Source organism: Microtus pennsylvanicus, chromosome 12 (genome assembly GCF_037038515.1).
Source record: "Microtus pennsylvanicus isolate mMicPen1 chromosome 12, mMicPen1.hap1, whole genome shotgun sequence".
Taxonomy (NCBI): Eukaryota; Metazoa; Chordata; class Mammalia; order Rodentia; family Cricetidae; genus Microtus; species Microtus pennsylvanicus.
The window spans coordinates 79,782,492-80,070,849 of record NC_134590.1 but is presented as its reverse complement, the minus strand read 5'-3'; the positions used below and the strand labels follow the sequence as shown (position 1 = coordinate 80,070,849).

Here is a 288,358-nt window from a genome sequence, read left to right as displayed (position 1 = left end):
CGACGGTGATGCTGCCTCTCAAAAGAAACCACCAGTTGCTCAAGCTAAAACTAACAATTCCACGCAACTGGAAGGGCGAGCCGTCAGCAACAAGCGTGGAGCTTGTGCCCGTGTTAGCGGGTGCGGTGCTGCTGGTTTGGAACCTGACCAGAGACAGTAAACAGGACAGTTGCCTAGGTGCGTAAACAAGAAACTCAGCGCCTCTCCGCCTCACCCTAAGACACCACAGTCATAGCGTCAGGGACACCACAAGTGACTCCTTGTCAAGTACAGTGGTGAAGCCCTACCAAGCCCAAACACAGATGTGAGAGACAAAATCACTAAAAGTTTAACAGGAGGTCAAAGGTGTAGCGTGCCTGTAGACTGCTTGCCTGCGGTGCTGGAGGTCCTCAGCTAAACAGTCCACACGTTCAGAAAAGGCACCTAAAGTGAGCGTGTGCAAGGGTCTGTGTTGAAAGGGGAAACGTTTCACCCCTTCTGAGACCCCATTCTCTTCAGCAGCAGAGGAAGGGGTAACAAGGAAAAGATCTACTGGGAATTCTCACCCGGCTGACCTGAGGGTATCTAGAGGGCATTTATTTTTTTAATCTTTTTTAAGCATTTTATATTTTTTAAGCATTTATTTATTCAATGTTTAACATGTATGGGGTTTTGCCTGCATGTATGTCTGTGTATCATGTTTGCACAGTGTCCAAAGAGATCAGAAAAGGACATTGCAGTCCCTGGGATGGGAGTTACTGATGGTTGTGAGCTGCCATGTCGGGGCTGGGAATTGGACCTGTGTCCTTCCTCTCCAGCCCCGGGCACCTCATTTCATTTTTTTTTCTTTTCTTTTCTTTTTTTTTTTCCTTTGGTTTTCTAAGGCGTGGTTTCTCTGTGTAGCTCTGGCTGTCCTGGAGGTCACTCTGTAGACCAGGCTGGCCTTGAACTCAGAAGGATCCACCTGCCCCTGCCTCCAGAGTGCTGGGATTAAAGGCGTGCACCACCACTGCCTGGCGTACCTCATTTCTTAATAGTACAAATATTAATCATGGAACTGGTGTAAAGTGCTTTTGGAACCTAAAGAGAATGAAGGAACCAAGATGCATACCCGGCTGGTGCAGTATGAAGTTTTCAAAGTGAATAATAATAAAGGTTTAAATGCAGTTTTTCTTACTCTGTGCTGTTTTTAAATCAGCTCCACGGCATGGTAAGACTTAGGATCACAATGAATAGTGTCCCAAATGACTGGAATTCAAAAAGAAAAACGTCCCTCTTCTAATTCTTCTTCCTTGGGTTATTTATTTCTTCTTCTCCTCCTCCTCCTCCTTTTTCTTCACCTGCGCAAGCTTATGGGATATGGACATAGGCTAGAATCTTCCCGGTAAGCGCACCTAGGGGCGCTACACAGATGATTAGAAATGGGCTAAATTAATATGTGAGAATTAGCCTAGAAGAGGCTAGATAGAAATGGGCCAAGCAGTGATTAAATGAATACAGTTTGTGTGTTGTTATTTCAGGCATAAGCTAGCCAGGCAGCCGGGGTACTGGGGACGCAGCCCCGCCGCCCTTATTACTACAAAGGGCGCCTATGTCCATCCTGGGTCGGAGCTTCATCGCGTGCGTCTGCCTGGGAGCTGGGAGCATGGCGTCTCTCTGAGGTGTCTGCTCCCGAAAGGAGAGCTGTGAAGTCTGAGCTCACTTCCTCTTCCTCCCAGTGTTCTGTGCTGTTTACTCCTCCCACCTATCTTCTAACCAATGAGGGCCAAGCAGTTTCTTTTTATTTAACCAATGACCTTCCTCCATCAGCACGGGAGAGGTCGATAAAGCACGAGGAAGAGCAGTGTGAGTGACTCTCAGATTCCAAACACTTGTCCGGGTGTCAGGATGGGTGACAGATGTGACACCAGTGTTGTTCCCATGGTCTGTTGTGGGCTGGTCTCTAGCTACATCATACAAAGTCATTTGTCCTCTGTTCATGGCGTAGCCTCACATCCTGACCGTGCCCCATGGTCAGTTTGGAGCGAGTGTAAGAATGAGGCAGTACCAGCCCAGAGACTCTCTTAGAAACCCAGCAGGAGCCAGGCGGTGGTGGCGCACGCCTTTAATCCCAGCACTCGGGAGGCAGAGGCAGGCGGATCTCTGTGAGTTCGAGGCCAGCCTGGTCTACAAGAGCTAGTTCCAGGACAGGCTCCAAAGCTACAGAGAAACCCTGTCTCGAAAAATCCAAAAGAAAAAAGAAAAAAAAAGAAACCCAGCAGGAAATGAAAGACTGTGCCCCACGTGGCACTGTTAGAGGTTCCAAATATTTATGGGATAAATGCAAATCTGTCGGTAGCAGTAAACTAACTATGTAAGGGTGGATGATCTACTGCTAGGGTAAGCGAGTTCCCAGGTTGCCGCTAAGAGGACTGAGCAGGAAAAGGGTCCTGCTTTACATCAGTTTGATCTGATTCCCCTTACAAAACTACTTAGTCTCCCTCGAGCCTCCCTGGGCATCTTCCACATCTGGCAAGTCTCTTAGCATGGGAGCCTACAGAACAGAGGGGTTATCATCTGCTGGAGCCATGTACCCTGCACTTGGGGGTCTGTCTGATTGCTTCATGAATGGAAGGCTTTGGCTCAGCTTGAGAAAAAAATTGTATTTTGTTTGGGAGGATGGTGTTTGTTTTTGGAAGTGGAGTCTCACTATGTAGCCCCGACTAGCCTGGTACTCCCTGTATAGACCAGCTTAGCCTCAAATTTAACAGTGAACCACCTGCCCTCTGCCTCTGCCTCTGCCTCTGCCTCTGCCTCTGCCTCTGCCTCTGCCTCCTGAGTACTTTTGTTGCAAGTGTGCACACCAGGGCCAGCGTCAGCTTAGCTTGGGAATTTTTGTCTGTAATGTTCATTTATTCACACCTTCCTCTGAAAAGGTTTGTGGCATCTTGCAGTATAAAAAAGATGTTTCGAGAATTCCTTCCCCAGAGAGACATAAATAATGTCCACCCCTAACTATAAGCTCCCAACAACAAACCAAAGCACGGTTCCACCAGATCTCGCACCGGAGAACCAATCAATGTGTTTGCTGGGCTTACTCACAGAGTTTGGGTGACAGATGGGGGACACTCTTCTGGAACTCTTTCTTCATCGTGGATGATGGCTTCGCCATAGCCACATAGATGGAGCTCTCTGCCACCCGCCCCTACCTAAGTTCACCATGTTAGGGCAGAGTTGCCTACAAATGGCTGGAAGCAGCAAGAGGCAGCAACCAAAATCTCAAGTGATGACCCCGCCCCCTTCCTTCTCCAGGGGACCATCAACAGTCAGTAGGCCTGCTCCCAATGGCCTCTTACAAGCAAAAGTAGCTGATCTGATGAAAACTGAGGCTGTTCTGCTAGGAAGACAAGTATTCATTACACAGATTGATTTATTTTAATAATAAGGGGAGGATTGGGGTGCCTTCCTAAAACACCTGTGGTGCAAGGTTCTAGGCACCCCCTGCTGGTTTGACTTTGCCTCTGCAGCCTCTTCTTGTCCAAAGGCTTGCGTTCCAGTGACAGCAAGGGAATTTCACAAGGGACGAAGTTGGGCTCACCAGATCCAGGAAATTCTCTTCCTCTCAGAATCAATGACTGTCCCTGTTAGGGTGGTCATGTCCAAAGCTCATTCCATCACTTTTTGCCTTTCTCTTCCAGTAGATCTTGTGAAAATATTCTAATTTGTTCATTTGTGGAACATTGATTAGACCCTTCTACCCTAGTTCTGAGCCAAGGACCAACACTGGGCATGCCACAGTGAAAGAGCCCCGCTCACTGTGGCATTGGGAGGCCAGCATACATGCAGCTGCCCTCTTTTAGGAGCTATCTCTGTACTTACACTGGCGGTAGTCTAAGGCAGAACTAGGCTGACCCCTGCAGGTGGGAGGAAATGCATCTGGAAGGCTACCCTGGTTGGCTCTGCTCTGGCCAGGAAGGCCACTGAGACCATCTCTTCCTGCTAGGCAGAGGACAGCCTGACCTGTCCTGCAGGTAACCTTGGAACCTAACAGAAGTGAATTCTCAGAGCTGAAAGGAAACCCGGGGTGGGCCCTGAGGGCTGCAGCTTAGGACGCCTCACAGGAAGAGTCTGAGGCTGCCTGTGTGGCCTCCCAGGCAGCCCTAATTGAATTTCACAGCTGGGCTTCACGAGATGGCCTCTGCTGCCTCCAATGGATGGAAGGCACATTTCTGGATGTGCCGAATCTGTTCTCCTTACTCTTAAAGGAGAACATTAACACTGGCTCAAGGACATTTTCTCCCCGGTATTTCTAATCTGCTTCAGAGGGAAGTGGAAGCCAGGAAAAGAGACCTCCCTGTGGTCCTCAGAGTTGCTGGCAGTGGCTTTCAGCTCTGGTCAGTGGCTCATGCTTGGAATCTGCTGCTCTCAGACCTACAGCTAGATCGCAAGAGAACTGAAGGCCTGTCACTTTGGATCTGTGGCCCTCTTGCCTGGTGTTCTTTTTTTTTTTTTTAAGATTTATTTATTTATTGTATACACAGTGTTCAGCCTCCTTGTATACCTGCAGGCCAGAAGAGGGCACCAGATATCATTACAGATGGTTGTGAGCCACCATGTAGTTGCTGGGAATTGAACTTAGGACCTCCAGAAGATCAGCCAGTGCTCTTAACCTCTGAGCCATCTCTCCATGTTATCTTCAACTGTCTTTTGTTGTTGTTGTTGTAGTAGTTGTTCAGTTACCTGGCTGCCACTCACTCTGAGATGGAATATGGAGGGCCAGCTATGAAAAGATCTGTTTGTTTGTTTGTTTCTTTGTTTTTTCAAGATAGGGTTTCTCTGTAGCTTTTTTTTTTTTTCAAGACAGGGTTTCTCTGTGGTTTTGGAGCCTGTCCTGGAACTAGCTCTTGTAGACCAGGCTGGTCTCAAACTCACAGAGATCCGCCTGCCTCTGCCTCCCGAGTGCTGGGATTAAAGGTGTGCGCCACCACCGCCCGGCCTTCTCTGTAGCTTTGTATCCTGTCTTGGTACCCTGGAGCTCACCAGGCCGGCCTCCAACCCACAGAGATATACTTGCCTCTGTCTCCCGAGGGCTGAGATTAAAGGTGTGTGACACCACCACCTGGGCCTGTAAACAGAACTTATCAGGGTTTGTTTTTTAACACTAATCTCCAGCGTCTGAAAATGTCAGTTATAGAGAGATAGGAAATCATTAAAGGCAGAAAGCCCTTGAGGGTGGAAGTCTGTCCTCTTGAGGATGGAAGTCTGTCCTCTTCGCCTCATCATAGGGCAGAGGTGTTTTCAAATGAACACGGGGTCTACTGAGCGGCTGCAGTGAAGGACTATGCTGATCACACACACACACCACACACACACACCACACACACACACCACACACACACATACCACACACACACACCACACACACACACACCACACACACACACACCACACACACACACGCACACACACATCACACACACACACATCACACACACACACACCATTCTTGAATGTTGACTTTCCAGCCGGAGAAAAGAGCAGAACCTTCATTAATATTAGTGCCCTTGTGAACATCAGTGGAGAACTAGACACCTAAAGGGAGACTGTGCAGAAGACACAGCTTTTCCTGAAGGAACAAAGAAAGTGAGGACGCGCAGTAGGAGCGCTGTGCACAGAGCTGCCTCAGCCACACACAGGCTTTCTGAGCCTCTCCACTTCCCGTCCTTAGCTACGGGGGAGGAGGGGGAGCCCAAAGGGGAAACTGTGCCGTCTCACCAAGCACAGAGGCGAATCTCATCCCATGCCTGCATAGAGGAAGATCTGGGAATAACCTGTAGCAGAGTGGCCCTGGCCATGTTCACTCTCTGAGAGGTGGGCTCATTTAGGCCCGCTTCAGTCGTGGGAGCTTCAGCATGTAGGTCACAGGGCTGGATTTCAGGGTTTCCTGTAATTAAAAGGAGAGAATCATGGTACAGGAGGAGATCAGGTACAACAGGAGTGACCGTCACACACGCACGGTATATGTACAGAGAGCGAGTTCTGTTTTCTTCTGGCTAGCCTTCCAAGTGTCCCGCTCTTCCATCAGGAAGAGGGAAAGGCTGCTGTTTTGAGATGATAAACCCCTTCCAGTCCTTAAGCGAATGGAAATTAACCATCTGGAAGTGGGCTATGTATAGGAGAAGGATGGGGCACGAACTGGGGAACAGAGAAACTCTCCCCCTTATGTAGGCTCATTAGGAATTGGGATCCACACCTCGGCTCTCTCAGAACCCTCGAGGTACATCGAGTCCTCCAAGGGGAGTAGCAGGGGAATATGCCTGAGGAAATGGGATCTGAGCATGGGGACACAAGGACGGTGCAGGACCGAGAGGAGCCAGAGATCAGACACTTCTAGCTACGTGACAAGGAGGTTACCTCTTGTGATTGTTTCTCTCTCTGTATATTAGGATCATTCATTCAGGACGTGAATACTCATCGTCCTGTCTACGGCAGGCAGTGCCCTAGGCCTTGAGAGAAAGCCATAAACAAACCAAATGGATGCTCTCTTTAAAGCTGGTGTCTAGTCAGGACAGGAAGACAAAACCACAGCATCCTATTGCTAGGGAAAATGCTGACCTGTGAATGCCTATTAGCATGTAAACCGAATGGCTTAGTGTGTTGGGGGTCAAGGGCGCTGAGGGATAAAAGAAAAGTGGAGCCGTGGGGAATGAGGTACAGGGGGAGTCCAAATGGGTCCTGGTGAGAGGTTATTGCATGAGCAGATCCGAAGGTGGAGAACATTAGTTTCCTCAGAAAGAATGCTCTAGACAAAGATAAAATTGGTCGCATGCAGAACTCTCTATGCAGAGCATTGCTAAGTCCCTAGCACTTGAACAACACTCCACAAACATCTTCTATTTCTATTTTTATGCCCAGGTCTGGCCCAGCAGCTACACGGGCCAGGCAAATGACAGTGTTTAACCAGCATGCCCTGAGCTGGAGGTCTGCTCTGGATAAGATGCCCAGGGCTTCTGTTTGAGTCTGAGATCAAGGGCGGAACCCTAGGAGTGACTGAGCCCTCAGCCCTGCCATCTGGGTACTTTGATCAGATTCTATTTAAAAAAAATTTAAAGAATAAATGAAGTGGCTGTGGCTTACCAGGTAAAGTTCCATCCTGTGTCTCTCTCCGGCAGGGGGGCTATATGGATTCTCCTCACTCTACCTTCCTTCTCCCAGCATTCAGTTTAGTTCCCTCCCCCCAACTAATTTCTGCTTTGCTATAAGCCAAATCAGTTTCTTTATTCATTAACCAATAAAAGGAACACAGACAGAAGGACCTCCCACACCAGACATGGAAAGGCAGGACAGAGACCGCAATGTGGAAAGATGTTGGAAAGTCTACAGACTGCAGATTAATAGGACTGTAGTAAGGCATACAGCAGGGGTTAGAAAGAGACTAACGAGAGACAAAAGACACCAGGGTCAAAGAGGAATCTGTATCACAGGGACGACTCTGTAGAATGTATTAGAGTTAATGCATGTGAAATACAAACGGCTCCGCTAACAAGGGTCCCTCCTAAGCATGTGGAAAAACAACCAGCCCCAGAGAAGGTGAGGCAGCTGGCAACAGCAGCGAGGGTTGGCACACGAGGCAAGAGTACTGGATGCCTAGAAAGAACTATGCTCCTATGCTCAGTTCATTTTATTTTTTTAAGTGTGTGCTCCACAGATTAGGAGGCCTAAATCTGTTAGAATTCCAAAATGTTGGGGCTGGAGAAACGGCTCAGTGGTTAAGAGCACTGGCCTCTCTTGAACGTGGAGCCACATTGTACTGATGAGTACTTCATTCACAGGGACAGAAACACAACCAGCTTGCTAAGCCACAGCAGTGCCTGACTCTCAGGACTGGGAAGGCCAGGACTGGCCGTGAGCAAGTACCGAGGCAGCAATGCAGGCAGAAGCAAACCCAGGATCTGTGTCAGGGACGGAAGGACAGTTTGTCTGCTGTCAACGTGTTCTATGAAGGCTTAGGCAGACAGCAGCCCCCTGGAACCCGCTGTGGTTCGTTTCGCAGAACAAAATAAATCAAACACTGACATTGTTGGAGGCAGGATATGGCTTGCAACTCTAAGTGGCACTTTCTCCCAATAACTGTTCAAGGTGGATCTGAAACAGAACTTGTAAATCAATGGTGCATGAGTTGAATCCAGTAAGAAGTGCTTTGTCTGACCCTCATAGCAAGACTCCCTTTAAGACCATTTACTTAAGGAAAGCTTGTTGAACATCACTATGCCTGGCAGTGGTCCAGGAGTCACTTAGCATGCAACTCTGGACAAAACAGAGGCTTAGCCTCACCTCATAGACTTTTGTTGTGGTGGCCAGGCCAATCAGTAAGTCTTTAAAGTTTGTGATTTAATCTAATTTCATTATTTTTTTAAAAAAAAAAACAGGGCTTCTGTATGTAATCCGGTATGACTTTAAACTCAAGCTCATCCTACCCCAGACCTCAAAGTGGTAGTATCACATCTAAAGTCTATTATTTTCAAGATGATAAATTATGGAAAAAGAAACCATCCAGAATCAGGAGAGAGTGCACCACAGGGAGGAAGCGGCACAGTTTAAAGAGTGGGCCAGGAGGCCGGGCGGTGGTGGCACACGCCTTTAATCCCAGCACTCGGGAGGCAGAGGCAGGAGGATCTCTGTGAGTTCGAGACCAGGCTGGTCTACAAGAGCTAGTTCCAGGACAGGCTCCAAAACCACAGAGAAACCCTGTCTCAAAAAACCAAAAAAAAAAAAAGAGTGGTCCAGGAAAGGGTTGGCCACGGAGAAGGTGGGATATGAAGGGAAGGCGCTGGGCTGCGGGAGCCTAGGGCAGAAGGCACAGAGACAGCACCACACCCGGGAAGCCTAAGCGCTGGCAAAGCCGGCTGCTTTCCAGCTGTGTCCTGTGGCTCTGTATGCCAATAACCCAGAGTACCATATTAAATCTGTGACTCTGTATGCCAATAACCCAGAGTCCCCATATTAAATCTGTGACTCTGTATGCTAATAACTCAGAGTCCCCATATTAAATCTAAGCTTTCAGATTTTCTTGAAAACAACATTAGTTAGGATCCGGCAATGTTATCCCCAAATTATTCTAGAAAACAATGAACTTGGCCTGACTATCACAGTTTTTCTCCCAAAGCAGGACCTACGTCTCTAACTTAACCATCCTCTCTACATCCTCTTGCCTTAGATTCACTCCTTGCTACTTCCTTATTTAGTTGTTGATCAACCACCTGCCAAACTTCAAGCCCTTCTGCCTATGTAGAAGAGGCTAGGATGATGTGCCCCCAAGTAAACACCCATACTTCGGTGGTTTGATTTAGCAGATTTACCTCTATTCATACAAACTCCAGGTGGGGTTGCAGTCTGCTCTCCTCCATGCAGAGACTCCAAGGTGTGGCTTATTTCCAGCCTGTAGCTCTACCACCTCAACTTGTGTGCCAGAAGAGGAAGCCAGAGCTTGGGGGAAAGCACTTTGACCCCTACATGCTTGACCTTGGACATGATGACTCCCGTCACTTCTGCTGGCCTTTCATTGGCCAGAACTAGTCACAAGGCCTTGCCTGCCTGCAAGAGATCTAGTAGAGATCTAGTATAGTCTTCCTCTGCATCCAGAAGCACAAAGAACAGGATAGAAATGTTACTTTAGTCTCTTACCTGCCTTTCTGTGGTAAGTCTCAGAAGAGCCCCCTGGGTACGTCTATATGCTGTGATATTGTCGAGAAACCTCTCAGGGAACTGAGCTATCCAGGCATCCTCAGTAATTACATCCAGAGGACCAGAAAGCTTCCATTTCACATGTCTCTACCACTGCTAATAAGTACTCTTTGTCCAAGTTTCTCAGCCAGTCTAAACCTGTTTCTTCATTTTTAATTTGAAGATAAGCCTACCCATCACACAGGGTTAATGTGAGGATTAGAAGGTATTATGCATACAAAGGCTTTGAAAGTTACTTAGTAGGTTTTATACACATCATTGTCTTCAACAAATAGCCATGTCGTTACAAGATGCTTTTAAACTTTCCTTATTCAGACTGTGCAAAAACTCCAGAAAGGTCTTCTTTTCTTTCTTAATTTTTGCTTTGTTTTTGGTTTTTGAGATGGGGTTTCTCTATGTAATCCTGATGCTAATCCCACCAAACAAGAGTAAAGAACTTTACCCAAATTCTCATTTTTGAATTAAGCAAGCTTTATTTCCTGTCAGCCAGGGCTGTGTCCGTAAAGCAGGGTTTTAGACAACTGCAGTGAATACAGGAGACACTGAGTTTATATAACTTAAAAAACTGCAAGACTGGGGGCTTTCTAAGGGTTGGGGAATTTTTTTTTGGTTATGTAGGAATTTGGCCAAACATTTCAAAATTATTTGGCAGAATATCTTATATTATCAGGGTGTAGAGTATGGAACATGTCAAATTCCAGAAAATTGGTAAAGACATGGTCAAATTTAAGTTTTGCAAAAAAAAAGAGAAAGGAATAAACTGACTTTGACCTTGTAATAACATGGCTTCTAATCTTAAAATGGAATCAGGTTGGCCCACCACTGACTGTCTTAAGAACTTACTTTGTAGCACAGGCCAGCCTCATACTCAGAGCTCCTTCCTGCCTCTGCCTCTTGATGTTGGGATTAAACCCAACTTTCATATACCTTCTTAGATTCTCCAAATGTTAATATTTTACTACAATTACTTTAAAACAATCTGTCTCTTTCTATGTATAGTTTTTTTGAAATGTTTAAACATAAATGGTAGGCATACTTGTAATGGTTTAAGGCAAAATGTTGTGGATCCCAAAGTGGCTGCAGCAGGCAGCGGGACATGAGACCATGCTGCAGGTCCCCAAAGTGGTGGCAGGCAGCGGGCAGGGAGCCACATGGTGGGTAAGAGACAGAGACATGGAAAGGCATGCCATGCAGAGTGAGGTTGGATATTTATTTAGTGGGTTATGGAGGGGAAAGGGGAGAGGGGGAGAAGAGCAGAGAGAGGAGCAGACAGTGAGAGAAACAGAAGGGAAAGGGGAGAAGTGGGGAGCACGGAGAGACAGAAGCTGCCTCTTCAAGACAGAGATAGAAAGAAGGGACTCAGGCTGGAAGCTGAAGATCAGCTTGCCTCGGCAGATGGGGGAGGGAGTGGGCATGGCTTGTCTCTTAAAGGGACAGGATAGATAATTACATTCCCACCACTTTTTTTTTAATAAAAAGGTGGGAGTTTAGGCACAACAGGTTAAAGGAACAGATGCAGTGGATTCTTGAGACTGCTTCCTGCTTATTTGTGGGCGTCATCTTGGGAGGGGAGCCTGAGAAGGCTAGGTGCTGGTCATGTCCTGGGATAGCTGGTCTCTTTGTTCCTGTCCAGTGTTTGTCGTATGGAAATGTCTAGTGTCTCTTACACCTGTTTAAGGTATTGGCAGAACAGAGGACAAAGTTAAGTTTAGGGAAAAAAATTTTAGGACCAGGGAATTGGGGGGGAGGTATATCTGACCTGTTTAAGGTGGATCCTTCAATTTGGCTCTCAATAACTCACAAGAATTCTTTGGGTTTGTGAAAGCAGAATTTTTAGACATATACATTGTATAAACAATAGCAGATTTATGTCTAAGTGACTGTGATGGATATTTTTTGCACAATGAAAAGTATTTTGAAGACTATGAAAGGCAGCAGGAGGGTGAAATTTGATAATTTGCATTTGTCCTCACACGTTTATAACTTGCAGGTCTTGTATTTGTATTTTACTGAAATTTGTTTGGTGAGGTTGTCCTTTTATACTGACAAAACCTCTCAGCTGTCAAACTGCATCAGAGATCTTTGAGAAGGATAAAATTTTACTTGAGTTGTTGATTAAAAAAACAACAGAGAACTTACTTGGTTGGCACCTAGAGCTACTCCTCAGGGTCCTCCATGGTTGCTGAGGGTCATATTTGCCTTTTGCTGTTTAGCACAGGGCCTGCCAGGCTCCAGAAGATCCTAACTGGACTGGTACGGAGACACAAAAAATAACCAGACACAGCTTTACACGGTCATCACGGAAGGGCATCTCAGGCTTCTCTTCTTTTCCTGAAGATCTACCCACATTTATTATCAAACATCTCTTAATCCCCCGCTCAACCAAGGTGGACACCTCATTAATATTCTCTTTCCGGGGAACATGCGACTAGGGACAGCACCTGCCATTAGGTCATCAGCTTTAGCAAATACCTCTCCCCAGGTGATCTACATTTATAACAAAAGAGAAGGAGTAGCACATCCTGGCTATTGTTGAGGGTAGTGACAGACTGACTGCAGGTCTACATGACCACCTCAGGTGGGCCTATGGCTTCAGAGCCTGGCTGTCATACCATAAAGAAATATGGGCCTACAGATAGACACACCATGCAGAATGAGGTTGAATATTTATTTAGTGGGTTATGAATGGGAAAGGGGAGAAGGGAGAAGAACAGAGAAAGAGAGAGAGAGAGAAACAGAAGGGGGAAGGGAAGAAGTGGGGAGAAGGGAGAGATGGAAGCTGCCTTTTCAAGAGGAAGATGGAAAGAAGGGACTCAGGCTGGAAGCTGAAGATCAGCTTGCCTTGGCAGACAGGGGAGGGAGTGGGAGTGGCTTGTCTCTTGATGGGACAGACAAATCATTACAATACTGACCTTTACCTCTATAGACTACAGTGTCTGTTTTCCAAAAATAAAGACATTATTTTATACAACCATAGTATAACTCAAGACACTGACACTAAAACCATGATATTATCTAATCTGCAGAGTTTACTCAAACTGGGCAGAATTGCTCACTTATCCCTTCTTGTTGCCTAGAATCTGATATAATCTATAACATGCTACATTTAGTTCTAATGTTTCTTTAAATCCCTTTAATTTGATGGAATTTCTCCTTTTTGCCTTTTGTGACTTTGTCATTTTAAAATTACATTTATTTATTTATTATTTGTGTGTGCGTGTGTGTGTGTGTGTGTGTAAAGGGGCATGTATATGCCATGGCTCAAGTATGGGGGCGTGAGAAGCCAACTTGTAGGAACTGGTTCTCTCCTTCCCCCATGTGAGGCCCATAAATGGAACTCAGGTCATCAGACAAACCCACTGAACCATCTCACTAAAGCCCTTGATGTTTTTGTCTAAGAGTAGGCACTTGTTGCTTTGTATAATGTTCCCGTTTGATGTGTCTGTTCTTTGTTCATGGTTAGCTCTGGCATGTATTTTTGTCAGACATATCCCAGGCGCGATGCTGTTCTCTTCTACATGCTCACCATCAGGAAGTCATATGTTATCTGTCTCAATGATGTCAAGGTCTCCTTTGACCACTAGTTTAAGTTGCCAGATGGTTCCAGTACACAATTACTATTTTGTTTTTTGTTTATTTTCCCTTTTTGGCTTCAGGATAGGGTTTCTCTGTGTACCCTTGGCTGTCCTAGAATTAGTTCTGTAGACCAGGCTAGCCTAGAACTCAGAGATCCTCCTGCCTCTGCCTCCTGAGGGTTGGCATTAAAGGTGTGCGCCACCACTGCCCAACTATTTTGATCGTTCTAAACAGCATTCTATTAGGAGATACTTTGATATCTTATAAATATCCATCTTCTCATATTACCTTTGTTTACTATTTTTAATTAATTAATTTTTGCAACAAGAATCTCATCTTATGGTCTTGCCCCTGCAGATGAGAGCTCTTCCACTGAGTTTCCCATTCAGCCCTTTTCAGGTGAGGGTTACCTATTTATATTTGTGGTGGCTTTTTTCTGACCTAGGGTGTAAACAGAAGTTTCCTGTCCTGACCACCCATTCCCAAATAACTAACTCAGAGGTTGAATATGAATTATAAATGTTTGGCCAATATCTCAGGCTTGTTACTAGCTAATTCTTACAGTTAAATTAACCCATAATTCTTATCTACATTTAGTCATAGTTATGGCTTGTTATCTTTTCTCAGTACTCTCTGACTCTGTCCTTCCTCTTCCCAGAATTCTCCTAATCTGGCTCTCGAGCTCAATCTCTTCCTGCCCAACTATCAGCCAATCAACTTTTTATTAGCAAGAGAGTAATACATATTAATAGTGTACAAGAAGATTGTTCTACAGCATTCAGGTCTCATTAACTAGCCCAGGCTGGCTTCCAACTCACTCTGTAGCTTGAGAACAACTTGAACATTTCATCTTCCTGCACCCTGATGCCAAGAGCTAGGATTTCAGATAGCTACCATCATGCCTGGCTTATATAAATCCACAGCCATGTGCTCCCATCATGCCTGGCTTATATAAACCCACAGCCATGTGCTTTCTAGGTAAGTCTTTACCAATGAGCCATATCCCCAGGCTCTATTTGATTTTTTTATGATTTGTTTATTTTTATTTCATGTGCCTTGGTGCATTGTTTGCATGTATATCTGTGTGAAGGTGTGCGATCCTCTGGAGGCAGAGTTACAGGCAACTGTAGGCTGCCATATGTTGCTGGGAATTGCAGGTCCTCAGGAAGAACAGTCAGTGTTCTTAACTACTGAACCATCACTCCAGCCCTGATTTTTTTTTTCTTTTTTGAGATAGAGTCTTGCTACATAGGCCTGGAACTCACCAGGTAGATCAGATTGGCCTTGAACTCTCCTGGCAAAATGTCAGCTAATTTTAGCTTTCAGTGATGAGTCTTGCCTGAAGCAATTAAGACCATGACCATAGCCAAGTGATAATTTCCCAAAGCCATCATTCTTTCCACAAGTATTTATTATTACTCATTAATATTAATGTATCTTGAGCCTCTCACTGGAATAGGCCTTCTGGTGTGGGACCAGAAAACTTGTCCTTAGCATAAAGATCAAGGAGGAAAGTTGAACAATAAAAGGATATATCAATATCAGAAGACTCGTGGAATGGACACTTTTATTCCTAGAGAAGCTGACAGTATAATCGCCGGCATGAAAGAATGTGTTCACCATCACCACTCACACCTTCCAAATTGGTAAATTAGGGTAAGGCAGTAAGATGCAGGTTTGCACAGTTTTCAAAATTATCCAGGTAAAGCGTGCCTTCTAAGACCCAGGACCCTGTAGTCACACTGAGAAAGAGGCAGTTTCATCCTGTTTTCAGAAAGCATGGCCATGCTTGGGGAATCATGGAGAGACAATGCTGAGAGAAGAGGAATCTGCCTGGAGAAGAACCTTTCCATATCTGACCTTAATGGGCCCTGCAAACCAGGTAAGAATCCTGTTGTGATGCTGTGCAGATCAGGGTACAAGTCTGAAGGGAGAATCATCCAACATTGCCTTTCCACTCCCAGGTATAGTTTTGAATGTAAAATCGCTTGCGTCCTTAATGTTCTGGTGTTGGATAGTTTTATGTCAACTTGACACAAGATAAAGTCATTTGAGAGAAGGGAAACTCAATTGAGAAAATGCCTTCTATACGATTAGGCTGTAGGCAAGCCTGAAAAACATTTTATTAATTAGTGGTTGATGGGGGAGAGCCCAGCCCATGGGGAGGGGGGTGCTGTCATCCCTAGGCTGGTGGTCCTGGGTTCTATAAGAAAGCAGACTGAGCAAGCCATGGGGAACAAACAAGTCAGGAAGCAGCACCCCTCCATGGCCTCTGCATTAGCTCCCTCCTCCAAGTTTGAGCTCCTGTCCTGACTTTTTGCAATGATGAACAGAAACATGGAAATGTAAACCCAATAAACCCTTTCCTCCCCAAGTTTCTTTTTTGGTTTGTTTGTTTGTTGTTGTTTTTGTTGTTGTTGTTGTTTTTAGGAGCCTGTCCTGGCACTAGTTCTTATAGACCAGGCTGGCCTTGAACTCACAGAGATCCACCTGCCCCTGCCTCCCAAGTGCCGACATTAAAGGCGTTCGCCACCACTGCCTGGCTCCCAAGTAGCTTTTTGATCATGGTGTTTTGTCACAGCAAAAGTAACCCTAACACAATTAGTAACAGATAATAGGCTTAGAATACATGACGTGTTTTAATGAGATACCTAACTGGAGCTACATTTTTAAGCACTAGCAATATGTCTAGGCCTATAAAGTAAGGGAAATCCTCTCTATGGGCTCTGAGATATTTGTCCTGGGGCAAAACCCACATGACCATCTATCCTCCCAGGCAGTACTACAGGCAAATACATCAGAGTAGGCAGGGCTCACTGATCCGACTCTGACAACAGAGGCTGAAAGTCAATTCTTTCCTCTTCATCTGTGGCCGGACGGAAATGGCCAGGTCCTGAGGTGTGGCACGCAGATTGACCTCTTGGATGGCCACTTGTCAAAGTCTCTCTTCTCGTCCAGAATCTGTTTGTCTCCTCCTTCCTCCTTGATCTTGGATGGCTACTTGTCAAAGTCTCGCTTCTCGTCCAGAATCTGTTTGTCTCCTCCTTCCTCCTTGATCTTGCAGTTCCTGATTTATAAGCATGTGGCACCACAGTCAGGGGTGCCACACGTAAGATGAGTCAGCAAAGGTCGGGCAAGATAGTTAAGCAGATAAAGATGCCTGATGCCAAGACTGACAGCCTGAGTTCTTCCCGGGACTCAGGTGAAGATGGAAAGAGAAAACTGATTCCCACAAGTTCTCTGACCTCTACCTGTACACTTGGCATGGGCACACACATACACACACACACACAAATACTGACACACACATATACACATACACACACACACAGATACACACGCAAAAACACACACAGATATGGACACACACACTGACCCATACATAGACACACACACACTGGCGTACACACATAGACACACATGGATACACATATATGCACACACACACACGAGGGGACACACACAGACACACAGAGAGACACAGATACACACACACACACAATCTAAATATATCTAGGAGTGTGAACCTAATGTTTAAGCAGTTCACTGATAACTCTTTGGATGCTGGTTTCACTTGGCTTTAAAACTGCTTTGCCTCTGATGCCCTGCATCCATACCACAGTCCCCCTGGGTGGCACAGAGTCAGTTAACAGTTAATCAGGCTTACAGAGTTTTATCGGAAAAAAAACATTCCCATGAAGGATTAGTTGTTCCAAGAGTCCACTGAAATTTTAGTTGTCTAAAATGCCCTGATAAGCACTTGTTTGGTATTCTTTTAAAATTCTTGTTCCCTTGATACCATAATGTAAATGAATGTTCAGGGGATATCAAATGGTGATCTCTGAGGACTTCTGCTACTTTGTTACTTATTTAAATTAAGACCATATAGCTCCAACTTTACGATCATTTGGAAAACTACCAATCCTGAATCAGGGGTTCTTACCCAGCTGGACATTAGAACAATAACTACATTATCTGTATAAACTAGTTCTGTATGTTCCAGACTCAAGTAGAGAAACTTCATTTTAATTCCCATCAAAGCCTTCCTTAAGTATTGCAGTGCTTGCTCACTCCCCCCACCCCCTCCCCATGCATGTAGTGGGAGAATTGTATTCAACGTGTAGTGGGAGAATTGTATTCAACGTGATAGCTATTACCACGGTACCTATGGATCCTATCAAAGTGGTTTATTTGACTTTACCTTATAGCTGCTGTCTTAGTTAGGATTTCTGTTGTTGTGATCAAGCACCATACTCCAAAAGCACATCGGGGAGGAAAGGGTTTATTTGGCTTACACTTCCATATCACTTCCTGGCCTACTTCCCCTGGCTTGCTCAGCCTGATTTTTTTTTTCCAAATTCAATTGTTTTTAATAATTTCTTTGTTTCCTCTTTTTCTCATCACATATTAAAAGACGTGTGTTTTACAATCGTGTGTATTTGGTGTCTGTGTGTGGGTTGTGTGCATGTGAAGAGGGTGTCAGGCCCCATGGAACTGGAGTTATAGGCGGCCTAATTCGGGTCATGGGAACCCAAGTCGGATCCTGTGCAACAGCAGTACATTCTCCCTACTGCTGACTCATTTTGTGAATGCAGTTTTTAAGAATCCTTCGTGTCTTAGGAAAAGGCTGCATTTTTGTTTGTTCTGAAATATGAAAACATAACGCACCTTTTTGCAGGAGGACTATCGGAGGCTTAGCTGATAGCTTCAATGTGGAATGTGGTGTTGATTCTTTACTTTTAAAAATGTTCAGCCTGCTTTCTTACAGAACCCAAGACCACGAGCACAGGGATGGCCCCACCCACAATGTCTGGGGCCCTGCCCCATCAATCACTAATTAGGAAAATGCCTTACAACCTGATCTTACGGAGGCATTTTCTCAACTGAGGTTTTCTCCTTTCAGATAGCTCTAGTTTACGTGTCAAGCTGACGTAAGACTAGCCAGCACAGCTGCTCTCTTTTCTGTTGTTCTCATATTTTAATAAACACTTCAGTTTTAAAATATCTGGGGATTGAGAACAGATAATGTATGTAATATGTTTTCTCTAGTAACTATTACTAGAGAAAGTCATTAAACAAAATATTTTTGTTTGTCTTGTGTACATTAAAACTATGAAGAGAGAGAAAGAGAGAGAGAGAGAGAGAGAGAGAGAGAGAGAGACACTCCCAATAAGTAAAATAAGTAAGATAGAATCCTCTGTAGGTAGAGCTAATCCTACAAAAATAACTACTCAGAATGTGGAGGTACTCTGTATTTTGTAATGTTCACTTTGGGTAAATGTTTTTTCACTGTTAATAAATGTACATCTTACATCGAAAAAAAAAAGCCAGTTTTCAGCAAACAATGCGATGTTCCAGTTTTCAAGGGGTTGAAAAGCACGGCACCAAGAAGAAAAGTGGAGCAACCAACCACACCTGGGCCTTCCAGAAATATCTGTAAAGGAAACAAGAAAGACAGGTTAGCAATCAGATAAAGAAACAGTCATGCGTGGCACAGGCTTCTGCCGTTGGGTCATGAAGGCGTGTTTCAAGGGGTTAGGGAAGGAGAACTTAAAGATGCCAGGAGATGGGCTCTCTAGCACTAGGGAGAAAGAAAGGAAAGAAAAGGCAAAGAACCAATGATGCTCCAGACAAAGCTAACCATAAGGAGGGGCGCTAAGGCTGGGCTCTTGTCAGGAAATTGAGTGTGGAGGTCATTTGTGAAGAAGAGAGTAAGAAGAATGAGCGAATTTGGAATGGTCATAAATTCAAAGACTGTTCAGAGTAATAATAAGGTCACTGCAACAGAACAACTTAAGGATCTGAAAAGCAAACAGGTGATGTGTTAGTCCAAACTGGCGGCCTCAGAAATCTCCCAGGAGTCTGCTTGTTGTGTCTGCATGTTAGAACATCTAGCTAAGTGTCTAAGTCTGGGGAAATCTCCAGCAGAATAACTAATAGCTGAGATAACCATCAGCATGCACTGTTCAGTACTCAGAGAAAGGAAATCTTCCCTTCCCGTCACACTGCTAAAACACCCATTATTCCTCTTAGCTTCAGAAACTTGACAAAGGCAAGCTTGCAAGCGCCCGCATGTGCGTGCAGCCATTCAGACCACCAAGTCTGAGCTGCCTTGATCTCGGTTTCCCCATCCAACACCAAACCCTGTCTCTCTTTGACTTTCTGGTGATCCCATTTTTTTTTTAACAAAGTTGCCTTTCTACCAGTTCCAGTGATGGCAGTCATGGGTCTTTGTGAGATGTATTTGTGTCCACTCTAAAGTGTTTACTCAATTCATGTTCCACAGCCTTCTCTACCACGGTGTGGTCAATTAGCAATGAAACACCAGTTCCCTCTTTCTGTGCTTCTGTGGGGAGACTACACAAGTCACTTCCTGAAGAACTGATGCCTCTGAGCCCTGGTATGAGCGAGCATGGCTCACCATGGGGGTGGGGAATGATCCGTAGGGAGAAACCTAGGGTGTTGATGCCAGAAAGAAGATACAGTTGTTGCAATCGATCACCTCTTTCCAGCTTCTAAACAGTTTCTGTGGGTTAAATCTTCGGCAAATGGCAGCAGCTAAGCTGGTAAGCAGTGAGGAGCCCCCGCCTGGCCAGGGGAAGAAAAACTGGGTGATGCAGCCCCAGAAATCCGAGGCACAGGAAAATCCTGCGGCAAGCTGCTCGAAGGGGAACCCCGAACAGGAAAGTTGATTGATGCTTTGGTCCCTCGTGAGCAGCAGTGGAAAGGACAGAATGAAAGTCTTACTCATCTGCAGAGCCCTGCTGGACCTTAGAGTGTGCGTTCAGTCCATGAACCGCAAACGGGGTGGGGACAGGACTGGCGGGATGCTCTGGCCATGTACCTGTCCACAGGTAGAGTACCAAGAATACGGAGTACATGAACAGAGTGGGATACTCCTGGGAGATTAAGGCAATTAGGTGGAAACACAGCCAGACAGGTTATATATTGCGTCCTTTCCCAAGTTTGACTTTCCCTTAATTGTGCTGTTTGTCTCCTAAGAACGTGGTTAACTGCAGGGCCAACTTTTGAGCGAAGGCCTGAAGTCTTAACCAAGCACATCTCCGAGCAGCCTCCCAAATGCTGCAACTCCTTACGGGAGAACTAAAGACCCTCCCTAGTCGGTCTCGGTATAGCTTCCCAGAGGAAGGCTTGGGAGAGCCGGCAGTTACAGCAGCGTTCTATTGTCTCCCCAGTTGCCCTCTTCACCATCTCCTCCTGCAACTCCCAGCCCATCCCAGAGCCCAGCCACACTCTGGGGATGCTCACGGACCACCAGCTTATCACATCCAACACCAGGCTTGCCCCATATTGTCACACCTCTCTGTTACTTAGTGCGGGAACTGTTACAGTGTAGACAGAGGAGAAACGGAAGGAAAAAGAATAGGGAGGAAAGCACTGTGTGAGTGGATAGGAAGAAATGCCCATAATACATTCTAGTTTTCAAAAAGGCAATTTGTCCAGAGCTCTATCTGGAATAAGATGATACCATTTTTCAGAAACAAAACAAAAACTCTGTGGCCATCTTAAGTCTTCTTCCCATGAGTTTTCTTGAAGCTCAAGAGGTGGGGTGGTTTGCCTAAGGTCCAGGACCCTGATCCTGCTTAGTGGGGTGAGTGTTCACACTGAGCAGGTCTAGCTGTAGAAGAGGAATGTTGGGGGAATATAATGTTAGGTGTGTGACTTTTGCTTACGCTGCATTTGTTTAACTCTGTGAAGCTGTGTTACTGTGCCTGTCTGAAACACCTGGTGGTCTAATAATGAGTTGAATGGCCAATAGCAAGGCAGGAGCAAGGACAGGCAGGTCTGGCAGGCAAAGAGTATAAATAGAAGGAGAAACGAGGATGAGGGGAGCAATAGAAGAACGGGGGTGGGGGGAAGTCACGGGATAACCACCTGTGAAAGTAAGTAAGCTATACAGAAGTAAGAAAAGGGAAAAACCCAGAGACAAAAAGCAGTCGGGCTAATTTAACACAAGCAGGCAAGAAACAAGCCATGTTAAGGCCAGGCATTCATAACTAAGAATAAACCTTCGTGTGATTTGGGAGCCCGGTGGTGGACCCCCTCAAAAAAGTCAAAAGGGTAAAACATCACATAACAGACAAGGAGGGAAGGGGGGAGGGAGAAGGAGGAGGGAAACGGGGGAAGGGAGGAGGATGGGGAGGGGGAGGACTAAAGTCAATCCTAGGCCAGAGAAGCTGAGAAGGGGAAAGTTGACCCAAAGAAACTGGAAGCCACAGGAAGAGGAACTGCTCCTTTGGGGTCATGTTATCAGTGAAAGTCACGGTGGGCTATGGCGTGATCACCTCTTTCGACAGTCAGTTTCTCAGCTCAGACTCTTTTGGTGTCTTTGATTTGTTTTTAATATATTGTGGAAACAAAGGTCCTTGTTGAATGTTTGGTCCATAAACTGTCAGAAGAACTTTTAAATTTATTTTGTTTTTAAACCACGGCAGAAGAAAGACCACAGAGCTAGCTAGGGTTTACTACCGTGAGCTCCAGAGGCCACACTGGATGGTCTGAGAGAGAAGAGAAAGAACTTTTAATGTGATGTGTAGGTGTTTTCATGCAACAACTGAGAAGTAGTTTGTCAACCGCTGCCATCAGCTCCAACCGTCTCATTGCCTCCTATGACTAAGACTGTCTCCATACAGATGTTCTGCATTTACGTTTCACACGGCAAGGCTCTCTAGAAAAGGCGTTTAACAACAATGACACACTTATTAATTTATAAATAATGAAGCAGAGGACTCAGCGCCCTAATGGATATCAGGACACACATTTATAACAACGTGAGACTTCCCCCCCATTCCAATAGTGAGCTAACAAAGGCCTCTCCTTTAGTTCATTAGGTCCTTTGTGGGACAAATTCTAATTGGTCTTAATAAATAAAACCTGGACTCAGATATTGGGGTGAAAGCTGAAGAATCAGAGAAGTAGTACAGGCAGCCACTAGAGAGACCTTTTATCTCTACCAATGCTCACCTAACGGGCCATCCTGTCCTCACACTGCATCCTCAGACTGCATCTGTCTCCACCAAACATCTGACTGCACTCAGCTCCCGTCTCCTCCCGCCTTATATTCCTCTCTCCACTCAGCCATATCATTCCTGTCTCCACCTCCCTAATGCGGGGATTAAAGGCATACAATCCCAAGTCCTGGGATTGTCTTTGTGTGAGTTGTTTCTTTTTTAGGCCGATCCAGTCTTGTGTAGACCAGAGTGGCCTTTTGAACTAACAGGGATCCCTCTGCCTCTGTCTCCAGAGTCCTGGGATTAAAGGTGTGCGCCACCACTGCCTGGCCTCTAGTGGTTCAGTGCTACAGTCTGACCTTCAGGCAAGCTTTAGCTGTTAAAACATAAACAAAACATCACTACAGCCCTTATTTCAGCTTCCTTCTTAACAAAGACCAAGACACCTTCGGCAAACACTGATCAAAGAAAATGCCTGAGATCCAAGTAATTTACTTCATAGACTCCATTTATATAAACCAATTCCCCTTTTTAAGGGAAAATACATTTGCTTTTTTATGTGTTTGAATGCTTTACCTACATGTATGTCTGCGCACCACATGAGTTCCTGGTGCCCACAGAGGTCAGGAGGCACTTTGGACCCCTAGAACTGGAGTTAGAGATGGTTGTGAACCGCCATGTGCTGAAAATTGAACCCCGGGTCCTCTAGAAGAGCCCAGGTTCCTCTTAACCACTGAGCCATCTCTCCAGTCCAACTTACTTTTTTTTTCCCCTACTATTATTTCAAATTTAAGCATAGTCTTTTCTGTATTTTCTAAATTGTGACTGTGCTGGCTTTTCCTGTCAGCTTGACATAAGCTAGGGTCAACAGCAGAGAGGAAACCACAATTAAGAAAGTCTCTCTATCAGACTAGCCGTAGGCACGCCTGGGGAGGCATTTTTCTTCATTAATGCTTGACATGGGAGGACCCAGCCTACTGTGGCTGGTGTCACCTCTGGGCAGGTGTCCTTTTTGAAGGCCCTCTTCAACAAGCACTGTGCCTTCCTCATGCCCACCGTCTATAAGAGTTTCCTCTGAGCGCCATATTGTCTCTTAAGCCTGGTAATAATTTGCCCTTCAGCTGAAGTGAGGTGATGTCTTCCATTTGTTGATAATCTCTATGTTATATCTTTGACTCCCACTTGGCCTCTCAGTGCTCCTGACCTTTCATATAAGAAGGCAAACTGAGCAGGCCATGAGGAGCAAGCCAGCTAGCAGCTGTCTCCACGGCCTCTTCAGTTCCTGTCTCCAGGTTCCTGCCATGAGGCCCTGATCAGACTTTCCCCAGTGATGGACAGTAAGGCAAATCCTTTCCTCCCCAAGTCACTTTCAGTCAGAATGTTCAATCAAAGAAATAGAAAGGGAGCTGGGACAAACATAGATGCGTTTTAATTTATAACCGCACGCTTGTTTTTAAGACACGGTTTAAACCAATAACGAAAGACCCCGTGTTTTAAAAGCTTCCATCTATGTTCTGATTCCCTGTTGCTCTGACTTCCCAAAGAAGAACCAGCGTCTGCATGGCTGGGTTGGTGGCAGTCGGTAATGTCCTTGGAAGAATCCGATATGCTTTAGTTTCCACTGTTTGTGAAAAACAGATTCTTTAGTCAGAGCTTCTGCAGCATCAAGCTGCCCTGCTTCTCTGAGGCTGCAGCTCTGTTCATAGAATTGCTGTGCTTCAGCTTCCCACGAAGATAGAAAAGCAAACGTGTACCAAGCAGGGTTCAAGCAGAGATGCGCAGGGGAACTTCAACACAAAGTGCAGGTTACCGCAGGGTCAGGAGCACTGAGAGGCCAAATAGGAGACAAAGATCTAACTTAGAGATTAGCAACAAATGGAAGACATCACCTCACTTCCGCTGAAGGGGCAAATTATTACCAGGCTTAAGAGACAATATGGCACACAGAGGAGCTCTTATAAGCTGTGGGCATGAGGAAGGCACAGCATCTTTTGAAGAGGACCTTCAAAGGGGAGACAAAGGGATGCAAGAAAGACACTCTTCGACATGCTAAGGTTGCTAATGAAAACTCACTCCACTTTATATTTCTTCATGGTAAACTGAAACATTTCCCATATCAAATTTTCCTTTCTGTGGACATAGTGAAGCTGTTTATGTTTGTTTAGATGTATTGCAGTAAGGATTTGTGATTTTTCCCTCTCCATTACGTGTTCATTTATTCTAATTTCTGGTCACGGTCACACTTCAGCTTGTAATGCTGAAGGATTGTCACAAATTCAAAACCAACCTGGGCTATGGAGTAAGATCCTGTCTCAAAAAATAAAATAAAATAAAATCTTGGGCTATAGAGAGATGGTTCAGCAGTTAAAACACTGACTGAAGTTTGCAGAGGACCCAGGTTCAGCCTCCAGCACCCGCAAGGCAGCTCTCAACCACCTGCAACTCCAGTTCCGGGGAATCCAATATCCTTCTCTGGCCTCCACTGGTACTAGATATGCTTGTGGTGCAAAGACATATGCAGGCAAAACACTCATACCAAATAATAATAATAATAATGAATCTTGTGTGTGCATGTGTATGTGTGTCCTCACACTAGTACATATGAAGGCCAAAGGTTAACAGCAAGTGTCTCCTCTATTGTACTCCACCTTGTTATTTTAGATTTATTTATTTATATGTGTGCACATGTTTGTGTACGTGCAATCATGGTGACACACATACGGAAACTATAGGACAACTTCTGGAAGCTGGTTCTCTATCTCTCTATCATCTCTATCTCTATCTCTCTCTTTATCTATCTCTATCTCTATCATCTCTATCTCTATCTCTATCTCTGTCTCTGTCTCTATCTCTATCTCTATCTCTCTCTTTATCTATCTCTATCTCTATCTCTATCATCTCTATCTCTCTCTTTATCTATCTCTATCTCTATCTCTATCATCTCTATCTCTATCTCTATCTCTGTCTCTATCTCTATCTCTCTCTTTATCTCTATCTCTATCATCTCTATCTCTATCTCTGTCTCTATCTCTATCTCTCTCTTTATCTATCTCTATCTCTGTCTCTATCTCTATCTCTCTCTTTATCTATCTCTATCTCTATCTATCTCTATCTCTATCTCTATCTCTATCTCTATCTCTATCTCCACCACGTAGGTTCCAGGGCTTGAACTCAGCTTATAAGGATTGCCTGCAAACACCTTTGTCTTTTCCCTGAGCCCTACACTTTATTTGTTTGTTTATTGAATCAGGATCTCTCACTGAACTTGGAGCTTGTAGGAACTGGCTGGCCAGCAAGTCCCAGGACCCTTCAGTCTGCTTTTCCAGCCCTGGGGCTGCAGGCACACACTTCTATTCCCAACTTTTTACTTGAGTACTAAAGAGCTGAATTCAGGTCTAAGAGCTTCTGTGGTTGGTACAGTGAATGACCTCTTGAGAACCAAATTTTTTTTTAAAAAAAAATGCTACTATTAGCAATATGCATACTATACTTTCTTAATGTTGCTTATGTATAATAATGAAAAAACTACATATTAATCTTTCATTGAGAAAATTTGATGAGCTCTCGTAACTTGTCTAAGTAAATTTGATGGTTTTCTATTTGGCTATTCTTATTATCAAGGATTTTTGTGACAATGGTTATGGTTGTGGTTGCTGTGCTAGGGCTTGAACATGCTAGACAAGCCCTGCCACTGAGCTACACCTCCAGTCCCTGTCCTTTCCCTCTCCATCATCATATGAGCATTTTTCTTACCTATCCATGCTAGCTGAGACCTCCAGTACAGTGCCTGATAAGACAGGGATAGTAAACACCTTTGCCTTCTCAAATGAAGCACTTCTAAAACATCACCATTGAAAGCAGAGTGGTGGTACAATCCTTTGCCCCAAGCCCTCAGAAGGCAGAGCAGGTAGATCTCTGTGATGTTGAGGCCAGCCTGGTCTACATAGCAAATTCCAGGCCAGCAAGGCTACATAGTCAGACCCTGTCTTTTAAAAATGAACTAGCCAAATAAATACAATTTAAAAATAAAAGACAAAGTTCACTTTAATAAAAACAAAATAAAATATCATTGAATTAGTATCTGTGGGATGATTTTTTTTTTTTTGGTTTTGGTTTTTCAAGACCAAGTTTCTCTGTGTAGCTTGGGTGCCTCTCCTGGAACTAGCTCTTGTAGACCAGGCTGGCTTTGAACTCACAGAGATCCTACATGTCTCTGCCTCCCGAGTGTTGGAACTAAAGGCGTGTGCCACCACTGCCCGGCCTGTGGGATGATTTTGTGCTAACTTCGTTCAGACTCCTCGTCCCGGGAAACAGACTCACTGTTTTCAAACCTGTTCTCACGGACACCTGGCCAGGCTTCAGCCACCTGACTTGCGCTGACCACACTTACCAAATACTTAACTAGAATGCCAACATCACTTTATAGCAAGAATAAACATTCGGCGGTCCATAGGCTCATGTTTCCTCTTCATCACTTTCTGTCCAAAGGCAAGCTTTTCTCAAAAACCAGACTGTGTTGGGAAGGCAGCCTGGGTGTGGAGGGCCGTCCAAGGGAGCACAGTTGGCTCACGTGGTTCTGAGGGAGCACGGTTGACCCACGTGATTCTGAGGGAGCACGGTTGGCCCACGTGGTTCTAAGGGAGCAAAGTTGGCTCACGTGGTTCTGAGGGAGCATGGTTGGCTCACGTGGTCCTGAGGGAGCATGATTGGCTCACATGGTTCTGAGGGAGCATGGTTAGCTCACGTGGTTCTGAGGGAGCACAGTTGACCCACTTGGTTCTGAGGGAGCACGGTTGGCTCACATGGTTCTGAGGGAGCACAGTTGACCCACGTGGTTCTGAGGGAGCACGGTTGGCTCACGTGGTTCTGAGGGAGCACAGTTGACCCACATGGTTCTGAGGGAGCACGGTTGACCCACGTGGTTCTGAGGGAGCACAGTTGGCCCACATGGTTCTAAGGGAGCAAAGTTGGCTCATGTGGTTCTGAGGGAGCACAGTTGACCCACGTGGTTCTGAGGGAGCACAGTTGGCTCACGTGGTTTTGAGGGAGCACAGTTGACCCACGTGGTTCTGAGGGAGCACGGTTGGCTCATGTGGTTCTGAGGGAGCACAGTTGCTTCATGTGGTTCAGACTTCAAGTTCCCTTGCTGCAGACAAGGTAATAACGCTGTTTTCGCTGCTCCCTTGTTTAACAGGCAGGTATTGCAGCCTCCCCTTTCCTGAGTCCTACGGCGTGGTCAGTCACATGAAGACCTGCTGTGATTCTGCGGAGGATAACGGCCCACTTTTCAGTTTTGAGCCATAGCCTGACATAGGTTTGCATCATCCAATTTTAAGAAGTTAAGATAAGCATCATCCCAACTGTGTATACCCTTCGATCCTGTAGTTGTAGGTGCAGAAAATAGCGGCACAAGCCCTTAAAGTTGCACCAAGGGACGTTGACCCACAAATACACCCAGATGCAGAATGGTTGATTAGATAGGTGCTTTCATTCAACAAAATGCAATACACACACTGTAAAGGCTAGACTATCTTTTCATACACTTAAATGGAAAAAACGTGCTGAACATACAGCCAATAGGAAATAAGCAGGCCACCAAATAATGTGTACAGTATTGTTAAAATATGTTCGTGTGGCCAAAATGTCTGTGGCCACACACACACACACACACACACATATATAAAATGTTCAATATACTGACATAGGTGGTTGCCTGTGTGTGTGTGTGTGTGTGTTTATGTGGAATTGTGGAACTGCACACTTGCTTTTTACAACGTATTAATTGAAAAAAAGTTATTTCCTAACTTTTTCCATTTTTATTTTTGTATCAAGTAATTTTAAGGTATAATACACTACAAATAGATGCTGGAATAGATTTGGAATTTAAAAACGGGCCTTTGCTGTTCTTTAAAAAAAATTTTTTTGGTTTGGTTTAGGTTTTTTGTTTGTTTTGGGGGGGTTTTCATTTTGCTTCAAGACAGGGTTTCTCTGTGGAGCCCTGACTGCCCTGAAACTTGCTCTGTAGACCAGGCTGGTCTCAAAGTTAGAGATCCACCTGCCTCTACCTCCCAAGTGCTGGGATTAAAGACATGGGCCACCACCACCTAGCTTATTTATTTATTTATTTGTGTGTGTGTGTGTGTTTGCTTGTATATGTCTGTGCACCATGTGTGTGCCTGATGCCTGCAGAACCCAGAAGAGAGTGTTGGGATCCCCTGGGACTGGAGTTATTGTGAGCACCCTGACTTGGGTGCTGGGAATCAAATTCGAGTCCTCTGGAAGAGCAGCCAATGCCCTTACCCACTGAGCAACCTCTCTAGATTACTCCTCCATCTTTGCTAGTCTTAAGACCCTCAAACTATAAAAAGGAAGGACAGCGTTCCCTATCCAGCCTGCCCTCAACTGCTTTGCAAACTACAGGCAAGAAAGGACAATATACAACCTGACTCAAACAACGCATCCTCAGAGGAAGCAGGCTCTCCATCTCTGGCAAATGCCCATCAGGCTGAGATGATCAAGATTCCTTCTTCGTGATGGGCAGGGGTGGCACACGCTTTTAATCCCAGCACTCAGGAGGCAGAGGCAGGCTGATCTCTGTGTGTTCAAGGCCAGCCTGGTCTATAAGAGCTAGTTCCAGGACAGCTATGACTGTTACACTGAGAAACCCTCTCTCTCTCTCAAAAAAAAAAAAAAGATTCCTTCTTGACCCACATTCAACATTAATGGAGAAGGGGGGATCTATTAAGTCATAGGCTAACCAACTATACCCCCTTTCCTTACCTCCCGTTCCAACCTTCCATCCTCTTCTTGTTCCTTTCCAGAGATCTCTGAAGCTTGCTACTTAAGAGTTTCCATGCATATTTCTATATTGAAAAATAGCCTTGGCTGGGGTTAGTTAGTTCAGTTAGTAAAGGGCCTGCCCAGTACATACAAGACGCTAGGTTCGATGTCTATCACCACACAAATAGGACATGGGTACACATGCCTGTAATCCTAGGATTTAAGAGCTAGAGAGAGAAGCATAAGGAAGTTCAGGGATCCTCTACTGCAATTTAATGTGAGGCCAGCCTGGGATACATAAAACCCAATATTTATTTTATTTTTGGTTTTCTGAGGCAAGGTTTCTCAGTGTAACCCTGGCTGTCCTGGAACTAACTCTGTAGACCAGACTGGCCTCAGACTCAAAGATCTGCCTGCCTTGGCTTCCCTAGTGCTTGGATTAAAGGCGTGTGCCACCATCACTCAACCTAAAACACAATCTTTAATTTTTTTAAATAAATAAAAATAATAAAATTAACTTACACTTTATTCCATGTTTAAATATACCTAGGAAAATAATTTATGCACGCATATTCTCTAGCATCCTAATTTATTTTTGTTTCTTTGTTTTTAGCGATGGGTCCTTGCCAACATACTTGTGTAGTTTTGTCAGTATCTTCTAGTCCCGAGTTCTACCCTTATCTGCTCTTGAGGACCTTAACTACATGATAAGGGCTAGCAGCATGTTCTGGACATAGAAAAAGAACATTTCTTCACTGCTAAATCAGGACAGGTTTTCAAAGGAGGTGATATGTGTGCAAGTTTTATAGGGCTTGAAGTCATTAACCAGGTATAAAAGAGCAGGGGTTCGAGGCAGAGGGATTCCAGTAGGAAAATGTGAGCTCTGCATTGTGATGGCCGTTCCCGGCTGTCACCTTCACTGTGCCTGGAATAAACTATAATCCAGAAGTGGAGGGCACATCCGCGATCTGGGTCACCTTTAATCATGGCCACACCTCTGTTAGAAGCCTATATAAGGACAATGGAAGAAGGAAGGAAGGGGAATTATTTGCCTGCTTACCCTAACTTCCAGCAAACATCTGTCCTTCTTTGAGATCCCAGCAGACAGCTGAGACACCCAGCCTCATGAGACTGAGCAGTTACTAGATTTTTGGGCTTTCCATTCATAGCTATTGTTGGACTGCAGCATGTAAGTCATTCCAGTAAATTCCTACACACGCGCGCGCACACACACACACACACACACAGAGAGAGAGAGAGAGAGAGAGAGAGAGAGAGAGAGAGAGAGAGAGAGAAAGAGAGAGAGAGAGAGAGAGAGAGAGAGAGAGAGAGAGAGAGATTCATTCCATAAGTTCTGTGACTCTAGAGAACCCTAATACATTGTAATTGAGTACATATAATGAACTAACACAATAGGAAGCTGACAGAAAATTTTGGAAAACCTTGTTTCTAAGCAAAAGAGTCCTGTTTTTATTGTGCAGGCAAGCTGGAGTGTTTTCAGTAATGAATGACATAACCAGATTTCTGGTAGTAGCCCCGAGATTGAGTTTGGAGGTGACTGAACCAGGAAAACAAACAAACAACTCCACTCAGCTAGAAAAGGGACTTGTAGGTCCAGATGTGATCTATAGTGCAATGATTTGTGGCCTCCCACTTCTTAACAAAGGGCCCCTCGTGATACATCACTGGCTGCCTTACTTGACGGAAGGAGTTGGAATCTACATGGCTGTAGACCTGAATTGTTGGTCTACAACGGAACTGCCAGGGATGAGCATCAGTGACACCACTCTAGGCTGAATGCTTCAGTTTGTACAGCACCAGTGTAAGCTGATTGCCCATTTGTCCCTACCTACACGTGTGCTTGATTTTAGTCAGGCTAATGTCAATCTCTCATAGCCCTTAGTTCTACCTTTATTTCTCCTTGGAACCTTAACTATATCCTTCTTAACTTGAAACATGCTCATGTTGAGATCAGTACTTGGATTTTTCAGGATAGATGTAGTTCTGTAGATGACACAGACAGAACACAGGTAGTGCTTTATTGACCTATTTGATGGTTCCCTCAAACATCATTTCAACATTATCTAAGCCTGAAACTGATAGGATGGTAAAAGCATCGTGTGACATCCAGAAAAGCTTTCAGGGCCTGTGATCGGCAACCCTGTCTCCTTGGGGCATGGATTTTATGGGTTCTCTCTTACATGCTTGCCTTGGCTTCATGAACTCATAAGACTAAAAGCACCATGAAGTGTGTCTATCATCTCACTACGAAGATGAATTTTCTTACATAATTCCTCTCAAATAGTTAAGGTACTCTAAGGAATGTTATCTAAATGGATTTTCAAAGCCACGCTTTCAACATTTTCACATCAAAAGAAATGAAAGCAGTTGTTGGAATAACAATGGAAAGTTTTCTTTTGGGTAGTGCATAAAGGGAGAGCCATTACCAGGTGGGAAAGAATCCATTAGCATTATGGATAGGGGTAATTTCTAAAGAATTTATGGTCGAATCTGTATAAAGCTAGTACTCTAAAATGTGGTCCACTTTATTTATTAAAACCTCACGGGTGTGATACTACAACAAGAATGTCAATAATTTTTAAAACTTTGCAGTGATACATATTTACACAACTATTATTGAGCACAGAAGTCTCTACCATCCACTTGATGGATTCAGCTGCTTCTCCAGCAAGTGTACAATGCCAGTAAAGTAGATGAAAAATGTTCTTTTATTTTAAGGGAGACCTCCAAGCTGTCAGTGTAGTGGAGCAGACTGGAAGATTAGAAACTATAATAGGTATATGACCAGTATTGTAGATACGCACAAGTTAATGAGAGGGCTTAGAAAAGAAGCAAGAGATGGAGAAGTGGGAATGGTTCAGGAGAATTGTCTGTATTCTGTCAATCGTGCTTTAAATAAACACTGATTGGCCAGGCAGGAAGTATAGGTGGGTCAACCAGACAGGAAGTAGAGGCAGGGTGATGAGAACAGGAGAATTCTGGGAAGAAGGAAACCCATTCCTCCCAGAGTCCTGCCCGGATCACTGAAGAAGCAGGATGTGACCTGCCCAGATGAAAAAGGTACTGAGCCATGTGGCTATCATGGATAAGGATAATGGGTTAATATAATTACAAGAGTTAACAAGAAGCCTGAGCTAATGGGACAATCAGTTTATAGCTAATGCAGACTCTCTGTGTGATTCTTTGGGGGCATACCAGCTGTGGAAACTGGGCAGGACAGAAACCCCAACAAGCTGGCCCTTGTGTTACATGGGAAGTCAGAGGAGAAGGCTTCAGAAAGAGAGACTGGAGCCTTGATTGTCATTGTATTCTTCCCCCTTCTTCGTTCTCTCTTCCTCCTCCTCCTCCTCCTCCTCCTCCTCCTCCTCCTCCTCTTCTGTTTTAACAAATAAAGCTTTCTTGAACCTCAGAGTGCAGAACTAAGCCACTAGAGGCCAGGAAGTGATGGCATACATCTTTAATTCGAGGACTCAGGAGGCAGAGGCAGAGGAATCTCTTTTAGTTCTAGGCTACCCTGGGTTACACAAGATTGAATCTGTCTAAAAGAGAAACAGAGCTCACACAAAGGTGATCCCAGCACTTGGGATCCCACACCTTTAATCCCAGCACTAGGGAAGTAGACACAGGAGTGATATGGCTGGGCAGAGAGAGAAATATAAGGCAGAAGGAGACAGGAGCTCATTGCAGTCTGAGGTTTGGTGAAGACAGTTGCAGTCTGAGGATGCAGTCTAAGAACAGGATTGCCCTTTAGCTGTGAGCATTGGCAGAGGTAAAAGAACTCTCTAGTGGTTGGTCAATCTGCCTAGCTCTGTTCTGCCCTGCTATAGGCTCAAAGCAGTCTCTTTATTCATTAATCAGTAAAAGCAACACATATACAGAATGACTTCCCACATCATCTCCCCTTTTCTGTCTAAATAAAAAGGAAGGTTTTAACTTTAACACAGTAATTTAATATAACAAAACAGATATCAAGCAAGAATTACAGTTGCAATATTTATGTCTACTTTATCTTTTAGCATAACTGAGGAAAACTATAATTATAACTATTCTTCAATTCCATCAAAGACTCCAGAAGGATATAATATCGCCAAAGTAAACAGAAAGTGCATGTAAGCAACTTCCAAACCTCTAGAATTGACAGAAATATTTCACTACCTGGACAGTCACCCAAAGTTTTTCTGTAACATTGAGGCATCCATCTTCAGGCTACAGGACCATAGTATCCAGCAGACTTTTTCATGAAGCAGGAAATCTCAAAGACAGTTACGCCCATATTGGCAGTTTTAAGTCACTTTTTTCTGTGTCCAGCAGAATGTCTTGCAGACTCTTTCATGAAGCAGGAACCCTGAAGAACTGTCTCACCTTTTTTAGGCATCATTTTTCTGTGGGTCTTGCATTTCCAGTTTGTACAGCATACCATCAAGCAGTCTAGGCAAGAGCAGTTTCTTGCCCAAATGGCTAGCAAACTCCACAAGGAGTCTCTTTGATGCCCATCTTCCTCTTGAAGTCATTGGTGCTGCTTAGGAGCAGATGTGTCTCACTGTCATGAAAAGTCTTAAGTTATTAAAACATTTTAAATTCCATATTCTGAAGGTCTTTGAGAGGTTTGAAGATTACCTATCCACCTGAAATATATCTCTCTATATTTAGAAAACCTAACTAACATGACTACAAGCTTGACATTATAGATGACTATCTACTAACCTGTATTTTTTAATTATCCATTACACTTTTAAATGAGCTGCACAAACACAATACCTTAATCAAGAGCAGAAATAAGCATGTAACCAAGATCCATACCAATACAAATCTCTATATCATATCCTCCTTTAAATGTAAACAAACATTTATAAACAATAATTTAAGGAATTTGTGCATTTATCTCCAAACTGCTCCTGCTTTTTGTTGGGCAAAGTATTTTCTTTTGGGGGGGTTCACTGAGACCTTTCAGGGGTTCTTGGTCCATCAAACAACATCTGTGGAAACAAAAGAAGAACCTCTTTTCCAAAGCAACAAATCCTTAGACCCAAATTTTGGAATCAAAATACTGTTAAAATATATAGGTTGGTTTAGCTTAGCAGCCCGTACAATGAAATGTCTCTCTGTACTTAGCTCCTTCATAGTCAAAAAAATTTTATAAAAACACAATAATATACATAATCCAGACTCTCTGTATATATTCCATCTTTATGTGGATTATTTTTCTTACTCTATTACTTTTTCTACAAGTTTAATATATATTTTATTATCTTTACTTCTTTAATCTATGACTGTCTATACTCTTTTTATATTACATTTATTGCCTCTTTAATCTTTTTCTTCTCTCTCCCAAGCTTATGTACATTTTTTAAACACACTGAGACTCATTTGGAATTCTTTTATGTCTGAATCTGTCCTATTGTGTATCTGAAATTCTTTTCTGTTCAGAAGCACTTCCTAAAGTGTGAAGCAGCTGAGTGTCGTTACTAAGATTAAGGCTTCTTTACCTTTTTGGCTCCACCCAGCCCAACATGGTGGGACAGAGGTCTGTTTAGTGTGAGCCATGCTCACAGCCCCATTTTTTAGGCACACAGTGGGTCTATGTTGCCATTAACCAAGTTGTAGCACTCTGCTCATAAACCCCATTTAAATGTTCCATATGCATACCTTTTGAAGAGTCAGAGTCTTTCATGGTGGTGAACCAGGAAGCCTTCTTAAAGGAGTTGTGCAGTTTTTGCTGCTACCGCTGAGTCAGAAAGACCTCTCTTAAGGGAGCTACAGCACGCCTCCAACCGGAAAAAAAAAAGTGGCTAAATTTGGGGGGTGTGTGTGTGTGTGTGTTTGTGTGTATAGAATCCCTTTTTAAACTTTCTCAGGTTTTACATGGATATAGTCAACCATGTTTGCTATATGGAATCTCAATGTAATTTTAATTTGTATATCTCTGATGGTTAAGATTGTTGAACACTTTGAAAAGTATTTACTAGCCATTTATATTTCTTCTTTTGAGAAATCTATTCAGTTCCATAACCAATTTTCAGTTGGATTGTTTATTTTGATGTTTAGGCTTTTGGGAGGGTTTTGAATTTTTGTTTTCATTTACGTGCACATGCATATGTGTGTGTGTATATATGTATCTGTGTGTGTATGTATCTGTGTGTGTGTATGTGTGTGTATGTATCTGTGTGTGTATGTGTGTGTATGTATCTGTGTATGTGTGTGTATCTGTGTGTATGTGTGTGTATGTATCTATGTGTGTGTATGTATCTGTGTGTGTATGTATCTGTGTGTGTATGTGTGTGTATGTATCTGTGTGTATGTGTGTGTGTATCTGTGTGTATCTGTGTGTATCTGTGTGTGTATGTATCTATGTGTGTGTATGTATCTGTGTGTGTATGTATCTCTGTGTGTGTGTGTGTGTGTGTGCGTGTAACTACATGTGTGTGGGTCCCCATGGAGGCAAGAAGAGGGTGTCAGATACCCTGGAGCAGCAGTTACAAGCCACTGTGAGCAGTCCAGCATGAGAGCTGAGACCTGAACTTGGGTCATCTGGAATAACTGCTGAGCCATCTCTGCAACCTTGATTTTGAGGTGTTTCCATCATTATTCCCGATGTGTGTATGGTGAATGGGATTGTTTCCCCGGTTTCTTTTGCAGTATTTTATGTACACAGAAGTCTAGTTGGTACTGCCACGTAAGTGCTTTACTTCTCATGATAAGTCCTGCTGTCCTCCTGATAACAGTGTATTAGCACTGCTCCTCACTGAGCAGAGCTGAAATCCCACTGCATTTGTGCACATTAGACAGTCTAAACTAATTACAATTGATTCAGGAGTTACAGTCATTATTTGTTTTCTCTTTTCTATGCCTTTACAAGGCTTTTCAAGATCACCATCTAAAAGATCTGCTCCAGGGTCAGAAATGCATTACTTGACAATGGTTGTCTAGGGAATGTAATAATTTGTAAAGAAATAAATCCATACCTCATCTGTATACTCAGGTATTTTAAAAATCTTTTCTTTACCAAAGTAGTCTATGTAGCAGAGAGCTAGAAAGCAGAGCAGGATAGGAACTGGTGTATCTACCCCCGACAGCGAACTCAATTGGTGTATTCATTTTATCTCTGTGGATACATGTATAAATGTTCCCTGAAACGTTTACAACTGGATTATAGATTCAACATTTCAAACAACTAGAATGTGGTATATCGTTGTACAACTTTGGAGTTTTATTAGTATACCTACTAATTAACAATATGTTCCTAAGGCTATGTTTAATACCAGCATGTATTCAGATTTCCTCAGTTGTTATCATATAATCTGTGAAATCAGGAAAAAATCTTCCCAAAAGTATGGTTTCCTTTTAAATTGTTGTAAACATTTTTGATTGGTTAAATTATTTGAAATTCATCATTCAAACCTTTCCTTCTGTTCTTATTCGGTATTTGTTTGGTAGAGCTATTAAGTGAAAAAAAAACCATATGTTTGTCTCAGATCAATTAATTTCCAGTTTTACATACAGTTGTGTGTGTGTGTGTGTGTGTGTGTGTGAGAGAGAGAGAGAGAGAGAGAGAGAGAGAGAGAGAGAGAGACTTTCATTTTCTGTCAATAAACACAGTGACACACAATTTTTTTTCCAAACTTGCACCCGAGCTACACCAGCAGGGGGCGAAATACAAAAGGAATAAATTTGACAAGCAATATAGATTTTTCTCACTTCAGTGACTGGGCAATAACAAAAAAATCCAGCATAATCACAAGGCACTTTACAATTTAAAGTGACTCAGTCTTTGTTATCTTGCAACGACTGAACTGTAAGGAGACAAATGTGGGTCTATTTTAGTTCTTCAAGTTAATTTGTCTAGCACATTGTGGAGACAGGATGAACTATGATGAATTGCTATTGTCCTTATCTTTCCCAACGTGTATAATTCCTCCAGTCAAAGGGCTGGACAGTTTTCTGCGATGACGGGTGTTTTCCGTCCTTGTTTCTTTGGGTTACTGCTGAGCTTTGCGGTTTTGAAACTATTTTAAATAATTCAACGTGGGCAGAAAGAGAACCCGGCAGGGCTCATGATTTGTAGGGTAGAGCCCAGGGTTCACCGTCTCAGACAGAAATAATAATCGTGCAGCCTTGTAGTCTGAGTTTTACAGTGGCACGTGTTCTAACAGATTCATGGGAAAGGACGGGGGAAGGTTATAAAAAGAAAGATCAACTGCTCAGGACTGATGGAAACAAAGTCTCTTATGACCTCTATAATAGAGATTCGCTCAAACGCACAAGTTGATTTGAAAGATGTATGAAAAACGACCGTCTTCTAACACCAACACAATTCTGGGCTGATTTTTGTAGAAGACGATTTGTTAGTTTGCCTGCTGACTTCTCGTCTTAAGTAGGACAATCACTTCTCATTTGTTAAATAACAGCTTCCTCTTTTGTTGGCTTACATAAAAAAAAAAAAAAAAAAAGGAGGAGGAAGGGAATAAAAAAGTCTTTTTTTTCCGGGCGCAAAGGACGAGCTGATGAATGTTGTCCAGCCGGTTTTTCCAGTGGCGATCTGGTTCCGTTTCCACAAGTCTGCAGTTTGATTCCAAGGCGAGACTTAACCCGCTCCCGGGCGCAACGGGAAAGTAACCGGGCTGAGAGGAGCTCGGGTCCGTCGCCGGGAGCGCCGCCTGAGGGGCGGGCGAGGAGGGAGGGCGTCCGCAGCCCACACTCGAGCGCCTCCAATGAGTACAGAAAAAGGCAGTCTGCCCGCACCCAAAATGGCGAACGTCGTTCCTCGCGACGGCGCCTGCGCAGGAGTCCGAATTCGGTGACACTAATTCCCCCGGAGTGTCCTCCCCCACCCCGGCACCCACCAGCGCCCGGCCCCGACCTAGCCACCTGCGCCCGGAAGTGACGTAGCAGCGGCAGCGGTTCCCCGCTGCATGATGGGAGAGTGTGTGGAGTGGGCGGGGGTCTCCGCGGAGGAGGAGGAGGCGGAGGCGGCGGCGGCGGAAGAGGGCGGAGGGTAGTGGGATGGGGGTCCCGCGGCAGCGCTGAAACTCCGGGTGGGCGTCCATGGCGCCGCTGCGCTGACAGGGCTGGGAGCTGCTCGCCTTCCGCCCTCGCCCGCTCAGCGTCCGAGCAACCGGTCCTTCCTCGGGGAGCCAGTTCCTCCCCGGGCCGCCGAGCCATGCCCATCGCGACCGTCCGGGACGAGCCAGGTGAGTGCCGCCGCCGCGCTCCCGGGGGCTGCGGAGGAGCCGGCCTGCCCGGTGGTCCTGGCCTGGAGCACCTGCCGGCGTCGGCCCGGCTGCGGGCCTGCGAGCTCGGGCGCGGGCTCTGCTCCCCTCGGCGGCTGCGGAACGCCGCCGGCAGCGCCCGGAGCGGTGGCCCGGCGCTCGGCATCCCGAGCTCGGCCGAGGAGAGCCAGCCGTGCCCTCCCGGCCGCCGTGGCCCGCCCTACCCCTTCGCGTCTACCTGGCCGAGCTGCGCGCCTCCGGGGCTCCCTCCCGGCCGCGGTGGAGAAGTTTGGGGCTCCGCTCCGGCTTCCTCCTTCTCCCTCCTCCCCTCGTGACAGGTGTAAACACTGGCTGCCTCGCGGAGGCCCGAGGCCGGCGGCTGCGGGAGTGTGTCGCCTCAGAGGGTCTCGGAATGTCCCCAGCGGGCAGGGACAGCTCCAAGCTGTGTCCCTTGCGGAGAGGACCTTTTCGGCACTCCTCAGGAAATCGTTTGCGTCCTCTCCCTCATTGCGCTCGAAAGTTGAGCTCTTATTCTTTAAGCGCCCGGCTTGGCAGGTGCTGCGGGGTGCAGGGGACAGAGGGCGAGCAGTGGTGGGGTCTTTTTCCCCTTGGGAAAGCGAGACTTGTTGGACCTCCCACTGCCCCCCACCTTCTTGGTTTATTCAAGTTATAGCGTGATTTCCCTCTGAATCGGTTGCGGCTGAGGAAAGAACTGACTCATACATATAAATATTAACGGGAGGGGGGACACGTCAAAGGAGCCATGGTTCTGTTTCGGAGTTCTCACTTTAACTAAAACTTCTACCCATAAACTTCACGGCATAAATGTCTTCTACGAGGCACGTCCTCATACTCAGAGGTTGGTTTTTGTTTGGGGGAGGTTACTGAGGGAGACGAGGGCTCGGGAGCAGTTTAAATCTGATTTGATATTTAACTGTTGGTTTCGGTTAAACTATTAGAGAAATATATGCTAAACTCTAGGGGGAACTGTGCTTCAACTCTAATTCGTTGATAGAATCAGCCTAGTTTAACCACTTTTCATAAGTTTCTAAATATTGGCATTTATAGTAATCATTTTTAACAATTTCCAGGGGTGTGTTTATTAAAATAAAGTATTTATGGTTGCTTTATGCATGGAGAGGTCTCGCTCGAATCAAAAGTTAGATCCAGCATCAAAATTTCTAGTCCAGCAAGTAGAACCTACTAGATTATTAGATCTAGTCACTTTTCTGTGTGTATCAGGGTTATTTATTGATGTCTAGAGACATATTTTAAACCATTAAAAAAGCTCCGGAAAGACGTTAACTAGTACTCAGATAATATGTAGGGCCCTCAGATAATATGTAGGGCCCTTGAGTTTGAACGTTACCTGATATTTTGACCTAGAGGCTGTAATGAAAATAATCTCATGTCAAGCAAAGATAAATCCACAATGGCATTGATAAATTTTGCAGAATCCAATTGCCTATGAAAATCTCATAATCTAGGTGATTCCATTATAGAACATAATTTTAAATTCTATTCTGCTATAATTAATAAAAAAAAAACTAGATGCAAAAAGCAGTGAAATTTGAGTACTGATTTTTTTTTCCTGAATTCTAACAGGCAAAGAATTTATTAAATAACATCTCATTGAGAAATTGACTGTCCAACCTTCCCCTCAGGTCTCATAATAGCAATCTCTTAACGTATTTAGATACTTAAAAGCCCTCAAGAATCACCTAAAGTAAATGTTGATATTCCAATTTAATGTTACCAACAATTTGTTTTTGTTTTTTGAGGCAGGGTTTCATGTATCTCAGGCTAGCCTCAAACCCCTAATCCTCCTGTCTCTGCCTCTCAAGTGCTTGGTGTGTACCATCACGCCCAGGTTCCAAAAATTTGTAAATTAAAAATAAAGGACTTCTCTCTCTAAGCACTTTCAGTTCCTCATTATGTAGCCCAAAAGACTTTACAGCCAAAAGTTCAATTTTTTGCTGTTGTTTTAATTCAACTTTGAAAATATTAAGCAACTATGGATTTTACATATGTCATTTTGGTGATTGTTTCTAATTAGTATATGCATATGTGTGCGCAGACAAAATCACAACTCTTTGTGCAGCTTTGCATAGTAATTTTTAACAGTGATATGTTCTGCTTTCTGTGAGCTAGATACTTGCTCTTTTCTCTTTGTTTTGTGTTACTGAGGCGTGAACCCTGGGCCCCATGCATTTTAGGTGGGCACTGTACCAGTGAGCCCCATCCCTAGCCCAGCAAGATACTTTAAGAAATGTTTTTCTGAGTCAGTGAGATGGTTCAGTGGGTTAAAGGCACTTGCTGCCAAGCCTGGTGCAACCTGAGTTTCATCTCCAAGACCCATATTGTAGAAGGAAGGAACTGAGTCATGCAGATCGTCCTCTTCCACATATGTGCCATGAAAGACTCATGCATGCACAGATGTGCACATAAATAAATATATGTAATTTAAAAATACTATATTCTTTATGAGAATTTAAGTTATTTTTATCCTCCCAACAACCCTGTAAGGTAGCATATAGAGTGCTATCCCTATTTTTCAGAGGAAACTGGGGCACAAAAATAGTAATTTTCTTAAGGCAAATCAGCTGGTAAATGACAAGGCAAGATACAATAGAACATTATGTAGTTTTTAAAAATGTAAAACTATACCACTCTTTTCTGGGATTCATGAGGCATGTATCACAAGAATAAAAATGTGTGGGCTGGGGGTGTTCTGCTCAGTGGTAGAAAACTTGCTTATGTTGTACAAGATCCTGCGTTCAGTCCCAGCATTGCAATGTGTAATAGTAACCACCAAGTAAGTATAAAAGTTAACCTCTGGAGAACTAGAGAGTGCTAAAGGATTGGGAAGGCACCCGTGACTTTTCAAGTGGATCCTTACTGTTTGTCACATACTTGATTAGAGAAAGTTAAGTAAATTCTAACATAGTTGTGTTAACAGTTGTGTAGTGGGTGTGGGATCATTTCTTTTCCTCAGGCTTTGTTTTATTGCTTGGGATGCTTTACAGTAAAATGAAAAGTTTAAACATTTCTCTTCAAAACAAAGTATCACTTTTTTCTTTAGCAGGATTTCAGAAGGGAGTAGGGAAACAATGTTATTTTGTATTGACTTAGTTTTAAAGTAGGGGAGCTATTAGCTTGAATTAAAGCTTTTCCAGGTTTCTCTGCCTTAACTTCTTTTGCCTGGGCCCTCATCTAAAATTGCTGCCAAACATCTCAACAGCCCTATTTGACATACGTGGTTTATATTTCTATGTGGACCCTAGAATTCAGGGCTCATTGATCAGTAGGTTAGACCAATTCTCTGGTAAAGAGAGGTCAGAAACTTGGATGGGAAGAGTTCCTGAGAAGTGTAAAGAGGAAAACAGATGCAATAGTCCATCTTACTCTTGTTGACCACTGCTACTTCTCCCAAATAGCTAAGGTAAAGGCAAACCAAAGATAAATTGCTAAGAAACTAAGTATCTGTATGTTCAGACCTTAATTTACAAGCACTCTAATAGTGATTACTACCCAGAGGAAAACAACATAGTAAATTAGGGCAAATTTCCCCCTTTTGATTCTGTTTGTGTAGGTATAGCATATGGCAGTTATTTAACTGATTATCTGCTGAGGGTCTTCGGGTTATTCTTAAAGTAGTCATCAAGTACCCACTATGTGTCAAGCCCTTTTGTAGGGAGACTGAAATGACAAAACAACAGTAAAACCCTGTCCTCACAGAGCTTTGATTTCTAGTGTGTGTACGTACTTTACACATGTTTGTGATTGGGACAGGCGCCAAGGTAGCGGATGTAAAAGAGTTGGTTTGGGGAGTAAAGGAGCATTACTTTTTACTTTAAGTCATGGACTAGATGGCGTTTATAGGGTATTGATGGGTCTTGCTGCTTAATGTATGATGGGGTTAAAGACTTAAGACCTGCAGGAAGTAAAGATAACCATGGGGGAAGAATAGTAGATATAAATACATGCCCAGAATATTGAAAGGATAGCAGCAGGTAACACAGTGTTTCTAGACTAGCAGGCAGGAGAGCTAAACAGGAGGTCAGATCGGAGATAGAGGCCAGTTGAGCAGCTTTGGAAGCCCTTTGTAAACATCCCAGAGACTATCTTTTTAGTGGGAAACAATTGCAAGGTTGCCAAGGGAAGATGTCAGTTAACATGTTTTGCTTTACTTTATTTACGTTTCGTATGTGTAAGTTGTGTGCCTGGTGCCCGAGGAAGCCAGAAGAGGGTGTTGGATTCCTGCAAGTGCAGTTAGGGATAGTAGTAAGCCATCATATGGGTGCTGGAAATTGAACCTAGGTCTTCTTGTTGCAAGAGCAATAAGTGGTCTAAATCCCTGAGATTATTCACCACCCATTTATGTTTTAAAAGAATATGTTAGGGCTGAGAGTGCAATTCAGTGATAGGCACATGCACACATACATGCACACACATACACATCTACCTTCAGAAAAAGGATGCATGTACTTATTGTACAGGAAATAAACCATAGGAATGTGAAAATAGAAGCAGAAGCACTCATTGAGGAACTGGGTACAGTGATGCAGCTCAGACAGTGTCCAGAACTGGTAGTGTAGAGATAATGAGAGTGGCCAGTGTTTGAGTTGAAACCTAGAGTCCTCCCATTGCTAAATTCAGAGAAGTTATATTCAGTCACCTTCCAGAAACTCAAGTCCATACAACCAGTGTCCTAGCCTATCTGACACTTCCTCTATCCTACTTTCTAATCAAATTCTATTACATGTCTAACTGTGCCCAGACAGTGGCTCCATGTATCATCCTTGGTGTCAGCCGTTTTCTCTGTAAAATCCTTCAGATACTTTCTTGCCTGGGCATAGGCTGTACACCTCAGCACTCAGGAGGCCAGCCTGGTCTACACACAGAGTCCCAGGCCAGCCAAGGCTACATGGGAAGACCCTGTCTCAGAGAAAAAAAAGAGAAGAAAATCTTTTTACCCCCGAGAGCATTTAATCATTTTCACTATTCCTCCTCTTCCCAATCAAGTTAGATTGCTGTTAGCCACACTTTACCTCCTTTACTATACACCCACACAGAGTTGTAAACTCTTCTCATATTAATCCCCCTTATTAGCCTTAAGTTTCATTATGGTTGTTACTCCCTTTACTCTGTTCTAGCAGTTTTGTGAAGTAGATACTTCGTAGTTGGTTATGTTTTTTATGCTTAAAGCATACAAAGGTAAAAAGGGGCCACATAAAATAAAACAAAAAACTGACCTGTTACAGTTTTGATTTGGTTTGTAGTTTTAAAGGGGGGTCTTATTATGAACCTTGACTGGCTTGGTCCCTAATATGTAATCCATTGTGGCTCAGACTTGCAGCAGTCCTCCTTCCTCTCCTTACCGGATAAAAGATTTACAGGCGTGTGTCACCACATGCCTAGTCTCCTGTTAGGAACTTGTTTCTGTCAATTCTAGAGTTTTGGAAGTTGCTTACAGTGCACTTCCTGTTTACTTAGGTAATATTATATCCTCCTGGAGTCTTTGATGGAGTTGAAGAATAGAGTTTTCCTTAGCTATTTTAAAAGATAAAGTAGATATAAATTTTTAATTCTGTCTTGATAACTGTCATATGTAATTTTACCATGTTAAAGTTAAAACCTTCCTTTTTATTTAAACAGAAAAGGGGAGGTGATGTGGGATTCCTCTTTGTATGCTGTGAATACCATTGGTTAATATTGGTTAATAAAGGAACTGCTTTGGGCTTATAGCAGAGCTATAGGGGAATAGAGCTAGGTGGGGAAAACTAAACTGAATGCTGGGAGAAAGAAGGGAGAGTCAGAGAGAAGCTATGGAGCCACTGGAAACAGATACGTTGAAACTTTGCTGAAGGCCACGACCTTGTGGTGATTCACAGACTAATGGAGATGGGTTAAATTAAGATGTAAGAGTTAGCAAATAAGAAACTAGAGTTTGGGCCAAGCAGTGATTTAAATAATATAGTTTCTGTGTGATTATTTCGGAGCTGAGCAGCCAGGGAATCAAAAAGCGGCCTCCTCCAACAGTAACTAACATATATTCTCCCAAGCATTTATATATATTTATATGTATATGTATGCTTTTCACAAAAAGAAAAAAACTTTTATATTTATTTATTGTTGTAGGGGAGGGTAGGTATTCATGCCATCATGTTTGTTCAGAGATCAGAGAATAACTTTGTGGATAATTGAGTTCTCTTTTTCCACCTGTATGTGGGTTCAAGGGATCAAAAGCAGGTCACAGGCTTGCTCAGCAGCTCCTTTACCCACTCAGCTATCTTCCTGGCCCAACGGAGTGGGATTTGGTGCATACAGTTGAGAATGTTTTGCTTTGCCAAGTTGCCTAAACCAATATTCAAGACCATAGTCAGCCTCTTCCCCAGTTCATCCAAAAATAATTTGGATGATTTGTTGAAATCATTATTAACTTCATGTTATATTTTTCTGGTTCTTAAAATTACGAAATTACAGAAAACTATGGAAAAATAGGGGGGAAACTGGTATACTTCCTATGGCAGGAGTTCATCTGTTTTATATGTATGTATGTAAATTATTTTTTTAAAAAAATATAAAATCTAATCTATATTTTTGACTTTTTGTCTGTTTGTTTTAGGGCAAACTCTCCCACCTGGAGCTCCTTGAGTTGGCTAGACTGGCAGACCAGCAAGCCTCTCCTTGTCTCTTTTCTGGGCTGGGATTAGAGTCATTTTGACCTGGCTCCAAATGCAGCTCCTCATGCTTGTGCAGCAAGCACCTTACTCCTGTCTCCTCTTCACTGGCCAGTTTGCTTCCAAAAGAAAGTTGTTAACATTTGGTTTTTCTTCCATTTCTTTTTTTCTTTTTAATTTATTTATTTATTAAAGATTTCTGCCTCCTCCCCGCCACCGCCTCCCATTTCCCTCCCTCTCCCCCGATCAAGTCCCCCTCCCTCGTCAGTACGAAGAGCAATCAGGGTTCCAAGGAAAACCCACCTCCATCCAGGTCTAGTAAGCAGACGCGGCGGATGCGGGATAGTCCAAGCAAAACAGTGAAGCCCACACTGAGAGCAGATCGCCACACTACAACTAAATCAAGTAGGTTTTTGGGGGCCTGGCCTGCAGAGTGGGAGACCTTTTATTGGCGAGGTCCACAGGCGGGCTAACGGGGAGCCTGGTCCTGTCCCTGAAGACCACCCTGAGTGGGGAGAGTGTTCTTGGTCCGCGGAGGGACACAGGAAACGCAACGGGGCATTCCCCGACCCCCTTGACACCCCCCCCATTAGCCTGCGAGGGCTGGTCCCCTCTGCTGGGGCTGCTCCTCCTCTGCTGCCACCTCTCTCTTCTGTTTCTTGAGATTGAATCAAATTGATTTTTTTTTTTTTGAGGCAGAGTCTCATGTAACCCAGGCTAACCACTAACTTGCTTTGTAGCAAGGATGACTGAACTTTTAATCCTTCTGCCTCCGTCTTGAGAGCTAGGATTACAAGTGTGTGCTACCGTGCTTGGCATATATAGTGCTGGAGATCAAACCCAGGGCCTCACATATGCTAAGCAAGCACTCTACCAAACAAACCATGCCTGAGCCTCATTATTGCTGCAGGTTATGAACATCTCTCCATGTTACTAACAATCTTTAAACATGATTTTTAGTGACTGTGTAAAATGCCATCAAGTGAGTTTCAAAGTATTTTGCTATTTCTCTACAATTGGATGTCCTGGCTTTGTTGTTGTTGTTTGGGTTTCTTCCTTTCTTCTTGTTGAAGTTGTTAATTTGACACATGCTAGAGTTATTTAGGAAAATGCCTCCATCCTCGCCTGTGGTAGGCAAGTCTGATGGACATCTTGATTAGTGATTAATGCGGGAGGGCCCAGTTAACTGTGATGTCACCCCTGGGCAGGTGGTCCTGGGTTGTATAAAACAGGCTGAGTAAACCTTGATCAATAAGTAGCATTCTTTCATGGCCTCTGTGTCAGTTACTGCCCTGAGCCCCTGCCTTGATTCCCTCAATGCTGGACTGTAATCCTGAAGGAGAACTTAGAAACCTTTCTTCCCCCCAAGTTGTTTTGGTCATGGTATTTATCACAACAATTGAAACCTCACTAGGGCATTGGATTTTTCGGTTTTTTATGTTATGAAAGACCATCTGGGTGAACAAGTCTGTAAACTACTGTCTTGATGTTTTCCCATTAGATCAAGTCTTAGAAACAGTTCATTGTCACCCCTCCTCCCCAAGCCTATTGCTTCCAAAAGGTTAAACCAGTTCTACTTTTCAAAGTGTTTACCTGAGCTGGGTGAAGTGGCTCAAGCCTAGGAAATAGAGGAAGAAGGATCAGGTTTAAGATCATCCTTGGCATCAGGTTGAGTCTTTGGCATCATAGCCTAATCTACATGAGACCTAAAAATAAATAATTGGCCTGAATTTTTAAAGGCACTTTTGCAATATGGAGGAATTTTTGCATAATTAAAAAACTTTGAAGGAGATCTAGCAACTCACAAATAGGAATTTGGTCAGTGCTACTGAGATAACTCAGTGGGTAAGGGCACTTGGCTGTCAGTGGCAAGCCTTATGGTCTAAGTTTGACCTAGGACCCACATAGTAAAAGAGAAAACAGCTCCTGAAAACTGTCCTCTGCTTCAACATGTGCACTATAGCATGCATGAGCACACATACATTAGATAGATAGATAAATAAATACATTTAAAATAAAAATATTCTCTCCATATGTAGTGCTAAAAGCAGTAATTGGAATTGGAGAAATTGGAAACAAAGGAAAGAAAACACATACTTTTTTATACCTTGGATTAGGAGCAATTTCTGGTTTGTAAAATCAGTTTAGGGGGTCATGAACAACTTTTAAGAGAATGTCAAGTAAGTATGGCAGTGCCTATAATAATAGCACCTGGGAGGTGGAGGGAGGAGGAATAGGAGTTTCAGGCTAGCTGTGCTGGGCTACATGAGACCCTGACTCAAAAAAAACAAAACTAGAAAGAAGGAACAATTGAACTAGAACTAAACAAGTCAGTATATGCAGAGAGTATATTCTGTTTTGGTGAAATTTTTCTTTGAGGGGTGAGCCCCTTAATTGGTTATCCAATACAGGGTGGTCAGCCCTGAAATCATATACACACAAACAACAAAAATGGATTCATAATATTGTATTTATATATTTTTGCATTTCTTTCTGTAAATGAAATTGATATTCAAAGAAGAACCATTTATTGAAGGAGATATTGGAGGGGTTGGAGGGAGAAAGGGGAAAGGGAATAGAATGTAATTATATTTAATTATAAGTCTATTTTTAAAAAATTTTCTTAGATATCAAAATAAGGCATTCTCTAGAAAATGGTATGAAAAATCTTGCTTATATGGCAGACTAATTTTCCATTCATTTCTAACCATAGGTATTTGGTAAGTTACAAATAACTTTTCCCCTTTAGCCCTTAATCTTTCTCTCTTTTCTTTCTCTATTTCAGGCTAAAGCAAAACTTTAAACAAAAACATTGAAAGATTAACCAGTCAGAAATGTTTGCTATAGATTCTTTCCCTGGTTTCCATGGAGTTCTTGGTACAGGGAGTTCTTGGTACAAGGCATACTCCCTGTATGCCTTGGTGTTCTACATGCAGATACCCTGATAAGCACTATTGACAAGGCTTTTGTTTTGATAATCTTCCCCCAGGAATGTCATTGTGGTAGTGTTTTGATCTGTGGATTGTGCATATATAGTTTACTTATGGTTTATTGTGTAGTATGTATGTGTGTATGTATAGTTTATTGTTTATAGTTAATAGTTTGTGCCTAGTTTATTTCCTGTTTCCTTCTGTTACTATAAATGCTGTTGCATCAATGAAGGGCAAGAGAACAATTTAAAGTCAAGCTAATATTACCTGGAAAAGAATTGGTAAGGTAAATCTGCTCTTACTTAGGTCATATTTTAAGACCATATTCGTGAGTTTTAGATTATCTAGGATCTTATCTACTTTCTTTACTGTTAGCCCAGCTAAGTGAATTCCAACTTCACCCAGCTATAGTTTTATAACTCTTATAGCTGCTGCTTTTTCTATGTGGTAGCTCTTACAAGGCATTTACTGTGGTGTGGCGAGCAGATTGTAAGAAGAGCAACCGCCAAAGACCAGACTTTTAGTTACATACTATAGTGGTGTCTTTATTCTTGAAAGTCACAAAGTAGTTTGTGGTGGGGGGGCGGATGTTAGGGTTTTGTTTGTTTGTTTTTCTCACAGTATTCTAGTCTTGTGAAGTTCAGTGTGTCTGTCTTGACTAGAATGTGAATTTAAAACATGCAACAAGAAATTTTTTTCAAAGTATGTCAACCATTCCTGTTAGCTGTTTGCCAAGTTGGATTTTTTCATGAAGTACTAAATAAAATTGCTAGAAACAGAAAAAGCGTGAATGTTAGTTGGCTTATCCAGTGCAGCATCATGTTTTGGTGACACTGGGTGACACCTTTGTACATGCTGAGTAATTGCTTCAATTCAAAGCAGGTCCTCATGTTAGGGGTTGTGTTGAATGAAATCACAAGCCATTTTTGTCCTTTAGCAGTTTTTCCGTATCGCTAGCACATAAAGTACCACCTCTGACAAGATGCTTGTCTGTTCAGACAGGTTGTAGCACAACGGCTTCCTTTCACATTCATCTCATCTCAGACAGCATTCATCAGAATACACTTGCCCCAATTAACCACGTATGTTTTCTAACTTACTCGGTGGAGCATTGACAGGCCAGAGGCGAGGTACTGGAATCTTTTTCCTGTGGGAGGTGTGCTGTATTCAGTAGCAGTCGGTAGAGTAAATACCAGTAAGAACAACATGTATTCATTTCCTATTTTGAGCCAGGCCCTGAGGATGCAGAAAGAACAACAGCATTGTCATCTTGAGCTTGAGCAAAATAGCTAGGAGCAGACTCCGTGGTTTGGTAGGGCTGAAGCCAGAGATTGGTGTGTTGAGGACTTAACTGGAAAGTATAGAAGTAGAGACAGCCCCTGTCGAGAGGCTCTGTAGCAAGGGATTCAGAAAGGCTCAGGGGCAGGGCTTTGTTTTGTTCCGATTTGTTTTCAGAATGGAAGAAGCTTGAATGTTTGTAAGATGAATAGAAGACATCAGAAATGATAAAAGAAATAAATTCATAGTTCCTGATCATAACTGGGAAGGAAAGGCAGAAGGGTCCAGGATTGTTTGTATACCGGATTGTGGAGGAGGCGTGGAATTGTGCTCTCTTTAAAATGTGTTGTCCTTGTAAAGATTCTGGGATATGAAGGCAAAGAATTAAGAGTTTCAAGGTGAACTGGTTTGCATAAAATAGTAAATTCCAAATATGGTCAGTTAATATGACAATTTAAATGTAAAACAATTCATACTATTTCTATTTACCTTAATTATTATTTGAAACCCATCCAAATACAAAGAAAACACATTATTATGGGTGTACATGTATTTAGATGTTCAGTTAAAAGAATTCTTTTCCCCAGTGCTAGAGATTGAACTTAGGGCCTTGTACTCTGCCACACATTATCTCTAGCCCATGAAAAATGTTTTTGTGGCTCTTTGAAAACCAGATCATATAAAATGATAATGCTTAACTGCTATTTAATAAGGTAATTAGCTCCTCAGCAAATACATGTAGCTGCTCTCGTGTTATAATTGACATTGTATAATAATATTTATACTTTTATGTGTTGCTTTAATTGATATTAAAAGCGGGATTATCAAAACTTTGTCACTTTGAACAGTCTGGCCTTTTAAGGCTGATAGAATCAAGATATTTTGTGCTTGCTTTCCCTCGTCTCATACATTGAATAATATGTACATTAATTTTGAAACTGACTTGCTTCTTGGCATTTTTGTTGGCTATCCTTTGAGTTTATGAAATTATCTTTCTCTTTCCAAATTAATGTAAATGTTTCAGGGAACTTTTTCTGAGCAATTCAGATACCTTTTAAGGGGAATTCTTTTATATTCTGTCAGTCATTTCTGAAATATTTTAAATCTCATCAAATATTTGATTGGTTAATTCAGTTACTGTTGAGATTAATATTTAAGCTTTAAGCTTTTATTTCTTCATATGTAAAATTAAGATGCTTCCAATAACACAAGGAATAAATAAATGATGTTGTATGCCCTTGACTTTAGCTGCTCTAGAGGCTCTGGTGGGAGACTGTCAGATTGAAGTCAGCTTGGAACATATATGAGACCTGTATCTCCAAAAGAAAAAAAAATTAAAGGAGATAGTTTATGAATTCTTTCCACATAATGCTGGAACATAGTAGACCCTTAAAAAAAATACTGACTTGACACCTAAGATGGGCATGGTGATTATGTGTCTGTAATTTCAGGGTTAGGTAAGCTGATGCAGAAATAGTGCTCCCAAGTTTGAAGCCAGCCTGAGCAAGACCCAAACTAGAAACATACACATCCATGAAGACACATGCACATGTACACACACGCAAGCAAGGTGAAAACACATGGAAGTAGTAATAGTTAATACATCTTTTAAATAGTACTGCATAGTATTTTGTAGTTGATGACATATTGGCATTCCTGATGTCTTGAATTCTTGGTTTTAAGTTAGTAGGTTAATTATGAGATCTTTAAAAACACTCAGCTTGGGAGCGTAGAGAGATAACTTAGTGGGTAAAATGCTTCATACAAGCATGAGGGCCTGCATTTGAATTTCTAGAACCCACATAAATGTCAGACTCGGTAGCATGAATCTGTAACCCCAGTACTCCTAGAAGGCCGAATCAGAAGAATCCCTAGAAGTTTACAGGCACACACAGTGGAAAAACAACAAAGACACACATGCTCACATGCACACTCTGACATCCATACATAAATGGCACAGAGGTCTTTGGTGGTTGTTGTTGTTGTTCTGTTTTTCAAGGCAGGGTCTAACTATGTATCTCTAGGCTACCATGGAACTTGCTGTGTAGACCAGGCAGAACTCCATCTCTGCTTCCCAAGTGCTAAGAAGAAAGGCACTCACTACCTCCACATAATAACTTAGTTTGGGGACTGTGAAAGTTTGCTTGAATAGCATTAAAATTTGTAGCCTGTGTTGAAGAGAGTATATATAATTGTGCTTTCAAAAAACAAAACTCTCTTAATTCTTCTCTGAAAGTTTGTACTTTTAGGTGTCCTCTCTTGTTTTGCTAGGCTATGTAAAGTTAACTGCCAATAACAAACCATCCAAAAGTTTTGTGTGTGTGTGTGTGTGTGTGTGTGTGTGTGTGTGTGTGTGTGTATGATGGAGGAAAGGCATGTGTACTACATGTGCATGTGTGGACTCAGTCCTCTCTTCCACCTTGGTGTGGGTTCTAGCCAGGCTGTGGCAGAGCCTTTACCTGCTGTGCTGTCTCACAGCCCTCTTGCTGTAATGTTAAATGCTCATTTTCCTGATGACTGTTTTGTTTCTTTGTTCTTTTGAGGCATAGTCTTACTATATAGCCCCAACTGGTCTGTAACTCACTATGTAGACCAGGCTGGGCTTGAATTCACAGAGATTTGTAAACGAAGGCTTTTCTGTCCCACCTGGTCCTATAGCCGCTTCTAAAATAATCACCAAGAGGCTTAATATTAATTACAAACTGTTTGGCCTATTGCTTAGGCTTATTACTAACTAGCTCTTACACTTAAATTAACCCGTTTCTATTCATCTGTGTATTGCCATGGGGCCATGGCGTTACCAATCTGCTGACATCTCCCCTGACTCCACCCTCCTCCCTGTATCTTTGCTTGGATTTCCTGCCTGCCTCTATCCTGCCTGGCTATTGACCAAAGGTGCTTCTTTATTAACCAATGATAATAAAATATATTCATAGCATATAGCAGGGTTATCCCACAGCAGAGATCCACTTGCCCCTGCCTCTTAAAGGCCCAGGCCACCAAACCCAGCCTTCCTGATGACTTTCTATGTGCTTACTCGCTATTTAGTTATCTTTTGTAAAATACCTATTCAAATATGTTGGGCATTTTTCTCCCAGATTGTGTCACATTCATGTGTAGGAAATCTTTGTGCTTCTGAATATGAGTTATTTGACAATTTTGTGTTTTGCAGATATCTTTTTCCAGATAGGTAATGGCTGCCTTTTCACTCTAGTAATGGTTTTCTTTTGATAAAAAGAAATGACAAATTTTAATGTAATACAAATTGTCAGGTTACCAGGCTTGCTCAGCAGCTCCTTTACCCACTGAGCTATCTTCCTGGCCCAACAGAATGGAATTTAGTGCATACAGTTTAGAGTGTTTGCTTTGCCAAGTCACCTAAACCAGTATTTAAGGACATAATCAACTTCTTCATCCAAAAATAATGATTTGTTGAAATCATTATTAACCTCATGTTATATTTTTCTGGTTCTTAAAATTTTGAAATTATAGAAAACTATGGAAAAATAGGAGGTAAGCTGGTATACTTCCTATGGCAGGAGTTCATCTGTTTAATAATGCCTGACACCAAAGTAAGACTCAATATGATTAGAATGAGTACTGTAAGGGAAGTGTGTGTGTGTGAGGCCAGAGGGCAGCATTAGTATCTTCCTCAGTGTTTTATATGTATGTAAATTATTTTTTTAAAAAAAATATAAAATCTAATCTATATTTTTTGACTTTTTGTCTGTTTGTTTTAGGGCAAACTCTCCCACCTGGAGCTCCTTGAGTTGGCTAGACTGGCAGACCAGCAAGCCTCTCCTTGTCTCTTTTCTGGGCTGGGATTAGAGTCATTTTGACCTGGCTCCAAATGCAGCTCCTCATGCTTGTGCAGCAAGCACCTTACTCCTGTCTCCTCTTCACTGGCCAGTTTGCTTCCAAAAGAAAGTTGTTAACATTTGGTTTTTCCGTTTCTTGAGTTTGAATCAAATTGAATGTTTTTTTTCCTTTTGTTTATTTTTTGTATTTTTTTTTATTTTTTAAGAGGCAAGATCTCATGTAACCCAGAATGACCTCAAACCTGAGACCTTTAGAGCTATATATGCAGCTGCTCTAGTATTTTTTGAAAAGTCAGTCTGTCCTCTGCTTGCCACATTGTAATGGCAGTTTTATGTTCTCGTATGGCCATGTGGCTTTAAATCAAGCCTTTCTAGCTAGTAGTTTAATCATTCTCCTTGAAAAACTAATTTTAAAAGACAAGTGGTTGAAGGTCATTGTTGTCCCCTTTCTTTTTTCTCTCCTTTGCTTTCCTAAGCTCATTTTGCCTATTAATTTTAAAAATCTCAACCTACAGGCTCAGTATCTCCTTTTTTCCATGCCCATTTCAGACTTGAAGCCAGAAGTCCTTAAGCAAGTGCAGATTTTCCTGGTGAAAGATTAATACCAGGATATCTTCCACAGCATGCTCTGCCGCCCCCAGCTGCCAGTCTGCAGGTTCCCCAGGTGTGGTCCCCAGGTGTGGCTCACTACAGCTGGGACTTAAGGATCATTCCTCTGACCCCTTTACATCACACCTTCCTTACCAAGTCCCCAAGCCCCAGACCCTTTGATCTTTCTGGTTTATAGTTCATAAGGTATACTTTGCCTTGTTTTCTTTCTAACATAACAAAGGAACTATTTAATTTTGTCTGGTAGGTGGGAATGTCTTCACAGAGATATTGGCATACAATACTAGATAAAAGGTTTTACTTAGCCAGGCAGTGGTAGCGCACCCTTTAATCCCAGCACTTGGGAGGTAGAGGCAGGAGGATCTCTGTGAGTTTGAGCCCAACCTGATCTACAGAGCTAGTTCCAGGACAGGCTCCAAAGCTTTTCCTATCTCAAAAAGCAAAAGCAAAAAACAACAACAAAAAAAGATTTTCCTTAAGTCTTTTTTATTTTTTATTGATTATTTGGGGACTCTACATCATGCTCCCCTTGTGCTCACCTCCCAGTCTTCCCATGTCCCCTCCCCTCCTCTCTCCTGTGACTCTTCTTCCAAGAGGAAATTCCCTTTTGTGTTTGTCCATATATTCACTGGAGCATGATCAAATTCCTAGTTTTGCCTTGCATTTTCAATTACTGTCCTTACCTCCATTGACCTAGCTTCATGAGGATGTGATTTGCCATAAAAAAACTTTTCTAAGTAGAGAAGTCCTGCTGAGAGCCTCCCACCCCCGACTACTGTTGGCATACTTCGTTTGTTACTGTAATGAGACTCTTGTGTCAACTATTTGTGTTTACTGTGGTTTCACTGTTCTGCCAAGACAATACCCCGTGTGTTCACTTTCTTCTAAAACGTCTTGGAAGGGCTGGAGAGATAGCTCAGCGGTTAAGAGCATTGCCTGCTCTTCCAAAGGCATACATGCAGACAGAATATTGTATACATAATAAGTAAATAAATAAATATTTTTGAAAAAAAAAACGTCTTGGAACAAGCAGGAATGAAAATAGCAAGTGGAATGCCTCCCCTCTCCCCACTTACTTGCTCAGGTAATATACAGAAATTAGCTGGCTGGTTAGAAAATTTTATGGTGCTGAGTAAGCCATCTGTTAGGAAGGGTAAAGAAACAGTGCTGTATGCCAGGCACAGCATTGAAGTAGTTCATTTATCTTTCCATCATTGCTAAGCAGAAGCAGATATTTAAAAACCCATATTTTCAGTATTTAAAAGCAATGGATTATTTAAATCAAATATAATTTTTAAATTCATTGTACCATTGCTATTTTAACATAAAACTTCTTTTAAGTAGAATTGACCTGGACACACATAAAAGACTGGAACTGTCCAGAAAACCTAAATAACAATGAGGACCCTAAGAGAGACATACATGGATCTAATCTACATGGGAAGTAGAAAAAGACAAGATCTATTGAGTAAATTGGGAGCATGGGGACCATGGGTGAGGGTTGAAGGGGAGTGGAGAGATAGGAAGGGGAGCAGAGAAAAATGTAGAGCTCAATAAAATCAATTAAAAAAAAACTTTGAATGTATGAACTTCTGTACCCTGGCTAGTTGGCTGAAACTTAGAAGTAGTCATGATCTTTCTCAAAGTTTCTGAAGGGCAAATGAGCCAGAGCCCAGTCCTGCTGGGGAGGAAATAGAGCAATGCTGTTCTTTCAACAGCCGACTCCGGGTTGAGAGGTGTAGACATGCCTGTAGTCTGGAAGGCCAGTCAGGTTTAGGAATAGAATACCTTGCCAAGATGTGACAGGAAGAAAACTACTATTTCCTGTGTTGTTGCCTTGGTTACAAATGCCCTGGTCTCATTTTTGTGTTTGTGTTGACAACTGATTTTGAAATAGGCCTGAACCAATTAATGATTCAATTTTCCAACAGTGAAAGATTATGTAAAAAACAGTAGTTTAGCTACAGTCAGTTTCGGCTAGAAACACCGTACATTGCTCTTTAAATATTAGATATTGCTGGGCATGGTGCCTGATGTCTGTATTCCCAGCATGTAGAAGACTTACGTAGAATATATGAACCTTCTAGGTAGAAGAATTGAGGCCAGTCTGAGCTACATAGCAAGGCAGTCTTACTGAAAAAAAAAGGGAAAAAAAAAAGGTCCAGCATAGGAAAGTAAATGGTATATTCACTTGAAATATCTTTTATAGCTTCTTTTAAAAACCTAAATATATACTTACCATAGGTTCCAGCATCACACTCTTGGCGTCTTACATTTCTTCTTCTTCTCCTTCTTTTCCTCCTCTTCCTGCTCCTCCTCCATTGTATAGTTTCTATGAGTAATGCATTTATTTAAATATACCCTTTTTTATTTTTTAACATATGAATGTTTGCCTTTGTATGTATATGATGTGTGTGCCTGTTGCCTGAGAAGGTCAGAAGATAAGGTGTCAGATCTGCTGCGACTGGAGCTATAGGTGGTTGTAAACTACTATGAGGATACTGGGAATTGAACCTAGGTCTTCTGCAAGGGCATCCAGGGCTCTTAACTGTTGAGCCACATCTCCAGCCCCTTAATTTATTTTTAAAAAAGATTTATTTGTAGCCAGGCAGTGGTGGCGCACACCTTTAATCCCAGCACTCGGGAGGCAGAGGCATGCGGATTTCTGTGAGTTCAAGACCAGCCTGGTCTACAGAGAGAGTTCCAGGACAGGCTCCAAAGCTACACAGAAAAACCCTGTCTCAAAAAAAAAAAAGTTTATTTGTATTTTATGTGCCTGTGTGCTTATTAGTATATGTTTATAGGTGCCTGAGGAGGCTAAAGAGGGTATCAGATCCCCTGAAGCTAACAAGTGGTTGTGATCTACACAACATAGGTACTGGAAATTGAACTAGCCAGAGTTCTTAAATGCTGAGAGACATCTCTTTCAATGTTTATTATTTATTAATTTTATTTATTTTCATTTTGAGAGCTGGGGAAATGGCTCAATGTATTAGACCTGATCTATATTGAATTCCTAGCACCTACAAAGCCAAGTGTGACTATATGTGCTTATAACCCCAGTATTGGGGTACAGAGACAGGCAGATCCCAGGAGTTTGCTTGCTGGCTAGCCAGCCTTGCTAAGGTCAGCGTCCAGTTCAGTGAAAAACACTGTCTTAAGGCATTAAGGTAGCAAGCAAAGGAGGAAGAAGCCACATGTGTAGGTATAAGAACATGGGACACTAGGCAAGAAAACGGGATTTGTGTGTATCTTTTATAATTTCTTTCTTTGAAAACTAACAGAAGGCCAGGCAGTGGTAGCACACACCTTTAAATCTAGCACTCAGAGGTAAAGACAACTGGATATCTTAAGTTTGGGGCCAGCCTGGTCTATAGAGCAAGTTCCAGAATAGCCAAAGCTACACAAACAAACAAACCAACAAAACATGAATGTCTCAGCTACCATATTTATTTCCTCCTTTGTGATGATTTTATAATTAAAATAATTCATAAATAAAGATTCACGGTGGATCTTTTTTTTTTGGACTTGTACACGTCTATCATGTAAGGCTTAATGGCTGACCAGTCCTTGACCTCTAAGACATTTTCAGTCTTTTAATTGGAGAATTAAGGCCATTTATAGTCACAGTTATTGCTGAAAGGTATATGTTACTAGCTCCTGTCATTTTGATTTGGGGGGGGGGGGTTACTTTGACTAATCTGCACCCATTTCTTTTTCTCTAAATTCATATTAAAGGTTTGATGTTTTATTGGATCAGTCATGTTGGGTTTTTTCCTAATTCTCGTTGGCTTACTATTTCTTTCATGTTTGTATTTATCCTCCTCCTCTTTGTACATAGTTTAGAGATTATGAATTTGGTTTAGGATTATCTTGGGAGGTCTTTATCTCACCTTTGATTCTGAAGGATAACCTTGCTGTATACAGTAATCTTAATTGACAATCATTTTCTTCATGACTTGAAATACAGCATTCTACACCTTCTAACCTTTAGATTTCTGCTGATAATTTTTCTGGTATTCTGATGGACCTCCTTTATAAGTAACAACACTTCTCTTTTGTAGCTTTATATATTCTTCATTTGTAATGTACTTTTGGCAGTTTTAACTATGACATGGTGTGGAGAGGTTTTCCTCTAAGCATGTCTGTAAGGTTTAGGAAATCTAGTGTTTTCTTGAATAAGTTTTCTGTGCTTTTTGCTTTCATTTCTGTTCGTTTGTCTACACCAATTCATAATTTTGGTCCCTTACCTTTCCTAGGTCTTGTATTTTCTATAGATCGTTCCTTCCTATGTCTGAATGTGATAATTTGTCAACATTGTCTTTAAGCCCTGATGTGTTTGCTCCAGTTCCTTGTGAGGCTTTCAGCTGAGTTACTTTTTTGATATGTTGAGATTTTCATTTCTAAGACTCTGTTGGCTTCTTTTTCAGAGTCTTTTATTGACATGTTCTTTCAGATCCTCTATGACAATAATTCATCATCATAATAATAATAAATGATAATGTTTTATATACTTCATTTTAAACAGAACCTGTCAGGGTTATTCTGGTCCTTTGTGTGAAAACCAGGCTGGCCTCAAACTCACAGAGATCCACCTGCCTCTGCCTCCTGAGTGCTGTGATTAAAGGCATGTGCCACCATAGCCTGGCTTATTTTTTTTACTTTTAATTATTCCTTAATTTATTGAACTCTTTTATTCTCTTTGAGTTTACTGATCATTTTTAAAATAAATCTTTTTAGTTATTTGCCCATAATTATATTTATTTTGAACTCGAGGGGTGGCTTAAAGGTTAAGAGCACTGGCTGTTCTTCCAAAGGTCCTGAGTTCAAGTCCCAGCAACCTCATGGTGGCTCACAACCATCTATAATGAGATTTAGTGCCCTCTTCTGGCCTGCAGGCATACATGCCAGAACACTGTATACACAATACATAAATAAATCTTTTAAAGAAAGAAAAAAATTACATTTATTTTATACAGTATTTCATAGATTTAAATTTAGTTACTGGTGAGTTATGAATTTGTCAGAAACAGTACTCTGTTTATTCATAATTCTTAATATTTTTCTGTGTTGGTATGTGAGCATCTGTTTTGGGGAATGATCTTTCACTTTTATGTGAGGTGGTCTTAGTGAGCAGCTTTTCCCTGGGGCTCATTATAGCACAAATTCTAATTGTTCTTAATAAAAACCCAGAGTCAGATATTAGGGGTTGAAAGCTGAGAAATCAGAGAAGCAGTGCAGCTGGCCACTAGAGAGACCTTTTACCTCTCTCAAATCCTCAGACTGCATCTTCAGACTGCATCTGAGCTCCCGCCTCCTGTCACCTTATATTCCTCTCTCTAACCAGCCATATCTTGTCTCTACCTCCCTAGTACTGGGCTTAAAAACGTGTGATCCCAAGTGCTGGGATTAAAGCTGTGATCCTGCCTCCCAACTCTGTTTTCTTTTAGACTACGTTAATTTCATGTAACCCAGAGTGGCCTTGAACTAACATAGATCCTCTGTTTTCCAAGTGCCACCACTGCCTGTCCACCAGTGGCTTAGGTCTGCACTCTGATCTTCAGGCAAGCTGTATTTGTTATATTACAAACAACGTATCACTACAGCTCACTCCTCAGTACTGTGTAGAGGAGAGAAGCTGTGGTAACAAGCTCTACCTGCTATGCTGGATTCCCTTCCTGCCCCTTCCCTGAAGCCAGGGCTGCTGGCCTGTATTTCTGCTGCTCCAGTATGCTTTTTAGTTTTCCTATGTATTTTCATTGATTCTCATATTCGCTTTTTCTCCTTCCCTACCCTTCATCATCTTTTTTAGGTAGGAACTGGATATGTGGCCCCAGTGAGTCTAGAATTTCCTATGTAGTCTATTCTGGCCCCAAACTTAGAATCCCCTACAACCTTATACATGCTTGGATTGCAGGTTTGAGCCACTGGGCCTGACACTGTAAGCTCTTTCTTGATTCCTAGAGTTCTTTCTTTCTCCAGAATACAGTTGCCCTTTCTCATTCACAGAGCTATGCATAAAATAGTTTTGTCATCTTCCCCCCTGCCCAATCCTTGCTTTTTAAAAATTGCTCATTTTATATTACGTATGAAGTTTTTGCTGAAATGTTTTGCTTACATGCATGTGTTTGTGCTTGGTGCCCAAGGACATCAGAAGAATGCATCAGATACCCTGGAACTGGAGTAATGGCTAGTTGTAAACTACTGTGTGGGTACTGGGGATTGAACCTGGGTCCTCTGCAAGAGCAGTAAGTGCCACCTCTGCAGCCCCAGCCTTTGCTTTTAATATGAGGTCTCATTTATTGGTCTTTACACAAAGGATTGAAATAGCGCTGGCAGGTTTACTTTAGGAATTAAGTACTTAAAATACTATAAGTTAATGAGTATGGGAAGTCATATCCATAAATTTATTCCGATCTTTATACAGCAAAATAAGTTTTAAATTTGTTTCTTCTAAGTACAGAAGTAGAGGACAGTAAAAGTAAATGTTTATTAATTCAAGCTTGTATGATAGCAAAATAAGAAAATTGCAGATGAGGAAATTGCAAATTGATTTGTTATTATAAAAGTGAATTTGAAAAAGTAGTTTCTCAAATTTTTTTTTTTAATGAAGTTGAACATACTATGTGACCGGATGTTCAAATTACTGCATAGTTGTGTCTTAAAGAAATGAAAACTTAGGTTCTTGGAGCAATCTACATGTGTTCCATGACAATATAGTCCATGATAAGTCAAGACATTTACACTGTGGTTGTTGGCTGTGTCATCATCAAGGGAACCTGGGTAGAGTATGTGTATGAGAATCCTACAGTTTTTCACATCTTCTGAGCTTTGAACTAATTCAGAATTAAAAGTTATCAGAAAGTTGGCTGGAGAAATGGCTCGGAGGTTAAGAGCGCTGTCTGCACTTCCAGAGGTCCTGAGTTCAATTCCCAGCAACCACATGGTAACTCACAACCATCTGTAATGAGATCTGGCGCCCTCTTCTGATATGCAGGCAGAACACCTATACATAATAAATAAATAAATCTTTTAAAAATGCTACATTCTTGGGAAGGAGATTCTATTTACTTACTTAAAAAAAGTTATCCAAAAGTCAACTTGAACCAGAAATAAACATTGGAAAGCAAAATGAAGAACATAATTAATAGCAGTTATTAGAGATAAAATAATTATATATACATAATGTTTTACACACACATATGTATGTAAACACACACACACACACACACACACACAGAGAGAGAGAGAGAGAGAGAGAGAGAGAGAGAGAGAGAGAGAGAGAGAGAACTTATACAGATCTATTAGGCAAACACTGAGTCCCCAGTAAATTTGAACAAGAATTTTTAAAAGATAGGAGAGTACCTGAGAGAAAATTTTATAGGTGTACTTTTATATGTTCAAGATTCTCTGAAATCACAGCTTGGTGTTAGTAATACGCGCCCTTAATTAATCCCAGTACTTGGAAGGAGGAGCTCTCAGTTTGAGGCCAGCCTGGTCTTCAGGAGCTTTCCAGGATATTCAAAGCTATACAGAGAAACCTGTCGGGGTGGGGGGAGGGGGCGGGAAGAAAGAAAAGAAAAAGATTCTCTGAAATCCCAAATTTTCATTGTTTTGCCAAATGCCCCTAGTAATAAATGATAAAAAATTAAGATTAAAAACATTTTACCTAACATAAAAATAGTGCTGGCCAAAACACAAGAACCTGAATTTTATCACCAGAACCCAAGGGCATAAAAAAAGCCAGTTGGAGCTGGAGACAGGTGTTTCTGATGCTGGCCAGGTAGCTAACTGCTTGGCAAATTCTAGACCAGTTAGAGGCCAGGTCTCAAAAACAAAAAGGTGGGTGGAGTCTAAGTAACAATGCATAAATTGCACCCAGAAGCACACATGCACCTGTATTTGCACACACACGCATACACAGAGCAGAACAGTATTCTTCATGGTTTTGGTGGTAGTGGGTTTGGTTTGTTTGGTATTTTGAAATCAATGCCCAGATTGACTAGCCGTGTATCTGAGGGTGACGTTAGGCGTCCTGTGTGCACTTCCTAAGTTACCATGCCCAGATAACTGTCCTGTTCTTAAAGTAGCTTGAAATGTCTGTTATATCTCATCTCTTCTCAACAACAAAAAATGATTTTCTTTTTTTAGGCATAAATTAATTATTGGAAAGCTACTAGACAATGGAGCCAGACATCATTCGAATGTATTCTTCATCTCCCCCACCGCTAGACAATGGAGCAGAGGATGATGATGAGGATGAATTTGGGGAATTTGGTGGATTTTCAGAAGTCAGCCCTTCTGGTGTAGGGTTTGTTGATTTTGATGCACCAGATTATACTCGTCCTAAGGAGGACTTTGTACCTTCAAACCATTTTATGCCAATTCACGATTACTCAGAAAATGTAGATAGCCTTACAAGCTTTAAGTCCGTTAAAAATGGTAATGATAAGGATATCACTGCTGAACTTTCTGCTGCTCTGAAAAGTCAATCTGATGTTGTACTTTCTACCACCAGCAAAGAAATGATTCCATCTAAAATTTTAGAGACTTCCATCGATGGCATGGAAAGCCTGGGAGATTTAAATAAAGTAGTGATACCGGGACCAAACACTGGACAACCCAGAAGTTTCTCTCCAGGAGATTTTAGAACTGATAGAAACATTGTTCATCAAACCAAGCAGTTAGAGAGCTGCAATGGTGAAAAGCCGCCTTGCCTGGAAATTCTAACAAACGGGTTTGCAGGTTTAGAAACTGTAAATCCTCAGGGAACAGAAGACCTGGACAACGTGGCTGATTCATGGAGATTGAAACCTCACAGCCCTTGTGGCACGGAGTGTGGTTTAGAGTCTGTATCTAGTCCTGCTAAGGAATTTGCGGATTTTGCTGCCTTTTCCCAAACAGAAAGGATACAGCTAGAAGAAGTAGAATGTGCAGTTTTAAATGATGGTGATGCGCTGACCATCCAGGAAAACAGCAGAGTCAACAGAGTCAACGAACTGAACTCTAGGAAGGGCGTGTCTGTGGGTAGAAGCTTTGAGGATGAAGGAGTTACTGATGGAGAACATCAAGTCTGTGTTTCAGAGGTCCATGTAATAACTGACAGAGATCTCCATGTTGAAAAACAAGACCTTCAAACACTGCGACAAGATGAATTTTTAAATTCAAGAATTCAGTCTGAGGCTTGGAACTTGGTAGATTCAACTGAAAATTCAGAAGGCATTAGGCGGGACCAGTGTAAAACTGAGGAAAATGATTTATTTGCTTCTAAATGTGCTGACCTGTGCATGGATTCTATTAAAACTTCTGATGTTAGTGAAGTTGATTCTTCCAAAGAAGAAAATAGAAAGTTTACTAATTCCAAAAGCCCAAACCTTGATCTCACAGAGGAAAATATTTCGGATGATTCGGCTGCAAGCATAAAAAATGGTGAGAGTGGTAACCACTTCGCAGCTTGCCACGATACCAATGAAGATGAGTTTGGCGACTTTGGTACGGCCAGTGGCGCCACTCCTCCTTTTGTTACTTGTACTCAAGACTCAATGAGTGATGTCACTTTCGAAGAGACCTCGGAACATTTCCTACATTTTAGTGAGCCAGGTGATGATTTTGGAGAATTTGAGGATACAAATGCTGCTTCTTGCCAAGAGGAAATGATATTTACTGAACCCAACCTAAAACAGACCTCTGGTAGTTTGTCAGAGGAAGATCAGTTGGCAGGAAAGTCTGCTGGAAAAGACAGTGAACCTGACTCAAAACTGAAAAATGGTCAAGACAGTGAATTTGGAGATTTTGATTCTGTGCCAAATACTCAAGACAGCAGTAGTGCTTTTCAGGACTCCGATGACTTTGCTGACTTCAGTTCAGCTGGTCCTAGCCAAGCTACAGACTGGAATGCTTTTGAGGATGAACAAAAAGGTGGTTGTTCTTGGGCTGCCTTTGGAGACCAGCAGGCTCCTGAATCCCAGCATCGAAAGGAAGTCTGGCAGTCACATAGGACAGATGAAAACATTGATGCTCTGGGAACCCCTAAGATGCACAGCATCCCTTTAGCCACTTCCAAAGGAACAGTTGCTAGTGGCCATTTGCAGGATTCAGCCACTTCAGTTCAGGTATTTACTAATTTCCTCTATTTTTAATAGCGTGTTAATTGCCAGGGAAACTTCTAATACAACTTTAAAAAATTAACTAAATACCTGCTAAAGGGGTTTCTATATGAAATATGATATTTGCTGGCCTGATTTAGAGATTAGAGTTTTCACAACCTTTGAAAGTTGTAAAATTGCTATCATAGGGAATTTCTTAGTTAACAGAAATGCATCAATTTAAATTATTTATTAATAATGTTTGTTTTAAATATTAGCCATTTTCCTTCAGTTTTTATCTTTGCAGTGATTTTTAAAGAAGGTTGTCTTTTTTTTAACTTTAGAGTTTAAAAAAGGTCATTTAACTATGTCCCTTAAAAATTAAAGTACAGTTTTGATTACAGGAGAGAGCTAACGGGATTTGAAACCTCATAATTTAACAGCCACAAAAAGATCTCGCATAAGATAAATTAAGGTTTAGCCCTAGAAGAAGAAGTAACTGTGGCTTATCTTATTGTGGTTATAGTAATTTATTTATAGTTTCTTGCTTGTGTATATATGTGGTTTTTGTTTTGTTTATAGCAATTCTTAGGGACTAGATGTATCAGGGAGAATATCTTTACCACTCAACACCTGTGTGCAATTCTTTCTTGTTCATATGCTTTCAGAAAAGATTCATTAATATTTATTTTGACCTAAAACATCTCCTGTAGTTGTAGTTTGGTATCACTGTTTCCCAGTCCTGAGTTGTTCTCTGTACTAGTTCTTACCATTAGTCAGACCAAGTTGTGAGGAAAAAAAGTCTCCTCTTTACAGTGGTGATTGATGTGGGCATCTTGTCCACAGGCTTCTTTCTCACAGTAGCTCTGTCTGTTGGTTTTGCAGTTGTCTCTTGCTAAGAAATCCATTTGCAACTAGAGCTATCTCCGAAGTCTGTTAACTGAAAAGATTCTGCTTCACTGCTTTGACAGCTTTGATACCTGTGGTGTGACCAGTTGACACTCAGAGCTTCTCACTTTTTCTGGACTCTGAGTATCTGAGTAGTTTGTTTGCCAGTTCAGTTATTGCACGATTCGGCTAGTGTATGGTATTACTGCTTAATAATTTATCATTGAGGAAAGCCTTATAATTCTAACAGCGAATTAACTAATTTTAGTACAAAATGAAGACTATTGCTTTGACCTAACCCTTTCCCTATTTAGTTTCCCTGCAGTGAAGTATAGGGTGACAGTGGTACTGGATGATCTTTATCTTTAATTTGTAGTCTGAGAACTTTTAACATCAGATCATGAGTTTTTAAAAGTATAACCACTTCAAATGGAAATTTCTTGCATCATACATGTTGAATTTGTTTATATATAATTTAATAGTTGAATATGTTTATACACACATACATGTATCATATATGGGCTTCAGTGGAATAAGACATATGATGTTGCATCTTGACAGTCTCGTGAAAGCTTTATGGTTTGGGATAATGAGTGGAAAATGTACAGAAAGAGAATTTTGTTTTGTTAAAATGTAAATTACATAGAAATAGCAAAAATATAAAGTTTGCTGAAATCTTTTGGGCCAGGCTTCATACTTTGATAAATGGGGAATGGGACCTGCAGAATTTTAGAGGTAGACGTCGAGTGGGAGAGCAAACACTGAAGCCGTTTGTGAAGGCGGCCGAGTGGGAAATGGGTTAGCCTAGTAGACGGGTCAGTACGTACAGATCAGACAGTGACTTTCCTGGCCTGCTGTTCTGAAGGGAGCTGGTCTGGACTTTGCTCCCTGGGCTTCAGGTTCTGCTGAAAACGTACATTAGTCCTAATCTTGCCCTTTGAGGGAGGATTATATTCGTTAATGTTTTTCTTAAAATGTCTCCCAGCTGCAGCAGCTTTCCTTATCAGTCTTCTAAGTGCTGGGTTGCAAGCGCCAGCCACCACACCTGGCCAGGAGTCTTGATTAAATGGCCAAGGAGCCTTTTCAGCAAAAGAGTTTATAACATAAAGCATTGATTTAACACTGAGCTTTTGTAAAACTAAATATTACTCAGAACTTTACTTGAGAATTTAGGTCATTGGTAAACACTAAGGTTTTCTTCTAGAAGGTAGGCCATGAAGTTATTTTTTGTTAGTAGCCATCCAGCTGCTATTACTGAAAAAGGTTATTAGATGAAATTCGAGACCTTTAAGAATGAAGGGTATAGGGGCTGGAAAGATGGCTCAGCAGTTGAGAGAGCTGCTCTTCTGGAGTACACGAATCCAGTCCCCCAGCATCCGTGCCAAGTGACCCACAACTGCCTGTCACTCCAGTTCCAAAGGGATCCCACGCCTCTGGACTCCCTCAGCACCTGTACTTATTAAGTATACATAAGTCACACATACACAAAATAAAAACATTAAAAAAAATAGTGTTGGAGAGATGGCTCGGCCATGAAGAGCACTGTCTCCTCTTCCAGAGGACCTGGCTTCAGTTTCCAGCAACCACATGACAGCTCACAACTATTTAATGCCCTCTTCTGGTGTGCAGATGTGCATGCAGACAAAGTACCCGTATACATAAAATGATAGTAAGTAAGTAAATCTTTAAACAAACACCAGGTAGTAAGATTTAAGATTTTGGCCTTATGAATCTTTGTTTACTAAGTATTTGGTGAATTGGTTTTGTTGTTGTTGTTTTTACTGTTTCACCCTCAGAAAATTTGTCATTCAGGCCTTTAATACCAAGTAGAAGTATTGTGTTAGATTTGTCCAGAAACTGTACAGAGGGAACTAATTATCTTTTTCAGAGCACGGTAAATATTACGATGGTCACTCTTTTTATAGTTTGAAATTAGGGATTGATAAGTATATAAGTGTAGCTTGTATTTGATATCTGACTTAATATTTAATGGTGGTAAGGCATAAGGTGTCCTCTGAAGTGGAAGATTAGATTACTTGGATTTTAAATTTCTTTAACATAAGACTTGGTGTTCTGTTGCAATAGAAAAACCAGGATTTCATCATAAGCAAGAAAGAAAAACTAATTGGAAATAAGCTGAGGAGGTTTTAACAGGTGCCTTAAATACAAGGTACAGTAAAGAAATGTGCATTTCAAGTGGCAGACGAGCCAAGTCTAAAATCCCAGGAGCCATGCCACTCGTGCCTCTGAGAAGCCGAGCTACACTTTCAGTACACGAAACTCCCTGAGTTTTGTTTGTTTTACAATACTCGGGATTCAAAATAGGACCTTGTCTGTGCTAGGGATCATTCTACCACTGAGCCACATCCTTAACCCAATAGACCCTTTTTATAATCTGTGTCATTTATGAAATAGAGATGTATCATTTAAGGAAATGGATGTATAGATAGAACAAGTAGAAACAATGGGGTGTGTGGAGGGGAAAGGAAGAAGGAATAAGTACATAGTAGATAATACACAGTAAGCTGGAGACCATAAAAGCTGTAGTTCTAGTGTGAATGTGAAGGCCTGAAAACCAGGAGAGTGTTGTGTGTTCAAAATACAGTTCAGGTAAGAAGACAGGAAAACTGGTATCTTTAGACAGAAATTCTATGGTTCTCAGGTTTTGTTTTTTCTTCTCTTTGGATCTTTAATTGGATGCAGCCCTCTCATCTCAGGGAAGGCAGCCTGTTTTAGTCAGTTTATCAACTCCTATATTAAATTTCACCTAGAAATATCCTCATGTTTGACCAAATATCTGAGCGTCTGATTGCCTCATCAAGTTGATGTTCAAAATTAACAGTGAGTAAACATACTGTTCAGGATGCTTGGAAGACTTGTTCGTGGTTAAGACATACCATAAGGACTTTCTGTATTAGATAGTATGTGTAGCTTATGTGCATCAGTAGACAAGATGAAATGGCTGCCTACACACCCCAGGGTCCCCTACCTGCAGACAAAGATGGGACAGTAGTGGGAATGAGTCATACATGATGCTTTATCCTCTTGGATGAATTAAACTTTCAAGTGATTAATCATTGTCACTTTTCCAGGAGTCAGTTTGGCTTTAAAGTATAATTATATAGACATTCAAGACAATGAAAGACTCAGATAGCAAATTATATATGAGAAATGAGAAAACTGGGGAAGATAGAGAAGAAAAGCCAGTGGTATAGCTAGTACCACATTATGACTTTTTTACAAGTCCCTTTATCATAAAAAAATGCTTAAGATTCTGTTCTATAACTTGAAATAGCATTGAACTTATTCTTATGTAAACATAATACTGCATAATATTAACTATTAAAACATTTTCATGGACTCCAATAAATATTGTGGGCTCTCATAACAAGTAATAAGTGTTGTACCTTCTGTCCACCTTAGCTCTAAGCATAGTATAAAGATTAAAAGCAAGTCTCTATAGTGCCTCTAAGAGTTTATACTCACTCCCCTTGAGCAGCTTCTCTGTCTCATGACACACACAGTAAAGAGACCTCAGAGATGTGTGAGTAAAGTGCTTGTGATCTCAGCACTGGCTGGGAGGGAGGCACAGAGACAGGTTCCTGGACTCCATAGCCAGCCAACTGAGCCAACTCCTTTAGCCCTAGATGCAGTGAGACCCAGTCTCAGCAAGCCAAGTGGCCTGCATATGCACATGCATCCTCATGTGCATGTGCACACACAAAGATTTAGAGAATACTAGTGCTTGAAAATGCTTGTGAGGATAAAGTTGTACCTACAGCAGCACTCAGCTGTAGATTTTGTATATAGTAAGTGCTCAGTAAATGTTAGCTGTTCCTGAATAACCTCAAACTTTTTAGAAAATAACTGTAAGTAGCTAGAAAGATGGCTCAGCTATTAAGAGCACTTGCAGAACGTCTGGAAAGGTGACAAGTGGTTTCCAGCACCATCTGGTGGTTCATATCTATCTGTAATGCCAATTCCAGGAATCCAGTGCCCTCTTCTGACTTCTGAGGGCACCGGGCATAGGCATGGTAGACACACATGCATACGAGCAAAACAATAACACCCAAAATAAAAATAAATAAATCTTTTAAAAACAGTCATGGTGACATGCACCTTTAATCCTAACATTTGGGAGGCAGAGGCAGCTGGGTCTGAATTCAAGGCCAGCCTAGTCCACTTAGAGAGTTCTAAGCCATCCAAGGCCATCAAGAAATGCTGTCTCAGAAAAAGGAAAGAATCAGTGCAGAAGTGGAGCACACCTTTAATCCTAGCACTCAAAAGGCAGAGGCAGGCAGATCTCTCAGAGTTCAAGTACAGTCTGTTCTACAGTTCTAGGACAGCCAGGACTAGGCAGAGAAACCCTGTCTCAGGAAATAAATAAGTAAGTAAGTAAGTAAATAAATAAATTAAATAAATAAATAAATAAATAAATAAATAAATAAATAAATAAATAAATAAATAAGAACAAAAGGAGGGGAAGCAGAAAGTACTTGCTGTTTTTGACAGAGTATCCAAGTTTGCTTCTTAGCACCCACATCGGGTGGCTCAACCATTTGCATCTCCTGCTCCAGGGATCCAGTGCCCTCTTCTGGCCTCTGTAGGCATCTCCATACATACACATAACACACACAGAAACATAAGTAAATCTTTTTTGGAATAAAAAGACCATCCTTCATAGTACAGGAAATGGTGTTAATAATTAGATTAGATTAACAATGGAAAGGAAAAGGGAGATAAATCAGGATTGCATGGGTTTCACTCTAGTTCTGGTTGTTAGCAATATATTCACCTTCCAGGTTATTCAAAGCAAATCTCCTGTTTTTTTAGCTCATAGCTTTCTCCAGTAAGAATATTTCTGAATAAAAGTTGACTTGTGTACAAGTTAGCAGACCTCCTTTACTGGCATTATAGCATTGGACACCAGTAGAGAAAATTCTGACACTTGCATTGCAGAACATTCCGAGTTTTCAACTATACCCTTTATTAAAGCCCCAGTTCTTAATGTGTTTAATGGCCAGATATGCTACTGTATACCAGGCTTGGAATTAGTACATGTGGAAAATGGGATAATACAACTGAATTACATAAGCAGGTTAGTATTTAGCTAGCCAGCCACCAGTTTTCTTGTTCCATACAGTATGTCATCATCACCCTAATCTAATGCTAGAAATATTTGAACGGCACATACAAATCAGGTAAACAAATACTTTGTTGCAAAGAATGTAGTCAGATCTGGATTAAATCCATGGTTCTTAGCATATTGTTAATAAGATTAAAGAACATCATTAATGATCACAGGCTCTCTGAGCTTCGGTTTGTTTATACTATGAAACAATAACCTTTATCTGGTGGTGTTGCTTTTTTAAAATACTTTTATTTTTGATACTATAATGTAATTACATCATTTATCTCTTTCCTTTCCATCCCCCAAACCCTTTCATATACTTCTCTGTGCTCTATTTCAAATTCGTGGCGTCTTTTTTTTATTGATTATTGTTGCATACATATATGTATATGCATACATATTCCTAAATACATAAATACAACCATCTCAGTTTGTAATATATTCCTTGCATGTATGTGTTCAGAGTTGACTGCTTGGTATTGGATAACCAATTGGTATACTCATCCCTGAGGACAGTTATTTCTCTCCCACTCTCAGCATTCCTTCATTGCCAGTAGTTTTTTGGGTTGTTTTTTTTTAAGGGTTGAGGCCTCGTGTTATTGACCCTCCCCACCCCACCCCACTCTAGTCCTCTTTAGCACGCCTATTGTTGTCTTTATCAGCTCTGGTTTAGGCAATCCTGTTTTAAGACTTAATGGGTGTAGCTTCTGACATTACTGGGAGACACAGTTTCACAGCAAACACCCTGATCCTCTGGCTTTTAATATCTCTCCACCCCCTCTTCTGTAATGTTCCCTGAACCTTAGGTGCTGCAGTTCTATATCCATTGGAACTGGTCTCTAGGCTGCATTTTCATAGATTGTGGTTTTTTTGTGGTGGTCTCCATCTGTTGCAAAGAGGAGTCTTCTTGATGAGGCGTAAGATAGTACAATTACCTGTGGGTATAAGGACAAATATTAAGAATGTAGTTAGAGATTATTCTGGTTTAGTAAAGTGGTGATTGTAGGTTCTCATCCAGAATCCATGATTTCACCATCTGTGTGAAATGGCTAGGTTTCCAGTACCAAGAATGATTTCTGTCTTGTTTGGTGGATCTTAAGTCCAATTAGAAAGCTGTCAATCACTGCCAAGGTATGTCTGCCACTACTGCACCCTTTGGGATATCATGCCATGCTGGTCAGTGACATAAGTCAATGGTAGCATAGTTGGGTAGGACTGTGGATTGCTTCCCATCTTTGGAAGTTTGTATGGTGCCTTCTGGTACCATAAAAGCCATTACGTGGGGAGGAGGCATTGTAGGTCAGTTCCAGCTTATGGGCCTGTGGGTCCTGCATCTGAAGTGTATGGTAGACTTAATCTTCTACCTCTGGGAGACAAACAAGGACAATTGCAATAAATTGCCTGCAATAAATAGTCTGTAAGGGAGTCTCTTGGACGACTCTGACCAACAACTCAAAGCAGGGCTTCTCATGCCTGATGTTGGCATTTTTGTTTGATGGTCTTTGTGTAGTATTGCTTGACCAGATGAGAAAATTTCATTTAAACTATATAAGCATAATTATACACAAACTCATGCATTATAGACCTATTTTTAGGTAGATAGTAATATGACTACTTCTTACGTTTTTTTTCAGACATCACTACTGTTATTTTGCCCTCCTCCTTCTATATTCCCCCTCCCCCTTCCCTAATTAGAGCCCCTCCTTTTGCCCACCCTGATATTCCCCTCTCTGTTGTTCTCTAATCCTCCTATCCTGGCAGTAGTATCATTTTATTTTCCTGGTTTCTGCAGTGACTCCAGGGTATGTTCTCACATCTAAAGATTTGGAGCTAGGAGCCACCAGTGACAGAGAACATGTGACATTTGTCTTTCTGGGTCTGGGTTACCTCACTCAATATGATATTTTATAGGGCCACCCATTGATCTGCGGGGTTCATGGCTTTTTCTTTATAGCTGAGTATTATTTCACTGTGTATATGTACCACGTTTTCATTATTCATTCATTGGCTGAAGGGTGTTTAGGTTGTTTCCATTTCTTAGCTATGGTAAGTAGAGCCGCAGTGAACGGCTGAGCAAGTAAATATCTGTAGAGTAGGGTACTGAGTCCTTCGAGTGACTGCAAGGAGTGGTTTAGTTGGGTTATATGAGCTGTATGGTAGATTTATTTTTAGCTTTTTGAGAATTCTCCACACTGATTTATAGAATAACTAGACCAGTTTGCAAGCTGGTGGGATTTCTATTAAAAGATTTAGCACATAATACATTTTCAACATCAAACATAGCATAATACACAGAATGCATTCAGCTGTTGTTACCAGTATATATTGTAATTGGATCAACATGCCAGCCTTTGCATGTAATTTAGATAGCATACAATAAGAAACTTTTGTAAGTACAGCAGTCTTAAATCAAAATGAGTGCTCTTTAAAATCTCACATATGCACTGATTTAGTTATCCTCTTCCTAGCAGTGTTCAGGATTTAAGAATTAAAGACACAGTCTGTCCCTTCAAAGCCCCTGTAATTTTCAGGAGCTCAGCTTGAAACTACTTTTATGGTTAGACAGTAGTAGCACACACCTTTAATCCCAGCACTCAGGAGACAGAGGCAGGTGGATCTCTGAGTTCGAGGCCATCCTGATCTACAGAGTGAATTCCAGGATAGCTAGGGATACACAGAGAAACCCTGTCTCCAAAAACAAAACAAAACAAACCCCTTCTTTCATGACAACAAATACAGTGATTTGAAGTTGAAATTCAACCTCCCCACTTACTTAATATTTATGTGGCCGTAGGCAAATTAATGTAACTTCTTAGTGCTCCATTTTTCTCATCTAGAACATGGATATAATATTGTTACTTCTGGAGCTGGAGAAGTGGCTCAGTAGTTTAGGAGCACTTGCTGCTTCTACAGAGGACCTAGGTTTAGCTCTCAGCACCCACATCACATGGCTTATAAACACCTGTCACCCCAGGCAGCTGCCTGCACATGGTGCATAATGTATAATCACTTCAAAAATGCTTCTGTGTCTTAAATGAGCCAGTATTTGTAAAGCAAGTAGAATAATGCCACATGGCAGGTATGATTTAACTATGATTTATTAAATAAAAACTGTAATACATTGCATCAGGTCTTTTCAGTGTCTGTTCAGAGAATGAATACCTTTGGTCTTCTGCTAAATTTAGTTCCTTACTTTTCTGAACTGGGTTATTGTAGACAGAATTTTCTTGTCTCCCCCATCCACTCTCAAGTAAATATACTGAGGCTTATATTACAAATGCTCAGTCAATAGCTCAGGCTTATTACTAACTAGCTCTTACATTTAAAGTTAACCCATATTCCTTATTAACACTCTGCCACATGGCAGCACCTTTATTAGCATGACATGTTCATCTCCTGTTCCTTCTGCACCTGGCTGGCAACTCTTCTGACTCCGCACTTCCTCATCCCATCATTCTTAGTTTGACTTTCCTGACTAACTTTATCCTGTTCAGCTATTGGCCAGTCAGCTTGTTTATTAAACCAATCATGGTGATATATTTTTACTGTGTACAGAAGTATTATTCCATAGCATTTCCCCCTTTTTATCTAATTAGGAAGGTTTTAACTTTATTAACATAGTACAACAAAAACAGTTATCAAGTGAGAATTATATTTATAATATCCAGTCTATTTGTATTTGGCAAAATTAGAAAATATTACCTATCTTATTTTGGTGAGTCTAAAGTCTTATACTTAATTTGATTTCTGTCATAACTAAGGAAAACTATAAGTTTAACTATTTAGTCTTTAATGCCATCAAAGACCCCAGAAGGATGAAATGTTTGTTAATGACAGAGACATCAGGCTGCCTGGACAGTCATCCAGAGTTCCTCTGCAGTGTTGGGTTATCCAGCTTTGGCCCACAGGCCTAGCATATCTGACAAACTTTCTTGTGAAGGAGGGAATTTTGAAGGACTGTCCTACTTTGTCTTGGCAAAGTTTGACCGTCACCCTTTTTTTTTTTTGCATCCTGCTGGTCCCTTTTAAACAGTATACTGTCAACATTTGAGGCAAGGGCAGGTTCTTTGCCCACATGACTAGCTTTTTCCATTAAAAAAAAAAACAAAAAACCTCTATACAGAGTTTCCTCCATGCCCATCATCTTCTCTGAAGTAGATTGGTACTGTCAGGAGCAGATGTGTCTCACAATCATGAAAATCCTTAGGTTAGTAATCATATTAAATGCCCATATTCTCTAGGTCTTTGAAGTGTTTGAAGATATCTACCTGTGTATGACCTTGAAAGCATACCTAACATGCCTATAAGTTTGACTATTATAGATGACTACTAGTATTTCTTAATTATACATTACATTTTTAGATTAACTGCATAAGCACAATACTGTAAACAAGAGTAGAAATATACATACAGTATAACAAAATTAACTTTAAATTTGTATCAATAAACCAAAATCCATACCAATGTAAAATATTTAAGATTAATAGTTCATTTTTGGATTAAAGTAGATTCAATAATATACCATTTTATCCTATCATTTCTATATCCCACCTTTTCTTTTTAGAACAAAATCCCTGAATCTAATCTCCTTTGTTCAGCTTTTTTACTGAACATTAATAATGACAACTTGTAACCAGCCCCCCCCCCTTAAATAATAGTAAATATCTGTAACCCATCTTTTGGAAATATGGGTGTAGTTCTCTAGACTGCTTCTCTTGTTTGTGGGTGCTGTTATCTTTGGGAAACCCTGAGAAAATTTAGGATTATGGTTAAGTCCTAATTGGAATATTCTGTGAGGCTGCATTATTTCAACCAATAACCTTGAAGCTGTTCTGAATGCAGAATTTTGAAGAGACTGTATCAGAGACATTTTGAAATGTTGTATCACATGGACCATGGATTTTTTTTTTTTTTTTTTGGTGGTTGGCCTCCTTGCTCTGAAAATACATAAACTTTTGTTGTTTTTGTTGTTGTTGTTGTTTTTCAAGACACGGTTTCTCTGTGTATTTTTGGCTGTTCCTGGAGCTTGCATTATAGACCAGACTGGCCTCGAACTCACAGAGAGTCACCTGCTTCTGCCTTTTGGGTGCTGGGATTAAATGTGTGTGTCACCACACCCGGTGTACATAAACTTTTTAAAGATATATATATATGCATATATATATATATCTTTATATATATGCATTAATAATACAAATATAGACTTCATTGTACACAAGTCAGCCAAAGATGATTTTTGTTTTATGTTTGAGCAGGTAAAATATATATCATGTGTCATGTAGTTCTTCTAGGTTTATTTGTTTATGTTTGTAGTCATATTTTTCAAGGAGTCTTCCTCGATCAAACCTGATTTTCCTTAACTCTGGAATGAATCTATAGCCTCTCATTTCCTGTGGAAATAAAAGCATAACCTCTTCCCCAAAGTAACATTTTTTTTTACTTAAATTTTGAAGTCAAGATATTTTTAAAATATAGAGATTGGTTTAATCTAGCAGTTTTTATAATCCAGTATCTCTTAGCAGCCAAAAACTTCAAAGACAACACAATAATATACAGATCATTTTACTTTAGCCATATTTTAGCACAGCACATATTTGAAAAAAGTATTCAGATAACAATTCACTCAGTCCCAAGTGCACAACAATTGAAGACATGTTTACATGAGATTCCTTACAAAGTACATCTGGTTTCTTTCATAAGAATGGGTACTGTTGACTCAGAGATAGTGCCCAAGATTTAGGGTCTAGGGGGCTTGGCTGAGGTAAAAAACACCCGTGGGTGTCAGGGTTGGCCTGCCCCTAAGATAACATAGAATCACTTAGGCTACTATAAAGCACAATTGAACTCACACATAAGAGTGGGTTTATGGTTTCAAAACAATGCTGAAGATTTAGAGGAAAGATTTAGAATTTATGTTTAAGTAAAAATGTAAATTCTGGAAGATAAGGGTAGAGCGAGTCTCATCAAAAAGGATCACCAGGTTGTAAGACAGCATCATTCCTAGCATTCCAGGAAGACCAGCTTCACACCTCATTCCTTTAAAGAGGTAAGCTGTGTGTTTAACTTTCCTGGCTTCTTCGGTGCTTATCTGTGTGCACAAGGCTCTTTGCTGTCTACAGTGGCAGCTTACCATTGTCTGTAACTTCAATTTCAGGGGATAGGCTGTTGGATACAGTCTCCATAGGCACCAAGTATGCAGGTGGCACACACATACATACAGGCAAAACACCCGTATCATCACTGCCATGAGGACCAGCCTCTAGCAGCTCAGGAACTGAAGGAGAGCCACGGACTAATCACTCAACTTGACATTTCTATCTGAGGGAGTAAAAGTTAACTCTCTGGGGCCAGCGAAAGGGGACAAAACTTAGCTTTCTCAGACTGGCAAAAAAGGGAACACACACACACACACACACACACCTCTTTATGGTCTCTCCGTTATCTTCCTCCAGTCTTAGTTTCTTTTCTTACCTCTGATGTATCCCTTCTGTCTCTCTTGAGTTCTTCCTTCTAACTAACTTTATATTTTCCCTTTTTATATCCAGCAGAATCTCTCAAGCGCTTTTATATTCAGCAAAATCTTTCAAGCAGTATAAAAATTACAGTGTGGTTACAATCTATTTTTAAGTGAATGATTACAATAAATACAAGAAAAAACAGCATGTTTTCCCTATCCCTCACATGATTAAACATTTTACATATTACAGGTGAAAAACAAGTTGTCCCAAGAACCCACATGTATTCATGTCCAAGCAACTTGTTATAGATTAACAGAGTGTAAGCAAAACAAGGTATTTTTCTCAGCCAGTTCTTTTGCTGGCAGACTGCATTTTGCCATTAGAAAGAAAGGACCTATCATTTTATTATTTATCTCAAAAGGTAATCTTTTAAGAAAGCTTAGAATAATCACAAATCTAAACGTTTGTATATGAAAAACAGTCAGCTCTACTTTAAATCCTCAGGGTGCATACTCACTTATCAGTAGTTTTTGTTTGGTTGTTTGTTTAATTTCAGGAAGCTGAGGGCAGAAATGAGTACAAGGAATAAATCATCATCAACCCATCCTAGCAAGTCAGTCAGCAATAGCCAGACTGTCATTGTTCTTGTTTGTCTTTAAATTGTTTTCCAAGATTTTTCACCACAAATCCATTAACAAAAACATCTTAGCCTAACTTAAGATCTCTATTTAAAGATTTGTTTCAGCTATGTTACACACTGAAACTCATGAGCATATCAACATTAAGATTAAAAGAACTTGAGCTAACTTAGCTTCTGGGACACAGCTGTTTTTCTTAATCATTAACTAAGCCACAGTTTATATGTCTTCTCAAGAGAAACAAACTGTGTGACATTTCCTTGTTCTTATTTTCCATCCTCTTCAGCCCCCGCTTTATCAGGGGTTGAGGCAGCACCATATCTTGCTTTTACTAAAGACCCTCGGTCATCAAAATCCTATTTAAACTAATACTATTATTGTATAAAATCATTGCTTCAGCTAAACAGCTTAGGAAAACATCTTCCTAATAATCCACAGGTAAAAATGCCCAGTAGTTAATCATATAACATGAGGGCCAGTGGGGCTCTCCCCATGCCCATTCACACCATGCCAGATACCAGAGAAAAATGGCAGCGGCAAACATGGAAAGGCACAGCAGTAGCAGAGACATTCTGGGGCCCAGACTCTCGGAGCCTTGCCTATGAGGACCCATCAGGACCTTACATGCTGGTGGGCCCATCCCCTGAAGTCAGTTGCCACCTGCTGCTCCTCTGACATGGCCACTGGCAAAATAGAACTTAAATATTTTTTAAGTCACAATTTAGATAATAAGTTACAACTTGCAAAAATTAGGTGATGCCTCCCTTATATCAAAACTAGAAGTGAATGTCATGTGATATACTCTGCTTAGAAATAGTTCATATAAATTTTAAAGTAAATCCAAATTTAATATTTTACCTGAGCAACTCTAGCCTTTGACGTGATGACTTTTTTGCTCAAACAATAATGGTAAAGAAATGGTTGTCGGGACAGGTGGTGATGGCTCTTTAATCCCAGCACTCTGGAGAAGGCAGAGAGGCAGGCTGATCTCTGTGAGTTTGAGGGTAGGTTCTCTTTTGAGCATGATATTGGTTGTATTTTTGTACCTATTCTACTTGCCAAGTTTTTTAACTTATATTTCATCACAGTTTTAACTTCATTGTGCTCTTAAAAGGGGCAGTGGTGGCACACACATCCCAGCCCTTCAGAGGACAGACTGTGCTACACAGAGAGAGCCTGTCTTGAGGAAAAAAAAAAAGGCAAATGTCACCACAAATTTAACTTAACCAGGATCTTTGTTGATTCTGTTAGCTGCGTTGTGTTGAGCTCTTTCCCGGTGGCTGGTGCTGTTAGCAGATACTGGTTATTTAATATTTATTTATTGCTCCAATTCAGGGGTTGGCACAGAATGGCCTAGGGGACAAATCTGTCCCTTAATTCTTGCTTTAGTACATAAAGTTTTACTGGAACCCACTCAGACTTGCTTGTTTAGAGATGGGTTACAAAGCTTAAAGTATTTACTATATTACTGTCTGCTGAAAACCTTGCTAACCCCCATTTTGCCTCATCTAACAAAAGATTGGAAGCAAATGTATTTTATATCTAATTCTAAAGACACATAAAACTAAGTTTTAAATATTTGATGTAGTTTATATCCTTTGTGGAGAAACGCTGAAGAAAAAGAGGTCAAAGTCATTAGGTTAATGGAATTTCCTCCCTCAAATACACTGCAGTCATTTGAGCGCTTGTTCATTGCTAACCTCAAATGCCTAAGGTACATGTAGGATTGCCCAGCCAGTTGAATTTAGGATTCCTGTTTACTTCTGGTGACAGGTTGAGTCTTTTCCCCCATCCCTTTAAAAAAGTAACAAAGATGATACAGTAAAGATTGAATTTTCTGGTAAATAAAATGTAATCCTGGGTGAGTTTTTATTTTCCTTCCCTGCACAGGAGGAAAGTGCTCATCAGGTTTCCAATTAGATAGTTATCTGATCTCTTTCAGAGGCCCGTCTGTCCGTTCCCCCTGTTGAAGCCAGTTAGTACTGGGTCCCCTAGACAGGCTCAAGTTTCAGGAGCCTGGGGATCTTAAGTCTACCCTTTGCTTCAGGGTTCATAATTGAAAGTGAGACTTGTTCATCTCCCATGAATCTAATGAGGGCGGCAGAGAACTTGGCAGAGTTAGCAAAGGAGTGCCCTGAGACTAATTATAAGTGATAAGGCTTTTGCTCTAGTACAGCTTCCAAAAGGGAGATTTGAGCGCTTGGAAAATGTGATTATGGAAATTATGCCATTTGTTTGTCTTTTTCCTAGTTACTGACTACAAAAAGGAGAACTCAAGTGTTAACTTGTTTGTGTCGGTAGCCAGGAGGAATTTTGGTGTGGTATTTTTCTGTTATCAATTTCAGTAGTACATTTAATCTTCTGACAAGCTTTAAGTTATAACAGTTGTATTTCTACTAATGTTTAAATAATAAACTTTACCCAGTTTTAAAATGTCTTGTATGTATATGAAGCACAATTAATGGAAAGAAGGTTGCATATATACAACAAATTACAGTGGTATCTCCCCTAAAAAAATCACTATTCTGAATCCAACAAATTTGAATTAATTAAAAAAACTGAAAATGCCAAGTGAATTTATCTGTTTACTTTATAGTGAAAGATACTCTAATAAATGTCCAGGCTTTATCTCAAGGTAAGTAAAGAAATGGAATTTCTAGAGGATAATGCATAATATTAAAAATGATAAAGAGATGTTGAATTTTTTTATCAGTAAAAATTGAAACACTCAGGCCAGCAGGATGGCTCAGTGGGTAAGAGTGCTTGCTGCCAAGTCTGAAGGCCCGAGTTTAATTCCTGCGATCCATGTGGTAGAAGGAAAGAACCAACCTCCAAAGGGGACCTCTCTCCTCCAGATGTACACCGTGGCCCGCAGTCCTGCCTCCACTGCGGCTCAGAAAATAAATACATGTAAAAACAGTGACTTTATTATCTTCAAGTCTGTGGAGGTGTGTGTGTTTGCATATGGGCATGGGCATGTGAGTGCAGGTGCCCAAGGAGACTGGAGTTGTGAGCGACCTGATGTGGGAACTTGGGTCCTCTAAAGAGGGGAAGTGCTCTGAATGACTGAGCCCTCTCTCCAGCCCCACCTCCAATTTTTTTTTGAGACACTTTTTTTTTTTTGTATTCTGCACTTGTTGCAGCAGAGGTATTTCAAAAAAAGCTTTCGTGGTTAAGTGTTTATGTCAAGAAAATGGTTCTGATTAGCTTCCGCAGCTACTTTTCCAAATACCCCCACCTTCCTTGGCCTGTGTGTCTCCATGTTTACTCTGTTCACTGAGTAATGGAAAGAAGATGAGCGCTGAGTGGTTTTATTTTCCTTTGGTTTGACTTTTGGAAGATGATTCAAACTTGGAAGTAACTTTCTTACTATACAACAGAGTACTAACTTTTTCTTTGAGGAGACTCTAGCAGACTAATACTATATGGAAAATACAGTGGATGCTTCTTAATACTAACCTGGTTTGTCACCTGCTGAGCACAGCAACAACCGATTGCGTGGTCATTTAGAGTAGTTGTTGAAGTTGTCTCTGTCACTGTTTTCTGTACTGGAGTGGTGGTTTCCTTTATTCTTACAATAGTAGATTGTTCTGTGTGTGTATGTGTGAGTGCTGAGAGAGAGAGAGAGAGAGAGAGAGAGAGAGAGAGAGAGAGAGAGAGCGCGCGCTTGCACGAAAATTATGACATCATTAAAACTGAAGAAATGAAAGTGAACTTTTTGGGGGTTGATTCAGACAGCTTTACTCAACCGGTTGGAGAGAATTTTCGAAGCCTGTTTTCCTTCTGTATTTGTCCATGATGCTGACGAGGAAGTTACTTCCCTGAAGCACTTGCTGGAAACAAACACCTCGCAGATAAAAACAAGAGAAGCCTTAGCTGAAAATGGGTAAGTAGTAGATAGTTCTTAGAGAACATATGACTGCTAGTTTCAGTTCTAATTTGAAAAGATCTTACAGCATTGTTTAAAAATATTATATTTGTAGCCTAATCATGCACTATAAGACTAGAAAAATATCCCTGTTTCTCTACTTTTGATATGTTTCTTTTGAAGTTTTTAAATTAACATTCTAATCAGCCAATGTTATGTTACCTCCTGACTACCTAGTGTGATAAATGAGCTGGTTTTTGTTTTAGGCAATGTCTGACTATATAGCCATAAAAAGCCCCCCCCCCACACACACACACATGTACCAAGCTACACTCAAACTCAAGGACCTCCTACTTCAGTCTCCCAAGGGCTGAGATTACCCACCTGACATCTGTGCAAATGTGTCACCACACTTGGCTTAATTAAAAATGTAGATCTTCTGTTTTTTGTTTTCATCTTCTCAGGATACTTACATCACAGCTTTTGGTTTATTTTTTTAACTCTCATTTTCTTTTTAACTGTGTAAATACTATGTAGTGCTAAGTAAGCCCTTGTTTTCTTTTATACACTATCTTCCTAAACTTTATGCAAGATGAGCATTCCCAAACTGGAAATCCAAACTTTGAGGGGCTGTGAAACCCAGCCCTAGGGAACTGCGGGTGTGGATCAGCTGAAGATCGTTGGCCTAGCCTGCTTGTATAAGGTCCCAGGTTTGGTCTCCAGCACTGAAAAAGGCAGAGAGGTTGATTTTTGTTTTAATCCACAAATTTTTGAGCATTGACATGGTGTTCAAAAAGTTTGTGATTTTGAATGTTTCAGATTTTAGATGCCCAACTGGAAAAATCTACCCAGATATTCCAAAACCTACCAGTCTGAAGCCTAAAACACGCCTGCTCTCAAGCACCTCACATAGTCTGTCCTTTATCTTCTACCCTGAGCCCTAACAGCCTATTCTTACAATTTTACTTGATCAGGTTTTACTTGTGATTAAATTTGTCAGGCTGTCATCTCCTGCTTCACCCTCCACCAACTGCCTTGCTCCTATTTAGAATGGTTCAGCCTAGGCCTCCTTATACCTGTCGTCTTAAGACTTCCCCTTTATCCAATTTGGTATAACCTGTTAGGGAAAATGCACACAGACAAAGTTTGCTGTATTCTGTTAGTACAAATTTATACGTTGTTGCTGATCTGAAATTTCACAATGAAATCTCTTTTTTTCGATGAAGTCTCTTGATGGTGTCCTTTCATTCATCATGGTGATGGCTTGTTCTTCAGTAATGAGCACTCTTTTTATGGCTTGACCTTTATGGTTACCATCTCCCCTTTGCCTCTATTTTCCTTTCCTAGAATTCCTATTAATTATTTGATGTTAGGGTGTCTAAATTTATTTTCTGGTTTTAATTTCAAAGTTACTTTTATTTTGGGGCTTTCTTTTTATAATTTATTATTCATTCCCTGCCTCTGGAAGCAACCTTTTCCTTCTCAAATATTCCCTCTTCCATTTAATTAAGTCACTTGTAACTTGTTTGTGTCTCATTGTAGCCTCAGTATTTCTGTTACAGACTTTCAAAAAGAGCACAAATATACCATACAATAATTTACCTCATAAAATACCAAAAAGTGGTCATTGCTGGCCTAATAATAGGATCCAAGTAGTAAAAGACATCTGCTGAGAGCTGAAGGCTGTAACTAAACTAATGATAGTGCATTGACCTAACTAAGTGTTATGTAGCCACTGGCAAAGTCAGAGCAATCCCTCCCTGTCCATAGGGAATATGTTCCAAGATCCCTGAAGGTGCCTAAAATATCGAGTAGTGGTAATCTCCATACTTGCTGTGTTTTTTTTCTATATGTTCACAAAGCCTCATTTATAGATTAAAAATAGTAAGACATTTTAAATAGTAACTAAGGGTATAAGATCATACAGTGATCAGAGTTATATGACTTGATCTCAGCATACCTTACTGTACTGTGATATGAGATGAGATATGAGGCAGATACTTATAATAGCACCTAATAAATTAATGTATTATTCTTACTAGAATTTCCTTTTTAATATTTTCATAACATAGTTGATCACGGGTAACTGAAAACCGTGAGAAAGAAATGGCAATGGCAGATGGGGTAGAAGATGCTACTGTGCATATGCAGGCCAGAAAATACAATCAGAAAAAGAAATAGAAAATTGCATATTATATAACTATATATAGAGAGAAAGACCTGAAGAACAGTTAGGTGGTAGCATACAAATCCAGCACTCTAGAGGCTGAGGCAAGAGGAGCCATAGGCCAGGTCTACCAGAGCCTGTCTTAAGCCACAAAAAGGAGAAAATGCAATAATTGGGAAACTCTATTAAAATGGTGGGTGCCAGGTGATTTTTTTTTCTTTTAAATACTAATTTTTCTAAACAATATCTCATGTATCACAGGCTAGCTAGCCTGGAACTTCCTCTGTAGCCAAGGATGACTTTGACTTTCTGATCTTTCTCCTGCGTGCTGCTGGGGATGTAGACCTGCACCCACGATGCCAGGTTTTCTCAGTGCTGCGGATGGAAGCCAGGGATCTGGGCATGCACTGCAGCACCCCAATTATACTGTACCCCAGCCCTTAAATGTCTTTCTTCTACAATAAAAAGAACAAGCTAGAACTGGAGAGATGGCTCAGCAGTTTAGAGCACTTCACTCTTGCAGAGGACCTAGTTTTAGTCCCTGGCACCAACATGGTAGCTCACAGCTTTCCATAACTCCAGTTCCGGAGATCTGATACCCTCTTCTAGCCTCTGAACATATGAGGCACAAATGTGTATACATATACACATGCAGACAAAATACTCATAATATTAAATAAATAAATAAATTTTTTAAAGGAACAAGCTAATTCCTGGACTGTATTCCTTCATAAAAGTTTAACTTAACCTTTCTAATTACTGTTAGTGCTGACTTTTGGTTGCTCTGAGATAACAGTTGATACAAGATTAATTGCAATGCATAGTATACCGTCAATGTATTGAAGGTGAAGTTTATGGTGAAAGCGCTCGAGTAACTTGTTGTTGGCTTCATTGTGGCCTTTACAGTGAACTGCTGGATGTATGGACGGAACTGCAGGATATTCATGATGCACATGGCTTGAGATACCAGTGGGGTGGCTCCCATAGCAACAAGAAGCTTTTGTGTTCCTTGGGAATAGACACTCGAAACATTGTGAGTTTGTCAGAATCTTGGAAAACCCTTTAATCAACCTGTGTATTTTTTAAATTTACTATTCAGTTTAAGCTGTGATTATCCAGCTCTACAGAGAAATGGTGGCTTGAATGTTCTCTTATTTTGAACGTGGCAATTTTAAGACACTAATGTTCCTCTAAAGTCAGTGGTCTTTTTTTTTTCTTTTAGATTGATTGATTGATTGTGTATACAGTATTCTGTCTGCTTGCATGACTGCACTTCAGAAGAAGATCTCATTATAGATGGTTGTGAGCTACCATGTGGTTGCTGGGAATTGAACTTAGGACCTCTGAAAGAGCTGCTAGTGCTCTTAACCACTAAGCCACCTCTCCAGCCCAAGTCAGTGGTTCTCAACCTTCTAACTCTGTGGCCCTTTAATACAGTTCCTCATGTTGCAGTGAGCTCCAATCATAAAATTAGTTTCGTTGCTGCTTCATAACTCTAATTTTGCTACTGTTATGCATCATAATGTAGATATCTGATATGCAGATTGTCTGATAGGCGACCCCTCTGAAAGGGTTGTTTGACCGCAAAGGGGTTGCAGCTCATAGGTTAAGAACCACTGCTCTAACTATTTTTTTTTTTAGAAAAGTTTTGTTTTTCCTTAACTGTAAAATGAAAAATTCTATTGGGTTACATATATACACACATTTATATATGTGCACACATGTAGTGTGTGTGTCTGTATGAGCCCGTAGGAAAACTTAACTTTATTCTGTTCATCATTCACAGTATAATAAAAACATTGTAAGCATATTAGAAGCATTTTCAAGACAGACAAATCATTCTCTAAATACATGTTCTTTCTCCCTAATACAAACATAGCTGTTCACTGGCAATAAGAAGCAGCCTGTTATAGTACCCATGTATGCAGCAGGATTGGTAAGTACAGAATATCTGTACATATATTCATCTTTATCATGTTTAATTTTTAAATCATTTTATAGCATGACAAAAAGGTTTGTTTTGAAATACGGTCTTTGTATGTAGACCTGGCTGATATAGAATTCTTTATGTAGAACAGTCTGGCCTTGACTTAGAGATTGACCTGTCTGACTTTGCCTCCTGAGTGCTTAAAATTAAAGATATGCCTCACCACACTTGCCAGAAGGTAGTGGTGGTGGTGGTGGTGATGGTGGTGGTGGTTTGGGTTGGTTTGGTTTTGGTTTTTTTCTTCTTGTTGTTTCGTTTTGTTGTTGTTGTTTGTTTGTTTGTTGTTGTTTTTTTAGGGGGTGGTTTGTTTTTCCAGGCAGGATTTCTCAGTGTTCTCAGCCTTGGCTGTCGTGGAACTCCCTGTGTAGACCAGGCTAGCCTTGAACTCACAGAGGTCCTCCTCAATGCTGGGATTAAAGGCACACGCCACCACTACCTACACTGGCATGGTGCTGACTCTGGTCTCACCCTCGTGAGGCAGTACTGAATCTGAGCCATCTCCCCAGCCTGTATTTTCTAAACTTTTAAAAAGAAAAAAGAAAGTGCCTATAACCTTTGAGATATGTTTTAAATTCATTATTAATTTTAAATATAACAACATTGAGGCTATGGATGTCCAAAAGAGCTTGAAAATACCAAATTATAGTACATGAAAACGAGCCACGACTTTAGTTAGAGTTTCCATTAATGTTTTAATATTTTTAATGTGTTAATTGTATTTTTCAGATATGCTAGGTAGTTCTGGCAAATGGGCCTTTTTCATTTTATTCTTTAGCAAGATTCAGTCACATTTTGAAGCTTTTCGTGGAGTGAGTACACATGTGTGATCAATGCGCATGTGGGTGCAGGAGAACATAGTCCTGCTCTTAACTCTCTGCCTTCTTCCTTTGGGGCAGAGTCCAGCAGTGCTCCTGTGTCCAGCACTCACAATGCACGAACAGCCTCACCCACCTTTTTAGGTGGGTCCTCAGGCCTGCACAGCAAGCATTTAGAGCCAGCTTCTCAGTTACATTTTACAGTTTGATGTTTGTGGTTTGTGGGTGAATTATTGCTAAATGAAAATGTCCTATTTGTTAAACTAAAAATGTCGTGTTGGGCTGGAGAAATGGCTCAGTGGTTAAGAGCATTGCCTGCTCTACCAAAGGTCCTGAGTTCAATTTCTGGCAACCACATGGCGGCTCACAACCATCTGTAATGAGGTCTGGTGCCCTCTTCTGGCCTGCAGACACAGACAGAATATTGTATACATAATAAATAAATAAATAAATATTAAAAAGAAAAATGTCATGTTATTATAAGGAATAAACTGAATTTAAGGGAGAATAATGTAAACACTAAAGAAACCTGGGTGTGGTAGAGCAGACCTAGAATCTCAGCACTGAGGTGGTGGATGCAGGAGGAGTTCCCAATCATCCTTTCTCACGGCTTAGTTCAAGACTAGCCTGGGCTACATAAGACCTTGTCTCAATGAAAGAAAAAGTAAAAAATCATAAAACAGTCTAAATTCTACCATGTTTATGTGCATATAAGTGCAACTTGACTTTTTTTAATCCACATTTTATTTTTTTGTGAATAGGCTCTAATTTTATTGGTACTGAAGTAGAACATTGTGATTTATTTTTGCAGTTTGTTGTGGAATTTTCTGTGCCCAAGCTTTCTTATCAGTTTGTATGCTTTTCTCTTCTAGGCAAATAAAGTCCAGAACATTTCTTTAATTTATTGGTTATCTGGATTTCTTTTTTCAAACAGTAGTACTCCAGAGGTGTTGGTGTAGTCCCTTGATCTGAGTAGGAACTAGGAATTCTTCTTGTGGACAGTTTGGTCATCTTGCCGGCAGTGGCCTGCTTTATTCACATGTCATATTAGCGTATTGGCTTCGCGTCCTGGGAGGAGTTGGCAGCTAAGGCTTACACTTCATTTTTTACTTTATTGCCTATAATAGTAAAAATATACTATTTTAAGCCCCATGCTAAAATTTATTTAGTGAATATAAATAGATCTTCCCTCTTCCGTGTCTGTGGTTTGTGGGTGTGGGTTGTCAGGTACATGTTGTATGTCTCTGTCCATCTGTTTCCCTGTATGGGTAAGCAAGGGTCACTGTGCCAACCTTTTATCACCTGAGTAAACATTGAACTAGTAAGGGTCCTCATGCTTGCAAGGCCAGTACTTTACCCAGGGGTATTTTTAATACCAAAATTGAATTATACCTGATTTTTCCCCCTGTGATGCATTTTATATGAAGGAGTATACCTGAAACAATTATTTAAGTTTCTGGTTCTCCAACTTCCTCAAAAATTTTTTGTAAGATTTAAGACACAGATATCTCTGGTCTGGGTGTGATGGTGCACACCTTTAATTCTAGGGAGGCAGGGAGGCAGAGGCAGGTGATCCTCTGAGTTCAAGGCCAGCCTGCCTAATCTACAGATTTAAGATTTTACACAGAGTAAATTTTGTCTTGCAAAACCAAAAGACTCCAGGCAGTAGTGGCTCATGCGTTTAATCCCAGGAGGCAGAGGTGCATTTCTCTGAGTCAGAGGCCAGCCTGGTCTACATAGTGAGTTCCAGGACAGGCAGGGCTGCACGGAGAAACCCTGTCTTTAACTCCTCCACACACAAAAGTGTGTTTGAATTGTTTCAGATCAGTGGAGTAAACAGAGTGTTTTCCCTCTGAAATGGCAGTCTCTCTGTGCTTTCTTTTCCAGTACCAAGACACCAGCTCAGGTTTAAATATGTTAAAGTCATACTAACAGACATTGTGCTTTCAACATACCACATGTAAAAAGATTGCCTTTTTGTGTCATATTGGTATCTTAAACATCATTAAATAAAATCTTATTTAAATGGAAGATTTGACTTCAAAAATTTTATTCTAAAATATATATATATAGTACTTTGGAAATGATCTTTTTTCTTTTAAATTGCCATTATTATAAACTTTGTATTGATCCCTCTCCAATTAATGATGAGTTTACCTTTTTCAGGGTATGTTAGAGCCTACCAAGGAACCATTGAAACCACTGTCTGCTGCAGAAAAAATTGCTTCTATTGGTCAGACAACCATTATGACACCAGAAATGAACACATGTACATCTGATCCATTCCAGGTAAAAATATTTGTATGTGTTGTAAGCGTGTATAAGGACACATAATTACACATACTGGTTTATTTTCTTTAATATATCTTTTATCGTTATATTTGTAAAACTTTATAGTAGATGTGTTTTGATTGTTAATTAACACTCTTAGAATATAATGGACAAATTATCTGTAATTTTCAAAAATAAAAAGATAGCCAGGCAGTGGTGGCACACGCCTTTAATCCCAGCACTTAGGAGGCAGAGGCAGGCGGATCTCTGTGAGTTCAAAGGCAGCCTAGTCTACAAAGCACGTTCTAGGACAGCCAGGACTACAAAGAGAAATCCTGTCAAAAAAAAAGAAAAGAAAATGATGCGTAAAATATAGGTCTGATCCTTTCAAGTATGTTTCAGGAAACATCTGTTGTTAACTGCTGTATGCCACTGTGGCTTATTCTTGGGCATAGTTTAAAGTTCATTTCCAAGCCAGAATATCACTGGCTCAGTAAGATAGCCAGGTTTGGAGTGCACACCGCCTGGCTCTGTGATGGTGGGGCAGAATGCCTCAGTTACTCTTTTCCTTGCCCTCACACTGCACTCGCAGGCCCACACTGCTCTGGGATACTTACTGAAAATGGAGCTTTTGTATCGCAACGTTCATGTCAGTTTTTCTTCTTTCCTCTTGTCCCCCTCTATACAGCCGTCCCCGTCACTATTGCTTATTCCTTTGGAGTTAGCTGTTGCTTGTCATTTTGCCCCTACAGCTTAGAAACTTCTGGTCATAACTTTACACCATGTTATATTCTTACATAATTTAATTCAGACTTAACTGAAGGCATATTTCTAGGTAACCAAATGAAATACATGTATTTTAATTTAGAATTCCATGCCTGTGATTCACCTTAAAATAGGACCTGAAGTGCATCATAAAGATCTTCATATAAAGTCCACTAGTCATTGGGACACCATGTATAATTTTTATGTCACTTTTTTGGTCCATACAGTAATGCTGTTGTGTCTGGTGGTGGTTGTGCTTTTCAGGTGGCATGACAGTAATCTGTAATACTGGAAGCTTGCGAATTATATCAGAAATACCTGTTCCCTATCTTGTTTTTCTTTCTTTTCCTCCCCAGAAACCATAAACCGCGCTTCCTTTTGTTTTCATTTTTAGCATCACTGAACCACACTGCCACACCACAGCTGCCTATTTTCTTCTCAGTCTGCCTACTCCATCCCAACTTAAATATTTGCCTCATGGTGTGGGTCCCCCCCCCCCAACCTGAGTATGACTTGTCAGTCCTATAACCGTTGTTGAGGGATTTGAAAGCCTTGGAGCCAAGTGTACTGACACACCTGTAACTCCAGCGCTTGGGAGACTGAGGCAAGGAGATCTTGGATTCAGACTGAGGGGGAACTAGTAATGACACCATGAAAGTGTGAAAAGGTAAAAGCCTCGGAAGGAGGGGACACCAGGGTAGCTTTTGTGTGTGTGCGTGGGGGGTCGGGTCTTGAACTCACATTTCATTATGCGGAGGCGAGTATGGCTGACATCATCCCCCTGTCATCAGTAGCAGCTTCAGCCATTGATAGAGCTATTTTAGTTGTGAATGAGAAGGTTAAGACCGGGGCTGGGGAATGGATACCATGTACCCCCTTTTCAGTAAGGAAACATACCTGGATACGCCGAATGACTTGCCCAAGGTTGTACATCAGTGGGTCTCCTTTCGCCAGCCTCCATATTTCTGTTCTTGTTAGCACTAGATTTTCCCCACAATTAGTTTTTAGCTTATTTGAAATAATTACAGATATCCAAGTTATTTCAAAGGTAGAACAAAGAAAAGCCCTTTGCCTATGTACCCTCTTGGCTACCTTTTACATAATTATAGTAAATATAAAGTATAATCAGGAATAAGATATGATCTTGTTTATATAGCTATGAACCCCTTGGTCACATATGTGGATGCAGGTAACTACCCCACAATCAACTTAGAGAATGTTCACTCGCCACAGAGAGCGTCTTAGGAGCTGAGAATGTAGCCAGGCCCTTGGGAGCTGTGTACAGCACAGACGTGGAACAAAGACACCCTCAGTGGTCACTCTCCCTGCTGTCCCACGTCTGTCAGCCCTGGCATCTCTTAATGTCAACATTTTACTTGGTTTTATACCTTCCTCCTCAGCTTCTAAGCTGGACAGACTGAGCTTGATTTATGGAGATTAAATGCTTATATTAATTTGCCTATCCCTATTTTACCAAAACAATTATATTATCTTCCCCAAAGAACTAATTCATGTCCCTATCCTACATATAATAGTATCTTTCCCCAGGAAAAAAAAGTAAGCATAATGTTGTAATAGCACCTTCCTTAAAGTGAAGCACGGCTAGAATGCCGACAACATGGATGTAAATGAGCAACAACATGTTGTATTTAAAATCTAATACAGTCAACAAAAGAGAAAACAAAAACAGTTTTCTGTATAAAAAAATCTTAAAATGAAGTTACTGCTTATTTAAAGAACGTCTGCCAACTATCTTCTATTTGATGTTACATTGTTCACTTTATGTTATGAACTTTAAAAACCTAGAGTAGTCAAAGCAGTTGTAAGAATTCACTGTCGTGCATAAATCCCCTAGGTAGTGCATGCAGTGATCTCACTGGGAGGACCGAAGAGGAGTGCGAGCTCAAAAACCAGCCTAGCTTCACATAGTCAGTTTAAGGCCACCCTGAGCAACAAAACAATACCCTGTCTCAAAAAAAGGAAAAAAAATCTGATTGCAAGTAATTTCTAAGCCAGAAAACTTGACTAAAATAAATCCCTGGCCTGTTCTGGAGGTACGCACGACATATCTGCAGTCTAGCTGTTGAATAGCTGGAAGCACAAGGACCACAGGTTTGAGACTCGGCTGAGAAATTTATCTCAATAATATATTAATTTATTAATTGGACTGGAGAGATGGGTCGGTGGTTAAGAACACTTGCCTGTGCAAGCATGAGGTCCTAAGTTTGAATAACCGTGGACATATCCACTCGAAGCCTGTAACCCAGTGCTGTGCAGGACAGAGACAGGAAGGTCCTAGGGCCTGCTGACTGGCAGCCTAGCCCCAGGTTTGCTGAGGGACCCTGTCTCAAAGGAGTAAGATAGAGTGTGAAGCAGGATGTCCAGTGTCTTCCTCTCCCCCCCCCCCCTACTCACACACAAATTCTTTCTCTCTCTCAGACACACACACTTAAATATCTGGAAATCAACACTTTAAAAATGTACATCCTAGCAAGGCATGGTGGTGCACACCTTTAATCCCAGCACTCAGAGGCAGAAACAAATTGATCTCCTGAGTTTGAGGCCAGCCTGGTCTACACAATGAGTGAGTCCCAGGACAGCCAGGACCTTGTCTCAAAAACAAGCAAAAAAGTATACATCCCACTTACTAGGAGTCAGGAAACTTGTAAAGAACTAGAGATTCTGGAATCTGTTCCTTCTCATCTTATGTATCCTGAGACCAGCGAAGTTAGTATAGATCATATGTACCTAGTTACCGTCTTCAACAGTCCAAATTCACTTTCGGTTTAGTTCCTTCTCGTTATGTTGCACCTTATCTGCTAGTGTTACATGGCTAGTTTTTAAAATTAATGTAGTCACTAAAAAAATTAAAAATGTGTGTTTTAAATCCTTTTCTTGAAATCTAACAGTTTAAAACACAACTTGAGAAAGATTAAAATAGAATTGCAGAATCAGTCCATAAGTTTGTTTGAAAATTTAAAGATACTCCATTTGTTGGATGTAAATTTTATAATGTCAGTAAGTATACTGTTTATCAATTCTGCAATTTCAGATTATGTTAATATTTGCAAATAACCTGAAATTGTATACTATCCAAATTTTGTCTATAGGTACATTGTTGCCTAATGATCTTGCTATATTTTGGGGATTTTGCTTTAAGGATTCTTTACGTTGCTACTACCTGCACTGATTAATTTTAATTTTTTGTTTGTTTGTTTGTTTTTATTGTTTTCAACTCTAGGAGTCTCTACCACCCGTCCAGTTTGACTGGAGTAGCAGTGGCCTTACTAACCCTTTAGATGGTACGTCTCTCCGTAGAGCCTCTAGCACCAGAGCTAGAGTTAAGAAAGCTACACAGTTCAGACAGACTTCTCTCTGCTGATTTCCTTTTTTGTTTGAACATAACTTCTTACTCTTATCTTTGGAAATTCAGGCTTTCTTTCTAAATAGTAATTGCTCAAGATACCAGCCATTACTATTATCAACAATATCAATGCCCAAGTATTGGTAGTAATAGCAAGGTAAAGTTTTAATTCCTTTATCTTAAGTCAAAATTAAATAGTTTAAATGATATTTTAGCTAGAACCAATTTATTTGAATGTTTTATAGCATTACTTTGTGAAATTTTCTTGGGTACAAAGTCTTGTGATTAGAGGTTGCTTCAAAGCATAAAGCACAATTATTCACTTAACCAAAAACTACGCAGATAGATCCATATTTATTGATATAATGTAGTTTTCGGATTCAGTAGCATTTTATAGAGTACTTAAATGCAAATGGACGATGAATGATTTTCATGATTCTTTTAAAATAACTTATCTCCAAATACTAACAGAAGTCAGTGGTTCTTCTTACAACTTTAAAACTCTGAGCAGGGAGTACCTTACACAAGTGCTGTAGGGTCTTTAACACACAGTGCTAGTTTCAGAGCCCGTGCTAGGGGTTTTCAGTGGACCCTGAGTTCTAATTGCTTCCTCAGCCGTTTGAGCCATTGTCTAGAATATCTGTTACCATCATCTCAGTGGCATTTACCATCCCATTGCCTGAGACACTGCTGCCCGCTTTTCCTTGTAGCTAGGCTCCTAGGGCACCTGGAAACCATCAATTGAATGTCCTGCTGAAGGAAAGCCTGGATGCACCTTTTGCTACTATTGTCTGGTGTCTTCAGTCAAATCATCATGCTTTTTATTAACAACTTCTTTAAAAATGTATACTATTTGTGATTACTGTTGCAGAGTTAAAGGGGAACAGTACAGCTTGCACATCAGGGTAGGGCAGTTACACGTCCATATTACTTAAAATACGTTAAAGTATTGATGCATGTCCTGAAGCTCACAACTTTGTCATTGTTTTTTAAAAAGCATTAGAAACCAGAAATTGTTCATAGAAACTAACATGAAAGATTGGGCATGTAGTGATTTAATGTTGGGTTAAGATTAAGTATTGTTTCCCTTTAACTAGTCTGCTTTCCCTGGTCTTTCTGATACCTTTCAGTTTTGGTTAAAAGAACTGACTTCTAGCTAAAACCTAACAAAGTGTTAACATTCTTTACATTGTACATGAGAAAATGTACATTGAGTTAAATTGTTACTTTAGTTATGAAAACCTAATACTGTACACGTTGTTTTAATGTTGATTTTTAAAATGTGTAATGACTACTAATTATAACCTGCATGTTCAAGTGTGTGTCTTACCCCTTTTTACACATAACCCCTCCTCCCTTGGCTTACCTTCTGTGTGGCTGCCTACCAACACGGTCACTGAATTCCAAGCTAGTGGAGGTTCCACTCTTCTGAACCTTGATTTCTTTGGGCCCGTGGATGACAGTAGCTCTAGCAGCAGCACAATCCCAGGTCAGCAGAGTGTTTAAGCACAGTTCTGGTTACTTACTAAAGCATGACCACACTTGACTTTCCTATAAACAAGGAAACAGCTAGATGATGGCTCTCTTGCACTTTTCCTTCCCCGTCCCACTTTCCAATGCCTGACTGTAAGAAACAACTTACACGGGATACATTTTAAAGAAAACTTTCTCATTTTCAGAGTTGGCAGTGGTTTCTACAGTAATACAGCCCTACTGGCTTTAGACAACTAAGGATATTTTGTTTTTCACCTCTCTAAGTGGAAAATGTATTTATATGCTTATTTTGAAAGCATATTCTATAAAGCCATTTGAAAGTAACACTAGTTTAGAAAGAGAAGAATGTTTCAGTACACAAAGATGGCTTCATGTTATAGTGTCTATAATAATGTAAATTTTACAAATTCTAGCATTTTAATTAGTTCTTATTAGTGCTGCTAAATATGTAATTGAATCCAAAATGTTGGAATCTAGCATGTCCCACATCAAAAAAATGACTGTTTTTATGTAGCTCTTAAATAGAAAGCATACTGTTAGTTTCCATAGAGCAATAAAAATGTTAACAAAAGTTAATAGAAGAAAGTAATTGCTATGAACCTAACCCTAAAAGTTAACTCACTATACCTGTTAATGTTCAGCCCTGCAGTTCATTAACTAAAAGACTAATGTACTTTGTCGTTTTCTAACCAAATAAAAGATGGAAATTATAATGGCATTTTAATGTTTACATTTTATTGAATATGATTTTAATGAGTCCCTGCCATCCCAAGTTGTGATCTGGTAATCATTGATCATCAGACAGCTACTGGGGTTCTGTTCAGATGCTAACTTCTGGAATGCATATTGAGGATTCCCTTCTGTACCTACTAGTGGCCAGTTTTGTAGCTAGTTCCTGAGAATTGGGGGTATTTTGTTTGGGGTGAGTCTGTTAGGTAACCTAGCCACCACTTCAGTGGTTTCCCAGCCGTGGTGGTATAGGAAGGAGAACAACAGAGTCAGCTAAGGGCAAGCCTGGACCCAGGATGCCATCTCTCATAGCCAGCTGCGGAAACCTGCCCCTGCCGCAGGAAAGCCATAGATCCTAGAGTAGAATGACAAGATCTCTCAAGTCTAGCTACTAGTTTTCAAAATCCTTGTAAGTATATCCGGTTTTGCTACTTACTTAAATTTGATATTTTACAACTTAAAGTTCTACTAAGTATATCTGATTTATAGAACAGCCTGGGGGAGCTAGAATTGTCTGACAACTCATAATACTTACTGAAGGTAAAGGAGGAGCTGAGAATTATCCAGATCCTCTCAGCTGAGTTTGGTTGCAATCCGCATTATAATTAAAATGAGGCCACTTTCTCTTTGAGGTGCCTAAAACTTGGTTTAGATATTAAATCTGCTTATATTTTAAACTCATTTTGAACGCATTAATAGGAACACCAGTAACCTGATTGCTTAAATAAGTGCAGAGATTTCCTGATACCTGGGCTCAGGACACAGCTCCAAGTGTGAACTGTTTAATGCTGCGGTGGACGTGAGCACAGCATGGTCCAATGCAGTTTAACCCCTGTTAAAACTTTACAATTCTCAATTTTCATCAGTTTGCTCTAGCTGTGGACAAATTGGATTACAATAAATTTGCTTTGGCTTTTTATTGTTATTGGGTTTTATTAAAACTCCCCTCAAGCTCCAAGTATCATGCCTTCCTTAGTGCTCCATCTTAACACTTGTTTGTCCTTTTCAACTTGTTTATGGGAAAGTCATTTTATCTTAGCTTGCTGTTAATTATCTTGTGTGTGATTCTTAGGAGGCTGGCATAGACCTTGGATGGCTACTTAATTGTGTGATTAAGCTGTGCCTCATTAAAGTTCTGTTTAAAAAAACTTCCATTAAAAATTCTCTCTAGTTTTTAGTAGATAATTGCCTTGTCTCTAAAAACGTTAACTGTGGTTGTTACAGCTCTCAGTCATTGTTTGGTTTGGGGGCAGTTTATGGAGGGGAAGAATGCTTTGGGGGCCTAGAAAGGTGATTTTTTTTCTAGTCATGGTCAACACTATTGCTTTCAGTCTACACTTTACTCTGACAGCTGAGTGTCCAGTTTTATAAACCCACCTGAGATTTTGGCACTTCCCTGTTGCCAGTCAGAATGCAGGTGTTCTGTACCATATAGAGATCTAGAAGCTAACTTTTAGCTGTGGAAGAGGGAACAGTCTGGGCTCACTTGGTCTTTATACAGACAGCTACAGTTTTAAACATCTTAACTTTGGCCTGTATGCATATTGTAGAAAAAGTTAGGAAGTCTGTCTCAAAAGTGTATGTATGTGAATGGGCTGTTAAGCACTTGGGAGTCAGCATGCACCTTCTCTGGCCTTTCTCCCTTGGTGGGCTTGGTAGCCGTGGAAGCAGCTGTTCCTTTATTCCTGTAGACATCTGAAATCCACACTGCTACCTGCTCATCTGCAGGGTGGGTTCAGAAAGGAAAAAGCTTGTTCATACACTTAGATTTTTGTCTAATCTTGTAGGCTTTTCTTAAAAAATAAAATGAAGCCAAGTACAGTCACGTACGTACATCTGTAGTCCTAGCTGAGGCAGGAGGATCACCTGAACTGAGTTCAAGGCCAGTCTGAGCAATATTAAAGTGTCCTATCTCAATGAAAAAAGAGAAAGAAAACATTGGAGAAGCTATCAAACATTTTTTGTAAACTGATGCTTAACTATAGCCCCAACTTGGCTTCTCTTGTGCTGCTCCAGCTCGATATCTAAGGGAGACTGCACGCATACAAGTGAGTTGGAAATAAGCAGAGCTCCACTCACCTCTCTGGAGTGCGCTGCCCTCCCCACCTCTTACCTGAAGCACATCAGCATATTTCTAGTAATAACTTGATGTTCTGAGTAATCGCTCACACCTTTAGTCATAGTTAAGATAACAAGTCATTTCTACAGTGGAGACTTTATATTATTCTTCCAAGTCTCTGACATGGAAGAAAATCCTGGAGTTAAAAAAAAATAGATAAGATGGGATTAGATCAAAGTTCAAAATGAGGTTCATTGACTGATTTAAAAATTGAGAATGTTGAGCTCAAGAGGTGGCTCAGTGGTCAAGAGCACTGGCTGCTCTTCCAGAGGCCCTGGGTTCAATTCCCAGCCCCTACATAGAATCTCACAACTGTCTGTAACTCCAGTTCCAAAGGATCCAAACACCTTTTCACAGACATACAGCCAGGCAAAACATCAACGCACATAAAATAAAAAATGTTTTAAAAAGTTGAGAATGTTGGAGGTCAGATGTGGTAACTCATGCCTATAACCCAACACTCAGGAAGCTCAGGCAGGATAATTGTCATTCATGAGTCAAAGCCAGTGTGGGTTGTAGAGTAAGAACCCATCTCAAAAAATCAAAGACAGAAGTTGAGATTATCATGGCATGCTTATTCTATTTATAAACACTGAGGATGTGTCAGAAATGAATGTAAGATGGAGTGATAGATTCCTGAAGCATTTGAGAGGCATCAGCTACATACAGCATTAATTCCAAAAAGGAATTGTTATGTTCCTTCTACAGATACTTCAGAGCCTACTGTTTAATTAAAAATAAATAAATAAACATGGGGTTAATAGTTTCAGTAGTTAGGAGCACTGGCTGTTGTTGGAAAGGACCTGGGTTCTGTTCCCAACACCTACATGGTGGCTCACAACTATCTCACTCAAGTTCCAGGAGCTCCTGTGTCCCCTTCTGGTCTCCTCAGGCATGCATGTGATGTGTGTACATAATTAAGACAAACACACATAAAATGAAAAAGGAAACCCAGGTAGCTCAAGCAGGTAAAGGTGCTTGCTGCCCAGGCCTGGTGACCTGAGTTCAATCCCCAGAAACCATGTGAGGTTGGAAACTGAGAGCCAGCTGCACAAAGTTAGCTGGCACCCACCCACTGTGGCACCCACCCACTGTGGCACATTCACTAGAGTAGTATGTGATCTGACAGTGAGTGCTTATGCAGACTCAGTTGTGGCTAGGTATTGCTGTTGCGTTTGGATTGTGGCTCACTGTAACCGTGCAGCTTGCCCTCACTCACTATCGTTCTGTGCTGTAAGGTGTGGATCCAGAGTTGTATGAATTAACAACTGCTAAGCTGGAGACCTCCACCTCAAGCCTCAAAGTGACTGATGCATTTGCGAAGCTCATGTCTACGGTGGAGAAGACGAGCACGTCGACCAGGTAAGGCACTCTAACTCTGCCCTGACTTTGGGTCCTGGTGTAAGCAGCCACAAGCAAAGCATGCCAGCGGCAGTGTTTGTGTTACATGTGTTAAAGCCGGTAGGTAGATGGCGAAGCCTAGGAAACATCATCAAATTAACGTTCCATGACAAACTTTATTGGAGATTAACAGACCATGTTTCTCTTTCCCACACTCCTCCATAGAAAACAATTCTGGTAAAGTATTAAGGTGCTGGTGCCACTGAGGAATGCCCCCCGTCCCTTCATATTTGTGGAGAAAAGCATTTTTCCAGACTGGCGTCACACAGACTACCAGGTTTACTTTGAAGCTAAAACAGTAAAGATAAGACCTTTTTATTTTCAGAACATTTTCTATTGTACACCCTAACTTGAGGCTTCGTACACTCCTTTTTTTTTTTAAGATTTATTTATTTATTTTGTATACAACATTCCTTCCATGTGTGCTTGCAAGCCAGAAGAGGGCACCAGATCTCATTATAGATGGCTGTGAGCCACCATGTGGGTGCTGGGAATTGAACTCAGGACCTCTGGGAGAGCAGCCAGTGCTCTTAACCGCTGAGCCATCTCTCCAGCCCTTCGTACAGTCCTTTCCCAAACTTATGGAGAGCCTCTTTAGGGACAGTTTCCTCCTGGTATTAGAACTGTCACTTGGACCTTGTATTTAGAGTTTAACACAGTTAAGTAATCCTTGCCTTGACACACTAGGCATCAGATAAGCCAGTTCCTAGTAGAAGGGAGTTGTTCCTGGCAGGACATCAGTAGTGCCAGCGCAGGCACTGATTGGTTAGATTCTCCGTTTCCCAGACGACCGTCAGGCTGCATTTCCTAGAGGGATGTTTGTGTGTCAGTTGCCCACTTTGGGAGAAGTTTAGAAATTCCAATTGGATAACACATGCCACTTAGATTTGTCTTTTAAAGTTAATTCTTTCATAAGAAACATCTATTTCTTCATTTTTTTTATAATTTGTTTAAAAAAAATCTTAGCTTAAGTGATTGCGGTCTCTTTTTGTTTGTTTTTGAAGCAGGGTCTCTGTGTAGCTTTGGCTGTCCTGAAACTTGTTATAGGAACCAGGCTGGCCTTGAACGTAGAACCCTCTGCATCTGTCTCCCCAGTGCTGGGGTCAAAGCTGTGCACCACCACCGCCGCTGCCACCACCACCCCCTGACTTAGATGACCGTAGTGTCTGCTGAGCTTTATTCTCTGTGGGTGTCTACTCAACAGATAGTAGTGGGTTTGAAAAGCTGCCATTACTGCTTTTATGACTGTAGATGCCTTTAACCTTCCCAGGAAATAGATTTGGAGCACGTAGGTCCTTTTATCCACAGGTTCACTGCATTGCTGTAATGGCCCTGCAGTTCTTTGCCTTTAAATGAACCTTCTGTTAATGTCGTCTGTTGTGGGATCCCTCCCTGTTTCTGAGCCAGCCCTGCTGCTTCCTTACCTTTCCCCTGCACCACCTAGAGAACTTCCCGGCTGCGACAGTTCATCCTCTGTGCCAGTAGGAGGAGCTCTACCCACGTCGTTAGCTGTGCTCCTCACTGTATTTATTGCCCAACCTCTTTTACTACTAAAGGTCTCCCTCATCTTCTGAACGAAAAGAAGAAACTAAAATTGTAGCACACATCTAGGAGGCAAGTTGTAGCAGCCAAAGAGATTCTCTTAATAATTACCTGACCTTTCTGTTAGTGAGGTCCTGGAGAACAAGCCCAGGACCTGGCATACTCTAGGTTCTTACCACTGGGCTGTTTTCTCAGATTCACTTTGACATGTAAATGAAATATATTGAAAACAAGCTGCCAACTTTGGATTTCATTTTGAAGGATGTTTTGTTCTTGGAAAACAGTGAGAAAAAATATCCACCTCTTAGTACTTAAAATTATAAAGTATCACCAGAGGAGTTCGGGGGTTTCGTTTTTATTTTTGTTTTTGCAGGGGTGAGAGCTGTTTTCTTGTGTTTGTTTGTGTCAATGCTGAGATCAAACTGAAAGCCTCTGCATGCTAGTCAAATGTTTAAAAGCAGCGTCAGCCCCGGACTTCCAATAACAGTTTTTAGTTGTACTTAGAAAAGACAGGCAAGTGTGAGATTTCAAAAGGCTCTTTCAATACCTTCATCTTTAGGATTTATTTCTTTTTCTTTGTAAGTAAAGGTTAGCAAAAGCAACTTGGCTCTTATCATTACATAAAAAGGTTAAATGAAAGAGCTTTATGAGAGCTATGAGATAAGAAAGGGTTAAAATAGGTGTAGTGTCAAAGCCTATAATTTGAGCACTCAGAAAAGCTGAGGCAGGAGCATCATAAACTTGAGACCAGCCTCGGCTACAAAGAGAATTCTGTCTCTAAGAGCAAAGAAACTGTAGTTGAGATAGAGAAGGACATTTAACATGGAACGTGTCTTTTTTCCATGTCTCAACTGATGGGCAGACACTGTGGGCATCAGTTCTCTCCTTGTGGTTCCAGGATTGAACTCAGGTCGTCAGGGTCCTTGACTGACTGAGCCCTTTTGTAGGCTGACATTATTTCCTAAGAGCCTTTGAATATTAAGGGAACATGATGGGTCTTTCTTCCCATGGACTGTAATTTCTCACTTCACTTCTTGTTTATTGTGGCGGGTGTTTTGATGTGCTTTGTTTGACCAGGCCAGTTTGTCTTTCCTTAAGCAACCTGGTAGCTGCACTGGAGGGGCCACCACCTGATGTCAGACTTTGTGCAAACCAAATTGGCATAGCACAGGACAGGCCTGTGCCGCTGCGTCTGGCTGTGGCGGGTGCGTTGTTCCCAGGCGAGCACTGCACCCTGGTCTGCATTGCCAGCGCTCGTGTGTTGTCTTTAGAGAAACCCAAGCTCTTAGTTTGAAGATGGTTCCATCTTCTTGCTCAACTGTCCTGTTATGGAGAAAGGTTATTTTCTAATTTAAATTTCTAGTTTAAGTTAGTGCATAGCCAGCTATGCACTATGGTAGCTACAGAGAGGCCACTAACTGACATGTGTACAAGCCAAAGCACTAGTGGCTGACAGGAATGCTTTGGGGTTCTCAGTTTTGGATTTTGTTGATAAAATCTTTCTCTTTCTTTCCTGTGTGTAAATTTACTAGTTTTTAGTGGGCTCACAAAGCTTTGCAACTGACATCATTAAATTAACCCAGAAAATGTTTATTACTTTAAGCCTAAAATCTCCTGTATACATTTGCTTCTAATTCGGTACTCCTCACCCCTCCTAGGTGCCAGATTACAGATGTGCACACCACACAGGACTTTGCGGCTGTGGTGACTGGTTAACACAGGGGCTCCTGTTGCCCTCTGGCCTTGAACACCTGATCTCTTAGCATTCGCCTCCAGAGTGCTAGGATGTAATGTTTTGTGTTCCCACCAGTAGCAGGAGCTTTCCAGTTTCTCCACATTCTCTCCGAGCTTGTCTGACTTTTCAGTCGCAGCTATACCAGTGGGTATGAAGTTGTCGTCATTGTAATTTGCATTCCCCTGGTAGCAGAGCTACTGAGCATCTTCTGATGTGCTTATTAGCATTCATGCCACTGCCTCCAAGGATGCTGCTTCAGATTCTTTCCGTTTCCAGTCAGACCATTTGTAAGCTGTCCTTGTAGGCTACAAATACCAGACCTTGGGGTTGGAGAGATGGGTCAGTGGCTAACAGCACTGGCTGCTCTTTCAGCAGACCCAGGTTCAGTTCCCAGCACCCACATGGCAGATCACATCTGTCTGTAATTCCAGTTCCAGGACTTCCAACACCCTCAAACAGACACACATGCAGGCAGAACACTGATACATATAAAATAAAAATCAATATATTATATTTAAAAATACCACCTTTCTCAGGTACATATTTTTCAAATATTTGCTATTCTGTTATCTTTTCAGTTTTTATACCATGTATTGACACTCAAAAAAATTGGGTTTTATCAAAATCAAACTTTTATTTTGTTATTTGTACTTTAGGTTGAATGATTGACTGATTCAAAATCAGGAGAATTTTACACCTAAGAGTTTATAGTTCCACCCTTGTATGTGGGTCTTTAATGCATCTCAGTTTGGGGTTTGGTTAGTGCTTTTTGTTTGCTTTGAGACAGGGTTTCTCTGTGTAGCCTAGGCTGTCCTGGGACTTGCTTTGTAGACAAGGCTGGCCTCGAACTCAGATCTGCCTGCTTCTGACTACTGAATGTTAGGATTCAAGGCATGTGCCGCCACACCCGACTCTCTAATGCATTATTAATTCATTTTCATGTAGTGGAAGGTGGGAGAGGTCTATATTCTGTTCCTGCCGCCCTGCCCTGCATAGGGATATCTGGTTACCCTATTGAAAGGTCTCATCATGTCCATTTTTGGGGGGAGTGAATTGATCATAGGCCATGTTGGCCTGCCATTTGTGTGGGATCATTAACAAAGGTATATCTCAGCTAAAAGAGATGGAAAGCCATATAATTGTTCCCAAATTCTCAAGCATGTGCTGTGTATATTTTAATAAGAATAGTTCACACAAATAACTGCAAATCTTAAACATTGTAGGAACTTTTAAATTCAGTTCCCTATTGCCTCTGAAATCCTTTGGTCAAACCTGGGCCAGTTGTCAAAGTTGTGTCCTGGTTAAAAACTCCCCTTGTGCTCCCGACCCGCCTGTGCTCCACAAATGGGGAAATTGGCAGGACCACTTCTACTTCCTGGTGTTTTCTGAAGTAGTGTCCACTAGTTCTTTATTTCCCCAATCTTCTATAAACTGGAAATTATATCCAGAGGCTCGCAAATACAGGGTAATAAACATTTGTCTAGACTACGCCCGAGATCTCCCAGCACGTTGAAAACATCCGACACCCTGCTGACTGGATGGCAATGGGCTGCCATATTAGTGATGCTAAGACCCAGCCTAGGAAACAAGACACTTGCTTGACTTTGAAGTGATGCAGTTGTCTTCTACTTCCTCAAGCATCTGATGATGTGTTACCGTTAAGTGCGATCTAAATGTAAATTTTAATTTTTTTAAATGTAGGATAGCCATTATATATAGAAAAAAGTAGGACTGGGTTGAATATTGGTTCATCTGCTGATATGATTACCATAAAAGAAAGAACTAGGCTTTCTCTAGACAATTTCAAATGATCTTTGGTCTGAAATTGATCTGTGTACAAATATAATCTGTGTGACTATAATAATCCTTTCAGCATATTTCACAGCCTGGATGGTTTGGATGGCACTGTGCACTGGTTGGGCAAGTGTGATGCCCACTGGGCACTTTCTTCCGCTTGCCCAGTTCACCAGGAATTCTTGGGCACCTGTGATATGCTTCAGGCTACTTACTTGTTACAGTGAGGGAGAGGTGGTTAAATAGACATTATCCACAAGGCCAGAGTCCTGGAAGGTTTACAGATTGCCTCGCCTGGTTCCTGCCTGCACCGAGTTCTCATGCTGCCGCTTGCATCCCAGCTTGGCTGAAGGCTCTCTTGGAATTCCCCATTAGGTTAAGAAAGCCTGAGGTTAAGTGACTTACCAGGCCTTGCACCACACCTTTCATGTTGAGGTAATTTTGGTAGTTTTGCAGCAAGCAGGGGAAATCCAGATGGGCGGACTGTTAGCAAGGCTTTAGTACTCTACTTGCGCTTAGTAATGTTTGAAGACTGCTGGGTAGGTGCTTCCGGCCTTAACTAAAGCTTTGAGCCCATACACATGTGCATAGCAATGTCTGTATCCGATTATGCATGATTTCATGGACAACAAAAAGCCACATATATTGTTCTTCATTCAGCAACTAGCAGAGGAAAAGCCAATCAGATGCCCAAGACCATTGACTGCAAACCTTGAGATGGAATTCCCATTAACACATTTGTCTTTTCTCATTGGCTGATAGGAAACCAAAAAGAGAGGAACACCTAAGTGAAGAAGCTGTGAAGGTGATCGCCAGCCTTCCGGACTTAACCTTCATGCATGCCAAGGTGTTGATGTTCCCAGCCACACTGACACCTTCCACAAGCTCCCAGGAACAAGCAGAAGGATAGCTGGTTGAACTGGACAGTTTCAAATACTTTTTCCTTTCCTCTATCCCTTCCCTACCATCAAAAACATATCTGCTGTAATTTAAAAATGAATAAATACATTCAAGTTCAGCTGATTTGTTGGTAAGCCACACTAGAAAGGTATACATAGTAATGTATATTTATTTACATACTGAAGTCCTAAATTTATATTAGAAAAAAAGTGTAAATAATTGGGGATGAACATTTTTGAAGATTTATTCTTTTGTGTTGCTGGGGTGTATACATTTATGTCTTTGTGAAATACACTGGTGGTGTCCTTCTTAAAAAAAAAAAAAACTTTTGAAATAAAAAAAAAAATTAAAACCTCAAATCTCCACTGTCTGAAATCCCCTTCGGTCTCTTCTCACTGCACTGGCCGCTCTTCCTTTCCTCCTGGATGCGCTGTCACTTTCCCGTCACAAAGCTCAGTTTGGTCTGTGATGGGTTGTGTCAGGCCTGGCTTTTGTTAACTTTTCTGGGCTCTGTTTTAGTCTTTTCAGTCTTGCAGAGGTCATCAGAGGTCATCACTGCTCTCTGATTGTAGGGTGTGGATCACTATCAGAATTGGATTGGAGGCTTGACCGAGATTGTGCCTGTTTTAATTAGTTTGATTTGGAGAAGGACCAAATGATATGAATGTCTTAAAATGAAATTTGTTAGGAATCTTTCTGTTCTATCATACCATTATTTTTTGAGGATTTTGCACAGTGTAAAATGACATAATCATAGATTGCTATGGTTTAGGCTGTATATACAGTTAAAAAAAAAAACTATGGGTTTTAAATGTTTGGGGAAATTCCTATGGAAAAAAGAGAGCCATGTAGAGGAGCCTCTAACAAGGTCAATGTGCATGCCCAAGGCTTTTGAGATTTCAGTGTGTAAATTTCCTTTTAGCTTACACAATAATAAAATAATTTAAAAGAAATTTAGCCTTTTGTCTTTGTATTTAACATCTCAGTAATTCATTTGAATGTGAGGTTTTATTCAGAATTAATGACTTTTGTTCCAAATGAAGTGATTTGGTAGGACTTCTACCTGGTTAAAATCAGGAAGAATCAGAATCTAGTCTCTCAGAATTGAATTGTGAGGCTGGAGAGATGGCTCAGGGTCAAGAGCACTTGTTCTTATAGAAGACCCGTGGTGGTTCACAACCACCTATAACTTCAGTTCCAGGGGATCCGACCCTTCTGACATTGGAGGACACCAGGCACAATTATGTTAACAGACATACATGCAGGCAAAACATTCATACACAGAAAATGAAATAAATTAGGCTAACAAGCTCTAGGGGCAACTAGCCCAGTTCACACAGTGACAAGAGTTTGTCTCAGACGAGGTTTCAGAAGGGCAACCTCAAGGTTTTCTGCATGACACACGTGTCCCCCCAGCACACACATACCAATAGGATCGGTTCTTTTTAACAGCTGAACTGTCATATGTACAACATGAGCTGTAAAATCCCCATGATTCATGGTAGCATGACTTCAGAATATTGAGATAAATAAGAACTTACAGGGCTGTGCAGTGGTGGCGCACGCCTTTAATCCCAGCACTTGGGAGGCAGAGGCAGGCAGAGATCTTTGAGTTTGAGGCCAGCCTGGTCTACAGAGAGAAACCCTGTCTCGGGGGGGAAATTTAGAGGGAGCCTCTCCCCAAAAATGTTTGTGTCAAATTAGGTTGAGCAGAAAATGACTAAGAAGTGTGGGGGTCAGGTTGAGCAGAAAATGACTAAGAAGTGGGGGTCCTAGAGAGACGGCCCAATGGTAAGAACAACTGTTGCTCTTGCAGAGGCCAGGGTTTGCTTCACGGCAGCCACAAACATCTGAGACTCCAGATCCACGGGATCCAGTACCCTGTTCGGACCTCTGGCACCAAGCACACGAGTTGCACATATATACGTGCAGGCAAAATAACCACACATATAAAAATACCTAAGTCTAAGACAAAAGTAGTTTTAGAATATTGTCGTTAGATGGCATTTGCCAGAGAACAAGCTGTCAGCCGCTGGCAGCCTACAGTGTCCACTAGAATGTTCTAGCGGAAGGCGTGACACCACTGACAGCTTCCTGTCGGGAAAGTATTGCCTAGAGTCTCAGATACTTCAAGTCTCTGATATTTCAGGCATAAAATAAGGAATTGAGGCGACTGTACAGCACTCTCCTCCCACGAGTTCTGCTGCGTCTACTTACTGTCTTCACAGCTGTGCTTGCTAACTGTTGACCCCTCTACAGAACGGAGGATGTGGAGTCATGGGACCCATGCCTGAGGACCCAGACAGCTGCACGTGGTCTCTGGGTCTTGAGAAGGGGTTATAGTGTGTAGTTTGAGGAAGACTGGGGGAGTGGGCCCCAGCTACACAGCCCTGAGGAAGCCACCCCCACATGGGGTGAAGGTATTCTGGTCCTCCTGTCAGTAGCCCCTCATCCCTGCCCTGCAAGTGTGCCTGATAAACTTACTAGGTGTGGGGGGGGAGGGAAGAGATCTGATGACTCCAGCCATGCTCCGCCATTGGCACTTCACAGGGAGCAGGTGTATATTGCATGGTCTCCCCACCGGGATGAAAATGCTCATGGCAGGAGTGTGATGGCTGTTCTAGCTGTAGACTTGACTACATATAGAATTAACTAAAACCCAAAGATGGCTGGACACACCTATGAGGAATGTTTGCTAAATTAAATCATTTTGAAGTAGGAAGATCACTTCTAATCCAGATCTTTGAAGTAGGAAGATACGCCTTTTTTTTTCTGGTCAAAAAAGGTTGCTGAAATTTTATTTTACAATTTACAAATGCCCAAATCTCTGGATTTTTGTCCTTTGACATTCATTTAGTACTTCCAAGTTTAAACAAGTGATAATGGCTCTGTGGACCTGGTAATTGCTTCTTTCTGATACTCCGCCAGGAGTTAATTTACATACTTAATTATTAAATCTATTTTAAGGGGGCTTTGGTGTAATGCAAGTTAACTGAATGCTAGCAATAAGGAAGATATGCCTTTAATCCAGATCTTTTGAGGTGGGAAGCTTCTAATCTGGGTCACGCCTTCTGCTACAAGCCTACGTAAAGATGAAGAAGAAGGCAGCTTTGTTCTAGCCTCTCGCCCTCACCGCCAGAGCAAGTTTACTCCTTCACTGGCGGCAGAGCCTACTGCTTCGGGATCCCGGCATGTGCTAAAGCAGCTGAGACATCAGCCTGTGCACTGAACAGCTACTGGAGTTTTGGACCCTCCAATCATAGACAGCCATTGTTGGGTTAGCTGGATCACAGCCTGTCAGTCATTCTAATCCCCTTTCTATAGAGAGCGCTTCATTCTATAAACTCTGCTACTGTAGAGCCCTAACTAATAGAAAGAACTAAAGCATCAGGACTATGGGGTATAGCTCAGCAATCGAGCGTGTTTCACATGCTTAATGTCCTGAATTTGACCCAAGCACATATGCTTGTCGACCCCAAACCCCCACACACAGAAAACTGAAGTAGAAGCAACCTTAGGGAGTCTGGGCTTTTAGGGCTGAAAGATAAGCTACTCTGCTCCCCCAAACTCTCCCAGGAGCTCCGAACGGCATCAGAGCCAGGACACACATGCAGCTGGGTTGTCTTGCTATAACACACCCTAGGCTAATACCAGGGCCAAGTGGCTACTGAATACCCTGTTCAATAAAAGCACTCTATTGCTGTCAAATACTAAGGGCCAGGGATGAGTCAGTTCTCATAGCTTCAACTGAAGAAACTGAAGCATAAATAAGGAAGCTGACTTGTGTACAACATCACAGCTATATCCAGAGGCAGGACCCAAACCCAGCTTGGCTTATACCTTTCTGTGTGTTCCTCAGAAGGAACAGCCTGTGTGGTTTGAACATGTGCAGGGACACCACTGGGGTCACCACTGGGCTCACGACCCCTCGAGGGAACCCACACATACTCGCTTTGTCACCAGAACCACCCTGCTGTTCTGAGCTGTCCCCTTGTGTTGTTGATAAACCTAATCCAGTTTCCCCACATACCTGAAGGTCACTATCGTGTTCCTCTTTCACTGGGTCTTCCCCTGAACACAGACTTCACTAAATGTCAGTGTGTCCTCCAGGCTAGACCAGGTATCACCTCACCACTGACATGGGCTTCCTGTTTGTTCTGTTTCAGACACTTAGACTATCCTAAAATTCTATCCTTAGTCACGATAAATCTGCCTCTTTAACCCATGTAGGTGAGTAGCTTCCCCTCCCCCCTCAGCAACTACCATCAAATCAGACTATCATGTCACTGAGTTTTTAAAAACCTAAAAGCAGTTTTTACATGTATCATTTTCCAACCCTACTATGTCTATTTTAGGCACTGTTTCTGACACCCACTGCCCCAAATGGTCATTGGACCCCATTGTGACAGACTCTTCCCTCCTTCCCCAGCCTTGTCCTCCGCTGACTGATAAACGTCCTTCATGATCCAGATGGCCAGAATGAACACTGACCAGTAGGAACCACTACAAATGCCTGCACGGGGTACCAGGCAGGCTCAAGCACTATGGCTCCTCAACCAAGTACACAGTGTTCTTCTTGGCTACAGAATACCACAGGCAAAGCCATCATAAGCATTTACTCTATGTGCCTCAGGAGGTGGTAAGTCTAGGATGAAATTGCCAGGTATGGCAGCACACGGCTGTAATGCCAGCACTCAGGAGGCTGAGGCAGGAGAGTCAGGAGTTGAAAGGCAAGTTTGGGCTACAGAGAGAGATTTGAAAGGATAAAATGGTATCCATTCAGGCCCAAGGAGAACGGATAATCCATGTCATCTGTGGCACACAGTAATTTTTTATCATTTATTCGGGTCAGTATTCTGTCACTACCGATGAAGATAAAGATAAAAGTAGAAGAACACAGATAACTGTCTCCCGAACAGCAGTAAGCCAAAATGTCATCCTCCCTTCCAGAGAGCTAAAGCCGCCCTTGCCATGTGTGTCATGTTTCCGTTAGCCACCATCTCAGTTACCTTAAACTCTGAGTGACTGCATGACCTGTGTGACCTTAACTCCTGTCTCCCTCCCTCCTTGCTCCTCACATCCCGCCCCGGAGCCCCAGCCCTCTCCCATCTCCATCTCTGAGGGTCAGTGACACAGACCACCACAGACCAAAGGGCCAAGGCGAGAGAATAAGGGGAGCGCCTCAGAACCGGCACTCCAGTCTTTAACTCGAGTCTCTTTCCACCCTAGGTTCCCCAAGCACAAAGCTCCCAACAGATCGGACCTGGTGTGCGGGCTGCAGTTCCAGCTTTCAACAGGCAGAGGAGAGAAGATTCCAACTTTGATGCCAACCTGACTGACACAGCGAGATCCTGATTCAAAACATCAAATGAGAGAAGGAGAGGAGGAGAAGGAAGGGGGGACCAGTCCCAGTATGCTGGGTGGAGCCTTCTGGCCTCTCCTTGGGCTGCAGGTCTCTTCTACCCCTGGCCAGCCCCACTGGAGGTCCAGGGCTCCAGCTTTAGCCCATGCACCTTGAATGAATCCTTACAGGCCCCGTGTTCACTGCCCTTGCTGGGCCCTCTCTCCGAGAGTCTACAGCCCAACGTTCACTCTTGTCCTGGTCCCCCTCCTCACCCTTCAGCCTGTGGCTCTAGCGTCCTATCAAACCTCTTACACAGCCACCTCCTCCTCCAGGCCCACTCATCTCTCCTGACTACTGTTTCACCTCCAGGTGACAGTCTTTGTCTTCCTCCCGATCTAATCTTACACTGTGCTGACAGAATGTTCTTGACCAACAGCAAGTCCTTCCTGAATGGAGCCTTACCGCATTGCTAAGGTCTGGGTTCTGCCTCTTCTCTACACTGTGGGCTCTTCCCTGGCTACCAAATGCCCCAGCAGCTGGCTAAAAAAAACCACCCTCTTACCCAGGAGAACATGTCCTCCTTCATTAGCCAGCGTCATCTCCTCTGGAAACCTTTCTGCCACCCACACTGAACAGAACTGGCCCGTCTAACATCCCCAGGTTGTTTGTAAACCCTCTAGCCGCATAACAATTAAAACAAACCTAGTTATATTAATTAAAGGTTGGTTGTATCGTGAAATACACTCCACCGCCACCACGACCACCACACCCTGCCAGCTCATATTTGAGCATGTGGTTCCCAGCTGGCAGTGCTAACTTGGAAGGTTCTGGAAACTCTGGAAGGCATGAGTAGTGGAGTCACTAAGGACAGACCTTCCTTTGAACGTTATATCCTGGTCCCTCCCTCTCTGCTTCCTGGTCCACAGTGATTTGAATAGCTGTTAGCACATGCTCCCTCAGCAACAAACACCGCCCCATCTTCTCCACCACAATGAACCTCAAACCAAAAGAAATCTTTCCTCACTTAGGTTGCTTCTGTTTGGTTCTGTCACATGGACCCAAAAGCCAACTAATAGAACACTACCCAGCAAAGGATAGCCCCTTTCTATAACACCAAGAGCACTGCCCAGCGAAGGATAGCCCTGTTCTATGATAACACCAAGAGGCACTTAGTGTTCTTGCTGGTAAGGACACCAAGACAGGAGATGTCTACACCTTCCCCTCAAGGCCACTGAGCCAGGCAGCAAAGTCCTCCTCCCGAGCCTGGCACTCACACTGTCTCCTGCCACCTCACCTCCTGGTCAGCCATGTGCCATTCTCGCTGGTCTTTGCTCCCTGAGAACAAGGTCTGCCAGGTCTGTCCCTGGGCTCTGCATGACGCCAAGCACGTCTGCTCTTTCTAGAAACTGCTCTGTCTGCCTGCAAATAATGTAAGCCCGACCTCCAGCTTTGTCTGCAATCACCCCCACACCCCCAGTGCAGTCACCAGGCTCTCAGACAGCAACCCCAAGTCCGGGGGCTTCAGTGTTGCTGCTGTGGGGTGGTTTGGTTGAACTGGAGAGCACTGGATCGGGTGGGAGATTGCAGCCACTCCTGGCATAGTCTCAGAGCCCCCACCGTCACTCTCTGCTTATAAACGCACACAACTCGCGTTGGTGTGGTGGCACAGACCCACAGGGCAGCACTGGGTGGGGTGGGAGATGGCTGAGACGGGAGGATCTCAAATTCTCGGCTAACCTGGGCTACACAGATCTTGTCCCCAAAATGGCAAAAACAAACACAAAGAACCAGGATGTGTTGGCTGGTTTTACACCCATGAGACAGGACATAAACTCGAGTCGTTGGGAAGACAGAACCTCAGCTGAGGAAATGCCCTTGGGACTAGATTTACTTGCGGGCAAGCTTGTGGGGCATTTTCTTGATTGATGATCAATGTGAGAGGGGCCCAGCTCACTGTGGGTGGTGCCACCCCGTAGGCTGGTGGTCCTGGTACCATAAGAAAGCAGGCTGAACAAGCCATTAGGAACAAGCCAGTAAGCAGCTCTCGCCTATGGCCTCTGCATCAGTTCCTGCCTTGATTTCCCCTACCCCGACCTAAGTGATGGATTGTGATGGAGAACTGAGATAAACCCTTTCCTCCCAAGGTTGCTTTTGCTTTAGGGTTAGGGTCATGGTGCTTTATCTCAGCAATAGAGACCCTAACTAAGACACCAGCTCTGCAGAAGAGACCTAGGTACCGTGCTTACAAGAAATCAGTAAGGACACTTTAATCCCTGACCAGGCCATGCATGGCTCACAGTGCTCAGGTGACCAGTTCTTGGATCCCCCAACGTTTGAGATTGCTGAAGGAAGGCATCCATAGATGTGATAACAGCTGTTAAGCTCTAGCTGGCACAAGATGTGTGCTCGAAGGCTGACGGCACAGACTGCTGAAATCTGCCTGGCCAGCCGCTGGCTCGCAGCAGTTACTCAGAGAGGATTCCCTCCTGTGTTGATGATAGCAATAGCCACACAAGCAGGGTTGGGATTGCCCCTGATTGTGAGCTTCTGAGAATGACCCTAGGATCCCAAATCCAGCAAGATCCTACCAGAGTCGCCCCCAGGAGACTGCCCCATCTACTGGCCCTTTTCCTGCCACCCCTATTTTTAATCTGGCTCACAGCGAAGGCCCTAGCCTTTCCCCGTCCTCCAACTCCTCTCCCATCTATGCCTCTCTTCCTCGTCCCCTGGTTCCATGCAGCATTGGTTGGAGCAGGGGAGACAGGGGTGTTGCTGGGCTCTTCATTCACAGTGCTGGCTGTGGGAGAGTCTGGAACGAAAATGCCTTAGTCAGCAGCCTGGTGTTCTCCACTCTGAAATCTGGACGCTTCTTTCCCGCCCCAAGTTTTTTTGGTTTTGTGGCTACAGACTAACATCTGTGAGGCAGACAGGACGGCATGGGTCCTATGTCACAGACACCTGTTGAAAGGATACATTATGGGAAGAAAATCTGGGCACGGCCCTCAAGGGACAGCTGGTATTTATCCAATATCAGCCTCAGCCAATGGGAAAACAGGAAAAGGACGGGCAGCCGAGCACTGGGGGAGCCGAGACAGCAAAGGTGGCCTGCAAGATGCGCACGCTGGAAGGGGCCCCCGGCTTCGGGCTCCTTTGTTTGACTGACTGTTGAGAGAGCAAAGCCCTCTACCTACCCTCTCCTGAAGGAGAGCATCTGCCACCGTGGTACACTCTCCACAGATGTGGGTAAACATCTCCACAGAGAAAGGATCCTCCCAGGCCCTTCCATAAAAGGCAATGTTAGCCAATCTGCCAGTTTGGGGATTGTGAAAGAAAGGGCATGAGCTATTGTTTTAAATAATTCAACATGTGGCCAGGGAGGGAACAAAGACCAGGCCTGGCTGGAGCCCATGCCTGCATCAGAGACAACTCACAGACCCGGCCGCCTCAAGTCTTCCCTACGTCCTTGCTCACAAGCAGACACCTGCCCCAGGAAGAAAAAGATCTTGAGTCCAGGCTGCGGTGGTGCACGCCTTTAATCCCAGCACTCAGGAGGCAGGGGCAGTTGGCTCCCTGTGAGTTCGAGGCCAGCCTGGTTTACTGGGTGAGTTCCAGGGTAACCAGGGCTACACAGAGAAACTCTATCTTGAAAAACAAAACAAAACTAAGTGAAGGAGTTTGAGCCTTCAATGGCGTGGGTGTGGCCTGCACTGCTGCTTCCAGAAGAAAGGCTGACAAGGAGGAGCCACAGTGCCCCACCAGGAACCTGGCACTGACACCTACTGAGACCACAGCCCTTAGGAGGCTTAGGGAGGCCTCCTTGTCTTAGATCAGGCACTTGCCTAACAGAAATTGGTTGTTCACAATTCCAGAAATGAGAAGTCCAAGAGAAGGTTCTAGCAGACTCCATGTTGGCCAGAGGCCATCCTACCTTATAGGTAATATCTTCATGCTGCCTGCTCACAAGCAGGAAGGCTTCTGGAAAGGGCCCTCGGGCCTCTTTCATTAGGGCCACTAATCCCATCTGTGAGGACTCAGCTCTTAAAGGACCCTATCTCCTCCCTGATGCCTCAGCTGGCAATGGAAGGGGGCGGGGCAGGGTAGCTTCTCTATGAATTTGGAAGGGACAGCAGCCCTGGGACCACACTGCTCATCTACAGCATGGCATTCGGGAATGCTAAGAGCTCAAGGAACCTTCGGTGTGGCTATGCAGGGCACTGTTCCCATTGAATGCCTACAGTATGTCAGGCTTGGCTAGACAGAATCAAATCTCAAGGAGGTAGCAAGCCAGCTGTCTATGGTCAGGACAGCCTGAAGGGGCACAGCCTGGGCAGGGGCAGCATTTCTTCCCAGGCACTTCCCGTTTTAATCGTCTCACGGTGTACCTGCTCCTGGTGAGCTTGAAGGTGGGTGGGGTGTAGATGCGGAAGAAGCACGCTCAGCTGAGACCGTCCTTGGAGTGAATTCCAGCAATGCTCTAGCCATGATTTCGTTCACACGTTATCAGACACCTTCCAGGTGCCACAGGCTAGGGCACAGTGCCCAGCCAAAAAGGGCACACTTCAGGGTTTGCCAAACCTCTGGTGCCTGGCCAGCCCATGAAGGCTGCCCGTCTCTGGAAGCCTCTCATTCTACCCGCCATGAGTTCTATCCCAAGTCTTAATTAGCAGACATACTTTATATACTTAGCTGAACTTTTTCAGAATTAATGGTGAACACCATCACCCGTACGAACCCAGATTAGAGCCATCTTTTCCTGACCGTGTTCTTCACTATTGCACCCTCACACCCGAGAGAGGCAGCAGGTTCCTGGGCGCCATCTGAAACCCAGGCCCTTTTAGCACATGCGTTATGTCTGCTAGAAGACCACATGTCCCTGTTTGGATATGACCTATTCTCCATTCCCGCCCCGCCCCCGCCCCATTACACAGTGGTTCTGTGGACTTTCTCATATCCAGGGTTTATCTGACTGTCTCCTTCTGGTGTCTTTTAGCTTATCCCTTGGTTCCCTATCATTTCCCCTGATGGTGTTCAGCCACCTTGTCACCAGAGACCCCTGCGTGGGAACTGGCCCTGTGGCCAGCACTCCTGCTGGGCTGACCAAGTAAGCAGAGTAGGCAGCCTCCTGGGAGACCTTCCATCCTTGCCTGGGCCTCCCCAGCCCTCAGTACAGCTCCGGCCCTCGCTCCTTTGGGCAGCTTGTCCTCCTGCCGGCCACCTAAGGCAAAACCCCTGCTCTCTCCACACCGCTGCTCACTGTGGTCTTCCTCTAGTTCACGCTACGATCCATGTGTCCTTATTACTTCATCCTCTGCCCCCTGCCCACACTGGAGACCTCATCAGGACAGGAACCGCTACTGCCCTGGCCTCTCTCCCAGCTCTTAGAGCGGGTCCCACACGGGAAGGACCTGGAGAACTGGGAGGAAGGGATGACGACGCCCACAGCACCTAATCCAATGCCAAGCACACAGCTGTCCCCAAGACAACGCTGTTTGAAGCAAGCACTGGCCATCTTTGCAAGGACACAGAACAAAATTCTGAAACTCTACTCAATAGACTTGGGGTTGGCTTAAGGATGCTTTTGAGACAGAGTCTCACTCTGTAGCCCAGGTTGGCCTTTAACTTGCCACGGACCTCCTGCTTCAGCCTCCCATGATTACATATATGATGAAAAGTATACCTCACGTTAAGCTGGGGACACCCACATGGTAACAGTAAATCTCCCAGTATGCTGGCTGACTCCCCCAAGCACTGGGCCCTCTTCTCCCTCATCCTCCACTCGGGTGAGCCTGGGCCTATCAGCCATAGACACCGTTTAGTCCAACTCAGCAAATAAGGTGCCTGTGAGCCGCAGCCCTAAGATTGAAAGACTCATTTTGTCTGGGTTTTTAAAGATGAATTTGTGCCCCTTCCTGGTTCATTTTTAGCCTCGCATTCTGAACAGGGGCTGTGTTCAACACCTCACCAAGGACTGCAACTTGGGACAGACACAGCCAGAGGCCCTGTGAAGAGAGACTGTCCACCAACAAAGAAAGGAAAAGGGCTAGCTTCTGTTTTGACGCAATAGCAAAAGTGGGGTTTCCTGTCATGGCTGGGCTGGAGAGCCAACCTCCTGAAACTACCTGCAATGCATTGTAAGTGTTTCCCAACCCCTTTGGGGAGACAGGGTCTGTGGCTGTCAACCGGAGTTTGTGACACATCCCCCTTCTCCCAAAAAGAAGATTAAAAAAAACTGCACCAATGATGAGGACTGTGGACCCCCAGACTCCGAATTTCCTGTGACCCCTGCCTTCCGGAGTAAACAACTTGTTTCTCTATGCTTGCAGCTGCTCTGAGCACAAGACCCTCGAGAGTTCCTGATGGCAGGGGAGTGGTTTCTCGTGGGCTTGCAGCTGAGAGTTAGGGCGTGGCCCTTAGCCAAGGAGAGCCTATATAAGCTGCCCTGGAACACACTAAAGGGGCATTCTTGGCACCCGTGTCTCTCTGTGTATGTTTCAATCTCCAGGCCCTTGCCTGACTCACAAACCGTACCATAGTGCGTAGCGCGTAGAGCAGGCATTTGCGCTACACACGAACAAAATTTGTGTCAAACTCCTGCCCTGGGCCACCTACCTCACAAGGATCTCACACTGCTGTAAGAGACAAGGCCTGGGAGGGGGCGGGGCAGGATCTGCATTGCTTTTAAGCATGAGAACCTGAGTTTGAGTCTCCAGCACCTATGTAAAAAGCTGAGCTTGCCGGCACACATCTATAACCTGTACCCAGGTGTGGAGAAGGGGTGGTGCCTGGAGCTTAGTGGCCAATCAGCCTAGCTGTACTGGCTAGTACTGTGTCGGGTTGACACAAGTTAGAGTCATTGGGAAGGAGAAACCTAAATTGGGAAACTGATCTTACCAGGCTGGCTGGTGGGCAAGCCTATGGTACATGTTCTTGATTGATGATTGATGTGGGAGGGCCCAGCCCATTATGTGTGTGTGGGGGGGGTGCTACCCCTACACAGGAGTTCCTGAGTGATAAAGTAGATTGAGCAAGTCAGTAAGCAGCACCCCTCCATGGCCTCTGCATCAGCTTCTGCTTCCAGGTTCTGCTGTGAACTCTTGTCTGACTTCCCTGGACGATGGGCTTCAATAGGAAGAGGAAATAAACCTAGCTGCTTTGGTCACAGCCGATTGTTTAATCACTGCAACAGAAACCCTAACTAAGATACCAGCCAAGAGAGTAAGCTGCAGGTTCAGCACGAGACCTTGTCTCAAAGAATAAGGTGGAGCTGGGCGGTGGTGGAACACGCCTTTAATCCCAGCACTTGGGAGGCAGAGGCAGGCGGATCTCTGGGAGTTCGAGGCCAGCCTGGTCTACAAGAGCTAGTTCCAGGACAGGCACCAAAAGCTACAGAGAAACCCTGCCTCGAAAAACCAAAAAAAAAAAAAAAAAGAATAAGGTGGAGAAAAAACTGGGGAAGAAACTTGACATCCACTTTGGTCCTTCACGTGCGCATGCCCAGTCGAACACATGTGCATGGGGCATAATGACAGAGAGACAGACACACACACACACACAGATAAATAAAAATCCAAACAAACCAGCAAATAAATAAATGTAATAGGAGAGAGATGATATGTTGCAGGAGGTCCTCCCACTCCTCCAGCCAATAGCTGCTGAGATACCAGCCCATTGGGGCGTGGTCTCTCTCCCTTTAAAAAAGCGGCCACTTCCCTCTCCTCTCTCTCTTCACTTCCTGCTCCGCCTGCGACTAGACTCCCTTCCTGGTTGCGTAGAGGGCTGTTGCCTGGGACAGTGATCTGTAAGGTTTTCCCCCTTTAAATAAATACCACCCTATTAATCATAATCCCAAACTGATGTGGCATTGTTTGTGACTTACGCCTTCAATGATATGAATGAGAAAATGATGTAGGCAGCTTGCTCACAAGTCCAAAGCGTACCTGTTCAAGCCACATGACAGAAACCATTCACAAGCTATGGTCCCTGAGCTTCAGTTTTGCACTAATTATCCCGTGCTATGGGTGAGCACACCAATGCAGGTGGACACACAAACACAGGTGGGCACACCAAGGCAGGCAGACACACCAGTGCAGGAGGACACACCAATGCGGGCGGACACACCAGTACACACCAGTGCGGGCGGACTCACCAGTGCAGGCGGGCACACCCGTGCAGCTGGACACACCAGTGCAGGCAGACACACCCGTGCAGGCGGACACACCCGTGCAGGCGGACACACCCGTGCAGGCGGACACACCCGTGCAGGCGGACACACCCGTGCAGGCGGGCACACCCGTGCAGGCGGACACCCGTGCAGGTGGGCACACTCATGCAGCTGGACACACCAGTGCAGGTGAGCACACCCGTGCAGGCGGACACACCCGTGCAGGCGGGCACACCCGTGCAGCTGGACACACCAGTGCAGGCAGACACACCAGTGCAGGAGGACACACCAATGCGGGCGGACACACCAGTACACACCAGTGCGGGCGGACTCACCAGTGCAGGCGGGCACACCCGTGCAGGCGGACACACCCGTGCAGGCGGACACACCCGTGCAGGCGGGCACACCCGTGCAGGCGGGCACACCCGTGCAGGCGGGCACACCCGTGCAGGCGGACACCCGTGCAGGCGGGCACACCCGTGCAGGCGGGCACACCCGTGCAGGCGGGCACACCCGTGCAGGCGGGCACACCCGTGCAGGCGGGCACACCCGTGCAAGCGGGCACACTCATGCAGCTGGACACACCCGTGCAGGCGGGCACACCGAGGCTGGGAAGCTTGCTGTGCTTTACTTGTTTTTGAGGGCTAAGTGCCAGAGAGGAGCCAGAGGAATTCAGAGATCCCTCAGGGAAGGGTGACCGGAGAGGGTCAAACAGGGAATGGTGGAATTCTGCAAGGCCCTGAAGCGGGAACCAAAGGGACCCCTTCTATGTGGACAGGGGTTCCCTTCTACAAGAGATAAGTTCTTCTCCCAGAGACATAGAATGAGACCCAGTCCTCAAGGCTGGTGCCCATTCTTCTAGGCACCACAGTCTCCTGGAGGAAGCTTTCTGTGAGTACAGTAACAGGGTTGCCACCCAAGCCCCTCATTGGGCCTTGCCCTACCTTCTGAGCAGGTACCTATTTCCAGTCCTGAAACAATAGCCTCTCCTATGGGCAAGAGAGATGCCCACAGTGCCAGGATGCAAGCCATGAGAAGGCTGGGCCACTGGTAGCCACTGCTATGGGCAATGCTGAGACAGCTCGTCTGAGAAGGCCTCAGAAAGCCATCGTTAAAGGTTTCTAAGGGGGGGACAAACACATGGCTCAGCAGTTGAGACACTGGCTGCTCTTCCAGAGGACCTGGGTTCAATTCCCAGCACCCACATGGCAGCTCACAGCTGTCTATAACTCCCGTCCCAAGCGACCCAACATTCTCACACAGGCATACATGCAGACAAAACACCACTGTGCATAAAATAAAAATAAATAAATAAACATGGGGGGGAAAGGTTTCTAAAGGTGTCCCCTAGGGCCACTAATACTTCTCTGTACAATTCCAAGGGGAACCTTCTCAGAGTCAGCAACAAAGACGGTGCCCTGCCTTCCCCCCACAAAAGCTGCTGCACGCCACATCACCATGCCACACGATGACCTTGGACACTTCTGAACAGGTCAAATGCTAACTGACAGGTAACTAGAGTGGCAGGCCAGGCTCCCCCAGTTCCGGCTGTGGCCAGTGTGTCTTGGTATAGGAACTGCACAGAATCCGTCCAGCCTGAGGAGGAATGAGATTTGTATCACGAAACCATTACCCAAAAGCAGAGCCAGAGAAGACTTTTCTGAGATGTTCTGTGTGCATTGTTCATCTACCTACCGCTTGAGGTAACCTTTCCCCTCTGCATCCAGCTGATGGTCGGCCTACCTCTGCTTCTCTAAATCCTGCTGGCAGAGACACTTTAGGGCAAGTGAAAGATGCACGTGTCAACCCCTAGGCACTGCTGATTGGTCCAGAAGTGGGGTGTGGCTCAGGTACCTTCAATCACAGAAGCCTGATTTCAAGGTTGATTGATGGAGGGGTGAGCCTTGACTAAAGATCCTCTTATCTAGATTTAAAACAATTTTTAAACAGCAACAACCAAAACCCTTTCATGTCAGACTTGAAACTGGCAAGAGGCCCACGTGTGAGGGCCCAATTGCACCCTTGCCCGTTGGCCATCTAACCTTTATCTAGATTGAGTAAGCGAGCAAGTGCTTCCTGGTGTGGACCTTACTGTCAGATTTTCTAGAACACTTCTTTGAACCATCGGGATGCTTTATGGGAGATTCCTTTAATGCAGAGGTCTGGGGACATGTTGGTTTATGGGTTAAATGAGGGAGAAGCTGTCATCAAACTCACAAACAAAAAGCAGCCATCTTGAACACACCAGAAAAAAAATCTATAGGGCAGTGAATTCAAGTTGAAAATAATGTCATCGGCCCAACCTGAGAAACACATTGATAAGCTGCCAGGAGTCTGAAGCCTGACAGAGTCACTAGCCTGAACTGAGCTTCCAGCAGTGAGAGGTGACACAGTGGTGTGGTAGTTTGAATGGAATTAGCCCCCATAAGCTCACAGGAAGAAGCACTATTAGGAGGTATGGCCTTGTTGGAGGAAGTGTGTCACACTGTGGGGGTGGGCTTTGAGGTCTCATATGCTCTAGCCATTCCCAGTGTCTCAGACCACTTCCTGTTGCCTGTGGGTCCAGATGTAGGACTTAGATCCTTCTCCAGCACCATGTCTGCCTGCATGCTACCATGTTGCGCCTTGATGGTAATGGACTGAACCTCTGAAACTGTACACCACCTCAATTAAATGTTATCTTTATAAGAGTTGATGTGGCCCTGGTGTCTCTTCACAGTAATTGAGACCCTAACTAAAACAGCGGCAAACCCAAGTAAAGTTTCAGCTTCCAGGGAGAGCCTCCTGCCCAGCTGGATTTTCCAGTCGAGCCTGTATATTGCTCCTTGTTCCTTCCTTCATCCTCTGGCAAACATTTCTGCCAAACCACTGGAGAGTAGGCGGATTCCTGAGGCTTCTGTGCTATCAGCCCTCTGGGCTCTGCCAGCTGCACTTGGCTATCCTCCCCGGCCTAGACTATTGCCACCCTCTGCCACTTCCATGGGGTATTTAAGATGGACAGTCTCGAATCAGATTGTTGGATGGAAGCAAGGGAGGGTCATTGGAGCTGGGAGGAATCTCAGAAACCTATCCTGTTGACCCTGCTGTCCACTAGGGACACTGCCAGAGACACGAAGGGGTCGCTGAAGGCCATCACCTGTGAGGCCTTCACTGAACAGAACCCACATGGGTGGCTGGGCTGAGAGCCTGACAGGAGATGATACCACATGGGACCTTTATCTCCTGTGGGCAAGGACCACCCTGTTCTCTGGTAGCCGAGCTCTGAGGAGGAAGGCTCTGAAAACGAGGTGCGGGTGGGCCCTTTCTGCCTTCTACTTGGCATAGCCAGCTTTCTTGGCGGTTAGAGAACACTGCTGTGTTAGGTGGCACAGGGTTGGTCCCCACTCTTCCCGGTCCTCTGTCCCAATACATTGGAGGGAATGGGTGATGTCACACCTGATCAGGCATCCCTGATGGCCACAGCTTTGGGTCCCTGGTTAGGCGGTAATGCCTGGCCCTGGGCCTTTGAACCTCCACCTGGCACCTTCTCCTCCCTGAATCATGCCCTGGCTGTCACTGATCAACCCGTGTTTCTCTAAGTGTTGTTTTAGGACCAGCGGCAGCAGCATCCCCGGGACTTCAGCCCAGACCTCGATGATCAGTCTCTTGGCCCTCCACTGGTTTCTGGTCCCCCTCTGCTCTTTGGCCACAGCTCTCTGGGAGGGTAAACCAGACCCCTTGAGGTTAGGGATCCTATCTTGAGTGCCACTGATTGGAGAACCTGAGAGAGCTGTTCCTACAGGCAGCCCTGGACTGAATAGGAATGGTCTTCCTTGGACCATCACTAATAATGATGTGGAAACCGACAGAAATGTCCTCAAAGGATTGATCTACCTGGGACCTGCTTAGATTAGATTTGTACAGCGGAGCTGTATATCACGGCCTCTGGTCCCGGGACCTCTGAGATGCTGCAGGGCAGAGCTGGCCATGGCCTTTAGATGGCCTTCCCGGCTGAGTGAACACCTAGCTATCTGAGGAGGCTTAAAGATTTCCAGGCCATAGGGAGAAACTACTAAAAACACGGAGATTTTAAAATAGACTATGACCTTTCCCTGCAGAATAGTCTCTGGTTTGTCTGCTTGTTTGGCTTCAGTTTTCATTGGTATATATTTATTCTTCATAGTAGTGGGTTCCATAAGGATATTTTCATACAAATATGTAATATATTTTTACCATCCCCTCCTTATCTTTCCCTTTTCCATACTCTGTTCTGGGATATTTGTACACTGTGTAATGATATAGTGCTGTGATTGGTTTAATAAACAGTGGAATGGCCAATAGCTAGGCAGGGGGTATAGATGGGACTTCCAGCAGAGAGAGGAAGTAGGAGGAACTAATCTAGGCACACAAAAGATGCCAGGAGACATGGAGGGGGAACAGGAGGTGCAACATGGAAGAGAGGTAACACCATGTGAAGAAATGTATATCATTATAAATGGGTTAATTTAAGATGCAAGAGCTAGTTAGGAATGAGCCTATGCTATAGGCCGAGTTTTCAAAATTCATAAGACATCTCTGTGTTGTTATTTGGGAGCTGGCTGGCAGGACAGAAAAAGACTCAGAAATTACATATATATAATTTAGGGAGCTGGGGTTCAGCAGTAAAGAGAACTGGTTGCTTTGCAGGGCGTGAAAGGGAGAGGGTATTGGCTCTGAGCATTGCATAGCGACTCACAACTCCAATTCCTGAGGACCTCACACCCACTTCTGGCCTCTGCAGACAGAAGCATGCAGGCGACACACAGACATTCATGCATACCAGCTTACACACATAAAATAGAAATAAATAAGTATTTTACAAAATAATATTTTCTTGACTTGCTTCCTTTCTTCCTTCTCTCCTTCCCTCTTTTCCCTCATCCTGCTCTCAATATGGAGACAGCCCAGGTATTAACTACAGGTTATACCCTCTTCTTGGCCTCCAAGAGCTGTGATTCTAGGCTCCTACAATCACACCCAATTCAAATAGTCTTTAAATAGTAATACTTACAGTAAGACATAATACATGTCTATCTCTATAATGTGCTTTGTACACCGATAACCTAGTGACAAAGACCTAGTGACCACATTCAGCTTGGGGCCAGATATCTCTTGCTGGAAGTCTATTTGCAGACAATAGCCTTGGAGCCATGCTGTTCCTACCCCAAGAACATAATTCTGATGATGGAGTCCAGATCAGAGAGAGAAGAGATCTGGAGCAAGTCACTGAGGCTTCTCAGTGTCAACTCCCAGGTAGCTCTCTCATCTGTTTGTGACACTGGAGATGAGAAGGGCCTAGAGGACAGGGCTTTCTAGAGTGGGTGGGCCAGTGCGGGGAGGAAGGACCAGTGTAGGGAGGAAGGACCAGTGTGGGGAGGGAGGATCAGTGTGGAGAGGGAGGACCAGTGTGGGGCAGATAGACCAGTGTGGGGAGGGTAGACCAGTGTGGAGAGGATAGACCAGTGTGGGGAGGGAGGACCAGTGTGGGGAGGGAGGACCAGTGTGGGGAGGATAGACCAGTGTGGGGAGGAAGGACCAGTGTGGGGAGGAAGGACCAGTGTGGGGAGGGTGGACCAGTGTGGGGAGGGTGGACCAGTGTGGAAAGGGAGGACCAGTGTGGGGAGGAAGGACCAGTGTGGGGAGGGAGGACCAGTGTGGGGAGGGAGGACCAGTGTGGGGCAGATAGACCAGTGTGGGGAGGGTAGACCAGTGTGGGGAGGAAGGACCAGTGTGGGGAGGGTGGACCAGTGTGAGGAGGATCAGTGTGGAGAGGGAGGACCAGTGTAGGACAGATAGACCAGTGTGGGGCAGATAGACCAGTGTGGGGCAGATAGACCAGTGTGGGGCAGATAGACCAGTGTGGGGAAGATAGACCAGCGTGGGGAAGATAGACCAGTGTGGGGAAGATAGACCAGTGTGGGGCAGATAGACCAGTGTGGGGCAGATAGACCAGTGTGGGGCAGATAGACCATTGTGGGGCAGATAGACCAGTGTGGGGCAGATAGACCAGTGTGGGGAAGATAAGACCAGTGTGGGGCAGATAGACCAGTGTGGGGCAGATAGACCAGTGTGGGGCAGATAGACCAGTGTGGGGAAGATAGACCAGTGTGGGGAAGATAGACCAGTGTGGGGAAGATAGACCAGTGTGGGGCAGATAGACCAGTGTGGGGCAGATAGACCAGTGTGGGGAAGATAGACCAGTGTGGGGAAGATAGACCAGTGTGGGGAAGATAGACCAGTGTGGGGCAGATAGACCAGTGTGGGGCAGATAGACCAGTGTGGGGAAGATAGACCAGTGTGGGGAGGGAGGGACCAGTGTGGGGAGGGAGGACCAGTGTGGGGAGGGAGAGACCAGTGTGGGGAGGGAGGGACCAGTGTGGGGAGGGAGGACCAGTGTGGGGAGGGAGAGACCAGTGTGGGGAGTGTGGGCCAGTGTGGGGAGTGTGGGCCAGTGTGGGGAGGGTGGGCCAGTGTGGAAAGGGTAGACCAGTCATGTGAAGGGAGGACCAGTTGTGTGGAGGGAGGACCAATCATGTGGCGGGCAGATGAGTGTGGGAAGGGTAGACAAGTGTGGGTAGGGTGGACCATTATGGGAAGGGAGGACCAGTGTCAGGAGGGAGGACCAGTGTGGGGAAGGAAGACCAGTGTGGGGAGGGAAAATCACTGTGGGGAGGGTGGGCCAGTGTGGAGAAGGTGGACCATTGTGGGAAGGGAGGACCAGTGTGGGGAGGGAGGATCATTGTAGGGAGGGTAGGCGAGGGTTTAGCATAACAAGTGTCTGTTCAGGGCTAGTTGTGTAAAAACCTCATCTCTACCTAAACAACCCCACTTAAGAGTTACCTGGGGTGGTAATCAGAAAGGCCTTCGTGAGCATTCGTGTGAGGATGGTTAGGAGAAAAGTGGCAGCCACCAAAACTCCCCATCTGGGCCTTGATGTAACTCAGTGACACACACAGGTTTGACCCCTATAATCATAAAAAGAAGAGACAGCTCAGCAGGATAGGTGAGCTCTTGCTCTTGCGTAGGACCCAGGTTCGGTTCCTAGGTCCTCACATGGCAGCTCACAACCATGGGTAACTCCAGTTCCAGGGGATCCAATGCTTTCTTCTGACCTCTGCAGTCACCTGACACTGCCCATACATAAATCAGGTGAAACAATAAATAAATAATGAATGAATCAGTGAGCAAATAAATATGTAACTACTTTTTCAGGATTAAGAGAGATGAAGTCACAATCTCAGGATCCCTGCGAGGAGAGTCTGGGTGTGCTAAGGGTGAGATGCGGCACAGGAGATGATAAAGTACAGTACCCATGGTGCCCACACTGTGAAAACAAGTATTACTTGTCTAAGGAAAGCTAAGATTTTAGTGGAGTGGGGCACTGTGCTGTGACAAGCTGAGGTGGGAAGACCCCTTAAGAGAAAGGGTTTGGGGCCAGCTAGAGCAACATCTGGAGACCAAGCTGACTCAAAAACAAAAGCAACAAACAAAAACCTGAAAGACACCTTTTCTGGCCCCTCTCCACTCCCCACACACAGAAAGGACGTGAGAAAATGGAAGCGCGACACTCTGGGGGCAGGTGGAGGACAAGGCAGAGAAGGAGCAAGAAGCAGGATCCCAGGAGACTAGCATTTAACCCCCAGGGCAGGCACAGGTCAGTGTCCACAATGCAAGAGCTGAGCGGGCTCGACTTTGTTCCCCTGTGACACGGGCAGGCACGGTAGGCTGGGAACACAGCTCAGCTCAGATCTTGCCCTAGCATGCACAGAGCCCTGGGTTCAGTCCCTAGCACTGCAGATCTCCACACCCAGGAAGGATGGGTTCAAGGTCAGGGGCTGGGAGGATTGCTCAGTCAAGGTCAGATCCTCAGCACCCACACTGAGAAAAAAATAAGGCAGACACACCCCCAGTGCACCTGCAATCCCAGCTCTGGGGAGGTGGAAACTGGGGAACTGGGGAGCTCCAGGCTTGGGGAGAGAATCTGTTTCAAAATCTAAGGTAGAAAGCAACAGGAAGAAAACACGGAAGTCAGTCTCTAGCCCACACATTCATGTGTGTGCACATACTCACACACACATACACACACGGGGTGGGGAGGGGGGTGTAAAGGTCATCTTCAGCTAAATAGCAAGTTCCAAAAGTCTGGTATGTATGAGACCTTGTCTCAAAAATAAATTAAAAATAAACTAAAAATAAATAGAATATTATTAAAATACTTATTATGAATATAAATATTATTTATATAATTAATATAATTATAAACATTATAAATATTTTAAGTGTATTTTATAAAATATTGTAAATATATATTAATTAAAATGAGCAATTAATAAGTCAATGGAGACAAATGATCCCTAGCACAAAGTACTTAGTAACTCAAGTCAAGCCTGAGCAGGAAAGCACAGGGCTGTCAGAGGCAGAGCAGGTGGGAGATGGGGCAGGGAAGATGGAAACCTCAGGTAGAAAAGACTGGCAGAGACAGAAGACACTGTGTCTGGGGACTGGAGGTTGCAAGGAGGGTTAGCTGGGCGTACCAGCAGCTCTAGAGCCACGGAATATGAAGAATGAATGGTAAATCAGAAAAGATATAATTCCAGATTCGATGCTGCACACCTACCATCCCGGGGTGGACTAGCCACCACAGAGCATGCTGGCACACTTCTGGGGTCTACGGCATGCCATCTGCTACTTTTTGGTCCCTTCATCAACCTCAAAAACCACTGCCATCTCCATTTTCCAGATGGAAAAGCTGAGGCTCAAGCTTATATTGAGCATCATAGAGGCTGCTCAGGCTACACACAATGCTACCCTGAAGACCTGCAGGTGCCATCCTCTGGCCATAAGGTGATGTGGGATTCCCCTCTGTGTGCTGTGAATATGTTTTATTACCATTGGTTAATAAAGAAGCTGCTTTGGCCTACGACAGGGCAGACTAGAGCAAGGCAGGAATTCCAGGCAGATAGAGGAGAAAAGAAGGCAGAGTCAGAGAGACGCCATGTAGCTGCTGAAGGAGACAGATGCCCCGGAACTTTACTGCTAAACCATGAGCCTCATGTTAAAATATAAAATAATAGGAATGGGTTAATTTAAGATATTAGAGTTAGTTAATAAGAAGCCTAAGCTATTAGCCCTTCCATGCTGTAATTAATATAGTTTCTGTGTAATTATTCAGGTCTGGGCAGCTGGGGAAACAAGCGGCCTCCACCTACAAATTGGTGGCCAATGTGGGGCAGTTACATCCACATAAAACCTGAGAGAGCTTGGGGGAAAATTCTAGACACAAAAAAAAAAACAAATTCAGCACAGCCTCTTGGTAACTGTATTTTTTCCTGGATGAGCTCTGTTTGTTGGTGGCAAGCAAAGGCACCGCGGCTCCTTTAAGAAAAGGCTTACTCTCTCAGCATAAGAAGTGCAGCTTCCTGGTTTGTGCTGGAAGTATGAACTCTGGCTTTTTCAGGAGGTCAAGCACTTGAATGGGGTTTATGGGTAGCATGCTACAAGTTACTTGGTGGCAGCACAGGCCAAGTGCTTTCCAGAGTTGAGGTGGTAAGAGTGGCTCCCTCCTGGGTCCCAGAGCTGGCAGATCTACCTCTGGTTAAAAGGCCGAGAGAGGCGGAGCCAGTATCCAAGGCCTGGACCGCACTGCTTACCATTTTAAAATGCATTTTGTCAGAAAAGAATTGTGGTGCACAATAGGACAGATTCAGACATAAAAGACCTCTAAACAAGACACAGTGTGTTTTAAAAATGTATGTAGACATATATATATATATATATATATATGTATATATAATTTTTTTATAAAGTAAATTGTTTTAAAAAATAAAACTAAGTCTTTAAAGAGACAAAGTACAGACAGCCATAGATTAAAAAAATAAAAACCTCAAGCAAAGTTCAAGTTGGAATAGCACAGGGACAGCCTGGTTTCCAGGGACTCTGGTTCCATACCTAGGAGGACCCTGAACATGAACAGAACGGGAGAGGAGAGGAGACACTGCAGGAAGAGGAGTAGATCCTTTCTTTGGGTTTGAGGGAAATGAGACTGTCACAGACCCTTTAAGAAAACCAGAAGCAGTAGCCCTACAATTCAGGGAATTCTTTTCAAAACAACTAGTTTGTGGTGTGTATGTGTGTGTGCCTATTAGTATTGTGATTGTGTTTGTGTGTGCGTGCGTGTGAGTGTGTGGGTAGTGTGCCCTGTCCTGAACAACTCCACCACTTCCAACTTCAGTCCGTTTCTCTCTCCTTCCGAACTGCATCCAGGACACAGCCTGGATGAAGCGCTAATCTAGACGCCGCCGGTGTCTGCCAGTGGGTACCACAGAGTGGCAAGCACTCCTAAAACCCGCTTTTCCCTTCCAGATAGAGTACTGCTGTTTGCAGCGACACCCGTGCATTGAGCAAGTACTCTCCACCCACGTTTCCTGCAAGCCTGCCTGCCCTGCGGGACTAGAGAATTTGCAAGGGGCGGAGGTGCTATGCACCCTTGCAAGTCTGCTGCACGTTTTTTTTTGTTGTTGTTGTTGTTTTGCCAGAGCAAACTGGTGTCCAAGGATGAGATTCTGCAATGAAAGCGCTAGGAACCAGACAGTAGGAGAAATTGAATTTTTAAGAGGCGTTCTTACACCATGGCTCCAATTAAAAGCTTAAGAATGTTTCCCAGGCCTGGCGGTGGTGGCTCACGCCTTTAATCCCAGCACTTGGGAGGCAGAGGCAGGCGGATCTCTGTGAGTTCGAGACCAGCCTGGTCTACAAGAGCTAGTTCCAGGACAGGCTCCAAAACCACAGAGAAACCCTGTCTCGAAAAAACCAAAAAAAAAAAAAAAAGAATGCTTCCCAGGCCACTAGTGCCTAGGCCCCTCCAGCGGAGACCCTGGGATGAAACCCTCCTTTCCTTCCTTCCTTCCTTGGTTTTACAAGTCAGCCATGTGATTGTCCTATGCCAGGCCTGAGAACTACCCATCTAAGGTGAGACACTTGTATTAAAAAGAACACCCAACAGAAAGCCAGAATAAAGCAGGCTAATAGGCACATGGGAACCCATTGACCCCAGTGAATAATTAAAGAACGCTAAATAAACAATAATGAGATAACATTTCATGTATCAATTGTCAAGCTTTTTTTTTTCCTAGTGATAGATTATTCCCAGGAATCCAGGAATCACAAAGGCGTTTCCAGGCATTTGTTTTTCTAAAGGGGAGGGGATTAGGTCCAAATCCCATTTGTAAGAATGAATGTCAATCATATCTTCAGAGGCCAGTTTGACACACGATTTTGACCCATCGGTTTCTCATAAAGACTCTAGACAAGGTTGCCAGGGTTGGAACCAGAATCGTCATTCTAACGCCGGATACTAGGAGATCGGTTCAGTGGGCTGTGGGGTCTCCGGAGACTAGATCACCACAGTCGCTGGGTGCCAGCCACAACAGCAGAGTGCAGACTGTATCCGCCAGTACTCAGAGCCTGAAAATACGCCTGCCAAGCTTTTGTTGTTTTTAAAGATCTATTTATTTATTATGTATACAATGTTCTGCCTGCACATATATTTGCAGGCCAGAAGAGGGCACTAGATCTCATTACAGATGGTTGTGAACCACCATATGGTTGCTGGGAATTGAACTCAGGACCTTTGGAAGAGCAGGCAATGCTCTTAACCTCTGAGCCATCTCTCCAGCCTGCCTGCCAAGCTTTAACCATCTACACCTCCAGTTAGAAGGAAGACAGGAACCTTTGTGTTTTTATTTCTCTGTTTTGTTTCTCTGTACATTCCTACCAATAGCATACTTGGATTTTAAAGAGAAAACTACGTTTTATTTAAAATGTTACTTTGTGGGGACAAGTTGAACAGTGTCTTTTTTTTTTCCTGGAAGATGATTGATGATCTACACGTTGAATGAAACCTCCAAATATGCCCGGATCCTCTTGTTTTTGCATCTCACCTATGACTAGTAGACGGATTTATTTCCTCCTCAGGCCTTTTCCCATATTGCTGGGCTGTGAAGGGAGAGAGGACTCAGGGATCTGAGGAATCCTGGCTCCCGTTCTGTTTAGCCATGTGATTTGGGGTCACGCCTTTACCCCAGGCCTGTGTGCACTCCTATAAAAATGAGAAGAACCACAGGCCTGACTTCCGGACTGGATGTGAGTTTAGTGAGCTGACACAATGTAGAAGGCTCGGCGTGCAACTTTTACGTTGTGTCCTCAGGTACAGGACGTCCACTGGATGCCATCTGACTGCTTTCACTCTGGGAAGCCAGACATTTCCCTGCCGAGAGGTGGGACGATCACGCGCACAGTGTCTGGGCAGCAATGTCCCACAAATCCACCTGTTGTCGGATTTTCCTTTACTCTGCCCTATACTAAAATGCCAAACTATTGTTGCTTGTTTTACTCTTTGGGCTTTTTTGGGAGGCCCAACACCCAGCTCCCAAATAAATCACACACACAGTATTATTCTTTCTTATAAATAACCGGCCTTAGCTTGGCTTATTTCTAGCCAGTTTTTCTTAATTTAAATTGTCCCACCTACCTTTTGCCTCCAGGCTTTTCTCTCTCTCTCCTTCTGCATACCTTTCTTTCCTTCTTTCTCCGTGGCTTGCTGTGTAGCTGGGTGGCTGGCCCCTGGAGTCCTCTCTCCTCTCTCTATCTTGCTCCTTCCTCTGAGTTCTCCTCCTCTTTATACTCTCTGCCTGCCAGCCCCACCTGTCCTTTCTCCTGCCTAGCTATTGGCCGTTCAGCTCTTTATTAGACCAATCAGGTGTTTTAGACAGGCAAAATAACACAGCTTCACAGAGTTAAACAAATGCAACATAGAAGAATGCAACACATCTTTGCATCATTATACAAATGTTCCCCAGCATAAATGAATGTAACACATCTTAAAATGATAATCTGCAGCACTCACCTGGTCCAGTCTGGGAGGAAGGCTGGGGACAGAGTCAGGCCCCAAAGTCACCCCATCAATAGGACCTTCCTGGTTTCCAGGCCTACTGGAAGCCAGTCAAATAGGGCTTCTGACCCGAGTGTCTTCTCTCTCAGCCTTCTACTGACAGAACCTCCTGAGACACATCTCACTACAGGTCATCACCGCTATAATAAGGTGGTTCCTGGGACTCATAGGCCAGTTCTTCCTGCTGATCCCCTGGACCCCATGAGGGAGGTCTGGGGAGCAGGGAGTGCCCCAAAGCCAGAGCCTTCCTCCAAGTACCTGGACAACTCAGTGGCCACGCAGAACTCCGTGGACAAAACTGGAATGTGAAATGGCTGTATTCTACAAGTCAAATCTGGAGATCAGAATTGCCGGCCCAACCTTCTCTCCCCAGTCCTCCAGCCTCAGCCTGACTAGGGCTAGGGTCTCCCAGAGTCCTGCTCGCCAATGATTTCCCAGACTATAGAGTAGGCTGGGCCCTCCCTGAGGTTCGTAAACTCCCTTCCCTGAGACTAAGGGGTTGGCAGAACACATGGTCAGCTCTGACTTCCACACCTCCTGACTTAGGAGTGAACGACTGGCTCCTGTCCACCTTTTGGCATAGTTAGTTAAGGTAGAGAAAGACTAAGACATCTGCCGTGCTAATGCCAACTAAAAATAGAGAAGTCCCGAAACTTCACCGAGCATGGCATAAGTGTCATCCGGCGGTGAACTCTGCACCATCTACCCGCAGCTGACCCAGAAAGCAGGCCTGTGGTTCAGCTGTATGAATGAATAAAGGCCCTCACCGCACATCTCAGAGAAGGGGTGGGGAGGCGGCAGGAAGCTCGAGTGTTGTGTCTCCACACCCACAGGGAGTTAAAATCGCTTGTACTTGGTGTGATTTGACAACTCTCTGAGCCATGAAGGCAAGCACCTGCAGACGGGAAGCACATTTTTAAAATGAAATTAACCGAGTAGGAGGGGCAAGGGCAGAGCGCAGTGTTTAGCTTGTACCCCAGGCTGCTCTGCTAGCATTTTGACAATGAGATCAGGGCTTCTGCTCTGTCAGCTAGTGAAGGAACACCTGCCAGGCCTCAGGTCTTCCTCTCCAGCTGCCTGCCCTTCACACACACACACACACACATACACACACACGCAATGCATGCACACATGTGCACACACACACAGGTGCAATGCACACACACGAACATACACAAGCACACACATGGATTGCGTGTACATGCATTACACAAGCGCACACACACAAACAACACTCATGCACACACAAGCACACGCACGCAAGCACATACATGTGTGTGCTCACATATGCAAGATGCACACGCCCAGTATGTTCCTGTCTGGAGCCATGCTGAGTGCTCAATGCTTGAGCCAATTAGAATTTATAGACAGTTGAGTTAAAGAGGGACAGCAGGGACGAAGAGACTTAAGACTACAGGTCATTACCCCCTATAATAAAGGTGGGGTTGGGGAATCATAGGCCAGCTCTTCTTGTTAATCACCTGGACCCCACATCTAACCCATGACTTCAGGGACCTTGCAGTCAGCCTAAGGAAAGCTGCCTGCCAAAATGGTCCAGCTCTAGAATAAAGAGGGAGGTCTGGGGAACAGGGAGTCCCCCAAAGCCAGAGCCTTTCTCCAAGTACCTGGACACCTTAAGGTTCAGAGGTTAAGAGCACCACCACTGAGCTGCTCATGACTGCCTGTAATTCCATCTCCAGAGAGATGAGACGATTCAGAACTCCGTGGGTTCCTATAACCATGAGCACACATGTATGTTCATGCACTCACACACATACACACACACACAAATAATTAAGATAATAGAAAAAAGAATTTATAGGCAAAAGAGACAGGGAGAAAAGAATTTATAGATAGTATTTTCTGGACTTTGAACTTCTGCCTGAAACTAGGGACCTAAGAATTCCCGAGCCCCTCCCAGATCTTGTGTTGTCTTAGCAGGAGCTTCAATACTCTGTTCGAACTGGACACAGCTCCGGGGCTTCAACCTGGTCCCGTCTCCCACCTGGACTTCCTGAGTAATGAGTTCCCCAGTGTGATCAGAGAGTGCCCAGGTTGACAGACTTCACCCCAAACAGCATTCAAGCAAGGAGGTGTGCCTCCAACAAGCCGACTGAATTGGTATTTTGCTTGAGAAGGGGCCCCCTTTTTGTGACTCAGATCCTGGGAATCTGAAAGCTTGCTGGCTCCAGCTAGAGTTATGATCTCTGGAGCCCTCACCAGGGTTTAAGTGAATGTACTTGGGTTTCTTAGCTCCCCCCATCCTCCCAATTCCCCTCGGTGGACTCCCTTTGTCCTTGCTAAATCCCCTCCAATCTCCCTTCCAAAAGCTGGCAGATCCAAGTGGAATCCAACACCCAAACACTCACACAAAGGCTAGGATTAATAGCTGGCTTTGTCTGGGCACAGATGTGCGGCAGCTTGGGAGGGGGCACATTTCTCCTGTCACTCGAGTCAAGCGGCCAGCTGGCTCCACACTTAGGGGCGGGGAAAAGAGGGAAGGAACTAGGACATGGATTCCCCTTCAGGGCACCACGCCCCACTTCTCAAGCTGGTAACTTTGGGGGTCATGCAGCTGGTGATGACTGTTAAGGCCTGTTTCTGGCCGAGGAGCCCTTTGGTCTGCCCTCCTAGCCCTTCCAAAACGTTTCTGGACTCAATTCGGGCCTTCCAAAGCCTGGACGCTGAAAACAGGCTGCAGCAATCCTCCAAGCTGCCTGAGAGCGAGGCAAGCCCCTGAGTTCGCAGGACACTTGCATTTTAGGCGGAGTAGAATGTTCCTAGAAGAGGTGGGGCTTGAGCTGCGTGCCGGGGACGGGAGTGGGGAACGGGACGACGACTACTCGGGACAGGACGACACGTGGCTGGGTGAGGGAAGAGGAGCATCCTTCGGGGGACTTCGGGAGTCAGTGGGTCAGGAGAGTTGAGGCATGGGAAAACGTTTACCTCTGCAGGGCACCCGGGAGCCACTCTGGCCAAACCCCAGAGGAGGAGCTCTGCTTAGCAAGGGGGCGGGTTTTGTTGTTGCCAAGGAAACAACAAGGTGTTGCAGAGCCGGTTCCTACCCAGGCTTCTCACCTCCAACAAAATCCTTTTCCTGAACAAGCCACACTACTGTTCAGCCATGTGCTCTTGGAGATTCTGAATGTAGTTTTCAACGTATAGGACAGAAATACCATAGGCACAGGTATGTCAGATAAGCCAGGCTCCACTCCTAACCAGAGAGCTGGTCAGAAATACGACATTAGCCAATTTTGGGATGGGCGCAGGACCTGCTCTTCCCTAGGTGGTGCAGAAATCTAGGGTCTGTAGGCTCATGCTTTCTGAGAGGCTCGCTGGCCAGGACACACTGCCCACTGTCAGGGTCTGAGGTGGCCACAGTGAGCTTGTCCTTGCCGGTGTTCTGCAGACTGGAAAAGGGAGTGCTTATGTGGAGAAGGAAGGGTTGCTTGGCAGCTCCTTCCTTTGAAGAAGGTGAAATAGAGAGCTGATAAGGCCAGAGAGGGGCGCAGAGCACACACCTTAGAATTTAGTTAGTGCGGTCTCACGAGGGCCCAGGGTCTCTCTCTTCTCCACAGGAGCAGTGTAGACACCGGGTGGACCCTTGCTTCCAGCGTAGCCGCCGCTAGGAGTGTGTAACAAAAGAGGTCCAAACTCCCCTGGAGCCCCTGAAACGGCACCCCGAGGGTCTGGGGCCTGGGATTTGGACAGTGTGCCTGCAATGGGGATGAGGTGGTCGGAAGTTCTGCCGAGGAATCGGTGTTTGCGCTGAGGCTTGCCGGTGAGGAGGGAGGAACACTACAGGGTACATTCGTGGCCTTGCCTGACGTTGAGAAGCAGCCATTTCCAGGGACTCACGCTGAGCGTGTTCACATTTCGAGGACAAAATGCCCAGAGAAACGCCCCAAAGGAGGAGGTCTTTGGGTCCATGGTCTCAGGAGGTTTCAGACCGTGGCTGTGGGAAAGGCATGGTGAAGTTGTGGAAGGAGGAGCAGGGAACAGTGACTCACATCACAATGGACAAGAAGGCCAGGAAGCTGAGACCGTGAGGCAGGAAGGGGCGCCAGACCCGGCCACCCCTAGTGGCCGCACAGTGAGCGGCTCTCTAAGCAAGCAAACAACAGTACCAGAACTTGGCCTTGTTTTCCTCTTTCCTCAGCCCTTCTCTGACCTTCGGAAAATCAACCTCTTCTATTTTGTGGAATGAAGTATTGCTCAATTCTAAGATTATATTCAATTCTTAAATCTAATTAAGGTCTTTAAAACTAAATCTGCCAATCTGAGAAGGTGGCTCCGGCGGCAAAGTGCTTGTCATGCAAACATAAGGACCTGGGAGTGATCTCCTACAGCCCCCAAATCAGTGTTTCCGTCCATTATCCAGCCTAAGTGATCTCTTTGGGTCCCCTCCCTCTGGGTGGGCTGTCCTTACCCCATTCCTTTCTCACCCCCCCACACCACCCCAGTCCTCACAGTATATCCCCCACCTTTGTCCCCACCTCCTCCAGGGATGGATTTTCCAAGCCCCCAAGGATGCCTCTCTTCTGTCAAGTATCGATCCCAGGGCAAGACACAGTTCCATAGGAAGCTAAGCCGTTGATGGAGAGAAAGGGAACCCTCTAAAAAGCTGTGTGGTGCCAAGCAGGAGGCGCTCGGATGGGTGCTGGGTGGGAAATATTGTGCTGATCTCGCTGCAGTGACGATTAAATAAGGTTAAACAAAACCCACTACAGCGCAGAGCAGACAGAAGAGGTCAGGAGTCAGTTACGTGACTGCCTGTCCCTCTGCCCTCTCCTGCTGGACAGAGGACAGGTTCCAGATCTGCCCTAGGCTCTCGCCCCCAGCATGTAGTGTCCAGCCCTCCCAGGCACGTAGACTCCTCAAGAGAGAGATGTTCATCAACTAAACTCCACTCCGGGGCTATGCCGTGAGGAAGTGACAGGGTTGTGACCATGAACTGGAGCCACTGAGCCAGCGGCTAGCTGAGACAGGCCCTGGGGAGGGAATGTGAGGTCACCTGGGTGAAGGGGAGGAACCACAGGAGGGCTGGGGAAGGAGAGAGGTGAGTGGAGGAGAGGGGAGGTGAAGGGTTGGACACGTCGTGGGGGCCACAAAGGCTATGACAAGAGCTCTGGACTGGGTTCCAGGGAAGCCAGGTCCTCAGAGCACAGGAAAAACATAGCCTAACATTTGGTTTCCAGATGTATGGCTGGACCATCATGGCCTAGCAAGTTTCTAGACACTAGGAGCTCCGGATGCATCCCCAACCACCCAAGTAAGAAAGAAGCTGCGTTGCTGTTGCAACCTTATGTCTTGTCCCTCCCTTCTGCTCCTCCCCTCCTTCTCTTCCTTCCTTTTGGGACTGGAGAGATTCTAAAATGATTCCAGAGATTCAGGTGTGCTGCTAGACAGGTCTCTACCACTGAGCTGCATCTCCCGAACTTCACCCGTGTTTGCAAAGGCTCACACTGGGCACTGTCTTGACCGGACAGGAAGCCACCCAGGAGGTGGAAGTCCTGCTGAGGCTGACTGTACAGGGGCTGGAACGTGTCTGGTTTTGCCTTTCCTGGTGGAATGATTGACTCTTAGGAGAGGTTCCTGGGGTGGGGGTCAAGATGAGATTTGGTTTTAGGTGAATGGCAGTGGCACCTCATGCCACTTCCAACCCTCTGGAGCACAGGGGCTGAGCCTATGGTTAGCTGAATGAAAACCAATGAAGCAGATGGGCCTGCGTGACACACACCTGTAATCCTGACTCTTGACAGGCAGAGAGAGGAGGACCTTCTGTAACTTCAGGCTAGCCTGGGCTTCAGAGTGAGCTACAGGTTAGCCTGGGCTACCATGTGAGATCATGTCTCAACAAACAGACAAATCAACAAGAAAAAAACAAAACAACAAAACGAACAAACCAAACCAGAATGACGGGACCAGAGAGATGGCTGCTTGGTGGTTAAGAGGAGCCAGGTGCAGTTCCCGGCACCCATTCAACAGCTCCCAACTGTCGGCAACTCTAGTTCTAGTTAATCTAGCGCTGTCTCCTGGGCTCCTCGGGTACTGCATGTGCATGGTGCACTTACATACACACAAGCAAAACACTCAAGCAAAACACTCATAAAATATATAAAAATACAAAAATCTTAAAACAACTGCAGAAACAGAGGCAGCAGAGGCTCGCATCTTTAGTGCTTGGGAGGCAGAAGCAGGCACACTGGAGTTCGAAGCCAGCCTTGTCTATATAGGAATTCTCGGCCAAGCACAAGTGGCAGAGAGAAAGAGAGTATGCAAAGGAAGAAAAAAGAAGGGAGCAGGGGAAAGTCAATGAGTCACGAGGCTGCAGTCGCCCAGACGGCAGCGTCACAGTGCCCAGGCTGTCTGAAGATCCCTTGGGAAGCTCCGGCCTCTGCCCGGCTGAGCTCAGGGGAAGGTGCAAACATGCTCTCCCGACAGCCTGTTCCTCCCTGCGGCCAAGCTGAGGGGCTGGCAGGACAGGGGCACAGACTGTTATTGATAAACAGGTGGTGGAGGACCGGTCCCATGAGCGGCAGTGGTCCCACGAAGGGCAGTGTCGGGTCCCCTTGGTGGGTGGGAGACCTGGGCGAATGACAGTCAGACAGACAAGCCATGCAGAAAGAGTTTGGGTATAGAGTTTATTTAGTGGGTTATGGAGGGGGGAAGGAGGAGGAAAGGAAAGGGACAGAAAGAGAGAGGTGGAAGTTCCGATTGCCTCTGCAGAAGGGGGGGTTGGGAGTGGGGCAGGGCTTGTCTCTTAAAGGGACAGGGTACTCAGGTGTCAGACTATGAGGATATGGAGACTAGGAACTGTTCTACTTTGCTTCTCTGTTGCTAGGGGAAAATAAACAAAAACAAAAGTGGATCAAAAACAATTTGGTAGAAAAGGGTTTCTTTTGCTTATACTTCCAGATCCCAGTCCATCTCAAGGGAAGGTGAAGCAGCACTCAAGGCAGGAACTGAGCAGTGGTCTTACCTAGCAGATGCCCACGGCCTGAGGATAGGACCACCCACAGTGGGCTGGGCCCTCCAACACCAATCAGCAAGAATGTCTGCTAGAGGCAATTGTTCCAATGAGATTCCCTTTTCTTAGATATGCCAAGTTTGTGTCAAATCAACAAAAAACTAACCAGAGCTTTTGACCCTTGGCAGCTTGACACAAAAACATGTCACTATTAAACCAAAACCTCTACTTTCTTCCTTTCTTGTTCAACCCCCAGATCTTGTGTTACTATCACAACATAAAACAAACTAAAATCCCACAGTCCTTAAACATTTTCAAACGTTTTAAAAATTCAAAGTTTCTTTAAAAATATCCAAAGTTCCTTACCTGTGGGTTCCTGTAGAGAGAAAACCAAGCTAAATACTTTCTTATTCCAAGAGGGAAGGACCAGGGCACAGTTACAATCAAACCAAAGTAAAACCAAATCTAATGGTATATGTAGTTCTATGTAACATATACAACCCACTCACTCATGGTCATTTAGGCTCCAAGGGCTTGGACAATCCCACTTCTCTGACTGTTCACATTCACAGCCTGTATGTAGGCTCCACACCGGGAGCTGTACCTGGGGGTCATCTCATGGTCCTGGGGTCTCCAGTTTAGGTGAGCCTGCACATTCACTGATGGCTTCCAGGACTCTCTTCAAGGACTCCAAGTCTGTCACACGGTGTAGAGCCTCAGGGGCTTCTCTCCACGGCCCCTTCAATCCCCAGGTGTTCACTACACCTGAGGCGACGCTTTCACCAATGGCCGCCCACGCCTAGCTTCCACAGCTGTTCTTTATAATGGCTCCAGTCTGTAGCTCTCATGAAGCCAAACCCAGTTCACACTTGGGGGATTCTTACATGTTACTGAGTTTAGCTGCCAGGCTGAGATACAGCCCTGGCATCTTCCGGACCACGGCTCCTGTGTGCTGCCTCTGGGGAAATAACTCCCAGGAGACTTAGCTTCAAATCATGCTGGTCTCTTCTTAGTCACAGCTGATTCTTCAGTTCCAGCTGACCAGAGACTAGAGATCCTTAATTCAAATATCCCACACGCTTTTGACAGTTTAAGGGCCTCGCAAGCATCCCTGTGAAATGTCACAAGCCAGGTCTATGTTATTTCTCCCAGCAGTCTCAGCTTCCTAGCTCCTAGAAAACATCCCATTATTCTGAGCACTCGATGGCTTTTCTAGCCCAAAGTTCCAAATGCCACAACAATCTCCCCAAATCAGCATGAAAAAAAAACCGTCAAAGCAACATTGCACTATTAAATTACCAACGTCTGTCCTAGCCTCCTTTGTTGCTGTGATAAAATACAAGGAAAAGCAACCCGGGGAGGAAGGACCAGCTTGGCTTACACTTCAGATCACATCCAGTCATCGAGGGAAGCCAGAGTGAGAACTCAAGTCAGGAATGCGGTGGCAGGAACTGAAGCAGGGGCCACTGGGGAAAGGGAAGGTGGCTTACTGGCTTGCTCCCCTCCAGGCCCACCTTCCCAGGGATGGGACTGCTCATAGTGGGGGGGGGGCTCTCCCACATCCATCAAGCACTCAAGAAAATACTCTTGGGCTGGAGAGATGGCTCTTAGTGGATAAGAGCATTGGCTGTTCTTCCAGGTGTCCCGAGTTCAATTCCCAGCAACCACATGTTGGCTCACAAGCATCTCTAATGGAATCTGATGCCCTCTCCTGTAATACATGCGTACAGACAGACAGAGCACTCGCACACATACACACACAAATAAATATTTTTTTAAGATTTATTTATTATGTATGCAACATTCTGCCTCCATGTATGCCCACACACCAGAGGAAGGCGCCAGATCTCAGTACAGATGGTTGTGAGTCACCATGTGGTTGCTGGGAATTGAACTCAGGACCTCTGGAAGAGCAGCCAGTGCTCTTAACCTCTGAGCCATCTCTCCAGCCCCACAAATAAATATTTTTTTAAAAAAGGAAAGAAAATGCTCCACAGACATGCCCATGGGCCAATCTGAGGGAAGCAATTCCTCAGATGATCTAGGTTTGCGTCGACTTGACAAAAACTAGCCAGCCCAGAGGCTATTCCCCAAGTCTCCTCTGAGCCAAGCTCAAACCAGTCAGGGTTTCTGTTTCGTGACATGTTCATAATATTGCCTTATATGGCCTGTGTCCCCTGGACAGCACAGCAGTGTGTCCCCAAAGTACATAAAGGGGACTCATAGCATGCTTGGGTGTCTGCTCCCGTGCCAGCTGGACCACCTTACCTAAGCTTTCTGGATTGGAGTTTCCTGATTTTTGCCTCCGTAAGGAGGTGACCTGAGACTGAAAATGCCCTCCAGAGGTACCTTTGCCCACCCTGCCTCCCCCAGGGCCCTTATCCCAGCTGCTGACCTCCCACCCCCCATTTTCTTTTTGCAAATCATGCACCTCAAGCCTGCTGCCCGCTCTGTGCTAGCGCCATGGGCTTCTACCCTCTTACCAGCAGGTGCTTCTTCGCAGAACCGCGTACCTGTTCCTGCTGGCAGGCCAGCATGGGCAGCCTCTCTGCCTAGACTGTTCCTCCATTCCTTTATTCCTGTACGTCAGAGCTGTAGACCAACCCGGCAATAGGGAAACCTTCTACCACACTGACGGAACAGCTGAAGGACTGAGTAGCTGAGGCCAGGCACTTCAGAAGCACCCGACCAGTCATGGGTCCTCCTGGACCTTTTGTGATGACTCAGAAGTTCCAAGACCTCCATGAGCCAAGCTCTGGATCCGATCACTGGGTCTATCTCAGAGCCCAGAGCTGAAGACAAGTCCACCCGACCCCCAGACACAGGCCTCATGAGGCAGAGGGCAACCCAGCATCCTGTGGCAGCTTCAAGTAGGCAGGCAGGATGAAGAAGGGGTTGATTGACAGGCAGAGAGGAAAGCGAGGGAGAGAAAGTTGGTGAATGGGCTTCCCACCATCAGGACAGGTTGGGGAAGACCTAGGGTTCGGCTCACAGTAGTGCTGGCTTTCTGGCTAGATTGTTCATGCTGGCCATCTCACAGCCGGGACACTTCCATCCCCTCAACTACGGGTAGGCATATGTTTGGAGAAAGGGGAGGTTCTCCAGGGCAGACAAGGCTAGACTGGTCCCTCCCAATGGCTTCAGTGGACAATCTCTGCTGCAAAACTCCAAGAGAAAGTGTGGATTCCCAATGTCTTCAAACCACAACTTCCCTCAGTGGCCGCTGCGGCAGAGTCCTGCAGTGACCTTGGAGGTCTCCTCTGCCTCTGTGCACTGCCCCACCCCCTCCCATGCACACACACACACACACACACGCACACACACACACAGACACACACGCGCGCGCGCGCACACACACACACACCCTCTCTGAACTGGCGTAATCACAGCCGTCTGAGAAACACTGTGGCTGTACACACATCAGGGTCGTAATCTCTGGACCCTCTCCAGACCCAACAGGCGCACTGCACAGGAGAGCACAGCCTGGGCAAGGGCAGGCCACACAGCACTGACTTGGGCCACTCAGCTCAACCCTGAGGCAGCTGACGGACTCTTCTGCTAGGGTACAGAAATGGGGCCACACGCTCCCCACATCACACGGCCAGAGGAAACATCGGAAAGGAAGCCTGTTGGCCCGCGAAGGCGGGAGGGGATTGTCTGAGGGGAGGGCTGGATTCGCCTCAGACTTCTCCCGGGAACACAGGCCAACACGAAGGGTGTTGAGAGCTTCCTCCCCCATCCCCCACTGTTGCCTCCAGCCTTTCTCCAGCCTGAGCTCTGCAGCCATTTCTTGTCACTGCTGAACAATAGGCCTTGCTGGCAGCTGGCAGCCTGGCCCTGCCTGGGAGGTGGGGGAGAGGTCTGGAGAGCTATGGGGCTGAGACAGCCCGCCTGCTGCAGAGAGGGTTCCCAGCTCCGGGGACAATGTCACCATGTGTTGCCCCGTCCTGTCAGGCACATGACATGCCATCTCAGATGCCTTGAAGGCTGGCACCTCAGGGCATTCAGCTTTGGCAAATCCTTGAGGCCTACATACAGCCCAAGACCAGCCCTCCCTCTGTGGTGACAATCTGGGGGAAGCCAGAGATATTGAGTCATTCAGTCTCCTCTTGCCCCCATGGGACAGTGACTAACCTGAAGTCCCACAGCCAGGGCAGGAGAGCCTGTGAGCACCTGGAGTGTTCAGCCCTGAAAAGCTCTGCCCTCCTCCGCTCCCTCCTGCTCCTTAAGGCAGTGATGGAGGTAGTAAGTCAGGACACACACACACACACACACACACACACACACACACACACACGGAGGACAGGAGTTCCCAGGCCTTCAGGCTGAAGCCAGGGTGTGCTGTGCTAAAGAGATCTCAAGAGTGACAGAAACTACAGTGTGAGCAACTCAGGAGGCCAAGAGAGAAGAGCTGGCGTGCAGTCATCTGAGACCAGCCTGGCTGACAACTGCTTCAGTGCACACAAATAAAAGCAAACAGAAACTTGTTCAGGACCAGAGGGCGAGAGATGAACAGGCTGAGGAAGGTGACAAAGGGGCACAGATTGGTACAAACTCAGGTAGTCTGCTATGAACCAGGCTGACGCATCCCTCGGAGACCAGCCAGTGCCACTTCCCTTTTCTGTTCTCACAACTGACGTCAGGCTTCTTTGAACAGAAGACCCACTCCCAGACCCCTTACAGGCCTACAGCTTTCTGATAACGTCCCCTCCTGTGTGGCTTTCTTGACTGCTGTCCGCTCTGGTCCCTCCTCCCCAGCTCTTGGAGGCACACGTCCCTCCCGAAAGCCCCGAGCCTGGCTTGCCTATGGCGGACACTATCTTAAGGACTGTGTAGTTGTAAATGTCAGGAGTTAGACAATGTCTTTCTGTAAAGGTCCGAATGGTAACTCTTTTCAACTAGGAGAGCCAACTTAACTGCACCTGCTCAGCTGTGCCATGGAGGCCGACGCCGGAGGTGACACACAGCTAAGCAAGCATGACCAAGATCTAGGACTTTACTGCTTATTAAAGCAAGCAGGGGGTGTGGCATGCCGAACCTGGGAGAAGAGGAACACCCCTGGGGTTCTGCTCGTCAGAACTGCAGTCTTACAGAGAAAACCACTTGCAGCAAGTCTAAAGCCAGGGCAGGATTTGCCAGGGGACTTCACCATGTCCAGGGCCCTGCAGGAACTCAGGAGACTGGCTCTTACAAGGGAGATGCCTAGACGGATTCGTGGACACGCGCTTGAGGTCGGTCTTGAAATGAGGATGTTTCCCAGGGCAGCAAGGGCACAAAGGCAGGGTGCTGGTGTGTGCCAGAGATGGGGCCGTGCAGGCGATGAGCAGGGATCTGGAACAAGCGGGGGTGATGCTGAGTGCCGGCCTTCTCTTTCTGTGGAGGAGTGGACAGCCATTCCTCACCCAAGCCTTGTGTGCGCGCTCTCTCTCTCTCTGGATAAGGTCTCCTGGATCCAAGGTGGAAGGCAAACCTTAAGCTTATCATCCTGCTGCCACTTCCTGGGTGCTGGGGACAGAACTCAGGACTTCTCTGAGGGACACGGTGCTCCGTGGAGCACAGCTCCGTTTCCAGCCCACCCACCTCCTCCCTTCCATATCCCAAAGCTGATTTAACAGAGCACAGATTTTCCAGGTCTCTCACACCCACCTGTGCCGTCTCACTAGGTAGCAGTGGCCCAGCCGTCAACCAGTGCCTGGACATGCCCACCCCAACTAGCCTCCAAGGATGGCGCGGTGGCCCAGACTGGCATTAAAACATGTTACCAAAATCACCAGGACAGGAAGCCCAGTGACACACGGACACCGGCAGTAGGGGAAGATGACAGAGGGTATGGGTCAGAGAGGCAGCAACGGGAAGGTGTCGGAGGGGACAAAGAGACTGGAACTGAGGAGACCCCGAGGGGGCCAAGTGGCCTACTGGAGGAGACAAGGTCCCATGGAGAGTGGCCAACAGGGAGAGACACTCTGAAGCCCAACAGCTGGAAGGGGCAGGGGCTGGTCACAGATTTTCAAGACCTGAGCAAAGGTGGGAGACAGCTCAGGTTACAGGCAGGGGAAAGAAAGGCTCTGGGCAAAACCCATGTCTGGAGAGGGTGCAGTCAGGAAGGAGAAGGAAGTTAGGGGGGGGGCTCGGGAAGCCAGGACAGGTCTCAGCAGGACAGGATGAGCACGGGGAGAGCACCCGGGGGCTGCACCTCAGTGGGACCAAACAGTCACGACACGGTCAGAAGAAAACACAACACAAGTCTCATCCTTTAACTGTTTATTGTATAATAATATAAAACTACAAAAGACCTCATGTCCATGTCCACTTAATCTGTCCAATTGTTCAGAATACAGCCTGAATGAACCTACATTGAACACAGCCCTCTGGGTTCTGATGTGACATCTGTAATATTGCATAGAAAAGGCACAGCTCTCAGGTCTGTGGGGGAAAGGTCACACCAACTTCCGACAAAAAGCCCTCCTCAGAATCCACGTCCCCAACAGGTCCCTATGTACACGTTCAACACGTCAGTTGTACATACGGACTGCTTTTCCCTCCCAAATTCCCCAAGAGAAGTCCAAAAATTGTATTGGCTTTGTCTGCAAGAGCATTTGACCCTGGCTAATCTTCAAGACCCATGGAGACTCATTCTTGGAAGCACTGGAAACAATCGCACACAGGCAGACGCACACCCCGCCGGCATCCCGGGGCGGGGCCGCACCAGGATTAACCGCTTAGAGCTAGGACAAATCAAATATGCTCTTCTCTCTTTGCTGTTGTCAGAAATGTATAAAGGTCCAATTTGTAAGAGCAAGGTTTCAAAATTAAGACAATTCACACGAAGTAGAGGAACAATTGCCGCATAAACAGTCTCTCTTTTATGTCTGTCATTTAAGAAGGCTGCCCTTGCGATATTCATAATTCATTGTTTACCGCAAAGGTGGTTAATAAATTTAAGCTTTAAAAATGATCCGTAAGTTGATACTTTGGCTCTTTGGAGCTTACTTCGTTAAGAAATTTTCCTTGATTGACCTCAGGACGGTTGGGGCACTTCAAGGGGCTATGGCGATAAAAAGCCCAGTTGCTGAGGACACTCGAGCGGTGTGGGAGGTTGTGGCCACTCCTCACCCTTTGGTATGAAGGTGGGTGCCTGTGTGTTGCCCCTTCTGCCGATAAGTCAAAGTGCTACTAAGAAAACTTTAAAAAATTACCAACCCTTTTATGCTCGATTTTCTTAAAAATTTAGAGGTATTAAAACATCCCCCGCCCACAGCTTTTGCATATTTTAAATCGACCCATACTGGAGATGGGTGAAAATGAGTGTCGACCGTGTATCTGATGCAAAGACAGGGTGGGGGCCGCCTTGGCTCCCCCTCTTAATACAGATTTACATTCCTACGAGAAATACATTCCTACCATACATTCTGCACCAAACCAGCCAGCTGTTGTTAGAGCGCCACAGTCAAATAAATATATTTACAAAGGAAAACAAAGGAATAAATAAGTTATGGGGAAGCCACCACTCTACGTCTCTCAGGAGTCTGCTCCCACCTTGCCATGCCATTGCACATCACAGTCCTCAATAACAGCCTCTCGGGCCCTGGCACCCCCAGGCCGTCTGCCCGCCTCTGGGTGCCACAAGACTGTCTTTGTGAAGGTGAGCCGCTGCTGCCAGGAAGCATCTGGAAGCATATCCCACACTCAAATTGGGACTTGATCTCACTCTGACTCCACCTCTTCCCTGTTGGGACATCACTTAATATAAATAGGACACAAAGTCAGTCTTAACTCTTGATGGGCTTGCTCGGGTTTCCCAGGCACAACTGGAGAATACGCGCGTGCCCGCTGCTGCTGGGGAAGGTGTTGTGATGGTGAAGAACTGGAGTCGGAGAACTGAGTCTGGGCGGACACGTCTCTGTGCTTATCTGAACTGTTGCCCAACATAAGGGATCGTTTAAACACGCAATTTGCTAATCCAACAAAAGTACAGTTGTTCTAAGTTACTGTAAATCAGTTTTTGACAATGGCAATCAACTGCTTTGTGCCATTCTTGTTGGGAAGAATGAACACATGTCTAAGCACATGTATGGAGATGTGTGTGGCATGTGGCCAGTTCACAGGATCCTCCAGTTCTAAAACACAGAGGATGGGATGGGTAGACCTGCTTTCTTCCCGGAAGAAAAGTTCTTCAAATGGACAGGCACAACGACACTTGGAAGCATCAACGACACTCACCTTCCCATATGGTCCCTAGTCCTGCATCAGAGGAAACACGTGTGATGGTGAGAGGCCCGTGTGGAGGGTGCCCGCAGGAGCACAGGTGCAGCGCTCTACAGAGCTGGGGAGCAGCCCTGCAACCACGTGCACACGGGAAAGGGTAGATTAGAATGTAAAAAAGTATTAATCACACCATACACAAATCTTCTGCTTGGATGAGCAGTTCCTTCATCACAAACACATTTGCTTGCCATGTGCATTATAAAAGTAAAACTATCTATGGCTTGTTTAAAGTGCCATTTACAAATCTATCTTTTTAAGTGGCCGGAAAGACCCCATTTTATCCATGGCAAGAAGCGAGCAGAGCTGGTGACCAACAGCAGTGACAACAAAGACAAAAACAAAATCCCATAATTTAAAATTCTAAATAAATAGAGACGTTATTCCTAAAGAAGCCGTCTGCATAACAATACAGGTTGTAAGCTGCACTCCATAGCTGAAGTACCACTGCGAAAGGAAGGCAAACAGAAAGGAGGGAGGGCGGCAGACAAATGGGCATGATACACGGAGACAAATACTACAACTGGGGAATCGCTGGAAATAAAGAGCCGCTTTGGGGGTCAGGAGACGGGAGGGCCAGAAACACGCACAGAAAGTCCCGTTGTGTATTGGGATATAACAGCTTTGTAAAGTGTGGTTAAATCAGCAGTTGATTAAAGAAAGCAACCAGACTGGACACCAGGACGTAAGGTGGCGGACTGTGGCTCTGGTCACAGATGTCGAGAGAGTGCATCCCGGATGGCTGAGGTGAGCAAGCTTACGGTGGTGATCATGAAGATGCCATTTGCAGCTCTTAGCAACAGAGGGAACAAAGCTCCAGCAGGGAAGGGACGCTGGGAAAGGCAGTTCAGCAACACGATGGGTGCCTTCCGGGGAGAATTTCTTCTTTAGGAGCCCTAGCACTGGAGTAGGGGCTCAGCTCCATGAAGAGGTCAGTTGCTTGTTGTAAAACTGTTATGTAAAATTGTGGTCTCATCATAAAAGCTATGCCCAAGGGGTAAGACTGGGGTTTGCATTTTATAAAATTAAAATAAAAACAATTAAAAGAGCAAACTTGGCATAAATACAGTCTTTCTCCTACTCCCCCATCCTTGAGACAGGGTTCTCACTGTAGAGCTCTGGCTGGGCTGGAACTCACAGAAATCCACCTGCCCCTGCCTCCCAAGTGCTGGAATTAAAGGGGTGCGCCACCACAGCCGGCCGTGAGTACACTCTTACACAAGATGCTATAGCCTCTGCTCAGAAGAGGGAGCTAAGGAGACCATCACATCAACCCCAGGATCCGCAGCCATCTCCCCCTTTGATGAGCAGACAGGGCTCTGGCTTTGGACGTCACAGTACTGGCGGGTGATCGTGCCAAGGGCTGGTGCTTGTGAAATTTGGGTGTCAGATCACCTGGCCCTTTATTAAAGCGCTGTGTGTGTTTGCATTTGGGGACATCAACTGCAGATTGATTTGATCCAATTTTCTCTTGCACCATACACATATAAAACATTACGACTCTATAAAAGTACAAGTGCAACTTGTACAGCTTACGTTTGCAGGAACTACGTGAGCAAATCCTATCAAAATAGCTATCTCATAGGTATAAACAGCATTTGTTCTTAGAAAAACAATATCATAAACTGCAGAATCTGTACAAAAATAGAAAATAAATTTGGGCAGCAGTTTTCTAAACAGCCATGTCAATGCAACACTTAGAGTAGTTAATGCCTCTAAAAAGGCGGAATTGCCAAGTCAACTTATACAGGGCAAAACGCCAGGAAAGGTACTGAGATTATCCAAATAATATAGATATATATTCTTTTTTTTACCTCTTGCAATAAAACTTATAGAAAAAATAGACAAATATGCACACGCAATTTACAGCTTTTCCAACGCAATCCTTGTGCTTCATTTGAACTGCTCATGTTCACCTTTCAGCATTAGCGACACAGTCTTCAAACGTCTCCTCTCCTAGGCCAGGGCAGCGGGTCTCTGAGGAGCCCACGCAGAGAGTGTATTAAAAGTGGTCATACTCGAATGAAGGCACTCCAACTCTGCTCAAAGAAAATACTAGTGTGATCCGTTTGTGAAGTTTTCTTTTTCTCTGAAAAAGGCAAGCAAGGGTACATGCACAGTGCGGAGAAACTGTCAGGGCGGCGGGGACGCTTGCAGGGCCTGGCTAGGCACAGTCTTAGGACCCGACAAGAACCTCCATGATGTGGTCTAGCTCCGTGAGATCCATTTTGAAAGGCTGACTTGGGGCGACAGGCTGGCTGCTGTAGGGGGCCAGGGTCTTGAGGAGGTCGTCAGCTGACACGGGGGCCATTTTGGAGGATGTCCCTGATGTGGATGTGCAGGGGTCGAAATCATACATGGATGTGTCAATGTCAGCAAACAAGATGTCGTCCAGGGTCAAGTCTGTCAGGAAACCTGTGGACGTGGTGATTTCAAAATTCCCAGGCAGCGAGTCCATGAATCGTGAGTCATCCGGGCGGCCTTCCTGCGGCCCCTCAGGCTTCTGGACGCCGGACTCACTGGAGGTTCCTTTCGGGCTGTCGGGCGCCGCCGACGTCACGACAGCCTCTGTGGAGGTAGATGTGGGGCAGAGCTCCTCGATCTCATCCAGGGCGGAAGAGAAGCTGTCCTTTTCTGGCGGGAGGGCTGGAGGAGAGAGTCTGGGAGGAGCCGCGGGCGGCGCAGCCGGCAAAGTGCAAAAAGTGTCGTCGTCCTCTAGCAGGGAGGCAGGGGTGAGGCAGGCCTCCAGCGGTGCAGTGCTTCCTGGGTCACAGGGGTGAGCGGGAGGCACGGCAGGGTGCGTGAAGGCAGGTGGGGCCTCCCTGCAGCTGTCACCCAGCGAGTCGCTGGGCTGGGAAGTGGGGGTGAACGCAGGCCTCAGGCTGCCTTCCTGCTTGAGTTCCTCCTGGATCCGCCTCAACATGTTGTTAATTAAGACAGTCTTCTGCAAGCTGGGCTCTGTCAGGGGCCTGTGGTTGTACAGTTTCATAAGGGAAATGTTGAAGACAGTCTGACGCTGTAAGGTGTAGGACGCCCTGGATGGACCGTCGGAGGGGGACACGATTTTGCCTTCCAGCCCATCTTCATGGTCATCAAACTTCCGCTTCCCTCCTTTACCCAACATAAATCTACAAAGGAGAAAGACAGGAAACAGCATGAATCGCATGAAGGCTAATCTCCACCGTGAAAAAAGACGACAGCTTAGAGGTTAGGACCCGGCTGCGCAGTCCCCTGCCCGGGGTTCCTCAGAGCAGGTGGACTCACGGGGAAGACCCCGTAGACGGAGAAGTAGGGCATCCACCCTTGTCCGCCTGCAGAGCAATTTTTACCACTAGGTAATCCTGGCCAACATTCTGTGTGAGTAATGTGTACAACACGACACAGAGAAGTTAGGGGTTACCATGGAAACCATGGTTTTGACTTTCTCAGCTCATGTGCTTGCATTCACATGCCCAACATTATCACACAGGTTCACCCTCCCTTCCCCAAATGCATTTATTTTTAAAGCTCAAGAACATACAATGCACAACCTCAACAGACAGAGGTGTTAGAAATCACAGCTTGAACACAACTCCAACAACTGAAAGCATCAAGGGAGAGAAGGAAGAGCACATACAGTTTTGGTAGAACCGTATGTGCTTTCAAAATGCTTCTCCTTCCTCATCATACACAGAGCCTTCCTGCCTGTCGGGGGACACGTGGTGAAGCTAAGTGACCACAGACTGAGCGGCCGCTGCCTTTCATTCTAGACTAAGTGGAATGCATGCTTCCCAGCCCGGGTCTCTGCCTGGCTCCGTCTGACAGCACACAGTTGGGCATGAACTCGACTGCTCTGCTTTGAAGCCATCTGCTTTGACTGTGAGCCCTGCTCCTTGGGTACCGGAGACCTGTCATAACCAAGCACTTACCGTGACGACACAGAGACCTGGGTGTCTGAGAGAGGTAAGGTTTTTATATCCTAGACCTTGAGAATCCGCTGAAGGTTACAGTGAGGTCCCGTTCTGAATACTGCAGCCTAGCAGGCGGTCACTATTGCAATAGCCCGTCCTCGTCCCCGCCACCCTGCCACCCCTTTCAGAACTGCTGTGGACACAACCCTTACTGTCTTTGTGTCTCACTATTTGAAGCAGACTTTCAATACAAATCTTCGGACTGAGTTCTTAGATGGAACTCAAAATCCTCGTGCCTCAGCCTACCAGGCGCTGGGTTTCTGTCCACTCACCACCGTGCCCAGCCCAACCTGGCTTCCTAACCACTTCTCAGAGTAGGAAGCGTGGTCTCACTAAGCTGGGCACACTGCTCACTGCTTTGAGGCACTCAGCCTTGGAGCCAGCGAACCCTCTCCTCAGGCACTTGGCAGCTAATTCGTTTTCCGCCAGCTTTTACATCTCTTCTTCACCCCTTCTCTAAGACACACTCCACCGCTGTGGTCTTCCAGGTGGGAGGAGTCACCGCACCAACTTCCCCTCTGTCTCACAAGTCTTTTGAATTTCAAGTCGGGTCCCCAAAGGAAAGGCTAGCAGAAGGAATACACCCCCAGACATCCTGGAGGCCAGGGAGCCTGGCACAGGACCCCACGGAGGATGTCTGACTCCTGGAGGGAGAGCTGACACAGCTGCAGCCTGTCCATGCCAACACCGCTCTGAGATCTGTCGCTGCTTCTAAAGAATGTGGAATTACTTGATGAAACCGCTTCCCTCATTTCGTAAGCATTAACAAAGATGGGTATCAATCATTAGGACCAAAAAAACAGACCAAAGACAGCAATCAATACAACTGTTCGGTGAGACAAGGAGGGTCTGATAAAAAAACGGCTGGCTTATCCTACCTCTTGTGAGTCTACTGCCTGTCTTCTTTGCATGGGACACTTCCTTGGGAATATCTGTACTCATTTAAACTTGATAAACCAGAGAAGAGATAGTCTTACGTCACTCTGCAAAACAATGCATCAGAGGCGTCACCAGACAACTGGATTTATTGTATTCACATTTATATGTGTATCTGCTTACAATTAAAGCATTTAATACTCTCAGAAAAAAAAATGTTCCTTTGACTAAACAGCTTAGGAAATGCATTTAATTTGGATACGGCGCTATCTGATCTGTTAGTTATCCTGTGATCAGGCCACTTAAATGTGTAAGTGCACAAATATGTACACGCACACCCCAGACCAGCATTTCTCAAACTACTGTTCATAGGTGGGACTAGCCTGTGAACTGGTACCCATTCAGATGACGTAAGCAGAGGCAGTGTATTACTTGGGGAGAGGCTAGCCTGTGAACTGGTACCCATTCAGATGACGTAAGCAGAGGCACTGTATTAGGGAGGCTTATAGCGAATTACAAAGTGGCTGTTAGGTCTGCAAATCTACCCCACAACACAAGCTTTTACAAGCTTTTTTTTTTATTTTCCTTTTACTTCACTTTTCAAATAATTGTTTTTATGCTTTACTGAAATTCACAAATTCACAAATGATTGGGTAGGGGTGGGGCTATCAAGATGGCCCGTCAGCACGGAAGTTTGAGAAACACTAAATTACAGTCAAGACCAAACCAGAAACTCACTGCCATTAGGCACTTTTACTGATCTTCTCCGGTAAAGATGACCTTCGGTAACAGCATGTAGACATCCAATCGTTAATATAAAACTGAGCTCAGGCTATGTGACCAGAATACAACAGTACTGCCTGTAGTTTTTGCTCCTTCTCTTCCTCCCTCCTTTATCTCCCTCTCTGTATTTTTTAGATGAGATCTCTGCCAATCAAACTGATGGAAACTTTTAGACTTAAGCAATCTGCGTCTTAGTCTCCTGTCTCTCGGTCACAGACACACAGAATACAGTACTTTTTCAACAACACACTTCTTTATAAAGGTCCACGCCTTTGATCTCTGACTCAGGGAGTCAGAGCAGGTAGATCGGTGAGGTCCAGGCCAGCCAGCCAGGGCTCCTCAGTGAGACCTTGGTTTTGTCTGTTCATCTGTTCAGAGTGTATGAAGTGTGCACATCTGTGGGCGTCGGGCATGGTTGCTGGAGTTAGTTCTGTCCTTCCACCACGGCTCACGCAGAGATTAAGGCTCTCAGCACACACTCCTCAATGAGCCATCTTGCTGGCCTACTAATACATTTCTTTAGAAATAATTGCCACTTCTACAGAAGTCACACCTGCAGGTTGGAGAGATGACTGAGGGTTAAGAGCACTTGTTATTGTTGAGACCCAGGGTTCAGGTCCTAGCACTTCCATGGTGATACACAGCCATCTCTAACTAGTTCCAGGGGGCCTGATGCCTACCTCTGACCTCATGCCCTCTTTTGACCTCCAAGGGCACCACCAGGCACACAAATTGTGCATATATACACATGCAGGCAAGACACTCACACATAAAAAATAAGATAAATCTAAAACAAACAAAAGAAACCCACACCCAGGCGTGTGATGCTGCAGGCATTTAGCAGAATTCCCACAGCTGAACGGCATCTGTGGAGATGTTTTCAGTGTGAGAAGCAGCTAACTTCCAATTAGAGTGAGCATCTGGCTGGAGCTGCATGCTAACCCTGGTGTTGAGGAAAGCCTGTAGAGGTATCTGTTCTGCTGCCTTCAACAGGAGGGTGAAGGGACCCATATGCAAAATCTGTGACCAGGACCAGGTAGACAAGTTGAATCTTGGGTGTTCTTCACATGTGTCAATAAGGACCTCTGGTGGACTATGTCTCAAACAGGCTTGTTTCCATGTTTCTGTTTTGTATTGGAATCAAATAAAAATGGCTCCCCGCACCCAATGAAACCGCAAAATGTACACAATCTAGCTAAGCCATATAGTAAAGCAAAAGTGTAACAAAGCTGACTGGAGCATCCCCCCAAATCTGACTGATACAAGGTAACAGCCTTGCCACTTGCTGGCTCAGAGAACCTCCAGCTCCACAGAGACCTGGCTTTGTGTGCTCCAACTCCTTAAGCAAGCTATAACTCAAAGAAGACCGGGCATGCTCTCAACAGCCAGACAGCAAAAGCCAGGCACACGCACGGCCCTGCTGGTTGCTTTGGGCCTGGCGCAGGCTACTGGGCAGGGTGGCTGGCTCCCCAGAAGCCTTTCTCTTCAGACACTCAGAAAAAATAACAATAGCTCTTTAAGGGAAGTTGGAGAGGCACGTGACCTCTCAAAGGCCTCACAAGGGGCAGCCTGCTGGAGCAGTAGCTCGGGCTCATTAAGGGATTCCTGGGAAGGTTAGGAAGGGCTCCAGAGTCATGGCCCTCTAAAGGGACGCAGGCTACTAGCTTCCCTGCTGAAATACCTGGGCTTTGGTGCTCCGCTCTGTCCCCTCTCTCAGCTTGCAAAGAACCAAATCTACCCAAAGAGCAGAGGAGCTCCTAAGGTTTGGGCTAAGTTAGGACACCCCACGGGGCTAAGGGGTGGATGGCCCCTCCTTTCCTCTCCTGCTACCCAAACCTAAAAACTATCAACAATTGCTTTTCTTCCGAATATCTAGTGGCTCTTACTGTAAGGTTGGAGATAAAATGTGACCCCTTCCCAGTGGTTAGGAACAAACTCTGGACATTCGAGACTCAAAGCAGCCTCACTCACACTGGGTAAGCGCTCAGACACGGAGCTGTACTGCCCCCGCCCCCCCCCCCAGTCAGTATTTTGTAAAGCTGATCTAGCAAATACTAACTGCAGAAAACTAAAATGTAATCATAAAGGGCAAACACATTGGTAGGAAACAAAACTCAACTGTGTGAGGCGTGGTCTCTAGTGCACAGCTTCTCACAGGACACCCAAATGCTCCAAAGCTTTGTTCCAGTTAATCCTAGCACTGGGAAGGCAGAGGCAGATAATCTACTCTGAAAACACGGCAACAGAAAAAAGACAAGTGTCAGTACAACTTTCCTCAGAAGACAAAGGTCTAGACTCTAGACAATCAGAAGACTGTGATCTGCTACCCACGGTCCCACCACTCCCGGCCCTGAGAAAGTCACAGGAGCAGCAGAAACCCTCTGGAGCCCCCTCGGTGGCTCCATTTGCATGTTTGTCAACCACCTCCAAAATGTAAGGCCCCTAGGGGCATAAGAGGTCCGTTCTGTCACCTCAGTACTCAGCTCAGGGCCCCTCCCTGACACCGAAATCTTCCTCATTAAATGAACAGTTAAGGGGGAAAAATGAAAAGACAAGAGCAGAGAAGCGCAGGGCAGAGGAGCATGGGGCGGAGCAGGGATGTCTGTGGGTGGAGGAGCGCCTGAGAGGCCACCAGAGGAGAAGGCTGTGGGCCTTCGGGCAGTGGGGAAAGAGATCTCCAGCCGGGAGACCCCACCCGTGAGCCCCTCACATGTACCCTAGTCTCAGCTCTTGGCTTGTTCAATCCCAGATGCTGGGCTCTAGGAATCTGTGCTCCCCAAGTTTCCAGTGATGCTGGATGTGATCGCTGAGATCCACGATTTCCCCTGGTCTCTCTCTGCCAGGCCACCTCTCTCTGGGCCCAAGCACAACACTACTGTCCTGATGGTGAAGGCCCCTTTCTGTTCTAATCAGGCAGGGTGAAAAGCAATGAGCAGCACTTCATGATGACAACGGACAAGCAACCGTCCAGACTAGAGGGAACGCCTCATGCTCAAGGTTCAAAGATTAAAGTCGTACCTGGGTTTAAGGGGTGACATCCCAAAGCCTTTATTTTTAAGGCATTCAGATGCCCCCTCCCGTGCAATGTGAATTTAATTCTTTCCAACTATTCAAAAATGGTATTTTTCTTTTATTTTTAAAATCACTGTCTTTTAATGTTATTTGGACTGTCAAAATTAAACATCTATGATTGCCGGGCGATGGTGGTGCACGCCTTTATTCCCAGCACTCAGGAGGCAGAGGCAGGCAGATCTCTGAGTTCGAGGCCATCCTGGTCTACAGAGTGAGTTCTCGTACAGGCTCCAAAGCCACAGAGAAACCCTGTCTAGGGGGAAAAAAAAACAAAACCAAAATAATCTATGATTTCGTGGGATAAATAGAAAATCTTTTACAAACAACCATTTGCAATCCCACCACCAAACACCTGCTGTCTGTCACCTGCAGGCTTCCCCAGCCCATGGCTGCAGGGCTTCCTCGCTGACACCTGCCGACTGCAGGATGGGCTGGACTATGGAGCCCTGTCCTGACCACCAGGACTGGCAGACTCAGTGCCAGTCAAAAGGAGATGTAAAAGTTTGTTTTAACTCAATTCATTCCAAACAATGGCCATTTTACCTGACAGGAGAAACACACTAAGATTTCTTTCACTTCTTACTCAGACAGGGTCAAAACTGATACATGAGTCCCAATTTCAAAGCAAGGAGATGACTGGACAAGACAGAACTAATCTCACATCCAATTAAAGCATCAAAGAATGCCTAAGAGTAAGCAGCAGCACCTGGTCATCAGAGCAGGGAGGGCTAGGGGCAGTGCTCTGATGAGCAGAACGAATGTGAGCATGCTTAGCATCCCGGATGTGGGCAGGTTAGGATGAAAGGGGACTCGGGCAGTCATCAGTCACCATGGAATACCCCGGGGCCTGATTGATTGCTACCTTGTACACATTCTAAATGGCGTGCACCAATTTCTTCTTGAACTTAGAACTCAGGGTTTGCATTTTCCAGGGATATAGTATAATTAAGTGACACGGTTTTTCTTTTTTCAAAAAGATTTAATTTGTGTTTATATGTATGGGTGTTTTTGCCTGTAAATATGTCTGTGAACCACTTCCATGCCTGGTGCCCACAGAGTCTAAAAAGCGTGTCAGACCTCCTGGAACTGGAGTAACAGACCGCTGTGAGCTGCCATGTGGGTGCTGGGAATCAAACCCAGGTCTTTTGAAGGAGAAACTATTGCTTTTTAACCACGGAGCCATCTATTTCTCCAGCTTCTATGACGTGGTTTTCAGAAGGCAGTTACACCGCCACCCTAACCGTGGGGTCGTCAAGAAGCCACTTCAAAGAGGTTGCCGGTGAGGCACGTGGGTCTTGTGAGGCTGGCCACATTCCCTGTCATTTCCTTCTTCCTTACACAGGTTCAGTGTAGCCACTGGTGTGACCAGGGACTGCTGAAGAGACCGACAGCATCAACGCTGACCCCCACCACCCCAGGCCTCTGACGACAAAAAGGAGCCAAGAAAGAGAAGGTTCCCAAGAGAGCGTGAGTGACTTCTCGCCTGCATCTGTGCTGCCCGGCTCTCAGCTCTTGTCTTGGAAAGCTGCTCTTGGGTCAGTGGCAGGGAAGGGTGCTCCTAACTAAATCAACTCTACAGCAGAATTCGGGGTCTCGGTACAGAGAGGGAATGGCAGTACAGGGGAAACTCCTGGCAAGAGGGTGGACCGCCTCTGGCTGAGTAGCCAGTCACCTGGCCCGAACCACCTCTAGGAAGTCAGCTCACATCTTTCTTGGTAGCACTCGGGAGGCAGGGCTATGTGAGCTCAAGGCCAGCCTCGTCTGGGGAGCCCCTGGCTCACATAAACAGCCAAAGAGGCTGGTAGAGGATGTTTTCCCTTTAAGAGAAACTGTACTCTTCTTTTCTACCCTTTTCCCTCTCAGCCTAGCCCCTCCCAGTCACCAGGTCCGTGGCCATTTCTGAGGCCCAGCAAGGAAAGTAGAACTCTTCCTCTTTCTCTCTGCCTCTCTCTCAGAGGCTGGTCAGAACCTAAGTGTGCTTTTTTCTGATTCTCTGGGCTTCCTTATTCTTTCTAGAGCTGTCCTCCATGTCTGCCCACATGTCAGCGTAGGCCATGTCAGCGTCTCTCTCTTCCACTCTCTTCCTAGGGTAGCCGCTGACGTTTATAAACTTCTCTGCCCTGGGGGTGTTCTTTTAAACTCTAATAAGCGTCCCTGAGCTTCTGGTGAACTCATTCTTACCTTTTTTTTATTAATGAGACTAAGACCCCCATGGGGGGCACCCTGTTTCCACTCTAACAACAGTGGCTAAGGTTGGGGGTAGAAACTGCAGAAACAACTTCTGAAACGGAATCTTCTCGGTTCCTGATCTTCACGCCTTTGATGTCCTGTTTTGAGGTGGTCCCTGACAGACACCCCTACCAGCCTGGCCTTCCCTGGCTTGAGTCACTGTGCTGTGGTGGCAGCAGCTGGCCGTGAGGAAAAGCCCTGTCCTGCTTCAATGGGGAACCACACTGGCTTAGACAGCCCTCCACACTCAACATGTTACACCATAAGAACACCTATACTCTGACACCTGATCATATCTAAGCTTTTAACGCCTGCTTTCCTCCTCAAGGCACAAAGCAGTGCCAGAACAAAAAGATCACACTGCAAGGGAAGTGGTGGTCAGGGATGTTGCAGACCCAGGGAAGCTCAGAGAAACAGACCAGCCTCCAGGTCCTGGGCGGTCGCAGGACACAAGGGTACATGAGAGGGTGGGAATGGCAGCAGGCAGTCTTCAGACACCAGTGAAGGCCCAAGGTCAGGGGAGCATCAGCAACAGAGGTAACAGCCCACCAGGGGAAGAGGCTCTGTCACTGGCAGACAGGGGAAGACGCTGGCGGCAAACTGTGAGGCTGTCGGAATCGGGAAGACCTTATTTTTAAACCGAAGCCTACCCAGGGTTTCAGAGGTCTCTGCAGTAACATCCATGCTAATTGGTAAGTAAGACAAAGCCTCCCCTAACGAATCAGCGAGGTAATTATAAAGTCACTCTCTACATCAGCCAGTCCCCCGTGCTCACCCAGCCTGCTGTAACCCGACACCCGCCCGCGGCTCCACTCAGCCTGGCCCACAGTCCCGCAGGCCAGCCCTGCCCACCCGGCCCCCTGCAAACTCACAGCCCTCCTGAGGCCCCCACAGGCCAGGAGATGAGCTGAGCTGCCCCGAAGGCCAGCCTCCATGCATATCTAGGCAAAAAACTTTATAATGCGGGGTTGTTTTCTAATGTCCACATTGTAATAAAGTTTAGCTTTCCCCTTGGGATTTTCACACGCCTCTATTAAACTGGATACGATTTCTAACGCTGATTTGTCAACTATTATCATTTCATTTGAAAACAAAAGGAATTAAAACAACCAATTACACTGAATAAACAAGAGTATAAAGAAGCGCGATGTGGAAGGATAAAGTCTGCCCTGTTGGCGAACATGCGAAAGTACAGCCAGCTTTCGGACCACGTCCACAGTGGGACATGCTCCTACACCCTGGCCTTCGGTCCCTTGGATGCCAACCCCAATGGATGGAGGACACTATTGGTCTTCCAAGGGTAATGAAAGTGCTAACAATTCCTCTATTTCACCCAACAGTTCCGGCCAGTGGCAATTTCTGAACTTACATTTTCACAGAAACATACCCAACTTGATTGAGGCCCCAGGTTGGTAGAAAATACGCCAGAAAGAAACGAAAGATGGTCATGTAGACAAAACAAGATCAACAGAATGGTGACCCCTTTGAAGCTGGGTGAGGAGCACTTTACCTTCTGAGTCCGTCTGGAATTTTCCATAAAGTTAAACAATACATCAATATTTTTTAAAAACCCTACAAGTAGAAAAAATCAAGTAAGCACAGCAAATTTCTTTCATGAGAATTACACTAATTCCATAGGCATTTACACAGATGAGAGCTCCTGATGGTCTATGTAAACAAGCATGTCCAGCGCAAATCCTATCAACACTGGAAGACAGCATAGCATCCACCCACACGGGGGCGCCACAGAGCAGCAAGGCACCTCCAACTCCAAGTCCAAGCATTTACACTTCCAAATCCCACCTCTGATTCAGGAGTCCACGGGACAATGCTAAAAGCTAGAAGCCCTGCCAAGCCCAAAGCAAATTATGTTATGCTATGGTTCAAACTTTTATTGCCTGTGTATAAGCAACACCAGTGCTTCAGAAACCACGGTTGGGAACCCTGGAGGATTACTGCATTAAGAACACACACAAAAACAAGCACCAAGTCATGAAGTCGGACTCGGAGGAGGGGACAGTTCAGACTTCAGCGGGGGCTCTGAGGCTGGCTTCCAAGCACACAGCAATCTCCTGAGTTCGCAACTCTGAATTTTACTAGTGTAGCCACTTTCGATAATCCTATTGCCCCTTAATAACAGCAGAGTGTTTCCACACCAAACAGACAGTGCTTCAGGCAGTTATCTGAGAAAACCATTCGTTAGGAACACGGAGGAGAAGCCATTTAATTGTCAAATGTAAAGCAGTTAACCTCGGGGACACACTGAAGCAGGCTACTGTGCACTAGCTGGATTCTCTCTAGTCATATTACAAGCTTAGGTTATACGGTGTTTGCTCAATAGTAATGCTCCTAACAGATGAACTAGCATCTCTTTTCCATTTGAAAACCAGTAATTATGAACAGATATCATAATGATTTACATTATGAAGCTGCTTCCTAATCATTTGGTGTCCAGGGTACATCTTCAGCATCCTGAGTCTACAGTCTCATTAGCATTAAGGAATCCTCAGATTTGACTTTTTCCCATAGGACTGCGTGCCAGGGAGGTTGCTCCAACTCTGCCCCTCCCCCATTCCCGGGCACAATGAAAATATTTTTCTCCTGTATTTATAATTGCGAAGATGGGATTCTGGTTTCAGCCCTTTGTAGCATCTTTTCCCTAAAGATACCTTGTTTTTCCCTCACAGAAGGGATCCTTAATAAACAATGTCAAGGGAAAATAAAAGAAGACTTGAGTAGGAACCAAGTGATTTGTCAAAAAGCACGTGAAAGTTTCCCTTTTGGCTTAAAAATCACCAGCAGCCATATGGACGCAGTAACTTTAAAGCCAATTCAATGTAAAATAAAACTGCACTTGAGTTAACTAGCTAACTTATCGCTAAAACTGAAGAATAAAACTTAAGAATGCAACCACAGAAAATATTTTAATGAAATGTTTTTTTGGTATTTTTTAATTAATTAATTAATTAGATGAATTGGTGAAAATGTTTCTTAAGAGTTAAAAGATTAGCCTGGCAGTGGTGGCCCACGCCTTTAATCCTAGCACTTGGGAAGCAGAGGTAGGTGGATCTCTGTGAGTTCCAGGCCAGCCTGGTCTACAAAGTAAGTTCTAGGACAGCCAAGGCTACACGAAGAAACCTTGTTTCAAAAAACAAAAACAAACAAACAAAGGAGTTAAAAGATTAAATTCAAAGAATGAATGGTGAATTTGAGGCTCATGTAAGTGGCCTACATATTCAGAATCTTTATTGTAATTGCCTTCATGAATTAGGTAGACAAGGGCCGCAGAGATGGCTCAGTGGTTAAGAGCACTGGCTGCTCTTCCAGAGGACCTGGGTTTGATTCTCCCCTCCCACAAGGAGGCTCACTGGCCTCTTTGGGTACTAGGTACACACGTGGTGCACAGACACACATGCAGGCAAAACACCTATGCACATAACATAGCAAAATAATTTAGAATGGAAGAACGAGGCTGCTAAGGTTTCACAGACAATTTAAATTTTGTATTACATGCTTGGAATAGTTCACCCAGTAGAAAAGGTAATGAAAATACAAACTAAAAGGTGGTAAATACTGTAAAAACAGCAATTTTTTTCCAGGCTGTTTTGAGATTAAAAGCTTCCCTCAAGAACCTCAGATATTTATAACCTATTGAATTTTAAGCAAAGTCATTTAGCTAAATAAATCAAAATAATCAGAGTACCATATTAGTATAATAAATATTTATTCCTAAAGAAAATAGTTAATAGCTCCACTTCCAGCACTTTGAAGGTCCGATCCTCGTGGAAGGCTTTCCTCGCGCCCACCCAGGAGCAATTATCCCGAACACTGTTTGTCCCACCTGCCTTTGGGAGCAGCAGGGCCATCTGAGAAACTGCGCTCTGGACTTGTAAATCAACTACTGTCACACAGCTAAGAATCACTCCAGCTGAAATTAACTCGATTTTGTATCTCTGCTCATAGTGAAATAATTTTTTAAAATCAGTATTTAAAAAATTGCTTTGTGCTTATTATTTCTTATTGTTTATGTAACACCTGGGGTTACAAAAAATCACTTACCAGTTTGCCCAGGGCTCAGCATAGAGCACTTTCCCCGGCATGCCTGCGTTCCATCCCCAGCACTGAGAAGAGGGGTAAACACACACAGCGTCAGAGAAGCTCACCACATGTCTCACCAGGAAAGAGTAAAAATCCCTGCTGAAGCCACAGAACCCAGGTTCTGCCAAACAGTCTTCTGGGAACGTAAAGAAAGACCCAAAGACAAAGACATACTTAGGCACAAAATGTTGAAAATGGCCCCTTTAAAAAAGGAAGAAGAATCTGGGGAGCTACCACCTGAACATCTCATTTGTGTGGCTGGAAGCCTGCGAAAACCTGTTCTGGTAGAGATGACCTTGGGACTTTCGGAGTCCCCGAGTCTAACTTGGGCAAGGCTTCTCAACACAGGGGTGGGGTGCTCCAGCAGTCTCCTCCAAGTTCAGAACCAGCACGGGCTGGAGTGATAGATAAGCAGTTCTCCAGAGAGGAGAGCAAAGGGCTAGGCGGCAGAGCTGCAGCCAGGGCCTTTCATGACAGCTCTGTGACCACTGTACAGTTGGGGACACGCTACTATGGCCACCAGGCTGACAGAGCCACTGTAGTCACAAGACTGGGGTAGAGTCAGAATCCCTTTCCCTTCACTGCTCTAAGCAAAACTTAGAAGATGAAAAAGTGTGGTTCAGTGGCTTCTCAGTTGCTTACGAAGGGTTTTAAAGGTGGAAAGAGAAGCTTAGGTTAGTTAGGGAGCCTGCGAAGCTGCAGGTTTTGCAAAGACACAGCCATAATATCGTAGATGTGCTTGAGTTTGAAGAACTGAAGTTTGCTGCTATTTAGAGTTACCAGAGAAACAAAGCTGCCTTTGGGCACCTTAAACTAGTCAGACTGGCTATAGCAGTCGCACAGCCTGCCGCGGCTACGTCCTCCGCCCTCTCCCTCCAGCCCCCACCCCCACGTGCCCACACAGTTCAGTCCACCTCACCCATCCCTGTTCCTGCCAACCCTGCTGGGAGCATCGGGTGTGAGGCCAGGAAGCTCCATTCTGATCTGAAAACTGCAGTGGGGCAGAACATAGCGTAGGTGATGCTAGGCTTCTCCAAGAGATCTACACAGCCGTGGTGCTTGACTCTGCGAATCATAACAAGTATTTTCAACTGAGCCCAGATGACGGACAGAGGATCCTGAGAGGAGACAAATGAGTCTTCCTGGCTTGTAGGGCCCTCAGACGACAAACAGCCACCTTTCCAGAAGCAAGCTGCACGGTCCAAGAATGTATTTGCTTTGTTCTATTAAATATCATGTATTTTAAAAGGTATATGCTTTTTAATCTTGAAATGTAATAATTTATACATTTTTCAAAGAAAATTTTTAGACAGTCAAGCATGTTTTTGTCTCATGATCTTGGGGCGGGGGGCAACAACAACAAAGAGTCTATTTATTACCCAGAATAGGAATGCCGCCTTACTAGGCTGACATATGCCATTCACAGATTCATACAAAGAATGAACTGCTCGTCAGTGCTGATGGAGAAAGACACAGCTCCACACAATGAGTGACGGACGCTCCAGGGGACAGTTCTGTTCAGAAGGCTTTCCCAGTGTTTGTACAGGACAGAAGTTTGCCTTTAAGACTAACTACACTGGCTATTTAGGACAACAGATTTTTTTCTTTAAAAAGCAACCCAACCTTGGTAGTTGTTTCATTCTGAAAATATTAAAATCAAATTAAATACCCAGACCCTTCTTAAGCAGAAGTCACAGCCTGTAAGTGTCTAACGAATGTTTAATGAGTATCTATGAGTGGCAGATAGAAAACGCAGTGCTGGTGCACACACAAGGGCCACAGCGTTTCCAGTCGGAACTAACTAACGGAGCCTGAGACATAGCTCAGCCGGCGAAGGTACTTGCCACTCAAGCATGGAGACCAGAGGTCAGTCCCTAGAACCCGAGTGAGAGAAGGAAAACTGACTCCACAAAGTTGCCCTCTGACCTCACATGAATCCTTTCTTCACCGCGCGCGCGCACACGCGCGCGCACACACACACACAACTTTGAAAAACATCTAAACAGAGAGATATGTGAAGGCTGGTATTACTCTTAGCACCAGGCCCTTTTCACTTAAACTGAAGCTTTGCCCTCTGGTATCTTTAGCATAGGTCTGATCTTTGGACTCAACAATCAGACATGCTTCCTGCAACTAGAGAGCGCTCTCTCTCTCTCTCTCTCTCTCTCTCTCTCTCTCTCTCTCTCTCTCTCTCTCCCCCCCCCCCCCCCAGCTGCTAAGTTTAGGAAGTTCTCTAAGTACACTAGAGTTCACCCTTCTGAATACCATACTTACTATTCTGCAAATAATACTGGCCAAGTGTCTTCGTTTTGAAAATATAAATAAAATGAAAACAAAACTCATGCTTTGGCTGGGTGATGGTGGCGCACGCCTTTAATCCCAGCACTCCAGAGGCAGAGGCAGGCGGATCTCTGAGTTTCAGGCCAGCCTGGTCTACAGAGGATAGCCAGGACTACACGGAAGAAACCCTGTCTCAAAACAACAACAACCCCCCAAACAAACAACACCCCCAAAACAACAGAACTCATATTTTTACTAGTGTTCTTTAATAAAAACCACAGCAGAAGAAACTTTAAAAATCTTGTTAGGGCTCTCACCTTTCTCGGGTTCTAGAGTCTACCATATTCTAAGCAAGGACATTCTGGAAGCAGGAACTTCTTTACCTTACCATCAGAGTGCTGTTTAATGCAGTGGCAGCCGTAAGATCTCAGCCACCACACATACATTTAAGTGACTTAAAAACAGAAAATGATATGTTGCTTCCTATGCCATTGTTAATAATTAGTCTTAGTAACTGGGTAAAACTTGTATTTCTGTTCCTTAATTTAAAAAGCTCTTATGTAGGAAAATTCAGCAATGGGAGTGTTTTCTAGGTGAGATTTTCTGAATCTCTCCGCTCTCTGCCAGAAGCTGGTCTAAGCAGCTGTTACCTGTGAGTCCCTGCCACTTACTTGACAAGAAAACTACCCCTAGGACATCTCCTGCCACACAGGGGATGCTACAGACCTGAGACCCTCCTAGCTGCTGAAATAGAGCAAGGGACAGAGCCAGGTGGAGGGGGGAGAGGAAGCGGCCAAGTCCATTCCCCAAGATTTCTCAGTAGAAAGCACGCGTGGCTGGATGTGTTTCCATTAGCAGAGGAAAGATATTATTTGAAAGCATGCCTGACCTGAAAACAAACACTCGCTGGCCTGGAGCTCACCGTGTAGCCCAGGCTAGCCCTTAGATCCGCCAGTGCTGTGATCACAGGTGTATGCCTCACACCCAGGCCAGCTCTATAGATGTTTAAATGAAGAAACTTATGAGACAGTATCAGGAAAGCAAGGATCCACAATTATTCTTGCTCATGCCAGAGTTGGGATCTTATTCTTCCCCCTCAAATCAAAATAAAGTGAAACTAGAGGGGTGGGGTGGAGTAGCAGCTAGGGTGAGGTAAGCAACACACACACACACACACACACACACACACACCATGCCCCACAGCAGACTAGCCCAGGACTCTCTCTCAGGTGTGCAGCCCTCCAGGGTTAAGTGGTCCACCTCACTCTTGTTAGTAACAAAAATTAATTATAAAAATCAACTATGAACAGTTAGGGCCTTGGTAATCCTACTGGTGACTACAATTTCCAGGCTCTTTACACAGGTTCTGAACACTTAACATATATTGGGAAATCAAAAGCATGTTTCAAGAACAAAGCCTGAAAACACCGACACTCCCTTACGGCCAGCTAAGGTTTGACCGATTCTACTCAAATAAAAACTGCTATTTCTGAGGGTGAGCGTCTTACTCTGCTCACTGCCCTTCCCTGTGCTGCCTGGAAAAACCTACTTTCCACTCCTGGAACTACCTAGTTGCAAGCAAAAAGTTATTCTAAAACAGAATCCTTTTGTGAAACTTAACGTTCAACTCTCAACTCTATTGATTGCTACTATTTCTGCTAAAGCTAAGACAATTTATGGTGAAGAAAAAATATGAACAATTCAGTACTTTCTCCCGACGCAATGGTTCTCTGAAGGGTGCCCAGTGTCAATGGTACAAAGTCTACCCGTCGGGACAGCTGGTTCCCCTCAGCGCCGCCCCCCCTCTGCCCCGTCATAGGCGGTTACCACCAAGATGACTTGTAGATTTCTAATTTAAAAACCAGGGAGGCGTTAAGTTTAATATACATTCGGGTCCAAAATCAATTCACTTGGGTACGGAAGAAAAGAGGGCGAAGAGAGCTGTTTTAACATATAACCACCGGGAAACTCTCAAAACACAATATAGCAAGTTGGATGCAAACCCAGACACGGAACTCAAAAGTGAAGCAGCCTCCATGCCAGCAACCAGAATCTTAAAAAAAAAAAAAAGTCTCGCACGTCCTCAGCACCACAGCCACCAAGGCAAGCACAGACAACCCAGCTGTAAAGGCAACAGCTCCCGGGCCCGGTCGCCCGGCTCCTGCCCGGGGTCGTAACAGTCGGGGTCTCCAGGCTGCCGGCGGGTGCACCCCAACCTGTCCAGCCCGGCCTCCTTCGCCTTGGGCTCCCGCCTGGCCCAACCCAGCACCGCCCCCCGCCCGCCAGAGCCCAACCCAGGGGAGCCTCAAGCTCGGCCGGGAACTCACCACAGGCAGGTCCGCCCGGAGCTAACGCATCGGAGGGGTTTCCAATCACCCCTCAAGCTATGCCAGCTCCATGCGGGGCGCCCCGCCACGGGGCCGACGGTGGCTGGGAGCGCGCGGAGAGGCCGGAGCTATCACTCCGGCGTCCTCTGCCTGCGCGTCGGGAACATTATACAATGGTGGAGGAGGCGGCGGGCAGCCGGGAGGAAGCAGGAGGCGGGCGGAGGGGACGCCCGGGCCGAGCGACCCACGGCTCGTGCTCCAGCACTCGCAGTGCAGGAGTGACGTCCGCCTGCGAGCCTCCGGCGAGCTCCGGTCAGGCCCCGCCCCCCGCCTGGCCGGCCCCGCCCTGACAGCCCCGCCCCTGCAGCAAGGCCCCACCCTACCTCCCTCCCACCTCAGCCCGCAGGCTCCGCCCCGCCCCCCGCTCCACAGGTCCTGGCCCCCGCGGGTCCCGCCCCCAGATGGTCCGGACCCGCCCCAGCTCCGCAGGCCCCGCCCCTGCCCCGCCCTCCATGGGTGGTGCCATAAATGCAGATTCCGGCCGGTTGAAAGCTCAGGAAGGGGCAGGCGGGCACCAAGCTTCTGCAGGCAGCTCTGTGGGCCATAGGCTGAAATAGGAGAGGAAGAAACCGGGGTGCTCAAGCTGAAGGGCCACTACTAACCCCCACGCAGTGGAAAACAGGCAGATGACGGAGCGGGAGGTGACAAAGGCGGCGGCGCGGGCACAGTCCGTAGAGGAGCGAGACCACAAATATGACAGGCATCCGAGCTATTCGGCCACTTGGGCCGGTCGGCGGGAGGATAGGGTCCACCAATGGCCCTCGGAGAAGTCGGAATGGGGGGAGGGGTCAAGAGCTCCATCAGGAGTTGGCGACAGAAAAAGTTCGACAGTCGAAATGGGTCACCAAGTAGTACCTTTGGAGCCGGACAGACAAGAATTGTATCCTGTGTGGAGACCCAGCAGGCCAATCAGAGGGAAACCAAGCTTGGTGAACACGGGAAGCTAGAGGCGTCGTCCTCTGCCCACAAGTTTCACGCTGATAGCCTTAACTTTCCCCTTTAAAAAAAAAAAGGCCTAATGTTTTTAACTACTCAAACTTAGCAGGGGACCTTACATTATCCTTAGTATTAGTATGAAATGCATGTGTCTAAGTGGTTCGAATTTAAGAGGACTAAAGAGGTAAGGGAAGGGACAGCTCATCTGGAACATTTATGACTGCTTTAAAAATGACATGTACACTCTGCATAAATATATTACAAAAGTAATTCAGGCACCTTCAATTTTTGGCTGCCACCCCAATCAATAATTTCTTCTCAGACTACTTTGCTGTTTAATGGTCTACTACACTAGTTGTATTTAAGGATAATAAAGCTTTAAGACCTAACATAAAGGTTTTAAGCATCAAGACAAATTTAGACCAGCTCAAAGTATTGTGTAATGATTTATTTATTTATTTGATGTTCTTATCAAAATTAAACATGAGTTAATGCCAAGTGTAGGATTCCTACACTAGGTAGACAGAGGCAGGCAGATCTCTTAGTTCCCGGCCAGCCTCGTATATATAGACAGTTCTAGGCCAGCCAGGACAACATAGGGAAAACCTGTCTCAAATAATAACAGCAATAATGTGGGCCAAAATGTTAAAGGAACCATGTGCATCAGGTTTTATCAGTTGTTCTTAGTGAATCCTTGGTATCATAAAAATCTCATACAGATAGATGTTTCATTAGGCATAACCAATATCAAAAGCCAATTGTGTCTCTCTTTGGCAAGTCATTATAATAGCATTCAAAACTGGCACCACAGAAAGTATGCTCACGAGGCCCTGTGAGGTCTTGTTTGGTTTATGCCTAGGTGGCATAAAATTTTCAAACGTTTTGCTAGAGAGCCAAGCTATTTTTCATTTCTAGAGTTCTGCCTTTGAAGACAACATAACTACACACAGCTCGCTCCCCACCCACTCACTTATACTTTCAGCGCTCACTTTAAGAACCAGCCATTGAAATAGAAGCTGCAATACTCTCTTCCTGTGATGATGTCTTTGTGGGAGGCCAGAGGTATTTAGCTCTGTTGAATTTAAAATGAATTGAAACTGTTATTCATGAATTGAAGTTAAAAAAAGAAAACAGACATAGAATTTTGTGACACTTGGATATTTCCTAGCAAATGGCTTCACAAATACAGTGGTCCTGTACAAAAGAAAAGAGCCAGAGATGAAAACAACATCTTTGCGTGGCCACACTGTGTGCAAAAGCTTGGGTTCTGAGGACAACAGCCCATGGTGGATTCTGGGGCGAGGAACTGCCCGGGCTGTGGTTTTGAATGCTCAGTAGCCTATCAGGGCAGGCGTTGCCTTTTCACCTTCCCGATTTAGAATCTGGCATATTTGCTCAACTGGCCCAGGTGTGAAATGGCAGCCACACAGCCGCTGGTCTGGTGCAGCATCAGGTACCTCTTCCCTGCTCCACACAGCCGCTGGTCTGGTGCAGCATCAGGTACCTCTTCCCTGCTCCACACAGCCGCTGGTCTGGTGCAGCATCAGGTACCTCTTCCCTGCTCCACACAGCCGCTGGTCTGGTGCAGCATCAGGTACCTCTTCCCTGCTCCACACAGCCGCTGGTCTGGTGCAGCATCAGGTACCTCTTCCCTGCTCCGTCTCCACAGGCTGAGTTCCATGGAGGCCCACACAGCCATCTCTGTCGCAGCCAGACATTCAAAGGTAAAGGAAGATCCTCCCTGCGCTTAATAACAAAAAACTTACAAGTAAGGCTGTTAGGACTGCATGTATGTCCGTGAACCATGTGCAAGCCTGGTCCTGTGGAGGCCAGAAAAGGGTGTTGGGTTCTCTGGAGCTGTAGTTACGTACAGACAGCTGTGAGCTGCCAGGTAGTTCTGGGAGCCAAACTGGAGTCCTCTGTGAGAGGAACAAGTGCTCTTATCTGCTGCACCATCTCTTCAGGTCCCTTCCCTGAACTTCTGAAGTATACGCAATGACTATTTAAAAAAAAAAATTCACATAGCCCGGCCGGCCCTGGAACTATATAGACCAGGCTGGCCTCAAACTGAAAGAGATCTGCCTGACTCAGCCTCCAAAGTGCTGGGATTAAAGGTGTGCACTGCCACCATGGCTGGCCTGGTTTTATGTTTTAAAGAAAAATACTAGCTATTCCTACAAAATGGTCAAGAAATTCTAAGTGAACATATAACTTTGGTTTACACATTTTAAAAGTCCATTTAAGGGACTGGAGTATGGCTCAGCGGTTAAGAGCACTGGCTGCTCTTCCAAAGGACTCGGTTCAATTTCCAGCACCACACGGCAGCTCACAACTGTCTGTACTTTCAGTTTCAGAGGCTCTGGCATCGTCACACAGACATATATGCAGGCAGAACCTCAATGTATATAAAAAAAATCAATTTTTTTAAAGCTTCATTTCAAATAACCTTCATCGAGAACAAGTTAGTCAGCCACATTTAACTATCACACGTCTGTTTAGGGAGAAGAGAAGCACTCACTCCCTTTCCTCAGCACAGACTTCAATGGCAAATTTTGAAACCTGCGAAATCATGAGCTCATGCAGAGGGGTCCTGGTGAAGTCCTGGATACTAGTTTACAGACCTGCTTCTCTTGAAGTTCTATAGCCGTACGTCCTACAGACTCTGTCCGGTGCTGCACTGACTGAAGGGTGCTTTTATCACTCCACTAGCATGGACCAAGGAAACTAAGGACAAGTCAGATATAGGAACTGGAACAAGGACTACTTAGTTATTTGTATCTATGTCTGATGCTTTGTGTGAGGAGGGAACGGGACCCAGGGCCTGGGGCTCACCCTGGGCAAGCACTCGATCACTGAGCTACCCAGCCTGAAAAACAGCCTTCCAAAACTTTTTTTTTTCTTTCAACTTAATTCTAGATTTGAGGCTAAAATACTAGCAATCATCCATCAACATTCTTAGTCTTGGTTTTAATGTCAAAAAAAGAACAAATGCTTTGATTATTAAAGCACTGTATAGAACAGGCTGGCTAGGTGTCTTTTCATGGAAAATATGAGATACCAACTACAGAATTACCATAATGGCTGAAAATGGGATAGATTTTCAAAATAAAATTCTGGAAGCCACATCCCTTACCTGACCGCGGGGACTTACATAGGATGTAAGGTCAGGAAACGCTAATCTCACGCAGATGGTGCAGGGTCACAGACTCCCCCGGTACCTGATGACAAACTAACCTACTCCGCAGGTTTCTTTCCACCTTTTCTACCTAGTCAGGCCTTCTCCTGCTCCTCCATCCGGTCTTCATTCACACAGCATAGCTATAGCCCCAAGCTAAGGATCTTTCCCTAGGAGTCACTGATTGATGTAATGGCTACCAGCTCAGGCCACAGGCACTTCGTTCTTGTATCAGCGATTGGGCCTTTTTCTTTCCTAAAAACCCGACAGTGTCTAAATCTTAACACGATACAATCTTAAAGACAACGTTTGGTGGGAGGGGACCCAAATGTTTCCGTTTCTCAATCTAGTACTATCTGCTGGTCTCCGCACACCGGCTCTCTCTCGCGGAATGTCAGAGGATGTTGAATGGCCGGCCCCCAGCTTCTCTTGTCCTAGGAACTAACTTGGTAGGTGAAGACTCTTGACAGGGAATCTGGAGACCCACAACTCCACTACTGAGCTAGGATTTAAACATTTTTAGTGTGTGTGTGTGTGTGAGATCGATGGCCCACATGCGGAGGTCAGAGGACAACTCTGGCAGTCTGTTTTCTCCATTCACCGTGGGATCCAGGGATCACACTCAGATGACACAGGCTTGCCCAGCATGTACACCTCTCCACTGAGCCATCAAGCCAGCCCAATCTGTGACTTAATCTACTGTGTCACAGATCTCAGATCAACACGGGTCCTGAAACAAGCACAGGGTTATATCAGATAATTCTGGGTCTAGCTGCTTGGCCCCAGCACTGGGAGGCCGAATCCAGCCCTGGGCAGCACTGAGCGGACTTCTGCACCTTGGACTCTGGTTTCTGGAACCCTTTCTTGGAGCTTGGATTCTCTGAAAGGGAAGTTTCAGTCTTGCTTGTGGAGGAATTCTAGGGCTAAAATGAGATACAATGCTTTGTACTTTGTTCAACTTGTCTAGAAGAATATAAAATCAAGTCCACATTTCTAAATGGAAATAATATAAAGGTAATAATAATATAAAGGTAATAATAATAACTCTTCAGTGAGTTATGTTCCTCAAAACTTTTCATGTCCGGATGACTCAAACCACCTTCTGGTTTCAAAGTCCTGGAGAAGAGCAGCACATTTGAACCCACTTGCCCGTCTCCACAGCACACTGCTGGGCTGCACACAGGGCAGCGGCAGCTCTCCAGGTCTCCTCGAGAAGCAAAGACACTCAGAGATGGGCTGATACTGGTGGATATCAGAAACTGCATATCACTTAGACCCAACCAGAGACTAGGATATAGATAAAAAATAATTCTTGCTTCTTTTACCAAAAACTCCAACCCTGCCTATCCTTGGCCTTATTTTAACCCACAGAATGAACAGCCGAAGCACGGGATAAAAACGAAATCGCACCGTCATACTCACCAGCCCTTCACTCTTCTCTACTATGCCTTCTACTGGCCACTTCTATCACCCCACTGCCAGCCTCCATCCAAGACAGAGGGTGGCGGAGGAAGCGGTCACTAAGTATGTACTTGGAAGGTACTAGCAGAATGAGTGGAGAAATGAAGGGGTTAATCCTTCATAAATACAAATGTATAAGTATGCTCTAATCTTTTACACAACCCAGTTTCAAACTTGTAGGCTCACGTGTTCTTACTACCTCAGTCTCCCAAATAAGGAACTACAGACCCATGCCACCATGACTGATTCGCACTGTGTGTGTAGAATCAAAGTACTTACACGGTTCTTTTTAACTTTCATAACCACAGAGCGCTAGTAATACTGTATCTATAACTACTTTTCAGTGTCTCTGTGCTATACCATTAAAGACAAGCCTAGTTAAAAGAGCTAACTGGCCTTACAAAGTTCACTCTTGAAAGCTAACCGGTACAGACTTTCTATCTGGGTAAAGACTTTACCAATAAACACCGTTTACCGCTATCATTCGACTGCTCTGTACTTCTGTATGAAGACTTTTCTGACCTGTTTACTCTAAGAAAGGGTCAATTAAGCCATACAAACAAATATAGGACGTGGGGGCTGGAGAGGTGGCACAGTGGGTAACAGCACTGGCTGCTCTTCAAGAAGACCTGGGTTTAATTCCCAGCACTCACATGGTGGCCCACCATCATCGGTCACTCTAGTCCCAGGGGATCTAGTTCTGTCTTTCAACTCGGTGGGCACCAGGAATGCACATGATGCATAGACACACGTGCAGACAAGGCACCCATCCACATAAATGCCAGTAACCTAACACGTACTATAAATTAGTAGCCAATTTTAGACCAGTCTAATCTACACAGTGAGTTATGGGACAGCCAGAGCTAGACCCTGTTTCACAAAAACAAAAAAAAAAAAAAGAAATTACCAGTCATTTTAACTGCAAAGAAAACTCGCCTAAATGATGGTAGAAAATACATTTTTGTAAAAGCACGACTCTAACACCAGATGCCTCTCATATTTCAAAATCAAGCACATTTATATGATCAGCTAGACTAAACTATATTTTCCATAGTGTATTTTTCATATCCATTGCAGTAACTATGTAGGATCACCTTCAAACCATCCATAAAAGCCAGGGCACACCCATAGTCTCGGTCACCAGGAAACCTGGTGGAGGAGGAGACCTTGGGCCCAGAAGTTTAGGGCCAGTCTGAGCAATACAAACAACTCAACAACAAACAAAAATTAATTGTGAATAAGGAGGCCCTTCGAGGAAGAATATGATGATGTTTATAAAATAAAATGTTTTATTAAAATAATTTTTAAACCACAGCTATAAAATTTCTACTTTGAGACAGGGTTTCTCGGTAGCCTGGAGCCTGTCCTGGAACTAGCTCTTGTAGACCAGGCTGGCCTCGAACTCACAGAGATCCACCTGCCTCTGCCTCCCGAGTGCTGGGATTAATGGCGTGCGCCACCATCGCCCGGCTAAAAATGTTAAGACTTTAATGGAACTGTCTGTGGAAAAACACAAAATCAGAAATTTACAGCTCCTCCCATTTTTATGTCTTGCTGGGGACTGGACAGGGCATCCTGTATGCTAATGAGGTGAGCCCTCTGCCAGAACTCCATCCCAGAGTAGTATCAGTCACAGGCACTCCCACGGTAATCCCAGCACTCTTCAGTACAGCACTGGGCCGACAGGGGCCGTAGGTGCAGCTCTGTAAATCTGAGGCGGGCCAGCCTCATCTACACAGTACACTCAGGCCGGGCTGAGCTACACAGAGAGACCCTCTCCTAAGATAGTCACCACCAGAAAAATAAAACAAACAATAACAACAAAATATTCTACTGCCAGAATGAAGGAGACAGTTTCAAAATTATCTAACATCTGGACCAGGGAGGACACATCTGAAACTGTGTCTCAAAAAAGCAAAAAAGAAAGAAACTAGGTTAAGTAAAAAAGCTCACTGAACAAATGACAGGGTGAGGATCAGAGCGATGGCTCAGCAGGTAAAGCCACTTGCCATAAAGCCTGGCGCCCTGAATTTGCTGCCTGGAACCTACATGCATACACACTAAGAGCGTGTGCGCACATGCACACATGCATACACTCTAATATTTTCTTTTCTTTTTCTTTTTTCCAGGATTCAGCGACACTAAGGGCAATGGCGGTGCATGCTTTCAACCCGAGCATGAAGGAGAGAGTGAGGGGGGAGGAAGTTCAACACTGTTTCCATTTCTGTGTAACTTCTTTAAGAAATTAAAGCCTAGTCCAGGCATGGTGGTAACATGCTTTGCATCCCAGCACTCAGGAGGCAGTCAGGAGACTCTGAATTTGAGGTCAGCCTGGTTTACACACTGAGTTCCAGGCCAGCCAGAGCTACACAGTGAGAGTCTACCTTTTTTTAAGTAAAGGAAATTAAAACTTAAATTACAAAGAAGATAAGAAAAAAATTTAACTAATTACATATCCACTTCAATTTGTTATAACCTTAAAGTTGCTGAACATTTTATTTCTAGTTTTAATGATGAAAATTAATAGCTGTGGGGATAAAGATTCTAGAATTACTACTTGCATATGGTAGCCAGAAACAAAAAGTAAAGATAATAAATGCCATTCCTAAGTTCACAGACGAAGGGATACATAATGCAGACCCATGCCATTTCATGGACAAGAATACTTTACCCTATAGAAATGCTAATGTTCCCCTAAACCCATTAAATGCAACTCCAATTTAAGCCCCAGTTTTCAGCCTGAGGGTGTACTATAGTGGCAAGGGGCTAGCCTAATACGTGGGGCCTTGAGTCTAGTACCTAGCATCAAACACTTCAACAATTTCTTCTCAATTTTGTGTTGGGATGTGGTTCAGTGGGCAGAGTACTTGCTTACCATGAAGCCTTGCCAACTGCCTGGCAATGAAATTTAGCAAAGACGGCAGCAGGAGGTGATTGGGTCAAAGGGAGAAAGGCTGGGTATTCCTCATTGCAGCCTTTGTTGGGCCCCAACTGGCAGTACCCATCCCTCCGCCAACACAGTTGCTTCTGCGTGGCCCTCTATCGGTCCGCTGATTCCCACTGTGTTTTCTGGAGGCTTTACCCCAACAGCACCATCCTCCCCCCACAACTTTGGCTGTAACCACTCTCTACTATTATTGATGTGCCGTGTCTCAAATATCGCAACTCTGTCCTTTCACTAACATCTCCTTAGTTGAGTCATTTATACAGAACTCCAAAAAAGAAGATACAAACCACAGAGAAAATGATCAGTAACGTTGGTTGCATTGTAAGTTAAGTAGATGGCCGGCAGTGGAGGCACACGCCGTTAACACCAGCTCTTAGGAAGAAGAGGCAGGCAGATCTCTGTGGGTTCCAGGCAGCCTATAAAGCAAGTTCCAGGACAGCCAGGACTACACATTGAAACCCTGTCTCAAAAAACAAAGAAACAACCAAGTTAAGGATCTATTGAACAAAATGTACTACTAACAAGTTAAAGCAAGCTAAAGATTGTAACATGTGAGGTTCACAGACTCAACAAAAGTACTTAGAATTCATAAAGAATACTTGAGTTAGCTTTTTAAAAGCTAAAAAAATACAATAGAAAAACAGATAAAACAGGAAACGGAATGTCTAATAAACACTTGAAAAGTTAAAAACTACAGTAAAATAATATGCAAATTATAAAATAAACAAAAACTCATAGCTTTTAAATTGGTAAAAACTTCATCTAATGAACGATGAAGACAAAGTGGAAGCTCAGAATGGAGGAGTGGACCAGAGGGTAAGCACAGGTCTACGTTCAGATCCTCCTCTGTCTCTCTGCAGCCCCAGCACTGAGCAATCTCTACACATGTGGGTCCCCGGATCTAGATAAAACAGTTCCAAGTTCAGTGTGAGGGCTTTTCTCAAAAAACAAGGTGGAGGGGCCAGAGGTGGTAGCACACTTCCTTAATCCCAGCAAAGGCAGGTGGATCTCTGAGTCTGAGGCCAGCTTGGTCTACACAGTGAATTCCAGGACAGCTAGAGCTACATAGTGAGACCCTGTCTAAATAACAACAACAACAACAATAAAGCAGGCGGACTGGGGAGGTGACCTGGTGGATAAAGCACTTGCTGCCCAAGTGTCAGGGGCAGAGTTTGGGTCATCTGAACCCATGTAAAATCTGAGCAGGTCTGACAGTCACCTACAATCTCAGCCCTCAAAGGTAGAGAGAGAGCTCTGCATTGGGTGAGAGGTCCTGTCTCAGTGTGCAGACTAGAATGATCAAGAAGACAGTGATCCTCAACTTCAGGTCTCTACACGCACCCACACGAGTTATCATACATACACAGATGCATAACACACACAAATAAAGAGAGGTGACTGAAGACATCCCAGTGCCAACCTGCACACACAAGCGCACGTGCGCACACAAGCACACACACACAAATTTTAAACTCTCACAAAGCTTTAGTGAGTACAGAAGTGGGTATGGTTATTTTAGAAAAATTTAAAATGATCCAGCAATACGCTGAAGGGCCCATTCCCGCCTATATACATACAAGACTTTCTTAACTAGGGTTCAACAGGAAAATAAGTCCTACAGAAGATGACTTAGGGATCATACCTTCAGGTCTTCAGAGGAAGGTATAAAATCAGTGCTAGTCTGGCAAATATTTAACTATAGCACAAGACCATGATGGATTCCTTATGGTATTGGAGCTTAATTCTCTTGAGAAGGCCATAGAAGGACTATATTCGGAGTCTAGAGAAATTTGTTTTTAATCACCATAGAGATACACACAAAAAGACAGGGAGACAGGCAGACAGAAAAGAATTGTACGCTGCTTATAATGGCAAATGCTGGAAACAACATTAAAGTTCCAGATGAGGACAAACCCATGTACCTGAAAACTGCACTGGCTTCAAAGAACTAATATTACATATCAACAAATGTGCAAATCTCAAAAATAGCTGAAGATAATAAAGCTGCTGTAAGGCATAACAATACATTACCACTTGTATAAGATACTGTAAAACAAGCAGGAGAGGTGGTCCATGCCTTTAATCCAAGCACTGGGAAGGTAGAAGCAGGTGGGTCTCTGGGAGTTCAAGGCCAGCCTGGTGCACAGGGGGAGTTCAGTTCAGCCAGGGATACAGAAAGACCCTGTTTTAGAACAGAAAGTGTTCAAAGCATGTTATTTATTGTTTACAAGTACATATGTAGGAACCATACGAACTATACGGCAGATAATAGAGTTCATAAAAACACTGTCCTCTGGTGAGGAGAGGAGGGGAATGGAAATGGGGAGCGACACAAAGAGTCTAGAGAGTTTATTTCTTTTAAAAGTATCAAAAACCAAATAACTGTGTTACAATTTAAGAATTCTAATTTACTGTTTCAGAATTTACTAAGTCAAAGAAATACATTTTCTTTGCTTTCTTCTTCATGAGTCCCACAAAGCAGAACTTAAGAGGAAATTTTTATCTACAGTATCCAATGTGGGTTAAAAAAAACTACTGGACATGGATTAGAGATGGTTCAAGGTTAAGAACACTTGCTGCTCTCATAGAACAGCCAGGTTCAGTTCCCAGCATCCATGTGATGGTTCACAATCACCTTTAGCTCCAGCTTCAAATGTGCCAGGCACATATCTGACACACAGCTATACATGCAGGCAAACACTCAGACACAGAAAATAATAAAAATAGGACATATGTACAGTAAATATTTATTATCTCCCATGAATTTAGTAGCAATTTATTCTCATTAATTTTACGGTATTACCCTTTACTAAAAACTTAATTATTGTGTATTTATATATTTTAATAGTATTATATAAATATTCTTAATAAAGGGCTGAGCAAGAAGCCTGGTGTCACGTGTCTGTAATCTGAGTATCTGAAAATTAGAGACATGAGGATGCCAAGTTCAAGGTCCGGGTTACACAGTGAGACCCTGATTCAAAACAAACAACCGCAAAGCTCAATGGCAACATTACAGTAACCTAAAGTCTTAATGAGAAGGCTGTCCAGCAGGGCTCACAGCTGTGCTCGGGCATAATTCCTGATTGCTAGCTAACTCTTACTATGCAAGAAGGGCTACAAACTTCCTCACAAAATTTAAAGGCCATCTGATCACCTCCTCAAAACTCCAAAGAACTTACTTAGCACATGAATATATATGCATATATATATACACACACATACATATATATGCATGCATATCTATCTATTTATCTATCTATCTATCTATCTATCTATCTATCTATCTATCTATCTATCTATCTATTTGGTTTCTCAAGACAGGGTTTCTCTGTGGCTTTGGAGCCTGTCCTGGAACTAGCTCTTGTAGACCAGGCTGGCCTTGAACTCATAAAAGTCTGCAGGCCTCTGCCTCCCTAGTGCTGGGATTAAAGGTGTGCTATCTATGTATTTATTTACTTTGTGATACTGCAGTTGGACTATGGGTCATACCAATGCCAGGCAAGCATCTCACTTCTGGCTGTATCTCTGTCACTCACTATCTTTTAAATTTTAGTATCGAGACAGTCTTGCTAAATTGTACAGGCTGGTCCGAATCTCGCTATCCTGCTGCCTCCCACTCTAGGGAAGCTGGGATTACAGGTGCATGTCACTAGACCCAAGCTGCTGTTTCTAAATGGAAACAAGATCATGTTGATACAGGATCTTGCTGTCTGTGCACATCATGTTGTCGAATGCATGAGCAGTGTAAGTCTTTTTCAAAGAGACTGTCTAAGTGCACACTTCCCTCTGCAAGCTAGCAGGCGCTCTGAAGCTAGGTGGGTCTAAATAAAGAACTCTAGTCAACAACAGGAAATAACTCCCACAGAAAAAAGGGGCATAACACAAGCTCTCACCAACTCCTGCACACAGCTCACAACAGCCTTTTGTCCATGGCACATTATGCCTGAACTCTCTACTTTTCAGTGTTGAGGCCTCTGCAGAGCTACGAAACACCTGATTCTCTTGCTGGTGTCCTTGCTTTCTTCCCTCTGAGGAAGTGAACATATAAAAATTTCTCACTGTGAGACAGCAGACCAGAAAACAGGGCAGCTTTTTATTCTCATGTTGCTTTGTTTTAATGGTGCTTCTAAAATTTTTTTTTCTTTTCCTTAAAAATTCACCTTTTCAGCTAGGCTGTGGTGGCACAGGCCTTGAATCCCAGCACTGGGGAGGCAGAGGAAGGTGAATCTCTTGAGTTCAACGCCAGCCTGAGTTTCAGGACTGCCAGGTCTACACAGAGAAACCATATCTCAAGGGGGGAAAAATCCACTTTTTCACCACGCTGATGGTACACACTTTGTGCTAGTTAATCTTTTGTCAACTTGACCCAAACTAGAGTCATAAGACAGGAGAAAATCTCCACTGAAAAACCGGGCTGCAGACAAGCCTCTAGGGCATTTTCTTCCTTCCTTCCTCCCTTCCTTCCTCCCTCCCTTCCTCCCTCCCTCCCTCCCTCCCTCCCTCCCTTCCTTCCTTCCTTTCTTTCCTGTTTTCTGAGACAGAGTTTCTCTGTAGCTTTGTTTGTTTGTTTTGTTTTTCGAGACAAGGTTTCTCTGTAGCTTTGGAGCCTGTCCTGGAACTAGCTCTTGTAGACCAGGTTGGCCTTTAACTCACAGAGATCCACCTGCCTCTGCCTCCCGAGTACTGGGATTAAAGGCGTGCACCACCACTACCCAGCTTCATCTCTGTAGCTTTTGGATCCTGTCCTGGAACTCTCTCTGTAGACAAGGCTGACCTCAAACTCATAGAGATCTGCCTGTCTCTCTGCCTCCTGAGTGCTGGAATTAAGAGCGTGTGCCACCACCAGCCAGCTTGGGCATTTTCTTAACTAATGATTGATGAGAAAGGGCCCAGACCATTGTGGATGATGCCATCCCTGGGCTGGTGGTCCTGGGTTTTATAAGAAAGTAGGCTGAGCAAGTTATGGGAACTAAGCCAGTAAGCAGCACCCTCCATGGCCTCTGCATCAGCTCCCACCTCCAGGATTCTGTCCTGCTTGAGTTCCTGTCGTGACTTCCTCCAAAGATGTACTACAATATGAAAGTGTAAGCCAAATAAACCCTTTCCTCCCCAATCTGCTTTCTGGTCATGAATGGTGTTTTGTTACAGAAGTAGAAACTATAACTAGGGGGCTGGAGACATGGCTCAATCAGTTAAGAGCACTGACTGCTCTTCCAGGAGATCTGGGTTCAATTCCCAGAGCCCATATGGCAGCTCACAACTATTTATAACTATAGTTTCAGGGGACCCAACACCCATGGGAAAACACCAATGTACATAAAATATAAATAAATAATTTAAAAAGGAGCCATAATTAAAACACACTTGTAATTTTAGTGCCTGGGACACTGAGGCACAAGGATCATAAGTTCAGAACCAGTTAGACCTACAGATGAAGAAAGTGATTAAAAAAGCAACCAACAAACAAACAACAAAACCCCTCCCCTCCCCCCCCATCTCAGGGAATGTGCTCACCTGAACAGTTTGTTTCCATCCCTCTTAATAAGGATGCGTAGTATCAGCCCATAAATCTAGGTTAATGAATTATCAACATTTTACCAATGGCATTTCAACAGCAATGCAACAAGACGACACATTGATATTCTTTTCCAAGGTGTCCAGCTTGAGTCTTAGGAGAAAGAGGAAACACTTAGATTTCAAGTCAACCAAACAGAAAGACACCTAGACCATGCTTTCCTTTTTCTCTTGCTACTGGAATCAACTGTGGCGCTCAACCACGACGCAGGCACTCCCGACAGGTAGCTGACTGCAGACTGCATTTCCTACACCCCCTGCTACTCAGTCCTGCTCTTCTCTACTCATCCCTTCTAGCAGTCAACAAGCCACAGAGCCAACGAGCTCTATCTTCACTTAAAACCAGGAGGAATTCTCTTCCACCTTAGTGCTGTACCGCAGCGGGCAGAGATGGCTCTTCCTGTCTTTACTCTTCACAGCTTTGACTCCTGCTCCAAGACAACTGTACTAGCCACTCCAGAAACAGGGTCATCTAAATGCCATGGCCAAGTGACATTTCTTATCACCTGCAGTATAGGTAGCCCCTGCTGTTACTGCCCACTTCCCATGGGGTTCTCCCAGCTCTTTCCCCTTCTGCCCACCGGAGGTTTGCCTTGCTCCTTCCTCTTCCTCCAGGTTCGTCATAAACCTGCAGCTCTAGACCTTTGCCCCTAAGCTGCAGATCAAAGCAAGGCCACTATGCAACTGGGCAAGTGTTCTTCCACAGAGCTACCCACAGTGCCTAGCTGAAACAAAACTCTCTGACTGAAGTCCGGAGTCAAAGGGAAGCATGCACTGCGAGGGGGAGTGTGCCATAGGGATGACTGGTCGGGATACTCTAGTATAAGGAAAATCTGGGCATAAGAATATTGAGGAAACTTTTCCCAGTTGATAACTAATAAACGTATTTGCTAGGGTTTTGTCTTTGCCTGTTTTTTTCTTATTCTCATCCTGTAAATCCTCAGCAGGCAACTGTGCTCATTCTCAGGACACCTACATAATAAATTATCCCTCAGCTATGGGTTTGACCTTTCATATATATATACCATATATACATCCCAGTTCAAATCAGGGTCACTCCTGGCGTATGTCTGTTAACCTAATTCTTAATAGTTATGTTTCTCTTCTAATCCAAGTGCTCCTGTCAACAGTAGCTGTATATAATTAGCCTATTTATAGCCCCTTGCAGATCAGATATCTCCACTGGTTATCATAAAGGGATCTCCGACTCACAGCACAACTAGAACTGGTCCAGGAGATGGTGCGGTGACTTGGTGCCTGATGACCTCAGTCTGATCCCTGGAATCCTACAAGCTATCCTCTGACCTCCACACACACACACCATGCGTACACCTGCCTTGTCCCCATTCCCAAATAAAGAAACGTTATAAATAAAGCTGACCTAGCCACACCCTTCTTAAATACCCATTTGGTGCCTGGGTTGGAGACCGGCTTCGAAGAACCGTCCTCTCACTCTCACTCAAGGGCTCGAGGTTCAAAGCTGTTCTCCTGCCATTTTCCAGACACCCTGATTCAAGTCCCTAACTTATCTTTCACAGCAGCTGCTGCAACAGTCTATTTTCCAGTTTCTAGTCGAATGTTTTCCTCAGACTGCCTGATGGCAGCATGGTAGATACTTCATACAAGATGAAGGCGAGGACTGAAGGTATACTCAGTACAAAAACCTCTGCCTAGCCGGCGGTGGTGGTGGTGATAAAGATTATGTCTTTAATCCCAGCACTCAGGAGGTTGAGGCAGGAGGATGTCTGAGTTCCAGGTCGGTCTGCTCTGGAATGAGTTCCAGGAAAGCTAGGGCTATAACACAGATACCCAGTCCCAACAAACAAAAAACAAAACCAACCAACCAACCAACCAAACCTCTTGCCTAGCATGCCTGATGCCCTGGGAATAGAGAAGCTTCTACACAGCTCTGAGAAAAGACTAAGCCACTGTGGCACAGTGGGTCACACGGTGGCTGAACCATGCACAAAGCCGGTCCACGAGGAAGTAGATACCGAGAGATGGTGATCGATTTTAGGGCAGTCAGACAAGGTCACCACAAGCAGATAGGGTGGCTGAAGCAAAGACAGGGAGGTGGGAAAAAATGCAGGACACTGGCATGTACTCGTGGTTAAATTCCAGGGGGGAGTGGCCATACAAAAATGGAAGAGATCAATTGGGGCAGGTCCTAGAAGGCCAGGAGAAGTTAGGAAGAGATTTTCCATGGAAGAATGGCAAGACTTGATTTTAATTTTAGGACAGTAAATCTGTAACTACTCCTAAACTTGACAGAATTATCTTAGGATTTATTTAGAACCAAGAGATGAGGGGGAATATATATATATATACATGAGTGCATGTGTGTGTGTGTTGGAGACAGGGTCTCAGCCACGTAGCTCTGGCTGGCCTGGGAATTTACTGTGTAGACCAGGCTGGCATCAAACTCACAGAGATACATCTGCTTCTACCTCTGGAGTGCTAGGATTAAAGTTGTGTGCCACCATACCTGTCTTCCCCCCTGCCCTTCTCTAGACACGGTTTCTCTGTGTAGCTCTGGCTGTGCTAGAACTCTCTCTTTAAACCAGGCTGGCCTCAAACTCAGAGATCGGCCTGCCTCTGTCTCCTGAGTGCTGGGATTAAAGGCGTGCGCCACCACCACCCAGCTAAAAGTCTCTTAAAAATAATTTTTAAAAAATTGTTTTAGATTTATTTATTTATTTTTATTTTATGTGTATGAGCATCTGGCCTGTGTATGTGTCTGTGTGCCCATGTTTCTGCCTGGTGGTGCCCACAGAGGTCAGAGGAAGGCATTGGATCCCCTAGAACTGGAGAAACCAATGGTTATGAACCATCAGACAGGTTCTGGGACTGGAACCCAAGACCTCTGCAAGAGCAACAAGTGCTCTAAATGCTGAGCCCTCATCTCTCCAGCCTCTTCAAAATACCTTTTAGAAAAGGAGTCCAAACCCTATTTAAAAGCTACAATAATTAAGGGTTACATTCTGGTGTTTAAACAAGAGAATGTATCTGAACCGAGCACTTGCAATGGCCCCACCAACTACGAAGGCTTAGTGTTTCAAGGTGTTACTAAGGCACATACACTGTGGTCACGGGAGGAGACAACATGGCATTCCTCTTCCACACACCAAGCACCACACCAGAGATTAACTAATAACATTAAAAATCATAAACATAGCTGGGCGGTAGTGCACACGGCATTCGGGAGGCAGAGGCAGGTGAATCTCAGAGAGTTTGAATTCAAGATCAGCCTGGTCTACTAAGCAAGTTCCAGAACAGACAGAGCTGTTACACAGAGAAACCCTGTTTAAAAAAAAAAAATTCTCAAACATAAAAAAAGTTGAAAGAAATCACAGGTGAACAGTTGATTTCAGAACTAGACAAGAGCTTTCCAAATAAATAAGGGGAAAACATAAAGTGACTACATTTTAAAAAATTGAATACATATGAAAAATTGAAAAAAAATAGGAAACTAGGAAAAATATTTGCAACAGACTAACCATTAGAGTCTACAAATCAGTTAGGAAAACATCAGCATTAAACTAGAGAAACAGTGAAATCAGATTGCCATTAGAAGAATGGGCAAAAGACAGAAGCTAATAAATACCATAAAAATACAAATTCACCTAATAAAAGCCCAATAAATGTAAAAGAAATAGAATTTCCATGTACCAAGCCGGCTGGAGTTGTTTATAACGGATGAGTATGAAGTGGACAGGGTTGTCTCGTAGTTGCTGATGGGATATGAATTGATTTGACCTCGGGCAGAACAGGGTTTTAGTCACGTGTTCCAAGAACCTTTTTAAATGTTCCTATCTGTAATGCGGGGAATTCACTTCTAGCCACTTGTCCTACTAAATTAATCAGAGCTCTGCATATACTCAACAAATACGGATTTAATACCCACTGAATGTCCTAGGTCACAGAAGCCAGGAACATGAGAAAAACAGAATAAGGCTGAACAGACGGCATTTGAGTCAGGGCCTGCAGGAAGTGAGGCAGCATCTCTCAGGCAGAGGGCTTGCTGAAGAGAGGGCAGCAATGCAAGCAGGCCTTGTGGGTAGGAGGACGAGGAGGTAGAACTGAGGGTGCTGAGTTGGGTTAATATGGGAAGAGCAGGGCAGGCTGTGGAGGACCCTGTAACCCAATGCAACCAGTGAGTGCCTTTTACCAAGTCAGACGTGAAGCGATTATTGCAACAACCAGTCACCCAGCTATGTGTTCTCAATATAGGATCTGGCCATCCTAATACAAACTTACTCTCTTTAGTTCTGGAGGCTAGAAGTCTAAAATCAAAGTGTTTCTTCTATTTCCTTGTCCTTTCTAACTTCGAGGGGCTGCCCACATTCCCAGGTTTCTGTCTACTTCCTGCAGCTTCGAAACACATCGTTCCAAACAGCATTTGCTTCCTCATTTCCTCTTGCCTTTGTCCTCCTGCCTCCTCCTCTCCCAATCACAAATGCACAGCTAGATAATCCGGAGCAGTGCCCTGTCTCAAGAACTGGAACCTAAGCACAGTAAGTCCCTTTCCCCACGTACAGCAACACAGGGGAGCATTCCTGCAACCGTCACACCAGCCAATTATGGGACCACGGAATCTTAGGTCCAAGGCACCGTTGGTTGGGTTTCCTGTAACATACAGGTGGAGGCAGCACAGTAAACCACACACTGGTCATCAAAGCTTAGTTTGTGACTACAGGTGGGAGCAGAGGTGGACCACAGAAAAATGCAGAGGAATGTCTGAGAAAGTGATAATTTTCTTTCTCGAAAACATATCCTTCTGTATCCTGCTCAAACTCATGGAACTGGAATATTGAGGTATAGGCATTAGGCAGATATGGGTGGGCAAACCTCCCTAGGAGATTTGTAACCTCTAAGATTTATTATGCCTTAGTTTTCTTATCCAAAAAATATAATAAATGTACCACCAATCTCTCAGGATCATGAGAGATCAAGGAAAGGAATGTTTGGAGGGTATTTATTTATTCATTGGTTTTTCAAGTAGCTAAGGAGCCAGTCCTAGAACTAGCTCTGTAGACCAGGTCTGGCCTTGAACTCACAGAAATCCACCCACCTCTGCCTCCCAGTGCTGGGATTAAAGGCGCGCGCCACCACCGCCCGGCCAAGGTAAGTAATGTATGTGGAGGCATTTTACAAAGGCTTTGTATTACAGTTGATCATTAAAGGAAACTGAGGCCATTAAGAAACGGTGGTGGTAGACAAAACAGTAAGACTCCAGCTCTTCAGGATTTATAAACCAAGCAAAGCTATACTCTTGAGAAGGAAGAGCACCACAGAGCTGGCGCACCAACACACACAGTAACACGCATTCTCCAGCTACTTACTCTTACTCTTTTGTTCTCTCTCTCTCTCTCTCTCTCTCTCTCTCTCTCTCTCTCTCTCTCTCTGTCTCTGTCTCTCTGTCTCTCTGTCTCTCTGTCTCTCTCTCTCTCCTTTTGTGACAGGGTTTCTCCACGTAGCCCTGATTGTCCTGGAACTCACGTTGCCGACCATGCAGACCAGGCTGACCTCTAACTCAGAGATCCACTAGCCTTTCCTCCCAAGTGTTGGGATTAAAGGCGTGTGCCCCTATCGTCCGGCTTTTAATTTTCTATATATTTGGCTTTTGCCCTTAAACCAAAGACTGTAAATGGAGGTTTAAAAGGGAGAATGAAATAGGCAAGAAAGAAAAAATGAAAAAAACAGCTAACTACAAGGAGGGTTTTAAAAACACTGATCACTGATTTTTTTTTTTTTTTAATGTCCTGATTTGGGATGATCTAAAGCTCTTATTTCAACTGAATACCTTAGCACTCTAATGGTTCCCAGTCATGAGAAAAGGAAATGCCAACACTGCGTATGCAAAGTACGTAATAACGCTGACCACAGCAACAACTGTATAAAGTAAGATTTTCATAGGACCTCCGTGCGTCAAGCAAGTGTGATACACCTAGAGAAAAAGTTAAGGTCTCTATAGAACATTAGTGTGCTATGTAAACGGAAGTTCCTGCATGAGCTATGACTGCGAATGTACATGTTCTGCTGATGCATAAGCAGCTCTCCGACACCCTCAGACCTCCGTAAGTCTGTGCTGTCAGGAGACCACTGTGACACTGCCATCCCCTGGGTGAGGATGGGGACAGTCCAGCTGTGCCACACCCTCTAAAACTGGCGACTGCCCTTGAGGCTGCATAGCGAGCCCCGATTACAGAGCAGTCTGCAAGAACCAGCAGCTGCTCTGCTGTGCACTCGGAGAACTGGCTTGGGAAGCCAGGGCACCATCCTGGGAATCCGCACTGCTACTCTGGCTAATGTCGAGTGAGAGGCTCTTTGCCGAAGCACTTTCTAAAAATGACCTCCGATGAGAACTATGTGGGGATCTGTCTGTCTGCCTACCTAGTGGCATGGATCAGAAAAACTTTAACATATCTTCTTTTAAATATAGCCTGTCTTTTTCTTTTTAGTATGCCCACACACCAGCTAGCTTCTATAAACAGCTTTAGCTTGGAGTGAAATTTTACAACTGAATCTTAGACACTTAAATAGAAAACGTTAAGTTGGTTTCAGCTAGTGAAAGCATTATCTAGAAAGACAGAAAGCCCCCAAAGTACAAGATTTCACAAGCACCGGTGCTCTATGGAGGGCCACAGGTAACACAATGCTTTTTCACTGGTATTTGTATTTCCAGATACTGCTACTATGCTTGCTTCCGTGCTGCTCCAGCCCACATAGGCCGATGACACACACAGCCTAAAATGCCACGATGAGCCATTGGGTGGGGCCCGAAGCTGCTCTGCCTGACGTTCGCTCACCCTCCTCTGCCCCCACCACACAAGGGGTGTTGCATATGACTCCGCAGCAGCCACCCCAGACGGTACGACGCTGCACAATTGAGGCACCTTGAGTCAGACATCATCCTGACTTCGTGACTGTCTCCACAGAAGCTCCTCACGAGGTTGGCCGCTGTTATGCCATTAGATTCTGGCTCTTTTGTAGGAAAACCGTATAGAGCATTTTGAGATTATTTGTAATGAAGTGTCATTTAGAGCAAGCTACTGTCAATATGTTTGACATTTCTAAGAACACTGACTTTGATGTCAAACATTCCTAGGACACACTGGGTTTCAAGTTCTAGCTTGATCCGGCACTGGCCTTAGTCTCCTCGTCTGTAAAAATGGATAGAGGCTAGCTATGGGGGCACCATCGGGAGCTCAAGCAGAGGCTAGCTATAACAGCACACTCAGCAGCAGCTCAGGCAGAAGGCAGGCTAGGTCACATAGCAAGACCACGCCTCAAAAAGGAGGTGGAGGGGAAGAGCCACAGTCAGAGTCTACTGTTGTTGCTGAGGACGACGGATTGCTTATGGAAAATGAGTACCAATGGCGGAGGCTACAACAGACCCCCACCATGCTGAGTTCCCCACCATGCCGGTGGCCTCTGGAGTTGGAGAACCCAGCTACCTATCTCCAGCAGGCTTAGTCAGCACTGCACTGTGACAATGCTATGGTGCCTTAGAGAGGAGATGCAACTCCATCCCTGTACTAAGTCAGCCTAGAGGACAGGAAAAAGCTACTTTCACTGAAAAATCTTCTTAGCTGACTAGCATTCAACCGCCCCCTGCCACTGCGATTCAATATCAAAACCAGTCCCACTATTTTTGTCTAACATTATCTGAATGAACTAATGTATACAATGTACATAATGTAATATAATTGTAAGGTCCTACGCAAAGTTTAACCCAGATTGTCTCACAAACCACCAAGAGCGAAGGGTAAGACTCTCACCTGGTGTGTTGTTTTGGTTGAGTCTGCATGGGTTTGTTGTTTTTAGAGGAGGTCTCACCAGTATAACTCACTACCTTTGCTATGACTTTGAACTGTTGACCCACTTTCTATACCCTTCATATGCGGGGACGACAGGCATGAGCCACCATGTCAGCTGCTGCCACATCCTTGATTGTCCTTATCCTTGATTATACTGTAAGAAGAAAACACAACAAAGACCAGGAAGGATCAGCTACGTTCTTCAATGGCTTGAAAACGCAGGAGCCCAGAAACGGTGGTGCACCCCTTTAACCTCAACACTCAGGAGGCAGAAGCAGGCGGATCTGTGAGTTCAAGGCCAGCCTGGTCTACAGAGTGAGTTCCAGGACAGCCAGGGATACACAGAGAAACGCTGTCTCGAAAAACCATCAAGAAACAGAATGCAATAGGAGCTTGGTGAGTGAGCCCTGAGAGCAGAGAACACACACAAAATAGAGAGAGCTTTGGCCCTGCTTAGAGCAGACGGACCCATCCTTCTGGCCCCATTACGCTGGTGTTAATCACAGACAGGGAGAGTTTTCTGACCCCAGGTTCAGAGGCTAGGGGCTTCAGACACTGACAATCACCAGCTTAAATGACTTCGGGTCTTTGTTTCTCATAACTGAGGTTAGAAGGCTAAGGACTAGAAAGACGGTAAAAAAGTACATCCTCAGGTTCTCAGTGTCCCCAGAGGCTGCTATCCATTAGCCATTTTATCTACAGTCTATGTGAGTAAATATATATATAAGAATATATATTTATAAATATAGTAAGTATTATATAATATATAACATAATACAATAAATATATAAGAATAAAGTTAGAAATGTCTTTTGAGGCTTTGTGCTTTTATAAAAAAATACATGCTGATATTTATATAGCATATATAGTATATATTTTACATTTTATATTTATAATATAAACATAATTATATATATAATCACATAAATCCTCCTTAGGAACTCCTATTCATGCCTCTCAGGCCAGAACAGCATGACTGCAAACAGTTGGGCTATGCAAATTTAACACATCAACAGTTTTTTTACCCTAGCACAATACTACCCAAATAAAATCAGTCTCCCCTTTAAATTTAGGGAAGGCTGTGATACAGATCGGCGTTAGAGCAGACTTGACACGTGTGAGTTCAATCCCCTGCACCATAAACAAAACCACAAAGGACAAACTAAAGAGACACAACACACATAAAAGAAGTCATTGAACCAGGATGCTTAAATGCATGGTTTCACTGAGGAGGAAAATGAAGTGAAGTGTCAAAGGAAAAAGTGGCTTTGATTGGTTTGTAGTTAACAGTAACAACCACACCGGCTACTTGGGTTCATTCACTGGCACCTTCCTCCAAGGTTCTCCGGGGTTCTCTGGGCACACTAACTTTTCTCATAACAATAGATGCTAAATTTCCCGAGGATATCTGTGTAAGAGGAAGACATGTAGAACACAGAAATACTGAAAGAGTCCCGGGCTGAGAGCTAAACACAACACCTGCTGTTCCCCAATCTTTCAGGACACCCTGTGAGCGGACAGCTTAGCCTCTGGCTGGGCGGGGACAGCTCTGAGGTGAAGGACTCCTATGCTGTTCTCACCACCAGCTCTGTCTTCTCACGTCTAAGGAGGAGAAGGGTCAGATCACACACAGGTCAAAGCGGAAGTAAAATGGGTGAGAGTAAATACGAAAGCTCGAGAACTGAGACAGGCTGGACTGTCTGCAAAGAGAACTGCCGTCTGAGCGAGTGTGTGAGCGCAACACTTCCGTGAGCCCAATCCCCCTCTATCCAAGCAGTCTGCATACAAAGCCTTGTTGAATACCATGTACACGGGAGGGGGGGGGAGTCTTAGGGTCACCTAGTGAAGCTGACGACAGTGCTAGAATCCCAGAGGAAGAGAGGGGAGCTAGCAGGAAGAAAATGGGGGGTGGGGCTTTGATGGCTATAAAGTAACTCACTAAGATTCAGATGAAGTAAAGCCTCATCACCTAAGATATTACTCCCTTTATTCTTTAAATGTTTATTTATTTTTATGTATATGAGTGTTTTGCCCATGTACATCAGCACTATGTGTGTGCCTGGTTCCGTCGGAGGTCAGAAGGCATCAGACCCCCTGAGCCTGGGGTCACAGATGGCTGTGAATTCTCATGTGGATGTTGAGAAACCAACCTGGTCCTCTGGAGGAGCAGCCAGGACTCTAACTGGCAAGCCATCTCTCAAGCTCAAATATTGTTCCTTTTAATTCAGGTATAAATTCACAGATGAGAGCTTTGCTCTGAAAAAATTAAACTTCAGAGACCTCGTATATATATATTAATATAACACAACTAATCCCAGAATGCATGCAAACTGGGAAGGGCATCCTGTAGCTAGCTATTCATTAACATTATAATTTATTCTTGAACATATAGGCTTTCTATCTCAGTTTATTCCCAAAACTTTAACCATTTTATAGACTAAAAAAATAGATTACTAGGTAAAATACTAATAAGAAACCTGAAGAATGGAAGTTATTCTTCTCCAAGAACAAGTCCCACTCACGTCAAAGCTGAGCACAGAGATGCCTCAGAGCCATGATGTGCGAGGCGTTCCTAAGACAGGAGGAAAAGCAGGAGCTGCTGCAGGCTGGGTTCTCAAACATGTACGTGTCAAACCAATAGGCATTGAATACAGTTACCCTACGTGAAACGGTTGCACCGCTGATACAATAGGTCACAGCCCTCCTTTTCGAAAGGAGTTTTAAAAGATACACTAAATAAAGGCTCCCTTCTTCAGACAGCAAAACAGGGGCACCGAACCTCAGCCTGCTACCTGGAGTCAGTGTCATAATGACTGATAACCCCACTAGTAGCTGCAGCAAAAACCTTTCATTAGAACTTTAAGCTCGCTGTATGTGACCGGGTACGTAGTTTTCAACACGACCTATGCAGACCACATGGTCTCAAAAACACATAAGCTTTCTCTGTGTAGACTTGTTTCGCTATTGTTGTTTGCTTTAGAGAATGGATTTGACAGGGATAGCAGGGGACAACTTGGAGGCTGGCAGAGGCCTGAGGGCTTCATCTAAGACTTTCACTTAAGCAGACTCACTGGCCCCTTTATTGAGGACTATCTGCCTTGTTGTGATAATTTTTAGGAAGGGTGTGTGTGCTAGGGAATTTGACAGGATTTTTTTTTTCAAGACAGGGTTTCTCTGTGTAACAGCCCTGACTGTCCTGTAACTCACTCTGTAGACAGGGCTGGCTTCGAACTCACAGAGATCCGCCTGCCTCTGCCTCCGAAGTGCTGGGATGAAAGGTGTGTGCCACCACCGCCCCACTTGACATGATTTTTAATTGCATCTACCTGTATGGGTTTAATGAACTTTTTTGAGATTGTTGTTTTAAAACTAACAAACAAAAGAGGGGGAAATTTTTTTCCTCCCCAAGTGGACAAAGACCTGGGCCCTCGAACGGCTTCAAATGCATTGTTTTCTATAACCTGGAAACTGATTGGGCGACACTCAATCTCCGAGATTAAAATCACTTAGTGAATATTGTATTGCTCCGCTGCTCTCCCTGTCCTTTTGGCGTGTGGGGCCCCACACGGCTGCGTCTGCTGGCGCACTTACCAGCTAATGAAACCTAGCCTGGGAGCAGCTGCCCGAATCTATGTCAAACTGCATCTGGCATCCATCTATCTTCCAGCCATCGAAATTCACCTCTGCAATCCCACAAAGCAGTGAGAGCTCGCTCCCGGGCCGCGGCAACACCCAGCCTTTGTTTCATCAAGACTGAGAAGGATTTTACACTCATGCTATTTTATTTCAAATTTGCTACTTTTTTTTTTTTTTTAGAACGGTGGCTTTTGAAAGGAACGCTGTTTTAAATACAGATACTACCAAGACCTGAAAACATTCTGTAAACACTTCCCAGACCATCACCGGCACGGCTTTGGCTGAAGCAGAATGTCGAAGGGTTTGCCAGTAGACACAATGCTGCCGACGGATCCCAGACACGGAGGCGAGGCTGCTTACAATTCTTGAGTTGTCACGGTTGTTAAATAGGCTGCGCCACAAAACCCCCCAGTCCTCGAGGCATTCTCCCTACCGGCTCCTTGGCATTAGCAGAAATGCTGTTTTAGCAGGAAAATTACTGAAGTGCACTCAAGACATTATTTTCAAAAAACAGTATTTGAGAGAATAGTTTTCCTTAGTGTACACACACATTATTTTAAAATATAGTATTTAAACGATATGCTCGTGTGAGCATAACAACTCTACAATATAACCCCGAGGAAGCAGAGACAAGAATATCTCAAGTTCAAGGCCTTCTAACACTTTAGTTGGCTCACGCTGTAATAACTGGCTCTCTCCCGGTCTCCCGATGATAATGGCCTGTACACAGGGACATTATTCTCTTTAATTGTGATGACTACAATATGAACTACAAAGGAGTGCAAAAAAAATGTGTATTAAAGAACCTACAAAGGGATTCAAGCCTAAAACCAACCTAGAACAGAAATGACGGGGATTTTTTTTTTTTTTTTGGCTTACTTACCTCTGCCTCCCGAGTGCTGGGATTAAAGGCATGCACCACCATCCCCAGCAGCTTCCTTACGCTTTTTAAATATGCACTGGGGATTGAACCCAGATCCTTGGAGTGTGTTATTCAAGTGCTCTACTGCTGGGCTATACCCTCAGTCCAGCCCTACACTTAAAAAAAAAACTGTAGAAATTGCATGTACTATTTCAAGCTTTTTGTCAGTATATAATTCAGTAGCAGAAATTTCTTGTACACTAGTATACAGTGAATGTTACATTGTCCGTTCCTGGAACTTTTTTTTTTATGAACTCAAGAGAAATTCTATACAGATTGAACAATTATTCTCTCTCCTGTCTTGCCCCAGCTTCTGGTAGCCTGTTTTACTTAACTCTATCTCCACGGGCTCATTTTGGGCACCTCACATGCCAACACATAGTATTTGTCCTTTTATGTCTGGTTCTCTCACTTGGTATGTTTTTCAGATTCATAAAGGTTTTGCTATTATCTTTTTTTTCTGTTTGTATTTTGAAACAGGGTCTCATTTTGTAACCCAGGCTGGACTCAAACTCCTGGTGGTCCTCCTGCCTCAGTCCTCTAAACTTTAGGATTATGAGTATACAACATCAGGTCTAGAAATCCCCCCGCCCCCATCTTATATGTACTCAATTCTGGATGAAGATTTGGGGTTTCTACCTTCTGGTTAGTGAGAATGACGTGGCTACAAATACTTTCATGCACACATGGGTGTGAACTCTTCTTCCCTTCTGGGCGAAATAAGCCTAGAAATGGAATGGAACTGTTGGATTATATTTTAATGCTATGCTTCCCTTCTCAGGAACCAAAACCAAATCCTTTGACGCTTCATTTTGTCCTTGTAATGGAGCATTTCAGAGCACTGAGCAAAGTGCCCCTCTGTTCTGGAGACCACCAGTCGCTTCCCTACCAGGCCCACACTTCCCAGTCTCTCCCAGTAGGCCTTTTCCTTTCTCCAGCCTCTGAACCTGTCCCAGGGGCTCAGTTCTTGGGTCTCTTCCCTAAACTTCACTTATCTAGCTGCATCATCTTAAGTGCAGCTCTCAAATGTGTATCTCTAGATTTGAATTTCCAGATGGAAATGTGGACATCTAGAATTCAACATTCTGCCCACTTCCTCTCAGAGCTGCATTGTTGCTGCTTATTCCTTCTCCGCTAATGACAACACTTACACAAGTCCCCAGCTCCGAAAGCCTGACAGGATAGCCTGTTCTCAATCTCTCACGCACCCACCTACCTACCCATCTATCCTTCCACCCACCCATCCATCCATCCATCCATCCACACACTCACTCACACACACACACACACACACACACACACACACACACACCCATCCATCCATCCACACACTCACACACACACACACACACACACATCTATCCATCCATCCATCCACCCTCCCACCCACCTACCTATCCATCCATCCACACACTCACACACACACACACACACATCTATCCATCCATCCATCCACCCACCCACCCACCCACCCATCCATCCATCCACACACTCACACTCACACACACACACACACACACACACCCATCTATCCATCCATCCATCCACCCTCCCACCCACCTACCTATCCATCCAACCCAAGCCTGGGAGGCAGATGAGGGGTAGAGGGCTTCTTTAGCATGTACAAGGCCCAGACTCCAGCCCACAACCACAACACAAAACAACAGCCTGAACAACCACGACTCTAGTACCACCTGACCTCTCTGAATCCCTGTCACCTCAGTGTCACCTCAGGAGAACTGGCAAAGCTTCTGAAGGTTATACTTTCCCTTGTCCCCTAAGTTTCATCTTATTTTATTTATGTGTATGTGTGCGAGCGTACATGTGAATGCAGATGCCCACAGATGCCAGACGAGGGTTCAGATCCTCTGGGGATAGAGCCACACATTTGGGGTGCTGGAAATCAAACTCGGGTTCTCTGCAAGATCAGTATGCAATCCCAACTGCAAAGCTTTCTCCAGCCTAGGTTGTTCTCTCTCCACCTCCTTACCATGGTCCTCAACTGCCTCATCTCAACATAACCACTGATAATTTTTAATTTTCTTTTCAGATTTCATGTGTTGAAGTGTTTTGCCTTCATGATGGCAGGTGCACCATGTATGCCTGCTGCCCTTGGAGGTCAAAGAGGGTATTGGATCCCTTGGAACTGGAGTTTGGGATAGTTGGGAAGCACCATGTTGTTCTGGGAGCCCAAATCCTCTGCTAGAACAGCCAAGGCTCTTAGATGTTGAGCCATCTCTCCAGCCTCCCAGAATTGCCTTTTAAAAATTTAGGCTGGGTCATGGCATTCTTCTACTCCAAATCCAACAGTGACCTCCCATTTCAATCAGTAAAAGATGAAGGGTTCAACACCTTCTCCACTCCTTTTTGTCCCCCTTCTGAGACAGTTTCTCTAAAGCTTTGGAGCCTGTCCTGGAACCAGGCTGGCCTCGAACTCAGAGATGTGCCTGCCTCTGCCTCCTAAGTGCTGGCATTAAAGGCGTGTGCCACCACTGCCCAGCACCTTCTCCACTCTTAGTGTCCCTAGAACCCCATCACAAATTGCTCTCCTTGTTCATCTTCATTCTACCAACACCTTCTTTCCTTTGCTAGTTCTTGAAAGTTTATATGGGAGCTTTCTTCCTTCAGAACTATACTGGTCATAGCTATGTTATAGTTCTCTAGAATAACAGAACTTTCAGAATGATATATTAATATATGTGTGTGTGTATTTTTAATAAAGGAGATTTATTGGAATGATCTACAGGCCTCAGTTCAGCTAATCCAACAATGGCTGGCTATGAATGGGAAGTCCAAGCACGCAGTAGCTGCTCAGTCCATAAGGTTGGGTGTCTCTGTTGGTCTTCAGTATATGCTGGAAACCCAAAGAAGTAGGCTCCAGTGCCAGTGAAGGAATGGATGTGTTAGCAAGGCAGGGTAAGCAGGCAAAGAGCAAAAGCTTCCTTTTCTATGACCTTATATTGGCTTCTAGCAGAATGTGTGGTCCAGACTAAAGATCCAGATCGAAGGTGTGTATCTTCCTACCTCAAAGGTCCAGACTAGAGGTGGATTCGCCCACTTCAAACCAAGCAAAAGCAACCTTCACACCCTCACAACTGTGCCCTTCATTTCTGTACTGTAGTTCATTCCAAATGTAGTCAAGCTGACAACCACGAAAATCCATCACAAGTCCACCCCTTGTCAACTTGGCACAATCTTATCTCCTTATGTCATGATTAATTTCCAAATTAAAACAATAACCAGGTCATAATAATGCCTAAACATGATATAACTCTCCCATGTTCAATCGCAAAAACATTATATACTTAACCAGGTCATTATTATGCCAAATATGCTATAACTGTCCCTTATATAACTGCAAATGCATTATACATTTAAAATAGGTAGCAATGTCCCTTGGAGGACATTCCTTTAGTATCTCAAACTTAAATATGATAACCAATGATATTCTCTTAATTGAGGTTCTATCACAATGGCATGGCCATCTCCTTTATTTCCTTCAGGACTTGGCATAAATGTTCTCGCTCTGTCTTCAAACCCTACTTAAACTTGCTATTTAGTAATGTTTCTATCTTTAACCCCTAAATAATGCTTTAATTTTTTCCTCAAAATATCTATTATCTCATAACAATTTAACGGACTATGATTATTATTTTCTGCTTCAGTTAAACTATAGGCATGGCCGGGCAGTGACAGTACACATCTTTGATCCCAGCACTTCGGAGGCAAACGCAGGCGATCTCTGTGAGTTCAAGGCCAGCCTGGTCTTCAGAGAGGGCTCCAGAACAGCCAGGACTTTTACACAGAGAAAACCCATCTTGAAAAACAAACAAAAAACTACAGACTTCATGGAGACCGGAATATTTCCCTCAGACTGTTTTACATTTTATGTTGTTTTGACTTAGTGTAAGGCGGATATAGTTTTGTCATTTTTATACTGTTTCTTACTGAAATTTTATACACAAAACAAAAATTTCCCTAAAATATTTATTCATTTATTAATTTTATGCATATACATGTTTTGCCTGCAGAGGTCAGAAGAGGGCGTCAGATCTCCTAGAACTGGAGGTACCGAGAGTTGTGAACTACCACGTGGTGCGGAGGACTGAACTGGGGTCCTCGACAGGGTTAAGTGCCATCTCTCCAGCCCCTCCCTCAGACTTTTTTTGTTTTGGTTTTTCAAGAGAGGGTTTTTCTGTGTAGCCTTGGCTGTCCTGGAACTCACTATGTAGACCAGGTTGGCCTTAAACTCAGAGATGCCCCCTGCCTCTGCCTCCCAAGCTCTGGGATTAAAAAACACTGCCGCCTGGCTAGCAGGCACAGACTGGATCGGCAGTGTTCTGGCCTACTGCCAGCCACGGCTTCTAGAATGGGTCTATGAAGACCCCTGCTTCTGCTCCCGAAGCGGCATGTCAACTTCTCCAGGTATCTGCTACTCACTCAATTAGCTACTGGAAAACGCAGATGCCTGGACTCGCCTCCCACCCCACCTCATCCTCAGAGTCCACAGTCGAGTGAAGTTCTCAAGAGCTTATAATTTTTAAGTTGTATTTCATCTTGAGATTGTATTTCTATGGTGCACTTGTAAGAAACAATCTAAGAGACCTGAAGTATCCTTCACCAATTCCTCCAACAATAATTAACAACTTGTACATCTATAGCATAGGATTTTGACACTGATATAAAATACATAACTTTGCTACTGTTACATAAATCTCTTGGGTGACCATTTTACAATCATAACCACTGTCCTTTTTCATACTTTCCATAAATCCTGGAATCTGGTCGATATTCCATTTCTGCGATTCAGTCATTTAAAATATGTTATACAGGCTGGAGAGATGGCTCAGCGGTTAAGAGCACTGACTGCTCTTCAGAGGACCCGGGCTCAATTCCCAGCGCCCGTGTGGCGGCTGGCAACTGTCTATGACTCGTTTCAGGGGAACTGACACCCGTGGCCAAACACCAATAAACACAAAGTCAAAATAACTTTTAAAAATTTTATATACATGGAATAATACGGTATGAACTTCTCTGAATTGGCTCGTTTCATTCAGCATGGCTCATCCATTTGTGGCCTGAGTCGTTAGCTAGTTCCTTTCCATCACTGACTAGTACTAAATGAATCAAGCTTTGATTATTTATTCACTGAGGAGATTCTGGAATGTTTTTATTCTGGGAATATTAGCAAGTCACTGTGGAGTCTGTATGTGGGTTTTTGTAGAATGTTAAGCTTTTGTTTCTCTGGAATAAATGCCCCAGTGTGCAGCTACTGGGTTGTGTGGCAGTGGCATATTTAGTTTGTTTAAAAAAGAATAATCTGCGGGCCAGGCAGAGTTGATCTCTGTGAGTTCAAGGCCAGCCTGGTCTACACAGTGAGTTTCAGGACAGGCTCCAAAGCTAAACATGGAAATCCTGCCTCGAAAAACAAGCAAAGAAACACACACATAAAAGGATGCTCTGCAGAAGGAGAGAGAGCACGAGCAAGGAACTCAGGACCGCGAGGGGTGCACCCACACACTGAGACAATGGGGATGTTCTATCGGGAACTCACCAAGGCCAGCTGGCCTGGGTCTGAAAAAACCTGGGATAAAACCGGACTCGCTGAACATAGTGGACAATGAGGACTACTGAGAACTCAAGAACAATAGCAATGGGTTTTTGATCCTACTGCACGTACTGGCTTTGTGGGAGCCTAGGCAGTTTGGATGCTCACCTTACTAGACCCGGATGGAGGTGGGCGGTCCTTGGACTTCCCACAGGGCAGGGAACCCTGATTGCTCTTCGGGCTGACGAGGGAGGGGGACTTGATCGGGGGAGGGGGAGGGAAATGGGAGGTGGTGGTGGAGAGGAGGCAGAAATCTTTAATAAGTAAATAAAAAATAAAAGAAAAAAAGGATGCTCTGCTAAGGTGTCTTCCACATCCTACATGGCCTAGCCGCCCGATGTCTGTGACAGTTTCTCTGCATCCAGCAGTCAGCACTTTCACAGTTCCCTATCTTAGCCATTTTCCTAGCCTACAGTAAAAAGTTCATGTGCCAAAGGAGTGGTCTCTAAGTGGTGGATCCAATTAACAAGAGGTGACTGGATGGGGAGAGCTCTTCCCTAAGTAGTGATCATCATTTGATGGCGATACGGGGAAGTGAAAAACTTCTGGAGATGGGATCTAGTTGGAGGACGCAGTCATGGGGTCTTCCCTTGAGTGGTATATACTACTCCTGGCTCTTCTTTCTCTCAGCTTTGGGACCAACACAAGGCACAAACCTCTCTCCACGATGCTCGACTCACCACAGCTCATACACAGCAGAGGAGGGGGCCAGGATGAATTCTTTACAGCTGCTTCCAGTTCTTTCCTCGGGCCAGGTCACAACCATGAAAACTCTGACTGACATATATATCAGTCTATTATATAATGTATTACACACATACTAATATACATACATACATACATATGTATACACACACACACACACCTCATCTTCATTTGTATTTTCCTACTGGGGTTATGCACAGTATCTCTTTTTTTAAAGATTTATTTATTAAGCATACAATGTACTGCTGGCAAGGAAGGCACCTGGTCTCATTACAGATGGTGGTGAGCCACCAAGTGGTTGCTGGGAATTGAACTCGGGACCTCTGGAAGAGCAGCCAGTGCTCTTACCCTCTGAGCCATCTCTCCAGCCCAATGTACAGTATCTTTAATGAAGTATCTCTCTTCATGACTTTTATCATATTTTAATTAGTTTTCAAAAACAGTTTAGTTAGCCGGGCGGTGGTGGCGCACACCTTTAATCCCAGCACTCAGGAGGCAGAGACAGGCGGATCTCTGGGAGTTCGAGGCCAGCCTGGTCTACAAGAGCTAGTTCCAGGACAGGAATCAAAAACTATGAAGAAATCCTGTCTCGAAAAATCAAAAAAAAAAAAGTTTAGTTTTGTTTTGCTTTTATGTTTCAGGTGGAACACAAAAAATTCATGCTAAGAGTTCTACATCCCCCATCCCCAGTGCTGAATTTTGACAATTCTTTTTTATTCATTTGTTTAGTTGGTTCTGTTTCTTACAAGACAGGGTTTCTCTGTGTAGCTCTGGCTGTTCTGTAACCCTGTAGACCACGCTGGTCTTGAACTCACAGAGATTCACCTGCCTCTGCCTGTGCTGGGATTAAAGGCATGTGACACTTCTTTACATATCCTAAATACTAGTCCACAGTCAGCTAAATGTTTCCAATTTATTTTCCCATCTATAGCCTCTACTAATCCCTTAATAAAGACTTTTATATAGTAAACTTTTAAACTTGACTGGACTATTTGTGGCAATTTTTCCTGTTATTGAAGGTGTTTTACAGGTCTGATAGGATTTACTTTATGACAGTCTAAATCTGAAATGGTTGAGAGCTTGCCACTGGGATAAATGGGAAAGAATATTCAGGACTAATATCTGTAAAACTAATTAGGATGCAGGTGAACTTCAGCCGTGAGAACAAGAGAACACTTTGGTAATCCTACCTTCAACAACACTGTAACCAAACAGATTCTCGACCCTGGAAGATGACAAGCAGGGATGGGGTAACTGCTCTGTGCTTACAATCTGCAATGTTTCAAAGTAACGGACAGAAAACACTTCTTTCAAAACAAAGTCCTCACTAGTACCAACTGCTCTGAGAAATGTGTGACCCTAGACTCCAGAAATGGGCTTTGGAGAACATCTTCCTACAGGAATGGTGTGCAAGCAATAATTAATCAAGGTGAAGAATACAGCGAGGAGAGGGACCGTTCCTTTACTTGACAGCGTTTTTATAGAATGTTCTACACAAAGGAATTTCCCAGCTAATTGGTGAAGCTTAACTCTGAAGTTTAGAGTGCCAAAACCCTTTTTCTTTCAACCGCAGTGGAGAGAGTTCTGCAGCATCGTTAATCATCATCAGTGGTTTAATGTGTGGTACAGGCTCCAGGCCCGACCAGTTCACAGGACTCCTGCCCCTGCGCCACATCCCCTGCGCTGCCAGCCTGCTCTGCCTCAGTCTTCTGTCTGTCCATACTGGCCACTGGACATTCTGCTCTCAGTTTTCACAGCTGCCGGGGTGCCCGCCCTTCCCTAGGCTTCCTCTCCATCTGTACAGGTTTGTGAAGCTCCATAACCTAGTTAGTAACCATCAGTGTTAGTTAAGAGTGGTAAGCTCTGGCTGGAGACATGACTCAATGGTTAAGAGCACTGGCTGTTCTTCCAAAGGACCCACGTTGGATTTCCAGCTAATGATCATCTCAAATTCCAGTCCTAGTGAACTCAACACCCGCTTCCGGCCTCTGCAGGCATCAGATACACATATGGTGCCCAGGTATACATGTAGGCAAAACATCCATATACATGAAAATAAATTTTAAAATCAAAACCAAAGCAAAATGAGTAAGGAGCTCTGAGTTGGGACTCGAATGCTCAGCTATGGGTGAGCCTCAGCATGAGCAGCTGTGTGGTCCCCACTTCTGTGCTACTGGAAATTTTGGCAGAAATGCCTAATTTCCCCTTCAATACTTGTACTCCTTTTTTCCATGGTGAAATGGGTTCGAGTCCATCTGCTCAGACTACATTTCCTAACTTCTTTTGTGGCTGGGTGTGGTTGTGGCAATGTTTTGAGGCATAGAACAGCTGCTTCTTCTGGTCCCTGTTCCACCAACCTTCTCGGTTTCTTCTAATTGCAACTTTGTTTGAGATGGGATCTTGTTTCTTTCCTTCCCTGACTGTCTTAAAACTCCAAAAGTCAAGCAATCCTCCTGCCTCAGCCTGGACTACAGAACTAGCACACCCAGCTCCAGGGGCTGTTTAAAGAGTCTGAGTCACCCTAGACAGAGGCAGTGCGACAGGAAGTGAGGCAGCAGCACTAGTGTATTGTTTGTTACCCGATCTTTTATCTACTCTGTCTCTGAGTATCACTAGGATTTTCAAAAGATACCTCAAAGTCAGTAATACAAATTAAATCTAAATTGAAACATGCATTATACAGAACTTTCTGAGAGAAACAAAGTAAGCAGGCTCTAAGATGAACCCCATTTCTCCTGCCTTTGGTATCTACTTTTTTGTGAAATTCTCTTCCCCTTGGGTATAATTTTTTTAATTTTAACAGATGCGACAAAGGGACCTTGCTTTCAAAATACGACTATGACTTTCATCTCGCTTGCCTTTTCCTGCTCTCTAGCTTGCTCTGATGGAAGCCAGCTGCACTCTGAGTCACTCCAGATCCCGTTCACATTAAGGAGCACCAGCCAACTGCCCTTAAGGAACTGGGACCTTATTCCAACAGTCTGTGAGAACTGGATCCTCCTGCTCCTGGCCAGGTGAGTGAGCTGGGAAGCCAATCTTCCCTCGTTGTGGCCTGTAAACAAGACAGTGTCCTCTGCTGACACTGAAACGCCTGTGGCACAAGTGTCCAAGAAGGCCATACTTAAATTCTTCCTTCAACGTTTATTTTTATTATTCTATTTACATGTATGGGCCATGTGTGTGTCTGCTGAGACAAGAAGAGGGTGTTGGATCCCCCTGGAGCCATCATGTGGTTTCTGGAAACCAAACTCAGGTCCTTTCAAAGAATAACAAGTACCCTTGACCATTAAGCCATTTTCCCAGCCCTGAGACGAATTCTTGATTCACAGAGAGCAAGATAATAAATGTCTATTACTTTAAGTTCATTTGTTACATAGCAAAAGATAACTAACACAAATATTACAAAATATAATTAGCAGTGGTAAGAGATTACTATTTTGGAGAGGTATATGTACATTTCATTTAATGATATTTTTCCAATTTTCAAAAAAATACTGGAAACTTAGAAGAAATATACGTGTGAAAAATAAAAGAACTACATAGCTCTCAGGAGTCTAAGGTAGAAAGTTTGGCAGTTCAAGGCCAATCTAGGCTACATAGTAAGATCCTGTCTCTGAAGAGTAATACATCATCTAGAGTGTGACAATAGCTTTGTATATGAGCTGCTGGTACAGAAAAGGCATTGATAGTATCATTACCCAGTGATGATGTGTTCACTGGTGCAATAGTGGCATGAGGTTAGGAGAGTAACCAACCGCTTGGATTTGAGGCCTGCTCCACAGGAAGGAATTCAGGCCAGGTACTGTAAACTTAGTCAAAAGTCACGCTTCTAGAGGCCATAGGCCCTATGAGAAAACCTATTATTGTTTTACTAAATAGACACACTGTCTAAAGGCTTACACCTCCGCCTTGACCAGCAGAGCTGCTTCTGCACGGAGCAGCAGGTAATGCAGAGACTCACAACTAGTTAAAGTGCCGAGAATAAATGACTGCTGAATGCCCAGCTCTAGATCCAACATCTCTATCAACCCCCTGCAAGGCGCAGCAACATCCTGAAAGAAGAGTAGAAGGGCTGCAGGATGGAGGAAATACTGCAAAATGCTGTCTTCTGAACACGACATGGTCACCTGCACAAGACATGCACAAGATGCAGCCAATACCCAGCAGGCAACATTAACTGGACAAGGTGGGCTGCCTCCCACCCCCAAAAGAGAGAGGACGTGTTGGGAGGGGTGTCTAGAGGGAGTGAGGGGAAAGGGGGATGTGGATATGACAAGATACTCTGTATACATGATCTTAAAAAGAAAATGCCCTTGTTTATAGTGACGATTTGTACATTGGCTGCTGGTCTTTGAAAGCTGCTCACATAACTTTATCTTTTGGACCAAGGATTGAATTTCAAAGCAATAGCCTATATTACACAACTATAAAGATTTCATACTCTTTTCAATCAAAATAAAACAGCATCTTGATTATAAATGAATAGGATTCAGTGAGATTTACAAAGTGCTACAAAACCCATGAGAAGAATAAGTAACAACAACCACATTGCTAAGACTGGGGGACATTTAAACACCAGCAAATTAAAGGTTTGATCTTCAGTCTCTGCAGTTCCTACCTCTAAACAGACTCTTACACATACAGAATAACTTGTGCTCTCTCTCCCTCTGTGTGTGTGTGTGTGTGAGAGAGAGAGAGAGAGAGAGAGAGAGAGAGAGAGAGAGAGAGAGATCCTCCAGATTGATTTCTTTAAAGCTCAAGCGAGTCGAGAAGCATCTTTTAACAGTTTCATTGAGAAAGAATTCATACTGTACAATCCATCCAGATGACTCACCCAACTCAGCGGGCTTTCACAATACTGGCAGGGTTGAAAAGCTATCTTTGCTCTTGGTGCTTAGACAGGATGTGATAGAAAGAAGTCGGCGTGGGGGTGGCAGGTGTGTGTACAGAGATACCTCCCCTCTTTAGAGGTTAAAAAAAATCTACTTTCCAAAGTCAACTGACAGAACTTTCTTCCTGGAGTCCTTGGTCTTTATTCCAAATGACTGCCTGCACCTTCCTCAGGTCTTCGAAAGAATCACCTCTAAAAGCACACAGATTCCCATGGAGCCTCTGTGCCACGAGCAAAGTGTCAGAAGCGTAACAAGGGTGCCAGAGATGGTGGCCCATCAGGGCCCCTGGCAATGGAAACTTCTGCCAGGGACTATTCAGGGATCCTGCTCCGGAATTTCCCGCCACAACACAGAGGAAGTTGTATGACCCCGTTGCAGTTTAGCTGATCCAGTGAACAAGTGTATCTTGTTCCCATTATTCTCCTAAGTGCACAGGCAATGCACCATCCAGAAAAACAGAAAACGTGCCTGTGAGACGAGCTCCCAGAGAAGATGGAAAAGAGGACACGAGCCGCCTCTAGGTAAGGTACAGCTTTGTCACGTAAGGTACAATTCCTGCGACGTTCATCACCGCATTCCAGCACCAGCAGGAGCTGAGCTTCTCCACCCTCCTCTTAGGCAATGTGACCCAGTAAGAGTAAACCTGTGAGTCTCTGCAGAATTACCAAACTACACTGGAAAGAATGTCTTCCTCTTTTATCTGCAGGATCAATGATTGCTCTCTGTGGACTCAACAACACGAGCTTCTTAGTTCTACATTAAATTTAAGTGCTGGAATTAATTTCACTATTTATGCTCCACTATATGCAAAGGCATCTCATTGGAAATTTGACAGGTTTTACAAAACACATCTGAAAGATGCCTACTGTCAAACAACCCTTGATAAGAAAATTAAGGTCACAGCCCCCTACCATACATGTGTGTGCACATACAGAAAGGCAAGAATAGTGCTGAGAAGAAAAATTCAAGTCCTCCTGAGGCTTAGGAGACCTTTAAGACTAATGTAACAAGGTGGAGGTGGCAGGGGTGGGGAGGGTGAGGCACATAAATAAGAATAACCTGAGAAATGGAAAAATTCATTATTACAAAACCAAGGAGCACTGAACTTTCACCAATATAAATGGCTCAATGGGGAACAACCAAATTGGAAGTTACAGTACCCTTTAAAGAGAGATTTGTTTTTACTGTTTTTAATTATGTGTATGTGTACACAAGTGTGTGCTGGTGCCCAGGGTAGCCAGAGGCATCAGTGCGAGCTGTCCGATGTGGGTGCAGGCCAGCGATCTCAGACCCTCTCTAGAGAAGGACATTTCTCCAGGGCTCTATGTAGAATGGAATCTTCCATGTTTACTTACATATTTACCATTTCCGTGCTATTATTCTTTGACTACATCTAAGTTCCCATCTGGGCTCTTTTTCAACTTGAGAACTTCATTACTCTTCTTGATGTGCAGGTTAGTGTGCTGCTTGCTCAGCTTTCGGCATTGAAATAGTCTTGGTGGATCTTCATTTTTGAGGGCTTTCACCTGGTCTGTGGTTTTGCGCTGGCTTTGCTCCAACATGGCGAACATGTACTACTACAGTCTTCTGCTGCACGGTTCCTGACAGGGAGTATCAATTTTCTAGACGGAACTTCCTTAGGCTTTTTTTTTTTTGACATTTCTATCAGTATCATGTTTTTTGTTTTTGAAGCAAATGTGATTATGATGTAGTTTTGTGTTATTCTCTTTAGGTTCACAGAGCTGGTTTTCATCAAATTTGAGTACTTTGAGTCTTACTTTATTTCACTTATTTTTGCCCTTTACCCTTAGAACGTGTTCTGGGTTACTTAATAAGGGTTTCCCTGTCACTGAGATTCTCTGTCCATTTCTTTTACAGCCATAGTTCCTCATGTATCACGCTGGAAAAGCCTCTCGTCTTTTGCTACAGTTTCTCATCTGCTGTGATGCCCATTTGGTGGTGTGTTCGTCTCAGATGCTTCTGGTTTAAATGAATCTTCAATTTTAATACTTATATGTTCATGTCTTAATTTAAATCCTTGATTACACTGGTAACAGTGGCCTGCAAGCTAATCTTCTTAGGCATTTCTAGTCCTCTTTACAGTGACCAGCACCTCTCTCTCTGTCTCTCTCTCCCTCTCTCTCTCTGTCTCTCTCTCCCCCCCTCCCCCTCCCTCCCTCTCTCTCTCTCTCTCTCTCTTTACATCCACAGACAATTTCTATACCCATAGTATCCATAGATATAAATTTTGTTTATATTTATATCCATAGACAAATTGCCACTCTAATCAAAGAAGTCTCTCTTTCCAAAAAACTGCTATGAATGCACAGACTCATGGCTGCATAGAATGCTGAGACTAAATCCAGGATGGGAACCCAACCCTTACCAAAGCAGTTGTTACATCCCCACCAAAGTTCAAGGAAAACTGAAGGGAGAAAGATTGTGAGAGCTGGGGACGGGGTAGAGAGGAAAGGCTGCAAAATGGTGTCTTTTGGAAATACACAGCCATTGCAGTCACAAACACAACTCGAGATGCAGTGGGTGTGTGAATAGTGGGCCCATTACAGACTGCCAAGGATGGAGGAGAGCCAGGCACAGCAGCACTGAGAAGACAGAGGCCCGCTGGTCTACACAGCGAGCTTCTGACCAGCCAAGTGAGACTGTATCTACAAACAAAGCCCCAAAATAAATAAAAGAAAGGACGAAGGCTCAGGAGACCCTGCTTCTCACTGCTGAACTATTTCCTACCAGCAGATTTAGGCAAAGGGGGTGTCATTGCCTTCAGCGGATGTACCCAGTGGTAGCCACACCAGGCTCTAATAGATAGTCCTAATCACACTGATGGTCCTCGTTAAACTAAATGGGTCCTAAAGCAAACCTAGAAGTCACAAATCTGGGGAGGGGACACATAGGGAGGAGAGGAGGTTGACGGGGTGGGAGGGAAATGAGATGGCTGGGAGGACAGAATTCCAGAATGCCTTTCACACAGGTATGAAATTAGCAAAAAACAATCATTTTTTTAAAAAGTTGATCAACATGTTAAGTCACCTGCAAATTAACTTGATCTTTTCCAGGCTTGCTCTTAAATTCTGTTGGATTCTAGCTCAGGGCTTCTCAGCTCTGGCTCTAAGGATGCTGGAGGCCACACCACTCACAGGGGCTATTCTGTGGAATGCAGCTGTTTCTCAGCATTCCTGGCTTCTAGCCCACGTGCCAGCGGCAACTCCTAGTTGTGACAATACAGAATGTCTCCAGAAACTGCCAAGCGTCCCCTGGAGTCTCTCCTAGTTCTTTGCTCAGTATGCAGAGCCGAATTAACCCAGCAGGGCTGCCCCTAATAAAGCCCTAGCACCAAGGCTTGGGAAAGCTTCGCGAGGAGACAACATTTATTTATACGTACCCGTCGCCACAGCTTGTTGCTAAGGAAACTGAGTGTGTCTGCATCCTGTATGATGTCACTGGGAGGGATTCTTAGAACCCTGTGCTCCTGACTTCACCCCACACGCCTCTTCCCTCTGCTGATGTTTCACTTTGAGTCCTTCCACTGTAATACATCTTCAGTGCCCCGAGTATGGCGGTTTGTAGGTCCTGTGAATTCTCCCAGCATATGACCAAACTCAGGGAGACCGGGGACCCACCAGCACACCTGGCTTGGTGTTCTCCCGACTTAAGGGACCCTGTGCAAATGTGTAGGGCTCTTTTTTTTTTTTTTTTTTTTTGCATGGTTCCTTCCTCTCTGGCATCTGGCCTCACACATACCAACCTCTGCAGCCTATTTCTTCAGCTCGGGTACACTAACTACAGAAGGCCGTGCTCTAACAGAACCAATGGTGACCTCAGGACTTACTCTGTCAGGCGTTAGGGTCCACACTGCCTGACGTCTACTATATGAAACAGTTCCTTCGTGTATTTCTGTCCAGTTTTCTAGGTATCTGAGTTATTAACTCTATAGTGATGGACAAAAAAAAAATCCTCATTGTAACATTTTGGGACCAGTGAGGACAGCTCAGAAGGGGGACACTTGCCATATACACCTGAGTGTGATCCCGGGAGCCAACCTGAGGGTGGGGAGACTGGACTCTACAACGCTGTCCTCCATGAACCGTGAAACATGAGCACATGTGCATAATAAAAGGTTTGTTTTAGTCACGTGTCTGTGTGTGGGTGTGTACATGTGTGTGCTGGTGCCCAAGGAGCCCGGGGATCAGATCTCTGATGCTGGAGTTACGGGTGGTTGTAAACTGTCTGATACGGGTGCTGGGGCTTAAACCTGGGTCCTCTGCAAAAGCAGGAAACACTTTTAACCTCTGAGCCATCTCTCTAGCCCCTAAAATACAATTTAAATGTTGGTTTTAAGCTAATCTGAGGTATTAGGTTTGTGTTCCTCTGATAGGATCAGCTGCACCCTAGGTTGCTAACTCTGATTTTCTTCTTGTTATGGTTGTCACTGTTTCTTCTGATTCACTCTTTCACTTGACAATCTGGGAGGTTTGGCTTCTGAAAGCCTTTGTTGTTTATTCCCTGTTCTTTGTTGTTTTGAGGCTGATTTCACCATGTAGCCCTGACTGACCTGAAACTTGCGATGTAAACCAGGCTGATTACGAACTCAGAGTACACCTGCTTCTGCCTCAGGAGTTTCAGGATTAAGAAGGGTGCTCCATGCCTGGCTTGATGATTTGCTTCTTAGCCACATCTCTTTCTGTTAGATTTTGTCACACTCTCTCACAGGCCTATTTATCTGGATTTCACTTGTTCTAGCATATTTACTAAGCACTTACTAAGAGCTAGCCTGGTGTGGTGGTAAAGTGCTTAAGATCAAACTCTGGCCAGAGACAAGGTACTTAACCTCTCCCTGCCTCAGTTTCTTCATCAGTTAATGGACAAAATGGTCCTCCCTCCTAGGAGCACCTTGATGGGAGGTGCCTCTAAGAAAGGTCTTGATGCAGGGTCTGGCATACAGGAGGACTCTAGATCGCTCACTACAGCACTGCATACAGGAGGACTCTAGATCGCTCACAACACTGGCATACAGGAGGACTCTAGATCGCTCACTACAGCACTGCATACAGGAGGACTCTAGATCGCTCACTACAGCACTGCATACAGGAGGACTCTAGATCGCTCACTACAGCACTGCATACAGGAGGACTCTAGATCGCTCACTACAGCACTGCATACAGGAGGACTCTAGATCGCTCACTACAGCACTGCATACAGGAGGACTCTAGATCGCTCACTACAGCACTGCATACAGGAGGACTCTAGATCGCTCACTACAGCACTGCATACAGGAGGACTCTAGATCGCTCACTACAGCACTGCATACAGGAGGACTATAGATCGCTCACTACAGCACTGCATACAGGAGGGTTCTAGATCGCTCACTACAGCACTGCATACAGGAGGACTCTAGATCGCTCACTACAGCACTGCATACAGGAGGACTCTAGATCGCTCACTACAGCACTGCATACAGGAGGACTCTAGATCGCTCACTACAGCACTGCATACAGGAGGACTCTAGATCGCTCACTACAGCACTGCATACAGGAGGGTTCTAGATCGCTCACTACAGCACTGCATACAGGAGGACTCTAGATCGCTCACTACAGCACTGCATACAGGAGGGTTCTAGATCGCTCACTACAGCACTGCATACAGGAGGACTCTAGATCGCTCACTACAGCACTGCATACAGGAGGACTCTAGATCGCTCACTACAGCACTGCATACAGGAGGACTCTAGATCGCTCACTACAGCACTGGCATACAGGAGGACTCTAGATCGCTCACTACAGCACTGCATACAGGAGGACTCTAGATCGCTCACTACAGCACTGGCATACAGGAGGACTCTAGATCGCTCACTACAGCACTGCATACAGGAGGACTCTAGATCGCTCACTACAGCACTGCATACAGGAGGACTCTAGATCGCTCACTACAGCACTGCATACAGGAGGACTCTAGATCGCTCACTACAGCACTGCATACAGGAGGACTCTAGATCGCTCACTACAGCACTGCATACAGGAGGACTCTAGATCGCTCACTACAGCACTGCATACAGGAGGACTCTAGATCGCTCACTACAGCACTGCATACAGGAGGACTCTAGATCGCTCACTACAGCACTGCATACAGGAGGGTTCTAGATCGCTCACTACAGCACTGCATACAGGAGGACTCTAGATCGCTCACTACAGCACTGCATACAGGAGGGTTCTAGATCGCTCACTACAGCACTGCATACAGGAGGACTCTAGATCGCTCACTACAGCACTGCATACAGGAGGACTCTAGATCGCTCACTACAGCACTGCATACAGGAGGACTCTAGATCGCTCACTACAGCACTGGCATACAGGAGGACTCTAGATCGCTCACTACAGCACTGCATACAGGAGGACTCTAGATCGCTCACTACAGCACTGGCATACAGGAGGACTCTAGATCGCTCACTACAGCACTGCATACAGGAGGGTTCTAGATCGCTCACTACAGCACTGCATACAGGAGGACTCTAGATCGCTCACTACGGCACTGGCATACAGGAGGACTCTAGATCGCTCACTACAGCACTGGCATACAGGAGGGTTCTAGATCGCTCACTACAGCACTGCATACAGGAGGACTCTAGATCGCTCACTACAGCACTGCATACAGGAGGACTCTAGATCGCTCACTACAGCACTGCATACAGGAGGGTTCTAGATCGCTCACTACAGCACTGCATACAGGAGGGTTCTAGATCGCTCACTACAGCACTGCATACAGGAGGACTCTAGATCGCTCACTACGGCACTGGCATACAGGAGGGTTCTAGATCGCTCACTACAGCACTGCATACAGGAGGACTCTAGATCGCTCACAACACTGGCATCCAGGAGGACTCTAGAGCCCTATCACAATACTAAGAAAATGCCACGTCCCACCATAGATGCTGGACAAGAACAAATAAGACATTTTAAAATAAGAGTCAAGGAGTTTATGGCTCAGTAAAAGGCACACAACAAGTTACTTCTTAAGGATTAATAAAAACAAATCACTGAGCACTAAATACCTTTGCCTGTCACTTAATCTTCGAAGTATCCTCTTGGGTCAGACATCATTACTGTGTCCATTTTACAAATAGGAAAACTGAGTGTCTGAAAGTTTGTGGTTACCCAACTACCAGTCACTCAGCTAGCAGAGAGCTGGGGTCTGAAGCCAGGCAGTGTAATTCTAGAGCAAGAGTGAACTGGAATAAACTGTGGAGTCATAGCAGTCATGACTGTGCCTAGTGAGGCCACGGCAGAGATTTAGACTGTGCACATTTCACCACGCAGCGGCAGGAGAGGCAGAGGACTGAGGATCAAGTGCATTAGGAAACTGAGACTCTTCTGCTGCAATTCTAAAAGTAATGCATCCAGGAGGTGGCGATGAAACGAGGAGCCACTGCAGGCATTCGTGAGCGTGCGCTTTGTCCTGCAGAGAGTAAGTTCCAAACTTCTCCACACCACAGTACACAAGGAAAATGGAATCTGCACAGGAGATTGCAGGAGACCAAAGTCCCTACTGGGAAAGACAATGAGGATTAGAGGAGCCAGGACAAGTTCTGGGAGCAGGGTATGAGGAGAGGAAGAGCGAGGGAGGCTGGAGTGGGGCTCCAGTTCAAATGCATGCAGGCACTGTAGGGAGGAAGGTAGGGGCCAAGGGGAGAGACAACAAGTTTGTCGGGACACGGTGAGTCATCTGCCTGCCAGACCTTCAGAAGACATTTTGCAACACACTGCCTTGCCGGAGGTCTGGAGGAAGACCTACCATTTATCTGACTCATCAACCAAAATCCTTGTTTTCTTACCTTAATGAATCATTACCTGTAGGGCTGTTTGCAAGGCCTGCCCCAGTGTTCAGTTTAGGGAAAAAGGTCTACCGGTTTGAGGAGAAAGCAGAAGGACTAGAAGAAGTTAGAGTGATATTTATCTGCTATTTAGAAAAGGGGACAAGAAATGCTTCTGGTACACCCTGACAGGAGCACAACAGCGTGGCTGTTACAGGTAGAAAGAACCAGGCGGTGACGAACAAGAGTGCTTGGGACTCAGGAAGGTAGGGTGCAATTGTGCAACACTGTATTTGCCAGGTCACTAGGGTCAAGTAGCTAAATGTACACAATACTTCTGACTGCCTAGAATGGAAAAAACTCTTCTTTTCCTGTGCATTAAAGCAAAGCCTCCATTAACACCAACTTTCAGTTCTCCTGTTACTAATTCTGAATGTGACTGATGACAAAGAAGCAGTATAAGCGGAGAGAAAACGTGATACCTGAAAGAGAAACTTCTCTCTGTGATCTCAAGAGTCTGCTATATTAACAACTGTGGTTCTGCCGTGTGGAGAATATACCGACAGCTAGATTATGTTCTCACAAGTCACATTGATTATCCTGTAACTACGCTACACGGTGCCCCACAGCCAACACTGTAGCGAGTCTACACTGCTAAGCATGATAGAAGGGACAGACGCTCACTATTAACTACCATAAAAGGGACAGATGACTAAGAACAGAGAGGAAGTGTGACTAAAAAGTCCCTCCATGTTTTTCTTAAGTCCCTGAATAATTAGGCATACCAAATGTGGTCTGTCATAAAATTATTCACTGCTAAACTCTGCACTTAGACAACAAATATAATGTTTGCCCAAGGACTAAAGCCTTTGTATAAATCATTCAATTGCAAAGTGACAAAAAAAAAAAAAGACCACCAACAAGAGAAAGTGCTAATCAACCTACGCTGGCTAGGCTGGATTGGGTTGATTCTAGGGGACTCCTGCAGTTCAGAAACGGAGACCACTGCACACTGGATACACCAGAAGACATCTCATGGAACCTCAAACAGTGGGAAAACCCCTAGCTGGCATAGCACAGCCTACCTTTGGTCCCCAGATAAGCTTATGCCACAGCTAATCCCACAGCTGCAGCTATGACGAGAGACCAAGGTCTGGGGCCACAGTTCAGCACGGAGCTCTAGTTTATTACCAGCCAAGGCCCAGGGTTAGATCCTGGTAACCAAAACTAAACAAATAAGCGAGAAAGCACACCACAGTCCATGTTCAGAAACATAGCTTGGTTGGGGATATTATTTTCAGGTGTGACTTTTGTTTACGCTGCATTTGTTTAACTCTGTGAAGCGGTGTTACTGTGCCTGTCTAAAACTCCTGATGATCTAATAAAGAGCTGAAAAGCCAATAGCTAGGCAGGAGCAAGGATAGGCGGGGCTGGCAGGCAGAGAGAATAAATAGGAGGAGAAGTCTGGGAGAAGAGAGAACAAGGAGAGGAGGACATCAGGGGTCAGTCACCCAGCCACTCAGAGAGTAAGAAGGAAAGAAAGGTATACAGAAATAGAGAAAGATAAAAAGCCCAGAGGCAAAATGTAATTGGGATAATTTAAGAAAAGCTGGCAAGAAACAAACCAAGCTAAGGTCAGGCATTCATAACTAAGAATAAGACTCCATGTTTGATTTATTTGGGAGCTAAGTGGTGGGCCCCCCAAAAAGCCAAAAGAGTAAAAACATCCACACAACACTTTGGCACCCAATGTGTGGCTCAAGAAAAATCCATCTAGAGCCTGAGGAAGCTGAAAAGAGGTATGGCTCCTTTAAGGGTTTGTGCCTGCTGGTGAGCTCTACAGCAGCCAGTACATAAAGCAGGGACAAAAAAAAAACCGCCTGCCACAGCACAAGCATCAGCATTCTCAAGCTCCAGGAAGGTTTAGTGCAGTTCTAGGTCACACATCTCTGACCTGGCTGCCAGCTTTAGGCTTGGCTTTCACAACCCGACCCAAATGGGCAGATCCAGGTGTAGTAACTTAACAGTCTAAAGTTTGCTGTGCAGTCAAAAAAAAAAAAAAGTCCAGATGGAAAACCCTCTAAACAGGTTCCAGTGTGTTTTACAATGTGCACAGGTGAAAGAAAGAAAGAAAGAAAGAAAGAAAGAAAGAAAGAAAGAAAGAAAGAAAGAAAGAAAGAAAGAAAGGGGTATAGGCAGTCATAGAAAGAAGTACATAGATTAAAAATAATAAAATAAAGCTTTAAAGAGACAGTACAAGTAATGTAAAAGAAAAAAGTCATGTAAAGATAGAAAACACACAGGGAGTCTGGATCCTGTATGCTATTTTGTTGATTTTGAATTTTTTGATTGATGAAAAGCAAAGGACAGCTGCTGAGAGACCTGGAGGGAAAGAGGGGCTGTGGACATAAACCAGCCTAGATACTTCAAAAATGCCTAGATACGTCAAAAAATGCATTTGTCAAATGGAAATTAAAAATGCTTTGGAGAAGAGGTTTTGCTTTTGTTTCCATGGGAAACAAGAGGCTGTGGATTCATTCCAGGTTGATTTGGATCTGGTTTGATCAGGGGAGACCTCCTGAAACTTGACAGGTAATATCTATCAACAAAGGTTATAACTGGTCTTCCCAGGGCTTGGTCGTTATCTCAAATTTTCTCTCTGGGACCCTAAAAATACTTCACCCACATTCAGCAGGAAGCAGTCTAGAGCACACAACGTCCACATTCCCAAGAGAAAAGGGGTATGGGTTGTCTTTGGTTATTTTGTGGGTCATGGATGTTTATTATCTTTAGGAGAATATAGAACTAAAGGCTAAAAAACCTAATCTCAAATATTTTCCATTGACATGGATTTTAGTATATGGATACAAATTCAAAGTTAATTTTCTTACACTGTATATATGATTTTACTCTTCTTTAAAGACCGTTTGTGTATTGACACAAATTTAAGGTATTTTTTGTTATAACACACTGTATATATGTTTCTACTCTTGTCTAAAGAATTTTGTATTTGATATGAATTTAAGGCTATTTTTGTTACAACATTGTATATAAGTTTCTGCTCTTATTTAAGGTATTGTATCTACACAGTTCATTTGAAAATGTAAGGTAAAAACCTAGTTTTTGAAAACTATTATTATGAACTATTTAGGATAATCAAGAAACACGGGTCAGTAGTTAGTCATCTCTAACAATCAAATCTGCAGACTGCTAGGCATGCTTTCCAGATCACATAGAGATATATTAGATGGATAGGTGGTATTCAAACCTTTCAAAGACCTACAGAATATGGCATTTTAAATGTTTTGTTCATTTAGGATTTTTCATGACAAGGAGACACATCTCCTGGCAGCACCAATTTACTTCAGAGATGATGGGCATAGAAGAAACTCCTTGTGGAGTTTGCTGTCACAAGATTAGACATCTGAGCAAGAAGCTGCTCTTGCTTGCTTGGGCTGCTTGAAAGTATGTTGTATAAACTGGGCTGGGCAGTGGTGGCTCACGGCTTTAATCCCAGCACCCAGGAGGGTGAGGCAGATCTCTGTGAGTTCAAGGCCAGCCTGGTCTACAAGAGCTAAATCCTGGACGTGCTCCAAAGCTACAGAGAAACCCTGTCTAGAAAAACAAACAAATAAACAAACAAAAAGCAAAAAGTATGTTGTATAAACTGGACATTCAGGACCCACAGGAAAGGGACGAGTGAATTTTGCCAGGCTAAAAAAGGCGGAACGGTCATTCAGTGTTTCTGCTTCCCAGAAGAAACTGCCAGACATTTTGCAGGACACAGAGGAAAGTGACTGACAAACGGCCAGTACAGGTGTGACAATCTTTCAACTTCTCTGCTTCATTGAAAAGTCTGCCAGACACTATGGGCCTGTAGAGTGAAGATGGATGCCCCAACATTGCAGAGGAACTCTGGGTGACTGTCCAGGCAGTCAGAAGTCTGTCATTTATATAGAGTTTTTGAAAGTTGTCATGCACTTTTTGTGTATTTAAATCATATTATATCCTCCTGGTGCCTTTGATGGAACTGAAGACTAGGTATAGTTGTACTTTTTCTTAGATATGAAAGAAAGTAAGTTAGGTATAAAATTTTGGATTTATTAAGATAGGGTAAATTATGGAGTATTTTCTTTAAATTTACTAGACAAGAATTGAAATTCAGTACATTGTAAATGTAATATTTACTTGATAATTGTTCTTATTGTATACAGTCTTACTATGTTAAAGTTAAAACTTTTCATTTTTGTTTAGAAAAAGGGGAAACGTTGGGGAATATTATTTTCAGGTGTGTGACTTTTGTTTATGCTGCATTTGCTTAACTCTGTGAAGCTGTGTTAAAACACCTGATGGTCTAATAAAGAGCTGAATGACCAATAGTGAGGCAGGAGCAACGATAGGTGGGGCTGGCAGGCAGAGAGGATAAATAGAAGAAGAAATCTGAGAGGAAAAAGAACAAGGAGAGGAGGACATGAGGGGCCAGTCACCCAGCCACTCACGGAGTAAGAAGGGAAGAAAAGTATACAGAAATGGAGAAAGATAAAAGCCCAGAGGCAAAAGGTAGTCGGGATAATTTAAGTTAAGAAAAGCTGTCAAGAAGCAAGCCAAGCTAAGGTCAGGCATTCATAACGAAGAATAAGCCTCTGTGTGTGCTTTATTTGGGAGCTGAGTGGCAGGCCCCCCCAAAAGCCAAGAGAATAAAACACTTACACAACACAGCCTGGCTTATTTGCTTGTTTTGTTTTTGAAGACAGGGTTTCTCTGTATCCTGGCTGTCCTGGAATTAGTGTTATAGATCAGGCTGGCCTCGAACTCACAGAGATCCTCCTGCCTCTGCCTCCTGAGTGCTGGGATTAAAGGCATGACCCCCCACCGCCAGCACACTTGTTTTTTTAATACAACTGTCTATGGATATCCTAGACCTCACAAAGAGTGTCCTAAGAAAATGGTGCTTTCCTGCCAACAGAAACTCAAGTTATTATGACAAGTGACTACGGTTCTGTAAACATTAACCCTTAAACCTCGATGTCGTTCTCCCATCTTCCCCACCAAGAGACACACTCGAGACCCATGTTTGTTTCATGATAGCACATAGCACTCAGAGAGGGGAATGGCCTCAAATGACTGACTGTAGAACTACCTTGTAGCATACATAGAAGTGACGTTTATGGCACATGACTGAGGTTGGGTCTTCTTCCCTCCAGCTTTGTATTTTTAGCTTTCCTAGTATAAGCTACTATCTAGACCTCTAACCATGTCCTTATCAGATACCACACATCTTTACCATATATGAATCTTCCATATTAAGAATCCATGTTCCCTGTGTGTATATAGTTAAAAGGCAGCTTTCTTTTGTTTGTTGTAATTGATTATAACCCAGGCTGGCCTCAAACTCCTGACCCTCCTGACTCCCCATCTTCAGCATATCCTACTGAAGTTTGCCATCACAACAGGCTCATTTTTAAAATTGATTAAAGAGCCGGGCGGTGGTGGCGCACGCCTTTAATCCCAGCACTTGGGAGGCAGAGGCAGGCGGATCTCTGTGAGTTCGAGACCAGCCTGGTCTACAAGAGCTAGTTCCAGGACAGGCTCCAAAGCCACAGAGAAACCCTGTCTCGAAAAACCAAAAAAAAAAAAAAATAATAAAATTGATTAAAGAGAGTGAGACATACCTTCATCATTGCCATTTTATTTTATTGCTTGCTTGGTTGATACTGATTTTTTTTTAAAGTAGGCACTCATGTAGCCTTATGGGCATTTTAGTATCCTTCCACCTAGTGACTGATGTATATAGCAAGAAAAATAAACAGATTTAACAAATACATTTTAATTTTCTAAATCAATTATATTATAAAGCAGTGTTGTGCACAAGTGAGTGTAGAATTCAGTTAATACTCCAAGTGTCCCAGCACAGAGAACACTGACTGCCTTGCTGCACTTGGTCCCTTTCTTCCAGAAGCGCTCCCTTGTCAATGAAAAGTCCTGCTCCTTTTCTTTAATTTTCATTCCAGGAGATTCCATTCTCAATACCAGGGATGGCTATGTGACCCTGGCCTGGTCAATCAAAGCACATCATGTCCCTTGCCATAAAGATTGGTTCACTGATGCTTACATACCCAAAAACAGGTCAAAAGGCTGAACACCAAGGTGTTTGCACACCCACTGGCTGGAATGTGCCCTCTAGAGACTGAACACCAGGATGTTTGCACACCCACTGGCTGGGATGTGCCCCCTAGAGACTGAACACCGAGGTGTTTGCACACCCACTGGCTGGGATGTGCCCTCTAGAGACTGAACACCAAGGTGTGTGCACACCCACTGGCTGGGATGTGCCCTCTAGAGACTGAACACTGAGGTGTTTGCATACCCACTGGCTGAAGTGTGCCCTCTAGATACTGAACACACAGGTATGTGCACACCCACTGGCTGGGATGTGCCCTCTAGAGACTGAACACCAGGATGTTTGCACACCCACTGGCTGGGATGTGCCCTCTAGAGACTGAACACCGAGGTGTTTGCACACCCACTGGCTGGGATGTGCCCCCTAGAGATTGAACACCGAGGTGTTTGCACACCCACTGGCTGGGATGTGCCCTCTAGAGACTGAATACCGAGGTGTGTGCACACCCACTGGCTGGGATGTGCCCTCTAGAGACTGAACACCAGGATGTTTGCACACCCACTGGCTGGGATGTGCCCCCTAGAGACTGAACACCGAGGTGTTTGCACACCCACTGGCTGGGATGTACCCTCTAGAGACTAAACACCAAGGTCTTTGCACACCCACTGGCTGGAGTGTGCCCTCTAGAGACTGAACACCGAGGTGTTTGCACACCCACTGGCTGGGATGTGCCCTCTAGAGACTGAACACACAGGTATGTGCACACCCACTGGCTGGAGTGTGCCCTTTAGAGACTGAACACCAAGGTGTTTGCACACTCACTGGCTGGGTGTGCCCTCTAGAGACTGAACACCAAGGTGTGTGCACACTCACTGGCTGGGGTGTGCCCTCTAGAGACTGACATCAAGGTGTTTGCACACCCACTGGCTGGGATGTGCCCTCTAGAGACTGAACACCAAGGTGTTTGCACACCCACTGGCTGGCATGTGCCCTCTAGAGACTGAACACACAGGTATGTGCACACCCACTGGCTGGAGTGTGCCCTCTAGAGACTGAACACCGAGGTGTTTGCACACTCACTGGCTGGGGTGTGCCCTCTAGAGACTGAACACCAAGGTGTTTGCACACCCACTGGCTGGGATGTGCCCTCTAGAGACTGAACACCAAGGTGTTTGCACACTCACTGGCTGGGGTGTGTCCTCTTCTAATTTTATAGAATATTAAGATAGTGAAACTAGGTTCTGGCTTTTTGCTACCATAGGGTAAAGCACTGAGATAAAGTGAGAACACACATTGACCTCAACCATTCGAGGAGCAGCAAATTCAGGGCCCGTTCCTCCTCTGGTCCAGACCTGCGGCTTCCTGGACTCTACATTTCTAACCTTAGCAATGCTGGAATGCCCAATACCATGTCTGACTTAAGTAGGCCACTGTCAGTTTCTAGTTTTGCAAACAAAAAGCCTGGTTAGTCCAAGGGATAAACAAAATGTATGAGCTTAAGGTGGAGAAAGATAGAAATGACTATGTAATAATCCATAAATAGTAATAAAATATAAATGATAAATATGTAATTCTTAAGATTACCAGTCAATAAGTACATAAAAGGTACTGACATTAATGAGGAATAAATGAAGTTTTAAAAATTCTTTTATTTTACTTTATGTGTATGAGTATTTTGTCTGCAGGCATGTTTGTGCATCACATATGTTTGATGCTCTTGGAGGCCAGAAGAGGGTGTCAAATTCCTGGAACTCGAGTTAAGATGGGTTGTGAGCTGCCATGTGGGTGCTGGGAATTAAACCTGGCTCCTCTAGAAGAACAGTTAACTGTGGAGCCATATCTTCAGCAAGAAAACATATGTAGCCGGGCGGTGGTGGCACACGCCTTTAATCCCAGCACTCGGGAGGCAGAGGCAGGCGGATCTCTGGGAGTTCGAGGCCAGCCTGGTCTACAAGAGCTAGTTCCAGGACGGGCACTGTTAACAGAAGCATGCACTAGTCCAGTTCTGGAGCAAGCCAACAACACATAAAATACCGTACGTTTTGTTGGAATCATGAAGCCCACACCTACGAGTTTATCCTATGGAGACAAATGGACACATATGCCAAGACAGAAGGAGGGTGTGTGATGTTTCCAGCGCTGTGTCGCTTATAAAGAATGAAAGAAACACAAATGCGGCTTTCTGAAAAGAAGATAGCCAATGCCAGAATACTCTGTTACAGTGGGAAAAGATAGTCTGTAGTGTCAGAAAAAGACCCCAGGACAGGAAAATGAGCAAAACCAAGAACAGCATCAACAGACTGACAGTGCTGACAGAGTTTATTCATACATAGACATACATACACACATACATACATACATACACACACATACATACACACACATATACACACATACACACACATATACACATACATACACACATACATACACACACATACATACACATATACATACACATATACATACATACATACACACACATATACACACATACACACACATATACACATACATACACACACATACATACACATATACATACACATACATACACACATACATACACACACATATACACACATACATACACACACATATACACACATACATACGCATATACACACATACATACACACATACATACACATATACATACACATACATACACACATACATACACATACACACACATATACATACACATACACACATATACACACATACATACACATATATGTAAATATATCTATTTATATATGCATATCCTAAGGAAGAAAAGAGTTTAGAAGTTGGTTAGGGGTTTTTGTTTGTTTATTAAAGTTTTCCGTATAGCTCTGGCTGTCCTAGAACTCACTTTGTAGACCAGGCTGGCTTTGAACTCACAAGTAATCTGCCTGCCTCTGCCTCCCAAGTGTTGGAATTGAAGGTGTGTGAGACCACACCCAGATGTTTGTTTTTAAAATCAACATTTGCCAGTAGATTCTGCATGAGGAGACTGAAGGGGATACCCAATAATGGTTTGGATTTCTCGTGCAAACATATATTATCCTTGTAAACAGGTAAGTAACAAAATACATACTACACACACACAGACTCACACACACACACACATACATACACACACACATACCACACATAAACACACACACAGGATTAGAGCTATTTCCAAAGGAGTAAAATTTAATATGGAGTCTGCGAAAACAAAAGAATTCCTTATCTGTTCATACGATAGTGAAGGTCTAAAAACTTAGCGTGCCTGCCAACAAGGCTCCACACTTTAAACCTTTGTAATTCTTGCACAGAAGCAAGACTGTGATTTGAACCCAGCCTGGGTTACACGGCAAGAGCCTGTTTCCAATGCCAAGATAACATGAAGTCTCCTTTTCCTTCTAATAGGCCTAGATTATCTACCAAGGTAGCTAGAAAAGCAGCTTGCTTTATCATGCTCTTCGGAATTGTGCACAGCAGCTAAAGCAGCTGAGATACTCTGAGGGAAGAAGCAGGGCAGCAGACGAGCTCAGAGGGCGGCTGCCTCTTTTGTGAGATCCGGGCACACGTGCAGCCTGGTGACAATGTCTGTTCACAGTACAAAGACGTCTCTTTAGCTTGCTTACCACTATGATAAAAGAGGACAAGCCTAGTACTGAAAAAGCTTCCGCTAGGGATCTATGCGTTTCCCCCATCGAAACGAGCTGCTTCCCTTTCCACACTTCTCCGCTTCATCTATAGCCACAGTGCATCAGCCCATCTCCAGGCTCACACACTGCCCCTTTCAACAGGGACACACTTAAAACAAAGCCTCTCCTGCCTGGCCCACGCTCAAGACCTAAAGTCCAGCACCTCACCAAAGAGACTGCCTTTAACCCCAGAGTACCACCTTCTCAGGTAGAGCAGGAATCGTCTACCTTAATTACTTCCCATTCACCTGGGTGCAAAGATTGATTTTGTGTCCTGACAAGTGGGTTTGTTTTGTTCTGAGTAAGAAGAGTGATCTCTTTTAAGTAGGTTAAATCCTTTTAAAGTCACAGCCTCAACCCTTTCCATAGTGAGAGCATCTAATCTTGGCCAGCAGCTCTTTCATGCAATGCTTGACTGGAGAGGCAGGATTATCTCCTGGGCCACAGGTCATTCTAATAAAACTCTGGCCTCGCAGTCTGACACCACACCATGCTCACAAATCAGCACACACCATCACTACAACCAGGTCCATGTCCCTGGCTACACACTGACACAGCACATGGAATCCTCATGCTACTTTATAGATAGCTGGTCACAGAAAAAGACAGGAAGTGACGTGAACGTACTGTGAGTGGTGCTGATGCTGGCCCCATGCTATCTCACTTCGTTGGAGACAAGGTCTAGTGTGTAGCTCTCTTAGTTACTTTTCTCATGGCTGCAACAGCAGAGGAAGGGTTTGGTCTGGCTCTTGGTTTTAAAAGATGTGGTGGGCCGGGCGGCGGTGGCGCACGCTTTTAATCCCAGCACTTGGGAGGCAGAGGCAGGCGGATCTCTGTGAGTTCGAGACCAGCCTGTCTACAGAGCTAGTTTCAGGACAGGCTCCAAAGCCACAGAGAAACCCTGTCTCAAAAAACCAAAAATAAAAAATAAAAATAAAATAAAAAAATAAAAGATGTGGTGGGGAGAGGATGAAAGCAGCTAACTACACTACAGAGAGAGGTGGGTTCTGGTGCTCAGCTCATTTTCCTCTTCGTGTTCGTACAGGACCCCAGCCCATGGGAGAATGCCACCCACATTCAGGACCCATCTCTGCCAGTTAATCCTCTTTAGAAAGTTCCCATAGATACACTCAAGGTATACCTTGAGGGACTAAGAGTTTCTTAATACAACCAAGTGGACAACCAAAAATAACTGTTACAGTAGCCCAGGCTGGCCTGCACATCAGCATGTACCCTTGGCAGGACCTTGGCAATGTGGGACTTACAAGCATGCTCTACCGTGTCTCAAAGACTAAGTTCTTTTGTTGTTGTTGTTTTTACTGAGCTATATATTTTTCTCCGCTTCCCTCCCTTTCTTTCCCCTCCCCTTCTTCCCTCTCCCATGGTCCCCATGCTCCCAATTTACTCAGGAGATCTTGTCTTTTTCTACTTCCCATATATGTCTCTCTTAGGATCCTCTTTGTTGAAAGACTAAGTTCTTAACTATTACACTTTCTTAGAAATAATTTTGGGCAAGCAAAAGAAAAAAAAACAAGCACAAGGCCATACGTAATGGCACACGCCTATAATCCCAGTGCATATGAGGCAGAGGTAGGAAGAATGGGAATTCAGAGTTATCCTTGGGTATACAGCAATTTAGAAGCCAACCTGGGCTACAGCCTTTGCCAAAACATACATATACTATACACCACACACACACACGCACACACACCACTACCACCACCACCACCACCAGACATACAAATACAGTAGTTGTGCACTATCTTGCATTTAACTCTCACACTGGAAGTAAGAGTTTAGGTAGCATTGTTACCCCATTTGTACCCTCAGCAGCTTCCAGGTCTTAAGTACTCTTCCCCAGCAGCCTGAGCACCTGTTCTTAACAATATTTAATTAAGATGGGTAAGTTCTTATAGTATAGGGAATCACTTTTTTTTTTTATTTTGGAGACAAGGTTTCTCTGACTGTCCTAGAATTCACCTTGCTGGCCTCGAACTCACAGAGATCCACCTGCTTCTGCCTCCCAAGTGCTGGTGGGATTAAAGGTGTGCGCTACCACTGCCTGGCTGAAAGTCACATTTCCCCCACAGTGTCAGTGTATGAATACTAACTATTTCATCTTGCTGCTGGGGAAAGTGTTCCTGTGAAGGCAGGATGTTAGCCCCACCATTCACCTTCCTCAGTGACTTTAAGAGCAATTTTGAGCAAATGCTAACTTGCAAACCTGTCTCCTGCTTTCGGTATCTCCCCACTATACGCATGAGCACTGCATGCAACTTTAATAACAGAGCAGTAAAACCAGGTAATAAAAATTACAGAATGCAACTCCTGGCCACCAAGGCCATCCCTGTGGCTTTGCTGGTCTCTTATTTCATTTTCTTGGGTCTCATATGAAGATCTCAAGCAGACTCAAAGAGATCCACGCACAGGCAATAGCAGACAGTGGCACGCACTCTGAGACAGCTGGAGAGGTCCTGGCACCAATCTCTCCGTCTACTTTCCCCATCAAACTCCCGTCTCCGCCCAGCCTCCCCTGCAGCAAACTGAAATAATCCATTCGTACTTACTTACTGAAACTGTACTCTCCCAAATCACCAAGGCCTCATCGGCCAGGTCCAATAGGTCCCCAGTGTGTCTGCCTCTCCTCCTCATTCTCGGCTACTACAGCTTTGCAGCTCAGGGTGTAAGAGAAACAATGAAGCTAGGCTCCACCCTCAGGTCCAGCTTCGATGTGATGGAAGAGAGGTGTGACACTTCCTTCAAGCTCTGAGGCACAGCCAGGGCCACCAACACCAACCTACCTGGTGACTAACCCCTCCTATTTGAAGGTAACTGGCCCCATAACCTCACAGGGAGTGGCCCTGCTAGAGGTGAGGCTTTGCTGGACTGGCAGCATAGAGATACCTGTCACATGACAGGGAGCATGGTGGTGTGCAGGCAGAAGTGCTTGCAGTTGGTTTTCCTTTTTTCTTTTTGCTCTTTGGGGGGCCGCTACCCAGCTGCCAAGTAAATACACAGAGACTTATTCTTTTTTTTTAATTGTTTTTATTGAGCTCCTCATTTTTCTCTGCTCCCCTCCCTTCCTCTCCCCTCCCCTTCTACCCTCTTTCTTGGTTCCCATGCTCCCAATTTACTCAGGAGATCTTGTCTTTTTCTACTTCCCATGTGGATTAGATCCACATATGACAGAGACTTATTCTTACCTATGAATGCCCAGCCTTAGATTGGTTTGTTTCTAGGCAGCTTTTTTTTTAAAGTTATCCCAACTACCTTTTGCCTCTGGACTGTTACCTTTCTCTATTCTTTATGTCTTTTTTTTTTTTACTTCTGTATGCCTGGGTGGCTGACTCCTGGGTCCTCCTCTCCTCCTTTCCTTGCTCCTCCCGCTCTCTCTTCTCTTCCTATTTATTCTCTCTGCACGCCAGCACTGCCTATTTCTCTCTCCTGCCTTGCTATTGGCCGTTCATTTCTTTATGAGACCAATCAGATGTTTTAGGCAGGCAAAGCAACACAACCTCACAGGGTTAAACAAATGCAACATAAAAGAATGCAACACATCTTTGCGTCATTAAACAAATATTACACAGCATAAATGAATGTAACACATCTTCTACTAATATTCCACAACATTAACACACAGTGGTGGCTACATCTTGATAAGCAGGCCACAGGAAGCTGACTGAGGAAATCTCAAAGCCCACCTCCACAGTGACACACTTCCTCCAACAAGAATGCCCAGGCTGGTCCCAAACTCTCGATTTTCCTGGCTAGCCTCCCAAATCGCGCACGATTACAGGCATGAATTACTATACCCAGCCAAAATTTTTATTTGACCACATTGTTTCTCTGCTTCTCGGTCTCTCGGAGGCTCTACTCCCTCAGGCATTCCTCAGGCTGCCTGCCTTGGTTTCTCACTTAAATACTCTTCCTGTGTAGCACCCACTCCCAGCTGCCAACTGTGGACTCTGTGCTGATGTGTATCTCCTCCTAGATAGTTAATGAGATTCAGAATTACAAACCCTAATACCGGACTCTACATCTCCTTTGAGATATCTTATTAGTATTCTAAGTTCAAAGGGTGCAAGGCAGAATGCACTCTCCTTTCCCTGCCTCTTCTGTCACCAAAGGTGCCCCCATCCACCTAACTTCACAAACCAAGAAAAAACTCGTATCAGAAGAAAACTGACTCCATAGCTGTTCTCTGCCCATCACACTGGTGCTACGGAACCTCATGCCCACACACGTATCATACCACACACTGAGTGCACACGAGAGAGAGAGAGAGAGACAGAGAGAGACAGAGAGACAGAGAGAGAGAGAGAGACAGAGACAGAGACAGAGAGAGACAGACAGAGAGAGAGGAACAAACAACTTTTAAAAAATTCCACTGCCACTTTTACTGGACTTGTACTAATGGGCAGACTGTCTGCTGTGGGGGGGGGGGGGGGTCCCATCTGAAAATAAATGTTTTTTCTACGTACTATCCTTTCAGCAAAAGTTACTTACAATTATGTACCCTACAGAATTATTACTAAGGTTTCCCATCCCCACAATTTATAATTTTAATAGGTATGGTTATTAGGACTTTTAAAATGATGTTTTTGAGGTGGCTTTAATGATCTACAGGAAAACTACCCGATTGTGAGCTTAGGCTGCGCCTGACCACTCTGCTGGGCTCTGCCTGTGCTAATGGCTAGTTCTCCAGGAGACAGAAGGTATCAGGTTCCACAGGAAGGAAAAAAAAACAAGCAGCGAAAGCAGGTCTGTGTGTAGCACAATGAGGTCCATTTAAGAGGGTCTGGGCTTAAAGTGACAAGCCACACTTGTAAAAGCTGTCTTCAAAGTACACAGAACGCACAATTCCAGCCAGGAGAGAGGGTCAGGGCTAGACAAGACGGCAGAACTAGACATGTCAGGTAAGAGGTGAAAATTATCTTTGGGTGCAAAACTGATGCCAGGATTAATGAAGAAAAAATGTTTCACTGCTCCAACATCTGCTGTGCCAAACAGAAAGACAAGTTTCTATTGCCTGGTGGTGTCGGGTTACAGTTATGGAGGACAGACCCTCAAATGTACTTTTCCAAAAAAGAATTTAGGAGACCAGGGTGGGGTCTCCTGACTGTAGCTCCGGCTACTACTAACTGCCCTGGGATTTAAAGCAGGGAGGGGGGGTCTCAATGATCAAACGTGAGGGAGGAAATGGGTGGAGGGAAGAGGAAGTGCTGAACTACAAGGTCATGGTCAGGAAACCAATTTGGCAAGGCATATGGAAAAGCAAGGCATATAGAATCAAGCACCACACAGAGCAGTGCGCAGCCCAAAGCCAGCTTTGTTTTCAGCAGCAGGACTCGGATGACAGGGTGAAGGCCAGCGCCTGCCATCCACACAGGAAACCACCTCTAACGCTCCCCGACCCAAGAGGATTTTTCCTTCCAGTTATTCTTCTGCCCGAAGCAGACTCCAAAACGGAGTTTGGGTAAAAGTCGATGTAGGTCCTAAGAAACACGCCAGTAACAAACACCTACTGGTGACTATCGGCAGCGTACATAAATTCCACTTTCCCTTTACTTCCATTGTTGTTTAAACCAGTCAAGAACAATACAATTCATACAACGGGATAACACTAAGATATGGTATGCGTAGTTGGTATCTAACTTTACAAAGGTGGTTATTAAATAAGCACAAAAAGCATATTTATCAAAATGTTAAAAATGACTTATCACTAAGTAACAAAATAAAGCCTAGTTTTTATTTAATTTATTTATTTTGGTTTTTCAAGACAGGATTTCTCTGTGTAGGCTTGGCTATCCTGGAACTCACTCTGTAGACCAGGTTAGCCTCAACCTCATAGAGATCTGCCTGCCTCTGCCTCCTCAGTGTTGGTATATTAAAGGTGTGTGCCACCACCACCTGGCTAGTTTTATTTTTTAACAAACTCTTTTCTGTACTTTTAGCTTCCTGTAATGTTGTAGTTACTGTTCTTTTTTTTTTAAATTTATTTATTTATTAAGGATTTCTGCCTCCTCCCGCCACCGCCTCCCATTTCCCTCCCCCTCCCCAAATCAAGTCCCCCTCCCTCATCTGCTCTAAGAGCAATCAGAGTTCCCTGACCTGTGGTAAGCTCAAGGACCGCCCACCTCTATCCAGGTCTAGTAAGGTGAGCATCCAAACCGCCTAGGCTCCCCCAAAGCCAGTACGTGCAGTAGGATCAAAAACCCACTGCGATTGTTCTTGAGTTCTCTGTAGTCCTCATTGTCCGCTATGTTCAGCGAGTCTGGATTTATCCCATGCTTTTTCAGACCCAGGCCAGCTGACCTTGGTGAGTTCCCGATAGAACATCCCCATTGTCTCAGTGTGTGGGTACACCCCTCGCGGTCCTGAGTTCCTTGCTCGTGCTCCCTCTCCTTCTGCTCCTGATTTGGACCTTGAGATTTCTGTCCGGTGCTCCAATGTGGGTCTCTGTCTTTGTCTCCTTTTTGCTGTGAGTCACCATGACAATGGCAACTCCTAAAAAGGAAAGCATTTAGCTGCGGGCTTGCTCACAGTTTTAAGGGGTTAGTCCATGGTCTCCATGGCAGGAAAAAGATAGGCATGGTGTTGGAACGGCAACTAAGTGCTTTAGATCCTGATACACACACACACACACACACACACACAGAGAGAGAGAGAGAGAGAGAGAGAGAGAGAGAGAGAGAGAGAGAGAGAGAGAGATTGGGCCTGGCATGAGCTTTTGAAACCTCAAAGTTCACTCTCAGTGATAGTTCCCCTAACAAGGCCATACCTCCTAATCCCTCCCAAACAGTTCTACGAACTGGGGCCCAAGCATTCAAACATATGAGTGTTGAAGGAGCTGCGGGCTGCATTCTTGCCGCCCGGCTCCTGGCCGCCAGCTAGCTTATGCTCTGAAATAATTACAGGGAAACTGTATTCATATAAATACTGCCTGGCCCATTAGTTCTAGCCTCTTACTGGCTAATTCTCACATCTTGATTACCCATCTTTAGTAATCTGTATAGCACCAATGTTACCAGGAAAGATTCAGCATGTCTGACCTGGCGGTTTGCTTCATCACCTCTGCCCTGGAGAGGAGAGGCATGGTGTCTGCCTCACTTCCCCCCAGTATTCTGTTCTGTTTACTCCACCCACCTATGTTCTAACCTATCAGGCCAAGCAGTTTCTTTATTGATTAACCAATGAAATCAACAGATTGATATGACACTCCCACATCATTTCCCCTTTTTCTGTTTAAACAAAAAAAAAGAAGGCTTTAACTTTAACATAGCAAAATTACATATAACAAAACAGTTATCAAGCAAGAATTACAGTTACAATATTTACATCTATTTTATCTTTTATCATAACAAAGGAAAACAACTATAACTATCTATCTATTCTTCAACTCCATCAACGACTCCAGAAGGATATAATATTACCTAAGTAAATGAGAAGTAAGCAACTTATAAAACTCTAGAAATTACAGAAACATCTTGCTGCCTGGACAGTCACCCAAAGTTCCTCTGTACCACTGGGGCATCCATCGTCGGCCTACAGGCCCATAGTATCCAGCAGACATTTCCATGAAGCAGGAAATTTCAAAGGCAGTCAGTCACTATCTGCTGTGTCCTGCAGAATGTCTCGCAGACTCTTTCATGAATCAGGAACCCTGAAAGATCATCTCACCTTTAGGCAAGTTCAGTAGTCCTCTCTCTGTGGGTTCTCTGTGTCCAGTTTATGCAATAGTCCAGGCAAGAGCAGTTTCTTGCCCAAATGGCTATCAAACTACATAAGGTGCCTCTTCAATGCCCATCTTCTTCTTCAAGTAGATTGGTGCTGCCAGGAGCAGATGTGTCTCATTGTCATGAAAAACCCCAAGTTATTAAAACCACCACACTAGTCATCCATACAGGCCAGGCAGTGGTGGCACACACCTTTAAACCCAGCAGCCACACTAGTTAGCCAAAGAGGCCTGGTGGTGGTGGTGCAAGCCTCTAATCCCAGCACTAGAGAGAAATATAAGATGGGAGGAAGCAGGTCTCAGTCTCAATCTGAGGATTAGTGGAGACAGGATCACACATTTGCAGTCTGAGGTAGAAGAGCCAGTGGCGGCTGCTGATTTGCTTCTCTCTCTTTTCTTTTTTTCTTTCTTTTTTGGTTTTTCAAGACAGTGTTTCTCTGTGTAGCTTTGCAGTCTGTCCTGGAACTCACTCTGTAGACCAGGCCAGCCTTGAATTCACAGAGACCTCCTGCCTCTGCCTCCCAAGTGCTGAGGTATGGTGGCTGCTTTGCTTTTCTGATTTTCAGGTTGAACCCCAATGTCTGCCTCTGGGTTTTTATTATTTGCACTATACTGTACAGCTATGTGCTAACATTTTGTCTTATATTGAATAAAGTATTTTTAGGCCTATCTGTAAATCAGGACTGGGGAATCCAGCAACTTTGACAATGTCTAAAATGTGGAGGGACAGAGCTGTGGCTTGCGCTTCCGTCTGCTGGAGCACAAAGCTTGTGACATTGCTATTCCTCTACCTCACTGACATTTCTTAGCCTGTACCCTGTGCCCGTGTATGCACAACTGCAGCTACTCTCATGAGGCACAAGAACCCATCTCCAGAGCGGAAGCCCACCCACAGAGAGGCCTGCGGCCAGGCTGAAAGCACTAAGCTGTTGGTGTCTCTAGGGCCCTGAGCCGTGGCCCTCACTCACTGGCTAGCTTTAGAAGGGAATGAGGTTGTAACTAGGGTGAGGAAGGAGCTGCAGGGCACACGGATGTTCTTGTGCCGTTTTCATGATTGGCAAAGGCATGCTTTGTTGGCATCCTGCACATCAAGGTGAAAAGTGTAGAAATGGAGGGTCAGCTAAGGCTGGGAAAATGAGTCTGGGAGTGGGGAATAGCTGGACGGGCTGGAGGGGACAGAGTGTGGGCAGACACAAGGCTTAGTTCGGGCTTACAAAGCTACACGTCGAAAATATAGAAAACAACTTCTTGGAAAAAGATCAGCCTGAGAGCAGCTAACTCAAAGCTTACAGGAAACACTGCACCTTCATTTGTTAGATCTGTATATATCAGCTGAAATAAAACCAGGCTGGTCAGTCCTTCCATCATTTTTCCATCCATCTCTCCTCCCTCCCTCCCTCCCCTCCCTTTGTCCCTCCCCTCCCTTCCTCCCTCCCTCCCCTCCCTCCCTCCCTTCCTCCCTCCCTTCCTCCCTCCCTTCGTCTTCTTCCTAGACACAAGACCTCACTCTGTAGACCAACCTGACCTTGAATTCACAGCAATCCTGCCTTGACCTTCCAAGTGCTGGGATTACAAGCATAAGCTGCTACCATGTCAAACTTTAGAAATTTCAAAACATGCTAAATGTGTAAATATGAATATCATATTACGAAGAAAAGAAAACTTGCAGTTTCACAGATTTAGAGCTTTAATAAGAGTGATACAAACCTGGAAGCATCAAACAGAGAAGATAATATCCACGGTTTTAGAAACATAATAAAGGTTGTGGCTCACTGACAAGTTAATGAAGTGATTTTTGGTTTAAGTTATGAATGAAGATATATTTTTCAGATGATAAATTTAAGACTGAGGCTTTAGCTCAGCAATAGAGTACTTGCCTCGCATACATGAGGCCCAACGTTCAATCCCTAGTCTTGAAAGAAAGAACAAAGTTAAATTGAAGGAATAATACTTTCTCAATTTGAGATTTAAAAGCTAGCATCAAAATTGTGGTAAAATAAGAAAACATCATCATTTCTGGGTGGATTACCTAAGTACAGAGCAGATACAGGATTTATTTTCAGAAAAAAAACTGTGACAAGCAACATAAAGATATTATTATACCCTTGGACTCAATAAAAACACTTGTATGAATTGATTCTAGGGAAATAACTGAATAAAATCTAGAAGAAATACATAGAAGACATATATGGCCATGATTAGGATCTAAAAATAAGAATAATACTTAACATTAGGGATGGCTTGATTGACTCTGAGTTATAAGCACAAGGAATTATTCATAATGGTAAATTCTATTATAAAAATGATCCTGAAATACAATAAAATTATTATTATAATTTCAAGTGTACACTCTGGGATACAGCATCATACTGGGTATTATTTGTAACTACATAAAAACACACATACGAAATGAGGCAAACCGCATAAACACGGGGATGAAAAGGTTGACTGAGCACCTCTTCTGATGGTCTACCGTCTTTTCCTGTCACTGTACGGACTCTTCCTAGGGAAAGCCGCTGTCCTTAATCTCACCCAGTATGGATTCTACGGGCGGCTCTGCCTAATCAGTGTCCTCCTAGGGCAGCACGACCAGCTCCTCTCACTCTTAGCCTCTGCACTGAATGCGAGTCACAGAAACCACGACCTTTCCATGCCTGGGCTGGGGCAGGCAAGCAGCACACACCCACACTCCTTCCTGCCTTTCCAGAGATGCCAAGCATGCCACTGGGTGCCGCATGCAACGGACTCACGACAAACTCTTCCTATCATAAATAAAGCTCTCTGTGCTCCTACATGGAACTCTGTTCATATTCTCCCAAGGGTTCTGTCCATCTCGGCCATCACATAAAGAACATCTGACAATGGGAGGAAGATCTAGAGAAGTCAGACAATCTTCCAGAGGTGTCTAGAAACAATCTAGCAGGAACCAGCAGTTACAAGTGGACTGCAGTGGCCACACCTAATCTTGAATGCCTTTTCAATTGTCTAGGTCCAAACAATATTCGTCAAGAAAAATTCCATTTTCTGTACCTTTGCATATCTCTCTTCTCCCCCACCCAAAATAGACATTAAATCTGGCCAGACTAGATCTTACACACTATGCAAGGGTGGGTAGAATAGAACAATGAGCTTTCTGTCCTATGACTAAATACCTGTTTTCATCCAGTCACATGCACATCACCCCCCTGCCCCTGTCCTTGGTTCACACACACCATCCCATCCCACCTCCACAGCCCTGTCCTCAGCTCTCACTCCGTCCGTCCGTCCATCTCACCTCCACAGCCCTGTCCTCGGCTCTCACTCCGTCCGTCCGTCCATCCCACCTCCACAGCCCTGTCCTCGGCTCTCACTCCGTCCATCCCACCTCCACAGCCCTGTCCTCGGCTCTCACTCCGTCCGTCCATCCATCCCACCTCCACAGCCCTGTCCTCGGCTCTCACTCCGTCCGTCCATCCATCCCACCTCCACAGCCCTGTCCTCGGCTCTCACTCCGTCCGTCCATCCCACCTCCACAGCCCTGTCCTCGGCTCTCACTCCGTCCGTCCGTCCATCCCACCTCCACAGCCCTGTCCTCGGCTCTCACTCCGTCCGTCCATCCCACCTCCACAGCCCTGTCCTCAGCTCTCACTCCGTCCGTCCGTCCATCCCACCTCCACAGCCCTGTCCTCAGCTCTCACTCCGTCCGTCCATCCCGCCTCCACAGCCCTGTCCTCGGCTCTCACTCCGTCCGTCCGTCCATCCCACCTCCACAGCCCTGTCCTCGGCTCTCACTCCGTCCATCCCACCTCCACAGCCCTGTCCTCGGCTCTCACTCCGTCCGTCCATCCATCCCACCTCCACAGCCCTGTCCTCGGCTCTCACTCCGTCCATCCCACCTCCACAGCCCTGTCCTCGGCTCTCACTCCGTCCGTCCGTCCATCCCACCTCCACAGCCCTGTCCTCGGCTCTCACTCCGTCCGTCCATCCATCCCACCTCCACAGCCCTGTCCATGGCTCTCACTCCGTCCGTCCATCCCACCTCCACAGCCCTGTCCTCGGCTCTCACTCCGTCCGTCCATCCCACCTCCACAGCCCTGTCCTCGGCTCTCACTCCGTCCATCCATCCCACCTCCACAGCCCTGTCCTCAGCTCTCACTCCGTCCATCCATCCCACCTCCACAGCCCTGTCCTCGGCTCTCACTCCGTCCGTCCGTCCATCCCACCTCCACAGCCCTGTCCTCGGCTCTCACTCCATCCGTCCGTCCATCCCACCTCCACAGCCCTGTCCTCGGCTCTCACTCCATCCGTCCGTCCATCCCACCTCCACAACCCTGTCCTCGGCTCACATGCACCTTGGCTCACACAGACACTCCTATTCTACTGTCATGAAACCTTTTTTCTTCAGGAAGGTTATCGACAGAAAGACGCCTCCCATTCTGCACTTGCACCAGCTTGTCCAATTCCTCACCATAAGCCTCAAGTCTCTCCTTACCTAGCCCACCTACTTTTTGTTAACCCCCTTTAAATTTAGAATTTCTGTTCCTAACAGCACCCAGAATCAACCGCTTATACTGTCTTGAGGTGCACCATCTCCAGGCTTTCTCTACCACATCCCCCCGCTCTGAAAGGCCTCCCCCTTCTCCTATCTATAACCATAGATGCTATTTGTTTATTTTGAGACATCATCCCACTTAGTCCCAGGTAGTCTTGAACTCACGATATAGACCAAGCTGGCCTTGAACTCACAGAGATCTACTTATCTCTGACTCCAAATGCCAAAGTTAAAAGCATACATACACACACACACACACACACACACACAGACAGACACACACACACGCCGCCTCCACCACCACCACCTCTGGGGCCTCTGTTTGCTTTTGTGTTTCAAGACAAGGTCTTGTCACGTAGCCCAGGCTGACCTCTTGCCTTAGGCTCTCTGGTGCTGAAATGATAGCCATACACACTACGTCTAAGAAAGTGCCTTCTTAAAATCTAGTCCACAGATATGCTTCAGAAGGACTCCTGCTGGCACTGACTGCATGCTCTGCACTGGCATGCTAAAGTCTGCCTCCGCTTGGCATGCATGCCCCATGGTACCATGGACACCTTGTAGCCACTTGTGAATTAAGCCTTTAACAACAGCGTCTCCTCTACATCCCCAAAGTCACGATAAAGGTGGACCACACGCATGTGAGGTGTCTGGGGGGGGGGGGGGAGGTTGGTGTAGAGGCCAAAATGGACAAGTTCTAGGTGTCCTTTACAAATGTCCTTACTCTAACCCCCACATTTCAGAAACTTCCCAGCCCGCACTGTTAGCTGTCACTTGGGAAATGGAGGCAGGAGGGCCAAATTTAAGGCTAGTTTGGCTGTACATTAAGTTCAAGGCTGGTCTATGCTATGAGAGGGAGGCCCTGTGGGAAAGGAGGATGAGGAGGAGAAAATGATCCAGACCGATGGATTAGAAGGGCCCAAACATGGTGGTTTTAAAATGTGCAGTCAATGCGCAGATACAGTACTCATTAGTAGTAGTTCCTGGCCGGCAACAGTAAGCATAGAGTTCAGTGCAGGCAAAACATCTCAATATTATATTATTTATTTTTTAATTTTTTATTTTATGTGCATTGGTGTGAAGGTGTCAGATCCCCTACAACTGGATCTTCAGACAGTTGTGAGCTGCTGTGTAGGTGCTGAGAATTGAACCCGGGTCCTCTGGAAGAGCAGTCAGTTCTCTTAACCACTGAGCCATCTCTCCAGCCCCCCTCCTCCAACCTTTAGAAGTCTCCTCTCCCCTCTTCCCAGTTCCATAAGCTGTCTAGATCCCCTGAGCGCCCCCTGTCCTTTCCCCTAGCATCTACTACCTTCTCCACACCAGGAGCTCCAGGGAACAGACTCAACGAGACACTTGGAAAAAGCACTGTCTAAGAATAATTTACCCTGCACAGATCATTAATAAGCTTTCTTTTGGTGTGAAGTCTCCCAAGAGTTATCATGTACTGAGCTCACCATGTCCTAGATATGGGATGATATAAGCTCAATGGTAAGTCTGGAAGGTAGGTACAAAAATTTCTATTCATAGAAGGTAAAAAGAGACTTAATTTTGACGATGAAGCAACCCGCCTGAAGGCCACAGGGCTGGCAAGGGGTGTATCCCAACTTCCTGTCTCATAAGATATAACCTCTTTGCTATGTGTTAAATACTTGTGTTAGGATGGACACAGCGCTGGGGAATCTGAAGCAGTAGGACCTGCTTGGAGAGGTTAGAGGCCAACCTGAGCAACATAGCAAGATCCTGCCTCAAAAAGTAAAAATAAAAACAAACATCAACAAATGCAAAGCCTCACATCATTCCAAACTTGTCACTAGGTTTTGCAGCACACGACAAGGGTAAACTAGAAAAACAAAAGCACGCTAGCTCTGGGCAAGAACACAGGAATGAACTGTTAGAACCCACAGTCCAGCTGGCCCCTGGGTCCACTCCCCTGGTAACTGCTTCACCAAAGCCGCCTCCCTTCCTCCACACCAACCGAGTCTCTGTGAGCACCACAATGACTTCTGCAGCTGCAGCCCCAGGGCCCGGTTCGAAGGGGAAACTGGGGCAAGAGCTGCAGCCATTCACAAGGAGGGGTTGCGTATAATTAGAGACTGCCCTATTTGAGATGCATTAGGAAAAGCACAATTAGCAGATTCATTTAGATTTGTTATATTTAACTTGTGAAACACGCAGACTCAGACCATATGCTTACAAATAATATCGTGGCTGGGGTTGATCAGACCGGTGCTCGCTGGCTCTGGGTCCTGGCTGCGTAATGAGGGCCTGCGCCAGCCTCAACACTGCTCATTTATTTGTGGGCATCCCGCTCACACGCGCATGGTATGTGGGGGTCAGAGTGGATGGCGGGTGTCCTCATCAAGTTAAGCACTCTCCGCCTTATGTTTTGAGACAGGGCCTCTCACTAAATCTGGAGCTCATTAATTTGGCTAGAATGGCTAGATAATCAACCCAGGAATCCTCCTGTCTCTGCCTCCCTGGGGCTAGAAGTTCAAATATTTCAAATGTGCACCGCCATGCCTGGTTTTTGTGTGGATGTCGGGTCTGAAATAGCTTACTCAGCGTAATTCTTAGTTTAAAACAAAACAGAGATGAGTATGGGGGTTTATATCTGCAATACCAGCACTTAGGAGGCTGAGGCAGGAGGACTGCCAGGAGTTCTAGTCGGTCTGTACTATAAAATAAAATCAAAAAACAGCCCACAAAGACTGACTACATGGAAGTGCACTTTCTATGCTGCCAAGCATGGCCTTCAGTGTGCGCCCAGGTACATAAGCAAAGGGGGTTTATTTTCCATCTCTCCACTGCTAAGAGGAATGGATCACGGTGGAGCTGACCTGTGGAGGAAAGCATGAACTTCCCATTCTCCTGAGCTCCCAACAAGAATATCTTCTCAGTGGACTATGGTGGTACTTGCCTTTCTTCTCAGCACTTGGGAGGCAGAGACAGCCAGATCTCTGTGAGTTCAAGGCCAGCCAGGAACAAATTCCAGAACAGTCAGGGATACATAGAGAAACCCTGTCTTGAAAAACCAAACAGAAAAAAAGAGAGAAAGGAAGAAATAAAAAAGGAAGGACACAGAGAAAAGAAGGAACAGAAAGAAAGAAGGAAGAGAGAGAAGGGGGAAGGAAGGAAGGAAGGAAGGAAGGAAGGAAGGAAGGAAGGAAGGAAGGAAGGAAGGAAGGAAAAGGGAAAGGGAAAGGGAAAGGGAAAGGGAAAGGGAAAGGGAAAGGGAAAGGGAAAGGGAAAGGGAAAGGGAAAGGGAAAGGGAAAGGGAAAGGGAAAGGGAAAGGGAAAGGGAAAGGGAAAGGGAAAGGGAAAGGGAAAGGGAAAGACAACAATGTCCTCTTGCTCCTTGGCACTGGCTGGCTCATAGCATGGTTTCGGTGCAAAAGTGTATGTACTAAAACAACGATCCCAGTTTAGCTGCAGGTTAGGCAAGAACCCTGGTTTGTTGTGTGGTGAGTGGTGTCCTAGGGATTGCTGGTTTGATTTGTATGGGAGTCTTCACCAAAGTGCCAAGAAAGTGCCTACATGGAGCGAGGAAATTAAAATATAAATTAAAGTTTTTATACTTTGCCTATTCTAAAACAAATGTTTCTTTCACAGAAAAACACACAACATCACTATTACCTAACAAGCACCATCCAGCCATGTATTCAACCTTACACGCCCCCACCCCAGGCACAAAAGTTGTGTAGTGGTAGGGACATAGGACCCTGGTGGCTCCCTAGACTCTTTCAAGGGATGCACAGTCAAGACCACTGCCATAATTCTGATACATTACTCTTTCACAGCTAGAATTTTGAATAGGAAAAAAAAAATCCGGGTCCTTCACATAGGCAAAGTTAGGAAGAACCATGATGGCATGTTCCCTACATTCACATCAGAGTCACTGCCAATGCCCAGGTAATGAGCAGTCTTAGTCTTATTAACCCTCTCCTTTGAACACAGCCCTAGCCCCTCTGTGTGGGAAACCTGAGAACACACATGCACGTGAGCCAGCCAAGGTCTGCCCCTGCCCCTGCCGGCCCATAAGCAGATGGGGCTGCTGTTGATCAGGCACGGGCCATGTCACCTCGCTGGCCTGACGGTCATGCACACTGCGGATATTCAGATTTGAAAGGACTGGCAGGAAGTTTGGGTGGCAGTAATAAAACTCTGAGCTGGAGGGAAAGGAGAGTTCAGGACAGTTTGTATCTGCACCCTAAGCGTGACTCCTTCCCAGCACTCAGTGTGTGCCTGCTGAAGCCAGCGGTGAAGTTAACAATGAGAGATTTTAATGTCATACAGTGAAAACCGTCAGCTATGAAAAGTTATGCATAACCAAGTAAACCCGTATTTTCTAAATAATCAATGGGTGATACACCGTCATCAGGTACAAGTAAAAGCTTATCCAGTAGCCAAGGTAAGCCACATTTACTATAACAAATAATTAAGAGCTCAGGGACCCGGTTTTAGGTACTACACTGCACCAACCTTTCAAGTTTTAATTGGGTATAAAAGAACATCCATAATTATCTGAAAAGGTTATTTAAATGCTCCGCCTTTTCCCAACTACGTATCTATGGGAAACTACATTTTCACTATATACTTCAACCCAGAGAACGCATATCTGCCTAAACTGAAAAGGAGATGTGGTTATCTAGCTGTCTTCTGTGAAGACAGACGTCATTCAGATTTGCCATAGTAAAACAAGATTCTCATGGGAAAGGTGGCACGCATCTTTTGATTCCAGCACTCAGAGGCAAAGGCAGGTGAATCTCTGTGAGTCCAACACCAGACTGGTCTACATAGGAAGTACCAGGCTAGCCAAGGCTACATAGTGGGACCCTGTCTTTAAAATAATAATAATAAAAAGGATTCTGTTAGTATTTTTGTCTTGGAAAGTTTATAAAAACAAAACAACAACAGCAACAACCACCCATGTCATCTGGGATGGAGATGAGGCCAGGAGCTGGAGGACTAACCACACCTGCTCAGCCCTGGCCTGGACCCTAGTCCCCCCCCCAAAAAAAAACAAAAAAAAAAAAAAGCAAATCGCCGTTCATGTCAACAACTCATCTTCTTGGGGTGGTTTCTACATCACTAGGCCCAAAAATTTTTCATGGAAAACATTTGACTTTTTTATTTGCTAAAATGGTAGGTAACATGCGATTCATGTTAACATAAGTTCTTTGAGGTCCTCGATGATATACTTTAAATATATCATAAATGTGAAGTGAGATCAAAGGGCAGGAGAAACTGCAGCTTGAGGAACTGTGGTGACATGCGTCCCTCTCCTTCCTGCTTCCTAGACACTGTCAGCCTTTATCCACACATGGTGAGGACACTCCCGTCAGCAGTTAATCAAATATTCAGAATCCAAGCTGCTTATTATATAGGTTCTAAATACTTTCCCCAATCTGTCTTTCAAAGAATAAGAATTAATCAGAAATAGTCACATTTATCAATCTTTCCTGTTCTGATCAATAGTTGCTATGTTTTAATGGAGAAACCTCTCCCTCTTCCTAACTCTATGTCATCAGATAGTCTCAGTCTTTCAGTTAGAGCCACAGGCTCTGACTGCGAGCAGCCAGAAGCTGTCTCTCCTCCCTGCTGGCTGCTTGGTCCCCAGTCATGACTGCCAAGCTTCCACTGCAATCTGTCAGTGCAATGAAGAGATGGAGGTGATGGATCCCAATGCTTCCACAGGAGATTAAAGCACAAGAGAGCAGCCATCTTCTGAGAGCACAGCTGAGATCAGGAAGGCTCACCGTCATCCCTGCTGCCATTTCAAGGAAGCTGTGCTGATGCTGAAGGAGACCAGAAGGCAGGCTGGGGAAAGGCGTGCAGCATCTCTACTTCTCAGGGAGAGGTGAACGCAAAAGCCAGTGAGGGACGCTGTCAGCACGGGACACTTGTACCTGACTGGGGAGGGACGCTGACATCACGGGACACTTGTACCTGACTGGGGAGGGACACTGGAGAGAACACTTGTGGCTCTTAGAGGACTGGGACTTGGTTCCCAGCACCCATGTGGTAACTCGCATGTGTCTCTAACGCCAGTTCCAGGGAGCAGAAGCTCTCTTTTGGCCTCCTCCAAGGGCATCTGGTACACACGTGGTATACAGACAGACAGACAGACAGACAGACAAAACACTCATCAACGTAAAAATAGAATCTAAGAAAAGGACGTTTAGAGGGTCTCTTCAGAATATTCCTCAGTAGGGAAGCTGCCAGCATATCCACTACAGAAACTGGAAAGGACATTCAATCATGTCACCATGACTCTCTGACAGTCTAGCATCTTTACACAACGGTGATTTCTTCCCCTCATAAATGTTCACAACAGGGTACGTGTAGAACATGAGCTTCCCTTCGACTGTAACGTCTCGCACAGAATTCTTCCAACTACAGACCATGAATGAGTTGTGAAGTCAGCAACGTAGGTTACGATCAGCGTTATTTTCAATGAACCACCTTGGAGAAGCAGAAAAGAAGACCGCAGTGCTGAGAATGCAGCGGGGTGAGTATTGATTTGCACATTTTTTCTTTTCAGTCAAACTTGTGTGTATATACATGCCTCAATGCAAAATGCATTATTTTCCACAAATCTCCTCAAACATCTGACAGGCACTAGAACCTGCCAGGTTACGGTGACGAATGTGTAGGGGATTCTCTCCCCAGTCACCAACCCGCACCCAGGGAAACCTACCCACTTAATAGCCCATGTGTGCAAAGATGTTACCATGGTTCTATATAACTTTCACATCTCCCTACCTCAGTGATTCTCAGCCTTCCTAACTCTGCGACCCTTTAATACAGTTCCTCATAATGTGGTGACCCCAAACCATAAAATTATTTCATTGCTACTCCATAACTGTAATTTTGCTACTATTGTGAACTATAACATAAATATCTGATATGCAGGCTATCTGATATTCGACCCCCAAAGGGTCATGACCCATAGGTTGAGAACCACTGCCCTAGCCCTGGGTGAGTAACCAACAAGGAATGGGTACATGCCCGTGTTGCTCACAAGTTCCTTGTCCATTATCTTCTAACTTGGTACACAGAGGGCATTTGAGTGGCAGAGGAATGAGATGAACATGCAAAAGGAGGTGGAGATGAGATTCAGGGACTACTGGCCCAGGAGGTAATCCTTATTCAAACCACTTATTCCTTTTGCAGAGGATGGGAGTTTGGGTCTTAGTACCCCACTTGGTGTCTCACAACTATCTAACTTGTTCTAAGGGATCTCACACCCTTTTCTTGCCTCTGCTGGCACTGCATGCTTGTGGTACCCAGACATATATGCCAGCAAAATACCCATTCACATAAAATTAAAAATAAATCTTTGTAAAGGTATTTTATTATAATTCTATTTTTGGTCTTTACTACTAAAATAAAATAAAGGACATCTAAGGGCAAATTTGGTAAATGGAAACAGGAACTTTAAAGTCTCTTTAGCAAAATTCATGTATAAATACATCATTTATAATAGTATTTCTGCCTCTGTGCTGACTAGAAGCCAGTGAGATACCTGGCAGCAGAAGGTACTGCAGAGACTGCTGTCAAAGGATATATGGGGGTTTTGTCATTGTGTGTGTGTGTATGTGTGTGTGTGTGTGTGTTTCCTAAGCAAATCCCAAAGCACTGTGTCAAGTTCTTAAACCCTGGAGAACTTGGTGTGGGCAGGGTCCCTGGATTACAACTGAGTTCTAATGAGGTGTTTGCTGTTCAGGGAGTTGGAGGCAGAAACGTGAGGGAACGGATGTAGAGCATAAACCAAGACAGTAGCGCAGAATCCAGGCCAAGAGGCTAAGAGACTGAACGCTGGTTTCTAAACTACAGAGAGATCTTTCTTCCTCTAAGCATATAACACGCTTCCTTCTTCATCTGTTCTCCTGAATGCCAGCTCGCCTTTGAGGCATGCAGCCCACTTATCTGTGTGTCTGTCTGAGCGTGTCATGCAGTGCACTGCACGGACTGAACTTTTACACAGTGCTGTTTGTTCCTCTCTGGAAGAATCTACCAAGAAACACAGGGCGGAACCATGTGGTGCTCTGTGAGGGCACTGGCAAAGTGTCTCTTGTACAATGGAACTGTAATTATCCGACCTCCTTCCCTAGCAAGTCAGTGTCCCTTGGAGACCATCCAAATGATCAGTGCCACAATCTAGAGAAGTTCACAGGGCAGTCACAAACGCCGCTGCTTAGTTCTTTGGAAATGTCTTCTGAGGAGTTAAAGGCCAGTATCTGGACTCTTGATACCAGCATCAACAACATGGTTTTCTCAGTTAATGTGGTAAAGCCAGGGGTGGCGGGACATGCTGGAATCACAGCACTCACAGGAGTCCAAGACTAGGCTCAGCTGCAGCCAGTTCCAGCAGGCACCAGCCTAGAACCCACTCAGTGGCCCAAACTAACCTCAAACTCAAGATCCTCCTGCCTCAGCTGCCCAAGAACCAGAATTAGGCCACAACACTAAGCAAGAAAGGGCATCTTCCTGGGTATACTTGAGGCTTTGAAAGGAGGAACACTTAGCACTAGGGTCATTTTCCTTGGATCTGGTCTCCTCACAATATCCTAAACTTGAACACAGCAGGGCACACATGTTACACAGGAATGCAGGCTGCAAGTTCAGGTCAAATTAGCTCCCAGGACAAGAACTGCAACCTCCACTAAAGGAGTCCTTTACAAGAAAGGGCACGGAGGCCTGGTCTGAAGGAGTGGATGCACTTAACTGTAGTACACACACACACACACACACACACACACACAATTTAAAATAAGACAGACTGAAGAGTTGGCTCAATGGTTAAAAACACTTACTATACTTGCGTAAGACCAGAGTTTGATCCCATCAACCACATGGTAACTCACAACTGCTTATAACTCCAGTTCCATGGGATCCTACAACCTCTTCCGGCTTTTGCAAGTACCAGGCATGCACAAGGTACACAAACACACATGCAGGCAAAACACCCATACACACAAAATAAAATAAATGTTAAAAAAAAAAAAAAACGTTTTTAAGTGGGAGGGCAGAGTGAGTGTAGCTCAGTAGTAGAGCACTCACCCAGCAGGTCCTAGGGTTCTCCCATACACACAAAATAAAATAAATGTTAAAAAAAAAAAACTTTTGGGGCTGGAGAGATGGCTCAGTGGTTAAGAGCATTGCCTGCTCTTCCAAAGGTCTTGAGTTCAATTCCCAGCAACCACATGGTGGCTCACAACCATCTGAAATGAGGTCTGGTGCCCTCTTCTGGCCTTCAGGCATACACGCAGAAAGAATATTGTATACATAATAAATAAATAAATATTAAAAAAAGAATCTTTAAAAAAAAAAACTTTTTTAAGTGGGAGGGCAGAGTGAGTGTAGCTCAGTAGTAGAGTATTCACCCAGCAGGTCCTAGGTTCTCCCCTAGCACTAAAAATAAACATAAAAAACCTTTAAGGGTCCCTACTATTGACTCTAAGAAGTGACATGGACCCTGGTTTAAATCTATTTTTCAGGTCAGAGTTTAATCAAGAAGCTGCCACTTGATAGACATGTACTGTTCTTAAGCAACAAGAACCGGCCATAGACAGACTGTTCTGTGCCCGGAGGGAGCACCAGGAAGCCAGGCCACCCAAGGGCTGGTTCCAGGCATAGCAGAGGGAATTCAGGAGCAGGGTGCTCTAGATGGGCTGGCTGGACAGTCTAAAACCACAGGGTCTCATTTCTAACACAGGAAGGTGACACTTCACAAGGCGGTTGTTGCTAAAGTGTTGCAGAGGAGAAAGCTCATGAGAGCACCAGTAACGCGGTAGGGCTGGAGCCGGCTCAGCAGAGAAGGGCACCGCTGTCAGGCTTGACAACCGAGCACAGTCGCACACTGGAGAAAGAGACTGAACTCCGGGGCACTCACACAGACAGTTTTTTTTTTTAAATGAGAAAAAGAATGCAAAACCATTCAAATCTCATGGTATTAACTGTAACATTTCTTTCAAAAACAGCATTTTTCAACAACTGATTTTTTAAAGCTAATACTTTAATGAGGGATTAAAATTAAAAGTCTTTGTGTTCTATGTGGAACAGACAGCAAGATCATTTGCTTTGTGCGTTACAGTGGAGGCACCATTTGGCTCCGCGGCAGTTATCTGACTTGGCCTCTGCCCGGAACTACTATTTGTTTACAATTATAACAATCGCATGCAGAGCTGAAAATGCCCAATGCTATACAATGGTACGCTGCGACACTTTAGGAGTCTCTTTTTCTTCTTTTCGTTTTAAAGAAAAAAAATCAGAAACAGAACTTTTTGTTATTGGGTTTTTTGTTTTTTGGGGTTTTTTTTTTGTTTTTTTTGTTGTTTTTTTTTTTTTTTTTGCGGGCTGGGGCAGATCCTGACTGCTGGTCGCTTTCCACACTGCACCACCGGGCCGGCAGCGCCAGGCTGGATGGCCACGCCCTTCACAGCAATCAGGCCCCGCCTCGCGCAGCGCCGCGCCCCGCCCGCATCACGAAGACAGCCCTGCCCGCAGCAGCAGCAGCAGCAGCAGCAGCCGCAGCCCCAGCCCCACGTTGTTAGACTTCCACTGCAAAAATGAGTCTGGCTGGCAGCTGTTACCTGCTCCTTTTCTTTGTCACTCAGAGAACAGAGTGAACGATGCGGAGCAGTGACTTGTGTCCTTTGTCTGGGCCAGATCTGAGTACTTCGCCTCTATTCTTTCTGCCCGCTAAAGGATTTAAAAACTGCCAGTTTCACCTTTCAGGGCACAACTTTTTTCCCCCGTTAAATGAACTAAAATGCAAAATAAACAGTCCTTTTGGTTCTGGTAAAATTATTCAGTAAGATGTTTCTTTTACTTCAAATGCAAGCGTTTTCGTTCCTTGAATACACTGTCAATTGTTGTACAGATCCTAGCTGAGTTTGCTAATATTTTATGAGCACGATAACTATTTAAATGCATTCTGCGTACCAACTGTGTGTCAAACTTAATTTTTAAAAGTAATTTATAAAGTAATAATTTTTGCATTTTTTTAAAAAAGTGTCTCTGGTAGCCCAGGTTGGCCTCAAATTCACTCTGTACCTTGAACTTCTGATCCACCCGCCTCTACCTCCTGGTGCTATTATTATGAGCATATGCCACCATACCCTGTGTGGCACGCGGAGGGAACCCAGGGCCTGGTGTATTCTAGGAGAACACTAACAACGGAGTTCTATATTTGCATTTTCAATGGATAGGATTTAAACACATCTTGTTAGGGATAAGTGAAAATCAACATTAATTTATATTCCCTAAACATAGGCCTTAAAGGCAAGCATGCTGGGGGTTCTGGCTTCTAGCAGAGAAGTTAAGCTGTGCACAGTTTGCTGTGGTCAATGGGCACCTGTCAAAGCATGGCTTCTCTTTGCTCCTTCTGGCTTTGTTTTCAGTTGTCTGTCAGAGCCAGGGTCTCTCACTGGAACGAGAGATGGCCTGGAGCTCATCAGGAGAGATCCACCTACCTCACACCTCCCTGACACTGGACTGCAAGCACCATATGTCTTTTTTTTTTCTTTTTTTAATGTGGGTTCTTGAGGGTTGAGAGGCGGCGCGATGGCTAAAAGCCTCTACACCTTTGTTGGTCTTCCAAAGGGAGTTCAGTTCCCAGCACCCACATCAGGCAGGTCAGAACTGTCTGTAAATCCAGTTCCAGGGGCTCTGTCACCCTCTGACCTCTGCATGTACATGGTGTGCATAAACTCGTGTAGACACACATACACACAAATAAAAATTAATCAATTAATTAATTTAAAAAAGAAAGAGAACGAAATGTGGGATCTGGGGGACCTGAGAGCGGGTCCTCTTGCCAGCAAGCACTGTGCTGACTGCACTATCACTTCAGCCCAAATAAGGTCGATCTTAACCTTCAACTTGTCCCTTCTCCTCAAGGGAAATGCTCACTTGTAAACCTTACTTTTGTCTCCTCGAGTTAGCAACACAAGAAACTAAGTTCCTCCTCTCAACTTTTCAAAGCTTTCAGAGGCAAATGAGCAACAGGGTCAAATCGGGCTAATAAACCTTTCTAACTCCCTGCTGAGTGTAAACTTAACGCTAGGCATTTCACAAGACTCGGAGGCAGAGAGTGGGCTAGCTCACTGTATACAGTTTCAATGTACAGAGGTCTTGACAGAGGCAGGGAACCCCATAAATCATCTTCCCACGTTTAAATGGGAGAGGAAGTAACAACACTTACTGTTCTACAGAACTTACTTAAGAAGTGAAAAGCAAGAGACCCCAAGATAATTGTCAGTCTTCTACAATTCCAACATGAGGAGATCAAGAGTCAGATCAGCCTGGGCAGCAAAGGGAGACCCTATTAAAAGAATGAAAGTGGCTAGTGGTAATGGGGCTCACGTTTAATCCCAGGCAGAGTTCGAGGCCAGCCTGGTCTATAGAGTGAGTTCCAGGACAGCCAGGGCTACACAGGGAAATCCTGTCTTGAGAAAACAAAACAACAACAAAAGAATGAAAGGGGGGGGGGGCACCAAGGGTCTGGCTCTGAGTCTCTGTCACTGGTACATTCCTAACATGAATCATCACAATTGTCTAGTTTGCTGTGCTGGGCTACTGTTCGGACTGCGCATGAAAATCCAAGAATAAGTACTGTACCTTTAAAACTCTTAAAGGGTTACCCCAGTATTTCTGACATTAACCAATTTCTCAGCACTGCATTTGCTTGAGTGTGCCACAAGGGAAGAAGAGCCAGGCCCTCCATGGTTCCCGAGGTGGGTTTTCTCACATCCTGGGGTGATGTCAGGCTGCTGTTTACAGGAGGAAGGCTGCCAATTTCCACTGAGCCCAAGAGGGCCTGGGCTGCCTCCCCGGGCTGCATGTGCGCAGGAACGGATCTTTATGTGGCGTGAGTGCATGCCCAGAGTCATATTCAGGGCACTAAAACAATAAAATCTCCTGGTGTGTGCACAGCACACGTCTTAGGTTTCACTAAGATGAAGCAAAGTTGATCAAACACAGCATTCACTTTTGTTACTCAGAGTGGGGGGGGGGAACTGTCCCTCACAAACTTCGTCCTTTATTTAATCTTGAGAAAATAACCTAAAAGCAGAAGTTCTGGCCTTTACAGAGCCCTCCACCCAGTTCTACAAACATTCACTAACAAGAATTATGGACAAACTTCAAAGCTCTAGTGAGCAGGTTTGTAACAGCTTCATTTGAAGAGTCGTTAGGGTTGCTTTTACGCACAATTCTGGAAGCAATTGCTCAAAACACTAACACACTCTAGCTGAATCCACCGAGGGAGAGATTTTGTTACATCTCTTACTATAAAGGAAAAAATATGGCTCTTGAACACTGCCCATTCATAAAGTCCCCCAACGGAAATCAACCCATAATACCAGTTACAGGAGCGGCACTCAACTTCCTGCAAGTCCCCCGCTTCTGGGGCAGCAATCTGACCCAGACATGAAGCAGACTATGCTTATGCCTGGGCTGAACCTGCACAGGGCAGACCTGAATCCTAACGCTGACACACTGAAGAGACATGGGGACGTGACCAGGGCTCGGAACACACTTTCTTGTCCTCTAAGGATATCTGAACAGGGGAGAAAGCACAGCTCAGCAACAAGATGAAGCCAAGGAAGAGTCCTGTGTTCCCCGGTCTGGCTCTGTGGCTAACAGGAGCTAAACCCTGGCCAAATACTAAACTGGGATGGGCTTTATTTTCAGCATCTGAGAAATGGGAATGGAAACAGTAAATGCTATTTTACAACTCACAGAAGACATTAGAAAGAAGCTAACAAGAGGAAGCTGTGTACATTACATGAGGAATTAGAAACAGAAAGAGGCTGGGACATTGCCTGATAGTGGCCAACTCCTCCGAATGCCAGGGAGGAAAACCTGCTAAGTCGGTAGGAAGTGTTATCAGCACTTCCTTCATCTTCTACTTAGACACCACAGTAGCACAAAACCACGGCACCAGTTCAGCTTCGCCAGGGCTGCTTCCAACAAGTAATACTGGCCACTATTCTAAAACACCCCAAGGAACCTGAAGGGCCACCCCGAGTTCCTCCTGAACACGAGCTCCAGAAACAGTTGCCAGAAACCTTCACAGAAATATACAGATGTAGCTGCAGGCTAGGAAATGGCTGCGAGCAGCTTCACTGCCTCACGCATAAAGGACACCTGAAAACCTCCAAGGACAGCAGGTGGCAGGAGTGTGGATGAGCCCGTGGACAAGGCTATGACTGCAGGGGAGAGACTCGCCTCCAGACACAGGAGACAGAAGTTCATGAATTTTATCTGGTTTCTCTATTATTTTTGACAGTAAAAAAAAAAACCTCCTTTTCTTTTCTCTTTTCACTTAGGTATTGACCCCGGGGCATTACGGATGCTATGCAGGCAGTCTGTCTCTGAGCTAGGTCCCAGCCATTCATACATTTTATGTTTAAAGGAAACAGACTTTTATGTAAAGCAAAGCAGTTATCTTGACATTGATAGGCAAGAAGAATAGTAACACAACACAATCCAAACTAAAGGAGATTCTCACTCATTCTTTATTACATTTTTGGGGAGCGGGGGTGGAGGGGTGGAACTGGGAATTGAACCCAGAAACTTGTGTATGCTAGGTAAGTGCTCTGCCAATGAGCTAACATCCCCAACCCTCTTATTCTTAATACTTTCCCTTCCCTAACTTAAAATGTTAAAAGCAGGGACTCAGTCAGTAAAGTGCTTGCCACACAAACCTGAGAGTCTGAGTTGGATCCCCAGCCGTCAGAAGAAGCCAGTACCATGCGTATGCCTGCAGTCCTAGCACAGAGGATGCTGGGGCTCACTAGCTAGCCAGGCCGGCCTGTAGATGAGCTCCAGGTTCACTGAGACTGTCGACAGACCCGAGAATCGACGTCTGGCCTCCGTGTATGTGCACACCGACACTGTCGAACAAGGTGGGGATGGTCATTAAGACAGACCCGAGAATCGACGTCTGGCCTCCGCGTGTGTGCACTCCGACATGGGCGCTCAGACACAGATAAATTCTAAAATTGGCCATTTGGGTTTTTTTGTTTCCTTTATATTTAACAATTGGACAATCTCGTTATAAAGCAATCAGAGGTGTACACAGAACAAAACAGGACATCTGAAGCACAGAAATTTATAATCAGACTGACCAACTGTCTAGTTTCCAGAATACCACCTTCCACTTCTAAGCCCTCTGCTGAGGCGGTCACAGTGCACTCGCTCAGTACTCAACACTATATGACAGCCACCCGGGAGCAGGAAGGAGTCCAGGAACTCACGGGGGCGTTCACACAGGTGACCGCAGCAGTCATGCCTGTCGGTGCAGAAGTGACCAACATAAGATGGAAAAAATTCCAAGTGTGGTACTACAGGCTTGTAGCTCCTGCTAGTCTGTAAGCTGAGGCGGAAGCGCCACCTGAGCCGAGGAGTTCAGGATCAGCTACCCGAGCTACATGGTGAGACATCATCAGAAAACAAAACATCCTGTGGAGGATGCAGTTCAACTCAGCATTTGCCTAGCGCAGAGCCTCGGGTTCAACTCCCACTATGTTAGTTAACTAAGCCTGGTGATGCACAGCTGGAATTCCACCCTAGGGGGGTAGAGGCAGGAGGACCAGAAGTCCAGGGTCATCCTCAGCTATGTGACAACTCTGAAACCAGCCTCGGATACCTGAGACCCTTTCAAAAACCAAACCAAAAGAAAACAAGAAACAAAAAAGTTCTTTCAAAAACCTTATTTATTTTGGGCAATGATGGCCCAGCGCTCAAGGCAGAGGCAGTACTGTGAGTTCGAGGCCAGGTAAGCCTGGTCTACAGAGTGAGTTCCAAGATAACCAAGGATACAGAGAAACACTATCTCGAAAAACAAAACAACAAAAAAACCTTATTCATACAAATATCCAATACTTAAGTCCGAAACTACATGAAATGATATCGTTAACACCTAAAACAAGCAAGGTGGCAACAAGTACCTCTCCTCCCACATCACTGGCAAGATCCTCCGTCCATCTCTTCATTACTGCGGGCAGAGTGCTTGGTTACAGAGGAGCGCGTCCTAGAGCTCAGGGGCTGCGTGAGGAACTGACTGCAGAGTCTCCTCGGAGAAGTAGACATGCAGGGAAAGTGGGAGAGAGACAGACGGCAGAAGGCTCCTACCCAGCAAATCTAGGGCGAGGAAGGGAGCTGTTAGCTGGATTCCCTTTCAGGGTTCTGCACATCTGAGAAGTGTGGCTGTGGGCGTGCCCGCTGCAATCCCAGCCCTGGGGCAGAGGGTGAGAAGAGGCAGGAGGAGTTCCAAGAGATAAAGGCCAGCCTGATCTACAGAATGAGTTCCAGGCCAGCTAGGGCTACACAGAGACCCCAAGGGATAAAGTATCAAGACAGCACTGTAGAATGTCAGTGCCTCAGGTTCCCTGAGGACTTCCAAAACATCAAAACCAGGCTCTCCCTGCTGGACTGTGTCCCGAAAAGGCTAATTCTATGTATTCTGTTAAGACGGCAGGAGATGCTTGAGTCGTTCAGTCGCGGCTCATTAACACTGATAGTCCTGATGCGAGAGCCCAAAGTTTGATCATTTTTCTTGATTATTTTTAATCAATGAGAAGTTAACAGTATTTTTAAACTTAATGTAGTCATTAGAGACAATAGAGAAATTTACCCAGAACACACACATGAGATCATTACCTGGTAAACTTGTACTGAGCCTTCAGCACTGTGCACTTGTTTAGCAATGGGAAGGCCCTCGGCGCCATAAAAACAAAAACAAAACCGGAGGGTAGAAGAATGGAACGGATGTACTTCTCCTCTAAACAAATCTATCCAGAAAGTCTATGGCTCCACAGGCAAAATTCAATTTAGGGAACTGAAAAGGAGGGGGAAAGAAACAATGTATTTAGGGGACGCATTAAGCCATTTACCCCATTCCTAAAAAGAACAGGGGCTGGCGGATGGCTGGGGGGGATGAAGTGCTTGCTGTGTAAGCATGAGGACGTGAAGTCAGATCCCCAGCATAAAAGGCAGGCACGGAGCCGGGAGTGGTGATGCACCCCATTAACCCCAGCACTTGGGAGGCAGAGGCAGGCGGATCTCTGTAAGTTCGAGGCCAGCCTGGTCTACAAGAGCTAGTTCCAGGACAGGCTCCAAAGTTACAGAAAAAAAACCTGTCTCGAAAAAACAAAAACAAAACAAAAAACAAACAAACAAACAAAAACAGACCCAGGCAATACTTTTCAGTAACCCTACTGCCGGAGATTGTGGGGTGGACAGGTATATCTAGGAGAGGGGACTGACCAGCCAAACTAGCCTAGAAAGCGAGCTCAGTGAGAGAACCCTCTCAAAAGGGGCGGGTGGGCACCAGGTGCTGAACTCTGACCTCCACACATGAATGCACAGGCAAGTGCACCCATGCACACAAAGGTACACACCAGACACTAGCCATTCCTCCACACCTTTTTTTAAAGATTTTTTGTTTTATTTTATATTTATGAGTGTTTTGCCTGCATGTATGAAAATGTACCACACACATGCCTAGTGCCCACAGAAGTCAGAATAAAGCATCAAACCCTCTAGAACTGGGGTTACAGATGGTTGTGAGCCTTCATGTGAGTTCTGAGAATCGAACCCAGATCCTCTGAAAGAGTAGCCAGTGCCCTTAACCGCTGAACCACCTTCACCCCACCCCACCCCCATGGAATAATTATAAAAGGAACAGAGAAGCCTGACTAAAATTATATTCTTGACTCCGTGTCAAAGATGAGTCATAATCAGTAAACCTATAAGGAAAGGATCCCTTGGAGAACACACAACTTCGATTCTCTACATTCAAATTTGTGCAAACTATTAAAAGACACTCCAGTGAGACTTACACATGAAGAAAAGCTCTCCAAGGTCCAATACATAAATTTAAACCAACACCCATTCCTCCGTGCCTCCTTGGTTCTATCCGTCTCTCAAATGTAAAATGTATGTACGGCCTAAGGTATGAAACATGAGACTGAAGGGTAGGTACTTAAGATAGAGAAATGATTAAAAGTCACAAACTGAAAAACATACTGCAGAGTCAGGTGTGGTTGTTCCACAAGTTACCCCAGCATGTGGGAAGCTAAGGAACAAAGACCAGCCTGGGCTACCTAGTAAGACCCCGTCTCCTCACTTGATCTTAGTCAAAAGGGTGAGAAGCAATGAGATCCTGTTGGGGAAAAAAAAAAGAAACAAAAACAAAAATTCTAATAATAGAGAGTATCGTAACAATGTACCTTACAATCTAGGTGGCTTAAACATAAGCTGTATTGATTATACATTAAGTGCATGCATTTAAAATATTGAATTTAGTAAAGTTCATTTATTTATTTTGATGCAGGGTCTCCGCTGTCATTCCTAGGTTGGTTTCTAACTCAATCCTCCCGTCTCAGCCTTTCGAGTAACTTGAATTATAGGCACACTCACCACACAATCACTTTGGTAAATCCTCTCTCTCTTTGTAGAGGTGGGGTGGTGCTGAGATTGAACCCGGCACTTCACACATGCTAGGCAAGTGCTCTACCACTGACCTACACGGCAGCTGTTTGTTCTGAGACAGGGTTTCTTACGGTTCAGGGTAGTCTCAAACTCACTATGCAGCTAAGGATGACCTTGAACTACTGATCCCTCTGCCTCCACTTTCTAGGTGCCGGGACTACAGCCATCATACAACATCCTGCTAGGTTACAGCTTGGTACACTTGACCCAGGTCGATATCCTCAAGTCATTCGCAACAGAGATAATGCACACACGACTATGCTGAACGGGCTCTTCAGTACGGGAACTGGGTGATGGGTAGAGATGATGCCCTCTGCAGGAAAACACAGTCTTCCTGGGTTGTTTTTCTCCCTAAGTCTCCACAGAACAGTCTAAATACTTTCACTAACAGACAGAAGACAGAAGCAGGCCGATCTCTGTGAGTTCAAGGTTAGCCTGATCTACAAAGTTCCAGGACAGCCAGGGCAACACAGAGACACCCTGTCTTGAAACACAAAAACAAAAACAACAAAAAAAAGTAAGTAAGTAAGTAACAGATAAACTGTGAAATTTTGGACTTTTATCCCCAAATTGCAATCTAAGAGACAGGAATGCATTATAATATTCTTAGACGTAGTTCCAAATAAAGAATCATGTTGTCTAAAAATTAGAGTATCAGCATTTCAAAACAGTCAGAAAAAAAATTAAACAAAACCATAGTCATACAGCATTGTGCCTGAATTTAAATCCAAGGCTAGAACACCACTCGACAGAACAGTGCCTGCCTGGAGTTCACGTGGCCTTAGGCCCAGTTTCCATCCCTATTCAACAACAGCAAACACAAAGGTGCAGTCTGTCTGCTAATTTCAATGCAAAGTAATTTGGAAGGATTATTTACAAATTATAGCTATATATATTCAGCTTCTTAAGTTTGCCAAATTAGGTGTAGGTAAACCCACCTGGCAGACAGGGCTATTCTAGGCAGAACTGGGGGAAACGCATATTTAGTAGCTGCCAAAGGCTGCCTCTCCGTCCTTCCTCAGGAACTCCCTAGTCTACAGCACCTTCACTGATGTTGCAGGGTTCCCAGCAGCGGGCCCTCTATTTATTAATTTTGACTCAGGAATCTAAACTATATCCACACTGTGTTTATAAACTCTGTTCACAGGTGCAGATGCTGCTTCCCAGGGGGACAGTGAATGTCGCTAAGAGCCAGGGTGCCGGCTCCATTTTTCATTGCTTCCCTACTAAGTCTGTGCAGTAGCTGGAGATGAGACTAATCTTTGTCCAAGACACAAACGCTTTCTAACCAATGTTACCTAGGCTTACAGGGAGATGGTTCCCAAGAAGGCCATCCAGAACTTCCAGAGGCAGGTCCAGAGGTCTAGGACTGGAGCTATTGCTGTGGCACACAGCAGACTTTCCGTTACGCTACACTGCATACTGGCCAATCGAAGGGATTCGTTTCTTAGCAGGGACCATTTGCCTCTAAGTGGACCATGAGCATCAGTGTCTTACTATACTCCCAAGAACCCAGCACATGTATTAAGTATTTATAAAAAAGAAACAGAATAATTCACGACCATCACTACATGTTACATGCCATGCTACTTGTATTCTGAGGTATATTCACTCCGTTATTCAAGACGAAACCAACACTAATAGTTTTATTTGTGCAGTCACTGAAACAGACCTTAGCTCCCACTATACACCAGGCAAAGCAAACGCAAGCAAACTTGTTAATTGTTTAATATCGCTGGGAGGACTACGGCTACATCCCCACTGTGAAACAGTCCTTGTTGTTATTGTTGTTTTTCCGGCTCTGTCACAAAGGAAACAAAGGAACAAGGGAAAACAACTTTAAAAATCTAATAAAAATTTAGAAAGAATTCCAGACCATGGTCATCCTATAATTTTCCAGGGTTAATAAATACGAAAGATTCATGACTTCTGGGAGAAGCTGACACTGGTGTGTTTTGATGTCTCAACTCAAATTCAAATAAAAATTGTTTACTCAAATGCATTTTGTGGTTGGAACTGGGATTCCCTTTATACAAAATCAAAGGACATAAAATCCACATTAAGATTCCTTCCTGTTATCATTTCATCATTGGACAACGTTTAATTGTAGCTGCTCCGAACAGCAGCTCCCAAGCTCTAAACTCACCGCAGCCCTCTGGAATCTGGATTCTTTCCAGGGAGGGCTATGCCGGCCCTTTCACTGCCTCGTAGGCCCACATTAGGGCTCCAAAACACAGGGCATCTAATTTTATTTAAATTAAGTAAAATGTAACAACAGGGACTGGGAAGATGGCTCAGTAGTTAGGAGCACTGGCCGCTCTTCTGGAGGACCTGAGCTCAATCCCCAGCGATCACACGGCGTCTCACAGCCACTTCTAACTCCAGTTCACAGGGATTTGACGCTTTCACTGGCACCATGCACACAAACTGTACACGAGCATACATGCAGGCAAAATACCTACACACATTAAATTAAATAAAATTTAAAAGTAGCAACAGATTATTTTCCAAGTCGGAAGGAAGAGCCAGGCAGCCTGGTCAGTGCGCACGGACGATTCCAGCACTCACCGAGGGCTGACACAGCAGGATCAGGTCGGCCTGACTGCAAAGGAAGCTCAGCCTGTCTCAAAAGAAATGATCATTCGTATTCGTTTTTCTGAATTGGGTTTAAGAACACCTGATTTGTGATGTCTAAATAACATCAAGAAATTGGGTCCGCAAATACTCCCACCAGTGAAATATTGTGGTCCTTGGGAAATTTTTTTCTTACAAGATTTTTACGCAAGTCTTACTGGGACTGGAGGTGCAGCCTAGTGGAAGGGCACTTGCTTTGTGTGGCTATGTGGCGGTTTTCTTGGTGACTTTCAGCATCACAAAGAAAGAAAAAAGCATTTGTTTTCAAACTCTGATTTTCTAGGTAAAAGAACCCTTAAAATCCAACAACAGGAGACACTGCATTTGAGTTAAAGCCAGTGAAGACAATAAGGCTGATGGGACTTCAGCAGGGACATTAATCAGGCAACAACGTGAGTCTGGAAGACGTCACAGTGGACAAGGTCTGATGTCCCAACTCGATTTCAACAGTCAAAAACAAAACAAAAGGAGCTGCTCCTCCCCACACTGTGCGGTTCTCAGGAAAGTCATCTCAACATGGTTGGGACAGTCACCACGCACAAAAGAAAGCTTACACAGTCACCAGTCACTTGGTGTGAGGCAAGACACTTTACAGTAACGTCAGCAGGAAAGAAGGCTCTGGGCCTCCCCCCCCATAAGACAGATTAATAGAAAAGTCAGTAAATAACAAAGATGCTAATTCTCACAAACTCTGAGACATTCTGAGACATGTCTGAGGTTTACAGCGTGGCCTTGGACCCTGTGCAGGTAAGATGATCAATGCTCATCTTTCCATAAGACAAAAAAAAATCCTTCTGTAGAAAAGACTCTCCCATGGGTCTAATACAGCAATCTAAAGTAAATGAACGCTTCAACCCTGTGTCCTGCATTGACAAACGCACAGAGAGGGAATGGAAAACCCCACTGTGATCAAGCAAAAGAACCACAATGATTATGAAAAGCCCAAGTAAGAAAATGTCACATGAATACACACGGGAATGCACACATACACACACACACACACACACACACACACACACACACACACACACACGCATACAAACTCAACCAGAAATAGTAAAAAATGAAAGGCATTTCACAACAAAGGGAAGAGGGCTGTGGGAAACAATGCTTATAATAAAAGGTAGGATCTTTTGACTATTTAATATACTAAACATTGGGTACCGAAGATCTACTCACACCCTCATAGCAATATGGACTTTAAATGCAAAAGCAGAGAATGAATGAGACTACTGTTTCAGGTGATTGGCTGTTGAACAATAAGAACAAAGAAGTAAGTTTATTTTGTTTGGTTGGTTTGTTTTTTTGTTTTGTTTTGAGACAGGGTTTACTCTGTGTAACAGTCTTGACTATCCTGGAACTCACTTTGTAGACTAGGCTGGCCTTGAACTCAAAGGGATCTGCCTGTCTCTGCTTCCCAGGGGCTGGGACTAAAGGCCTGTACCATCACCCCTGCCTGGTAATTTTGCTTTTGTTTTTGTTCTTTAAGATGTTTAGATTCCTGGGAGCAGGCTGAAGAGACGGCTCAGCAGTTAAGAACAAATTCAGTACCCAGTGTCCATGTCAGACGCCTCGCAGGGTGCCTGTAAGCCCAGCTCCAGGCACTCCAACACTTCTAGCCTCAGAGGCACAGCACTCAGGCACACACACTTACCTAAAGTAAGCTAGTGTGCATAATTTAAAATAGAGTAAGCCTTAAAACAAAGAAGAGTTGCTTCCTAGAGGATGGGGCCGTAGCTCAGTGGCAGAGCATGTGTCTGGTGCGCACACAGTGCACAGTTCAATCCCAGCAGCCAGAGAAACACGATTTCCGCTTAGAAAACTCACATTTGGAAGATTACTACTCGCTTTTCTTAATACTGATTTAGCTCAATAATATTTCTGTGTAGGGCCTACGTACTTAAACAGGTCCTGTTCTGAGAACACTGACATCTCACTTTCCCTTTAGAAGATGAACAATATCATAACTGATAACTGCTAATAATTAGAGAAGGAGTTAAGCGGAATTCTGACCAAGTTATCCAACAGGCTAACTCTAAGCCTCTGACTTTAAGATGTATATATATTTGAGACAGTGTCTCATGAAGCCCAGACGGACCTGGACCACACCAGGTGGCTTGAACTCATGATCGTCCTTCCTCCACCTGCCTAGGTGCTAGGATTAAAGGCATGTGCCACCATGCCCAGCTACCTTCTAATGTTTATTTTTATATGTGTGTGTGTGTATCCCTGGTTTCTCTGTGTAGCCCTGGCTGTCCTAGAACTTACTTTGTAGGGAGTCCTGGGACTCAGAGATTTGCCTACCTCTGGCTCCCGAGTGCTGGGGTTAAAGGCGTGTGCTACCATGCCTCCATTTTATCTTCTAACTTTTAAAGACTCCTAAACCCTGGTGTGGTAGTACACCCCTGTAATCCCAACACTTGGAAAGGTGGCAAGAGAATCGAGAGTTCAAGGCCAACCTGGACTGCATGAGACCCAGTCTTAAAAAACAAAACAAATGAAAAAAAAAAACCCTACAACAACAAGAATAACAACAACAAAAAACCCCAATAATAAAGACTCCCCACTCATTTTCAGAGGCAGGCAGGGGACCTTTACAGTGCAGCCTTTTTGCGCGTGCCTTTGTCTGCCCAAATAAAAAGAACTGACTGGGATAGATGAACTCCTTCGAGCCCCTCTATTCTGAAGCGTGTATATTCCACTGTTGCAAATGATTCAATATACGTGAGTACAAAGAGGGCCCCAAAGCCAAGTGCTCCCTTTGAAAGCAAATAATTAATTTTTCTTTGACTTTCTTTTTAACTTTTTCTCTTTTATTTGTTTTGAAAAAAAATCCTAAGTCTGGCTCTATACATAAACACATAATACATACATATATACACATACATAATTTATTTTTATTTTATGGTCATTGGTGTTTAGTCTGCTTACAGATTTTGGCTTAAAAATATTAAATGTACCGGGTGTGGTGGCACACACTTTTAATCCCTGCACTGGAGTGACAGAGGCAGGCGAATCTCTGAGTAAAGGCCAGCCTGGTCTATACAGGGGATTCCAGGACAGCTGGAGCTACGCAAAGAAACCCTGTCTTAAAATAAATAAAAGAGAAAAAAAGAAGAAGTATAGTGGCACTGCCTCAGCCTCTTAAAAACAAAACAGAACAAGAAGAAGAAGGGGGAGGAGAAGGAGGACCCTAGAAAAACACTCCAAGTGTTCAGTGAAAAACACGAGGTTTTCCATCTTCAGAACAGATATTTAAAACGCTGTATCTAAGTGCCTATAAATTCTTTTTTAATATTTTATCTCATTTATTCAGTGAGTGTGTGCATGAGGACCATCTTTGAGGGTCCCGTCTCTCCTTCTACCATGTGGGTCCCAGAGATGTAACTGATCAGAGCCCTTACTCCATGAGCCGCCTCATCGGCCTTATAAACACTTTCGTAAAGTTTTGTTCTGATTAACTGGGTGTAGTGGCTCACACCTGTAATCCCAGCACTCAGAAGACTGAGGTAGGAAAATTGTTAAGGGCTCCAGACCAGCCTGGACCACACAGTTCCTGGCCAATTAGGGCTCTGAGGCCCCCATCTCAAGGAAAAAGTCCATGAACAGAAAGATGTGGGATACGTGGCTGCAATCCAAGACCTCGAAGGCTGAATGAAGCAAGAGGAGGACCATGGCACAGCCTGGGCTACACATGAGAACAAGTGTTCTAAAACTTGATTATTTTAGTCAATGGAAATGCAACATGGTCAACTAGACAGTGTAGTATGATTTGATTAAACAAAGGATTGTATACACAATTACCTGGTTACTGTAACCAGGTAATTCTCTCAAGAAGGTTTAACAATGTTATAAAACTCGGCCATACTCCTGGTTTTTTAAACAAGATACTTCTTTTAATTCATGCATTTATAACTTCAGAGGGCACAGTAACCAAACTATGTTTTATTGACAAGTAAAACAAAAGAGTTCTATAAACAGTGTAGGTCACAGGCCCCATCAAATTCGCTCGTTTAGAAAAAAAGTATATTTCCCAATTGTGTAGTCGTGGGAAAGTTTGAAGATTGCTTCATTTACTGATTGCACAGGCCTCCATTTTAACCCCGGCCACACTATCACTGGCGCCACTTGGCAGCTAGTTATTATTAGGACTGTCCAAGAGGAAGAGTTTTCCTCCTGAACGGAGCAGACAAAACTTCAGTCCTTGAGGAAGTGATGCCATTTTACCCTCCAATGCTAGGCTCATACGTTCTCTTTAGTAATTCTGAAGCAGAGACTTCTATTCTGTCACCATTTGAGACTTTCAAAATCTATTCTGTATGGCTAACATTAATGAAGAACAGCATTCGTCTTAGTGACAGAAAGTTTAAAAGTCAAAAAGGGTTATGATTAAAACCTGGACATGTCAGGTAACAAAAGAAGACATGCTTTTTCAAAGTATTTCAACTTAATCTTCAGATTAAAAATCTCTTAGTAAAGATAAATTATAAATTTCATTAACTCTTAAAGCACTAAAAGTAAAAATTCCTTTTTTTCCCTGAGGGCCGATATTAAAGGTAGGAGCCACCACACCCAAGTAAAAATCCAGTTCAACAAGAAACAATGTTGTCTACAGTACCACACTTAACATGCACAGTCCACCATTCATAAACAATTTGGAAAAAAACATTGTTCAATTAATTCCACAGTTATTTACTTTTTATATGCCAAGTGAGGCACCAGCAATGAACTCAGCAGTGAAATGCTACTGTTAGTTTTACAGGCAAAAGCCACAGACAACAACCGCCATGTGATTTCTGTAACAATTTTATAATGGAGGTGGGTACAAGCTACTCTGCAAATTTAAATGCAATGGGGCCTCGAACTTGTAATGCTAGCACTCAGGAGGCTCAAACAGGCTTGAAGCTAGCCTGGACTAGAGTGAGAGCCTTTCTCAAAAAGAAAAAAGAAGAGAAAGAGTGCGGACAACTCAACTCATCCAGGGAGCTAAAAGCCATTTTTCAGAACAATATCTCACTATATATAACCCTGTCAGCCTTTAATTTCTGGTCCTGTTTCCTGAGTGCCAGGGTTACAAGTATATTACAATATGTCTTGCCCAATAACTGAGTCTCCCTCCTTCACTTCTGAGTATAAGTATGCATGTTCCCGTGTGCAGGTACGTGCATATGCGATCGCCCACACGTGGAAGCCAGAGGACACCCTCAAGCATTGCTTAGGCACTGTCTACTTTGTTTTTGAGACAGTGCCGCTCACTGGGCTGGAACCTGCCAAGTCGGCTAAATTAGCTGGTCAGTGAGCAGCGGCCTGTTGCAGCTTCCGCAGCGCTGGGATCGCAAGCCCACAACACCAGATCCAGCTTTTCAATGTGGGGCCTGGAGATCTAATTCGGGTCCTTGTGCTTATAAGGCAAGCGACTTATGAACTGAGTTATCTCCCTAGCCTTTCTGATGGCATTTTTGAGACAAGGTCTTGTTATGAAGTCCTGGCTGGCATAGAACTTTCTATGTAGACCAAGACGGCCTCAAATTTGTGGCTTTCCCTGCTTCTGGAGTACAGGCTTACAGGAATGTGCCACCATATCTGGCTTCTAAAAAACTGAGCTTCTTAAACGTTTCACATAAACTCTAATTCAAACATCAGGCATACGATAAAAGTCTGCTTAACGGCAATGATGCTTTATAAAAATTTTAACACTGGGGCTAAGAATGCCAATCAGTGGTAGAGCTCCTGCCTTCACACAGGCAGGGTTCGAGGTTGGATTCCCAAACACCCTCCTTTTTTTTAAAGTTATCTGTACACAAGAACCGTAAGAGAGCTAAACTCAGGAAGATGGACCAAGCACTATTCAAAATCTCTGCACATGCTAATTCATTCCGTCCTCATAACAGTATGGAGTTGGTACTGCTACTGTTACCATTTCATAGGTGAAAATATCCAACGTTAACTTGGCCCAGGGCACAGAGACAGCAAAAGCATACTGAGACTTGGACCTACAGGACCCCAGTCAAGAACACTCTCTTTTCATTTTGTTTGGGCTTTAGTTTCTTTGTCTGTTGTTTTGTTTGTTTCAGAAAAAGCTCCACTATGGTCTGCATCTTGGTCTCAGGTCATCCTTTCGCCTCAGACTCCCTGACAGATGGGCTCCTGCTGATCACTAGCAGCCTTGTCTGGAGCCCCACTTGCCACTCTCAGCCCTGTGGGTATGGTGCGTGTGCATGTATTCATGTGTATTCATGTATCTGTGCAAAAATACATGCAACGCGTGTGGAGGTCAAAGGCTGACATCAAGTGTCCATCTTTTATGAAGCTAGGGTCTCTTGCTTGAACCTAGAGCTTGCCAATTTGCTAGTTTGCCCCAAGAGTCCCTGTCTCCAGCTCTGAGTAGTGGGATTACAGGAAGGCTACCACCGTTTTGTAGGTACTGAGAATCTGAATTCAAAAAAATAGACTCCCAAGTGAACAATCTCTCCAGTCCCTAAATACTACACAGATACCTATCTTCCCACAATGATGTATCTATGGTAAGCATCTTATTAATCCTTAAAAGAAAAAAAACTATTTTTTGGAGGGGGGTGTTTTTGGTTTTTTTGCTTTTTGTTTTGTTTTTTCAAGACAGAGTTTTTCTGTGTAGGTTTGGAGCCTGTCCTGGAACTCGCTCTGCAGACCAGGCTAGAACTCACAGAGCTCCTCCTGCCTCTGTCTCCTGAGTGCTGGGATTAAAAGTGTGCGCCACCACCCGCATGGTGAGAGAATTTTTTTTTTTTAAAGAGGAGTCTTTCTGGAGAAACAACTGGAGAAAACCACTACAGCCCAGATTGTTTGAAATGTGTCCAAGGTCACAGAGAGAGAGAGTGACCAGTGAGAGAGAGAGAGAGAGTGGCAAAATCCAAATTCAGACAGCAGGGTCCCCGGTGCTAGGCAGCTTCATCCTCATGAAAAAGTCACATGGTAAATTTATTAAACAATCCAAAGAGGCTTTGTGTGAGTCTTCCTGAAACACCCTGAAAGGCCTGGGAACTGGTGACAAGCATGTCTTTAAAACAGCATTTCTACATCTAAATCACTTTTCGACTTCACCACTTTGGACTGATCATAACCGCATTTCTGCTCTTTAAAAAGAGATCTTCTGGAGCAACTTGGCAGATTTCAGCACAGGAACAGTCTATTCTTTAAAATTAAATTTAGTAACAACTTATTCTGGTTAGTCTGAAAGAGAAGTCGAAAATGAACGACTAAGAGGCCAATGTTGTGTTTTAATATTTCAAAACATGTTTGGTTTGGCCTAAGTTAAATCTTGTGGACAACTAACGGAGAACTCGATTTAAAGGGGGCAACACCAGCTCAAAACTACTAATGGCTAAACAGCAACCCCAGAATCCAGTTCGGAGCAACCATGTCTTATCATTCTTTCACCTCAAAATAAGTATTACAGAGCCAGAAGGGAAGATCCTTATGAAGCATAGAGAGGTGTGGGTACCTGTAGTTTGGAGGCGCGTAAGATGGAGAAACCAAATCTAAAATTGAGGAAATTCTGCAGAGTAACATTGTTTAAAGAACAGTCAAGAATATAAAAGGTATAGAAAAAGAAACAAAATCTAAACCACTCTTCCATCCATACCGCTCTGCACTGCGGCCAGTGACTGAGAAAGACAAGGTTCTGTGTTGTAATGCCTCCCTAAGGCGGAGGAAGCCCGAAGTGGACACACCATGCTGGATTCCTCTCTTACCTTGTTCTCTTCCAACAGGTTCAGACTTCATAACCTTCAATACTGAATTCACATTTTTTCAGAAGAAAACCCACAAAATTGCTTCAAAATAAAAGCTAAGCAATGCCACTTGGCAACCAGTCTTCTCCTCCTCTATCACCATGCGTTCAAATTAAAAACACCTTTTGCTTTGCGTTCTTTGAATGAAAGTTAACTTTGATTTAGAGGAAAATGTGCCCATTAGGCATTTTACACTTTTTGCAGGGCACTCAGTCTATCAGATCACATCGCTGCCTATTACTGCTCACTTAGGCATTCAAAAGACAGAAAGCATGCCAGCACCAATTATTTTACAAGCGGCTTAATGCCCCGCTGGTGGAAGTCTGGCAATACCTACATGTACAGCAAGACAGGAGAAGGAGGGCGTCAAGGGCGGGGGAAGAGCGAGCCAGGGAAGGAGGGAGTCGCCTCCTCAAAAGCACGCCGGACCGGGAACCTCCAACCACAACCTGATCCCTGCCCTTCCCAAAAGTGGCCTGGCAACCAATTTTTTTTTTTCTCTTAGACCACCCCACCCAAAACCCCGCGCCATACTCACCTTCCGCGAAGAAGTGGGCGCTGGGTCCAGCTCCCAGGCGGGTCGTACGGCCGCGGAGAGCGGGCGTCGGTCGGCGCGTCCCTCGGTGCGGGACCGGGAACCCGACGAGTGGGAGCGCGGAGGAGCGGGAGGAGGAGCGGGATGGGGGTGCCCGCTCCTACCGAGCCCGCTGGTACTCCGCCGCTGCCCCGCGGAGGAAAGCCGACCGGGTGATGGACTGACTGTCGGGGGAACGGCGGGGACGGGCGAGGAGGGCTAAAGGAGCGAGACCGCGCACGGGCTGGACCGGAGACGGCAAGAAGCGGCTCGGGGTCTAGCCCATGCCGCGGCGGCCTGGGGGCAGAGGCTGGCTGTGGGGAACTTGCCGTGGCTGGCGAGATGCGGGAGGAGGGCGCACCGGGAGGAGTACAGCCAGCCAGCCATGGATAGCGGGGCGCCGAGAGCAGGGGCGGCCGGCGGCGGGGAGCACCGCCCGCTCGGCTCGCTCAAGACATTTAATTGGATTGATGGGTTGTGCAGTGACTCACAGACTTTAAAGAGTCCTAGGGCAGTCCCCGCCCAGCTGGACCGGGAAGAAGCGGCGGGGCGGGCGGGGTAGGGGGCCCGGGAGAGTCGCGAGGGAGGAGGCGGCGGGGCGGGAGCACAGCGAGGATGCCCAGTGGCGGGGCGCGCCGCCTTGACGGGCGTGATCGTCAACCAATGGCGGTGGGGCTCGCTAGGTGGCTGGCTTCGCCCCTGGCCCAATGAGTCTTCTAAGGACACTGTCGCGCACCGGGCGGGGGAAGCGATGGGGGTGGGGAGAGGTGGGTGGACGTTGAGCAGGGGGAGGAGAAAAAGAGCCGCGGGAGACCCGCGGAGTCACTCAGCCCTCCTCGTTCTAGAAGTGCGCTTTTCGCCAATCAGAGCGCCACCTGCGAGTGATGGACGCCGGCCTGTGGCCAATGAGGAGGAGAGGCTGGCGGCGAGGAGTGGGCGGGCCCGTGCTCTCGCCCCCTCCTCCCGCGCGGTCTTCCAGCCCTCCCGGCCCGGGTCAGTCACGCAAGTCAGCGTGTGAGAGCCGGGCAGCGCGGGCGGGGCGGAGCGGCGTGACCGGACACCGGCTGGAGGGGCGCACCGGCGGGTCCCTTGCGAAGCCTGCAGGCGGACCCTGCCGGGCGATTCGGAGTGGATCTGATCCAAACTTGATCGGCGTCCACGCAGCGCCCACTCCTCAAACAGCCCGATGTGAAGTCCGGTGGGCATGTGCTCTGGGATTTGAGGAGCCAAAGACGCGAGACTTTGTACCAGTCACTGTGGCCCAGGATTTGCCCGTTTTGTGGGGAAGTCACCTAGGGTGTGGACAGGTTTAAACAGCTCCTCTGTACACTCGTTCCTTTATTGGGTTTCTGGAAATGACAGTTCTTAAGCTGGCGTGAACGACTTCTTTCGGGCTTTGCAGGACTTGTGTGGGGCTTATCTTTCTGTCCCTCTGCACTCTCTCCCACTTCCTCACCTTGAACCCTAAGGCAGTGCCTCCGTGCTTTGGTACTCATTCCCAGCATGTCTCAATATTTTGGCTACTATCCAGTAATCACTTCACAGACTTTAACCCTTTGTGTGCACTAGTACTTGAAGGAAATCCCAGAAAACAGACACAGTGACAAAACTCATCTTCTTACCCTACAAAATGCATTCTGTTAATTTTGGATGTTGTTGGAGACAGGGTCTTGTTACCTACCCCTGGCTGTCCTGCTACTTGCTGGTGTAGCCCAGGCTGGACCTTCCACCTGTTTCATCCTTACTGCCTTGACTTCTTCAGATTCAGAGATGATTTCCTGAGGCTTAAAACAATTGCACTCCCATTCAAATCTACCATGAATACGTAACAACCATTTCTGACAAAGTCAAGTACTAGCAAGATGACATTGCTATAGGTTCTTGAAGTAAAATACACCCTACCCCAAAACTGAAATCAACAGTGGCCTGGAAATCAGACAGAATTGAGGCGAAGGTTTGCTCTAGTCACATTGGGTTTTTCCTTTATTGTGGTCAGTTTAGGATACAGACCATACTGTTCCGAGGCTTAGTTGTGACACAACCCTACTCCATGAGTTCTTTCTGGAGCCCAGAATCTGCTAAGGAAAGCGAGCTGTGCCAGGAACGTCTTGTAGCACACAGCCCGTGAATGCATTTTCTCTTACTGTGTTGAAACCACTTTGGAGCTGTGCAGGGGACCCAGTGTTCTCACCTTCAGCCTCATGGTTGGTAGTAGGTGAACAAAGTTAGCCAGGTCAACCTATGAAAAGCTAAACCAGCCAGATCTCTCTCAGTGGCAAAAAACGCTGTATTTCTAATCTGGGTTACTGTACTATGTTTTATTTTATGCTTATGAGTGTTTGATTGTATGTGGTAATGTGTCCTTCACTAGTGCCTGGTGTCTGTGGAAGCCAAAAGGGGGAACTGGATCCCCTGGAACTGGAGTCAGAGAAGGTTGCTCACAACTGTGTAGGTGCTGGGAACCAAGCCTGGGTCCTCTGCAAGAACAGCAAAGTGTTCTTAACTGCTGAGCCATCTCTCCAACTTACTGATGTTATATATAAAACCTTCTTTTATGAGGTTGTTTTATAGACAGGTGAATATAATGAATTATTATATATACCATACTAAAAGCAGGTTTTTGACTACGTGGAAAATCTCCAAATAAGAGTTAGCATCTTGTGGTGGAAAAGCTGTGGCTTACCTCCATTCCTCGCTATGTGTCACTTTAGGGTTCTGTGCTCTCCCTCTTCCAATATTTCTTAAAGTGTGGAAGGTCCACTATTCCTGGGTCTCCCCTCAGGTCTATAGGTCAGTTGCTGCTTAAGCAAATAGCTCAAATGACCTGAATATTAAAATACTAACCACTTCATTAGAAACCTGTCTTTACCCTTATTCCTCTCATTTCTCTTTCTCTCTTGTCTTCTATTTTATGATCTTTTCATGGTCACTTGCATATTTCCTGTGCTCAAGTCTGAGTGGAGAATGTTGTGTGGTTCTGTTCTTGAGGACACAGTGACAAATGTCTAATTACTGGGGGGCAAACCAAAGTAACACTCATAAAGGTCTAACTCAGTAAACTAATGAATTTCTTGGGAGTTTTTTGTTTTGTTTTGTTTTGTTTTCTTTGGGGGTGGGGTGGTTTTTCAAAACAGGATTTCTCTATGTCAGAGCTCTGGCTCTCCTGAACCTCCATCTGTAAACCAGGCTGGCTTCAAACTCAAAGCTCCCCCTGCCCCTGCCTCCAGAGCACCACCACTGCCTGACTTCCTAGGGTTTCTTAATGGTGTATGGACACGGGATTACTTACAGAAATGGATTACTCAAGGGCAGTTATGTCATAAAAATCCCACCCCAGCCTTAGTGACAACTCACCAAAGCTGAAATCTTGGAGCTTTCTGCACGACTTGCCTGCAGCACCTTAAGTCAAAGAGTCTCTCTCCTCCCAGCACTTAAGGTCAGAGAGTCTCCCTCCTTCCCAGTCTTTATTGCTTTTATAACCTTGGGGAGGGAGAAGCCTTGTGAATCTGGTATGTTTCAGGAACTTCTGAGACTTCTGAGTTGTTTACTGTCTGTCTTAATAACCCCACCTTTAGAACTTCCTGAACTCTTGGAGGCTTTGTAGGGGTCCTTAAGCTGAGAGCGGGAGGTGGTCAACGCAGCAGTGCCTGCACCACTATGGTGGGGCGACCTTACCGATGCTGTTGACTCCCCTCTAACTCAAGTGAGCTAGCAGGTTTGCAGCACATGCGCACACACGCACACTGTGGCTCTTCTATCTACATCCCCCTCCCACACACACACACACACAGTTCCTACTGCCATGGCTTCCCCGGCATTCCCTGGGGCTCCCTTTCCAATTTTCAAGAGTGGGTGCAGCCGAGCGGCAGCTCTAACATGGAGCAGTCCCGCCACTAGGCGACCCTTTCTGCTCATGCCTGTTTCCTAGTTAGAAACAGTCACGCATTCCAGGATTTTAAAAAGCTTCATTTCCAGACTAGCCCCAGCATGTTTACGTGTGTGTTGTTTGTACACTTCTTAGAAAGCTGTGGGCGCTAGCACAATCACGGCGACAAACAGTAGCTGCAGCTGTGATGTCAGCCGGGAGTTGGGAAACAAGCCATAGACACAAAGGCCTCTCCAAAGTCCCAAAGGGAGAGAGATTGTCTGTGGAGAGTGGCTTAGGCAGAGGTGCAGCTCCCTTCTGAAACCAGGACTGACTGATTGACAAGTGGAATTGTCACCAAGCAGTTTGGGGATAGAGTCAGGGTGCTGCATGCTAAAGGCAAGGGCAGGTGGTGAAGAAACCGTTTCTTAAAATTTTTACTAGCACTATTAGGTTATATATCTCTCCTCCACAGGCAAATTGAAAACAATCATCTCCCACAAAGGAACATCCAGAATAACCCTGCTATATGGATCCCGCTGCTTTAAAAGCTGGTCTCCGCTAACTCTCCTTAATGGCTCATTACTGGCAGCCTGAACGCTGACCTTTAGTAATGGCTACAGCTTCATGGACCTCAGATGTTCTTATGCAGGAGCAGGTCTGGGCCTAAGCTGGGGGTCCAGCAGGAAAGTGTGTGGTATGACTGAGCCCAGCTGCCTGAACCCCTTCTTGGTGGGCTGAGAAACGTCAGGCGACCCCTCTAGCTATGGGTCCAGACTGGGATCCTGCAGACATGAAGGTTTTCGGGAGCCCATTTCTCAGGATTCCCACTTGGGGTCTACACTGCTTGTCCCTGCTTTCCACCACTGGGACTCTCAAATCCAGAAACACAACCTGAAAGGATCTGTGTCTGTGTTCTCTACTCCCAGAGGCCGTGTTATCATCTAGCCTTCGGCGTTCGCTCCACCATTACAGCATTTGCACGTGGACCCGGGGACAGCGTTGCCATTCCTACTGGGCTGAGGCCCTGAGGTCCTTGACTCTACTGGTTTCCTGTTAACAGCAGGCATTCACTCGGGACTTCATCTGCGCCCCTCTGCTGTGAGGTGTGAAACTAAAGCCAGGGTAGGATATAACCCAGGCCATCAACTTCGATTTTTTTTAAGGTGACCATTTGGCAGTGGTGTGAACAGTTTTGGAGCAAAAGATCTGCAGCAGAGGACTGGTCAGGAGGTAAATGCAGGCGTCCCTCAAGGCTCTGGCTGGAGGGCTGCGGTCGGAAGGCAAAGGAGTGACTTGGTCAAGGTTATCTCAAAAACGATACTGTTAACTGAGAAAAGCAGAATCCCACTTATTTATAGTTTAAGCACAGTCAAGACTTTTAGAAAGCCATGTATAAGCATTCAGTCCAGTCAGGTGTGTTCCCTATGTCTGCATTCCTATCTATGATGGAAGGCTGGCTTACCCAGGAGGATCACAAGTTCAAGGCCAGCCTAAGTGGCTTAGGGAGCCCCCGTCTCAAAACTAGTATTAAAAAAGAAAAGGGGTGGAGGCAGGTAGTTGATGGCTCAGTATGTGAAGATACTGACACCAAGCCTGACAGCTTGAGTTTGATCCCTAGGACCCACGTGGTAAAAGAAAACCAACTGCTTGCTACAAGTTGTCCTATAACCTGTGTGCAAGCCTCTATGTGTACACACACACACACACATACACATACACACATACACACACACAAATAAAATTTAAGCTTTTTAAAGAGAGAGAAAGGGGCAAGTAGGGAGAGATAGTTTGATAGTAGAGTGCTGGAATTAAAGGTGTGCGTCACCACAGCCCGGCTGAGAAGCACATTTTTAAAGTGGTTATTACTGTGGTTTCTTGGGACTAGTAGTGCTCTACTAAAATTGATGGTAGACACATAAGTATCACTTTATAATGTTAAAATGTACACCTTGCTTTTATATACTCCTTGGTATGCAGAGAACATAGGTTTATATATTTTAGACCGATTCCAAAATATAAGGCTTCCTCAACCTCAACCAAAACATACAAGGATTTGGACTATACGAGCGGCTCTTCCTCAGAAAACACTCAAATTCACTACTCGCAGAGTTTAGTCCTATTGCTCTTAAGCAGCTGTCTGTCCTTAGCATGGTTTGTGAACTGAGACAGGGAGGAGGCACTGAGTCTGGATACACAAACACACAGGAAAGCAGGGGGCTAACCAAGAGCTACAGAGCTAGGGAGAGAATCCGCCAAAGGGAGCAGAGCCCACTTTTCTAGCTCCCAGGGTCAATTTCTCCAAGACGGGATGCTGGAGAAGAAAAGCAGGACCAAGTATTGCCTGGGTCTCAAGTTGTTTGCATTACCAGGTGAGGCTGCCCACTGCCATGTCTGCTTCCCCAAACCACAAAGTCCATGTGCAGTGGACTGGGAAAATAGATGGGGCAGTAGGTCGCTTCACCCTATGACTCAAACAACTTGAGACCCAAGAAACGATCTGAAGCCTCTCCGGACTCCAGGGATAGTTCTATTTTGAACTGTTTTCTGCCAGACTCTGGGAAAATGCTATATGCATATTACTCACACATAGGCGAACCAAAATCATTTGTTTGTTCAGAGATATCCACCACCACCCCCAATCTTCATTATAGTGGCCAACCTTCCGAAAGCGTTCAGCTGACCGTCAGTCCTTACCCACTCCTGCTGACCAGTAAGGAGCTAACGCCGACTCCAGCAGCAAACATCTACGGCTGAGTGGCATAGCCAGCAGTGCCGACAGCCATTTCAGCGTGTGTGCATTTTCACTTTTATAACGAAAACAGAAGCACTCTGTGCCCCTCGCCTCGCTGGAGTACTTTGGAAATCTCACCGCTTGACCTCTGGCGTAGAAAGCCATTGTGGGAAACGCAAATTTTGACTAACAGTCTATTGTTTTAAATGTGTGGCAATGTAAAATGGATGAGTTATGAGTCTCAAATGATTATTTTATAATGGCCACTCGGTCTGTTGTTATTCCCATCCACAACACGCCACGGGATAGAGAAAAATAGGCACGACAGCTGCTCCTTTTGAAGCGCCCATAACACAGTTCTAGCAACCTTAAGTGAAGCACCCCGATATTCAGGGTGGGTCCTGCTAGGCGAAGAATGCTGAGGACAAGAATGTCGCTCTTAGTGGCTTCACTATAAAGTTTTCCACAGTAATGACACTACTCAGCACAGAACTTGCACAAACACTGCTTATCTGCCGTGTGTTCTGAGGGCTTCACAGTCTAGAAAAAGAACAACCCAGAGATTTGCCTCCAGAGGTCAAGGTGTTTATAAAGAGAGGGCCTAGCTTATGTAGGTAGATATATAAAGGTGTATATATATATATATATGTATATATATATATAAGTACTTCTAGTTCAAATTTCAAGGTGCTCATGGAACACATTCCAGAAATAGGAAAGGACAGGTAATCGACATAGTTTAGAAATAGAATAGAGAATAGTTTCTCCCTCCCTCTAGTCCCCTTCTCTCAGTTACCGGAGAGCAAACACTGTAGCCAGTTTCACATACATGAAGTAGATAGAAGTTAATCTGTGCATGAGTGTTTATCTTTCTAATGTAAACGATAGTAGCGTATATTGTTTCTGTTCTTTGTGTGTGTGTAAGATGAGGTTTCTCCATGCAGTCCAGGATAGCTGTAAACTCTTCATTTAAAAAATTTTTTAAAAAACCATTCAAAAATTTTTTCTTTGCCCTTCCTTCCTTCCTTCCTTCCTTCCTTCCTTCCTTCCTCCCTTCCTTCTTCCCTCCCTTCCTTCCCTCCTTCCTTCCTTCCATCCTTCCTCACCCCCTTCCCCCAGTCTCATTGTGTTGACCAAGCTCATCTATTGGAAGCCCCAGGGCTCCAGTGTCTTCTGGCCTCTTCCTCTGCACTAGCTGAGACTACAGACATGTATGCACCAGGCTGTTTCTGGACTTCTCTCGCTCACTACTGTATCTTGCAGTCACTTGTCCACCAGCACTAAAGGAGCGGCTTTAGTCTTCACACCTACAGAACAGATCATAGTATGGATGCGCCACGGTATAGAACATTTTATAAACATTGCTTCTGGTTGGTTCCTAGGACAAGCCCTGCGACAACCATGACTTCGCATGTGCCCTACCTGGGAAGACTGTGGTGGAACTGCTGCTCCAGACATGTACGTTGTTGTTCTCTGTGAAGCCCTGGCTGTCCTGGAACTCGCTCTGTAGACCAGGCTGGCCTTGAACTCACAGAGGGTCTGGCTGTCTCTGCCTCTCAAATTAAAGGCGTGTGCCACCACTATCTGGCTATGTGTACTTTTCTTTTTAAGCTTTGGAAACATTTCTTTTAACGTGCATCAGTGTTTTGCTTGCATGTATGTATGTGCTTCACATGCACGCCCAGTTCCTGGGGGACCTAGGAGTTGTAGATGATTGTGAGCCACTGTGTGGCTGCTGGAGACTGCACCTCGGGCCTGTGCAGGAGCAGTGTTCTTAACCACTGGGCCATCCCTCCAGCTCCATGTGCACATTTAAAATGTGATAGGTATTGCCAAACTGACTGTACAAGGTCCTGCCGTTAAGGGATATTTTACAATGCCTGTACCGATTATTGCGGTGGTCTTTTTAAAGTACTTAACCCGTGCCCTCCGCAGGAAAGTCACATCATAACGCCATCGCTGGCCACCTGCAGCACTTTGGAAGCCTACGTGTTAGCGAGAACAGCACACTGCACATTTCTATGCTTGCCTTTTGAGGTTATAACCTACTCTCACGGGGATTAAGCTGTAGCTGGCTAAGCTTTTAAAAACAAACCTGTAACTAGGGTTGCCTATTCCAGCCTTTTTCTTGACGCTAAAGGGCTGTCTCGCTCTGGCGTTTCTGGTGGTGAGAAAGTGAAACCGAGTAGAAGCCAAGATGAAGGCCAGTGGCCAGGCTTCCTCTTTAGATTGACGGAGAATTACGAGAAATAAATTACAGCCTTAAAAATTCAGTTACTGCAAACTTTAACATGACTAGGTAGGAATTCATCTTAACCACTTATAATTACATGAATAGTGTGCATGTAAAAAACATAAAATCAGTATCTAAAAGTCAAATAAAAAAAAACAACTTTCCTATCATTTGAGATGGGTACTATTGTCCCTTTATTTGAGCCCTTTCTCCCAAATAAATGCTACGTTTGGAACTGTTAGATTTTAGTAGATTCACAAAACCAGCTAGAAACATCTTTTCCCAGAATTCAGCCAGTTTAGGTCTTGTGTGGCCTGGTTAAAATCTTGGAGAATATTTCGTGAACTCAGAAGAGACAGATCAAATTCACTTGATTCGTTTTGGACGCATGTAAAAATAGTTGCTCGGGTTTTAAAGCATAGAAAACTAGGGATTCTCTGCGCCTAAGAAACCTTTAGACCTGCAGATACTTTAGTTGGAACTAGAAGAGCACTAGGATTCCTCACTCCTGTAGGTTAGGCTCTTTGGTCCTCGGTGAGCTTTTTCACGTACGACGAGGGAGCCAGGGAATGGTAGGTTTGCGGTCGGTGGGGTGGCTATAAATAGAAGGTGATGTGTTCTACTGCCAGGAGGGTGCGTCACAGGGTCCCTCCCGCAGCTCAAGTACTCCGGGAAGCCACCTAGTAGCACTGCACCGCTCAAGCCGGCAGGGATTCCAGCCGAAGGGGCTGGAACAGCAGATGGCGTGGGGGCGAGTGGGGGCTTGGATATCAAAGGGCGGGGGCAGGAGGGGTTCGGACAGCATAGGGCGTGGGCAGGAGGGGTTTGGACGGCAGGGGGAGTGGGCAGGAGGGGCACGGGCTTCAGGGGGCGTGGGCAGGAGGGTCGGACAGCAGAGGGAGGGGCCCGGCAGGGTACAGACAGCAGGGAACGTGGGCAGGAGGGGCGCGGGCTTCGCGGGACGTGGACAGGAGGGGCATGAGCTGCAGGAGGCTTGGGCAGGATGGGTAAGGGCTGCAAGGGGTGTGGGCAGGAGGGGAACGGACCCCACAGACAGGAACCTCTTCTGAGTCATAAGCGAAGCACAGGCGACTCCACCCGGTCCCACGCTGCGGAGCAAAGGAGGAAGAACAATGATCCGTAGGTGGCGATGGGTACGGACGTCTGGGTTTCCAGCGCACCCCATTCACCGCCGAGCTGTTTCGTCCTGTGAAACCTACACTCTAAAAGCATCTGCTGGGCGAAAGAACTCCCTCTCTAGTCTAGACAGAAAAGCCGCCACACAGTGCGTGTGTGTGTGTGTGTGTGTGCGTGTGTGTGTGTGTGCGCGCGCGCGCGCGTGGAGTCGCTGTTGGAATTTCCACTGGCATTTTTGTAAATGGCCTGTTCTGGGATTCCCCCGCCCAGGCGTCTGTCTGTTCCTGCCCTCCGTTCTCTCTGTCTCTCCGTGTGTCTGTCTGTCTCTCTTCATCCCTCCCCCCCCCCCCCCACACACACACACAGTCTGTGGCTTTGCCCTGTGGGGCACTGTTTATTTTCCTCTCCCTCCCGCCTCCTCCTCCACCCTGCGGTTCTTTCTTTCTTCTGACTTTGTGGTCCCCTTGCCCTTTTCCACGTGCTGGCTTTATTTCTTTATCTCGTCACTTATTCTATCCAACTCCTTTTATTTTTCTGTTACAGCTGACCACATCTGCATTATCTTTTCTTCTGCCTTAAATCCTGAACTCAAGGATTACTGGAACAGCCTAAGAGTTCATAGCATTTTGCCGCAGCAAAGGATGCTGAATTCCACTTACAAGGACTACACTCCGGTCATGCCCTTGTAGCTGGGGAAGTCACAGTCCTCTGAACTGTCTGGCTCGTTTGCTTAAGATAAAGGGGCCCCGGGTTCCGGGTTAAGAGCAAGGGAGGCTTTTTGTTTGTTTGTTCGTTCTGTTGGTTGGTTCTGAATTCTCAGGACAGAGTTGCACTGGATAGCCCTGGCTGTTCTGGAACTAACTCCTTAGACCAAGCTCCAACTCGGAGATCTGCCTGCCTCGGACTTCCGAGTACTGGGATTAAAGGCACTTACCACCACCGCCCCAGTAGAGGGCACATTTCAGGTTAAGATTTTATAACCGAGTTCGAGGCCAGCCTGGTCTACGAGAGCTAGTTCCAGGACAGTCTCCAAAGCTACAGAGAAACCCTGTCTCGAAAAAGCAAACCAAAACAAACAAGTAAGAAGGATATTATAACTTTTGTTTGTTTATTTGGTTGGTAGGTTGGTAACCCTACCTGTATAACTCCCAATGTGTTGTGTGTGTGTGTGTGTGTGTGTGTGTGTGTGTGTGTGTGTGTGTGAGAGAGAGAGAGAGAGAGAGAGAGAGAGAGAGAGAGAGAGAGAACACTCCCATGCCATAAGTGCAGGTGTGGAGCTCAGAAAACAATCTCTGCTGTAGTCCTCACCTTCCACCTTGTTTGAACCGGTCTCTTTGGTGTTCACCCCTGTGTACACGAGGTCATGTCAAGTTTCCCTGGGGCTTAGCAGAGCCTCATTGCTTTTTTCAGACCTTCCATGACTTGCCTGGGTTTATATTGTTTCTGGATTTGAACTCAGGCCTGCATGCCTATGCAACCTAGATAATTCTTTTAAATTCAGTTTATTCATTTTATGTGTGAATGTTTTGCCTGCATGTATGTATGTGCGACAGTTCGTGTTTGGTAGCCTCAGGGCCTTGTCTGGGGAGGGCATGGTTGATAGTTTAGGAGTGCAGGTGGAGGGGGAAGCAGGGTGGAGGGGCCCCATCCTCAGGTTGGTTCCCACAAAAATGAACCTGCCAGTTCCTTGCCTTTTCACCTCCCGAGCAGGCCACTCTTCTCTGCATGCTGCTATGGCTACCTCTGCTTTCCCTACTGTGGCCAGGCCACTGCAAAGAAATGGACGTGTTCTCTGCCCAGTGCCACCCTTTCCAGGGACAGCTCCGACAAAGCAGACTGCTTCCTGGACATGCTCAACTCTCCCCTCCTGCTTACTCATTCAAATTCCTTCTCATCTCTAAATATTTTTGCCACAAAAGGCCTGCCTTTTGTTGACATTTTTTATTTTTGAGACAGTTTCTCCTATAACACCGATTGACCTTGAACTCCCCATCTTTCTGGCTCTGCCCCTCAAGTGCCGGGATTACAGGGGTGCAGGACCACACCTGGCCATTGAAATTTTAACTGTTTGCTGCCTATTTTGAGTTTTTAAAAAAATATTTTCTTACATTTTTTAACATGTATGTGATGGAATGTGTTGGGGTGTTCCTGTACTATGGTGCACACATGAAAGGTCAAGGAAAACTTGCCAAAACCTGTTCTCCTTCTGCCATGTGGGTTCTGGGGATTGAACTCGGGTCCTCAGACTTAGTGACAAGCACCATTACCCACTGACCCATCCCACCGGGCCTGTCTGGGGTTTCTCAGATCTCAAGTCCAGAGGCTATTACTTTTTTATTGTTATTATTTTTAAAAATTTATTTAATGTGTATGAGTGTTTTGCCCACACAAATGCACGTGTGCCACCTGCATGCCTGGTACTCGGCAAAGTTAGAAGAGAACAATGAAGTTCCTGGAACTGGATTTGTGGAGGTTGTGAGCTCCCATGTGGCTGCTTCGAAGTGCAGCTGGGTCCCCTGCTAGAGAAACAAGCTCTCTTACCCACTGGGCCATCTCTCCAGCCCCACCCCCGCCCACCCCCAGCTATCTCTGATGTGCACTGTTGTAAAATGTGTACACTTGGAAATCCATATTGATTCCTGTAAGCCAACCTCATGCCCTCCAGGAAAGAGTAAAGACTTGGAAGCCCAAAGGTCAGATTCTCAGACACTATAGCTGGGGCTCTAAGATAATAATGGTTATTTGCTGAATTTTACTCTGTGCTAGTCACTTTGTGAGGAGCTTTAACACGTTCATTTGATCTTCATAAGACTGAGAAACCCAGGTTCAAAGTAGCAACTAAAAGCGTCTTTGTCCAAACTCTACCACTGAACAACACTCTTGCCCTTGGTCCTGCTCACAGAGCACAGGCCAGTAAGAGATGGAACAGGACCCAAACCCTTGTGTAGCTTTCTTTCTTTAGATGGAGCTGGGAATCAAACCAGGGGTTTCCACACATGCTAGGCAAATGCTCTACCACTGACTACTCAATGCAGAGTTTTTAAAATAAGAGAATCTTGTAGTGATATTTTGTTTGTAATCTAACAAATAAAGCTTGTCTTAAGATCAGAGTGCAGAGCTAAACCACTAGTTAGCCATAGAGGCCAGGCAGTGGTGGCACACACCTTCAATGCCAGCACTCTGGAGACAGAGGCAGACAGATCTCTGTGGGTTCAATGCCACCCTGGGCTAAACGACATTGATCCAATTTAAAAGAGAATCAAAGCTGAGCGGCGGTGGCTCACACCTTTAATCTCAATAGCTGGGATCACATGCCTTTAATCCCAGCACTAGGGAGGAGGAGACAGGAGTGATATGTCTGGGTGGAGAGAGGAATAAAGAGCTCAGATGCAGTCTGAGGATGCAGTGTGAGAGGCAGTCTGAGGTTTCCTAGAGGCAGCAGTCAGTCTATGGATTCGTAGAGACAGGATCTCCCCGTTCAGTCTGAGCACTGGTTGGGGGAAGAACTCTACTGGTTGGCTACTCTACTTCTCTGATCTTTCAGCATTAATTATTATTAAGACCAATTAGAATTCATGCTACAGGGTCTGTCTGCTTGAAATAGCAAGGCACAGCTCCCTTCGCTCTGAGCAGTGAAGGAGTTTTGTCTTCCTGTATTCCCATAGTTGGCTCAGTCCAGGGAGCAGCAGCTGTTAGCAGTAGGGCAGGCCCTGGGTTCCTCCACAGCAGCGAATGGGAGACTGGGGGAGGGGGAGGGTACAGTAGGGTGGCAATTGAAGGACCTTGAACAGAGACAAGGGCGAAAGGGCTGGGGCAACTCTTAGGTCTCAGGCATCAGAGGAGTCCTAGACCCCGTGTCCTGGCCTGGAGTCTTTGCTGAACTGCACGGTCCAATAACAAGGATTTGGTAACAGACTGCCCGAATTCAAGTCCTACCTCTGAATTTCAACAAGCTTGTGGACTTCTCTATGCCCCAGCTTTTTATCTGTAAAATGGAGATATTGATGGTAATGCTAATAACCACTCTTGGGGATGTTTTGAGGGTTACAGGGTGTTTTAGTTAAGGTTTCTATGGCTGTAAAGAGACACCATAACCACAGCAATTCTTTTTTCTTCTTTCTTCCTTCCTTTCTTTCTTTCTTTCTCCCTTCCTTTCTTTCTTTCTTTCTCCCTTCCTTCCTTTCTTTCTTTCTTTCTTTCTTTCTTCCTTTCTTTCTTTCTTTATTGTTTTTGTTTTTCAAGACAAGGTTTCTCTGTGTAGCTTTGGAGCTTGTCCTGAAACTAGCTCTTGTAGACCAGGCTGTCCTTGAACTCACAGAGATCTGCCTGTCTCTGCCTCCCAAGTGCTGGGATTAAAGGCATGCGCCACCACCACCTGGCTTGTTCTGAATCTTATAATATCTTCAAGTCATGACCTGATAATATTCAGGAACCTGAAAATGCTGTAGGAAGTCACATGAACATGGGTCACAGGTACGTAAAGGAGCCTGACTATGTTAGAACAACCGTGCCTAACCAAATGGCATGAACTAAAACATTTGGCTCTGATAATTAGTGTTAGGATTGTTGAAGAGAGGCAGAAGAGAGCAGAGAACCTGACAAGTGTCCGGCAGACATAGCTGCCAATCAGACATCACACAAGAGGGGGAGGAGGAAAGGAAGCCCCATGGCAAGTTGGCTCTTTAACCATTCAAGGAGGGGTCACATCTGAGGAGTTATTTCCTTTCTCATTTTAAATGCAGTCAGTAAATCTTCCTGGGCACCTGTCATTGGTGGGAAAGGGAGTCTGGAGATCTGGGTACCTTCTTGTTAACTTGCTAACTCCATGCCAGCTTGCCTGGGTCAGCAGATGTCCAGGTAAGTATTAAAGTATTTCTACATGCTAGAGCTGGAGCGGTAGTTCAGCAGTTAGGAGCACACTGACTGATCTTCCAGGGGACCAGGGTTTGAGTCCCAGCACCCACATTATGGCTCTCAACCATCTGTAACTCCAGCAATCTGATGTCTTCCAGTCTCTGTGGGTACCAGGCACACATGCAGTACACATCTATGCAGGCAAAACACCCATACCCATGAAAAAGAAAAAAGTATTTCCACGTGTCAATGGAGATATCTCCAAGAAGACTAGCATTCATTTAAACCTGCGGACTGAGTAGAGAGGTTGTGCTACCTGATGACAGTGGACATAGTCTCGTCCACTAAGGGCCTGAACAGCGCCCTTAGTGCTGAGGATGAGGGAAGGACCAGTCTGATTCCGTCTAAGCTGCATCCATCTTCTGGTGTAAGATACCAGTCTTCTTGGCTCTCCAAGAGGCTAGAGCTAATGGGCCAAGCAGTGTTTAAAAGAATACAGTTTCCATGTAATTATTTCGGGTAAAGCTAGTTGGGAGCCAGGCGGCGGGAAGCGGCCCCGCCGCTCCTACTACAGGGTTAGACCTACTCCACCAAGATTCCTGTGACTCTGGCTTGCAGATGGACCGTCTAGGACTTCTCAGCCTTCAGCATCTTGTGAGCCAGTTCTATGTAATAAATCTCATTGAGCTGTCTAGCTTTCTTTCTCTGGAGGAATGAGACCAGTGCAAGTCCAGATCTTTCTGTGTCCCCATCTCATTCGCCTGTAAAACTGGAATATGTTCTCGACACAGTAGCCAAAGTAAGCCGAAGAAAAGAATATCTCCCCAGAGAATTCAGTGTCGCACTCAGAAGGTGCTAACTCCTGGAGAGAAAATAAAGTACTCCGAAAGGGGATCAAGGTGTGCAGCGTCTGGGACGGTGGTGCTGCCAGGAAGACTCGGGCCCCACGGGCTAGAACCATCAGAGGTACTCCATGCAAAGACACAGCGAAGTCATGGAACCCAAGGGAAAGAGAACATCTGCATGATTGCCAGTGAAGTGGCTATACCGCGACGAGGACATAGAGCCGCGCACGGGGAAACTTGGGTGATCCGAGGGTCCATGAAGCACCATTTCACGAAGCACATGCGTGCCCAGAAAGAGAGGTGAGCCTGTGGTTGGCTGGCAGTTAAGACAACATTTAGACATATAGTTGATACGTTTATATTATAGTTGAAGGGAAAAGGCAAAAATCACAGGAAAGACTTAAAATTAGCATTATCTTCCACTCAAAACCTTTCAATGACTTCTTGTCTTTGTTTCTGGCGAAGCCACAGCCCTCACAGCAAGGGCTGCCCTGCCTGCCCTTCCTTTTCTCTCTCTGTGCTATCCCAGCATCCTTTCCTTGCCTTTCCCTCTCCGCAACCACAGCACCTTGTGCCCTGGGCCTGGCCTCTCTGCATTGGCCATTGGCTCCATCCCCATTGTCCAGGGCCCTCTCAATCCTCTGTGCAGGCATCCTTCTTGGGTGGCTGTGCAGGAATGTCCCTGAATTCCTATTCTCTCTCTTTTCATTTGCTTCTCTTCACCATAAAGTTATTTTCTCTCTGCCCCTGGGGGGGGGGGGGGGCATAAGCTTGGTCTGTTTGGGTCATTGCTCCATCCTGGACACAGAATTGGCTTATATTGAACAAATGTTCAATAAATAGTTGACTGACTATAAGTAGGCAAATACACATCTAAATGTTGTCTTAATAAGCCCTTGGGACACATAGATTCCTTTGTGCCCTACTATAAAAGACCTAGCAAGTGGTGGTTGTGGCTGATGACCCAGCGCACTGTGGCTGGGTTTTTTTTGTTATACTGTTAAGCTACTCCTGCAGCTGAGCTGTTACATGGTGGGAGGAATACAGTCTGGATAGGTGGCAGGTTCCCTGGTGGGGAACTGTAATTGTTCAGCAAGGATACAGGCAAACACTGGAGAGTGAAGGCAGCTGGGGTGATGCACAGTGAGGTCTCAGCACTCAGCAGGCAAGGGCATCTCAAGTTAAAGGCCAGTCAGGGTATATAGTGAGATGTGGTCTCAAAAAAACTTAATATAGCTCAATGGAATACTTGCCTAACACACATAAGTACAGGCCCTGGGTTTGATCCAGCACAAGAAGAAGAAAGACAGACAGAGAAGCAGGTAGCCAGGCACTGTGAGGCCAGGATCATTTTAGATTCCATTTGTAAGAGAGGCTGACGAAGCCTGCCATGCAAGGTTGTTGGAAGGAACGAGCAAAGTGCCCGTGGCAACCTGGAGCATAGAATGTGCTCATTAAATGGAGACTATTAGATAACCAGCCACTGCCCCATCCAGTATAACCACACCTTGCTGACAGATGAGTCTACTACCCATCAGAAAGCCCAAGGCCACTCAGCTACCTTACCTGTGATGTCACAGATTCTTAAAACATGTAAGGCTGTGCCAAGATCCACTCAGGCATCTCCCATAGTTCGTCTCCAACTTTGTCCACAAGCATCAATGGCTTTAGACATAAAACATTGGAAGAACGCAAGTGTCGCCTTTCAAAACGAATTAGGCAGATGTGTAAAACCAATATCAAAAGAATTCCCAAGTCCCCAGAGACTAGGTGCCGCTCCATGCTGTTCTCACCCCACAACTCAACAAGGGAGGGGGGCTGTGTTTTCTCTGGCAGGGGATCTTTTCCAGGAGAGAAACCGGTCAGATCAACCTATCTTTTCCTCTGAACGTTTTCCTTTTCCTCTCCCACAGGTTCCCCTCCAGTTACTACTATTTCTCAGCTCCCCTGTTATTTAGTCCCATTCCTGCCTACTCCTCACCCCCCACATCTTTTCCTCATAAACTTAGACTTTGGTGATTGGGTGACTTTCTTCTTCACCTGCCTTCCTGGAAATCCTTCCAGGTGTGACTCTCAGGCCCCAACCACCTTTTCCATCCTCTAGAGCATTTCTGGCCTTAAACTGCAGCCCCAGAGCCAGAGAGATGCCTGAGAGGTTAAGAGCACTGGATGCTCTTCCAGAGGACCTGGGTTTGATTCCCGGCCCTCATATGACAGCTTAAGGCCTTCTTTAGCTCCAGTCCCAGGGGATCTGAAAGACCCTCTCCTAACCTCTGCAGACACCACACACACACACACACACACACACACACACACACACACACACACACGGTGCACAAACATACATGTAGGCAGATATGCACCAAGTGCATACCAGGCGCCATGGATCCCCTAGAACTGGAATTACAGATAGTTGTGAGCTGCCATGTGGGTGCTAGGAACTGAACCCAGCCCCTCTAGAGGAGCATCTTGTATTCTTAACCATTGAACCATTTCCCTAGCCCTGGAAATGGCATTTTTAAAGACTTAAGAGAAACTGAAATGCTTGGAAAATCAAGGTTTTGTATGAGCTGCTGTGTCCGTACAGCAGTTGAGGCCGAGAGTTCTGAACGGGGAACCCAGGAGAGCCCCTGACCTCAGGCATTCATTCTGAGGTCTGTAGGAGGATCCTGGACTTGTGGAGTGACCCCTTAGATCTCCGAGTCATGGTGCTTGCTCCCACCCCTTGGCCAACACAGCACATTAGGGAAAACCAGACCCGAGCCTTCTTTTTCCCACTTGCCAGCCAGCTGCCAGAACCTCGGCTTCTCGCTCTCAGAGCCAAGGGGAAGGGAGGGACCATAACCAGTTCTTGCATTATTATTTCTCCCCTTTTCTCCAGCTTCTAGCTGGACTATGGAGAGGATCCCAGGAGCCTCAAAGGCCGCTCCTGCAGGACAGGTTCACCCTTGAGGAGCATGACACCCAGGCAAGGAGGAAGCTTTGATTTGTTTCGCTTTATCTGCCTTTGGTTGGCATAAACACTTCTGAAAAACAGGCTGCAGCTGCAGCCTTCGCTTCGGTTCCCTTTAACAAGGGTTTATAAAACGACTCGCTATGCAGAACACATGTTCTAAGTATAGAATTACTTGGTGGATTGAAACAGTGTGGCGGGATGTCAGACACATGCTCGAAATATTCCTAAAATACATAATTATGTCATGGGCCAATCGGGTACATAATGCATATTTGGACGTCCCATTTAATGGCTGCTTACCTAGGGAACGGGAACCTCTCTCGCCTCCCGGGCTAAACTGCAGATTTTTAGAAACCATCCAACCACATATTTACTTAGTTCATTCTGCTCTCTTGGGTGATGGAACCTTTGCCAAAGACAGGGCTTCACATGTAAAACAAGACAATCAAATGCATGAGGTGGCGGTGGCTGCCCATGTAAAGAGAAGGGCTTCATCACTCATGATTCAGAGATAAACATCCCATGGTTGGGCACAACCCCAAAGCTTTAAAATGAACCCACAGCGTAATCACTGAACCTATGTTCCCGTTCCAACATCTCCTTATAGCCTCCTAGGGAAAAGAAAAAAAAAGCATATCAATGTGGAGGTTTTAAGAGAACCACAGGGGGATAAGGCTGGATGTCTTCACCTCTGTTGCCCAGCGAGTCCAGGAGGAACTCGCTCAACCTCCTGGAAAGCCCGGTTTCTCCTCCCTCCATGGCACCCATCTCAGAAAACCACACCACCCTCACATCCTGAACACCTTCCTCACTCTGCCGCGTCCAATCGAGAGCTATTTGGACACATCACACTTTTTTGTTAAAGATTTATTTATTTTTATTTCATGTGCATTGGTGTTTAGTCTGCATGTACGTCTATGTGAGGGTACCAGATCCCCTGGAACTGGAGTTTAAGACCCTTGTGAACAGCCATGTGGGTGCTGGGAATTGAACCCGGATCCTCTGGAAGAGCAGCCAGTGCTTTGAACCTCTGAGTGAGCCATTATCTCCAGCCCCCTTGGACATACCATTTAGAGTACTGTAAGAGTACTGACCTTATAAAGTTGATAAAATAGGTCATAAATGCCAAGTGACTAGTACCTAGCCAAGTCCACAGCCAGATCTGTGTTTTGTGTCCTTTGATCAGCTCCAGATTAAATATCTTTAGAAATCTGCTCACTTTTTAGGGCAGGCATGGTGGCAAAGGCCTATTATCCCAGCACACCAGAGGTGGAAGCAAAAAGATTGTTGTGGGCTCAGGCTAGCCAAGGCTGCACAGTGAAACACTGTCTCATGAGCAAGAAGAGAAAATAAATCCCTTCTGTTCTTCCCAGTGCAGCCACAAATCCCCCAGTTCAAGCACTTGCTGGATTCTCCCGCTACCCTGATCTCCTAGTGCTGACCTTTTCTGGTCCCTAGCCCCCATTGCGAGCCTTCTAAACTACGTTTTATTTTATTTTTACCAAACCCAGGCGTGGTGCTCCTATACCTGCAGGTATTCCATTACCCCACCCACTGTTCAAAGGTAAAGCTCAGCTTATAGAAATGGCTTCCAAGGCCCTTGTGCTCGGTCCCTGACTCTCATTCCAGTTGTCTGGGTCCTGGAGGTTGTATTGAACTAAGCCTGACGTTAACAGTTACAGATCAAAGGTGCTCATTCGCTGAGGCACCAGGCTGCCTGGTCACCTCCACTTCTGGAAACAAGCAGCATCAAGACAGTTGGAGAAGCATGCTCTCTGTCCCCACCCCTATGCAAAGCCTAGAGTTTGCTTCATTCTCCTGGCCTCTTTGAACAGCCTCCGGAGGGGATGCTTTTGGTGGGCATCAGGCTTCTCAGGACAGATTATGGAACAGTGAGAGCTAGGTTTTAGCTTCTTCTCCAGGCATTCTGGAAGCTTAGTCATGCCATCTGCCAGCGTAGGCACCATGAGCGAGACCGCAAACAGAAGCCCCTTGCTCACCTTCCTTTCCACCTCTGCCTCTGACCAAGGCAAGGCGCTCTCCTGGCTGTAGGTAAGCCAGTCTCTAATTCTAGTAGATTAAACTGCTGGAGGGCCGGGATGGCTGTTCTTGGGTGTCAGCGTGACCACATCTGCAATGAACTAAGACCCAAGTAGCTGAGCACACCTGTGAGGCATTTTTTTTTCTTAATTAAATCATTTGAAGTGGCATGACCCACTTTTAATCCAGAGCTTTTGAAGTGGGAAAATCTGATGGCAGCCGATACAAGGACATGAAAGAAGGATGCGTTCTCTCTTTGTTTGCTTGTTCTTGTTCTCTCTGGCGAGTCCATTCCTTCTCTGGCATTAGAGCCTACTTCTTTGGGATTTCCGTGTATGCTGAAGACCAGCTGAGACATCCAGCCTGGTGGACTGAACAACTATTAGATTCCTGGGCCTCCCATTGGTAGACAACCATTGTTGGGCTAGCTGGACCACAGCCTGTAAGCCATTCTAATAAATGAATACATATGTATATATTATAATATATAATAAATGAATGAATGTATATGTATGTTTTGTTTTGTTTTATTTTTGAGACAGGGTTTCTCTGTAGCTTTTGGTTCCTGTCCTGGAACTAGCTCTTGTAGACCAGGCTGGCCTCGAACTCACAGAGATCCACCTGCCTCTGCCTCCTGAGTGTTGGGATTAAAGACGTGCGCCACCACCGCCCGGCTGTATATGTATGTATATTCATTCTGTAAGTTCTATTTCTCTAGAGATCCCTAATTCAGGGACAAGGTTACAGATCAGCAATACTGTATATGTGTGACATGCAAAAGGCCCTGGGTTCAATTGCGAGTATCAGAAGAAGAAAAAGTTAAGACAAATTCCTGTGTTGATTAAAGTACTTCTTCATTGTGTGGCCTGTCCCAGACCTGTGCTTCAGAGGTTGAGGGAGATTCCTCTAATCCATGGGCATGGGAGGGCTTCTCACCTTCTAGTCCTGAGTATTCTTTTTCTTTTTTTCAATTTTTTATTTGTTTTTTTTTTTACATACTAATTCCAATTTTTCCTCTCTCTCCTCCCGCTGCCCCCACCTTCCCCTCATTTGCCCCCCCATCTGCTCCTCAGAGGGGGTAAGGCCTCCCATGGGGAGTCAACGAACTGAGGCAGGACCAAGGCCTCCTCTTTGTGTCTAGGCTGAGCTAGGTTTCTCTTCATAGGAAATGGGCTCCAAAAAAAAAAAAAAAAAAAAAAAAACCAGATCATTCATTAGGGATTGCTCCTGGCCCCACTGCCATCGGCCCTCAAACTGCCCAAGCCACCCACTGTCACATACTTTTGCAGACTGGGAAGCTAGACCGGTCTAATGCAAATTCTCTGGTTGTCTGTCTGGAGTCAGTGAGCTCCCACTAGTTCAGTTCAGCTGCTTCTGTGGGTTTCCTCATGATGATCTCAATCCCCGGCAGAAATGAAGACATCCCAAAGAGATCCTTGTGTCTCTCAGTCTATTAAACTGGGGAAACCGTGGGCTCCAGAGAAGTGGGAATGTCATCAGGAATCTCATGCTGGGAGAAGGAAAGGGTACCAGCCTGAGAAAGAACTTGTTTCTCAGGAAGAAATTTCAAACGGTTCTAAACAACTTGTCAAATCACCTTGCAGGATGAGATAGAAACGCAAGCAATTGTGGTTACTGGTAGGCGTGTGTAGTCTTGGCCTTCTACTTAAATTTTAATCTCGCTTTCAGCCCCTGAAGACAGACTCTGAACTCTGTCCCTCTTCCTAATGCGACCACACTAAATAGATTTTTCCCCTATCCTTTCTAGTATTCATTTGGTTCTTTTTATTGGGTTATTGAGGATGGTGTCCAGACCTGACTTGAGACAGTTTGTGACCACCCCAAGTTCGATATATCTTGCTTTGCAACTGTTGATTAAGCCACACCTGGTTATGTCCTGAGTTTGTGGGGGAATGCTGCCTGACTCCTCACAAAACACCACCTCCCAGGAGCACAAGGTCGCCCAGATCTTCCCTAGCTAACCCTGCAGCGGACTGGAGTTCCTATCTGCAGTGTCAAAGCCAGCCCAGAGGACCTGGGCGACGGAGACACAGGTCACTATTTGACAACTTACTTTGCTTTCTTTTCCCAGACTTTAAGGCTGGCAGTGTACCATCCGAGAGCCATGTCTGCCTGGAGATACGCAGAGGTGCAGGGACGCACATTCGGAATGCACACAGGTCTAGATGCAGATAAAGAATTATCTAGGCTTAGGAAGGGAAATGTTTTGATTAACACTGGCATTTGGCAGGGACCTCACTTGGTGACCCGGTTCAGGCAGTGACTATTTGTTTATTCAATACAATAAGACCAAGTCATTAAAGTCCCCATTGCTGGTAATTGTCTCAGAAATTGCATTCCTTGGCCCTCACGATTAGTTGGATACAAAGCAGGGAGACACTTGGGTTAATAACCTTGAGGTTTTATGGCTCGATCAATATTTTGGAGGCTGCAGGCTGCTTTGCTGTTGTAAATTGTGAGTACAGCGCTTGTGGAGTGTATAAATATTTAGCCAGCCATTGAAGCATCAATTAACGGAATCATTTCTTTAATTTAGAAGACACCACTGGCAGCGTGTTGCTGTGAGGTGCTTATGCTAGTTCCTTCCATAGCTGGGGAGCTGGAACGCCGCTGTGTTCTGCGGCTTATTACTCTGCCACCTCCCAGATCCTCACTGCAAATATTTCTTGTAGATTAATTGCCTCCAGACAGAGCTGCAGAGCGGAGGCTCTTGCCACAGATGGCTTTGACCTGATTTTAACTTTATAACCATGCTTCTTTATCTGCTGAAGATTTGCAGTATTTTATGCCAGTGCTTGCTAATCTAACAGACGTACCGGGAGTCAAAGCTGAGAGTGATTGCTCCATCCTTCTTAGAGTGGGATACTGTTAAAAAGAGAAAACCCTTCGTAGTCAGAGCCCGCCACTATGATCCTCAAATACCAAAGCACTGAGCTCAGTGATGCTTTCTTTGAACTTGATCTTCTTCTTCTTCTTCTTCTTCTTCTTCTTCTTCTTCTTCTTCTTCTTCTTCTTCTTCTTCTTCCTCCTCCTCCTCCTCCTCCTCCTCCTCCTCTTCCTCCTCCTCCTCCTCTTCCTTCTCCTCTTCCTTCTCCTCTTCCTTTAAAATTTTATTTTGGAGTCAAGCATGGTGGTGCATGCCTTTAATCCCAGAACTGAGGAGGCAGAGATCTCTCTGAGTTTGAGGCCAGCCTGGTCTACACAGTGAGTTCCAGGTTAGCTGCAGAGTGCAACTCCCTATAAAACCCACAATGTTTTGGGGGCTAGGGAGATAACTAGCGGTTAAAGTGCTTGCTGTGCAAGCTTGAGAACCAGAGCTTGAGTCCCTAGAACCCACATAAATGCCAGTTGGCCACGGACGTCCACCTGTAACTGAAGTCTTGGAGTCCCCAAAGTAGGCTGGCTAGCATGATTAGTCATATTGGCAAACTCTGGGTTTGATTGAAAGACTCTGCAGCAATGAATAAAGTGTAAGAACACTCAAAGGGTATTCCCTACACAACCATGGGCACCAAATACACACTTGCATACTATACACATATAAAAATGGAAACTGACTTCGGACTTTTGAGACATGGTCTAAGGTATATTGGGTTGGCCTTGAGCTCCTGAATCTTCTGCTTCCCCTTTCTGAGTGCTTGAATTAAGGGGTGTGTAGTAACATGCCTGGTTTTCAACTGGTTGTTCTTCTAAATCAAAGTTTCCCAAACTGTGGTCCTGGGAATATGTTTCCCTGGGTTGCTAAAAAGATCTTACTTTGTTTCTGTTTGGAAAGTCAAATTTGAAAAAAAAATTAAAAAGGGAGAAGAAAGAGAAGGAGGAGGAGTTGTGTCGTTTAGTTACCAGTTTCTTTGAGCCAAAAGACATCTTGAGGATGAAGGAGTGTGCACTTTGTCCTATAGCTTTCAACTTGAACTTTAAGGAGGATTTTAACTCTTTATCTTCACCCTAGAAAGGAGGTGTCTTAATGCAACTTGTCCTAATACATAATTGGGTATTTCTTAGTATTGCCACTTGGTGTTTAAACCATCGCAAATAGGAAATATAAGCTGGGTGCTAAATTATCAAAGCAAGTGTGTTTCATTCATGCCTGTTAATCCAACTGCTTGAGAAGCTTGGGCTGTAGGATTGATTGTTTTGGTTTTTTGTAGCCCTGACTCTCTTAGAACTCTTTAGACCAAGCTGGCCTTGAACTCAGAGTTCTCTACCACTGCCTCCAAAGTGCTTGGATTAAAGGTGTGCTCCACCACCGCCCCACTAATGCCCAGATTTTAAAATTCAGATCCCTGTGCTCATAATGCCAGTACTTCACTGACTGAGCTATCTTCCAGAATACTCAACCCTGAGATGTAGTATTGCTATGTGGCCCAGGCTAGCCCAAAAATTCAACCACTCAACCTAAATCAGGCATGGCATTACACACTTGTAATCCCAGTGCTGGGAAGGTAGAGACTGTCTAAAGAAACAAACAAACAACCAAATCAGGTTTCTGGAGCCTGAGGAGAAACACACAAGATTGTCATCTTGCCAATACACACCCAAGCACACAGTACATGAACACTGGCACACACACACACATTTACCCACACATACATACACAAAATAGAGAAAAGAAATGATTTCCCCTTTGGATCGTGTATACCAAAATACACACAGACAAAACCACATGCTATCTAGGATTTCCTTTAAAACACCACAGCATCCATAACAGTCCCTGGTCAGAGGACAGGGACTCTGCCTTTTTCAGCTTAGAATACAGTCTCAGTCTATTGCCCAGACTCCTTTCCAAATGCTGGGACTAAGTTATCCTCCAGCTTAAGCCTCCCAAGTAACCGGAACTGTGGACAAACAGTCCACACCCAGACTAGGAACCTGTCTTTTCAGCTCCAAAGGAAGAAGAGATCCTGTTCCTAGAAGTCACTGGAAGACTCATACAACCATTACCATTGCTCCACCACATCCACCTGCAAGAGAGTCTGGACAATATAGTCTCTATTCCAGATCTTGTCCTAGTTGAAGCTTAGTTGAATCTGTGTCTTAGTTAGGAAAACATTTAATTGGGACTGGCTTTAAGTTCAGAGATTTAGTCCATTATCATCATGGTGGGGTTTATGGCAGTACAGAGGCAGACAGGATGCTGGAGAAGAAGTTGAGAGTCCTATATCTTGATCTGCAGACAACAGGGAGAGACTGTGTCACACTAGGCCTAGCTTGAATATATAAGACCTCAAAGCCCACCTCTACAGTGATACACTTCCTCCAACAAGGTCTCACCTCCTAATAATGCTACTTCCTATGTATGGGCTAAACATTCAAATACATAAGTCTATGGGGGCCATTCCTATTCAAACCACCACAATCTGCTATCTTTCTATCATCTATCTATCTATCTATCATCTATCTATCATCTATCTATCATCTATCTAACTATCTATCATCTATCTAACTATCTATCATCTGTCTATTTATCATCTGTCTATTTATCATCTGTCTATCTATCATCTATCTACCTATCTATC

The 288,358-nt window shown here is 44.8% G+C and overlaps 2 protein-coding genes across 8 annotated transcripts; one reads left to right on the top strand and one right to left on the bottom strand.

Moving 5' to 3' along the window:
- Positions 1-38,102: 38,102 nt before the first annotated feature.
- Aftph (aftiphilin) lies at positions 38,103-104,078 on the top strand. 2 transcript variants are annotated; one of them, XM_075944435.1, is made up of 10 exons: positions 38,103-38,239; positions 61,727-63,687; positions 80,510-80,661; positions 83,717-83,843; positions 84,690-84,746; positions 87,779-87,901; positions 91,890-91,950; positions 93,421-93,501; positions 97,593-97,716; positions 103,589-104,078. In XM_075944435.1, the coding sequence occupies exons 2-10, from the start codon at positions 61,759-61,761 to the stop codon at positions 103,734-103,736; spliced, it is 2,802 nt and encodes a 933-aa protein (XP_075800550.1). In that variant the 5' UTR covers positions 38,103-38,239; positions 61,727-61,758; the 3' UTR covers positions 103,737-104,078. The 2 variants fall into 2 exon arrangements, with proteins under 2 accessions (XP_075800550.1, XP_075800551.1); XM_075944436.1 differs by lacking the exon at positions 93,421-93,501.
- Positions 104,079-143,412: 39,334 nt separating this feature from the next.
- Sertad2 (SERTA domain containing 2) lies at positions 143,413-262,677 on the bottom strand. Of its 6 annotated transcripts, none has more exons than XM_075944428.1 (3): positions 262,119-262,208; positions 186,983-187,175; positions 143,413-148,558 (listed from the first exon to the last, which is right to left on the bottom strand). In XM_075944428.1, exons 2-3 carry the CDS (start codon positions 187,009-187,011, stop codon positions 147,607-147,609), a joined length of 981 nt encoding a protein of 326 aa, XP_075800543.1. In that variant the 5' UTR covers positions 187,012-187,175; positions 262,119-262,208; the 3' UTR covers positions 143,413-147,606. The 6 variants fall into 6 exon arrangements, with proteins under 6 accessions (XP_075800543.1, XP_075800547.1, XP_075800545.1 ...); XM_075944432.1 differs by lacking the exons at positions 186,983-187,175; positions 262,119-262,208 and adding exons at positions 160,400-160,461; positions 164,427-164,446; XM_075944430.1 differs by lacking the exon at positions 186,983-187,175 and having other exon boundaries at positions 262,119-262,677.
- Positions 262,678-288,358: the final 25,681 nt, after the last annotated feature.

Coding starts and splice junctions, on each gene's coding strand:
- Aftph (XM_075944435.1), top strand. CDS start 61,759: ATGGAGCCAGACATCATTCGAATGTATTCTTCATCTCCCCCACCGCTA. Junction 80,662..83,716: donor GAAGCCTTAGCTGAAAATGG/GTAAGTAGTAGA, acceptor TGGCCTTTACAG/TGAACTGCTGGATGTATGGA. Junction 97,717..103,588: donor AAGACGAGCACGTCGACCAG/GTAAGGCACTCT, acceptor ATTGGCTGATAG/GAAACCAAAAAGAGAGGAAC.
- Sertad2 (XM_075944428.1), bottom strand. CDS start 187,011: ATGCAGACTCAACCAAAACAACACACCAG. Junction 148,559..186,982: donor CAACCAAAACAACACACCAG/GTGAGAGTCTTA, acceptor TCTCCTTTGTAG/ATTTATGTTGGGTAAAGGAG.